Genomic DNA, 256008 nt, shown 5'->3' with positions numbered 1-256008 from the left:
CCATTCTTGAAATCAGAGAATGTAAATCCTCCAATTTTATTCTCTTTATAATAAAATTTGCTATTTGTGGTTTTGTTGTTTTTTTTTAAAGACATTTATTTATTTGACAGAGATCACAAGTAGGCAGAGAGGCAGGCAGAGAGAGAGAGAGGGAGAAGCAGGCATCCGCTGAGCAGAGAGCCTGATGAGGGGCTCAATCCCAGGACCCTGGGATCATGACCTGAGCTGAAGACAGAGGCTTAACCCACTGAGCCACCCAGGTGCCCCTTTTTGAGGTTTTTTGATTTTTGGTATAAATTTTAAAATCAGCTTATCAGTTTCTACAAAAAGTCCTGCTGGGGTTTTGTTGGGGGTTGGATTAAATCTATAAATCAATTTCTAGAGAACTTCTGTCTTAGTGATATTGAGTCTTTTGGTGCAGGAACACCACATATTTGTCCATTTATTTGGATCTTTAGTTTTGCTGATCAGTCTTTTGAAGTTTTTGGCTTATATGTCTCACATATGTTTTGTTAAATTTGTTCCTAAACATTTCATGTTATTTATGCTACTGTAAGTGACATTCCCTATAAGTTTATTTTCCTATTTTTCATTGGTTGTATATAGCAATACATTGACTTTGAGTATCTGACCCTAGTATTCTATAACCTATTTTTGTGGTGTGGAGCCCAACATGGGCCTTGAACTCACAATCTTGAAATTAAGACCTGAGCTGACATCAAAAGTCAGTTGCTTAACGGACTGAGCCTCCCAGGCACCCCTATCCTACAACCTTTCTAAGTTTACTTATTTGTTGTGATAGGTTTAATTTGTTTGAAATAGATTAGAAAATGTGTTAGTTGAATGCTCAGCCTTACATGTTTGTAATTGAGGCTTTGGGTGAGAGGCAGGCTGTGACGTTCAAGGTTCGGCACATCTGGAGGCCTGTAGAGGTCCGATAGTGGGGCTGGGTTTGTATCAACCCACAAAGCCTCCCGGGAAAGTTGTCAACCAAGGAGCCAACTGATGGGTCAAGGATTATGAGTTTTTGGAAAGGAGACACTGGTAAGAGGCAAGATTCTTTTCAGCCATAAAAACTCAAAGAGCTTTTTCACTGAAACCTTTTAAGACAGATAACCTTGTTAAACCATCTGGAATAAAAAGTAACCGCAACTAAAGAGACAAAAATGGGGATTTCATTTTGTTTCTGTGGTAATGTGTGTGTATGTGTGTGTGTATGTGAGAGAGAGAGAGAGAGAGCGCCCAAACGAGATAGGGGAAATTTAACTTAATAAGACTTTAATGAGATAGAAGGACTAAGAACAAATCGAGGTGAAGTAGCTGGCGGAAATTCCACACGTCTCTTCTCCCTTTCCCACCCCTGTCTGCAAGGATCTGCCCGCCACACACACATAGCCTACAAAGGCTTAAATGAAGACCATTATATTAAAAACTACGGGGGAGTCAGAAGAATATGCAACTCTTGATCTCAGGGATGTGAATTTGAGCCCCATTTGGGGTGTAGAGACTACCTGAAAAATAAAACTTGAAATACAGACTTCTGTTGTGGTTGTTTGGATAGTAACACATCATAGTTGACTGCAGTGGCATGAGTCAGAGCTGCAGTGGTTGTGAAAATAAAAGAAGTTTGGCAGATTTTAGATTTCTTCGGGGTATGGAAGAAAGGGTCAAGCTGACCTCACCTGTACCTCCTGGGCCTGGCATCTCCAGCTCATATTTGGCATTCACGGGTAGCAGCACGGGCTGCCTCTTCCTATCTCACCTTTTATCTTCATAGCTGTGTTGGAAAATGCACACAGTTCCAATTTTGGAGATGGTTCGTCAGTGTCAGATGTATGGCTGGTCCACAGTTACAGAGCCTTGGGTTTACTGGTCCATTTTCTACCTGCTAGGGGAACAGCTGCTCTCGGAGTGTTGTGTAGGGAAAGTCCCTGTTCTCTCTGTTCATTTTTTTTTTTTTTTAAAGATTTTTAAAATTTATTTATTTGAGAGAGAGAGAGAGAGAGAGAGAGAGCATGAGAGGGAAGAAGGTCAGAGGGAAACGTGGACTCCCTGCAGAGCTGGGAGCCCGATGTGGGACTTGATCTCAGGACTCTGGGATCATCACCTGAGCTGAAGGCAGTTGCTTAACCAACTGAGCCACCCAGGCACCCTGTTCCCTCTGAGTATTTAAATTTTTTTTTTTTAAAGATTTATTTGTTAGAGAGAGTGAGCAGGGGGAAGGGGCAAAGGGAGAGAGAAACCCAGTCCGACTTCACAGTGAGCACAGAACCCAGTCCGACTTCGCAGTGAGCACAGGGCCCAACGTGGGGCTGGATCCCACCACCCTGAGATCAGCGCCAGAACAGAAGCCGAGTCCCCTGCTTAACCCACTGATCAGCAGCGCCACCTAGGGGCCCCACCCTCTGGTCATTTTAATGTTAATGTTATCTGAGACTCTGCCCTGATTTTCTGTTCTTTGCGTCATTTATTCACTTTTTAATTTAAAAAAATTTTTAAATTTTTATTTGCAAATGACAGTACAGACAAAAGGTTGATATCCAGGATCTATAATGAACTCCTCAAACTCAACACACACGAAACAGGCAAACATATCAAAAAATGGGCGGAAGATATGAACAGACACTTCTCCAATGAAGACATACACATGGCTATCAGACACATGAAAAAATGTTCATCACTAGCCCTCAGGGAGATTCAAATTAAAACCACATTGAGATATCACCTTACACCAGTTAGAATGGCCAAAATTAACAAAACAGGAAACAACATGTGTGGGGGGGGTTGTGGAGAAAGGGGAACCCTCTTCCACTGTTGGTGGGAATGCAAGTTGGTGCAGCCTCTTTGGAGAACAGTGTGGAGATTCCTCAAGAAATTAAAAATAGAACTTCCCTATGACCCTGCAATTGTACTCCTGGGAATTTACCCCAAAGATACAGATGTCATGAAAAGAAGGTTCATCTGTACCTCAATGTTTCTAGCAGCAATGGCCACGGTTGCCAAACTATGGAAAGAACCAAGATGCCCTTCAACGGACGAATGGATAAGGAAGATGTGGTCCATATACACTATGGAGTATTATGCCTCCATCAGATGAGTTGCAACTTTTGTAGCAACATGGACGGGACTGGAAGAAATTATGCTGAGTGAAATAAGTCAAGCAGAGAGAGTCAATTATCATATGGTTTCAACTTATTTGTGGAGCATAACAAATATCATGGTATTAGAGAGGAGAAGGGTGTTGGGGTAAATTGGAAGGGGAGGTGAATCATGAGAGACTATGGACTCTGAAAAACAATCTGAGGGGTTTGAAGTGGCGGGGGGGTGAGAGGTTGGGGTACCAGGTGGTGGGTATTATAGAGGGCACGGATTGCATGGAGCGCTGGGTGTGGTGAAAAAATAATGAATACTGTTTTTCTGAGAATAAATAAATTAATTTAAAAAGATTTTTTTAAATTTTTAATTAAAAAAAAAAAAAACTGAAAGCCCACTACATTGTAGGCATTGTTTTTACGGAGCAGGGGGTTGTGCTGGGGGTTCAGGAGCAAATAAAGCAGACAAGATGATCTGTCTTCATGGGGTTTATATACACTATATATATTATACATTAAACTATTACTTCAACACCCATTGGTTGTACTAGGACTTGGGTCTGGTTTCAGTTTCACTAGGGGAAGGAGAAGATAACTATGTACCATACAGGGTGAGAAATGGCAAAACTGAGGTGAGCACAGGGTTCTGTGGACTTAATGAACCTATCCTGCGTAATCAGGGAGGGCTTCCCACAAGCGATGTCAGACCTGGGTGGGATGAGTATAGAAGGCAGGCAGAATTTTCCTCCACTCTCCTAGGCGCTCCAGCTGGGACTAATTTAAGAGGGGTTAACTGGAGAAAAGCATATGCATTTTATTTACATATTCATAGGAGTCTCACAAGAAAACTAAAGACTCAAGTAGTAGCCCAACCCAAGTCCTTCTGTACTAGGTTGAACAAAGTTTAGCAATTGTGGAAAAGTCACTAGAATACTCAAAAGGAGGGGGACCACTAATGGAAGAGAAGAGTTTTCAATTTAATTTTATTTTTTAAAGATTTTATTTATTTATTTATTTATTTATTCGACAGACAAACATCACAAGTAGGCAAAGACATAGGCAGAGAGAGGAGGAAGGAGGCTCCCTGCTGAGCAGAGAGCCCAAAGCGGGGCTTGATCTCAGGGCCCTGGGATCACGACCCAACCGGAAGGCAGAGGCTTTAACCCACGGAGCCACCCAGGCCCCCTGAGAAGAGTTATTTTAATCAGGTCTGTATGTACAGATTTCTTAGCCTGGACGCCCTTTCTCTGACAAAAAGAACGTTTCTTTCTCCTGACACCGGCAGGGCACTATTCACATGGGAATTTTATCTCCTACTTTTAAGAAGAAAAAGGAAGGTCAGAGTGCCCTTCTCGCACCTGCTGTTGTTGTTTTTTTAAGGGAACTTTAACTCAAAAATAATATACTCAAGTGGCATATTTTGGGGTGGGATGTCTTGAACTCCTCCAACTAGGAGCTATCTGGATGAGACAACGGGAGCTGGCATTCCCTGCAGAGCAGCGGATGGGGGTGTGTGCTTATGGCCTGGGGACCCACCCTGGGAAGGCTTTGGAGCATGGTTGAGGGTAGTGGGGGCTGTGAGGCTGGAATGGTAAGCAGAGTTTCAGCACTGAAGGCCTGGGGGATGACGGCATCAGAGCATCTATATGTTACTGCTGCCGTCACATACTGCCGACGCTTGCGTTTATCATCTCATGGTGCTGGTGGTCAGAAGTCTGAGTGGGTCTCACTGGGCAAAAATCAAAGTGTCTACAGAGCTGCCTGTGCTCCTTCCTGGAGGTTCTTAGATGAGAACCCCCCACCCCCACCCCCGCCATGCCTCCAGCCTTTTCCAGCTTCCAGAAGCCACGTGCATTCTTTTGTTTGTGGTTCCTTGTCTTCAGAGCAGCCAGCACAGCATTTTCCCCACGTTTCTGTGCCTTCTGCTTGTTTCTCCCACTTTTAAGGACACTTCTGACTGGATTGGTCCCATGGGAGTGATCCCAGATAATCTCATTTCAGGGTCCGCTGGTGAGCAGCTTTCACATGATCTGCAGTTTTAACTCCCCACCCCCCTTGATGTCTAAAATTCCACAGTTACAGGTTTGGGGGATTCAGGTGTGGACATTTTCCTTTTTGGGGGGCTGCTGTTCTGTCTACCACAACTGGGGAGCTCCTGAAGGACACAAGCAGAGGAGCCCTAGGGCCCGGGTGTAGAGGAAATGCATTTGGAGGAGTTGTCCTGAAGGTTGTGTGGAGCTTGAGCTGGGGTGGGCGGATTTGGGGAGGGGAGGGCACAGGGCAGCCGCTGGCAACAGAGGCTGTAAATAAAAAGCCCAGGCGAGTGACAAAGGGGGAGCATCTGTATGCGCATGCTTTAGGTAATTTATCCCTAGAATTCTTAGAAAAAATTAATCTAATTAAGCTCGAGACACACCCCCACAGTGTGGAGAAAATGAAATTGATTTTTAAACCTGGTTTAAGGCATGAATAACTTTGGAACAAAGACTGTGTCTTCATGCAGCATTTCCTTACGTTTTCCCAAAAGGAATGTTTTCTGAGTTTATAAAATGGGGCGCTTGGATTAGGGCACCTGTAAAGTCCTCTATACCACCTCTCTGACTCTGTGAAAAAATTGCGACTATTAGGTAAATTAACCACAGGACTGAAAAGACCTTTGTGAGTGTAACAGAGCTAATGCTAAGTGCCATCCTTTCAGCAAACCACTGAGGGCTAGAGCAAATGCTTCAGTGAACAACTCTGTGAATCCCAAGAACTGGGAGATTCAGATGTTCCTGGGGTGTGTTTTCAAAAGAAACACAGCAGGTTTTAGCTTCGATTCTTTTTAACCTTGCTGGGGGCAAGGGACTGAGGAGGGGATTCATACTGTGTCCATCAGGACTCCTGGTGGCAAATGAGGAGCCGATTTGGCCTTTAGAGGGAGGATCTTGAGGATGCACATTGGCTGGGGGCTAATGTCAGGGCTGGGAGGACCATCAGGGAGCAGGGGAACACTGGGGCCTCCGAGCGAGGAGCCACAGACAAGGGCATGCTACAGAAATGTTTGAAACGTTGTGCCGCACCTGCTTCTGCAGAGCACGTGACCCCAGTCTTTGTGTTACTAGCTGGAGAGCCAGAGCTCTGGGGGGATCATCTGGCTGGCCATGTACCCATTCCCTTAGCTGGAGAGGAAGTCTGGGCCCCCATGGCTGGGCCTTGTGGATAGCCCACTGTTCACACTGAGAAGTCTCCTGTGAAGTGGAACAGATTCCAGTAAGTGTGTGTCTGTGGCGGGGGTGTTATGTGTGTATGTTGTTGTTGGTGGCAGGGCAGGGAGGATGGATGGCTGCTAGATAGCAAAAAAAAAAAAAAAAAAAAAAAAGACAGATGTCTTCTAATCCAGCTGTCTTGGCTTTTCCCTCTGGCCCCTTTGCCTCTTCTGGGCTACTTTTTGGTTTGTGAACTCACTCTACGAGAAGTATGCCACATCAGTTTAGACCCATGATCAAAGTAGGATCCCGACTCACAGAGCTAGTTAGAAAATGAGATTTTTAGGAGTCACTTTGATTTTTCGTGAGTGCCGTCCAGCTGTAACATCCTCGATGCTGCAAATTTGTACCCCAACCGCGGTTGAATTTTTAGCCAGTTTCTGATTTGTCTTTGTAATGCAGACAGCTTCTGACTGCTTGCCAGAGAAGGCAAGGCTGTGTGGAAAGACGGAACAGGTGTAGAGAATAGCGTGGAAGGACCATTGCTTGGGGCGGACAGTGCCTTCGCAGGAGTGACATCTGACCGCAGACCGGCGATGCCCCTGGGTTCCGTACGATTCTTGTGTATATGCAGTGATTGTTCTCATTGGTGCTCAGTGGCAGAGATAAGCCAAATGTGCTGCTTTGTTTTCTAGATGTGTGTGTTAGCTGTTAATAGGAAAGGTATAGCCTATGTACCAAATGTCACCATCATATATCCACAGTGAGAAAAGAGATGCAGTCCAGCCACTTGGGAAGCAAAGGTCTGGCTTTTTAGGGGCCACTCCGTGTGTGTGTGTGTGTGTGTGTGTGTGTGTGTGTGTATGTGTGTCTGAGGGGCTGGAACAAGCCCAGGCCTACTGGGAGGAGGAGAGCCAGAGGGCCAGGCTGATGACTCCAGCACTGTCGTCCCCATGTGGGGATACGGAGCAGCAGACCGAACAACCACTTTCTCCTCTTCCTAGACTCGTTTGTCTGTTGGTTTCTAGCCGGGTTCAGCCAGTGAGACCCAGGTAGGAGATTGGAGGGCAGGAGGAAGGAGCTAGGAGCTAGAACGTGTCTCTCACTTTGGATGTCATACTATGTAACAGTTACCACCCTTCTGTGGCGGCTCAGTAAAGTACTTGCACCCCCAGCTCTGCCCGGGCTCTTGCTTCCAGCAGGTGCCCAGCCTCTGGGCTCTAATCACTCTGCCTCTCCATACTACCCACCCCCCACCCCGCTGCTTGGTAGTGCCTTTCCTGCCATTGAGTTTCCCACCATCCCCTGGTGCAATTCCATCAACATAATCAAGTCCTTTAAATTCCATCTTATAAAAATACTTAGATGGTTTCTGTTTTCCAGATCAGGCCCTGACTACTACAGCCAAGGTGAGGCTGTGGGGGTAGTTCCCAGGGGCAGGAACTGAGGCCCTGAGGCCGGGACAAGAGGCTGCCACTGGTGCAGTGCTCTCTGTGGAGGTCCCACTGATCGTCCCCTTCAAAGAGCTACCGTCTGGATGCCTGCCATGACAGGGCCGTGGGACAGCTGGGTTAAAGACTGTTTTCATCTTTCCTTTTTGCTCCCACCCCCTTGCTATGCTTTCCCTTTCCCCAACCCTTGGAGGAGCCTGACGTAGCAAGCCGAGGGGAGAGCAAGAGAAGCAGGTGTGGAGTAAGGAAGAGGGAAAGAACGGACTCCCCCCACCCCGTCTGTCGCTGCTGAGCCCTGCAAGAGCTACCATCAGGACAGGGGCTGCGAGGGAGTTGGAGGGAATTAGGTCCTCGTTGACCCACACATTAGGAAATAGCAGCCCACGTTAGAGTGACTAGGAATCGAACTCATGTTTTTAAACAGTCTTTATAAGGGGGGATCACACATGAGAATGGCTAAATGTGGTAGGGCCTTTTCCATTCATTCACCGATGGACTCGTTTCCCCAGTATTTGGTGGTGGCCATGTCTCCAGACCTGATCTTTCTGTCCCGAGCACTGAGAAGGTGGCGGCTCCTTCGTGGTTTCTGTAGCTATTTCTAAGCTTCCCGGAGTGGTTTTCAGAAAGCCCTGTCTTACTGAAACAGGACCGTGCTCTTACTCATCGTTACCCGTGTTGTTTAATCAGAGATGCACACACCGTAGATCGTCTGAGTGATTCTCTATTGAGGAGGGAGGATCTTATTACTGGACTCTGCCAGTTTATTTTCTTAGTATTTCTGAACATCTCAAGTCCCCAGAAGTCGTGAAACTGTAAGCCCTCCAGCTCTCGCCGATCCGGTTCCAAGGACAAGCCGCCCTGCCACTGCGCTGCCGGGGGCCCTGGGAGGGGGGCCTGGCCGCTCACCCCTCTGTTGCCCAACGAGAAGTCAGCCCCTTCCTACAGCTGAATTAGAGTCTTGTACCGCAGCCAAAACACAGCGTGGATTAGACAACTAAAGATGTCTTTTCAAGTGAAACAAAGAAATTAATTAAAGCCAGACAGGAAGCGTCTTCGGTGCGGCGTCTGGCGTTGTCCCCTCTCTGGGGCCTGCGGGCTCTAACGGTGGGGGTGGTGGGGCGCTGTGTGGCAGGTGGCTGCTGGGAACGGAAGCCAGACCTTGGGGTTAGCGGAGGACCGCGTGTGGGATCCGTCCTGGCACACTGTCGGCGCTGGTGGGCGGGCTGGGTGGCCTTAGCCAGAGAGAGGGTGTCAGGGGTGTGCGCGTGCGCGCGCGTGTGTGTGTGTCTGTGTGTGTGCACGTGCGCGCGTGCTTGCATAGGACTTGCACAAGGGAAAGAAGAGGACATTAAGAGAATCATGACAAGGATAAATGGGCACCTTTTCTTTTCCCCAGTGTAAAGGGACAGGGTCTCTGAAGGAAGGAACAAAGAAAACTAAACATGGCCAGGAGGATAGTAAGTCAGGCAGTTTCATCTATGTTCTTTCACGTGATCCTTTGAGGTGAGCACGGTCCCATTTTCCCAATGAGCAGCCTGAGGCAGCTGGAGTTAACCTCACAACAGTGAAATGGTGGGCCAGTGGAATCACTGGGATGTGAGGTCATGAGATCTGGTGTTTGACACCAAGCAAGCCTGTAGCCATCCCGCCCCCCATGCTGCCTCTCCAGCGGCCTCTTCCTGCACTTCTTTCCAAGCAGTGTGCATCCTGGAGATTTGCTGAGTGGGACTCAGAAGAGAAATCACTTTGCCTCATGTCTTCATCTGTAAAAGGAGGTAGATGAACTAGGTGAGCTCCGATTCCTTCTGACTCTGTTCGTGAAGCCTGAAGGATTTTAGGGGAGGTGGTCATGGTGGAAATCTTACCTCATCAGCAGTTCCAGACACACATCATGGTATTTAATTTCTCAAAACTGACTTGGAATCAGACATTAATCCCCACTCTCTTCAACTGCAGGCCTCCTGTTTATAGAGGGAAATACAGTGCCTTGCCCATTAAAAGATGAGTTAGTTACTGTGTGGTGGGTGCATGGAAGCGTGTGTGGAATCAGGTGCTCACGTGGCCGAGTGCTGTAGGTGTAGGGGGAAGGGAAGGAACTGTGCAGAAGAACATAGAGACACATACGTATGTAAGAGAATCTCAAATATTTACTATCGGGATTGTGTGGTGAAGTTGAGATTTTTTTTTTTTTTAAAGCAAAGAAAGATCTGGTTTCAGTGGGTTAGTTAGATGACTGACTTTGATGTGGCTGCTTTGTAGACCCAGACATACAATTCAGCAGAGGCTGTTTTGTGGAAAAGATGTGAAACTTTAAAGCTACTGCCTATATTAAAGCTACTGAGTAGATGATCTTCTGTATCTTGGAGGCAGTTAATTAGTATTAGAATATGCAGTGGAGGCTCTGGGGCTCAGCTGGGAGTGGAGAACAGAACTGTACAGCTTGTTCGAATGAGGAGATTGGGAAGTGTGTGTGTTCAGAGGAAGAACATTGGGGGTGGGTGCCTGCAGTACAATCAAGATGCTTAATATTCAGTTCTGACTCTGACCTACGGCAACATCTGTTACCTGTATAAATGCTTTGTGTGAGTGATTTCAAGGGACATTCTAAGGGTGGGGTCTGGGTCACCTTAGAATAGGAAAGAGAACAGTTGTAAGAGCTAAGAAGATAGCAAGATGAATGGTTCAAGGGCCAAGAGCTGTGCATGCCGAAGGCTCCTGGCTCTCTCCGGAGATCTTGGGACAAACTTGGACTTTCTAATATATGTGGGTGCATTTTGTTTAAATTTAAGAGAGCATGGCCTTAGTTGAAGTCTCCACAGTGTGGTTATGAGGTCTTGAGTGTGTGGGGCATCGCAAAGGCAAAGAGAGAGGGGCATTTGGTTGAGAAAGCAGAGTGAAAGCAGGGCCCACAATACACATGGCTGCTTTATTCCAGGACTCAGTGGGAAACCACTGGTGCCAAGGGATATGAATATTTAACATTTTCTCAAGGAAACAGTCAATCTGTTAGTTTTATCCTTCCCCATTTAACAAGATGTAGACGATAAGCAAGTGAAAGACACTGGGGACAATTGAAGGTCACTGGATCCAACTAGTTATGAAAAAGAATGAAGTGAGAAGCATCAGGGGATTGAATGCCATGGAGGAAAAAAATGCTAATAATAATTGTAATTGACAACAAGAATCTTAGAACCAAAAACGTGTCATTTTCAAAAGCTTCCCAGTAATTAATGAGTAATGAATAAAAGAGAGTAAGGAATGTGATTATTTTGTGGGAAAATTATTTTTACCTCAATTAAAAAATTTTTAATTGTGTGTTACTGGACTGGTCGGTAGAGATAATTTAATTCCCTGTGCATTCTTTCTTCCTTCTAACTGCTGGCCGGCTCTACTTCATTGAGTCTCTCGTCCGTTACTATGCTAGTCTCCATTCAAGTGTTTGTAGAGTTTTCATCCAGCATTGGCTATGATCATAATATAACATAACACTTATTCACTGAGACTGGGGTTAATGTAAACTAAGTTAATGAAGATAGCCATGAATTTTCAGCAAACTCTCATGTGGAAGGACCCACTTATTTGGCTCATGTCTGATTAATCATGGTTCAGTGGAAATGCCATAGTTTTCCAATTTAGTATAATTGAAGAGTTTGCAACTCCTTGTTCCCTTATCCCCCTTCCCCCCAACTTGGTACATGAGATTATATAGTGTCTCTCATCTAGAAGCTCAAAGCAATATTACTGCATAATTACGATACCAATAGGAAATAGGTGAATATTATATTATCAGTGGTGGAAATGGAGAGGTGGATATTCTAAGCTCAAACTAAAGTCCTTATTTACCTTGCTTTATACCTTCTCCTTCTATATTTGTAGTTCACCAATATTATCATCTACCTAGAAACCCAGGAGTTATCTTTTCATCTCTGGGTCTCTAAGTGCCTATGTCTTATCAGTTGCCAGATCCCTTCTGTTCTACTATCTTCTCAGGTAGAATTAGCATCTGTTTTTTCTATTCCCTCTGCTCTGGTCAAGCCCTCGTCACATACAGACTGGTCTCCAGCCTCTGGTCTTACTTAGCAGCCTCAAGTTCAAACTCCAGGTTTGACTTGGAGTCAGACTGAAGCCTCTCAGTGACTTGCCATTGGATCTGCAGATGTCACCTGCATCACCCAGAAGGTTGGGCACTCAAGGGGACAGAGGGAATCATGTGACATATATTTGTGTTGCCAGCATATAGCCTAGAGCCTGGCACATCAGCTCCACAGAAACCTCCACCCATCCATCATCTATCCCTTCCACATCTGTTTTCTGAGCTCCTACTGTGTGCAGATACACTCATGGGTGAATGAGACCATGGCAGTGAACAAAACAGATACTGTTGTCCTTACATATGTTGTTCTTACCCTGATGCATATATTTAAACTTTTATAAAGGAGTTTTATAAATGCATGGAGTCAAAGATATCCCTATTTCTTTCTGTTTTATGCTTTTTGTGCATTGCTCAAGACACTGTTTGGTTCTAAAGCATAATAAATTCTCCCACGGCACAATGATGATTAAGAACCCAGGCCTAGAGTACAGTGACCTGAATTCAAATTCCATCTTGCCCACTAGAAGCTGGGCAACTTAGTTTACTCTTCTGAGCTTTAGTTTGATCATTTGCACAGATAAGAGTATTTAAGGGTATTTAACTCATGGGGTGGTTTTGGAGATTAAATAAGCTAATACAATTAAGTGCATATAGAATTGTATCTGATAAGTTACAAGTTTGTACTATTACTCTGTTCTTTTTATCTCTAACCTGAAATTTATTTTCATTTATGGTATAAGTTGGGAATCCAGTGATCTCTTATTTTTCATAGGGAAAGCTATCGTCACTGAGTCCTCAGCTAGAGTTTTGCAGTGGTTTCTCTTTGCCCCGAGAGTCACAGTACAATTCCTTACCTTAATCTACCTTGCTGTAGAGAATCTGGTCCCCACCTGCTTTCCAGACATCCCTTTTCACTGCTCTCCACTGCTGTGCTTTTGCCGTGCTTGCCTTCTCTGTGGTCCTAGAATATACCAGCCTCTTTTCCTCCCCAGGGAAAGGCCCTTGCTCTTTTCTCCTCTTGGAATATTTTCCTCCCCCTGTTTTATATGGCTGCTCCGGGTTATTCAGGTCTTCCCTGCCCACCCAATAGAAAACACATAATCGCCTCCCACTCTCACCTTCCCCCCCAAACCTAGGCATGATTTCATCAACATTTTACTTACTTTATTACATCGTATTTATTTTCTTCATCACATTTGTGATGTGAAATTTGGATAAAGAATTTCTTCTCCCACTGAAATGTAAGCTTCATTGGAACAGAAGGCCTTGCCTATTTTATATACTGCTGTATCCTCAGAATCTAGAATAGTGCCTAGGAAATAGTGGGTACTTAATAATTACTTTATGGGGTCGTCTGTCCTTTTCTTCTGACCAAAACAGGCTTGCTTTTGAGATTATCCTGCTGAGTGTATGGAAGTTTAATTCGAGATATCACAGAGACACTTAGGGTGGGAACTGGCTGCACAAGGGCAAGAATGATGGAGAAAGAGAAATCTGGGGATTCTGGCAGGTTGTGTTGATTTATGTCTACTGGTGGGGGAAGAGCTTGGTTTGCTTAGCTTGGAGTCTTGGTGTTGGCTGTGTTTGATGACTGGCATGATTTTCCTCTGGCTTATCATTTTGATCTCTTCTGAACTATTCACTAGTAACCTATTCACAGAGGCCTTTCTGGATCCCTGTATCCAGAGTGGATCTCCGGAGACTTGGTACCATTGGCTAAGGTTTTGACTTATGAGCACCTTGAGAATTTAAATGTGCACGTCAAGCGTTTCAAGGTAAGCATTGAGGCAGGCCATTGAGGTGAGCTCCAATGAGGCAGGAGTTTTTCTTCGATCATCACTGTGTTTCTGCAGCTGGCACATAGTAAGTGCTCAGTAAATGTTTTCTGAACAAATCATAGAAAATGGTTTTGCTATGGTTTCTTTTGTTTTCCTGTTAGCTTGTTTTCTACTTTGAGGTTGCACACGTATTTATTTTTGTATCCTGGACCTGAGCATTTAAAGCTGTTTGGTCTGAATGTCTTGTCTGCTTTAGAAGACCATTCTGCCAGGTTGTAATGCTGCTTATCTGCATGTGAGGTGTTTCCCTTCCTTCCCTGGCTGCCGCTTTCTGGGCTGGTCTCACTTGGAGGCCACCTCTACTTGGTTACTCTGCCATCTCTTCAGAAATTCACAGCCTCAGAGAGGGCTGGGGAAGAGCTCAAGGGTAATCCTAAGGGTTTAGACACGCTAGCCCCAGACAGGCTCATTGGACTATCGTTGATAGAGAAGTGTGAGAGGTCGAGTCAGATCAAACATGTATTTAGTGCTTGCTGTGTGTGGGAAACTGGTATATGCCATAGGGGACACTTCAAAGCTAAAGTGTGCCCCTAAGGGCAAATGAGGCAGCTAGGAAAGATGCACTCCACTCCAGGATGATCACATTTTGAGATGACATCAGGACATACAGATGGAGAAATCTTGGAAACAGATGTGATGCCTGGTAGACAGTTGGCTTGGGAGCACCCAAAGGCCAGCCTTGAGATTTTTAAGAATCATCTAGGATGAGAGCAAATATTCATAATGCTGACCTTAAAGGTACAATTGGGTCCTGAATTATTAATAACAAAAAGATTAAAAAAAATAATCATAGTGCAGACTGTATTTATAGAAGTAGAAAGATGGACCAAGGAACAACTTTTTTTTTTTTTTTTTTTTTAAACAATGACAAGAAAGGGGGGAGTATGTCAGGCTCACCTTACCTTGGGTCTCAGAATTCTCCACTTCCTGTAATGAGTACTTGTTAAATATGTCCTATGAATATGTCCTAGAGCTGGCAGGGTGTCTCTGAAAGGATTGAAAAGACCAGTGTATTCCATGGGTGACAGAAAATCTACTAACTCGCCAAGCTCTGGAACTTCAGTTTCCTCGAGTAGCTCTGGTGGGAAACCTGGTTCTGTGAAACAGACACTCACAACAGACTTTGTTGTGAGAGAGTGAGCAAGCGAGCGAGCTCGAGATGGAGCGCGCAAATGCACGTGTGGATGAGGGAGAGACCGAATTTGCAGCAGGCATCCTGCCCAGCACATAAGCCCCATGTGGGGCTTGAGCTCAAGACCCTGAAACCTGAGCTGAAATCCAGAGTCAGACCCTTAACCAGCCGAGCCACCCAGTCACCTCTTTTAGCTCTAACCCTTTGCACACAGAATGGAGTTGGGAGAGGAAGTTCTCCCCACATGGAGAGAAATGAAGCAGGGCTTTGAAACCCAGACGGCCTTCCTGCCTTTGCCTCAAGGTTGTCATCACGGCCCTGCTTCGGGGCCGAGAAGGTGGAGAGGGAGTTGAGAGCCATGGGGCAGGGTGGGGGATGGAGGGAAGGAGGCAGGGCCTCTGTGAAGGCAGCACAAACATATGCTGGAGAGGTATGGTCTGCAGGATGCCTTTGTTCCCTCCTTTGCCCCCCCCCCCCCCCATGGTTTGCAGGGCCCACAGAGACAATTAAAGGTGGTTGTGGCTCAAGACTATGCAGGGCAGCAAGGTCTTTAAATCATAATCCTAGGAGCAGTGGGCACAGGAACCTACTACAGCGAGGAGTTAGTTCCTTAAAAAGAAATGGATCAGTTCTGTGGAAGCTGGGACCAGGGTGTGTATCCTTGTGCAGAAGGGGTGGAGCAGGAGGGAGCAGGGAAGGGACCCAGAGAGGAGGGCCCAGTTGTGTGTGTGGCGGGGAGGTCTAATAACAGGAAAGGTGTGGGTTTAGGGTATCCAGGAGTTAAAGGGCCAGAGGTAAAGGAGTCAGGAGCTTGCCAAAGAAAACATTTGCTTCCTGTTTTGGCCCCAAGGCCATTCTCCAGTTATTAGGGAAGGGCACAGCCAGGGTCATAGATTTCCAGCTCTTTGCTCTGAGATCCCTGCTGGGGTTACACCTCCCTTAGCCATCAAGCGGTTTTCCTCACAGGCTGGGACCTTATTTGCTCTCAGGTTGCATTTCTTCACAAGAGTAGCTGGCAGTGTGGGTAGACATCATCATCAATACGGTGGGGTTTGCTTGCGTTTACAGAGCATTTAGACTTTATTTGCTGGGTACCATGCTCAATGCCTCATTTAATCCCCAACACATCCCCGTTAGTAGGTACTATACTGTTAGCCCTCACTTTTACGTGGAAATGGGTATGGAAAAGTCCAACAACTTCCTCAAAGTCATCGTGGAGCTGGGTGTCAAACTCGGGGCCTTTCCTGCAGTTTGCGAGTCTAACCTGCACTTCTGGTCATCAGGCACATCGTCTTTCCTGGCCCACGGTGAGCTGGCTGCTGAAATCCCACAACCAGGGTTATGCACAAAGGCATTTACATGGGCATACTTGACATTCCCAAATACCAAATGAATTTTAACAAGCTTTTATATAAAATGACTTTTATTGCAATTTAAAAAGAACAAAGACAATTTGATAAGTGCCTTTAATTACAATGTACCTGCTATTTACATGTAATTATACTTTTATACATAGCTTGAATAAGGTTCATTACATGTAAACTATAAGATATTACAAGTTAAACTCCAGCTTTTGGGGAACATTCAGAATAGAAATACTATGGGCAGAAGCACACAGAAAACAAATACAAATTTTAGTTCCTTACGTACCATTACTAGGTGAATAATCAAGATTTGGCCACAGAAGAGAATTTTAATTGTGTGTTGAATTAAACTTATTCTTAACATGACTAACAGTATTGCTATTATTTAAACCCTAAACATAATAACTGGATCATTAAAAACAACACAACTTTAATTTATATAGCACCTTTCTTCCAGAGATCAAAGCATTTGTATTTATATTATCTTATTTGTCCCCATAACATCCATGAGGTAGGCAATGGTTGGTATCATTATCCCCATTTTGTACATGGAGAAACTGAGGCACAGAGTAGTTAAATTATTTGTTCAAGGTCACACAGTAAAATTGATGCTGGAACAGGGACCACAGAGCTGTGAGCTCATCTCTAAATCCAATGCTTCTCTTTAATATGTCCTCTCTTTAATAATTCAATACCTCAATTCACTTTTCCAAGAAAAAAAATGCATTTTTTTCTCCCATAAAAATTGTTGAAAAACTATACTATACGCAAGAAACAAGCTCTCTGGGGCAGATGATAGGCTGATGCCATACTCTTTTACTGAAGTCTTTTTGTTGGCTTTTTTTTTTTTTTTTTTAAAATGAGGAGTTTCTATTCCCAGTTACAACAATTAGGTCTTTAGATGAAACCTATCTGAAAGGATGTATCTAGTTACCTGCAAATTACAGCTCTGGTAGCCATATTATGCTATTTACAAACCAGGCTTGTTCCTGAGTTTACAAAGAAGATATCTAAAAGTAATTTAAATCACTGAAGTCATCTTTTTCATTTCTACATATACATTTAGAGTGTGCTCCTTAAGCAACTCAGAGTGGGAGACAGGGAGCTGGGAAAATACATTTCCCAGAGACACATACAAACCGAGACGTAAGGGGTGGGAAGTCCAGCCCATGTCACTTAGTTACAATTTTATGTAGTTGGTACTCAGAAAAAATTTTTTAAATGTCGAAATCTGAGACATAAAGGACTTCTCAAATGCTTGTGGACTTGTACATAAAATTCAGCTTGTCTGGCATTTCCCACAAGCTTCTCCCTAAGAGGCCGGCCCGGATAACAGTGCTGCCACATTGCCGGACGCCAGGAGGTGGTCATAGAGTCGCCCCTTGGAATTGTTTCTAGCATGGCTCCAGAGAAAACAAACAAACAAACAAAAAAACCCATATATTCAAAAAGTAAGTGCAAAAAGAAAAAAAAAAAAAAGCTTACAAGATAGGTCACGAACATCATCTCAGATTCATTATGGGCTTTCCATTAAAAACATAAAAATGTGTCCGGACGCCTGGGTGGCTCAGCTGGTTAAGCGGCTGCCTTCAGCTCAGGTCATGATCCCAGCATCCTGGGATCCAGTGCCGGATCGTGCTCCTTGCTCAGAGGGAGCCTGCTTCTCCCTCTGCCTCTGCCTGCCACTCTGTCTGCTTGTGCTCACTCTCGCTCCTCTCTCTCTCTCTGACAAATAAATAAAATCTTTAAAAAAACCAAAAACATAAAAATGTGTCAAAGGAATATTCAGAGACAGTGTGGCTTTTGGTTTTAGCCCCTTAACCTAGAGAAGGACATGGCTGTCTTTCAGGGAAGCCTTTACTACCTAAATGGGATCCAAAATTAAATTTTTTTTCTCCTTCAGCTTAAGAAAGGAAAAAGAAAGTTTGTTTTAAACTCATAGTTTCCAGCTTGTTGAGTTAAGCAAAACAAAACCAAGCCAGACTTTACAGTAAAACAGTTCTGAACTGTAGGCTCCAGGGGCCAACACTGGTCTCTCTTTTAGCCTGAATTTCTTGTAAGGGTGTCTAACTGGTAAACTAGGTGAACTTTTAAAAATTTAAAAATTAAATCTGTAAAGAGAATGAGCAAATATGAGTTCTGTTAACTGGCGGGGTGGGGGGTGGAATTACACTCTAGAATACCCATCCAAATAATTAACTATGACTAAGAGTGACGTTTAAAAGAACTAAACATATCCTGGATCCTTAGCTATATAAAAGTGACAGCCTCCCCCTCCCCCGCCCCCACCTCTGTATCACCCTTCCACCTAGGTGAGTGCTTAAAAGAGATCTGGTTTCTCACTTCAAACATCAGTTTCCCTACAAATGGCCAGATTATCTTCAATATTTGGTAACTCCACAGCTAAATGCTCGAATATGTTTTGTTTCCTTGACACCTAGGGAAGTATATCAAACTGGTTACAACTAACATAATTCAGAAGCACTCTTTCCGGAGGGGGAGAGGATATAGTGGCCAAATGGTTAAAAAATGTTACACTGTTTATAAGTGATGAATTTTTACAAGGAAGCGGTGTTTTTCCTCAAAAAACCAAAAAAAAAACAAAAAAAACAAAAACCATCCTCCTACTTTACAGTTAAGTATGGGTCTATTATTACCAGGATTTAACTTCACTTGAACTTAGGAGACACAGGGCAGTCTCAATACATCGTGGGGGACGGTGAACTTACCCCATTGGAGTGTGGTGCTGATTTCCCTGCAACCATGAGTTTGAGTCCTCATTAGAACTTTCTAAGTTCTGTTCCATGGTCCCCTAGTGCTAACCATCCTCATGAAGGAGGTGGATTAAGAATGGGGATGGTTTAGCAAAGCCCATAACAAACAATACCCAGCATCTGCTTCCCTAGGTGGACCTGTGGCCTTGTCTCAGCAGCCTGTGACTCAGGAAAACACGAGTTGGGCAGAGCGGTTTGCTCCCTGGATGGTGGGGGGGGGAATGGTTCTATGCTGGAAGGCAGGAGGATCTATGATCTGAAGATTGTGTCCCTATGGGAAAAGATGTGTTGGGAAGTCCTACCAATAGCAGAGAGCGGCTGGGGTCAGGGAGAGAACAGGGCTGGTGCTGCACCACGTGGCAGGAGGAACCAAAGTGAGATCGGAGGAAGGAGTGGCTTTGTCCCTGTGCTGCAGACCTGCTCCTTAAAAGGACCAGAGTAAGGCAGGGGAGAACATTCCAAGATGTTTAAAAATTCCCAGTATTGGAAACAATTTCCCCACTCTTTTGTGAATTGGACAGTTAGACCATGACAAAGACATGTCAAAGACATGTTTGAGATAATGTGTCAAAATGCCACAGTCTTGAATGATTTTTGAGCAAAAGGAGCACTTTGAAACTGATCAGGACCACCTAAGAGGTAATAGGTCACTTTTTTGAGAAACTATTTTTATGAGGAAAAAATGCATGAACAATGAAATGCAAATTCCTATTTGTTTATCTATATTTCAGACTTTCCCTGAAAGCATGAGGTGCATCAATAATACATGATGTTTACAAGGTAACATTAAACTGTTGCCAATCTAACACACAGAAGTTTGCAGAATGATCATTTATCAGCCTTTATAATCCATTATATAAGGTGATCTGAGACAACCAGAGTACAACACATTTTTAAAAAATACCCATAGCATAAGTGGTGAGCAAAGAAAAATCTGATTTAAATGCATTAAGATAAGTGATTACCAAACTGAATGCTTACAAGATTGCCTTTTTAATAAAAATCATGGCATTAAGAGAAATCTGAACTACTATTTCTTAGTTCAATAAAGAACCACCTAGGAAAACAGTGAATACTTTATAACTAGCAGAGACCGGCTGTAAACAGACTTAGAAATGAGAAGCAGGGGGAAAAAAACACTTACAAATATTTGTTCTCTTCTGGACCATGGCTTTTAAAAATTTACTTTCATAATTTCAGATGAAGACTAATTTAGCTTGTTTTCTGTACTGATCTCTTTAAGTCAGACACTTTCTATGTGTGTTCAGCTTGTCCAATGGCACTGTCAAGAATGATGTTAAGAAAAGATACAACACAGAGCAAGAAAATACTACCACAGGACAAGGAATATAGATTTCACTGCCAAAAAAAAAAAAAAAAAAAGCCATATTTGATATTTAGACACATGTTCCTATTTTTCACATCAGTCACTTATTAACAGCAAACATTACACTTTAACTTTCCTCAATTACACAGTACAATAAGCCTGTCAAGACGGTGCCTCCAGCAACCCAGAGGAAGCTGGCGGGGGACCAGAAGCCAACACTTGCAGAAGAATGGCATCACTCGATCACACGGGCTTATAGGAACTAGTACAAGGAGCACTGAAAAAAAATGTCATTTACTCATTTACAAAATCCTACTGGAGTCTTGAGCTGCGGCTCCGTGATGATCCCGTTCCCACCGCCGAGCTGGGCTCCGTCCGTAACACTACCTCGGCGCTTGTTGGCTCTGCGCTAACCTCTTGCTAAACTCTCCAGAGAGCGAAAGAAAATGCAGCCTTGTGAGAACAGGCTCTGCTTCTGCCACCCAGTGGGGGTCACCTTGCTGGGCTCCATCCTGGCTCACGTGGCTCTTGGTGCTTTCTGCCAGATCTCTTCTCCACATGATCTCTGAGAAGGATGCCTGTTTACATTTCCTCCTGTCATGTGGAATATGTAATGAGCCACACATATAAGAAAACTATTTTAAAATGCCACTGTTCTTCAGCTAAGAGAATTATGGATGCAATTTAGAATCTGAATTTATTAACTAGAAAAATGATATGAGGTAACTTAGGAAGGTTTTCTTGTAATTACTAAGTGAAAACTATTGGATAACTTTTTTTCTCTTCTGCTTTTATGACAATAGTCATCACATTAATAGGGTAGACATTCCAAATACATATTAGGATGTATCCTCACTAGTCAGGCACCAGAACTTTATATATGTATATGTGTGTATATGTAAATATATATGTATAGTGTACATACACACACATACACAGTTTGTTACTGGTTAAAGTAAATAAATGCTCTAATTAGAAAAATGAAAGTCTAATACAAGAACTAGATCTAGTGACATCCTGAGATTAAATGTTAGTTTTTTGTGTGGACTACCTATTGTTAGCACTCCATTAAAATTAACTCTTAGATTTTGAGGACAGATAAATCTGTAATTAGCTTTTTCACTACAAAGGACAGCAGTACTTTCAAAAGCTTTAATAGACCTAATGTTGTAATTTAGTTCAGGGCCGGAAAAAAAATTTATGTAGCCCACATATTAGCAAAAATTGCTTTCTTCTAGAATTTAAAATTTCCTCAAACATTTCCCATAAAACAGGTCATACCTTCCTGCTGACTGCATTTGAGAAACCGTAAAAGCAGCATAAAAAATTCTTCTAAAACTTCAAAATACCTGACTAAATAGCAAAGATTCTACTTTTAGGCAAGATGAGTTTATAATTCTGACTTATAAACAAACAAAAAAAATTTCCTAAAGCTTATTTTATTTGTGAGATTTCACATAACCTAAATGATAACTACAAATAATATAGATGTCAAGTTGAATAGTAAAAAAAAAAATTATAATTATCTTTCATACATTTAAACTGTAACATTTAGCCGAACATGAAACTTTTTTCAAGAAACCACAGGCTTTTGTCCAACCCAAAGACTAGCACAGATTTTCAATGAATAAAGTAAAAAGTGATGAAATTTATGAAATGCTGTACTATCAGGTCAAAACCACGATGATACATCAATGAAAATGCTTCAGTAAGGTACCTAGCAGTCTCAAGAGCAGAGCCAGCTCCTGAAGTTTACTCTGCTTCTCCCTCCCTCAACCCTCATGGATTGTGCTATTACTTTTTCTTTTAGGATTTGTACTGGAGGGCCTTCTAGTTTCTTCTAAAATATACTTATAATACTTTAAATTGCAACTTATTCTTAGCACAGATCCTAACTCAAGAGAGAGATTTCAGTGCATATTTTATGGCTATATTGCATAGCCTTTATTTCAGAACTTCTGGGGGAAATTCTGATAATGATGTTTCAAGATGATATGACTATTTATAAAGAACTTTTTTCTCTAGAAATGATTTTACACTTTAGAGATCATATCCACTTCCCTGGCAATAAGTAAAGACATTATGAAATACAGGAAAACCTTTGAGTGGTCAGGCGCTCATAAAGGACATTATTGCAGGAAGCACAATACTAGGTATGCCATGAGACACGGCCATCACCAGGAGCTAAAGAAACACCATGGTGTAGAGATTGTGGGGTCAAACTCATCAATCCTAAGTAAGCAAAGAAAATCACCAGGCAAACACAGTGCTTATGAAAGATACGAATTTAGAAAGTGAGGACCTTGGCACCTTCCTGATAACCTTTCCCCCAATCCAAGCATATTCTGCCATTTCCTTCTAGTCCGTGATGACTGTGCTTAGGCTCGTGAGGTCTTCATGGGAGAGACCAGGCTGACTGCAAAATAATGACAACCGAGCAGTTTACCCTGGCAAAGCTCACTTCTCGATTGCAGAAATGAATTGCAGGCAGTCACAGAACCAAGCCTTGAATGCAGGGGACGGGAAGGACACGCCAGTGGTCCCTACTGTCCGCAAGATGCTTCACCCTCCAGCTGCATCCTTTGTCATAGGAGTGAAAACAGTGAGGTTATTCAGTCTGAAAAGCCAGAGATGTCACAGCAGTACAGAATAACTGCCTCTTTTTTCAATCAGCGTAAGCAAGGGCTCCTTGCTGTAGCCACTTCGCATAAGAGCAGGGTCCTTTCTCAAATGAAAAGTGAACAAGTTTCCCAATGTTGGCCTTACAAAATCTACAGAGATGACTAAATTCCAACCAGGCTGAGCTCTTAATTGGAGTTATCTCAGCCACTGATTTTTGTAAAATGAAGGGGAAGAAAAAAATCCCAATAGGCAATTTGCATTTGCAAGCACTGGATTGGAAAATCCACCACTGTAAATTTTCTTAAAAATGTAACTAAATTTTACTGGAATTATAATACCTTCATGAGGTTAATGCAGCCATCCCTAGTCATATTTCATTCTTCCATTTTTTTTTTTTTACCATTTCAAATATTTCAGTATTGCCCACCACAAATCACGGAAAATGGTCATTTATGTCCATTCCACTTATTTCTGTAGTGAGCCAGATGACTTTGACCAGGGCTCCAAGTACCATTTGAAAAGTCAAGTCTTTAAAAACCTTCAATATTTTAAACACTTGATTAGAAAACAGATAACAACTACATGTAATTATCTAGCTTATGTGCTTTATGGTGTTTTTTCAGAATGAGAGTATAAATCATTGTACATAAAATCAAAATAGTTAATATACATTTTTTCTGGCACTTTCTAGAAATTAGGCATTAAACATAAAACATCTTATAAATTTATATAACAAAAATAAATGTTTACATTTTAATTTTCGATAGATTACCTTAGGGTAGCAGTTAACTTATGAAATCTCACACTGTTGGTGTGGCAGCAGGGGTCATCAGAAATACACATTCAAGTCCACAGCCCTTCAGAGACGGACGCCATGGCTGCCGTCCAGATATGTGGTCTGTGTCCCAACATAGAGATTAAGGCTCTCTGTTTCAGAGGAATGAGCTCTGGGCTGAAACAAGTATAGAAGTACCACAATATTCATTGAAAATACTGAAAAGGCTCTGAAGAGTTTCAAATACTGGGTGGGTAGGGGGTGAAGGAGGGGAACCGCTTTGACTAGAAAAATAAAATAAAGCATCTAAAAATGACTTCAAGTACTTCGAGAGAGGCTGCTGATGTAGAGTGCCCAAATCAGGAGGCAGGGAGGTGTCAGGAGCTCAGCAGGCAGCCCCAGTCCTGCCCACTGGGTGGGGGTTCTTGTTCTCCCAAGTGCGGCTCTCAGAAGAGCACCAGGCACCGGACAGTAACCAGCGACTGCAGTTTCTTACATCTTGAAACCCCAAAGTTGAAGGCAAAGGCCAAGCCTTGTGGGAGAATTTTCTTGGAATGAACCATTAGAAGTCAGACGATTTCAAGGGGGAAGAAAGCCATACATTTAAATGTGAGGAGCAGACCACAAAAAAGGGAAGAAAGGAAGAAAAACCTGGCAGTATCTTGGGCAGTTGGAATCGTGGTTCTTGATGGACGCAGTTCTTCCTTGCAGTTCGGCTTTCCTCACTCACCGGGTGAACCCACAGACAGCTGGGGTCTTTCCAGAAGGTGAGGGTACATGAGGGAGATGTGCTTGGGTGGGCCCTGGGGCCCGCTCGGGGGCAGTCCCGGTACGTACCTCACTGTTTCCAGACCCGGGAAACAGTCTCCATGTGTTCAGTTGTCATCGGCTTACTGGAGCAGCACGCAGAGAAGGGGTTGCTTTCGCTTCTTGTCCTCCGCAGAAGAAATGCCCCTAGCCGACCGGCATACGTTGTGCGGGCTTGTCTTCCTGCTTGCTAGAGCCTGGTGATATCGCGGCATTGCTGCAAGTCCCCAATGCTCTCATAGTCATTCTCTTTTGGGAAAAGGCCACGCTGGCCATTGGTCTCTGGGGTGGACTTGTCTTCCTCTCTGTTTAGAGTTTGTATTGCTTCGTAATCAGGCTCCAGATCCTCACTGGGTCTTGCTGCTGGTGGAAGCGTGCTGATGCTGTTTGGAGTTTTCTCGAAGTCTTTAACAGTAGCATAGAGATCATTACAGGAAGAGGGGGATCTCTGAGTAGCTCCTTGGACGGAGGTGTGGCTGGACTCTGGTGCTTTGAGAGTCTGTCCTGATTTATTCCCTGACTGTCCGGGTTTATTTACTGAGGAATACATGGCTGAGATCTAGAAAACAAAGGGTAAATGAAATAAGCTTCAAGTTTGACTCTCCCTGCAAGCTAGATATTTAGCACTATAGGCATGTGTGTGTCCCTTGAAGGTTGCTTTTTGTTTTTTTTTTTCTTTGGCCAGTTTTCCCCTCCAGCTTTAGTGAGATATCACTGATATATAACTTATGTATGTTTAAGGCATACAACATGATAACTTGATAGATACTGTAAAATGATTACCACAAAGGTTAGTTAACACCTTCATTGCCATAATTACCATTTTTTTGTGTGTGTGGTGATAACATGTAAGATCCACTCTTTCAGCTTTCGAGTACAACAGTATACTTTTAATTATAGGAACCATGCTCTATATTAGAGCCTCGGAACTTATTCAGGCTATAGCTGGGAGTTCGTACCCTCTAAGGTATCCCTGTTTCCCCTACTCCCCAACCCCTGGCAACCACCATTCTATTTGCTATTTCTATGGTTTGGCTTTTTCAGATTCCACATGTAGGTGAGAACATACAGTATTTGTGTTTCTCTGTCTGACTTTTTTTTACTTGGAATAATGATCTCAAGGTCTCTCCAAGTTGTCACAAAAGGCAGAATTTCCTTCTTTTCCACGACTGAATAATATTCTTGTGTGTGTGTGTGTGTGTGTGTGTGTGTACACCTCACATTTTCTTTATTCATTCACTGGCTGATGAACACTTAGGTTGTTTCCATGTCTTGGCTATTGTGAATAATGCTGCAAAAACATGAGGGTGAAAATACGTCTTCAAGACAGTTTTCATTTCATTCAGATATAAACCCCGAAGTGGATTCTTCGTTACCTGTACTGATCCTGGAGTATACTTCTAGAGAACAATTATATATAATATCTTCCACTTTGCAAGTAGACCAGCCATATTGGCATAACTCCTTGAACACCAGGTTCTCTGGGTCTTCTGAGGGGCAGGCATGAGGAGAGCAGGAGGAACAGGAAGTTCAAGAGGTCCTTGGGACCTCACTACAGTATCATGTTTTATTTGATTTCTATTATCAGAATGCTATTTCATCTGAAAAAAAATGCTCTACTGCTTTGAAAAAAGGGCAGAAAACATGTTAGATGAATGGTTCTCAAAATGTGGGCTTCAAACTGGCAGCACCAGAATCTGGGAATTTATTAGAAAGCTAAGGGCTCCATCCCAGAAAGCAATGAATCAGAAATGCTGGGGCATGGGGCCCCACAGGCCCACTAAAGTGTGAGAACCACTGAGTTAGACTATCTGACCCACTCTTTCTGCATGAAAGCAGTCTGAAAAGTAGGTCCTGGATTCTGGTTGGCAATACACATGTATCTATAAAAGCTTCATTTTCCATTAATTTTCAACTTCATTGCATATTACTGGTTAAGTAGACATTTACAGATGGGCTAAGTTTTCTTCAGTGGGAAAAATTCATTCTTATTTGCAACCAGCCAACTCAGAAATGAAATTTGGAGACAGTTAACGTAGAGGGCATTCTTTCCTGTGGGAAGATTGGGCTACTTTCCAGGCATACCTACTCAGTCTCCCTCATATACCCCATATAACCTCTACTATCAAGAGGGATTTAAGTTTTGTTGGTAATCATAGATTAAACATACTGATTAAGAGATTTTTTAAGAGTTTTTTTTTTTTTTTGAGGGTTATTATTTTACTGTTAGAAATCATGCTTGGAAATAAGTGGAAATATCCTTCATTACCTATATTTATCTTGGCCATAATGATTGATTAATTCAAACACCCAGGAAATAAATGAACATGCCTGTTGACAGATGCTTGGCTTCCCAAGTGCGGAGAGAGATTTTCTTGCTTTCACATATCTCACATACTGTGGATGAAGTTTCCAGCTGGCCTCAAAAGCTTCTCAAGACAGGCCTGCCGCATGCTAACTGGTCATTTGCATGAGAACTTTTCACTGCAGTCTGGGGGCTGTGTTTTGCCAGGCCTTGACAATCCAAATATTCGGAGCCAGAGAAATCATCTTTGGGAAGCGCTTGCCATGTTGCTCTGACCCTTCTAATGAATATTAAATTGACATTCTTACTCAAAATCTCACTGAGAAACTCAAAATCTTAGAGATTTTAGTGGGAAGAATTACTCTTGAAATAAAGATTTATAATTTCTTTGAAGTTAGGAAGAATTAAGGTACATCATCTGCTTTTCCTAGCATGGTACAAATATCTTAATATCTAAAAGGTGGTCTGAGCCGAAAATGTGGCTAGATTATCACAGATGAGGATGAAGAGGGGAGGCAGCGAGCTCACCTTGGGGGGAGCATCGAGGCTGAACACACACGCACCTGTACTGTAACACTGGGACTGGCCTCTGAGCTTCTCTCCCCAATGCTCTTCCCCATAATGCGTGCCATAAATGCCCCTACTCTTTGAAATTACTTGGGTCTTCTTGGTCTTTATATTCTTTTTAGAAAGTTAAAGGCTCTTTCATTAATTTGGAACCCGTATTATTTCTGGGCAGGAACCTACTCTGCAGAGGATGTCGTAAATTTTAACGCTTATGAAAGATTCTCAAGTCTTCTAATGTTCTGTTTGAGTATTTGCCTTCAAGGACTATTACCTTCTGTTTTGTCGGGAGTAAATTTTGTTCCTTTCAAGCCCCCTTGCTATTTGGCTTCATAACTTTTCTCTCTTAAATCTTTCATCTTTATTATTCTGGCTGTAAATTGTTATTATGTTCTCCTAAATTACTCTCTACCTTTTCCCCATTTCTCTTTCTATAAGCAGCCCTTTCCCCATCATTCTGTTAAACTGGGATAAGAGTACTGAAAACTCAGATCTCAGTTTCAGTCTGGACTAACATTCGATTACATTAATACAGAAATAAGTGACTTCCATAATTATTTTTTCTAAAACATCTTCCAAAAATGACTGTATGTGAATCATAGTTCTTGAATCTATGTTAAAAATTCATCAGTGTGTCTAGGTCCTATTTTCTAAAACCACAAACAATGTAAGATTAGAAGAAAAGTAATTTAAAGTTTTACGTAGCCTCAACGTATCTTAGAGGCCTGGTTTCCAGAGCTCTCATCTATTCTACTTCCTTGTCCGGTGGGGGAGGGCTGTGGAGCAGTGTGGTCCAGAGAAGGCTGGAAGAAGGCAAAGGAGCCGCCACAGGCTGGCAGGAGGCTGCGCTGCCTTAGTGAGGGGAGGGGCGGGCCCTGTGTGCACGGAGAGCGCGGTGTGGGAAAGAAACCAGGGACGCTGGCTACTGACTGAGTGTGAGGACAGTGAGGAAATGGGGTGGGAAGGACGATGTCCAGGGTTCTGGCTTATAAGGCCAGGTGGCTAGATGGCAGATCCATTCCCGGGGGCAGGAAACACAGAAGCATGTGGGCAGCATTGCCTGTGGACAGCTTGTCTGATCTTTGAACTTCCAATGTGGGATCGTAGTCTATTTCCTATTTTAATACTCTTTGCTAAGTGTGATGGTAAGAGGGGATGTACCTGCATACGCAGATCATTTTTCTACATGTACCAAATTTACCATACTAGGAATTCTAGGCAGAAGCTATATATAGCCAGATAAATTAAGGTGTTCAGCTCTCTGAGCCTAGCTTGACTGTGTGTGTGTGTGTGTGTGTGTGTGTGTGTGTGTGTATACTAGATTGTGTAAGTTTAATGGTTCACTGAAAAGTTTAACCAGTGAATATTTAGCCCTGGTACTTGGGAGACCAGAGTCCTCTCCTGTTGGCTGCTATGTCTGACTGTCCAGCCAGCCTGGAATTGGACTTCCTGGAATTACCTGCTCTGGGCTCCAAAATTCCTCATTAAAACCTTCCTCCTCCATCTCCTAGACTGGATTAAATTCCCTATACCCACCTGTTCAATTTCCTGTATTTTCCAGCCCATGATTAATTTCCTTCAAAGGTGGCCTTCTTGATTTGCTCACTAACACTTTCAATCATAAATTTCTCTCTTCTCATCCTACTTTCTCCCCTCCTCTATTTTTTTTTCTGATGCTTCTTTCCTACTCAGTTTCTTTTACTTAGGTGACCTGTTTATCCTTTCTTCCTTCATGTCTTACCCTCTGCCACTCACTCTCTGAACCATTATAAAGCCAACATACCCAAACCCTGATCTCCAGACATATGCCGAAGAGAGTATTTTAGCTTTTTTGGAGAAGGTAACATGATAGTCATTTATGCAAGGAGAGAAACTCTTTAGAGCTCTTGTGGTTATTTAGAAAAAGCAACAAAACTCACCTCTTCTTCTGTGAGAGTTGGGTCCTCTTCCCGGGACTTGTACGACAATGAACTAAATCTCTGTTAAAATAAACACAAACCAAGGGAAGGTATAGTTTGAGGTCAATAATCCATCCTTTCTTTCGCATATGTTGTGACACATCTATCTATAAAAATGTTTTTTAGGGAAGAAATGTTTCTACAAAGAAATATGTCGAGCAACTGAAGATAAACACTTAATAAAAAGTCTGTGTGATGTTGTTCAATACCCAGTAGTATTAAATACCCAGTGCTCTTCCTGATCACTGGTGAATTCAACCCTCCCGTGAGGCCTTAATGCTGCTCCCTGTCATACCACACCTGCTCATACACCCAGTCCCTGCTCTCCTAGCTGTCCACTTCCCACTTTTTCCTCTCTCCCCAAACTCCCAACACCTTCTCACCCATCCTTAGTCTTAGCTGGTGACCCTGAGAAAACTGAAGAAATCAGAAGACATGTCCATGAACTTGTACTCACCTGCCCCCATTGCTGCATTCATGAGTTTTCCTTCCTCCCCGTCACCAAAGAACTCTCCAAGCCCCTCTTTAAGGTGACCCCCTCCTCTCATGCAGGAGATCCTGGCCCTCCCCATCTACTCAGGAATATGTGCTCCAGCAAGTCTCCCATTTTGTTTATACCATCAGCTATTCCCTCGCTATGAAATCATTCCCACCACCTGAAACCATGTTGATCTTTCTGTTTCTAAACACAAAACAACCCTTCCTCCAGTTCCATCTATTGCCTCGTCCCTTTATAGCAAAACCTCCTAAAAGAGTTGTCTGAAGAAATTGCTCAAGTAATTTTTTTCTTCCTATTCTCTCTCTAAACCCATTTCAGTCAAGTTTCTCCCTCTGACACTCCAAGGACACCAATATCCACCGTGTAACCAATGGGACGGTTAATCCTAGCCCGTACTTTCTGATCCACTGCTGTGTTTCCCATAGTGGCCACTCCTCTGTCCCTGCACCTTCTTCACTTGGCTTCCAGGACATTGAACTTCCCTGTTTTTCTTTCCTATTTTGGTGTCCTCTGCTGGTTCCTTTTCCTTCCCAGGCCTGTGCCCTGGGAACTCTTCTAGATGCCATTGACACTCATTCGATGACCACATTCAGTGTCACAGCTTTAGGAAAAACTTTCTTGCTGAGGACTTCCAAGTGTACAAATGCAGCCCAGGCCCTTTCTCCTCAGGCTGCTCATTCGTCCAGCTGCTCTCCGCTGCTTCCACTCAGGCATCCAGCAGGTGTCCAAAACAGAACATGTCTAGCACTGAATACCCAGTCTTCTCCCAGAACTTGCCTGCCTGTAGTCTTCCTCTTCATTCCAGTTAAGGGTGATTCCATCTTTCCAAAGGCTCAGGCCGAACCTGGGACTCATCATGATTTTTTCTTTCTTTCATTACATGTCTGGTCCACCAGCAGAACTCCTGGCTCTCGTTTAGCGTCTCCCATTACTGCCCTGTTCCATATGGTTTGTGAGAATCCCCACCTGACTGGTCTCCTTTCTCCTACCCTTGACACTTGAATTTGACACTACAGTCGGGGCGATCTTTTCCAAATCTAAGAATAATCCATTCTTCTGCTCAAGATTTTCTAACGACCCCCTTTTAATTCAGATTTTGAACACAGGCCACACAGGATTGGGCCCTTGGTTACCTTTCTCTCTATCACTCTTCTCCGGCTACACCTGTGCCCTCCTCTTCCCTGGGTGGGCCGTGCAAGCTCCAGCCTCAGCGCCTCGCACTGCCCCTTCCCTGCTCCACCTGCTCTTCCCCGACTTTCCCGTCTCCTTGAACATTTCAATCAGATGCCACTTTCACAGCAGGTGTCCCCTTACCACCTACTCACAGCTGTACTCCCACTCTACTTTCCTCGTCCTCCTTATTCTAATTTTTCCCTGTAAACCTTAAAACCTTCTAAAATACCATATACTTTACTTATGTGTCTATTTATGTCTCTCTCTCCCCACTAAAGTGTAAGCTCCACTGGGGCAGGAATTTTTGTTCATTTGTATGTTTTGGTGACCAGTGTATTCTCAGCACCCGGAAGATTGTGTGGCACATAGTTGGTGCTCACTAAAATCTTCTTGTGCATGAATGAAAAAAATGAATGAATATTAAATATTTCAAGTTCCCTGAATTGCTTAAAATTAGGATTGTTTATAATGGAGATGATGAGTTATTCATTCTTGTATTACTGTAGAAAAGTAATCTGATTCCCAGATGGATAGTTTCAGATTCTAATGTGATATCTGGAGAATTGTTTACCGGTGGTGGTTAGATAATTGACCTTCTTATCTTTCAAGTGCTTTTAAGTAAAAAAGCCTTAATTGCTTCAGGCACAATTTATATGAAGGTCCAAATGTTAGGCTGCATTTTTGCATTTCATGACTAGGTTCATAAACACCTATATTGAGGCTCTCAGCAGCTGATTTCATGGGTAATAGGAAAGTCGAAATGCATTCAGAGAATACTGTGAAGAATGACTTCCGTGGTATGACCTCTATAACCAGAGTCAGGATTCACCTTTTGATCATGAACTCCAGATCCTTTTTAAGGCTACTATTGACTGACCTACTTGTCCTTCCTACCAAAACCTGAGATGAGAGAACCTTGCTTTTTCCTGTGTAGAGAAAAGAAATTATATTGTAGTTGGCTAAGAAGACTGGGCATAGTTAAATTCCAAGGAGATATTTACAACAGAAGATGTGAATTTCAGGCTGTTGTGGCCTGGTTCGCAGAAAGAGAGAAGGCTTGGCCATTGTTTTATTTATTTATTTATATTTTATTAAAAAAAATTTTTTTTTAAAGATTTTATTCATTTATTTGACAGACAGAGATCACAAGTAGGCAGAGAGGCAGGTAGAGAGAGGAGGAAGCAGGCTCCCTGCTGAGCAGAGAGAGCCCGATGTGGGACTTGATCCCAGAACCCTGAGATCATGACCTGAGCCGAAGGCAGAGGCTTTAACCCACTGAGCCACCCAGGTGCCCCGGCTCAGCCATTGTTAATACATTTCAAAGCTTTGTTGAATATCTAAACTTAAGAGTTAAGGCTACTATGGAAAGAACCTAGATGTCCATTAACAGATGAATGAATAAAGAGGTGGTGTGTGTATACACACACACACACACAAATACACACACAATGGAATACTATGCAGCCATCAAAAACCCGAAATCCATTTGCAATGATGTGGATGGAACTAGAGGGTATTATGCTAAGTGAAGGAAGTCAGTCAGAGAAAGACAATTATCATATGATCTCCCTGATATGAGGAATTTGAGAGGTGAGGCGGGAGGCTGTGGGGGGCGGGGAGGGAAAAAATGAAACAAAATGGGACTGGGGAGGGAGACAAACCATAAGAGACTCTTAATCTCAGGAAACAAACTGAGGGTTGCTAGGGGGTGAAGGGGGTAAGGAGAGGATGGCGGGGTGATGGACACTGGGGATGGTATGTGCTATGGTGAGCGCTGTGAATTGTGCAGACTGATGATTCACAGGCCTGTACCCCTGAAACAATGCATTATATGTTAATAAAAAAAATTTGAATGGATGCCTATGGGAGGAGGGCAGTGAGATTGGGAATGGTGGATGAAGGGGAAAAAACAAGAAAATAAACATATTTTTCGTCCCGGAGGGTAAAGATCACCCTGCTGCTTGAGGCAGCAACGAGCAGAAGGGGTAACTTTGTGGCCAAGAGTCTAGTCTCCATTCAATTCCTGATCTTCAAAATGAAGAAAATAATATTTGATCCCAGTTAAACATGATGTAAAAACTGGAAAATATCCAAGTTAGGTGCCAACAGAGAAATATTTTACAAGCATGAGTTTTCAGTATTTTACTATTTGGAGGGGGGAATAAGTCAAACACAGCTTACGCTAAAACAGCTTTCATCATTCAGCGAACCTGAAAGTGTTTGTATATATTTCCCAGAACGATGTGCCAGTAAAAGCCCCAGGAGGAGCTCGATGCCTAATCATGACAATAGCACCAGAAAGAAAACCACGGGAGCTCACCTTGTTGGTTTCGCTGGTCCCCTCTGCGGCTCCCTCCTCCGCTGTCTTGCTCTCTTCCTTCTCCTGAAGGTTTTCATTCTCATCCAGAAGTTTAACAGGGACAGGTGGTGGGGCCTCCTCTTCCAAGTCACATGAATTTCTGAGAACAGTCTCTGCGTTAACGCTCTGTCGACACTTTTTGTTTCTGTCCACGGAGGCATACTCAGCAAAGTCCGCCTCGGGGGCTTGGGGCCCCGGAAGCTCTTTCAAAGCGGAAGTCGACTTTGACCTGCTGCTGTGGCCTTTCCCTGGGTTCACGGCTGCTGCCACCTCTTTTATTTCTTTCACAGTTTCATACAAGCAGTCCTCCACCATATTCTCTTGGGAGGAACTATCCTTGAGCACTTCATACGGCCCTTCCGTCCCCAGGCCCGGGTCCCCGTCCACGCTCCTCGCGTTGAGCATCGTGTCCACTGCGCTGTCAGGAGGAATTCTAGGCAGTTCCCGGCTTTGGTGACACTTTGGCTTCCCCGTGCTGTCCTGGGAGTCCAGCAGATCCGAAGCTGAGGTCTGGACCTCCTCGTAATGTTGCATGCAGGTCAGAGTACTGTCTTCTGAAAGGACTGAAGCAGCAAAAGTATTAAAAACGGAAAAAGACTATGCCTTAAATAATTATTGCAGTGAACTGGGGTAATGCAAAGTCAAGTTAAATCAAGGTGCTTGTTTTTTATTTGACTCTACACTGCAAACTGTAGACGATATGATTGTTGATTTTTCAACCACAGCTGAAACTAGGGCCAGCTATTTTACATCTTTCCAATACAATGTTTAATAAACTGTCTTAGCTATAAATTGGGTTCACACTTTCATTGCTCCTTGGTGGGATTCTTGTAGGCAGTGTGTCTAATGTGACCAGAGGTCTGACTCTGTGAGAGGCTGGGCACCAAAGGTGGGGGGCACACATGGTGGCCGCCTTCCATTTGGAGGGAATAATTGGTAGCCATCCACTTTTCAGTGGCCACTTTTGTTTGGCAGACATGGTGGAAACAGTGGGGTAAAAGGTACCCTCACCCGCAAGTACAAAGGGACGGTACACCCGTGGCTCTTTAAAGGTCTTCCTTCTGTCTTGCTGCCCCTTTCCCTACCATTTCCACCCCAAATTAGAAAATCAAATGTGAAATTCTTAGATTTCCACAGATATGCACTGTGTGAAGCCATTCAGTCATCCCTCTGTCAAATGCTTTTGAGTGCCTATGACCTGCCAGAGACCGTTAAAGCACATCGTCATCACCATCATATGTCATACATCAACAAAGCCTAGCCCCACTCTTCTGACACTTAACATGGCAGCGAACAAGTTCTTAAAGGACTGTCGCTCCATTTTATAGTCTTTATATAGACGTTTAAAAAGTATAAGTACAGATGTATAAATGTGTACTTAAATATCGATATTCATGCATATATTTCTTATATACTTTTTATATAACATACGGTCCTTACATATTATGTATAGTCCTTATATGCGTGTGTATGTGTGTGTTTATGACTTATGAGTTTTAATCTTTGTTTTTACTGACTAGACCGGGGTTCTGTAAGGCCCCTGGAGCCCGGGCCCGTGTCTAGCACAGTGCTAGGCAATGCGGTGTGTGTACCCCAGCATCACAGAGGTGCAGATGAACGACCCGCTGAGCCTGAGATGGGAGAGCAGCCCGAGTTACCCAGGGGGGCCCAGTGTAATGATGAGGGTCCTTTGAAGTGACAGGAGGCGGGAGAGTTGGAGGGAGATGGGGAGATAGAGGGAAAGGCTAGGAATCAAGAAATGCTGACGGCCTCAAGAAGCTGAAATAGGTAAGGAAATGGATTCACCCCAGAGCCTTCGGGAGGAAATGGAGCTCTGCTGGTACCCTGACTTTGGGCGCTGAGTTAATTCATTTCTGTTGTTCTAAGGCTCTGAGTTTGTGGTAATTGGTTGAAGCAGCAACATGCCACTGTTTCTTCATGCATAAGCTGTAACAAGGGCTATCTTACAGGGAGTAATAATACTATTAATAACAATAATCTTACCGGGATGAGTTAGTATACAAATCTTAGAGCAATGGCACAGAGAAGCCAATGAATCAATATTAGCTTTTCATCCAAATGAGCTTATTTGTGCTGAAACCGGTAGGAATACTAAGAGTGAGCAAGAACACACTGCCTAGTTTTTGAGCTGCATATTCTGAAATGACTCATTTCTCAGGAGACGAGGCCTGCGTGGAAAGCCAGTATCTTTGCGGAACTTACTGTCACCATTGGTGAGTATCCCGTTCTGCTCGCTGCTGGCAGGCGCGTCTGTGGCCAGGCTAGTAACCGAACGGCTGAACATCTCCTTATCCGAAGCCTGCAAAGCAAACACCACATGGATCAGACCTTAGGCAGAGGACAGTCGCCATGGCTTTTCCTCCAAATTAAAACAGCAACAACAGAAACCCAGATCCACTCAAACTTAAGTGCTACCTAGCAGATCTGAGCTGCTCAGCTGAACTCGCCACACTGGGAATGCTCTGCAGCTATCAGGCGCTCACGGCTATTGCACCAGCTCAGGCACGGACCACATCCATCAGGGTGTGGAGCTTACTAGACAGAGTGGTCCTGGACTCTTCAGCACCTTGGGAATCTTCCAAGACCATCTGCAGAGCTTTCTGCCCAGTGCTCTACAAGTGGGCTACAGGTGGGACCTAAGGGATCAATCCCTTTAGCTCAAGGTGAAAAGGGGACCAAGACTCCCGTGCTGGTCAGCAGGGACTCTGCAGACAGCAGGCTCATCGCTGTGCCACAGGGGCTGCGAGATGCTGTTCTTAGCAGAAACGTGCCCTCTGAAGGAAAGATGGGAAGAGACTGCAGCCTGGCGGAAGGGGATAACGTCGCTGATGTCTGCCAAGTCTCTGCATCAGGGTTCACAAGAACACCGTATGTTAAAGAGCAGGTCTGCAAATCTTTCTTGTTGTCACAGAGTCAGGATGCCTGGAGGGAAGAACGGCACTGACCGTTTTCCTGCCGGGCTCGAATGTGGGGATATTACATGGAATGAGATGCGGCAGCCGGAATCACTGCTAATGGGACCTGTTCCCACATCCTACTCGCAGAAGACACAGCATGTGTGGCCCAGGAGGCCACAGCTGGGTCATGTTCCCGGAGTCCACATGGAAACTTCTTATATAAGCAGCCCCAGAAGCTTGGCCAGTTGGCTTCATAAATTCTCTGACTTCTTAACTGGGGACCAAATAATAATAATAATAATAATAGCAAACAGCTCACACTGTGTCATGGACCCTTCCTGCGAGTCTGCTGCTCCTGAGTGAAGAGTGCCCCGAACTTAGGTTCTCATAGCAGACTCTCATAGCACAGAAGGGTCCCGCCTGGACAGGAGTCAGAGGGGTGGTGGAGGGGGAAGGCCCCCATTCTGGCTCCTAACAGCATCCCAACCCATCTCTGCTGAAGTAGCATAATGGGTTCTAGCCACCACGTCTAATCTCAGCTTCCATGACAGACATCCTGCAGGGGAGCCCGGAGTGAGCCTCCCTCTCTCTCGGTAGCCCCAGGCACAGACTCCAGGGCACTCGGACTGTTTGAAACTAGGATTTAGCTGTGGCTGCTCTAGGGCTCAGGGGGGAGCCTGGATGTAGAAGAGCTGGGATTGGGGGCGGGGTTGTTGTTGGTGGTGAAGCTGTCCGCAGGGGCTTCTTTGGGCTAAATGGCGAGTCTGCAAGTTGAACAAGATTTAGAAGCTGAGAGAGAAGCTCTTACAGGGAGCCGGGTGGACAAGCAATATGCGTGAGCTCGCACACCACTGCCCCTGTGCACATGTGCACTCCTGAGCTCTTTCTCTCATGCACACCCGTGTGAGAAGAGGCTGTGGGGTTGTGAAGGCTGTGGTGCGTGAGCATCTCCGTCTTCCTTTCACCTGCCTGCCACCATCTTCCCTCACACCCAGGGCTGCTCTTGACCTGGGGTGGATGAGCAGGCACTGGGGGTCTATCACGGGGGCGCTCAGGCGGGAGCATCCAGCAGAACCACACGGTGGGGGGCTTGCTAACAGTTCCCTGGGCCCCGCGCCAGCAGCACAGGCCACTCCCTGAGAACTGCTGCTCGGGAAGGACACAGGATGGACAGGCCCTCCCCCCTGAGCCCCAGAAGAGCCACCACTAAATCCTAGCCTCAAATAGTCCTGAGGCATGGGGACTCCTGCCCTAACCTCACCTGGCACCTGGCACTGAGGAGCAGAGGGGGTGGCAGAGAAGCTCGGCTCCTGGGACCTGCATGTGGGAGGAGCAATAGTAGGGCCCGCCCTACCCCCAACACCGCCAGAGCAGCAGTCTGTGGGAACAGAGGCATGGGGTGCAGCTGAGAAATGGGTTGACAGATGGGAAAAGGGTAAAGGGTCCTGGGTGCTGAGAACCCAGGACAGCAGTGGGTGTGGTATGTGTGCCCAGAGAAGGAAGCTAGGAAACCCCAGGGGCTTCCAGCTGCTGGGGATACAAGAGTCCTGCCCCTCTGTAGGGCGGGGAGACCAGTAGTGAGAACCGTCCTGGGGAAGCTCTGCCCCGTCTGCCTGCTCCATGTTCACACCCTCTCCCCCAAAGCAGTTTTTCCCTGATCTTGAGAAATCCAGGGATTGGAAACACTTCTGTTTTCACACTGCCATGGGCTCAAGCAAGACGGATGCCATCAGCCCTGCCAGTATGGGGGTGGCCCGGTCCCCAGCTGCTAGAGTGGCTCAGTCAGGTGAGGGCATGACCCTGAGTGGAGAGAACATGGCAGGACCAGGAGGCTCACCCTGCTCCTCACCAGGGGGGATCTGAGGGGCTTGACCAGGCCCCATAAGAAAGGAGGATGGCGGAAACCCATCTGGGTCATATACAGGATGAGGTCATGTTGGAGTCCTTCTAATGGGGAAGCTTGCACAGAAACATGCAGAGCGGAGAGACCACATGGAGAGACACAGGGAGAGCAGCACATGACAGCGACGGCACCGAGGAGTGGCAAAGACCGCCCGCAAACTGCCAAAGCTACAGAACGGCCTGGAACACATTCACCCTCCAAGCTCTCTGAAGAACCAGCCCGTGGACACCTAGATCACCAGTTTTAGCCTCCAGGACTCCAAGACAGTCCATGTGTTACTTAAGCCCCAGAGGCTGTGGTCCTTTGTTACACAGATGCAGCAAACGGGTACGAGGCTGGAGCTGGGCAGAGGCGGCCCTGCGGTCGCAGGTAGGCTGGAGCTCTCGAAGGCTCTCTCTGGCAGCAGCACGAGTGCATCCATTTTAGAAACTCTCCCAGCCAATCTGGCTAATTGCACAGGCCTCTAGCCACGCTGAGTAAGAATCCTACAGAGAGAGGGTACCGCCTAGGCAGCCAGCAAACTCTGGCTGGGTTCTCTCCCTCAGTTTCCTTCAGCTTGGCAGCTCATGGGCACAGTGCTCAGATAAGCGGCTGAGGTATTAAAGCACACACAGACATGTGCACATGGGCTCACCACGTTCATCAGGTTCTCATGGTCCCCACTCTGCTGCCTCGGCTTCTTCTCTCTGAAATGGAAAAACCAAACATTGCTGTAATGTCAAACATGCCATCTAACATCAAACATACACTCCCCTTTCTATCCTAATATTTATCAACATTTAAATCTCTCTTTAAGATCCTGGTTTATTTTGCCAAGGAAGCAAAATCTGGACAGGGACTCCATCACTCCTTTGCAGGCATCAGGGTCTGAGGGGGGGTCAAGTCTCAGCATGAGACTGGTCATCTCTCTGGGTCTCCCTCTTCTCCCAGATTAGAAAATACAAGTTTACAACAGGAGGACTAGGCACGTTCATATCTAGAATACTATAAATGATTGTGCTTTTTTTTAAACAAAATCCAGACAGTTCTCTACTCTTCATTTGTCTTAACTCAGGATCTTTGCTAAGTTGACTGCACACTGCCATGGGACTGGAAAAATAATGAAAGAAAATACAAATTTTGGCACGTCGGGAAGGATACATGCTCTCGGGATGAGTCACATGTACTTCCAGTCTATGGAAAAGTCCATCGAATAAAAATAGAATTTATTTTTACTCAGGACAGTTTAAAGAAAGCCAGCAGTACTAGAGACTACATTCCCCCCATATGTACAGGGCAACAGTGACACCTAGTGGGACTGTAAATAATTACAGACAGGTCCTCCCACGTCCAGGGGAGCAAACTCTTCTGTAGGCTACGTTCCTGATCGGACTCAGACCAAACTGTAGAGCCCCAGGTCCAAACTGGGCAGGGATTAGGAGGCTACTTGGTTCAGAGAATCAGACTTCCCCCCTCTTGACAGAGACCTCAGGGTCTCTCCTGAAGTCACTGGGAGGAGTGTTTGGCAGAGGGCTGGCTGGTCTATACCTATCCACGCGGAGGCTGTCAACATCCTAACAGTGTCTGAGCACCTGGGAAATCACTCCCCATTAGAAAGAACTTTACTCCTAAACAAAGATCTCTTTTGGGAGAATACAGACATTTTATATGAGGGAGACATGGAGAGGTGGAGGAGAAGAAGCTTAATTCTGAAAAAAAAAAGACAAGATGATTATTTCTCATAACAGTTCATCTCTCCCATAGGAAAATTAATCTGTTTCTTAAGAAACAGTAGTTCTAGATTACCAATCTTTAATAAAATGATCCTTTCAAATCATGTAACAGCAATAATTCTCAGTAACTCTCAAGGGGCAGCAAAAAAAGTACCTTTAAGACACATCAGTCTTAAGATTTTCAAATGCGCATAGATGGCAAAAGACAGCATACAGTTTAACAAGGATGTGCTCAGAAGAGGGGCAAGAATTGCATTCTGGGAAGTTTCATACATGAGGCTTCTTCCAGTTGCTCCTCAGCAAAATCAGATACAGATTTTCATTCAACCTCAAAAAAACGTCCTGGGATGCTCTGCAGCAGAGAGGTCAATTTTAACACAGGGATTTCTGTGAATGCTTGTGGAGTGGGATTCCTACATGCTTTTCAGGTGTAGAATCTTCTGGGTACAGGGAACGGATTATTTTAGGGGTCCACTGGATACCCCTTGGCTCTCACCTGTCACAACTGGAGCACAGAAAAATCAGGAAGCCGATGAGGAAGAAAGCAGCAACAGCGGCCAAACTGCCCCACAGGACGACCTGCACTTGCCCACTGCTCAGCACGCTCCCCGGGGGGCCCATGGTGGGTGCGCGAAGTGGCACACGCTGATGGAGTCTGTCAGTCCTTCAGACGGGGAACATAGGCATGGGGTGCTTCGTCTTCCTGCAGAGAGAATGGTGTGTTCTGAAAACAACTTCTCACTGAAGTAACAGAGTCTTGTAATGCATACGTGTCGGGAGAGAGGCTTTGAGCAGAGTCAGGGAGGGGTGTGCGGGACGTGCTGGGTCTCTGGTGTCAGGGCCTTTGTTGCCCTCACCTAAAAACGTACAGTGGGGATGCACAAGCGCCCAGCACAATGGATGGCTTACTATTTTGAATATGTTGGGGGACAGATTCTTAAGGTCTTCAAATCAAATGAGATCACATGAATTCCATAGCAAACAAATGCTTATTTGGATTTTTTTTCTCCCAGAGCAGTGGAAATCATTTATTACAGCTTTCAAAAAACACAGTTCACACCCTCCCCACCTATCTCCCTAGTTCTCAAAGCTACCACTCTTGGAGAAGGTTGAAGGCTGGTGCAGTTAATGAAGGAGAATGTCTTTATATTGACCCCAGAACAGTTATCTGTTGTGACTGTGACTGTCCTCAGGGCCAGCTTTCACTGAGCTGCTGTGAGCGCTTCATAAGCACATTTTCCAACGAACAGATGAAAGCATGTGCTAAGAACACATCACCAGAAGTACATAAGACCTCTTTATTAAAAACTACAAATTAAGCACAAAAGCTGTACCTAGTACGTTTCAGTACCTGGCCTGGCCTGGAATTTGTGCTAAACACTTTCCTTGTTTACTGCTACTGGCCTGTGAAGAACGCCCAGCTCATCCCCATTTTTCAGGCAAGAAAGTTGAATGGCAGAGACATTGAGTAAGTTCTCACAGGACGGCACAGACGCGGAGTGGCAGGGTAAGGATGGGAGTCCAGCCATTGTGGACTCTAGAACTGTCGTCTTAGCCCCTAGAGGAAGCGCCCTCTCAGCGGGGGCGACTGCGTGCTCCCTGTTCCAGCTGTGAGCCTTCTCAATGAAAATGGTCACATGAGTATTGTGGAATATGTTCAGTTACAGATTTTGAAAAATAGAGCAGTATACTAAAAACTAATGATTATCCTGGGAGATACAGGCTTCCAGTTATGGAATGAATAAATCACGGGAATAAAAGTCACAGCATAGGGAATACAGTCTGGTACTGTAACAGCGTTGTGTGCTGCTAGATGGGAGCTACACTTGTGTGAGGAGAGCATGACCTATAGAGAACTGAATCACTATCTTATAAACCTGACACTCATGTAACATTGGCTGTCAACTAGACTCAAATTTTTAAAAAATTAATAGTCCTCTCTTGTCAGAAAGGCCTTGCTTAAAGAACATTTGCTTTGGCTCAATTCTAGAATATTCTAACTTAAAAGGAACCACCTTCAATTTAATCTCAAATTTCAAGAATAAACAAATTATCTTAATCAGAACTGAAAAAATGATTTTTCCTTGCAAAAGACGACCCATATTTACATTGTCATTTGCTTCAGTGAAAGAGCTGTGAGTACATTCTGGGAGCGCCATGCCGTGTGCCTCAAGCCAGCACTTGGCTGGCTTAGTGCCAAGCAGGAGTGCCCCTTGAAAGGGCTTGGAGAATAAAAGCCATTTTGGCAAAGGCAGTTCAATTGGCCCAAATTTTCTCCAAGTGAACACATACATTTATTTGAATACTCAAGATCGAAGAATAATAAAAAGCTGGAGAAAAAGAAACTTTGACCTACAATGTATGCAGAGAGCATTTTAGATGAAGTCCATGTTTTCCTTGGGGCCCTGAATCAACATGAACACTTCCTAATGCTCTGTAAATATATAAACGTACAACTTCCTGCGTAATACAGAGCGTCTTTCTTCCTGCGCTGGTTATATATTATGCCTGTAAACAATACACGCATACAGTAATGGATGGTCAAATTGCTTCTGTATGTTTGCCCCTGGACAGCTATAACTGAATGAAAATAACCACCGCTTTGCTTCTGGTTTGTTGAAGCAATGAATAATTCACTTTAAATTTAGACGACAAATTGGCACCACAACCAGTTACTAAAATATATTCAAGCAAGCACATAAATCATGGTGACCTATGAATATATATGAAATAAATTTTTACATACAGGCCCAAAGCACGACACATTTTAGGAAACACAAACAAGAGAGCTCTGTTGCGCAGCGTTTGCGCGTTCCCTCCTTCCTTCACTCATTCGCTCATACAACAGATTTAATCAGTGTCTATTTATAACGTGCCAGATTCCTAGAAAATATTTTGCTCTGTGAATTATTCAAAAGCCAGATATCTATGCAGCAAGCCAGTGTGGAATCTGTAGGACCTTTCTCCCTTTCTGCACACGTGGTCTCTCTCAACAGGAAAGGTGGGGAGAATACAACGAAGTTAGGTGGGGTGCCCAGCCTATCAGAGCGGTGTAGGGAGACGAGGAGAGCGGATTATTACGAGCTACTGAAAAAAAGATGTGACTCAGAGAAAATGTGTCAAGGCTCCTGGCTCACTCCCCTTCAACTAAAATTTGTTGAAAAGCTACTAAAAGAGTTACTTTGTTCCCGGACAAGGATCTCACAAGGAAAAGCATGACCATCAGTGCGTTTCTGAGCTGTATTCCCGAAGGACAAGGGTTCCTGTGGTTTGGGCAGCTTCTGCCTGTTAGAAGCCTCAGAGTGAAACTCCACGGGAGGATCAGGTCACAGCAGTGGTGGCAGCGCAGCAAGGGTAGCCCCCCTTTTAGGGGCCTGGTGGGAGAGCAGGGGTTTGCACACACCTGACCTCTGGACCCTTGCAGCAGACCTGGGGTGTGTGGGGGTGTTTCCTATTGTACAGCAAGGCTGTGTTGCTGATGTTATTCTCTCTTGGTCTCTTCCTTTGTCGGGACTTCGGGTTCCGAATTCTCTGGCCCATTCCCCCTCTGGTCATTGCCTTCCATATTGGGGTCTTATCTACAATTAAGCCAGGACTGTATGTCCAGATGGAACCCCACCATGTGTCCGGATGCTCATATCACTTCCATGTTCTTTTTCTTGCTGGGGATGAGAGTACAGGCCTAGTGTGGATGGTCCAGGCAGTGCAGTCGCCTCTCCTCCCAAGACTAGATTCAGGCGCTGGTTTCATGGAGGTTAAAAGCACTGCTCAGGGGCCAATTTAGTGTGCTTTAAACTGGGGGGCGGGGGGGGGCGGAATTTGTGACGCTCCCTCTGCCTGGAAGGCTTCTATCACGATTAGCTATAGCGGGATAGAATAAGAGGACAAGAGGCCCAGTGTTTGGGAAGTAAAAAGTCACCCTGAAAAGGAAGGGCTCCTGCCGCAATGATGACGTTTGCCAGCTTATACACTGTGCCTTTTTCCCAGACAAGTTCCTTGTGGAAAAGAGAATCAAAGGCTCCAAAGCCTGTGATATGTTCCTGAGGACCATCGTATTTTCCTTCTATATCAGGGATGGTATTCTGAGTATCCAGAATTAATGTGTAGCAGTAGGACAATTTGGACACCATGAACAATTTGGGGCAATCTCTCATGTTTTCACGGAGTCATTTAAGCCTCTTTCTTTCAGTCCTGTTCTTACCTGACTCAATAAGATTGCATTCAACTGTGGAATATAAGTTCTTGGAAGTTTGAAAAATATTTGTCAGACCACATGGGTAAACATTCTAAGTATTCTATGAGTTACTCAACATAGGGAAAGGGAACACCATTCATTGTACCCCAGCAAACATTTATGTCGGCACCCATACGCCCTACTGGGATGAGCTGAAGGTCATCGTATTCATGAAAGACTAACAGTTGCATATCATTTATTTTTGTTTTAGAATAGACCTCATTACTGCTGCACTGGAGTACACTCACAGCTGGGAGTGTCACTTAATACAAATGTGTGACATTGTAAAGTCGGCAATGGTCCGATCCTCCCATCCCAATTTTATATCATTCAGACTACTGTGAGGACTTGTCATTTCGCTCTGAGGAAGGTCAGTACTTGAGGTTACAGAACTTCTGCTGGGGCTTCTCTGAAAAGATCCGGAAAGCTAGTCTTAATAAGTATTTTGCACAAAATTATTTTGCTTATATCCTTTCATGTTCTTAATATGGGATTCCATCAGGAAAAAACCATGGCCTTTCACTTTAAAAGCAGGTGCCACCGTCAACCACAAGGTGGCGGTATAATCCTAGTCTCAGCCCAGTCATCAGCCCCTTCAAGGAAAGACTGCTGTTTGCGTCTTGTGCTAGGTGTTTCATCTTCATTAGCCCAGACTATCAGCCACCTAAATCGATTCCAACAGGAAAGAAAACAACAACAACAACAACAACAACAACAAATCCAGATGAAATTAGTGACAAGGGACGACCAAATGACAGCTACTTGGTTTTCTGACTCTCTTAACAGGCAGGTGCTCTGATCACAGCAGACCGTGTAAGTAACAGTTTGGTGCAGTTGGGATGGCCAGTGAGATCAGCGATAGAAGCAGACACTTTGATTCCTCTGAAGCAGGCGAGGTTGGTAATGATAGTCATTATTACCATTTTATAGCTGTCCTAGTCAACTCATAATTAAGCATGATAGAAACCACCTTCGCTCATGACCCCTCACTGATAGACAAAATGAGGGAAGTCAGGACACAACCCCATGGGAATTCCTCCTTCCCGGTCATGACCAGGTGTGGGAACCATGAGATAAAATGACACATTATGAGTCACAGATTAGCCAGACAAATTTAACAATAGCTGAGGAGCCAATTTCTCTGCTGGGCTCCTGTCCTGTGAGGTGTATGGGCAGATGCCCAGGCTAAGGCTAAATTAACCCCTCGATACGATTCTCGAGTCCCCTGAAAGAGTTTTAAGCACATGTATTTAAACTCAGGTAGATTTCTGTTCAGATTAGAGAGACTCTGATCTAGGCAAGCTGCTGTGCTCCAGATGCGCGTGAGCCAGGTCTGCGGTGAGCACGGGGAGCCAAACCAGTGTTGGTCGTCCATCTTGCTAAGGCACAAAGGTTCTCTGCCAAATAAGGTCGTCACAAAGATGTCCCTATTTCTCTTTTTTCCTGAGTTGGGGAAAATATATCCAAAGAGCAGAAGGTGGTGAAGGACTCCAAGGTAAGAGTTTTCTTGTTGATAGTTTCTCGAACTGTAAATTTTAAAGCACCACCATGGAGCAATGACTTGACATTTCTTCCTCTGCAGCTCAAGAGAAGCACAGCACCTGTGCGCGTTAACACAAAGGAAGCTGGAAATCCTGAAGGTCACAAACTGACCCTGTTATCAAGGGTTGCTGCTGAAGGCAGAACAAGCCAGGCATTCATTCTCAGAGCAAGTTATAAATCCTGAAGGCCATCTGTCAGTGTAACCTGATTACTTTTCATAGTACCAAATGTATTGATCCACATAGGAAACGTGAAAGCTGATCCTTTCCAGGGGAGGGGTCTGTGTGGCTCTCGCTTGTCTTCAAAACGTTAAACTCACGTGACAGAAGTAATATAGTTTATTGCTTATGAAAGCCCCATCACCATTTTTGGTTTTTTGTCTTTAGTAAAGCCAAGGGGTAAGAGGCTGATGGGTAAGGAGTAACTTCTAAGGTTGCTTTTGCTCGTATCCTGACCTGAAGACCAATTCTTAAGGTTCATGTAATTTTTAAAGACATATATATATATATATATTTAGAGCAGGCGAGTGGGGAAGAGGGAGAAGACTCAAGCAGACTCCACACTGAGTGCAAGGCCCAACGAGGGGCTCTATCACACAGCCCAAGACCATGACCTGAGCTGTAATCAACAGATGCTCAATGGACTGAGCCACCCAGGCCCCCTCATTTTTTATTTTTAATGGTAAATCTCAAGAGAGAGGGGGAGGGGGAAGAGGGAGATACTAATAGATTCTTGGAGACCAGGTGAGGTACATAGTAAAAGGGCTTCATTTTGTGTGAGTCTAAACGGGAAGTGTGCACCTGGGCTTTACGGTCTATCTCCTGTGCCCTTGCTCTTCTGCACTAAATTCAAAGTTCCCTGGGAGCAGGCAGGATGTGTCCACTTCATTTCTCCCCTCTCCTCAGCATCAACATAAACTGGAAAATAGAAACCAATCAAGAAATTTTTTTTACTGAATGCTTATTTCTGTAGGAAAGATGAGGAATAAAATTCCCAAGCAAACTCTAAAAATGAAGTTTAATGATTTATAAGGAAGAGAAGAAGAATAGAGATGCGCACATCAAGCAAATAATTAAAAAATAAGCCAAGTACGTCTTAAGGCTAAACCTTAACACAAACCAAACCTTAAACACCACCACCCGGCTTCTCTGCACTGTCGCCGAAGCAGCTGAACGTCTCTCGGGAAAAGGCACAGCAGGGGACACGTCGGTGCCTGTGCACATGGATCCTCGCGGCCTCTCAGCACTGGTGGCCCCACTACGCCCCTGAGCTCGGCGTTCCTCTGACCCCTTCTCAGCAAGGGCCTTTCATGCCTTCCTCTGTCTTCCCTCCCTCAAAAGGCATTGGGGCTTCCATGTCTCAAGGGAAAGAGGAGCCTTAACTATTCTTGGCTCGCCTCACGTTTTTTCATCTGATGAAAGCCTAACCATGCTTCAGATCTCAGTTGAAGTGTCACTTCCTTGGAGCCACTTTCCGGACGCTGCAATTCAGCCCCCACTCTACACACACACACGCAGGCACATGCCAGTTTAGGCCTGTTTTGTAAAAGCTTATAAAGCTTTTTGCTTCATTGGCATTACTCAAAACTGAAATGATGAAGCTCTTCGCTGTCTCCTCCATTGGGCAAAGGTCAAAAGTGGGCGCTGAGAACAGACCTATCTGGTTCACAGCTATAGCCCTAGTGAGCGGCACACAGTAGGCCCTTAATAAATAATCTGAATGAATTAACAGTCGAATGAACTAAAAGAGCAGAGGAGAAAAAGAGGAGGTGAATGTTGACCAGGCCTTCAGAGATGGGAAGGGTGAGAAGAAGCTGCTCTTTCTCAGTCTTTTCAGATGGTGTTGAAATTCCGCAGGGACTCAAGGAATTCCAAAAGTCTGTTTGTCGGCCTCCCTGATAGATTTCCATGGTACTGCCTGCCTCCCTCCTGTGATCATCTTGCTCTACCCAGGCCCTGAAGAGCCCTCAAAGGCTTGAAATCAAAAAGACTGAAAAAGCCCAAGTGAGTGTGTGCTCACTCTCCAGTGAGTACACGGGACTGGACTAACATGCGGGAGAGTGACAGGTCCAGTCACTCTCCCGCATGTTACATTTCTTCCTCCTTATGGTGTTCTGGTGGAGGCAAGGAGACTGAGACTCGGAGGTTAAGTACCGTGTCAAGGGTCACACAGCTAAAGGTTTCCTGACTCGGTGTCCCCGGCTCTTTCCACTGTAGCATGACCCCCAGCGGCGTGTCCTCAGAGGGCGGGCAGTGGCCAGCCCCACGCTGTTCACCATCCCCAGCCTTCACCATCCCCAGCCGTCTGCCTGTTTGGGATGTGGGAGCCTTGCCCTTCTTCCTGGCCCTTTTAACTTCCCTCTATCGTGACTTGCTCTTAGCACCAGAGGTTAGAATGCTCAGTCTCTTCTGGCTTGCTCCCTGCTCATTCCCAGCCATGCTTCAGCACGTGCTCTCCTTCCAGGGGACCTAGAGGACCCCATGAGGGCTTGGTGTTTACCCAAGGGTCAGCTTCCTGAGACCAGGTCTTGACAGCCCCGCTTTCTTAAGCACTGTTTGCCCTGTTTTTATTTGGCTTCTCAGGTAGAGTGATTCAGCCAGTTTCTTTTCCATAATAGTAAAAGGTGTGACCAATAACAACTTAACGTTTCTTTGCTGGCAGGTTCCGAAATTTACTGCTTGACCTAAATGCCTCTCAAATCCTCCATTCATGGCTGATGGTATCTAAATGATCAGGTATGTTTTAACAGCTGGCTGGACTGGGGGTGGACAGCTAATTACAAATGCTCCAGTATCCTTCACATGCCAATTAGCTTCTACCAAGCCCTCCCCCGAAAGGCAGGCGCTATCTCATCGAGACTGCACATCAAAGGGCGCTTCTTCTGGGAAAGGTCAACTCTCAGGATGGGAGAGGCAGACTCGAAGGCGATGGCAATCTGAGTGGCGTGCCCGAGGAATCCCACTGGAGCACTGGTTTCACCGAGAGCTGGGGCAGAGTTCGGGCAAGCAGTCTGGCATCCCTGCCACACCTCCCAATGTGGTTCTACACCCTCACGTGAGGGCGGGGGGCGTCAGAGTTCGTGTTCCCCCGGGTGCCGGCGAGAACGTGGCTCCGCTTGGCCTCCAGGACCTGGTATGCCACGGCCATCTTCGTTCTCTTCTTGACTGTTTTTAAAACACTATGAATTATTTATGTCATAGAATCAGCAGACAAAATCCTTTTTATTGACTCCAAAAAAACACAATCAAAATCTTCAAAAAATATCCCTACGAGTTACTTGCTGCTGTTACTGGGAACCCCTCGGGGCTGGGACTAGTTAGAGTAGAATAAGTCCGAACTTGTATTTGAAAGCACAGGTTCTCCGGGTTCATCCTCAGGGCCTTCTGCCAGGAACCGGGTACTCAAGGGCTCTAGAAGATTCCCAAGTGCCTTGCAGAGAAGTGGCAGGGCAAGAGTTTCTGCAGAGCGGAACTTCTCACAGTGGGGGCCTGGACCAGAAGCCTCATCGTCTTCCGGGAACTCGTTAAAAATGTAGAAATCCGGGCTTGCCTGAGGCCTGTGAATCAGTCAGGGTGGGGCCAACAATCTCTCTCTCTTCTTTAAGATTTTATTTTAGAGAGAGAGAACGCAAGTGGGGGAGGGAGAGGGAAAAGCAGCCTCTGCACGAGCACAGAGCCCATGTGGGGCTTCATCTCATGACCCTGAGATCTTGATCCAAGCCAAAATCAAGAGTCAAATGCTCAATGACTGCTCTAAAACAGACTTTAATATATCTACAGATCATCTGGGGATCTTGTTACGGTGCAGATTCTGAATTCTGTGTTTCTCACTGGTTCCCAGGTGAGGTCTAGGCTGCTGGCCTGAGGACAGCATTTGGAGTAATACTAGGATACATGATCTCCTTCCTTCCAAATGGGGCTGAAGGGTCATCCAGATCCCTGGGGCAGCTTGGTCTTCATTTCATTCAAGATTATGTGAAGATGAGGCCAGAGCCCTGTGTCACAGGACTTTCTTGATTCCCATAGAAGTACTCCAGGGAAAGGCAGCTCTGTACCAATCCAGAGACCCATGAAATGCCAGTGAGCAGATGTCACTGTGTTCGTTAACATAACATGTTCAACCAAGTCCAAACTTCCTGCGCCTCAGTTTCTCCTGAAAAATGAATTCATTTATAAGGTTTCTTTCCAGCTCCGAGACTCTGTCATTTTATGAAAGTAGCCAGAAATCCCTTGGGTCTAAAATAAAAACTCAGGGCTTTCCACCCAATGGGAAATGTAGACCCAGCAAGAACACGAAATTCTCAGTGTGATCAATAGTTTCAACTCCCCAGAAAGCACAGTCTTAGTAATTCCCAGGAAAACCTGACAAGGCCGCAGTAGTTACAGGAACATCAGGAAGAAAAATCACAGGCAGCCTTTTCAGTCAGTGCCCAAGCCAGGAACCGGTCCCAATGGCCTCTGCCGTCATCAACTCCACTGCCAGCGAGCCCACTGCTGAACACTGGCGGCGCGGCTGACTTACAAGTCTGTTTTTTTCATCAACATCTAGCTGGCATATTTACCCATTTATAATTCATATTTATAACAGCCTTTAAGTAAAACGCAAAGACAAAACAAAAAATATGCAGATGGGCACACACCTGTCACAGAGAGAGAAAATGCTGCTGCTAGAAGCTTCTGAGGCTTTTTAAAGGCATATGCTCAAACCTAGGAAGATCTTACAGAGAAAGCAAGTCTGGAAGGGATCTATCTAATTTCTAACCTCAGTATTTGATAAGCCTGAAGAGGTTCTAAATGTAATAAAACATTCTGGAGAAGTTCTCTGTTTCCATTATTAAAGACGGTCAGCTCTTTGGGCTGGTTTCATTAGTTTCTAGGCTAATATCTCTGATATTTCTTACTCTTTAACACAAAGGCACAAAGTGTATTCTACTCTTTGACACTCTGTAATTCATCAAAAAAAAAAAAATTGTTCAATACCTACTATGTCCCCAGCACGGTTTCATCTTCTTGAAAATGAAATGACACAGGTCTGAGGCAATTTAATTGCAAAATTCAATATGCGGGAGGAGAAAAATGTCTCGAATCAAGTTCCTAATACAGAGCTATATTTTGATCAAAGATTGTAAAAAGCCCATTGTTGAGTTCCAGGCACGTGAAATCAGAAAGAAACAAAAAGCCGCAAGCCTTTTCACTTCTACCATGTTGCATCAGTCACAGTAACTGCAGCTTGATTCCATTCAGCTTGGTGGAAGAGGCACCGTGGCACTGACACAGCCACCGTGCCCTTGGACTGATGTTGTTTCAGGCTGGGAACTGTCCTCAATGTGTCTGGTGGATTCCACTGAGCCTCTGCATGGGCACAGGGTAGGAAGGACCACTTCCCCTGCATGCACTCAGTCACAGTCAGGGTCAGCCAGCGTCCAGGGACAGGTCAGAGTGCAAGGACCAGGGAAGGTACCTATAGAGCTCCATCACCTCCTAACTAAGTGGGAGAAAACTGCTTTCACCTTGTGGTTAAAGGTGGTTAAAGGTTAAAGGCTTAGAAAACCAAATATTCGTGTAAGCGTTGGCATGCGTGTTCAAAGTCGTACGAAGGCATACACGAAACAGACCAAGTCACCTGGTAAGGGACAGGGAGGCAAAGGTGAAGGGTGAGAGGGTTGAGGCCGGAATGCGGGCACCGTGCGTGTGAGGTAGGCGGAGGGAAGAGATTCCTGTCATTTTTACCCTGCTTTACTACTTTACCTATAGCTGGCCTTAATCTGTGGTTACTTTGTGAATTTAAGAAAGATCTTTTCCTCTCTTCTTTTGCACAATTTAGGGAAGATAAAACCACACTGATGGGGTAGGGAAGTAGGTGTAACAGAGTGGTGACACCTTGGAGAGAGGTTCTTACACAACTCGATCCGGCACGACCAGACGGAACTCGACAACCAGAATAGTCACCTCCTTCAGGGAGGTCCGTGTTCGCTACAGAGCCATTCACATGCCAGGGAGCAGAAGACTCTGGACCCGACAGGAAAGACAGATGGTACGAACTCTAGGTTCTGAGGAAAGACATAGCAGGACACAACAGGATCATACTTCTGAGCAAGAGAATGTTTCCTCAATTTAAAGGAGAAGTAGTTTGTGGTCTGCTCAATCACCAGTCCTAATGTAGTCAAGTGCCTCAGTTCAATGGCGGCTAGTCCCCTCTGTCCATCGGCCTCATCAGCTGCCTGTGCCTTCCTTCCCAGGCACAGGAGAGCACCAGCCATTGCACCTGTGTCCCTGAGGACCCCCCCACGTCCTGCTTCACAACACCTGGAGCACTTGTTAGGTAGGCTGCTGATGCCCAGGCCTGAGCCTCAGATACTCTGATATGAGAGAACTGGAGTGGGGCCCAAGAATCCATCTCTCACATGTCCTAAGTGATTCTGAAGTGACTAGTTCACTGAAGCCCACCAGCTCCAACTCTTTTAGGAGCCCAGTGGGAATCCCAGTGAGGTGGGAGTTACTCGACAAGCTTTTAAGAGTTCTGGAATCCTCAGAATAGACACAGCATTTGGCCAGGGGAGGCACTGTGGGAAGAATTAGGGAAGGATGAGAGGAAACATCTTTGTAAACACGGTTTGCATGTGCTGTATTGTTTCTGTTGGTTCACCCTGTGAAAGGAAAAATCTAATCCCGTATTCAGTCCCCATGTGCAAGAGGTAGTGAGACTCCGGGGGAACCCATCGGGGGATCTCCACAGGGCAGCTCCTCTCCTTACAATGTCACACAGCTAATGTGATTATGAGACCTAATGAACTGAAACTAATGCAATTTTGAAAATCTTCATAGCTAATGAAAATCACATCTTCTCCCTCCAGATTTCCCATTTTCTCTGTTTGTAAGCCCTGAATAAAATGGAAGTTATGGGTTGAGGCTATATTTATGGAAAGTCTTAATATAATTTGGAGAGTTCTGTATTTTGAGTGTCACAGTGGCTCCAAGTTGAAGGGTCACATTTGGAACGTACATTCAGTGCCACAGTGCTACGGAATGGTGGAAGAGACCTAGAATATAGATTCAGGACAGTGACATTTTAGAGACAGGCCTTTTTCCCCTGCTGACTTCAAAGCACTCCGTATGTCAAACAGTTAGTGTTGTCACTCTGTCCCAATTTCCATTTTCCATGGAAAGTGGAGAACAAGAAAAGTCTTTCGATTGCACACTAAAAGCTATTAGCGGGGTATAGCTATGACACCCCCCCCCCACCCTTCACTTCTCTATGCTAGGTTTTTACCCATTTGCGGGGGAAGGAATGTTTCAAAGGCATTAAATTGAGAGGAAGGAAGGAAGGGAGAGAGGAGGTTAGGAGGGAAAGGGATGTTCCCACTAAGTCTGTCTCCTGGATCCTAAGTTCTGACCTTTACTTGAAGGAAATAATGAAAGAAGTATCCAGATGATATACAAGATACAAAGACTAAGATAACTGAAATCAAACCAACTTTATCCTAAAGGTTAAACAGAATTAGTAAGTTCCTCTGAATTAGATTAGGGTTTTCAGCCCTGGCTATAGATTAGAGTCACTTGGGAAACTTTTTATGATGTATGAACTGCCCAAGCCTAACCCTAGAAATGGGCATCAGTCGGGAATGGGTCTGGACATTGACATTTGTAAGTGTATCTCCAGAGCATCTGAATGCATAGTTAGGACCGAGAATCACTTCGCGGGATTATTCATTCCTGTTTCTAAATGTAACTTCGTCTCATTTCTGATGGTACTGAAACCTGCATAGTCAGCATGTGACCACGTGAAAAAAAAAAAAAAGCTCATCGTCCCTCTTCCCACACAAGTCCACACTGGTAACCACATCAACCAAGTGTTTTGCACACATATATCCTCAGAGCTTGGGCCCAAAGAGAGCATGTGTAGAGTCTATTCCGGAAGGTGGTATCTGAGCTTGCAACATAAAGACCCAGACCCAGAAGACATTGGTACTGAGGCACGTTCTCTCTCTGCTGTGTTGTCTACATATGTTTCTCTGCATTCCTCAAAACACTCATCTAGAAGTCGTAGGGCTAAACATGTTGATTGACTAAATAAAAAATAATTAAAATGATTAGTTTTAACTTAAATAATTAAAATCATTCTATTTTTAAAGTATATTCAAATATAAACAACAAGAAATAACAACAACAAAAAAAATCTGATTGTCTACTGGTTCTCACATAGCCCTGGTTTTCGGTAGCTTGTCAAGGCTGAGCACAAGGACGTTCATTATCTCCCACTTGCAAAGTGACCCACAATTCTTACGGGTAGAGAGTGTCCTGGAAATGAACACAATAGGACGGCGATACTCTGCATTACACTTTAGGCTACTTTAGCTTTCCTCTTGAGCATCGTTGCTTAAATGCAACGTTGCTTAAAAGCATCGTTGCACAAGGCATTTTGTTCACCTCAGACAAAACAGTTACTGCAAGGCTGCTGTGGCCTTTTCCTTCCAGCTCTGGGTCGTCACCCTAAGCCCTCTATCCTAAGTCTTTGTCTGATGGAATGTTCATCCTTCAAGTCCTAGCCACTTCCTCTTCGTTTTCTTCTATCCGGTTCAAGCACCATGTTCTCAGGAAGACTTCCAGCGCCCTCCTTGCCCGTCGCCACCTCAGCCTTTATCCCATTCTCCTTTCTTCCTTTCCAGGCGTCCCAGCTGAAAGCGTCTTCTGTGTTAGACTTTGTGTTTACGCTTGCAGGATCCTCTTCAGTGTATAAGCCCCATGAGGACCCTCTGTCCTCACAGCTCTAACTCCAGCACCTACAAGAGCAGCAGGGGCTCCGTAAACCCCGACAGGGCGTGTGGCTGCATACGTGTGCAGGCTGACCAAGACTGTGCTGAGGACAGTCGTGTCCCCTTGAAGGGTGAAACTACTGGTGTGATAGATAATAAATGAGAGTGTGTCCAGTGGCAATTCTACCCTTTAGTTCCCCAGGCGATATGCACGTGCTGGGATTTTAATGAGACCCACGGGGCCAGCTGCGTTTGCAGAGAAGGCGATTTGCACCCTGTGCCTTGCCGGCTCGACGCTTCTGCCAGAGGGCTTCTCTGTGCGCACATCTTGCAGTCTTGGCTGTTTCTTTCACTTCCCAGCAGAAAGCAGCTAGACATTAACGGTTGAAACAGCACTCCCAATCTTCTGTTCAGGTTTCTTTAGACCACTTTATGGGGGTGGGGCGGTAAACACCATGCTTCTTTGGCATTGGATCCTCTTCAAGGAGAAGTTTTTGCATCTCTTGTTATTGGCCCTTCCCATCCAGGTCTGGCTTGGGACAGGAGTTACACTGCAAAAAGCATCCACTTCATGTTGGGGGATTTATTATGGCCTGGGATCTTTTGTCAGTAATCTTACCCTTCCATTATTACCACATGATACTAATAGACGTGGCCAGGAAGTCAGCTGTAGTATCTTCAGGACAAATCCTACTGACATATGGAATCGACAGTTGGACACTACCTCTATTCTGAGGCGCTTCTGTTGGGTCTAGATTAGCACTTTAAGCCATATTGATAACACACTCTCCCAGCCTTCCAAATATGTGCTATGTTTGCATGTCAGCTTCATTGAGAATCTTCAGTATTTCAGTTTCCCATTCAGTACAGAAAAGTATATTTGATATCACTAGCAAAATAAGCTATGTTTGTAGCCTGTGAAACATGCAGTTTAGTGCCCTCGCCCAGAAAAGGCACTTGATAAATATTAGTTCCTCCTTCTGCTTTCCTTGCTATTTTAACAAAAATGTATTTTATTCAAAAATATATTTAAGGAATCTGCATCTTTTAAAAACTCCAAGTATATAAAGTATTTAAATGTACAGTTGGTCTCTGATTCTCTTTTTAGTTAAATAGAGCTATACTGAATGCACAGGGTGAACTGCAATTGTTATCAACATCAGAACCGGCTGCTTCAGATGCAGGATGGTTGATCACACTACAAAATTCGAAGAGATGGTAGAGCTTGCCTTAACCAAATCTAATATACACAAATTTGCATTTGTAAGATAGTGGTATTATGAAATGATATGTTTCACAAAAAAATACTATTTTAAACAATGACCAATTCAAATTTGTTTAAAATATAATTCAATTTCAAATAGACTTTTATGGAAACATATAGGAACCTAGTAACGGAGACAGTAGGCCATAAACAGTCACAAAGCCAACTCAGAACTAACCATCGTTCCTCAGCAATGCTCATCCAAAGACGGTTCGAACTATAGGGTTGGGGCTGATGGGAAACTCTGTAGTGAGTGAGTCAGGATGATTACACCTGAACCCAGTGATTAATCTTAATGTCACGAAAAGAGGTGTAATCAGACACTGGGTTTTGCGGTGCAAGACAAGGCACTAACTAGGAAGTCTTCTTGCCAAAATATGAATCTGAACTGATTAAGCCTCTAGATGCAACCATCAGGCCTCTATTCATCTTTTTTTTTTTTTTTTCACTTCTGTCACTGAAACGATCCAATAACAATCAAGGATTTTGTCTGCCCGGGTCAGTTAACTCACACTCATGAGACGGTGAGGTCTGTGATTAAGTTTCTATGTGTCTGTCTTTGTAAAAAAGGAAGAACCCATTTCATGTGGGCACCTCATGGAACTATTCATAATGACTGTCATCAGTGTGTCAACTGAAGTGCCACGGGCTCATGTGAATGGAAATGAAAATGACAAACCGTGGTGCCAACCGCACGCTGAGAGGACATTCCCAGAGCCTTACTCCTCTCCCCGGTTGTGTGATACTGTGATTCTTCTCTGAGGTTCAGTCTTAGGCCCTTTTCCTTACTTTGATCTTACTCTCTTCCTGGCATCTTATGCACCCAAAGTCCTATGATGTCAGTCTGCCTTAGCATTTGTTATGGCAACGGCAGGAAAAAAGGCAAGAAACACAACATTATTCATAACACATGGAATGGACACGGGGTCAGGTGTCTGACAGATACAGGCGAACTCCTACTTCTGTGGTAAGTCACCCTATGCTTCGGGTGGAGCTTCTCAACCCGAGTCCTTTCCTCATCTACAAAGACCCGGAAGCCTTCATCTTCCCTCAGCCCTCAGGTTCAGAGCAGCTATTATTATCACATTATTTCTGTGTAATACCTCAGTTTATCAAACATTTTCACAGATTTTACTTTTTGAGTAGCTTAACAATCCTATGAGCAATTTAGGGCAGGGTTTATTTTTCTTTCTTTTAAAAATATTATTATTGTTGTTTTAAGCTGAGGAAACAACAGACCAGAGAGATTAAGAGGCTGGCCAATGGCCAAGGCCCTAACTAGGACCCAACCTAACTAGGACCCACCCTAACTAGGAAAGAGTGGAGCCATCCCCTTCCACTGCCTTCCACTCTAGATCCTATAGTCTTTCCTCACTATACGTGGTATTAAAAAATTGTGGTCTCATATGAAGTGAAGTTCTCATCAACAAGCCAGGAAAGCAAAGAGCACACAGCTGCCACCAGCCACCAGCTCCAGTGCCGCAGGGGCCTGGCACGTACCGCAAACACTGAGGCAGGCCAGGTGGATATTAACCACGAGGAAGTAAGTTTCTCTTTCTCAAAGAAACATGTTTCTCGTTTTTCTTTAAAGACAGAACCTGTTCATTCTATCTTTTGCTTTCTTTTTAACTCTACCTTAAGAAAACCACAGCACAAAACTATTTATTAGTGGTGATTGACATTCAACCTGATGGGTGGGGAATAACAGAGTAGGGTGGGGACTGCAGCCAATGATGACTCCCCACCCTCCATGTTGGGTGTTGGTTGCCATCCTTCTGAAAGGTATGGCATCCTCTAAAAGGGATAATGTTCCATGGTCTTAACAGGAAGAAGAAGGGTGGTCCTTCACTGTGTCAGCCTGTGAGAACTTGCATGAATACTATAGAGGTATGAGGTCGAACTAATATTTACATTTCCTAATCATCTAAAATCTGAAGAATGAAATCAATTACACTTACTAAATCTGTTGATGGTTTTTGGGTGACTAGGGTTTCCAATAGCATTCAGGGCATGTGCTCAATGTAAAATGTGTAATATATAGTACATTCCTTTATAGTAACAAACTAAAAACCTTACGATGTCCAGGGATTTTGAGATTGAGGACAGCACATTTGCATTTAATTTTTACTTATAAAAAATCATTGCTGTATTTTAAGAGATTTGCTGGGTCTGCAAGGGTAAAATTCTCTCATCTGGGTTCAGAAACCCAAATACAACTTCTAGTTTGGCAAGCAAATGTCAAAAAATATGGAATTTCCCTTAAAGACATTATGTATAAACAGAGCCATCACATTTAGAATAGCAAGGCCCAGATGGTCTATTAGTATCAACAAAAACCACTGTCCTTGCCAGCATAAATTTCATAAAGCAGAAATCATTCCCAGGCATGCAGAGACAGACACAATCACATCCATGAATACTTATTACCATATGCTCAGGACCAGGTAAGGGACGTTATTACATGGCCCATAAAACAATACTTGAAAAACAAACACCAAGTGTTCAAATAAACTGTTTACTCTGATGGCGAGGGCACTGAAGCTTTTATGGAAAGCATGGCCTGTGCGCCCGTGTTTCAGAGTGAGACCGGATGGTGATTATGGCTGTGACCCACAGGCTTTAAAGGCAGAAGCAAGGCCACGAGCAAACCTGGTTGTGTTGGGCTGTCTTGAACATTTTAATTTACATTCTCTTTTTCTTTCTGATGACCTAAATTTCTGGGATTCGACATTTCTGTTAATAGCCGTATGATGGAACTACCATGTAAACATAAATGTCTGGGCAATCATTATTGGCAAAATAAGGAACTGAGGCTTATGGAGTTTCACCCCCGTCGCTCAGAGAGGAGGAAAGTGAGAGAGAGGAGGACAGCCATAGGTCTTAATCTCTCCACCTCAAGGACTTCCTAAAATCATGAAAGGAGCTACAATATGATGGAAGGGGAGCCCCTGGAAACCAGTGTCAGCAGGTGGACACAGCCCTTTGTGGGCTGTGGGGCTTCTGGAGGTGGAGGGCTGGGAACGCAGGCTGGATTTGGGATGCAGAGCCCAGGGGTCATCTGAGATCCCTTTGAGGAGCTTCAAATTACCGCAGGTGTAAAAAAAGCAGACACTAGCCTCAGTGAGCATGTGCCATTTTTCTATACTACACGTTCTTGAATAACCTTTGATGTTCTATTTATTTTAAAGAAGGTAGTCTTTTTTCTGGGACCCAGTTCACATCACTGATTAGAGATATTCTAGCTGTCAGACAGATAAATCTGGAACAATATGGGGGTTAGCTGGTTTTGTGAAAATACTTAAAACACAACAGTGAAAAAATCAATAAAGATTTATTAAGGCTGTTTTTTTTTTTTTCATAGGTTTAAAAATGAGTTCTAACCCATTAAAAAGGACTTTAATATTTTTTGAGTTGAAATATAATGCTTTACTGTCTCTAACTTTTTTCTTGAGTTGACCCTTATTAAGCATGTCTTTCTCCTGGGCAGCTGTGAAAATGCCTAGCTCCACTGCTGGTTTGTCACCCTCATCAGGTGACACACAACCTGAATTCTAAGCCAAGATATGCATGCACTCACGGGCAATGAGCTTTTCCCTACTTGTATCATCTTTGTGCAACACAGCAAGAAAGCATAACATTTATTTAACCTTTGTGAATACCATTTGGAGGTTCACCTAATAGTCTTTAAAATAGGCAACTAAAAGAAATTTGGCTGAAAATCTGATTTCTAATGTATGTAAGAAAAAGTTAATAGCTTCTTTTTATGGAGCATCTACCATTTGCCAGATGCTTTTTAACTTAGAGTCTCACCTAGAAAAATCAAGTTACATTTAACTTATTCTTCATAGGCTTTTTGTGAATGATAGGTAGGTTAGAAGACTGTACAAATGGTTACAATTCTTCTCTTCCCTGTATCCTCACTGCTTGCAATTTGACTTCATAGGTCCTTCCAGTAAAAAATGTTGCCTATGTCTCTACTCTTAATTCTTGCTTTCCCTTGTGACTTAACTTGTCTAATGAAATGCATCAAGAAGCAACAGCGTGTCAATTGTGAACCTAGACCATAAGGTTTACATGCTTCTGCTCTCACTCTTGAGATCCTCTGTGAGAGTAAGCCCACTAGCTGGCTAGATGAGCACCATGTGGACCAGACACCCTCACTGCACCCCAGCTAGGAGCAGACACCTAGCTGACTGACAGCTGACTGCAGACATATATACGAGCCCAACTGAAGTCAGAACTGCCATAATGGTCCAGCCCACAGAATCAGGAGCCAAGTAGACCAGAGCCAAGTAGACAGTAAACTGCGGCACGGTTTGTTACATAGCAAAAACTAACATACAAAAAGCATTACTCTCTTCACTGTACTGAAGAGAGCTATGGAAGTTGGTAACTTGTCTAAGGTCACTCAGATGGAAAGCTGTAAAGCTCTCACGTTATTACATCTGTCTTATGGGCCTACCCACACTGTACTGTTTTTTTAATGTAAATGATGTAAATATAAATGAATGAAAAAGTACATGTTGAGTGCTTTCTACATGCTCTGTGTTGGACTAGACATATTTCCTCCATCTGGGAAATTTTACAATCTCTACTTTGTTTTTCACTAAGGAAGCTGCAGTTTGACAGGTCTGCTCTGCTATTGCTTTCACCTCCAGTGCTCTGTTTGTTTTCCTGGTTTGAACCTGTTCAAACCATCTCCCAGACACCTCCCTTAACGTCCCAAGACAGAATTAGGGTTTTCACCTGTGACCTGATTGCAAAAATAACCACAATTACTCTCCTTCTTTCTTATAAAAGAAAGGACTTCGTAATAGGACTTCTTAATATCATCCACCGAGAGATCAAGTCTATTTCCCGAGCCCTGGATCTAGATTGGACTTGTGACTAGCTTTGGCCAAGAAGCATGGCAGACATGATAGTGACAGTTCTCAGATCAGGCCTAGGGTACCTTATATACCTGCATTCATTCTCTAGGTAACCCTAACTCCCTCATGTGAGGAGGAACAGGCGAGCCCTGCTGAAGGATGAAAGGTCACAGGGACCACAGTTTGACCAGCCGTTGTCCAGCCCACACCCCAGACATGTGAGAGCCAGCTGAGATGAGCAAAGCGAAACCACAGCAGTGGGAGAAACCACAGTGTGGGAGACTGGTTGAGACCAGAGGAATTGCCCAACTAAGTCCAGCTTGAACTGCAAACAGCAGAAGTCATAAATGGTCATATTTAAGCCACTAATCTTATAATGAAGCAAAAGGTAACACACACAGATCCTTTATGCTTTAAACCTTTGAAAGTATTTTAAAAACTTACTTTGGAACAGCCCATAAATTCAACAAATGTTGTCTGAACAGACGAATAAATGATCAAATATCCAATTACACTGAGATACAACTTCTCTGACAAAACAAAACTCCGACTTTTTATTTTATTTTGAAGTGAGTAGCTTCTTTTGGTCCTGGCCGTGAGACAGAATGGTGTTTAGCACAGGGCCTGAAACTCACCAGATGTACTCACTAAATGCTAGTTCTCACTGGTCTTGCATGTGAACTACAGTGCCACACAAAACAAGAGCCAAAGCAAACACTGTAGTGCTGGGGCAAGCAATTTCAAAATCAGGGCAGACTCTCCTGGTATCTGCGAGGTGAAGATTTAGGGCAAGGGACATGCTTTTGTTCTGTAATCAGGCAAGCTTCTTTCTCTTTGGATGTTTACAGTAGTTCTCCCCTTTATCCACAGTATGGCCTTTGCGGTCTCAGTTATCCGCAGCCATCCGGGGTCCAGAAACACATGGCCCCCTGATGTGTTGTCACACAGTCAGTAGTAGCCTAACGTTACATCATGATGCTTCTGTCATTGTCAGAATGCATTCTGTCATGTCAGCTCATCCCATGGGCATTCTATCCCATCATGACCAGAAGGACAAGTACAGTCCAGTAAAGTATTCTGAGAGAGACCACATTCAGATAACTTTTATTATAACATGCTGTTTTAATCATTCTACTTACTCTTAGTAATTGTTTTTTAATCTCCTACTGTGCCTAATTGCTAAATTAAGCTTTATCACAGGGGGTATGTGTAGGAAAGACATAGTACAGACAGGGTTCTGTACTATCTGTGGGTTCAGACATCCATGGGGGGTTTGGAATATGTCCCCTATGGACATGAGAGGACTACTGTTCACTCTTTAAATGACCCATAGCTACTGAAGTCACCCAATTTCCAAGGGTGGGAGAGTTCTGCTGTATAAAGATCATAGCAAGAGGCATCCCTCACTCCTCCATTTTTGTTTTGTTTTTAATGAAAAAAAAATTTTTTAAAGATTTTATTTATTTGACACACACACACACACAGAAGTCACAAGTAGGCAGAGAGGCAGGCAGAGAGAGAGGGGGAAGCAGGCTCCTCGCTGAGCAGACAGCCCGATGTGAGCCTCGATCCCAGGACCCTGAGATCATGACCTGAGGAGAAGGCAGAGGCTTAACCCACTGAGCATCCCAGGTGCCCCTCTCTCACTCTTCCTTAAGGCTAAGAGTTCTTGACTTGCGCTGTGTATTGGAAGCACTTGGGAAATTTTAAAACAATGACTCCAGAGATTGGCTTGATTAGGTTGGGGTAAAAGTTGCACAGAGGGACTTTTAAAAGCCCCTTGAGTGATTTTATTGAACAGTCAAAGCTGAGAATCACTATTCAGCCATTCCTGAGAGTGCCTCCACCAATCAAGTGGTTATTATTTGATTTAACTTTCAAGGCAGACCTAAATAAACTTTCTTTTTTTATATTCCCCTAATCAAAATAAAGCACTGAAATATTAGAGCTAGAAACTAATTTCTTCTTATGGACAATGACTGGCTCAAAAGGAATTAAGAAATAATTGTCAAATGAGTAACTTCCTAATGATTAACTCAACAAGCATAATATGGACACTTGGCAGGATCTTAAATGTCTGTAAATGGCTTGAGAATAATTAGGTATTCAAAATTTTATTATCATTAACTAGAATGCCACATAACACTATAAATTATATTAAATAATAAATTCAAAATCATTTAAGTATATGATCAAAAAGCACATTAACCTAAAATTTTTGTTTGAAAATGTACCTTATATGTACTTTTGTGTACTCCATCACAAATTAAAGTAAAATTTAATATTTTAATATTATTTTTAGTTCAGATCTAATGTGGGTATTTTAAGACATTGTGATCTTGTCTTTTTAATGCATAAGTGACCCTCATGTGGCAACAGTATTATTTTCAGGGACTATTTCCTTTTTGGCAGAATTCAAAAGTGCTGAAAAATGATGAATATTAATCTTATGCTATAAAGTATAATAACGCATGCAAATTGGCTCAGTGCCAAAATTTCATCTTTAATGAATTCCATAGCTACAATCACAGACTTCGAGTGCACATTCAGAGTAGAAAGGCTCTAAGTCACAGATTACTGAAGAGAAAAATCTGATGTGACCTCCTGATTTTCTAGAAATGGAAAATGAAGTCCAGAGAGGTTAAACAAGTCAAATAAAACCCCTAACCAAATGGCTGGGAATCCAGCCCAGGAAGCTTGAGCCTGCACCCTCTCAGCTTTCTGGAAAGGGGCACAGGCAAGATCATAGCAGAGCGTGTTCAAGGCCCACACAAATGGTGGTTGGCTGGATCTGGCCCCAGATTTTGCCAAAGTCTGCTACAGAGGGTTATATTCAAAAAGGACCTTGGCAAAAAGGGAACAGTTATCACTTTGTACCCTAATTATTCTTATCACAAAGCAGACTGCAGTCAACTCTACTGTTTAATACATTAGCCATAAATATAGTTATTGTAATTTTTCTAATCTACTATTAACTTTGTACATTAACATGGTACATTTGTATAGCTAATGAACCAATCCCGGTACATTATTATTAAGTAATGTCCATGCATTATTCAGATTTTATTAGTTTTCACTAATGTCCCTTTTTTGTTATCCCATCGAGGATAGCACATTACATTTAGTTTGCACTATTTTTTATTAGTTCAACACTTTGTGTGTGTGTGGGGGATATGTAAAAGAGAGAATGAGAGAGAGAATATGAATGTCTCTATTCGGCCATTTAAAGTGCAAAACCCTATAAATTACTGTTCTCATACTGTCTAATGTAAGAGAAAAGGCCATATGTTAATAAAGTAATATAGAATTTAAATAATGCAAAAAACACTGTGGAGAGTAGAAGGTTAGATTAAAAAGAACTTGGTATTTGGAGGGACCTAGAAACATGGTCTCTGATTTCAACATGGGTTAGCAAAAATCTAAAAAGCAAGGAATGGGACAGAGTAGTGTGGAATTTAAAGTAATAAAAGGCAATTCACATAGAACTACAGTAATGCAGAAGAAAGCAATAATATTGTGAAATTTGTCATCATTTACTTTAGGGGAGTTTGCATTTTTAAAATCCACAGAAATGCAGTTACAGTTTCCTTGCCAATATTTGTATAAAACATTTTCCAAACAAGACGGATTCATCTTACTCTGAAATGAATTGTTAGATCACAACAGAGAATGTTAAAGAGTTTGCATCCCTTATAGAAATGCCAAACATTTTACTCTGCCTGATGCTGTACTATAAATAGGGAAATTCAAATGCTAAAAATGTTCTCCAAGTTGCCAAACATAGTTCTTTAACATCTACTTCCTAGTACAAATGACTCATTCTTCCAAAGTTTGAAAATGAAAGCTAGTTACAACACACAGAGAAATGTTGTAGCTTATACCAATTAATTAAATACAAAAGATACTTCGCTTATGTATATTTCTTTTTCCTTAGGTCAAATCCACAGAAATGTTTCATTAGACTTTTATCGAGGTTTTATTAAAGAGTAGTTACTCCGATGACAGTTGGATTTTTAAATTAACAATTAGAAGAGTCAAGCAACATTAAGATTGTTGGAAAATGATGATGCTGATTGAAACGATTTTGAAACTCACTAGCTGCATTTGAATGTAACAGATGTAAAATTTACTATAATAAAAAAATAGTGAAGTCAGAACATGAAAACTAAGACGCTATCTAACAAGACAGTACAAATTATGCTCCAACATCCAAGAACACAAGGAAACGCAACTCTAAGAAATGCAACCCGATTAAGAAAAATAGGGCTTCTTAGGAACAAGTCACTCTTTGGTGTAAAATGAACAATAAATAGGGGACATGCCATTCATTTATGATTGGTATTTCAACATAGTATACATACGTAATGTATATCTTACAACAAGTAAAGAGAACATCAACAGGACAGGGGCTTGTGTAACATATCAGAGGTCAGCACCTGCTCGCAGAGGCAATGGCTGACTTTCCCAGAGAGACGGAACAGGAAATGGCAGCAGATGCACCTGTGATGTAGTGGGGGTGGTGGGGGGGAGGGAGGCAGGGCAACAGTGGTTTCATAACATTGTCTTCCAATCAACTGACTCTACTGTCGGCCTTTGATCTTCTTTCTGCACCTCACCATACCTCATATTATCTCATTACCAACCACTTACTCCAGAACAGCAGCATTCTCTTTAAACTGACTACAGGTAATTACTGCAACGTCCTGTCCAGGCTTCACTCAAGTCTTCTCCTGCTTTGACCTGCATAAGTATGTATTCGCAAGCCTCCAGTGGAAGTGTTTGGATTAAAAATTTTATAGTATATAAGGAAGAGGTGACTTAAGTACAATTCTTTGATTTTAGACAAGATACTATTATTAAAGTTTGTATTATCATGCTCACATATAAACTTCAATAATTCTATTTTGAGTGTTTCTTTTTTTTTAAGGGGAGGAGGGGCAGAGGGTGAGAGAGAATCTTTTTTTTTTTTTTTTTTTTTTTTATTTATTTTTTTTTTATTTTTTATAAACATATATTTTTTATATACATATATTTTTATCCCCAGGTCTGTGAATCACCAGGTTTACACACTTCACAGCACTCACCAAATCACATACCCTCCCCAATGTCCATAATCCCACCCCCTTCTCCCCAACCCCCTCCCCCCGGCAACCCTCAGTTTGTTTTGTGAGATTAAGAGTCACTTATGGTTTGTCTCCCTCCCAATCCCATCTTGTTTCATTTATTCTTCTACCCACTTAAGCCTCCATGTTGCATCACCACTTCCTCATATCAGGGAGATCATATGATAGTTGTCTTTCTCTGCTTGACTTATTTCGCTAAGCATGATACGCTCTAGTTCCATCCATGTTGTTGCAAATGGCAAGATTTCATTTCTTTTGATGGCTGCATAGTATTCCATTGTGTATATATACCACATCTTCTTGATCCATTCATCTGTTGATGGACATCTAGGTTCTTTCCATAGTTTGGCTATTGTGGACATTGCTGCTATAAACATTCGGGTGCATGTGTCCCTTTGGATCACTACATTTGTATCTTTAGGGTAAATACCCAATAGTGCAATTGCTGGGTCATAGGGCAGTTCTATTTTCAACATTTTGAGGAACCTCCATGCTGTTTTCCAGAGTGGCTGCACCAGCTTGCATTCCCACCAACAGTGTAGGAGGGTTCCCCTTTCTCCGCATCCTCGCCAGCATCTGTCATTTCCTGACTTGTTGATTTTAGCCATTCTGACTGGTGTGAGGTGATATCTCATTGTGGTTTTGATTTGTATTTCCCTGATGCCAAGTGATATGGAGCACTTTTTCATGTGTCTGTTGGCCATCTGGATGTCTTCTTTGCAGAAATGTCTGTTCATGTCTTCTGCCCATTTCTTGATTGGATTATTTGTTCTTTGGGTGTTGAGTTTGCTAAGTTCTTTATAGATTCTGGACACTAGTCCTTTATCTGATATGTCGTTTGCAAATATCTTCTCCCATTCTGTCAGTTGTCTTTTGATTTTGTTAACTGTTTCCTTTGCTGTGCAAAAGCTTTTGATCTTGATGAAATCCCAGTAGTTCATTTTTTCCCTTGCTTCCCTTGTCTTTTGCGTTGTTCCTAGGAAGATGTTGCTGCGGCAGAGGTCGAAGAGGTTGCTGCCCGTGTTCTCCTCAAGGATTTTGATGGATTCCTTTCGTACATTGAGGTCCTTCATCCATTTTGAGTCTATTTTTGTGTGTGGTGTAAGGAAATGGTCCAATTTCATTTTTCTGCATGTGGCTGTCCAATTTTCCCAGCACCATTTATTGAAAAGGCTGTCTTTTTTCCATTGGACATTCTTTCCTGCTTTGTCGAAGATTAGTTGACCATAGAGTTGAGGGTCTATTTCTGGGCTCTCTATTCTGTTCCATTGATCTATGTGTCTGTTTTTGTGCCAGTACCATGCTGTCTTGATGATGACAGCTTTGTAATAGAGCTTGAAGTCCGGAATTGTGATGCCACCAACGTTGGCTTTCTTTTTCAATATCCCTTTGGCTATTCGAGGTCTTTTCTGGTTCCATATAAATTTTAGCATTATTTGTTCCATTTCTTTGAAAAAGATGGATGGTACTTTGATAGGAATTGCATTAAATGTGTAGATTGCTTTAGGTAGCATAGACATTTTCACAATATTTATTCTTCCAATCCAGGAGCATGGAACATTTTTCCATTTCTTTGTGTCTTCCTCAATTTCTTTCATGAGTACTTTATAGTTTTCTGAGTATAGATTCTGTGTCTCTTTGGTTAGGTTTATTCCTAGGTATCTTATGGTTTTGGATGCAATTGTAAATGGGATTGACTCCTTAATATCTCTTTCTTCTGTCTTGCTGTTGGTGTAGAGAAATGCAACTGATTTCTGTGCATTGATTTTATATCCTGACACTTTACTGAATTCCTGTATAAGTTCTAGCAGTTTTGGAGTGGAGTCTTTTGGGTTTTCCACATATAGTATCATATCATCTGCGAAGAGTGATAATTTGACTTCTTCTTTGCCGATTTGGATGCCTTTAATTTCCTTTTGTTGTCTGATTGCTGAGGCTAGGACCTCTAGTACGATGTTGAATAGCAGTGGTGATAATGGACATCCCTGCCGTGTTCCTGACCTTAGCGGAAAAGCTTTCAGTTTTTCTCCATTGAGAATGATATTTGCGGTGGGTTTTTCATAGATGGCTTTGATGATATTGAGGTATGTGCCCTCTATCCCTACACTTTGAAGAGTTTTGATCAGGAAGGGATGTTGTACTTTGTCAAATGCTTTTTCAGCATCTATTGAGAGTATCATATGGTTCTTGTTCTTACTTTTATTGATGTGTTGTATCACATTGACTGATTTGCGGATGTTGAACCAACCTTGCAGCCCTGGAATAAATCCCACTTGGTCGTGGTGAATAATCTTTTTAATGTACTGTTGAATCCGATTGGCTAGTATTTTGTTGAGTATTTTCGCATCTGTGTTCATCAAGGATATCGGTCTATAGCTCTCTTTTTTGGTGGGATCCTTGTCTGGTTTTGGGATCAAGGTGATGCTGGCCTCATAAAATGAGTTTGGAAGTTTTCCTTCCATTTCTATTTTTTGGAACAGTTTCAGGAGAATAGGAATTAGTTCTTCTTTAAATGTTTGGTAGAATTCCCCCGGGAAGCCGTCTGGCCCTGGGCTTTTGTTTGTTTGGAGATTTTTAATGACTGTTTCAATCTCCTTACTGGTTATGGGTCTGTTCAGGCTTTCTATTTCTTCATGGTTCAGTTGTGGTAGTTTATATGTTTCTAGGAATGCATCCATTTCTTCCAGATTGTCAAATTTATTGCCGTAGAGTTGCTCATAGTATGTTCTTATAATAGTTTGTATTTCCTTGGTGTTAGTTGTGATCTCTCCTCTTTCATTCATGATTTTATTTATTTGGGTCCTTTCTCTTTTCTTTTTGATAAGTCGGGCCAGGGGTTTATCAATTTTATTAATTCTTTCAAAGAACCAGCTCCTAGTTTCGTTGATTTGTTCTATTGTTTTTTTGGTTTCTATTTCATTGATTTCTGCTCTGATCTTTATGATTTCTCTTCTCCTGCTGGGCTTAGGGTTTCTTTCTTGTTCCTTCTCCAGCTCCTTTAGGTGTAGGGTTAGGTTGTGTACCTGAGACCTTTCTTGTTTCTTGAGAAAGGCTTGTACCGCTATATATTTTCCTCTCAGGACTGCCTTTGTTGTGTCCCACAGATTTTGAACCGTTGTATTTTCATTATCATTTGTTTCCATGATTTTTTTCAATTCTTCTTTAATTTCCCGGTTGACCCATTCATTCTTTAGAAGGATACTGTTTAGTCTCCATGTATTTGGGTTCTTTCCAAACTTCCTTTTGTGGTTGAGTTCTAGCTTTAGAGCATTGTGGTCTGAAAATATGCAGGGAATGATCCCAATCTTTTGATACCGGTTGAGTCCTGATTTAGGACCGAGGATGTGATCTATTCTGGAGAATGTACCATGTGCACTAGAGAAGAATGTGTATTCTGTTGCTTTGGGATGAAATATTCTGAATATATCTGTGATGTCCATCTGGTCCAGTGTGTCATTTAAGGCCTTTATTTCCTTGCTGATCTTTTGCTTGGATGACCTGTCCATTTCAGTGAGGGGAATATTAAAGTCCCCTACTATTATTGTATTGTTGTTTATGTGTTTCTTTGATTTTGTTATTAATTGGTTTATATAGTTGGCTGCTCCCACGTTGGGGGCCTAGATATTTAAAATTGTTAAATCTTCTTGTTGGACAGACCCTTTGAGTATGATATAGTGTCCTTCCTCATCTCTTATTACAGTCTTTGGCTTAAAATCTAATTGATCTGATATAAGGATTGCCACTCCTGCTTTCTTCTGATGTCCATTAGCATGGTAAATTCTTTTCCACCCCCTCACTTTAAATCTGGAGGTGTCTTCGGGCTTAAAATGTGTTTCTTGGAGGCAACATATAGATGGGTTTTGTTTTTTTATCCATTCTGATACCCTGTGTCTTTTGACAGGGGCATTTAGCCCATTCACATTCAGGGTAACTATTGAGAGATATGAATTTAGTGCCATTGTATTGCCTGTAAGGTGACTGTTACTGTATATGGTCTCTGTTCCTTTCTGATCTACCACTTGTAGGCTCTCTCTTTGCTTAGAGGACCCCTTTCAATATTTCCTGTAGAGCTGGTTTGGTATTTGCAAATTCTTTCAGTTGTTGTTTGTCCTGGAAGCTTTTAATCTCTCCTTCTATTTTCAATGATAGCCTAGCTGGATATAGTATTCTTGGCTGCATGTTTTTCTCGTTTAGTGCTCTGAAAATATCATGCCAGCTCTTTCTGGCCTGCCAGGTCTCTGTGGATAAGTCAGCTGCCAATCTAATATTTTTACCATTGTATGTTACAGACTTCTTTTCCCGGGCTGCTTTCAGGATTTTCTCTTTGTCATTGAGACTTGTAAATTTTACTATTATGTGACGGGGTGTGGGCCTATTCTTATTTATTTTGAGGGGCATTCTCTGAACCTCCTGAATTTTGATGCTTGTTCCCTTTGCCATATTGGGGAAATTCTCCCCAATAATTCTCTCCAGTATACCTTCTGCTCCCCTCTCACTTTCTTCTTCTTCTGGAATCCCAATTATTCTAATGTTGTTTCGTCTTATGGTGTCACTTATTTCTCGAATTCTCCCCTCGTGGTCCAGTAGCTGTTTGTCCCTCTTTTGATCAGCTTCTTTATTCTCTGTCATTTGGTCTTCTATATCACTAATTCTTTCTTCTGCCTCATTTATCCTAGCAGTGAGAGCCTCCATTTTTGATTGCACCTCATTAATAGCTTTTTTGATTTCAACTTGGTTAGATTTTAGTTCTTTTATTTCTCCAGAAAGGGCTTTTATATCTCTCGAGAGGGTTTCTCTAATATCTTCCATGCCTTTTTCGAGCCCGGCTAGAACCTTGAGAATTGTCATTCTGAACTCTAGATCTGACATATTACCGATGTCTGTATTGATTAGGTCCCTAGCCTTCGGTACTGCCTCTTGTTCTTTTTTTTGTGGTGAATTTTTACGTCTTGTCATTTTGTCCAGATAAGAGTAAATGAAGGGGCAAGTAAAATACTAAAAGGGTGGCAACAACCCCAGGAAAATATGCTTTAGCCAAATTAGAAGAGATCCAAAATCGTGAGTGGGGAGAAAGGGGATAAAAAGAGGTTCAAAAAGGAAGAAAGAAAAAAGAAAAAAAAAAAAGAAAAGAAAAGAATTTTTTTTTAAAAAAGAAAACACCTAAGAAAAATGTAAAAAAAAATATATATATATTAGATAAACTAGTAAAAAATCGTTAAAAAAGAAAAAGGTAACAGTTAAAAAAAAAAAATTTTACCCGAAGGCGAGAAAAAAAAAAAAAAATGAAAAAGAAAAAATTAAATTAACTGCAAGACTAAAAAAAATCACAGGAAAAAAGCCATGAGTTCCGTGCTTGGCTTTCTCCTCCTCTGGAATTCTGCTGCTCTCCTTGGTATTGAAACCGCACTCCTTGGTAGGTGAGCTTGGTCTCGGCTGGATTTCTTGTTGATCTTCTGGGGGAGGGGCCTGTTGTAGTGATTTTCAAGTGTCTTTGCCCCAGGCGGAATTACACCGCCCTTACCCGGGGCCGGGGTGCGTAATCCGCTCGGGTTTGCTTTCAGGAGCTTTTGTTCCCTGAGCGCTTTCCGTAGAGTTCCAGAGGACGGGAATACAAATGGCGGCCTCCTGGTCTCCGGCCCGGAGGAGCCGAGAGCCCAGGGCCCCACTCCTCAGTGCGCCCTCAGAGAACAGCGCCCAGTTACTCCCGTCTGCCTGACCTCCGGCCGCGCTCCGAGCTCACCGAGCCTGCGACCGGTTCAAGGTAACACGGAGCTGCGAGCTTACTGTCGGCTCTGTCTCTGTAGCCGGCTTTCCCGTTCCAATACCCGCAAGCTCTGCGACACTCAGACACCCCCGATCCTTCTGTGACCCTGCGGGACCTGAGGCCACGCTGACCCCGCGTGGGCTTCGCTCCGGTTTAGCCTCTGGAGCGATGTCCCTCCGCGGAACAGACTTTTAAAAGTCCTGATTTTGTGCGCGGTTGCTCCGCCGCTTGCCGGGAGCCGGCCCCTCCCCCCGGGGTCTATCTTCCCGTCGCTTTGGATTCACTTCTCCGCCGGTCCTACCTTTCAGAAAGTGGTTGTTTTTCTGTTTCCAGAATTGCTGTTCTTCTTCTCTTCGATCTGCCGATGGATTTTCAGGTGTTTGCAATCTTTAGATAAGCTATCTAGCTGATCTCCGGCTAGCTGAAGCAGTCTCAGCTTGCTACTTCTCCGCCATCTTGACTCCTCCCCCGGTGAGAGAGAATCTTAAGCAGGCTCCACAACCAGCACAGAGCCCAATATGGGGCTCGATCTTACAATCCGGGGATCATGACTGGAACTGAAACCAAGACTGGGATGCTTAACTGACTGAGCTACACAGGCACCCCTTGAGTGTTTCCTATTTAACAAGTGATGTACTATTCAATTTACTCTAAATTAATTATAGAATAAAATGCATAATTTGCAGATTAGTTTTTGAAAAGACATACAGGCATATGACATATATATCAAATATATAAATATTTTTATATATGTTTCAAATACATAAGTTCCAAGTTATATTTAATATGTTACAATATCAAAACAGATAATAATTGCTTTCATTAACTAATGTTCAGGTAGCTACCATTTTGGACAAACATAATCGACCTACGATAATTTTTGTGTTTACTTATAAAACAATAAGACAAGATAGAAAGGTTTTGGCTGCTGTTTGCAAGCATTTCTCTGCAATAAATATCTCTATTTTGTCCATTCTGACTGTGTTGTCCGCTTGCCAACGGGTGTATGAGGACACATATATTAAGGGTATGGCTGATACTTATTTCTAATAAATAAAAAGCTGAATTGAATGATGGTCACTACTACTTTTTCTAACATAGAATTTTATGCAATATTCCAAAAAGCGGATATGAAACTTACCAAATATATTCAGATATTTAAGATTTACAGAAAGTATGATACAATAAACACCCATGTAACTACTACCCAGTTTAGGAAAAAAAACTATGCTAAGTATAAGAATTTTGTCCAGAGGACTGCAGCTTAGAATGACATTGATAATTCTTATGTTTCTTGTCTCACCAGTCAGCTAGCCACTATATAAAGTAATAAAATGTGATTAAATATCAAAACTAATGAAAGTTGCCATGGGCTTGCAGCATTTGAATGACATGCTTGTTTCTCTGACTGTCACTAAGGGCTTTCTATACTCTATGAGGTCTTCCAACAGTATCATATTCTTTAAAAATATTTCAGTAATCATTCTATTTACTAAGACTTTAAAAAGAAGACTTGGATTTGAACCTTTAGCACCCTAACAATGAAAGACCCGGGGACATCTCTGACCTTATTAAGAGGCTGCAGGTAGATCCTGATCCAGGCGAAGACAAAGGGTTGGAAGTCAGATGTGGGTGGGGGGCAAGGGGATGGGCATCCTGAAAACAGAATTGAAGTAACGATGCTGTACAAGGAAGGTCACACAAACGGTCTCTGCCCGAGACACCGTCCCACTCAGCCCGCTGGCCTCCCATCACACAGCCCTCCAGGTTCTGGGGAACACTCCAGAGTCCGGGGAATTGAGCGAGACTCAGATGCCTGCACATGTGCCCAGGCAGAGGGGCTCCACAGTGTGTACTGGTTTCATCAATGAGGACGATGTATGCACAGCTCCCTGTGAGGCACTTTTATGGACAGCCCATCTCTTTGGCACCAGCCTGACACAGAGCCAAAATCTCGACCTGAAAGACCAAAAGGCCATAGAATTTAAAAACCGTGAGAAAAAACTGGTCTCAAAACTGGGAACCGTTTCTGCAGCAAACATTTGTTTTTAGCGTAGGAAACGTTAATCCCGAAACTATGATTCTAGTTCCTCTCTCTTCAACCTGTTCATCAAAAAGCACTGAACAAGGAGCACCTGGGTGGCTCTGTGGGTTAAAGTCTCTGCCTTCGGCTCAGGACATGATCCTAAGGGTCCTGGGATCGAGTCCCGCATTGGGCTCTCTGCTCAGCAGGGAGCCTGCTCCTCCTCTCTCTCTCTCTCTCTGCCTGCCTCTCTGCCTACTGTGTTCTCTGTTTGTCAAATAAATAAATAAAATCTTAAAAAAAAAAAAAAAAAAGCCTGGACTCTAGCGCAGACCCCCAAGGCACTTTCATATCCACCATGAAGGATTTCACAGAATTCATTCTGCATACTAACCTCATTCCTTCCTGTCTTTCCTACCTTCTATTCCCTATGCCTCATTTTACCCCCACCTGTTTTTAATTTACTCTGTCTTAATGCATTCTATATTGTGCCTTATTCTTAAAAGTCCTTCTGGAGCCAGATAGGACACAAACAAATGATTGCCAGCTTTTCACAAAGATGAAAATAGCTTAGAGATAATCCAGTTCTATCCTCCATATTTACAGATAAGAAATCTGACGCGCTGAGGTCCCAGTGACTACTGGTTTTAAGACGGAGTGAAAGTCAGGAATCCCAAATGTAGCTGACTGATCTTTCCTCAATACCTGACTACCTTCTATGACCTGTTCTGTTGTCTCTCCTTTTCTCAAGGCAGCTCTGCTCAAAGGGGTGTTGCCAGACATTTCTCCCCATCTGGCAGAATAAAACATTTAGGAAATTCTGCACTCTATATCTTGCTGTGGAGAGTCACAAGAGAATTTGGAAAAACCTGCAATACGTACATCAATTTAATTTAATTTAATCCACATCTCTCAAACATAGCTGATCATTAATGAAACCCCCTTTCTTTTCTCTTTCCAGAGTGGTGGAAGGGAGCTGCACCCATTAACACCACTCTCTGGGAAGTACTGGGGTCAGGCAAGACCTCCTAAAGGCAGCTAAATCCTCACAGCAGGTCAGAGAGGAGAATGGTCAAACATCCATCTTATTGAAATATCAGCTTGAACAGTGGCTGCTCTTAATAATGGCAAGTCCAGCACCGCTGGCCTCGGGGCTGGAGCACATCAAAAGGTTTAGGACTCACTTGGTGAACGAGGTGTTGAGGAAGAGGGAGAGCATGGCCCTTGGCCTTTCTCCCAGCGCAGCTCGGGAGGTCGTCCGCAGGCCTGCTGTGGGGTACAGCTCCCCCTGACAGCCAGGGGCTGCAGTGCCTGGTACCCTGGCTTGACCATACAGCACAAACCTGTACCCACTCAGAAATTAAAAATTCTTCTTCCCTGTTGTAAAGGCCAAGAGGCAAGAGGTGTACAGTTCAAAACCCAGCAATGTAACACACTGTGTGCGCTTCTGCAGGGATGGCAGACCCCAAAGGGACAGGACCATGGAGCAAACTCTGCTGTTAGTATAGGAGGTACCTGTGGGGAGCGCAAAGCCCTCATGCCTGGACTCTGGCGCAGACCCCCGCCCCCGGCAGGCACATGCCATCCGCCCTCATTACCTGTGGATCCCCGGGCAAGTCACTCACCCTCTCTGAGCTGCAGTTTCTTCTTCAGTAAAATGTGAATAATAATAATGAAAGCAGAGGATTAAATGAGTTAGTATTTGCAAAGTGCTTAGACGCCTGCTTGCCCCACAGTAAGTGTAGTTTAAGTGTTTGCTGAAGAAAATAGTGTCGTTAAGCGTGTACTCCCATGTGCCCCCTCTGATATATGCTTCCTTTCCCAACAGACAAGGATGAGCTGTCACAGGTGAAACAAGCCCTTTGCAACTCCTCATTTTAAGACCAAGATACTCCTTGTCCCCTAGTGACCAGGATGTGAAGGAAGCCAGACCAGGCTATATGATCCTGCCTCTAGAGGCCACACACACGGGCTTCGAAAGCCTGCTAGCTCCCACAGCTTTGCGGCAGGCTGAGGGCCAGGCTCTGCGGGACCAGGTCACTGGTACAAGCTAATGATCGGGGCTCCAAAACGGTGGTTACCGGGGGTTCCCGCAGCAGAATAACAGGAAGACAGGACAGTAGATGTGGCCGCCGGGTCACAGATAGACCAGCAGTAATCCAGCAAACTGTCTTCTGAGGCTCCTTGGTCCCCTGCCTTCCCACCGCAGCGCCTCCAAGGGACAACTGCAGGAGCAGTCGAAACCAGCCTTATCTCCCTTACTAGCCCTTAATGTGGTTGTTAAAAATGATAAAATAAAAACTACTTTTAAAATAGACAAAAATAAATGTGCCAATATATTGAAGCAATAAAGGGAAACAGTTTTGTAACATCTTGGTTAATTGTACTTGGTTCCTTTGGTATTTCCTTGAAAATACCATCATGTATATTTACATATTTTTAAGAGTTCTACAAACACATTTTTAAAAAGATTGCCGAACACATTTCAAAAGACTAAGAAATTTAAAAACCAAGCAGATAATGTACCTGAACGATGTCATAAGTAGCAGAGGAAAAGACTGGCTTTAGGCATCTAAGACAGATCCTTCCATAGGTTACATAAAAATCCAAGCAGGGTTTGCAATCATTTAATGACTGACGGCGCACCGACATCATCACAACTGTAATTTTAGAAATGTTGTAATTTATAGGATATTGTTCTTATAAAATTATACACAGAGTTCTGATAAATACAAGCTAAGCCTGAGGAATATGAGAAATCTCTCTTGGAGCACAAGGACGAGGGGCCCTTGAACTTGGCTGGGAATGGCCCCAGCACACCTGCTCTTGGAGCTCCCCTGGTCTAGCTCATGTGCTCTGTGAACACAGCAAACCGCAGCCTGACAAGATCTCTTTTCGCTCTCAGTTTCCAAGGCAGGGTTTGCACACTGCTTTCCACCTTCACTTTGACAGTCGTTGACTTTAAGGTTGTGGACGTCTGGGGCATGGCTTGCTCTCGCACCGTCTCTGGCAGTGGACTTCTTACCTCCAAACACATCACTTAATGCGCCTTTTCTCTCTCACCTTAGGCAGCTCACACTGGCTTCCGTGCATCACCAGAGCGGGTGCCGAGGTTGTTTTTCACTTCCACTGACGTGAATGCTAAGGCACAGGGAACCATCTCCAAGCAGGTCTGGTGTGTTTATAAACTTCATGATTGTAATTCTTGTTACCACGGTATTTAAATAGGCACACTGCTGTCTTAAAGCCTTTTTTATGTAATACACGCATAATGAAAGGTGAAGAAGAAAACTGTCACTTGCAGGAAAACTATTTCCTTAAATTATGACTTGCACCTACAGTCATAAGAAGCTATTAAAATATATTTTTTAAAAAATCTCTAAGCTAATCTATTGCTTTGGATTTTGATATTCTCCAGTGCTGCTTCCCCCATTCTGTATGCACAGCACAGATTCCTGCCAAGCCTATTACAGTGAACAAACAATGTCTTCTCTGTCAGAACAGACAATGAATAGTATCACAGAATTCTCCTCTAATGTACAGCTTCCATTCCCCCCACCCAGCCCCTTCCGAAAAGAACCACCAGGACGAGGACTGACGACGAGGAACCCATTACTCGCCCCTTGCCAATCTGAAAGCACATTCTGGCAAGCTAAGGACTGAGTAATGTCGGCCATATATTAACTGCTAAACAGAGAAAGCTGACAAGTTTATTTTCTTTTAAATTGGATCGTATATTTTTGCATTTCTGTGGGTGGTGAACATGGGTATCTTTATCAGGAAGGAAGGAGAGTTTTATCAGATTGAATTTCAGGGCTTAGCAAAAACAGCTTTTGGCTACAGACTGAGCAGCAACAGGGGAACTTCACAGAAATGACACAGCAATTTGTGTTAAAATAGTGGCAGCCAATTCATGAATGCTAAAGCCTACAACGAATTCAGCTGCTTCTGTTAAGCCTTTACTCTCGCTAAGCTCATGATTCATAAAGAAAGCGCCCGGAGTTACTCCTCTGAAACATAGAGTATGTGCTGACAGACTCCTCTTTGACGTCTCTCTCTCATATTCCCATTCTCTCTTCCACATGGATGCCTTCTCCTCCCCGAAGAAGAGGCATTAAGGATGGGAAGTCCCTGTCACAGACCACCCACAGCCTTACTTAGTAGGTAATTTTCATGAAAGGAGCGCATGGATTTCTTTAAAATCTTCCACATCTGTAAGTCTTAGTTGGTGTAAAATATTATGACTCTGTTTTCTTTCCCTTTCTGACATGAATATAGTACATATTGGATTGTAACTTCTAGGAAGGACCGTACCACGCGTTTCCCATAGAAGACAAAAATGCTATTTTTATCATCAAACCACACTGGCTGCTGTTTTCATGAACGCCAGAGAGAGAGATTAACATGAAGAAAAAAGCACCGCCTTCCCCTGCCTCCCCTCCTCCCACACACGTGTAGTGTGACTCCGGGAGCCCCGGATTCTGAGGGCGCTCTGCTCTCCGTTCTCCGGGATATCCCTCGGCTCCACTCACTTCTCCCCTCCCTCCCTCGTGGCACTCGAGGCTTGTCAGATGCAACAGTCAAGCCTGTGTGCGGCACCACTGCGCCCTGAAAATTCTAATGAGGGGCCCCCTTATTGAACAATGGTAGTATTTACCTTGGAGAAATGTTTGTCCCAATAAGGAACCAAAGTTCTGGTGGTGGACTCCCTTTGAAATGTGGTGGCGAGAATCCTCTTTTCCTGCTTGGCCTGTAACCAAAAAGAAAGAAAACTAGGGTAAAAAAAAAAAAAAAAAAAAAGCAGATGGATAGAGACTGTCAAAGATACTTGTCCAGTTCGTTGTAAAAACATGAGTAAATTTGGGCCAAACATTGAGCTTTTCTTCCTTCCCAAGCAAAGCAAGCTGCAAATTCGAGGAAAACTACAAATAGTAGTAAATAAATAAAAATATGATCTCCAACGTAACAGTTCATGTCTGATCAAACACTCATCAATTTACTTGCTCTTTCCATATTTTTCGTAATATTACGATAAATAAATCTGTGTCTTATTGCAGTTAATAATAAAATTCAAGTATCTGTTACCTAAATTTGGGATAAAACGAGGGATGTATTTAAGATTGATGCTTTTAAATAAAGTAAGCTATGATTTAATTATGAGAATGTCTTACTCAAAAAGGAACACCTTCAGGGTGCCTGGGTGGCTCAGTGGATTAAGCACCTGATACATGATTTCAGCTCAGGTCATGGTCTCAGGGGGAGATCTGAGATTGAGCTAACATCAGGCTCCACACTGGGTATACAGACGGCTCGAGATTCTTCCTCTCCCTCTGCATCATACACCCCCATCCTAACCCCCATGGGCACGTGTGCTCTCAAATAAATCTTTAAAAAAAAAAAAAAGAAGCATCTTCAGTACAGCATGAACCGTGTGACCTACATGACATACAGATCTCCTGATCCCACATTGTTCCTTTACCCACTTCACTGTGGGAACGAAGACGACGTGCAGAAATGGAGGGGATGACTGGGGTGTCTCCCCTTCTGTTCCCTCCTGATTCATCTGCGTGCGCGCCGGGTCCCATTCCATCCATGGTTTTGGTCTAGTTTTGGTGCCCAGCCTTTCCTCCATCCCCCTTCCCTCTCCACGTCTCTCCCCATCTCCTCACAAATCTCTCCCGAACTGAACCTCGGTTTCATGTAAGGCACCATAGTTCGTACAGCATGGGAGGTAGGACTAGGGGAGGGCGATGGGAAGAAGGAATGAATAAGCTTACACCCTGAGGGGAACATCCTAGCTGCTAACTAAGATTCAGAACCTCTCAATTATTTTAACGGACTGAGCTACGATTCCAGATTTGAAGATGAAGAACTGAGCGCAACACGAGCCTTCTAGACCTGCATCTAGTGAGGTTCTATTAGGGTCACATAGGATCATCACAGACCGTATGTAGCTTTCTTCCACAGCACAGTCAGCAGATTATTTACACTGTCTCAAGGTACATCTATTGTTTCCCTGACAGTTACCAAGGGAGAAACGGCGGGCTTTTGTTTGCCACTGCATTCAGCTATTATTATTTTCTTTTCTTGAATAAGTCTAAAAAGACCAGAATAAGACACACAATCATGGGCTGTCTCCTTCTGACCTGACTCCAGGTCTTTCCGCTGTCAATCATGCAAACTAAAAGGGCAGGGCGCCTTCACTGGGTGAGGGCTTGACAGACAAGGGCCCTTCCCAAACCACCTTTCGCTTTTTCATTAGATTTTCAACAAACCTCCTCCTGAAACCCTGCCCTGCAGATATATTTAGATGTGGATTCCAGCTGTAAACATCTCCAATTCCCCATGCCATCATGGCTGGTCCCAGAGAATGCTCCTGAATTTGTTAGAAATAGAAGCAAGATTGGATTATCTAAATCAAACTGCTGCAGGAAAAAAACAAAAAAAAGATATGAAAAGAATAATTTTCTTAAAATGCCAAATCTTATTAATATGTATTAGAAATAATGTTTGCCTTAGCTCTATTACTTGGTGGGAGTAAAGAGTCTAATTTGAAAATTGAGCATATAACTTGACAGTTATTTTAATAACATAAAAGTCGTACATAATTTTGCATTTCTGGAATATGCATTTCATGACAAAAATATTTCAAAGAAACAAGGTAATCAGGACACTGTGGTACTAGACTAGGACAGACATATAGATAAATGGACTAGAAGCACTATCTAGAAATAAACCTGTATATCAATGGCTAATTAATTTTCAACAAGGGTGTCAAAACTGTTCAGTGGGGAAAAATAGCCTTTCCAACAACAAAATCTAGGACAACTGACAGCCACGTGCAAAAGAATGAAGTTGCATCCTCAACTCAGACCATATAAAAACTGACTCAGAATGAATCAAAACCTCCATTTAAAAGCTAAAACAACAATTCCCTTAGAAGAAACGACAGGGATAAACCTTCATGAGCTCAAATTTGGCCATGGGGTTATATATATGACACCAAAAGTATAAGCAACAAAAGAAAAAATAAATCAATTGGACTTAATCAAAATTAAACACATTCGTGCTTTAAAGGACACTATTAAAAGACAACCCAAAGAATGGGGAAAAAAATCCAAGCAAATCATAACTGATAGAGGACTTTTATGTACAATATAGGAAGTACTTTCATAACTCAATAATAAAAAGACAACCCAATCAAAAGCAGGCAAAAGATCTGAACAGGCATTTCTCAAAATAAATACACAATGGCCAATGAACACGAAAAGATGCTCATCATTATTATTAATCAAGGAAAAGCAAACCAAACCCACAATGAGATGAAATACCACTTCATCCCCCATAGAATGGCCATAATCAGAAGTGTACATGGTAACAAGTGTTGGTGAGGACATGGAAGAAAATCAGAACCCACCATATCTCCTGAGGGGAATGTAAAATGGGAGTCACTTTGAAAACAGCCCATTCTTCTTCCAAAAGTTAAATAGAGGAGTTACCATTGGTCCCAGGTAGGTACTGGGATATGTCTATATGGGTATATATTCCACTCCTCGGTATGTACCAAGGGAAATGAAAACATACGTTCACACAGAAACTTGTGTATGGATGCTCAATGTGGCATGATTCATATTGGCCCCAAAGTGGATACAGTATATATATCCATCAACTGGTGAATAAACATACAACATGGGGGTATATCCATATCAAAGAATAGTCTGTGGCCAATTAGATGGAATGAAGCACTGACTCACATTACAATGGGGATGAACCTTGAAAACATGCGGAGTGAAAAAAAGCTAGTCACACAAAAGGCCAAATACTCTCTGAGTCCATTGATGTGAAATGTCCAAAATAGGCAGGCAGATAGAAAGTGGATTAGTGGTTGCCTCGGGGCGGGGGGGGGGGCAGGAGGATGAGAGCTAAGGGTGGGGGCAGAGCTGCTATCTGAAGTATGGACTGTGGGACGGCTGCACAACTCTGTCCATTAAACTGTCCAATTTAAATTGGTGAACTGTATGGCAGCATGTGAATTCTATCTCAATAAAGCTGCTACCAAAAAGAAACTCCAAGAAATGTGCACATTGTAATGTCTGTCATTTTCCAGAGCAATCTGAAAGAAATATGGCAAACCCCAGGGTGAGTCTAGCTGGAATCACAGCAGTCATTGCCGTGAAGCATGATCACTGGGCTCCAGCCGCTGCCAGCCGTCGTGTTTGAACTGAAGACAGCCGGAGAGTCATTCTGCATGGACCACGTGTCTTTTCAGACCTCCTTTCACACCCGTGACTATGTCTGAGGGTAGACAGCAGTTAGTCACTGCAAACGATGACTGACCCAATCAAATAGAAATCCTATGCTGTCCATGTTGCTTTCTTCTTCCACTGAATGGAACTGCAGGACTTGGGAAGCATGGTGTCTACTCCAATATGCCCCCCTCCCCGCACATACTATGTTAGTGGAACGGCAAATTCAGCACCGTGTCTTCCGTACCTAGTTCACTGACAGAGTTTTCATTAGGACTGTTAGCAGGTTCTTAACATAGATGATGACATTCAGAGAAAGGCTCAAATAAGTGAACTCTGATAATTCATGATGCGTTTGGCCTGCTCACATGAAGCCTTGTTTTAGCTACAGCCACTCAGAGAAACTGACGCACAGTTCAATTTCTGGGCCACTGGGGCCCTGAGGGTTGGGTTATGCACCTGACAGATGGCCTGACCCAACCCCCAGCTGGCATTGCTGAGAAGAGGTGTAGGAAGAGGAGTTTTTTTTTTTTTTTTTCTGGGTTGGTTTTGTTTGTTTGTTTATTTTATTTTATTTTTTAAAGTTATACCTTTAGAGCCCCTCCTAGGGAAGCAGCAAGGAGGTTGACAGCAAAGCTGCCTGCTATCTGGGTAGATAAACACAGAGACTAGGTAGCCCTGACTTGAGTAACCCAACTCCAAATTCATGTTTGACTTTCAAAAACTATACTTGGAGACAGGTTATCCACTCACTGTGAGACTAGAATCACGCTCACTTAAAGATTCTCAAATTTAAAAGAAATTTAAAGATGATCTACAAATCAAACCCAGTTGATACTTGAACCCTTTCTACAGTGTCTGTGACCTCCAGGTCACAAGTATAATAATGAAAGGACTTGGTTAAATGTAACCGTTAAAAGTACTGAGCACAGAATGAATCACAGTGTCTAATATATAATAATCATTGAATGTCTACTCAGTGATTGAGTGAGTTAACTTTTAAAAAATCAGAGTAGATTTGAGCATATTGATATAATAAAGCTGCTCTCCCTGACAGTCCCTGAAGACAAGGAAAGGAGCTGGATCACAGGTCCCTCGTGATTGGCAAGTGACCGCAACAACATACCACACATGCAAATGCCACCCAAGTAAATACTATCTTTTATCCATGATGCAATGGAAACAAACCAACAAAACTTAGATCTGCTCATCAAGCCAATGCCAGAATCCCTTCCATAATGAAGGGTTCCCAAGAAGAAATTCGTTTCTGTCTTTGGCAAATGCTGTTCGATATGAGTTGGGGTAAGGAAGGCTCTTTTTTACCTAGTGATTTAGTGGCCTCAACCTTGTTAGAGTCTTGGTTCTAACTTCTAGGGCCATATGGAACAAGTCCAATAATTTTCCTACATGGCAATCTTTCAAATACTCAAAGACACCTATTTAAAGACGTTCCTCTTCTCCTGCCCTTGAGCTTTCCTTTCTTCATTTTAAAGCATATAGTTCTGGGTACCAGCTACCTTAACTTAAAAAAGCACCGGGGCTGGAAGAAGTGAGCTAGGCTCTGGCCAGGCCTGCTCACAACAGCAAAGTAGGCTGACAGCCTGGTCCAGCTATAAAGCCCAACTTAACGGAGCGGCTCAGTAACCAAGCACAATGTTCAGGGGATAGTGATCTGATTTAGGAAACAGTCCTTATGTGGGTTTTGATGGTGGTGCTAGGGGAATTGTTGCGGACCAGATATCACAGGGAGGCAAAGCTATCAACAGGGAGCCATGATAGGCTGGTTAACTCAGGAGAGGGATCCGTGATCATTCTGTGGTCCAATCACAGCTGCAGAATCTGGCTACTGGGCAATGATTCAGGGTAAGAGCCACAATTTCTTGAGATTTCCTGACAAGATCAAGACAGACCATGGTACCCAAAATACACACTCTGTCCCAGACATTTAGAAGGAAGAAAAAGAGCTGAAACTTGCAAGGTCAAGGCATGAGTATCATGGGAATCTGGAAGTCATTCCTGGGATATGAGATCCAACACCTGGTGGCAATAAAGGCCACTTGGGACTCAGCACTGGTCATCCCAGTGGTCAGCACTAGGGCAATACCATTCCCAGCATGGGAGATTACGATTCAGCCCACAACTCAGCCAGCACTGAGCAAGACTGTACTGTGTTCCACTGCCCTGGGGACTAGGTTTAAATATCTTCAGCGATGTTTCCTGCTTCAGTGAGAACAAGCTTAGCCCCGGGGAGGGCAAGATGATGCATGTGAGAGGAACAAGTGAGAAAGAAACAGGGGAGGCAGGAGGAGACATGCTGGGGGCCAAACACTTCTGCTTTTTTGGTTTTCTTCCAAAAGACCAAGCTCAAAGGCAAGTCTCCGGATGACGTAGCACTTGGTTGGTGAGGAAGAGAACAGGACGCTTACTGTGTCAGTGCAGATTCTACTATAGATATTCAGAAAACCTGTGATCACAGAAGCTTTTTTCAGAAGCTACACTAATCAGACTCTGGCCATATATGAATCTTGTACTGGACTAAAGAAAAATCTAACTTTCTTTCATATATGATGCTGCTAAGACAAATCTTTCCTCCTGTCTTTTTACAATTTAATTGGTGATGGTGACGGTGAGGTGCTTACATCATCCCCATGCCATTTCCGCCTCTTAGATCTGGGTCAGTGAGTTAAATGTCAAGTTATTCTTGAATTTTGTTTATCTCCTTTGTTATTATAGAGCCATCTCTCTCAGCTTTGGGCCATGCATTTGCACAGTTATATCCAACTGAGGCCTAATGTCGAATGGACAGGATTGGGTTCAAATACCAGAAACCTTTCTCTAGGAAACAAGCAATTTATTCATCAGTTCCCTCTGGATATACACACCAAGCCAGTTATTAATCTAGCTAATTACATCTACCCCTTATTTGTCCAAATGATAAATGTTAGCGATTTGATATACTTTGGGTATTAAAAACCACAAACATATCTATAAACTAATGCCTGTGATTTCTTATTAATCCAGCTGAATTCTAGGATAGGTTTAGTAAGGGGCGCCTGGGTGGCTCAGTGGGTTAAGCCGCTGCCTTCGGCTCAGGTCGTGATCTCAGGGTCCTGAGTTTGAGTCCCGCATCGGGCTCTCTGCTCAGCGGGGAGCCTGCTTCCTCCTCTCTCTCTCTGCCTGCCTCTCTGCCTACTTGTGATCTCTGTCTGTCAAATAAATAAATAAAATCTTTAAAAAAAAAAAAAAAAAAAGGATAGGTTTAGTAAATTGTCAATATAACAAAGATCAACCTCAAAGCACAGATACTTCCTCCCATGAAAATTTCAATATTCAGTCCTTCACCATAATCATGCAAGAAAATAATACTGAATATGCCCAATGGTATAGCAATTAAAACGGTAGCTAAAGCCAACGTATCTGGGCTGTGATATCCTAAACAATCCGGGAAAACTGTAATTTACAACAGATACTTCTCCCGCCCTCATCCCAGTATTCTCAACTTCCCGGGCTGCACTTCTCCCCTCGCTAAGCTCCCTTGTGTTTTCTGGCCATTTTTTCTTGCCAGCTTTCCCAGCTGTGCCTCCCATCTCTCCCACCCCCCCAGCTGCTTCAGCTCACACTTGCAGCCTTCCTGGGATTCTCGGTGTGAATGGCTCTAGTTCTCATGCTATCTGATGTCTCCTGCCCCATTTCTCACATGTTCTAACAGCTGAAATCCTTGAGGTATGTGAAGCAATAGTCCATTAAGAAAAGAGTATTTTCAGGGAGTTAATTTTCTTGGTGGAGTACAGAAAAATGGAAGAGGCAGGGAAAGAAAGTTCAGAGGTGCCAGAGAGAGGCCACTATGAAGATAAGATGAAAGCACAAAAAAGGGAAAAAAAATCAAAAATTTTTAGGCATCAAAAAGATGTAAGTATGACACTGGGAAAATGATTCTTTCTGAAAATCCTCATAAATGGTGTGGTTTAATAAAAATAATCCCCTTTCCAAGGAGACATATTTTTCTTGAATTTTGGGGACCTAATGATAAAAATCTTTTAAGGATGTATCCTCATACTATCTACAATATACAGGATCCAGGTAAGCATAGATACAGTTACAATACACTGAGTTATTAACAAATGACATTTTACTAGCAAAAACCTTCTTTTTGTAAGACCATTACCTGGAAAGAGGCTTAAAATGATACTATTTCTTATAAGCCTTATCTGTAAGATGCATCCCAAGCAAGGCTTGGACTTGAATTCCTTGCAGTTTCAGGATTAACAGAGAAAAAAATCAAATGACCAAAGCGCACAACAGGGAAAAAAATCTTTTCTTCTTGGTAAAAGACAGAGTAGTTTACAATTCACAAATTCAATATATTTGAGGGAAAGTTGCATGTTTCTCCAACATCTAAACATAAAGCAAGGTAGCACAAACACTAACAATAAAAAGATTAGCTTTGGAACTTACATGTTGCTTTAGTGAACAGAAAATATATAACTTGACTCCTCTACTTACTAGTTAATGAATTGGTAGTAAAATAAATATTGAAAAACATCCTCCTTTAGGCAACGTAGATAAACATGGAATAACAAACAGGACAATTTAGGGGCACTTGGGTGGCTCAGTTGGTAAGCTTCTGACTCTTGGTATCTGCTCAGGTTCACAATCTCAGGGTCATGAGACGGAGCCCGTTTCAGGCTCCCTGCTTAGTGCGGAGTCTGTTTGAGATTCTCTCTCTCCCTCTTCCCCACCTACCTACACTTGCTCTAAGTAGATAAATAAATCTTTAAACAAACAAACCAACCGGGCTATTAAAGAGGTCGTTCATTCGTTCATTCATTCCCTTATTCACCTTTCAGTGTTATTTTCTTGCTAAAAACAAAAGGTAAACACTACTCCAGTCTCTTCCATCTATTTTATCTGGGAAGCTGTCTTTCGGAATGGAACTTAAGCTGCCACTCATACGCCTATAGCTTTGGCTTGTGTCTCTTGGTGGGTACCTAACTGGGCAGCCACTAGGCACACCTCCCTGTCTCTCAGAGCCCCAGATGAGCCTTTAGACATTTCCCAGTGAGCAGCTGTTTCTGTTTTCTCTAGCCTTGGGATCACCAAGGGATAGTGGGGCTGGAGGGTCCCTGATCACTGAGCTTTCCCGGGAGCTGTCTCAGTGGGTGTGGATGTATGGGGTGGGGGTAGGGGCATCTCTCCCAGGAAGCTGAGGAAGATGTGGGGTCAAACACTAGCTTGAAGGTTCCCCAAGTATGTTTTTGAGAAACCCCCAAATTCATAGAAATCTGATCACTGTTAGAAGTCCCAGTACAGACTGCAGTGTAAGCACAGGATAAAAAGAGAACCCCCCTCCGGACCCTAACCCCTCCCACTTGAGGTTCTAAATAACTGGCTTTGTTGTTTGGGCTGCCCTGAGGCAATGGCTCTGCCTGTGGGGTCAAAAAAGGGGGATACATTCAAGCTCTGGTTTTTTTTTCCTGGTAGCTTTCCACATTATTAAAGATTATTGTCTATACAGTGAATGAGTTTTGGAAGAATGCGTAGGGGGTGTGAGTGTGTGTGCATATGTGTTTGTGTGTGTGTGTGTGTGCGCGCGCGCACGCGCGCGCTGGGGGTGGGTAGGCTGGCATTTTGTATATGGATCTTATGGCCCAAGTGGTTTCATAGTACCCTCTTCTTTGTATATATGTGAATATATGCATGTGTATTACAGACTGTGTATTGATATCCATCTCTACATGTATATAAATGGAATAAATTGTATATATGTAGTTAGAGAGAATATACATACTCATACACATTTGACCTCTTCAACCTGGACTTTCAACACCGCCTGTGGGTATCACACCAGAACCCCGCCAGCGATATCATATTCTTATGGCCATTCTTCTAGGAACTGAGACTAGTTTTAGGAAATGCTATCATATGTATGACATTTCAAGAATTTCTCTGATGGAAAACAACTACTAAATGACCAAAGGCGAGCTTCAGGGAAATTCTGAGACACTCGGTGAGATTTAATGCTCAGTATCCTCGACAAAGTCAAGGAGATTCATTTGAATGGAAATAATGCACAACCTGATAATGGATTGTCCACGCTCAGCAAATATTAGTTCTATGATGATTTGTAAGACATGGTGTGTTCAGCAGAACAGAAGGCATCATGATGGACTCTGGCCTACTGGGCTGCATCTTCTCTACAGAGTGGCTGCATCTGGGATGCTGTACTTTGCATGTGTGAGGACAGGACTATGTTTTTATGGCCTGTTACGGGTTGAATTGTGTCTTCCCCAAAATTCCTATGTCAAAGTCCTAATGAATGTAACCTTACCTGGAAATGGGATCATTACAGATATTAGATGCAATCAAGTCAGAATGGAGAACAGTTGGCCCCTGATCTAATATGATTAACGTCCTTATAAAAGTGAGAAATTTGAATACAGAGAAACGTATATAGGGAAAATGCCCATGAAGATAGAGATTTATGCAGCCACAGTCCAAGGACATACTAGCAGCTAAAAGAGAGGTCAGGAACAGACAGATCTTTCCTTGCACCTTCAGAAGGAGAACATCTTGCTAACACTTTGATCTCATACTTCCAGCCTCCAGAACTGTGAGATGATAAATTTCTGACATCTAATCCACGCATATATAAAGCACCTTTACAAATGGTGGTGCTTCGTTATGGCAGCCCTAGGATGCCAATTACAGGGCCAGGGCATGGAAACATGGTCAAGTGCTCTAACATTGGAGACCTGACTTAAAGGCACAGAGGGGACAGTGAGCAAGGCAAGAGTCATTACTCTGCATTTCTCCTATCAAGAGAGAAGGTTTACACATCAGCCAGCCACTATCCTGGAGTTGCTTCTTAATTATATGAATTCAAATAACACTGAAATAACAGGGAGGTTCACCTAATTCATGGAATTCATGATACAATCCCAAAGAAGGAATCTGTATTTTTAAACACCGTTTTCAGTAATCACTAAGCTCTTCAGGGTCTGAGCAGCAAACAGAACCCAGGCCACTTTTCATTCACTACCTTCTGCTCTGAAGTGGTGGCTTCCCCACGTGCTACCTGTGTGGGTTCTCCCTAACCCGCTGATCTGGCTTCAGAGCTAGTGCCTTTTTTTTTTCCTTTTTAAAAAATCTCATCCAAAGATTCTGCTATACTGCCTTATCCAGAATAGGCATACCAAAATGCCTGTTTAAATACATACTATTGATGATGTAGACAAGTTTCTATAAGAAGATACTATCAATTCATAGTACATGACTGTCCTTGAGGATACTGTTACTTTTTAAAGTCTCTTCATTTAATATCTAGGACATAGTTCCATGAACCTGCCCATATAACTGACTGGCATGATGTATAATCCCAGTTTTATTTTCTTCTCTGTTTTGATTTCTAGACTAATGGAATTTTACATGAGCCGCAGGATCTGGGCTCTGCTATTTAGGCCCTTTGTCTGTCTGGTCGAAGAAGGAACACAAGCCCTTCTAACTGATCAAGTGTAAAAAGAAGGGAAAGGGGAAGAAAAAAAATGAGAAAAGGAGGAAAAAAACCCATGCTTTAAAGATGTGAACTGCCTTGGACAAAGACACAATTTCTATTATAGTTGGTAAAAATCACCAGAAAACAAATACTCCTGGAGGCTGCATCTTAGCATTTAACACAAAAAGAGCTAAGAGCAATTTCCATATCAATCTGCCCAAATGGAGAAAATGGTGTCACCTAGGAGCCTAGAAAGGAATAAAAACATCCCCTAAATCTAACTGTGAGAGCCAGAAGCAAGAAATACAGAAGCAGCTTCCTCATTGCAGAATTACTTTTTTTTCTTTTTTTCTGGTCTGCCATCAACAGGTGTTGCCATGGTAACTACCCTGTAGTTAAGAAATAGTAGAGGTAAAGAAATCTATACAAACCACCACAGAGGAAAGAATAAGGTATGCTGTAGCAGAACTAACCTCAGACCCAATAGAATGAGGAACCAGAGACTTGCTCTGCTTTTTGTCAGATCTTTATGTTTGAAAGGCATTCTGCATCTGGAGGACTCAGCCCAGGAGAGTGGTCCTTGGGGGAGCCAGGCAACTCTCAGTGGGGGGCTGTTGTGGCCATCAACTTATTCTAGGTGCTAATTTACATTTCCACTCCCATGTGTACATTGTAGCTTTTTGATGACTTTAAGAGGAAGACTGCAGCTGAGTAATGTCATGTCTGGAAACTTCTAAAAAGTGAACGTCTATTAGTGAATGACTTTCTTCCTAGACTTCTCCCTCTTGAAGTAATCTGTATAGTGATAATTTCTGCTTTCTCCCTTCCGATGGAGAAGCTGGGTTTGCATGTTATAAATTAGTGAAACAGTTAAGAGCTATTTCTTCATTTGAACAAGTATCACCAATACCTATGCTTCTAGTACCAGGAAATACCTCAGAGCCTGGCTAAAACAGAACCCATTTCTATGGTCCTTCTTTCACTGCTCACAGTTTAGGATTGTACCCCCTGTGTTTAGTATCATGAATGATGTAACAATTATTTCTGGAATTAAATTCTACATTTTTATTTTGTAAGCTATTGTTGGTTAGCCCCCATAAAAGGGCACAAGCTATCCCCTTTTTCTTACCAAGCTTTTTGTTGTTGTCTAAAGGACTGCTCCACTCAATAAATGACATGAATTAATATATTTTGCTAACTTCTGTGATTCTTCAAAATTAGGAGAGCTGACAACACATGTTTTTAAAAAATAATGTCTGCAATGCGTAGCTTGAGAGACAAACCAGTGTGGTACCAGGGACGTCAGACAGGAGAGTGTTGTACAAAAGAGACAGCTGAGATGTTAGCAGATATACTCTGAGATCTACCTCTCCTACCCATTTCTGAGACTCAGTGTTCCTTCCCATAAAGAGATGGAATCATTTCCTTCTTCAAAGCGTTGTTATGAGGCTTTCATGAACTAATGTAGATGACAGTGTTTTGTTCATAAACAGTAAATAAGAGTGGATGCTGGAAATTTTATTGTCACTTGATTTTCAAGCTTTTTGCTGTGTTAATATTATCTACCACATTTTGGATGCTCAGTAGGCAACAAAATTTTCGTATCATGTTTTTGGCAGAGGATCTCCTTCCTTATCATCATCTGCAGGTGCTTATCTGATTTGGATGTCACTGTCTTCTATTAGTTTCTTTTCTTTTCACCTTGTTTTCAGCCTGGCAGATTTGTATCACAGACATGGGTGGGTGTGTGGGGTGTGTGCGTGTGCAAGACAGGAAGGGGTAAAGGAGGGAAGAGAGAAAGGAAGGAAAAGTGAGAGGAACATATGAGTTAAAGGGGAAAGTTTTCCCTCCCATTCCACAGATAGGCACCCATCCCTCAGCGTATTATTTTATCTCCAATCTGTAGATGGCTAGCACTAAGTTACTGGCAGCTTTATACACTATTTATACCCAGAAGCAATTCTGGGGAGGACACTAACTTCTGCAACCAACTCTCACCTCATGGTGCTCTGCTTCTCCACGCTCGTGGTGAAGTGCTTTGCCAACTGTAGTTGAAAATGCAGAAATCCTACCTCTCGAAGTATAGCCCCCAGATCTTTTTTACAGTAAGATACAGACCTTTTTTCTTTTTCTTTTTCATTTTTTAAGAGCGGGGGAAAGGCAGAGGGAGAGATGGAATCTTAAGCAGGCTCTATGCCCAGTGCAGAGCCTGACACGGGACTTGATCCCATGACCCTGAGATCATGACCTGAGCCAAAATCAAGAGTCAGACACTTAGCCAATTGAGCCTCATAGGGGCCCCCTACATACTTTCTTTTTTGTTTGCTTGTTTTATTAAAAAGAAAAAAAAAAAAGAGCACTCTCTTTAAAATGTTGTCCTTGGGGTGCCTGGGCGGCCCAGTTGCTTTACTGTCTGCTTTTAGCTCCGGTCATGGTCCCAGGGTCCTGGGATGGAGTCCTACATGGGGCTCCCTGCTCTGTGCAGAGCCTGCTTCTTCCACTCCCTCTGCTGCTCCCCCAACCCCACTTGTGCTCTTTATCTCTCTCTCTCAAATAAATGAAAAATCTTTAAAAAATATAAAAACAAATTGTTGCCCTTTTGTTTCTGAGGGATTTTGGATGTATCTTCCCCATGTAGTCCATTCCGTTCTAGTCTAGTCCTCACTTGCTCCTTTCCCTTCCAACCTGCTGGTCAGCACATTCACCTACAGGCCAAATCTCACAGGTTCTAAATCCCTGAATGTTTGTTACATTAAATTTTCAGTTTTGTGATAATGCATGCTTATTGAGAATGTTTGCAGAATCCAGAAAGACCTATATGCAAAATGAAAGTTCCTTTTCACCTTATTACCCCAGGTCCCATTTCCTTGCCTAAGGTAAGCACACTTAGAGTTGAGTAAAACACTTGAAAGACATGGGAAGATACAAAAATCTAAGGGGTTTTTCCTTTATTGTTATATACTTGGTAATACCAAGCATCCCTATTTTGGGAACTGTTCAACAGTTTCATTGCACTCATTCACTGGTTGTTCGAGAACGTTTCGTGTTAGTACATACAGAATTATCTCACTCCTTTTAATGACTACAGAGCATTGACAGGTATTTGGCTATCTTTGGGTCAATGGATATTTAGATGTTTTTGGTACTCCTCAATTAGAAACAATGTGATATGATAGCTCTTGCATATGTATCTTTGGTTGCGGTGAGGATATTGATTGGGATAGATTCCCAGACACAGAATGGATGGGTCAGCACATGCATTTGTCACCTCATTCTCCCTCTCCGCACCAACCTAAAGTCAATGTCACATCCATATATCATCTACAAGGCTGTAGAGGAGAATGCCCTTCTCTATTCTGTTGGGTTTCACCACCAATCTTAATACCTGCTGGGGTTCTTGAGTATCTTTGTCTGCTGATGCTACTTTGTCTGGCCAGGCTTTCCAGTGATGCTGTGAATTTGTGGCTCTCTCTCTCCTCTTTTTTTTAATTTGATGAGTGAAGAATACAGTAATACCTTATTTCCTTGGTCAGGCATACAAGGTCCATAAGACTTCTTGCCTGGACAAGGCCAACAGGTACCTCACGTTTCTTGATTCCTCTGTATTCATCCTCCATAGCCAGCCAAGTGACTTACTCAGATGCAAATATTGCTCAACTCCTTTGCTTAAATTCTTTCAGTCACACGTGAATGCTTGGCAGTTATTACAGGCTGCATTTTCTCTCCTAAAAAATGTATGTTGGTGTCCTAACCTCTAGTATCTCAGAATGTGACTTCATTTGGAAATAGGGCCTTTACAGATGTAATCAAGTTACAATGAGGTCATGAAGGGGGGCCCTATTTCAATATGACCAGTGTCCTTATGTAAAGGGGAAATCTGAACACAGAGACAGACATGCATGGTCAGGGAGGGGTAAGATGTCACAAAGAAGCACAGGAAATCCACCATGTGAAGACAGTGGCAAGGGGGAACCATCATGACCCAAACCAAAGAATGTCCAGGTCAACCAGAATGAGAACAGGTGAGGCAAGACCTTTCCCCTACAGATTTCAGAGGGAGTGTGAACCTGCCAACACCTTGATTTAGAATTCTAGCCTCCAGAAATGTGAGAAAATAGATTGTTGTGGTTCTACACCCTCCATATGGAAGCGCTTTGTTATAGCAGCTACAGGAAACTGATACCTTGGGTGAAGGCCGACCTCTTCGGTTCTCACTCAGCACCTTTCACGCAGTGGCTCACTGCCCTCAGGATCTTCCTCCCCAACGTTCCTGGGAACAATACCCTATTGCCACACATGCTCATGTCCAAAGGCTCCAGGATGCTTTCTACCTCTTTGCTTCTGAACACACTGTTCCCTCAACCTACATGCCCTTCCCCAAGCTTGCACACACTGCACACGTTCCTTCGCTGACATCCCAGAGCCACCTCCTTCAGGAGGTATTTCAGACATCCTGTTCCCCCCCAGGTTCCCCAGCAAAAATGACTGTCCTGGGAGTACTCTCTGTGCTATATTTAGAGGATTCTGACATTATTTCATACCTACTTGTTTATACACCTCCAACCCTCTCTTCTATCCTTGAGCTCCTTGGGGTAGACCCATTACCTTAGTGAAGTCCCCACACAGAATGTCCAACATAGGATTTTTCTGGGCAAACAGTGCACACTGCCATGAACTCCTAAGCAATGTGTCCTTGACTTTACTCTAATAAACATGTCTTGTGTAAAGAAGTGGAGTAGAGCCAGTCAGGGCTGACTGCGTAGGGTTGATTCACACAATGATAAGGGCTGAGGAGTCCTTTCCCACATACTGATGATGTAACTGCTTTCTAGCTTGTTATTATTTTTGATGAGATTCATTCTTCTAATCAGTCACACTTAGAAACTTCAGTTGACTGTTTCCTTCATTAGAGACAGAAAGTAGATCAGTGGTTGCTGAGGGCTGGGGGGACTGTGGAAGACGGGGAAATTGTATGACAGCTAAGGAATGAGGGGTTTCCTTTCGGAGTTGTAAGAATGCTCTACAGTTGATGACGATGACGGCTGCAAAACTCCGAATACACTGAAAGCCACTGAACCATAGAGTTCAGAGTGAACTGCAGGACATGCGAGTTTTAACTCAATAAAGCTGTTTACAAAAAAAAAAAAAAAAGCCTGATACACTTAATTCAGTCCAGTGCCATTAAAACAAGTCAACTCTTCCATTGCCAAACATCCACAGAGATAAAAGAAAATAAAGAAATAAACCCTCTGCACTAATGAAAAAGAAAACAAACAAAAACCATATCCTGTAATGCTTTTAGCATCCTAAAGAAAACACAACGGCCACCAGGACGTTTCACATCAGGCCTCTGTACTCTGTGTACTGAGACCATCCTCTGGCTGAGATGTAGCAACTTAACTAGACCTTGGAACTTTTCCTTTGTCTTCAGGTACCCAATTCTCTCTTCTTTCTCTCTGTGCCATATTAGAGATGTATTTAGTTCAATAAATACAACGGCAAGAAGGGAACTAAGGTAAAATGATAAATGATAGCCAAGAAGGGAATTACTAAAATCTACCAAGTTTCAGATAGGGAAGGGAAAATCAGTTATATGGGGAATCCAATTACCTCTGGGCTAAGTCAAGACACTAGCATTTGTCATGGTGTTAGGCAAAAGACACAGTATCTTTAACACTTACCAGACTGCTCAATAAGTTTTCTAAATAAAGAAGGCAAAGAATGACAAAGAGCAGACATCCTGGTACAAAAAATACTGTTTGTATTTGCCACTTATAATGTAATGCCTGTCACGTAAATGCCTGTTACATTTCCCCAGTGAAATTTCAAACCCCTTGAAAACTGAGAAGGTGGCTACTAGGTGCTCTCGACTCCCACCTTTCCACACCTGGAGCATTCAGCCAAGAGTTCCCAATTGCTTCCAGGGTACAGGATACAGTCATCTCTGAAACTCACCATACTGAAGAGATTTTTTTTTTTCCCTTTTTAGTAACACTGTTCTGGAGCAAACATGGTTTACCACATGGAACAACAAAGTCTGTGTAATAAATGATTCTATAATGGATTGTTACCATTCTTTGAAGCTCCATGTTTAAGGTCTTATTCTTACAGAAATGTACACTATAAAAAAGCCTTCGAAATCAACAGGCCGTTGGCTCGTGAACATATCTGGGCATGACTCGATGAGTGGGGATTTCACTGGACCCACCCAGACTGACACATACGACAAGTCCAGCTTTGAAAACTTATTCAGAACTACATCTATTTTAGAGGGAGCTTTCCATGTAACCACAAAGATGTTAATCTTGGAAAGTGAGGGAATCATTTCGCTCCGCAACACGTCCTTCTATAGGTCATACACTCCAAAAATGAGACTCCAAGCGACTGAAATCTGATGATTAGTCACTAAGTACAATCCATAGGGTTACATGTAATTAGCTAAGATAAGTTAAGAAGAGAACCAGGCAGATACATGAAAAAACATTCTCTGAGTTCAATGTGCTAGATGCAATCGAAAAAAAAAAATCTCTCACACACATTCACAGAGAAACACTCTGCGCCGCTTCTGAAGGTTCCTTAAGTAAGAAGGGAGGCTCCTCAGTGACTTCCCAGCCCTCTGTCACCTCCTTTCCAAATAAGCCCACTGGCCCCTGCCCATGCCATCCCAAAATATTCTACACCCTTCCTCCTGACTGCTTAGCTCCAAGTCCCAAGGGTCCTTCTTTGTAAAGCACACATGTTCTTTTCCTTCTGTCCTTTGATTCTGCCCAGTTCCTTTGGCTTCAAGTATTACCTGTCCTCCATTGGGAGCAAACACTTTTTTCACACAGTTCAAGTAGATAACACTGCTGGCTCTCTCCTGGAGCTTGCTACCTCTCCATTTACTTCATGAGGGGGAGTGACTTCTCTGATGGGTGACCAGAGGAAGCACCAAGGAGGTACTCCAGGTTTAGCAACTCCCTTCTTCCTCTAGGGAGTGGGGCTGTCCTCTGAGTAGATGTGGTTTCCTCTGATCTTCATGCCATAGTGTGAGCCGCTCCTTCGGGCCCACAGAGAGGCCTGTCCTGCCAATATGGCCTCTACTTACTCCTGGGCTTTGGGATTAGCAAAAACCCTGCACTCCAACCCGACCTTTCCTAGCAATAAAGGTGATCTTTAAGTCTTACCTGCCAATTATTGTAGCCTATCTCTTACTTTTTTTCCCCCCAGACCTTGGGAATGTCTGAGAGTTACCACTATTGTGGTTTTTAATCAAAGGCTCTGACATCACTGATATATGTAAGTATATATTCATATATGTAAGTATGCAAACTATTAGATAGCTTAAACAAGTGACATGAGATTGTGTCCCATATCCCTGCCTGGACATAATTTTGGGTCGTGTCTCGTAAGTCTTTACCCTCCAGGGCTTCATCACAATGCCCAATGTACAGTAAAAATATGCACAGATGGGTTCAAACATGATTGCATCATCCAATTAAGGATATAGAGAAGATTAAAAACAAAACTTAGGACTACAATACTTGTGAGTCCAGCTAATATTGATGACTTTATTAATGCACTTTTGGTATCACTTAGCAGTGTTAAGCATAAAGTTAATATAGGCAGGGTGAATATAACATTCTTATACGCTAAACACTATGATCCTACAGAGTAAATTTAATTGCACACTGAGCGAGAGAATAAAAGATAAGGTGTACACTAATTTTCTTCATCAAAACCTATAAGATCTTCTTTCAACCAAACCCTATCATTCAATTTACAGCACAGCCAAGAGTGAATTTTATGTGATATATATCCAAATCTAATTTCCAAAGCAGTAATGGCAATCCACCCATAAGCCAAACTTTCATTTACTTACAATCGACACTTTCATGTTATACATTACATTATCTCACTCTTACATAAAAGCCTTGCAAACATACAAAAATCTATCAATATGCTGTGTGGGTTTTTTTGGAAATAATGATTTGGTTGTCTAAGTGTATGTTTTTGAGTGACCCACCATGAAAAAAGCCTAAAAAATTGAACTAATTATTAAATAAATTATAAATTTAATACATTAGTAATTATAATTTTGTCAAAATAAACACAGTATTTCAATAAAACTTTAGAGGTCAATTAATGTGATAAATTACTAACTTCTCTTCAATTTTATTTTTGGCACATAATCTGTTTTTTAACTGAAATATGCCTTTATGGAATGCTAACTGGATGCCAGAACTAACAAACATATGGTACTAACAAGCAGTGTTAAAACACAATAATAATTCTGGTAATAATTACTCAGAGAAAGCCCTCTCCAGTTTTCAAAGATGTGTCACACATTTTTCCTTTGACTCGCACAGCTTCCCCTTAAAACAACAGAATAGATGTCATCATACCTACTTTACAAATGAGGAAACTGAGGCTCAGAGAGCTTCAGTGGTATTCCTAAGGACTGGCAGGCCAGTACTCCATTTCAGATTGCCAATTCCCATTCAGAGATTCAATAGTTATTGGGCACCTACCATGTACTAAACCCCACAATGATGCTGGGTTAGAGATGGTTCCTTGTCTCTCCCTGCCGCCCACCCGTCATCCTAATTGACACAGGACATGCATATGGCAGGTTCAATGCACTCTTAATTTTACCTACAAATAAAAACAAAAATAACTCTGCAAATATTTCGCCTGTATGAGCAAAGGTAGGAAAAACTGCTTTAAACTTAATACAGCTTAATCATTTACTTTAGAAATTAAAAATGTTTCATTGTTACTCCTCAATGCCCAAATTCAAATGATAGTGTTTCAATTAAAATTAAGATGCCAAATTAAAAATATCCTTTGGCATTTTTAAATAAAGCATTTAATCTTCTATCTAATGAATGAGAATCTAATCACATCAATTAGCCTACCTCATTCATGTACCAAAACGTCAAAATGTATCTAATGACACAAGCTGAGATTTATGCAGTCATACATAGGCACAGTGATGATAATGTCACTGAAGAAGACCCTTTCTGAAGCTCAGGTCTAGGGTTTTACATATCTAAGGTCCCAGACAGGCACCAGCACCACACTGTAGCTCTCCAGCCACAATTTTAATGGGAGGTTGCCTCTTCCTAAGTGCAGTTGTCATAAAATGTCAAAATATGAGAGAGAAGACCCATGGTTTGTCCTGAAAGGAAAAAGACTAGCACCTCTGTTGCTTTTTATCTATCTCTGCCTATAAATGAATCAATGAGTCATAAAAACATTTGGATTTCAGGGAGGTTTCCTTCTAGAAACTTTCCTTGCAAGAAAGGCAAGCAATCATGATGTAGAGAAAGCCAATGAAGCAAAGTAAAATGGAAAGCAGGCGACTGAGTCAATCATCCAGGGACATGACCCACAGTCGTAGCCCCACTCTTGCTGATAAGCCGGCAGAACACAGTAGACCATGTGCTCATTACAAATGAAACACAAACCCCCATCTCGCCCCTCCAGGGGTTATCAATCTTCCAGAATTGAACAAGTAGAGGGGGGTGGGTGGGCCCAAGTGTGTTTTATGGGCCCATCCCCTTCCACCACCTTCTTCCTCTGGAGGATTTTAACTCTATACTCGCCTTATACCTTTCTTGTCTTGAGACAAAGTGCATCTTACGTTTAAAAAAAAAAACCAACTCCGAATAATTGCAGCATTATATCTTAGTAGTGCATATTTCCCTGTCCACCTCTAAGTTGTCTCTGATAATGTCTGAACGCCAGGGTAGATCACAGTGATACCAATGTTATCACAAGCCCAAGTTGAAGGATCCCGCACAGTGCCCGAGGGCATGGCTCTCTTCTGGAAAATGAACGCTGCTGCGCTACAAGCCCTGTTAGATGTGATAAAGGATAGGAGAAATGAGAACACACACAAGTCCTAATTTATATACATCACTGTCAGCTGCCCTTTAAAGACTACGCAGTTTTCTAAACCATGAGGTTTAGAAATTGCACAGAATTGCTACAGAACGATGTCTCTACTTATGTATTTCTCTATTTGTGCTGGATTAATAAAAAATTTAAGTCTTTTGTTCAACCTTCTCAACTTCTTTGGCTTATCATACACATACCAGATTTTGGCAACCCAGAAAAAGAAGACTCATTTACAAAATAATTTCACTCCAAGAGTTCCTCTTCAAACCTGTCATTAGGAACACGGAATGCACATTCTTTCTTATTCGAATGAGTAAATGAGGATTATTACATGCTTAAGACAGGTCATAATTTCTTAAGTTAAGCAACTTTGTGGGAAATAAAGAAACCAGTGAACATTAAAACCCTATATGTTGTCTTCTGAAGTTTCCTTTGGTCTCCAATTTTACAGAAATATTTATGAAGTTGCCATCAATGAAGAAACACCAGAATGACCATTTTTGGTTATCTCAGATATACATTTCCATGTTTCAAAACAGCCTGCATACACCATTAAAAATTATAAAACATTATCTATTTTTATATCCTTAGTCATGTCCTCCTTGTTGAGGTAGGTGCTTCCAACCTCTTCATTTAAAAAAAAGTGCTGTTATGAATATCTGCACAGATTTTACACATTTTTCTCAATCACATGAAGTCATGATCTCATATCATAGAAAATATATCACCAGAGAAGATCTATTTATAAGACTGAGATCACTCGTCCTTCCCTCAGCTAATGAGAGCACCTGTGAGTGACAGAGCTGACATGAGAAAACCCAACAGAGATGTTATATAATTAACAAGTGTAATGCCTCAGCACAGTTGTGGTTGTTCTTGTCGTCACTATAACATCAACAACCACGGCCACCACAATTTCCGAAGCATCTATCACATGCCAGGGGCTCTGCAAACATCATTCCCATCCTTGGAAATTTTCATAAAGTAGGGAAGGAGTCATCTTCCCATTTCAAGTAGGAAAAGAGTTAAGGGGCTCATCTGAGGTGACATAATCACACTGGTGACAGAAGCCTCCATCTCTTTGTTCTGCCCCAAACTGCCTCGTTCTTAGAAAAAAGATCACTGGAAGGGACTACTGACCTGCTCAAGCCTATTCACTAAAGACCTGAAAGTGATTTTTATGTGAGACCGTATAGGGAGACTTGTGTATGGCATCCTGCGTCTTTGGGGGGAGGTCCCAAGGCCGCCACCGCCACTGACCAAGGGACCAGTGAAAGTCTTGGAGCCAGCAGCTATCTCAATGCACCCAACCGCCTGACCCATGGGACAAGGAGACAATATTATAGCTTAATATCCTCAACCACCTCCTTTTTTTCTCTAAGCATTTCAGCTATTTTGAAGTCTGCTGGCGGGAGGCATCTTTCTCTACATCAGAATGTAAAATCATTCTAAATTTGACAGTAATTGAGCTCCATTGCGTCTTTCCATGTCTGATCAAAATATAGCTTTGAGAATCTACAGATAATTAAAATTTCAGGAAGTGTTTGGAGAAGCCTATTAATGTATTACATAATCATTCACCAGAGAAAAACAGGAATCTTTAAGATCACCGTTGAGCATGGGGAACTATTATTCTTTGGATTATTTTGTGTGAACAACACCAAATCCTAATGTTACACAAAGGCTAATAATGTCTTTGCTCAGAGGATTAGAATTAATTAATGACCTCTGCTTTGGACTTAAATGCTGTAAACATTGCTGTTGTTCTTGAAAACAAAGACTGCTCCTGCATCATTTTTCAGATAGAGAAATTGAAATTAAAGTATTATGGTAATATTTGCTGGATAAAACAAATGCCGAGATCAAAACTGCTAAAACTCTGAGTGGAGATTTATTATCCCCACTAATCCTTTTGCATTTCAAAGTTTATTTATTTTTACTATGCTCTTCTATGCTTGTCACTAGTTATTATGGCATAATTTTAAATTCATAAAAGAGAATGTAGAGTTAATAATATCACAAGCCTTAAAACAATATTCAAGTAATACTGATGAGGTTAGAAATGCATTTGTTATCTGAATATGTTCTTTGGATGAACCAAAAAAAAAAAAATGGTAATCTAATGTTAGAGTTTTTAACTTGTCATGCCCCAGCCAATGAGGCCATGCACAAAGAACAAAGATTTAATTTTAAAACATCAATGAGGTACCAGGTGGTGGGTATTATAGAGGGCATGGATTGCATGGAGCACTGGGTGTGGTGAAAAAATAATGAATACTGTTATGCTGAAAATAAATAAATTAATTTAAAAAAATAAAACATCAATGAGTACTTTTAAAGGGACAACTCAGTAAATCAAACGGTCATGTTCTCTTCAGTGTATTCAAATGATAAAATACAATTTCACAATATTCTGACTTCCCAGCACTCCTAAATTCTTACTTGTGAAGCAGTAACTAAAGTTGAGAAATGGACACATCTCTCCATGGCTTATTTGGTGGAAACATGCCAATAATTATTTCTCACTAACTATAGTTAATGGCAACTTCTAAAAGGCCAAAGAAGAAATTTCTGGTGTAACTGCAGGTGGGGCCTGAGAATATAAGAACGATAAGCACTGGTTACTTAAAAGCCTAGGTTACTGTCTGTCAGGCATGCGTATTATTTTGGATAGTCTGGCCTTGGTGACAGGTCAGGCATGAACAATATAAAGGAGAGGAGCACCTTGGGCCTCTGGTGGTGCCAGTAACTGAGACGGGAAACTCAGACAGAGGAAATAAACATAAGGGTGGGAAATAAACCTAAGAACACAGTTTGGAAAATGTTGATTTTATGGTGGATGTGGGGCATGGAGGTCAAGAAATCTGGTAGGTGGCTAAATTTAGGAATTAAGATCTTAGGAAGAAGGTTGAAAGTCATAAGCAAGATAGGAGTATGCGATCATTTTCTGCAAGGGCCGAGACAGTAAATACTTCAGGCTTTACAGACCATATGATCTATCACAACTACTCAACTCTGCCTTTGCAGCATCAACACAGCAATAAACAACAGCTGTCAAATGAGGGTTTCTGTTCTAATAAAACTTTATTTACAAAAAACAGGTGTCAGAATGTATTCATTTGGATGGTAGGTCACAGTCTGCCAACCGGAGTTAGAGGACAGTGAAGCCCTGGGACTGGATGCGATCATGCAGGAAGAACATAGAGATGTAAGGCCAATTAGTATGGTATGAATTTGAAAACATGTAATTCTCAATTTGTATTCAGTTCAGTAAAGATATATTTTTGCTTTTTTCCTTGATATGTGAAACAAGGGCTAGCCTAGGGATATACCTATATAGCAGTAAGAAGTACAAGAAAAGCTACTAACCTAAAAAGAAAAGGGAATCTAAGGAATAAGTAAAAATAATGAACTCTTATATTTTATCTTGCCAGTAATACTATTTTCCAAACATTTTTTAAAAGCTCAATAATCACATGAAATATGCTGAATGATTAAATGTATTTAATTATCAATCATTGCTAAAATGGAGTTAAAGTCAGTTTTAATTTTCCAAAAGAATAGGAACACTGGGATGAATTATTCCTACGCATGAAATGATTTAGTATTTTGATATTAGAGAAAGGCCAGGAAGGTAGAGCAAGAGAAAATAAAATGATTAGTCTATATAAGGGCAAACAGCATTCATAACACTTAAATGTTTTTGCTTATTTCTATAGTTATTCCATAAAACTATAAATAGCTTTATAACTACTTCTTTAATAGTCATCAAAATCTTAAACATATACTCCATTGCTAAAGGACTAAATAAATGTCTTTCTGTTTAACTAAAACTCATCCAAACATTCAAATACACGTTGGGTGCTACATTAATGCCAGGGATTAAATGACCAGTATTTACTGCACAAAAATTTAAGTGTAGCTCCTACTTAGCATTGCAAGTTGGGGTTTGCTTATTTGGGGCCCTATAGATGGATGCCAAAGGGTCCTTGGCCAACTTTGGGGAGTCTCTAGACTGCCTGCAATTACATGCAAAGCTTTCTGTGCATGTGTCCTTCTTCAGAGACAGTCCAGAATGGTCATTAAATTCCTGGAGGAGTCTATCACCTCGCCAGAGCTACACCGGGATCTGTAAACAGGTTTCTTTAAAACACATTTATCTTACTTAAAAAGCCTAAATGTTTTTTTCCCACTTCCTATTTTTGGAAAGAATAAAAGACTTGATTATTAGTCCAAATTAAGCAAGTAAGTTTTTGTGCTTCTGCCCCAGACCACTGGCATTAGATCCAAACTCAAAATTGCGTCCATTAGTAAGAAGCCAAGTTTCATTCCCATTATTCACCCAGAGAAACTTACTCTTAACCTAGAATTTTTAAACAGCTCATTGTTTCCACGGATCTGAGGCACCTTTTTAATCAAGCTCAAAGACAGAAATCAATAAATACCCCAAGATCTGAGCACTTCTGAAATGCTGGACTATTAGTATACCTTATCTTTAAATTAATCTGCAGAGTTAATTCTATATAATAGGTATAACAGAGAAGTACCATAATGTTTTTCTTACAGGCTGATTTTTTTAAAAAGGCAAATTACAGCAAGTTGATGGCAAAATTAAGGTAAGAATTGAAAATCCTGCTATTATTCCATTTTAGCATCTCTTGGAAAAGTAATCTATTCTTTCCAGAACAGAATAAATTTCTCTCAAGAGTTAGATTTTTCAGAGACTCTATAGCATTGAGCACACCTCCTTGCTAATTTAATTTTCTGCCTTTCCTCTGTTAATAGTTAAGACCAATTTGGAATGACTTTTCCATATTATTGAAAATCAAGAGTGTGGTTAATGCTTTCAGGCCACTATGGTAAAAAAATGTGACTCCTTCAAAGTGTAAAAGATGGTCCAAATCAAGTGGACTTTTCTAAGACAGGAAGTGGCAAAGGCCCTGAATTTCAAATCTGTTTTCTGTCTACCTAACGCTATCCAACAAACATTATCTTTGATGACCACAGAACCCACACTTCCTTGGTTCGCCTGACATGAGGGACCATAAAATTATATGCAGGCTCCTCAGCAGCTTCTTTGCTACCTGAAAGAAGACATTGATTCATACATGTTCCCATTTTTATCTGTTTTGCATAAACAAAGCAGACCTGTAGAAAAGACTGGATTCATTAGCATGTAAAATACAGCCATTAGTGGAAAAGCAATATTCCCAGACATAACAAGATCAGACTCTGGCATCTGGGCTGGAACTGGGGGTTAAGAGGTAGACCATTTCCAAAAAAAAAAAAAGCTTTCCTTTGGTAAGAGTTAGTCCCAGGGGTAAATTAAATAACACTACCAAAAAAGGATGCCAAAACAAGTCATTGCTTGGGTCTACCATCACAGCAGAACAATCTATCCAACCGACCCTTCAGTGAATGGGTAACTCTTAAATGTGTTTCTCTCTCAGAATCTTTTGGAAGCTCCATCTTATGATTGGAAAACTTGACAGGACTCACCTGCCTCAACTACCTATCACATTAAGAGACAGGAGATGTGTTATCACCATGCCAGCCAGATGCTACAACCAGGAAGCAAACACTGGCTAATTACAAAAAATACAAAGTTTAAAATACCATGGATTCTACAGCAAGGGAAGGCGACAGTCAGGTCTGCTTCCAGGCGGTAATGATGAAATGGTCTCAAAGATGAAAATGAGGGGAAGATCCGGAGAAGAAAGCAGATCCAGAACATTTGGGTGCTCTCTAATGGCCAGGCACTGCTCTGGGCACTGAGTATACATGGTGAAAAAAACAAAGTCTCAGCTCACTTCCTGGTAGGTGAAGAATGACAGAAGACTAACACCAAAGTATCAGTGGGGAAGTAAATTAAGAAGGTCAAGGATTAAGAAGTGAAAATGTCTTGAGGAGTTCCTGAGCCATGGATGCTTGGGAGGTCCTCTTTGAGCAGGTAACATTTAAGTTGCAATCCACTTGTCAAGAAGAAGCCATCCTCTATGCTTTCAACTTGGAAGAACTATCTTTGCTGGGAAAAATTGGAGAGATATGATTTAGTCTCATAATCTTGCATTTTTCTCCTGTTTTTGTGTTTGAAGCATACATAATTTTTAAACAGTAGAATATTGGTCAGATTACATAAAAAGATTATAAGACAAAGCAATTTGAAATCAGTCAACAATAAAATAATTTGATCCTGCCACTCCTGACAATTTAACTGAGTGTCTCTGTGCTCTGTAACAGTACCCACGCCCATCCCCAGTGCCACCAGCTGGCTTCGAGTCCGAGTGGCTATCTGCAGCCTATACCACACTTAGACACTCAAGAGGCAAATGTCTCCAGTTAAAGTAAACAGGAGTTCTTTCTTTAGCAGAGGCTCAAGAATATGCTCAACTAAAAATTAAACTTCCCTGGTCTTCTGCAAACATAGCTTGTTTGGCTTAATAATTGCCTAACAATACCTGAAATTGTATGTACACATTTGATGGCCTAAATACATTCAAATGTGGGAAAACAATTTTCCCACATTCATGTCTGGCAGTGTGCCCTCGCGCTATGGGGCATTTACAGAGCGATGGCAAAGCTTGGTGTAAATGAAATAGCAAACCCTGGTTTATCACTCCTGAGTTTCTATATTTTCTGGCTGTCCCACTAGGAAATACTCAGCTTCATAGAATTCTCAACCTGTGGTCATTTCCCTACATGAAGTTTTGGAAAGAATTCTAATTTCTTGTCTTTTCCCCTGTTTTCTGATTCGTCATTGTTAAAAACCCCCAGCAGAGACAGGCTATCAGCATAACCTGTCTGATGTCTTTCGGGTGTCTGCATGAGCACACGAAGAAGAGTGGGCTCTGGCATGGACCGAGCAACATGTCAACATCTGGAGAAACTATGGTTGTTCCCAGAGGTCCACCACTCAGAATTGTCATGTGTTACCAATTTGGATACAGGGTCAGCTAGCTAGCGGTGACACCTATCATTCCACTGATGAGGAGTGTTGACTTGCTAAACCCAGAGGGCTAAAGAAGAACAACTTTCCTAAACAGCTTCCTGGAGGGGTGCAAAGTTAATTTTCAAAGATAGGGAAGAAGGGTAGGATTAAAGAATATGAAGCTGATTATACTGGAGGAATGTCAGAAAGACTTTGGAGGACTTTGTTAAAGATGTTTAGAAAACATAACAAATAACCTTAACCTAATGGTTAGAGTCCAAGAGCCAACCCCCTCCTCTTCCAACAGGCCCTGTAGTGTGCTTCTCATGCCAGGCAGTTTGAGTTTCTGCTGAAGATAAGATCTCAACCTCACAGCAGCAATGTCCACAAGAGTCAAACTATGGTAGGAGCCGAGATGTCCTTCAATAGATGATGGATAAAGAAGATGTGGTTCATCTATACAATGGAATATTTCTCAGCCATCAGAAAGGATGAATACCCACTGTTTGCACTGACATGGTTGGAACTGGAAGGGATTATGCTGAGTGAAATAAGTCAAGCAGAGAAAGACAATTATCATATGGTTTCTCTCACATTTGAAACATGAGGAATAGCATGGAGGACCACAAGGGAAGGGAGGGAAAACTGGATGGGAAGAAATCAGAGAGGGAGACAAAGCATGAGTGACTCTGGACTCTGGGAAACAAACTGAAGGGGGTGGGGAGATAGGGTAACCAGGTGATGGGTATTAAGGAGGGCAGGTGTTATGATGGGCACTGGGTGTTATACACAACTAATGAATAACTGAATACTACATCAAAAACTAATGATGTACTATATGTTGGTTAACTGAATTAAAAAAAAAATCTCAACCTCAACACTCCAAAAATAACTCTTGGAATCGTCTTACTTTTGCCAAGTGAGTCATCTACTCATAAAAAGAACAGCAACTTTCTTGGGGCTTAAGGGGAGAAACCCTTGAACATGGACATGGCATCCCACTGTATCAATGCCTAACACAGCGAGACAAAGAGAAACAAATGTGACCAGCAGTGAACAGTAACCACAGTGAACAGCTTTATGTCCTTTCCTTTCTAGTTCCTAGAACCCTCCTCTGAAGAGGCTCTCACACTGTTGCTACCAGGAGAGATCAAACAGGGAAGAGCCAAAGGGGCAGTGTCTAAGAGATTTGTCCCAAAGCTCTGGAGGGGGACTGGGGCCCCCTGGGAGCTACAGACCCAACAGGAGCACCCAGCTGCCCTCCGAAGCAGGTAGTGAAGTTTCCAGTTCCTAAACTTCCTTTTCTAAGGAAACTGTGGCTACTGGTAGATGAGTTAATCATTGGAAATCTTTTCACAGAAAATCATGGACCACTTAAACTGGAAAGAGCTTTCTTTGTTTTTCATGCAAAAATATTCCTCATTTCAACTACCCATTTTTTCTTTTGTTTTCTCTTTCCATCCTCTTTAAAAAATATCAACAAGTTACTTTTTTTTTTTTTTTAAAGATTTTATTTATTTATTTGACAGAGAGAAAGATCACAAGTAGGCAGAGAGGCAGGCAGAGAGAGAGAGGAGGAAGCAGGCTCCCTGATGAGCAAAGAACCCGATGTGGGGCTCAATCCCAGGACCCCGAGATCATGACCTGAGCAGAAGGCAGAGGCCTAACCCACTGAGCCACCCAGGCTCCCCAACAAGTTACTTTTAAAAGAAAAAAAAAATCTTGATATATGGAAGATGATGGAAGTCAAGTGAATAACTCTCATTTGTTAATGAACAAACACAATGACACTATAAATAAAACTTCAATCCTTGAGAAGCTCAAGAACTCAACCTTGGGTCACCCAGCTGCTAGGATAGCATCCAGGTCATCTGACTCCTCAGCCAGTTCTACCATGTAAAGATCAGAGAACTGATAGATAAAATTCCAGGAGCACCTTGGTGGCTCAGTCAATTAAGAATCTGACTTGTTTTTTGGCTCAGGTCATGATCTCATAGGTCATGAGATCGAGCCCCGTGGTAGGCTTGGCACTCAGTAGGGAGTCTGCTTGAGATTCTCTCTGTCCCTCTCCCTCTGTCCCTCCCCTCACCCACATGTGCATGCTGAGCAGGGAGCCTGATGGAGAGCTCAATCCCAGGACCCTGGGATCATGACCTGAGCCCCAGAGCCAAAGGCATATGCTTAACCATCTGAGCTACCCAGGTGTCCCACAGAGGTATCCTGTCTTCTTAAAATACCACCAAGTAGACAAAAGTATTCCAAAGTGAAGGAAGTATCCCCAAAAGGGAACACACTTGCGTTACCTGCCCTTTGGGGATACCCATGCTGTGGGATCCCTGCACTATGGGACAACTTTACAGGGTTGCAATCAACAGGCCCAGCTCGTCTTTCAGGAGCAAGCTGACAGACTTGGTGTCAACAAGGGGTTGTCGTTGAAGCTCTGATTCTATCCAGCCTGATGTTCCAATTTTAGTTACACTTCCTTTAGGTTCTTTTGCAAAGTGGCAACAAAAACAAACAAACAAACAAACAAAAAACCAAAAACCCAGAGGATGGACGTTAACCATATGCTGAAATTTTCCTTTCACACTTGGGAGCACAGCAAATGCACTTTTTCAGGCTTATGAAGTAACCCTCCAGCATCATTGATTTTCGAGTCTTACAAAAGCTCTCCGTATTGTGCCTTCACCACAGCCTTACGCTGCTATAACTCCTGTCAGACATCATCTTAGCTTTATGAATAAATAAAACTATGCTCTGGGGAAACATTGATTTAAGAGGAAAAATCAATACCCATCTAGCACGTGATCGACTTGAGCTTTAAGGCTACTTATCCCCAAAGTACAATGCAATAACTGAGTGTAAAACCATACCTTTTGCACCCTAATAAAAGGTAAGCGAGGGTAGGGGAAATTGGCAGGCAAATGCTTGCCTGCCATAGTTCCTAGCATAGCAGGATTTTTCTTTACAAAGTAGTTAGCAGATATTTCCAAAAGGGAGGAGGTAGGGAAGGAGAAAAAAGAAATGGATGAACCAATGGTACCAAAATCTTGATAGTGTGTGAATATGGATTGTGAATATATGAGAATTCACTCTATTATTAATTGTCCTATGAATGCAAGATTTCACATAAGAACATGAAAAGTATTTATGTTTGCTTGGAGAAAACTCTACAAAGCTGACAGCAGCCAAGATGCTGATAATGGTTCTCTTTGGCTAAGAGCCTCCCGTGGAAGCTTTTCTCCTTCCTAGGGAGTTCTGCATTTTCCAGTTTTCTGTAGTGAATATGTATCTTGCTTTTATAACTCAGAAGACACACACACAATAGATGTAGCTAAGGACAGCAAAAAAAAAAAAAGAAAGAAAGAAAAAGATTAGAGAGACTGCCAAGGAAGGATTTGGTTGACTACTGGCCCAGAGAAAGCCAAGACTCACGACGTAACACATACTTTTCTATTCAGCTCTTTCTTACTGCTCTTGGACATTTTTCAGGGCAGAAGCAGGTTGCTATTAAAATTGACTGGTTTTAAAAATAAAGCTAATAGCTTCTGCTGCAATTAACCTCATCTTTGTGAGCCAAAGATGAAACAAGAGATAAAAGCTGGCTAAAGTCACTATTTCCTCAGCCCTGCTCTCACCCGACAAGCTAAACCTATTTTCACAGTGGAGACAGTTGTTCAAAGTCCTGACAGGCCTGTGGTAACCTCTGGTTACAAAGCCAAGGCTTTTGTCTTCCTGCTCACAATTGGTTGGAATTAAAAATGAATTCCATTCTTTTTCTCTAACTCCTCAAAGATCCAGTCTTTTGCTAATTGTGTTAACTGCGGTCTCTCAAGAAACACTCATGTGTTGATTTGGATTAGGGCTCATGTCTCACCAAACAGTTACTGATGCTGTTCCTTCTCATTGCTTGTCTTTCTGATATGTGGGAAGAACAAGTCTGGAAATTTAAAGCACTTTTTCCAAGTCAAAGGCGATTAGAGGCCTGGAAATAGGTCGGGGTAATCTAAATTTTGAACCTCAAATTTAAGCACAGTGAAAAGTAACTACTGTCATCACCAAAGCTGGTGAGGATATTGGCTGAATCTACTTCTAAGTTGGAAATGACACACAATTAAAATTCCAAAAGTATCTATAGGAGGGTCAGACATATAAGTGGATAATTAAATACAGCACAATCAGAGACACAACTTAAGAACTGTGGAAGCCCAGTTATATCGGGGGATCAGGAGGGCTTCTCGCAGGACATGAAAACTGAGGTGGATCTGGAAGGGTGTGCTGGAATTTATCAAGGAAAAAAGGGCAAGGGCATTCTCAGAAGTAAGAACAGCACGCACAAAGGCACGTGTGCCTGAAAGCCCGCTGTGTGTTGGAATATCCTGAGAAATTCAGTCTAAATGAAGCTGAAAGTCTAAATGATGCTGAAGTGGGGAGAGGCAAGCAGTGCACGAGAGGGCTGCACAGAGCCAGTTGTGGAGTCCACACCAAAGTGTTTGGATCTATTCTCAAGGTTAAAGTGTACACAGAAGTCACTGAGTAGGAAACCACGTTCTAAATTGGGGAGCAAGGGACCTAAAATCGGTAGAGTTTTGGAAGAGACTTACGTTAGTTCTAGCAACAGACTGAAGGCCAGTCATGAGGGCCAGAACTAATGTAGTGACGGTAGCAGACAGAGGAGAGACTGGGAAGATATTTACAGCGAACATTTGTAGCAGCTGGCAGTTAATATTTGCCCTCACCCAGCCCCAGTCACTGTTCTTGGAATTTTCATATATGATCTTAAATCCAGAATCTGGTGTGCACTGGATGCAGAGGGTGAAGCAATGTCAGGCTGGAGATTTCTGGCTTAAGTCACAGGGTTGACAGTGATGCCTTTAAGTGAAATATTGATTCCAGGAGAAGGAATCCGTTATAAGCAGAAGGTGAGCAGGTGGGCAAGGGGAAAATGTTTCACTGAATCCAATATTAATTTTGAGAGCTGCCGGGGATACACAAGTGAAGATAACCAAAACATTGGGGTCACGAATTCGGCAGAGAGCACACTGGAAATTTGGTCGGGGGAAAAAAAATCCTTGGTTAAATTTAAGCAATCGGCCATGAACAAAAAAAGGAGCACACAATACAATGCTTTCCAAAAACTCAAGACTGTGATTCCACTACAGAAACATCTGAGACCTATTCTATAATATATAGATTTCTGAGTTAAACCTTAATGCCCCCCAACTGGAAAATGTTTCATTTCGGGCCCACAAATAAAATGAGTAAGGCAAGCAGCTAGTGGAAATGGAAATGCATTAGAGAAAATATTTAATCCCCAAATTGAGATTTTAGTCCAATGTTGGGTGATCAGAGTGAAGCATTTTTGGAGTGTGGATAATCAAAGCTCTTAATGCACTGATTCTTTAGACTAAGTTAACTAACAAAAGGCAGGCTGTTTTCCAGAATCTGTAGTCATATTTAAAAAGACCTCAGAGGGTAATCAAAATGACCCCGAAATCACTCCCTGTTCTTGTAAGAGGAAAGGGTTACTCTGAAAGAGAAAGAAATTCTCAGCAACTTAAAAGAAAGATTTAATTAAAAGACAGTGGCCTATTTTACTAGATTCATTCTGTAAAGAGATGGGGAACATTCAAGCCAGATGTACGCCTTTCTTTCTAGCCCCGCAGAGGAATTGCATAATGATGTATAATGGATAGAGGTCAGTCAGGTCACAGTGTTTGAGGTTTGTAAATCTTTTAAATGGGTGAACATAGCACTTTGCAGCCCAGGATTCATTATAAAAATTGAGAATCAAGTAGTAAGCTAACTGCTATAACTAAATCTAAAATATCTTTGTGTTAACTTGTCCTTCACTTAGGTTGGATAATTTTTTTTCTGGATTCGGTTCTATTCGAAAATGACCCAAAGTCATTAAGGAAATTTGATACAACTTTATCATTAGCATATATGAGATTCCTTACACCACTGAGAACAGTGAACACAGCCTCATAATTTTGATTGTGGTGGCAGTGACAGTGGGGAACACCCCAGCATCCTATTAATCTATCCAACAAACCCTTAAGACGGTAACAGTGATTATCCTTATCTAGAAGTTGAGTAGAGAGACCGAGAGGGTAGGCATTTTGCCCAGTCTCTCACTGGTATTAGAAGGCAGAGCCAGGGTTGTGCCCATCACCAATAGGAAATGCCACACTATAGAAAGCATAACCATTGATGTCTCACAATCTCTATGGCAAAAACCCCTGGTGCTGAATTAGGAACTGTACAGGCTAATACTCTTGAGATTTTTCAGCTTCAAAGCTGTGTCTAAGTTCTACAGTGCAGGGTCCCCAAATAATCTATCGATTCCCATACAAACTTAAGCTAAAAGCAAGCTTAAATAAGCGAGAACATAGAATACATCAGATATGTGAATACCTTGAAATCACTCTTTTCCGGCTCTGAGGTTACACCCAACTGCTTAAATAAGAGAACGGCCTTGTGTTTTCTGGAAAGGAAACACAAGAAGAAACAATTTCAAAACTCTGAACTGAAGGAACATTACAATAGCTAAGGGTAAAATGATCACCTTTTCATTTACCTATTAAGGTTCTGAACAATAAGAAAAGCAACCAACAACTCTTTAATTAACCTTTAGTATTTTAATACTATAAAAAAAGAATGTTGAAAAACAAAGGTTAAACCTTTCATTTAAAATATTCACAGACCTATATATTTATCTGAAATTTATATATGCGGAAAAGTGTACATGACATTACATGTGCTCCCAACGATGAATAATTATGCCCTGGAGGTTTTAGACACATTGCTGCATTCTGCCTTTCTTTCCACAGACATGGACAGTGACTATGGGTTAGTACTGCACACCTCACACAGAGACCTTCTGAGTTCTGCAAGATACCATGGGTTAAAACAAAAAGGGCTGCATGTCCCAGATGATGATGGCCTTTTCAAGACAAAGATAGCTGGAATAAAGTGGTACAGAACAGTGTGATGATAATTACAATATATTTAGGCATATTATTTTATTTTCCTCTTGAAATGTGCCATATTTTTGTTAGCATCATTCTTACCTTAAAATAAAGATCTTATTACTTATAAAGATCATTTCCTCTAAGAGGAAGGGTGATGCTATTTTGAGGAATGTAATCTCAAATCTGAAATTTTGTTTTTGTTGACTATGGATCTAGGAAGGCAACTTAAAATATGTTAAGTGGAAGTAAAAGGCAGAGGTCATGAAAGAATGGCCCAATAACTAGACTGAATATTCTCAGAAACAGTATCCACTGATGTAAACCGATGCAAATTTTTTTCCTTTTTGGTAGTGTAAAAGAGAAAAGAAAGCCATTTCTTACGAAAAAAATGAAATGCAAGTGAATGCTAGAAAGAAAAAGAAATAGTAAAATTGACAATAAGCAAGGTGGTGTTTGCTCTGTGAGCTGCCGTATCAGACTCTCCAGGGGCCACCAAGAGCCCCCCAACCCCTACTGCACCTCATGGAGCCTACACCCACATAGTCTAAGAGCCTGAATATAAGCTCCAAGAGAAAAAGGGCAGTAAATGGCAAGGAAGAGTCACACATCGGGGAGGCAGGCAAACGGTAAAGATCACATTTACTGTATCTCAACAAAGAAAGGCAACGGAAATTCTTTCCTCTTCACCTTTTGCTGGGAAATTCCCCATTCTGTACCACTAAGCGTTACAGTTCAGCCATATCATGGGTTTTGGTAGGTTTCCTGAAAACTTATCATTTATAGAGCCAGGAAGGTGCATTTCAAGCTCTAATCAACTGCGTCAGAAGCAAGTGTTGAGAGTAGCACCTGTTTAGAAGTGGAGAACTATTTTGAGACTCTGCTACCTCTGTCTAACAAGCCTTTCTGAAAAACCTCTGTGCTATCTCAAAGCAAAGAGGAGAAGGCCCAGTTCCAGAGACCAAGTTACCAATATACATGATACAGAGACACAGGTAACAACAGACCTATGTCCAGGTTGTGAAGAGACCACAGAAAAGAGAGTGAGGGCTCTGTGCATAGGACTCTCCAAAGCTCTTCGGATGAAACCCAAGCCACTTGGCACAGTGTGACAAGCTCCCCATCACACACCTGCCACCATGCCCAGCACCCTAGTGGAGCCTCCGCCTCATCTCCCTAAGCTCCCACTCACAGTTCTCCCTGCCTCTGCCACACTGTCGGTTTACTGCCTTTTTAAGAGGTCGAACAACTCGACCTCGAAATGAATATTGAGTAAAGCAGTTGTTTTTCAGCTGGAAACGATCTGTAATGTGCTTATTCAGAGTAGGTGGATGCTGGTACCTGGCAGGGGTAGTCCACCAACCTAGACCAACAGCCTGTCACAACCTTCTCAATCTTGCCTGTCTCTCTCTCTCCCCCCACCCTTTTTTTTTTTTTTTTTAAAGATTTTATTTGACAGAGACATGGCGAAAGAGGGAACACAAGCAGGGGGGCTGGGAGAGGGTGAAGCAGGTTTCCCTGAGCAGGGAGCCAGATGTGGGGCTCAATCCCACAACCTTGGGATCATGACCTGTGCTGAAGGCAGACGCTTAACGACTGAGCCACCCAGACACCCCCAATCTTGCCCGTCTCTTCTTTAGAGTCCAGTAGAGAAGTAAACTACAAAGAGCAGTGCAAAGTACAGAGCACTGGAATGTGGGGCTGGGAGATTCTTTGTTCTGAAGGGTTGGTGTTCCTTCACGCCTCAGCTGTGGTGACCAAAAAGGTCTCTCTGGAATTTGGCAACTGTCCCCTTAATGGCAAAATCACTTCCTAGCTGAGAATCACTGGTCTCAACGAATGATGACTTATTAAAGCATAGTAATATTTTTATCTTAATTTCCATACTTTGCAGAAAGACAACAAATTGGATAAGGACCAGCAGAAAGGGCACGGGTGAGGGAAAAGAGAGGGAGGAAAGCACATATATTGAGCACCCTCTGTATTCTCGGCCCTAATACAAAACACACTCTGCTTTGGATTCCTCAACCAAAGCTTGCTCAAAAGCTTGGGAGGCAAGGATCTATGCTGGCAATGTTATTAAAAGCAAAACTCTTCAGAATGAAATTAAAATAAATATTTCTAGAACTTTCCACACTGATACACCTTTCCTTCACTTGCAATGGACCAACTGCCTGCATTTCTCATCCTTGAGAATGGGCAGCACTACACAGTCCCATGGAGAGTGCCTCCATTTGTGGCTTCATAGGACATTTCCTCTACCAACTTAAAGCCATGTACGTGGTTGTTTTCATAAGCATAGGCCCAAACAGCGTCATATGCATGGCAAATATCCTCTTTCCTAAATGCACGACAAAGTAGGCATAGTTAGCCTGTGGAATTGTCAAATGCTTTCATTACAGCTCTCTGTCAGGTCCCAAGTAAAGACAGCATGCTCTGTAGCCCAGAACAGGAGGGTTGGTTAAAGGCTCATGTGACTATCGACCTCCCTGAGAGTGTTTACTGAGAAAGGACAGGAATTCTTGGACAGAATTAGATGTTGGTCATTTTCCCTCCTGATCCCGGAAAAGCCTGGCAGGCCCAGCAACCTCTAGGACATTTGGCAGTGTCAGGTCCAAAGGGGTCCCCAAACAAGGGTCTCCCATAGCCTTGTCTGTTCAGAAAGGATGACAGTGGCTTTTAAAATATCTATGTTGAATGGAATACTATGCAGCCATCAAAAAATGAAATCTTGCCATTTGTGATGACGTGGATGGAACTACAGGGTATCATCCTTAGTGAAATAAGTCAATCGGAGAAAGACAACTATCACATGATCTCCCTGATATGAGAAAGTGGAGATGCAACATGGGGGGTTTGGAGGGTAGGAGAAGAATAAATGAAACAAGATGGGATCGGGAGGGAGACAAACCATAAGTGACTCTTAATCTCACAAAACAAACCGAGGGTTGCTGGGGGGAGGGGGGTCAGGAGAGGGGGGTGGGGTTATGGACATTGGGGAGGGTATGTGCTATGAGGAATGCTGTGAAGTGTGTAAACCTGGCGATTCACAGACCTGTGCCCCTGGGCATAAAAATACATTATATGTTTATAAAAAATAATAATAAATAAATAAATTTAAAAAAATTAAAAATCTATGTTGATATATTGTTTTTGTTATAATTAGCTTTTTCAGATTCTCTTCAAATATAATCACATCTTCCACTCTAATACATCTAATATCTCTTCAAATGCATTATTTAAGGATAATTTCCATGTGCTGGACACTATTCCTCGTGGTGTTTCCATACTGACCAATGCAGACAAAATTCCCAGCCCTCATGGAGTGTCCTGGTAGGGGATGGGAGACAAACCAGCCATCTGGCAAAACAGTTATGAGAATTACTAAACAACTGAAGCTAGTCTGGGGCATGGGTACAGTCATGCATGCCCTTCAACGTGACCATCATGGTGGCACCACTGGGAGACTCATAGAATGCCCAGTGCTCCCATGGCTCCTCCAGAGGAGACCCCAGACATGGGCCCACATGCAGACATGGGGGTGAACCCAACAGATGAATGTGAGAAGCAATTTTATCAGCGGAAAGTAAAGAGGGGAAAGAAAACGGTGAAGGTTTCACAGAAGAGCAGAAAGTAGGGTTGAGTCCTCTGGAAGAGGGAAATTGTGAATGAATGGACAAGGAAACCAGCAGTCTTAGGGGTCCACTGGGTAAAAACAAGACCTATTAGTGCAGGGGTGCGTGTCCCTCTGGCCATATCAACAGCACAGATGTGGGCGGGTAGAGAGATAGTGTAAGCAGGGTGAGTAAAATGAGGAAAGAGAGAAAGAAGCAAAGAACCTGAAGGTATAGCAAAGGAATGTTTGGAGGGAATGGAGAGAGAGAATGGCATCTAAGCGGGGTAACTGCGAAAGGAGAACCCGCAGGAGTGACAGTGGAAATTAGCAGGATCAATGGATTGTAGGTCCTGGCAGAGCCCCAAAATGCCTGAAAGTAAGGTGTGGGGTATAGTTGAACACAGAGGTGGTGCCTGGAGAACAGGATGCTTGGAGGGAGAGTGGGCTAAACCGTCACTATTCAAAGTGTGGTCCCCGGACCCGTAGCAGCATCAGCATCTGGAGACCTGGGTGAAATGCAGACTTTCGGATCTACTGAATCTGAATCTACATTTACCAGGTGACTCATGTGCACACTAAATTTGAGGGAGACCTGGCTTACATCTGAGCCTGACCAGAAGCACGGGCACCAGATAAAAAGAAGCTACTGAATCAGTTTCTGAGGTTAGGGACTTCCCTGGGGTTCTGCTCCCCCTCCTCCACTTTAAACGGCTCATTTTGGCTTCCTGGGTTTCCATCCAGCTGCCTTGTGCCCTTGCTCCGTCCTGTCCTGCAGCCTTACAATATTGCTGGCAGGCTTTAGATTCCATTTACCAAAGAAGGCAGCCCCTCCAAGCGCCTCATTCACATTCCCGCCCTTGCTGTGTAAGCAAATGACATCCCCCTGCTGCCTGAGACCAAGTTCCAGCTAGCCCCCTCTGCTCTCACCAGCCTTCAAGGTAGTAAACTGATACTTAGCGCCCTCCATCCAGCCTGAATAATTCCACATGTCTACGCAGACCCATTACTAGGCACGGATGCAAAATATACGTATTGACAAAACATAATAATATGACTTTTTAAAGCTGCAGCTTCCTGCTATTGTAATTACTCAGGATTTTGTGTCTCCTTTAAATATGAGCAGGCTGCCTTCACTCTTTATAGTTACTTTCATAAAACAAAGAAAACAACAGCTGTACACGATACTACAGGATGAAAGATGAGGTTGAGCCTAATTAATGTAGGCTCTGCTTCAATAACAGCTTTATTCCTGATAAACAGAGTGTGACATTTTCATTAACCCAGATACAAACTCCCGTACAAACACTCAGAGGTGAAAGAATATAAAAATTCCAAATTTAGAATCTGTCACTCTTCTCTTTTAGTTCCAAATGATCCCAGATGCTGTCACTTGCAGCAGTTTTATTTTGGTGAGTAAAAATGACCGCTTACGAGTCCTACTACTTGCAGATGCTGTGCTACACAACCCGTACAACCTCATCTCATGTAACGTTCAGGAGAATTCCATGGGCTCTGTACTACTGTTATTCTGGTTCCACAGAGGGGAAAACTGAGCCTTGGAAAGGATAAGTAACACAGTCGGTGAGTGGCTGAGCAAAGTGTCAAACCCAAGTTTGATCGAAGGTGGAGCCTCACTGAAACATACCATTTCAGACTGGATTCACTTACAGCTGTCACCCCAGAGTGTGGCCCTTGTGTCACTGTGTCCCAAAGCATATGCACAGTCACCACTAAATATTACATGTGCCTACATGAGTCAAGAAGGTATAAACCAATGCTCTTTAATCTCATCATCCATAAATATTTTGATACAGACCCTCTTGGTTAGTTGGGACCTTTTCTAGATCTGTGATAATTCTTTCAGCTGTTTCTAAGCTAGAAGAAATGAACAAACTGAGCCAATCTAACATCATTCTGATAAATTTTGATGTGGTTATAACAAACCTGCTCATCACTATGGGTACCTGAATGCAATCTCTGGTGGGTGGGTGGCCTGGCCTCGAGGAACAGAATCTGTTCCGCTAGCAGGAGAAAAGGCTGGCAATGGCCTCTCGTCTGACCCCTTCCTCCACCAAGGCAGCAGAGACCTCAGATCTGTTTAACAAGCATACAGGAAAGAAGAGACCCGAATCCAAACCTTCCTGTGTGAATTAACTACCAAGAGACTTGGGACACACCTGCTTCCTTCCCTGAATCCCTTAACTGCCCATAATTCAGAGGTACTAATGACTGGCCCTGCCTGCCCTGCTTCCCGAGGATAGCATGAGGATGACCTGATGGCCCCAAGGCCTTGGGATGGGAAGAGCTGAGGTTAATGAAACTGTGTCCACACAATACATTAAGCAATACGAAATCAGGCCAGGACACCTACACGAGGTAATCAGAGTTGGCAAGTGAGGCCAATAAAATATATTTTTTAAAGTTTTTATTTATTTATTTGACAGAGAGGAGGAGGAGAGAGAGAGAATGAGAGAGAGAGAGAGAGCACAAGCAGGGGGAGCAGCAGAGGGAGGGAAAAGCAGGCTCACCTCTGAGCAGGGAGCACCTTGCTGGGCTTGATCCCAGACCCCGGGATCATGACCTGAGCCACCCAGGAACCTCTAAATATTTCTTCTGAGGTTAGTACAGCCAAAATAAACAACAATAACAACAAAGGAAGCCTCAGAAACTGACCTTCCCATTCCCAAATCCCCATCGGTAAAACAGAAACCTCTTCAAGTAAAAATCACAGAACCCCTTTCTAGTTTCCCAGATTTTAAAAGGAACAAAAAGCTATAAGAAAATAAATATCCCAAGGCCCATGCTGAATACATAACCTTTTTATTTTAATACATCCTATAACTGGATGAATATTTATCACTCAATATTTATAACTGTCTCTGCATAGTTCTCCATCTGTCTTAGGTTGTCAAGTCTGATAAGGCAAGGGCCAAACCTATTTAGTTATTTTTGTAAAGCATGTGAAATTGTTATGCATAATTAGGCACTTAAAGGGTTTTTGATGAAGATGATTATGAAGACTGAGAACAGTTAATACCATGGCAGGCATGCTTCCGGAAACCCTCCTGTCGTTCTGAAATGTCAGATGATCACGCCCATAGACTCATAGAGCTAATGGGCTTGGGGACAGCGCAGAGCTAGCGAAACAACACGTGGTTTGTGGCCCAGCAGCAGCAGCATCACCGCCGGAAGCTCATGAGAAAGCCAAAGCTCGGGCCACACCCCAGACCTACTAAATGAGAAGCTGCAATTTAACAGGATGCCCGGGGACCATGTAAGCACACTGAAGTCTGAGAAGCACACACCAGAGAACCATACATACAGTTCAACATACTTCATTTCACAGATGGGGAAGTAAGACACCCAGAAAGGCTGAGCGACAGATCCTGAACTGGGCTTGGTACCTTCCCAACCCAACATTCTACCACCTCTTGCTCCTTCAGGCATATTCCTCCTAAAATTACTCTTCTGTACATCTACGAATATGTGACTGTCTACAGCTTCCTGAGAACACACGTTTCTGTTTGGCATGGAGTCCCTGATTCTTTCAACATTTTTTTAAAGATCTTATTTATTTATTTGAGAGAGTGAGAGAGAGAGAGCATGAGCCTGGTGGGGATCGGGTGGCAGGCAGAGAGAGAAGCAGACTCCCCACTAAGCAGAGAGCCCGATGTGAAGGCTCTATCCCAGGACCCGGTGATCATGACCTGAGCCAAAGGCAGATGCATAATGGACTGAGCCACCCAGGCGCCCTCTTTCAACATTCTGAATACACTCATAAGATGCTGGAAACCGAGCTCTAGAAAACCATCTTCTAGTACTGTGTTGGCTTACGGCACGCTGCCTGCAGTGAGAGACCACACCATAATGGTGTGTGAAACTGGACAGCATGCTTCTTGGTCGAAATCCAGATCCCAGGTTTCTGCACATTTCAGGTCTAGGGATGCAGCCCAGGCTGCCAATCATCTTTGCCCTTTACTCCCTACTTCACTAAATGCTCCCAAGGCTTGGCTGCTCCATGGCTCTGCCTTGAAGTTCAATTAAATGAACAGAATTCAAACCCACAGGGATATGAATTAAAAAAAAAAAAAAAAAGAACAATTGGAAAATTTTCAATCAGCTCTTTGAGTTGCCGTTGATCCACGGGTTTGTCACTTTTAAGCCAGTTCCCTCTACACTTTCCCCATCAGCCATATTATGCATTTCCTACATCAGATTAGGAGCCATTCATTTCTAACTAAATTAGGGGAATTTTATTATGGGTTTCCCCTTCGACCTCAGCCATAAAAATTAGTTAGTAAAGAGTATTCGCTATTCAAATTCCATCACTGTTGTGCAACTAATACTTCCCAAAAGGTTGAAAAGGACTGAGGCACACTTTAATCAGATCTGTAAATGGCAGATATCTGTCTTGACTCACATGTGAAGACCAAATGGCATTCTCCAACCTATGATGATAATACTAATTTCTGGAAAAAATATTAATTTCTCTATCTATGAAAAGATTGGCTATATTTTTTCAACAACTCGGAGTTTTCTTTGTATGTTCAGAAATCAGAAAATGATTTACTGAACATAAAAGGAAAGCTGAAGAAGGCATGTTTTAAAAACACAAAAGATTAATTGAATCAATAACTGGAAGTTTAGACTAAAGTTTTGGGGGAAAAATGTGAAAATTTTACTGAAAGCAAAACATTTAGATCAGCTGGAGACAAGAACAGACTGACCTATGTCGTAGGTACCACTTCCTAAATAAACCCTCAGAGAGACTACCTTATGAAAGACAGCCAGGCTTACCTTTGAAGCAGTGTTCTCTGTCTCAAGGCAACATCCTTCATAAGAGAACATTCCATCATTTGAGGATACAAAGTACCCCCAGAAAAGACCAGAAAAGATGAAGAAGAAAAAATACCAAGAGAAGATACAGCTTGCTGAAATGCAAGAAGCCTATCACAAACTAGCTGAAGTATCAGGTTTTAAGAAACATTCATTGCATCTTTGAGGTTGTGTTAAATCAGTCTATTAAGCACTAAGAACAGGGCCTAGCTTACAGTTAGTGGAATGTAAAATCTACCAGCATTAAACCCACATTCCCAAATTCCTGAACAGTAGCAACTGAATGAAACTATTTAACTGTTGCCTTTTAGATAAAGAATACTCCCTGTTTGCCACAGTCTTCACCACTCCCTAACGTCTCCCAGATACTGCAACCAGGTGCTAGCAGCTTCTGATTGTTGCAGGTCACTGCTGTTGTTCTTGGAGTTAACAAAAAGGGATGTAGCTTTACCCACCTCTCTACCAAATCACTGGCAGGGTCCTGGGAGGGCTTTGAAATCTGGCTCCCTTAATTCATTTAATGTACCCACACGAGCTTGTGACTCATACCCTGAAAAACGCTTTCAAGCAGCTGCTTCTGCCAGCACCATTCTCTTCTCCCCTTTCCCATCCCCAGTTAGAATTCATTTCTTCGAGGCTTTTGCCATCTTTCTGATCTCATCAGTTAGAATCTACTGCTTCATTATTATGTGTATTAAAATTTTAGAATGAGTCCTCTGGACTATGAATCATTTTAGGCCAATGGTTGGATCTTCTTCTTCCTTCACTTGAAGTTTTCATTGCTCACAACATCCAGCTGCAGCTTCTCAACCTTTCTATTGGAGCCATCATCATCACCATCTTCACATACATACAGACCTCATCATGGACCTGAAGAGTGTGTGTGTGTGTGTGTGTGTGTGTGTGTGTGTGTTGGGGGGGCACACTGCTGGAAAGGAGGTTGGGAGGAAGGGGGAAGATAAAAAGGACAAAGTAGGCATGTATATGCTTTCCCGGTTGGGATCTCTTATCCCCACAGGACCTAAAGAAACACAGTAGAGTGATAGAGGAAATTGGAAAAGATGAAGGAAAAAAGTTGCTCCGTTTTCTTCTAGTACTTCTAGAACTCCCCTTACCAGCTTCCACTCTGCAAAGTCAGATCTATGCGACAAGGTAGGATCAAGAGTGAGGAGGAGGAGACAGAGGTGGAGGAGGCAAGAGACAAGAGAGAGAAACATCCCCACTTCTGCTCCTCGTGAGTTCCTTACCCACTCTCCATTTTCCCCTACCTCAGAGATAAAGTCTGCAGCTGCTGAGAGAACAGGAAAGAGAGAGGGGATCAGAGAATCCGGGGCAGTCAGATCTGCTCACAGCAACCTTGCCTGCCATCTCAAGAGCCTTTAAACCTCCTTCACTCCTACATCTGTCTCAGGCCCAATCTCTCCCCGGCAACATGAATGCCTCTTCTCACGGCTCAGTCTGCTCTTGTTCCTCCATCCCTAAATCCACTCCAGGGAGCCACACCTGGGGCTGGAAGAGCAGCTCCTTGAAGACAGGACTCTCTCATCTTGTTTAGCTGGTGGATAACCATGCCTAGCACTGCCTGCCTGGCCCAGGAATCCAGGCCATGTGAATGCAACTGGTTCAATGGAAACTCCTGAACTCAAAAATACTTTTCCTTACAGGATCATTATTACAAATGTACTTAGGAAGTCTCTTGACATATAGAATTAGGAAAAATATAGAAACTGTCTGCTATGGTATTTCTTTCTTTCTCCTTTAGAGAGAGAGAGAGAGAGAGAGAGAGAGAGTGTGTGTGTGTGTGTGTATGCCTGCAAGTAGGGAGAGGGGCAGAGAGAGAGGGAGAGCAGAATCTGAAGCAGGCTCCATGCCCAGCATTGAGCCAACACGAGGCTGGGTCTCATGACGCTGATATCATGACCTGAGTCGAAATCAAGAGTTGGATGCTTAAGCAACTGAGCCACCCAGGCAGCCCTGCTAGGGTATTTCATTTAATGCTAGAGTTTCTGGGTTCAAATTACTCAGTTCCATATTATTTCTCATGTACTTGTTTCTTGAGATAAAGTGACAAGTTTTTCATCTGTATAATAAGATCACATGCAAAAATATTTCAATCTATTACTAAAGATACTTTAAACACAAATATCTGTGGGCACCTGGGTGGCTCAGTCAGTTAGGTGTCTGCCTTCAGCTCAGGTCATGATCCCAGGGTCCTGGGATCAAGTCCTGCATCATCGGGCTCCTTGGTCAGCAGGAAGTCTACTTCTCTCTCTGCCCCTCCCCTCTGCTCATGCTCTCTCTCTAAAAAATAAACAGATAGATAGATATCTTGAAAAGAATTGAGGTCAATTTCACAATTAATAGGAAGGTTTTTCTCTTCTAGTCCTTAGGAAAGTGGAGATAAGAACTAAGGTGTTTTCCAACAGGGGCAAAGATCTTCCTAACATTTTATAATGTTTATAAAGCCATTCGTGAATGGCTGTATTTTGGAAATGAGTAGATATCTGGGTTTAGTGCTAAGACTGACCCTGAAAAAACAGCTAAGGTTGGAAGCCAGCCTGCAAAGAGATGTCTGAGAACACTCACACATTGATAAGGGTCCCAAAAGCATGCGTTGTTTTGACTGGCATTCTTTATCCTTCCTTATTTGTATCTAAGTTAGTTCCTAGGCTCCATTAAAAGACAAGCTGTTTCAGATGACCTTGCAGGTACAGAATAAAAAGAGCAATTGACCAAAAAAAAAAAAAGAAAAAATGTCCAGTGCAGAGATGTTGCTACTTATGAAAGGAAACATTGACTGTTTGGTGCAGGAGAGAGCAGGCCTGTCTTCTGCCTTTGCCCTGTGAGCACTCCCTCCTAGAAGAGCCAACACTGCCAGTGGACTAACAACACATAGCAGGCACTATTCTATGAACTTTTCATATGCCAACAATCCAATGAGGGAAATATGATTATTATCCCCTTTTACAGATGAGGAAACTGAAGTAGTGAGAGATTCATTATTTGCTCAAGCTCACAGAGCAAGTATGGGAAGCGGGTGGGAAATAGACATACAGCAGAAGTCTGGCTCCAGACCACAAGCTCTTACCCTCTCAACCCTTACTCTATTTGACATTCTGTTGCTCACTTCTCCATTATCTTCCTTCCCTCCTGCAAATGTTCCAGTTTCACCCGCAGAGGCATTATAAGCTAAGCAGTTGCTGATCCCCCTGGTCTGGTGAAACTCCAGCCAGGTTTCTGCCTTCTCAGACCTTCCCTTTGAATAAAGATAAGGCGGATTAGCAGCGAGCTGTGAAATGGGCAGGAGTCCACAGATTAGAGCCCAGCAGACTCTCCATTCCTGAAACCTGCCCACCCCCCTGACCCTTTTCTATCAGCACCAGTCACATGCCCAGCCTGGCAGGCTGTCTTCCTCTTGGGATCTTCAATCATCCCTCAATCCTAACACGATTTGTACAAACAAGGCCACCTCTTGTCCCCTGCTCTTTGATCAGGAAGCAAACAAAACAAACTTCTAATCATAATCTAATCTAATCATAATATCATTTGCAATACCATTATCCTGAGACAATATCGAATTATACAGGAGTTCAATATTGAGCATAATCAGTTCACTTCTCAATGTTTGCTCTGTAACAAAAATGTGCTAAGTACAACAAAGTATATCAATATGAATAATTTATGAGTCCTTTCCTCATTGGTAAATTTCCCTTCTGTGAAATTCTTTACTCCTATTTCCTACTAGGTCAACCACTCCAGATTGAATATCTGAGAATCAGGAGAGACACTCAGGGCTGGGCCCCACAGGAAGCAGTTGGGGTCTCTGAGTTATAAAACTAAAAACAGCTTTAATATTTTCTCAGAAAACTAGATGCAGAAGAAATATTAGCTCTTACTATGCATATCATATACCATCCAACCAAATTATAAGCACCTCATTGAAACTCCAGATAGAACTACCAGAAGGTCCTTAGTGAGGACAGTTAAAGGATCTACAACAATGAAGATAGTAACTGCATAACACTCATTCTTGCTGATTTAAGAAATGCCAAATGAGCCATATTCTCTTCCATGTATATCGATTTCATTTTAGTGAATAACTTTCATAGATGGCCCAATGGTATCCACTCCTCCAACTACGCTGAAGTCTTAGAACTGCCAAATCTCATATAACAGAGGTTTTCAGAGATAGGACTTGACTTTATAATTAGGGAAGATACAACTATACAAACTGCTAAAATAAAAGGTAGAACATTAAAGTCACGATGAAGAAATGTGGCTTGTATGGGAAGAAAGAAAGAAACAAACAAACAAATGGAGGGGAAAGAGAGAGAGAGAGAGAAAGACAGACAGACAGACAGCAATAGATTTCTTACCGAAGAGATCAGAAAGGCTGCCTAAACTTGGCAGAATAAGTCCCATCTGGGCAGGTGAGGTGAGGGAGGTAGAACATGGTCCTAGCAGAGGTAACAGCATTACAGCTTCAGGAAGGGCAAGAGTCATAAATTCAAGTGCTGACTCTTGTCAGGCAGGTACCACATCAGTGAAATGTACCAGAGGAACCCAAAGCCTTCTTAGGTCTATGATTTCGTAGAGAGGGGGGTTAAAATGTGACTTTCCTCTACTCTGCTTTAAGAAAAACAACAGTGCTACATGATGATAAAAAGCTGCTGACTGGCTGCATTTCCCAGGGGCAATAAGGAGTGGGGAGGCCTGTGGCAAACATCCTTCTTTTAAAGAGCCAGTCACCAAGCATAGGTATCCAAACTTCCTGGGGGAATATAGGCCTGTGAACCCAAGGTGGGCAGATTTTCTGTGTTTTTCTCAGAGAAGCTAGAAATTTGGATTTTTCTATACCTCACAATATTTTAATGAATGCTAACATAAATTTTAAAAGAATACTTTGCCACCCAACACTAAGTAGGTCAACACAACATGCTTGAGGATGAGGTTTGAGGGCTTCTGAGGAGGTGGGAGTAAGATGGGATTTGGAGAGCAAAGCCTTGGACTTTCATTCCCAGAATGACTCTCCTGTGGCTTGAGGAAAATGCTTAAATTTTCCGAGGTCAGCACCTTGCTCCAGAAACATACTTGGAGACGAAGTTAACAGCCTACACAAAGAGGCAGAAGAGTCAATCATTGAGAAAGAATGTTAATGATGTTGGATCTCTTTTCTTTTTTAAAAAGATTTTATTTATTTATTTGAGAAAGAGTGAGCCAGAGAGAGAGAGAGCACAAGTAGGGGGTAGGAGCAGAGGGAGAGGGAGAAGCGGATTACCCACTGAGCTGGGAGCCTGATGCAGGACTCAATCCCAGGACCCCGGGCTCATGACTGAAGGCAGATGACTAACCCATGCAACCACCAAGGCGCCCCCTGGACATCTTTTCATGTGTTTATTTGCAATCTGCATACCTTCTTCAGTGAAAGGTCTAGTTCTTTCATGTTCTTATCACATTGTTTGTTTTCTTTGTATTGTTGAGTTTCATTAGTCCTTTATTAAACACATGGTTTGCAAATATTCTTCCTCACTCAGTAGTTTTTTTCTTCATTTAATAGAATCCTCTGGAGAGCAAAAGTGTTTCATTTTGACTACATCCAATTTATCAAATTTTCCTTTTTTAAGATCATACTTTCTGGTATCAAGTCTGAGACCTTTACACCTAGCTCTAGATCTTAAAGTTCTATTCCAAATCTTCCAGGAGTTTTATACTTTTATTCTTTACATTTTAAATCCATTATCCCTCTTTCTTCAGATTGCATAAATTCTATTATTCTCTCTTCACAGCAGTGACTCTTTCCTCCATCATTGCCATCGTGCTGTTGAATCCATCGACGGAGATCTCTACCTTGGTTGTCATATTTTTTCCAGTTTAAGATGCCCACTAGGTTCTTCATGAAATTTCCCATTTTTTAAAAAAGATTTCCTTTATTTACTTGTCAGAGAGAGAAAGAGAGAGCACAAGCAGGGGGAGCAGCAGGCAGAGGGAGAAGCAGGCTTCCCACTGAGCAAGGAGCCCGATGTGGAACTGGATCCCAGGACCCTGGGATCATGACTTAAGCGGAAGGCAGATGCTTAACTGACTGAGTCATCCAAGTGTCCCAAATTTCCTATTTCTTTGATGAAACTTTCCATTTTTCATGTGTATCCTGAATGTTCATAATTGCTGAACAACGTCTTTTCATGATGGCTGGTTCAACACTTCTGTCACCTCAGTGTTGGCCTCTAGTGATTTTCTTTTCATTCAGTTTGGGGTCTTCTCATCTGTTAGCATGACATGTGATTTTCACTAAAACCTGGACGTTTGGGGTATGGTGACACTCTGGATCTTATGTAAACCTTCTGTTTTGTCTGCCTTCCTCTGATACCATGGAGACAACGGAGGAGAGAGACTATGTTATCACTGCTGGGTTGGGGTAGAATCACATGCCTCCTAGACCTCCACTGACACCTGAGAGAGGGGTTCCTCCTTGCTGCTGGCTAGGGAGCACTTTGGGCTCCCCCCTGGGCCCCTGCTGACACCTTCCTGGCTGGGAGGAGTAGTGTTACTGCTTCCAACACGGATGCCGCTGACACCACTCCAGGGGTGGAGACTTGGGGGCAGGTGTGTGTGTGTGGAATCTAGATTCCTCTTGTGGTTTCCACTTATTCATAGACGTGGAGGTGGCAGGTTTTGTAAAGGCCCAGCAGAAATGAAAGTCTTGGCTTCCTACTACTCAGCCTTCTGTGACACCGCCCAGTGCAGGGGCTTGCGTGCTTCCTTAGAACCTGGCAAGTGTGGAAATCTCAGCTTCCCAATCAGCCTTTGCTGGGAAGGTCGGGCCACAGTTTGGTTTTGTGTGTGTGTGGTGTGTATGAGAGAGAGACTGAGAGAGAGAGTCAGGATGTTTGGCTACAGACAGCAGTTGTTATCTACAAGTTTTCTACCTTGATGGGGTGTCCCTTTTCTGGTCCCTGGGCTAGAGAGGGCAGACTTTTGTTGTCGTTTTGTTTGTTCCCATTGGTGTCTCCTGACTGCTGGCTTCTCTAGCTCCAAATCTGGGATATATGAAGCCAAAAGAAAACCCATGTACGTGGTACCTGCCACCTCCACATCTATGAATAAGTGGAAACCACAAGAGGAATCTAGATTCCACACACACACACCCGCCCCCGAGTCCCCACCCCTGGAGTGGTGTCAGCGGCATCTGTGTTGGAAGCAGTAACACTACTCCTCCCAGCCAGGGATATATTAAGCCAAAAGAAAACCCACTGTGTCATTCCTTGGGTCTTGAGGTTCACTGATGTTCTGCTTCTTATCTCCATCTTTCACATCTTTTTATGTTTGTTTGACATGGTGTCCTGGGTTTTCAGTTGTATATTGCGGTAATAACAAGAAAAAATTAGAAAGTATGTTCACACCATCTTCCCAGAAACAGAAATCATCCTTCCTTTCATTTTGAGGTTAAAATGAGCAATCTTGTCAAGTAAGGAAATTGCATTTACTATATTGAAGAAGTCACATCAAGCAGAAGCAGAAGTTTACATGAAATTAATTTAGAATACTTATCAAAAAACCTTAAGAGAAACTTTAAAACTGTGCCATGGCATTTAACAAATAAGAAAACCAATTTATGAAGAGTATGTTTTAAGTGCTCTCCAAAAATACTCAACTTCTATGATTAGCTTTTAATCTCAAAAGTTTTCAAGAATAAGAAAGGGACTTTATCCCTATGGCTGATGTTTTGCAATTGATTAGGTAGAATACTGAGGTTTTTAGCTTTTTTTTTTTTTTTTCCTTCTTCGGTCATTATTTGAAGGTGTGTTTCTTTCCTAACCCATCTGTAGGAAGTAGCTGCACAGGTCTTATATTTATATTATCTGAAAACTCTTCTCCCAAACAGCCTCTTTAGAGAGTTTAAGAAAACCAGATGTATGCTAAAGGATGGCAGTCATCACAAGAGAGCAGACAGGGTCCTAACATTACATCTATTACCCCTTAATCAACCCTTTAGAACCCTTTATTTTAGACAAAATGGGCAGAGAGGCAAAAACACTACTAAAAGTAAATAAAAGTCTGCCTAAAATACACTGAGATGAAGTCTGTTTTTGACAGAAATTCTTTTTTATAGTTCAATATAAAAGGTTACTCTTAAGAAATTTAATTAAGAAAGTGTCAGAATCACATAAACTATAGAAAGTCCCAAGAAATGTGTAAATTAGAATAACCTTCAACTTGATAAAGCACTTTAGACAATTTAAGAGCAGCTCTGAGTTAAGACAGCTGGGCATTTACTTGGAATAGTTCCGGAAGAATCAGGGTTTGGATTTTGTGCTTCACTTGCCAATTAGAAGCAAATGGCGATTCCTTAGGGTAGTCTCGAAATTCATCGCGTTATTACTTCACATAGCCTTTCTCTTCCTTGGATGAACAGAAGGAAACTGCATGGTACAGCACTCAATGAAATGTAAAATAAGGATTAACAAGCCATTCTGGAGATTTAGCAAAATTAAGCTTCATCAACCAGCTTGACTCACAGCCAATCTGGCAAAAAGCATCCTAGAAAGAAAACTAACAGTGAAGTGACATGTAGCACAAAAAATTTAAGTAACTCACAGAAGCATTAAAATCATGAAAAGGTGCACTGTATTCTGTGAGCAACCAAGTCCATTACTAGAATAATAAGAGTCCACTCTGTACTCAATATGCAAGTCCAAAACTAGCCCACTGTAAAATCTGCTTATGAAGCAAATAGTACATTCCCCTACCTATCGCCAAAGAAGAGAACTAGTCAATGGAGAGGAACGTATAATATGGTACAGAAACCTATTTTCCCTTTAGGTGAAAAGGACACAGAAGACCTCCCTATAGAGCTGAGGTGTGACAAAGCCATTACTGGCTGCCTGGGACCTAGAAGACTGAATAAATTTGGGGTCTCTGTAGTCTGAATATGTCTTTCATACAAAAAATAGAACTGTTAATACAGTCTGGTAAACTTAAGTAAACTGGCAATAGTCAAAGTCTTTGAAAGTCTGAAAATGAAAGGATGCATTTGGTCAACTATGTTTTATGATTTTTTTTTCCGCACATACAATTCTAATTCTTCTGGTAAGCAGTCATAATTTTTAGTCTGGCCAGGATATATGGGCTATTTAAAAAAAAAGATTGTACTCTATTTAATAGCTATTACATACTATAAATTAGAATTTGTACCTGGAAGCACTGTAAAAAGTCAGTTCATTTTCTATCTTCAGGCGAGACTACATTAAAGTAGTTCAGGCTCAATATCAGTAGTTCTTATTTTCACTTATAGGGAAGGAGAATGTGTGAATGTGTTTATTTTTCATGAGTTTATTTATTTAATATGTTTGACCTAGAAATCATATGCTCTAACTTAAACCATTTCCAAGTTTCCATGTCTCCTAATCTGAGAATAAATCACCAATGTCTTCCTTTAAAATGCTTGCATATTATTATTATTAAAAATCCTAGAGCAACTAGTTAGTCACGTAATTATTAGATTCCACCACACAACCTTATACAAACATCAATCTCAGATAAATTAAACATAAAATCATAGAACATAGAGAAGACCATGGAAGCCTTCCTACAACCTCAGGATCAGAACAACTTTCTTTCTTTCTTTTTTTTTTTTTTTAAAGATTTTATTTATTTATTTGACAGAGAGAAATCACAAGTAGGCAAAGAGGCAGGCAGAGAGAGAGAGAGGAGGAAGCAGACTCCCCGCCGAGCAGAGAGCCCGATGCGGGACTCGATCCCAGGACCCCAAGATCATGACCCGAGCCGAAGGCAGTGGCTTAACCCACTGAGCCACCCGGGCGCTTTCTAAGGACACAAAAATATATAAGCTATCGTCTGTTACTTATATACATAAAATTATATAAAATGAAATCATTTTTAATGGGGGGGCTTTTTTGACCTGTTTCTTCCTCTAATGCATATAATGCTAATGTGCTTCTCCCTATTAGGCAGAAATTGCAAATTGACGACAATACCTTTGGTTGCAATCACAGAAAAATTGGTAAGGAGACCTGGAAAAATTGTTGTGAAGTGCTAAGACTTGAAAGAAATCAACTAAATCTGCCTTGTCAAGCAAACATTTAAACAAAACAAAATTACCACACACACATTCAGAGAAAAGCTAGCTTACCATGCCATTAGAAAAAACCAGAGATGCAAAGTTCTAGGAAGGGCTTGAAAAAATTATTACCAAAAACACCAAAACAAAAGACTTTGGACAAACTGAGGAAGCTCATCAGTCATCCCTGGAAGGGAGGGAGAGTTAAATCAGCAAACAACTGGAGTCTCTTTCTAGGCAATAGCTAGTCTATTCGTTCTCAGCATTTGGAGAAATCATTGTATCAAATTCTTAACTGCTCCTCTTGAAATTCATTATGCTAAATTATGTTTATAAGAGCAGATTTATCACAACTCTGTCAAGAACTGTAAAGGCTCTGAGATTTTTATCCAACTTGTAAGCTAACGAGCTGGCTTGCCAATATTCACAGATACCGTAAGAAGACACAAAACTCCTGGGTCAGAGACAAAGGATTTTATTATCTGCAGCATAACAAGCAGCATGAGTTTTATGGTTAGTCACTTCTGCTTGGTGTTCAAGTGTGATGCTGTGTTTACAGTGGGCTTGCATTACACCTAGAGAAGACTGAGTTTAGACAATAAGAATTGTTCATAACGGAGCCCTACAGTGAAGGAAGACATTATCTTTACTGTAATGAAAAATAAATAACCCTACCCTTTGGTCTGAACACAGACACTAACTTCTAAGGCTGTTCATATTACAAACATCATCCTTGAAAAAATAGTTCAGAACAAAAAGGCATTTACTTCTGCTTGCAAGATATGTAGAAATATGAGAGATGCCCCCCTCAAAGCTCAAGAAATAAAAAACAAACAATGAAACCTATGAAGACTTTGATGAAAACTGCATTACAATTGTAGATTAATTTGGAGAATGACTGCATCTTTCCTGTACTGTTCAATCCATGAACAGTGTATGTCTTTCCATTTCCTGGTCTTTTGTCTGTTTTAATAAAGTTTTATACTTCTCTTCATAAAGGTAAGATTTTTCCATTCTCAGATCTTTTGTACTCTCTGTTGCTAATTTAAATAGTATTTTTTAATATTATGTAAAATAATCCAAAGCAATTGTCTAATTCCCTTCATGTATAGGAACACAATGATGATCTATCTCACAATCTTTGTGAACTTCTTCCCATGAAACTTCTCGAATTCCCACTCTGCTTTATTAATCCATAACATTCCACAAATATTCAGTACCTTTAGCATATGTCCTTGGAGTGACTATAAAAACAGTTAAGCATTATGTAGCTTTTATTATATGCCAGGTAGTATACTGATGTTTTGTATGTAGTAGCTGTTTTATTTCTCAAAAACACTCTATGAGATAAATTCTGTTATTTGTATGAGAACAATGAAACAGATAGGGCATGCCACTTGCCCCAGATAACACACTGGCAGGCAGAAGAAGACGTAAATGCCCTCAAGGAATTTCCAATCTAGCCTTAATATTTATAGATGTGTAAAAATATATAATATATATAGTGACTTTACTCTCCAGTAGGGTGTTTCTGGGATTGACTGAAATGTCACTATGGACCTCACAACCAGAGACTTAGGTTGGAGTCCTGCCCCACAAACTCCTAAGCTTTTTGATTTATACAGGCAAGTAATGTACTAGCTTTTTCACTTTCAATGTCACAAAGAAAATGCTAATTGTTCTATGAATTTCAGACTTAGCAGGAGAAACAAGTGAAAAAATGATAACAAATTGTGTAAAATGTCATAAAATGCATGTAAACTGTCATAATTGGCAGGCACTGATCCCTACTCTATAGCAGTGTATAGCAGTGTCTATACAATAACATCCGCCCATCCTACTTTTATCTTCAGTTCATTTCAGATCAATTTAGCAATTACTTGATTGGTTACTAGAGAGTAGATTCAATGCTAGACACTGGGGAAATAAACATTAATAAGGTGTGATGTCTGCCTTCAAGGAACTCATAGTCCAATGGGAGAAAGAGAAACCACTAACGAGGCAATTACAAGAATGTGAGTCACTCATTAAAAGGGATATAATAGAGCATTATGGGAATGCCATAAGAGATATCTAAATGAGGTTAGGTTAGGGTGGTTGTACAAGCAGGGTCAGCTGCTCAGAGAAGGGGACACCTAAAGATAAAGGAGTCCGTTAAGGGATTTAGGGAGTTTATGCAAAGTCTCAGGCCACATTTGGGAGACTCTGACTTGCTGTATAACTAGAACACACAGGTGAGTGTAAGAAATGAGGCTGGATCACCTTTCAGAGACTCAGATCACTAAAGATTTTGTATACCATGCTTTCCAGGAGGCCACACTCAGAAAAATCAATGGAGGATTTTAAAGGATGACATGAACAAATATGCATAGTAAGTCATCTTCCCTGATAGTAGGGTAGAAAACATTATAGTTCTGGCTATGTTTGGCATAACAGAGACCAATTTAGAGGACTTCAAAAATAATACTGGTGCATATGTCACCCAGATGATAACATTCTAAACTAAGAGAATGGCAGAGGGATTTGAAATTGAGAGACTGATTCAATATTTAATAGATATGGTGTACAAACCTTGTTGGCCAAGGGCTATGAAGACAAAAGAGGTATCAAGACCGTAATTGAACCTGAAAGCATAAAAATCCAAGAAGAAAGCAGAGGCAGTAATGTCTGACACCAGCGGTAGCAACATTTTTCTCGATATGTTTCTGAGGCAAGGGAAATAAAAACAAAATAAACTATTGGGATTTCATCAAAATAAACAGCTTTTGCACAGAGAAGGAAACAATCAGCAAAACTAAAAGGCAACCTACTGAATGGGAGAAGATATTTGCAAATGACATATCCAATAGCAGGTCAATATCTAAAATATCCAAAGGACTGATACAACTCAACACTCAAAAAACCACCCAATTTAAAAATCGGCAGAAGACATGAGCCGCCACTCCAAAGAAGAAATACAGATGCCAACAGACACAAGAAAAGATGCTCAACATCACTCATCATCAGGGAAATGCAAATCAAAGCTATAATGAGATATCACCTCACACCTGTCAGAGTGACTAAAATCAAAAGCACAAGAAATAAGTGTTGGTGAGGATGTAGAGAAAAAGGAACCCTCATGCACTGCTGGTGGGAATGCAAACTGGTGCAGCCACTGCAGAAAATGGTAGAGGGGTGCCTCAAAAATAGAACTACCTTATGATCCAGCAATCATACTACTGGGTATTTACCTCCAAAATACAAAAACACAAATTCAAAGAGATACACACAATTCTATGTTTACTGAAGCATTATTTACAGTAACCAGATTACAGAGATCACCCAAGTGTCCATCAATGGTGAATGGAGAAAGAAGTGGTAAACACACACACAAACACACACACACACACACACTGAGCAGTATTATTCAGCCATAAAAAGAATGAAATCTTGCCATTTGCAACAACATGGATCTAGAGAGTGTGATACTAAGTAAAATAAGTCAGAGAAAGACAAATACCAAATGATTTCACCTATGTGTGCAATTTAAGAAAACAAATGAACAGAGGTGGGGGGAAGACAGACAAACCAAGAAACAGACTCTTAACTATAGAGAACAAAAGGGTGGTCACCAGAGGGGAGGTGGGTAGGGGGATGGGTGAAATAGATGATGGGGAATAAAGATTACGCTTATCATTATGAGCACTAAGTAGCGTACAGAATTGTTGAATCACTATATTGTACACATGAAACTAATATAACACCATATGTTAACTGGAATTAAAATTAAAAACTTAATTAAAAAAAAAAGAGTGACTTCCTATGTTATTTGGCCTAGTCTACTGAATGGGTGACATTAAGTAAGGCAAAGATTACAGGAAAAGATAAGACGTGGCAGAAGGGTGGGGGGGGGACTGTGGAAAAAGGCACTAAACACAATTCTTCTCCTCCATGATCTGGTTGAGAATATACACATATTGATAAACTATTCACAGCAGGACCTGACAAATGCTAGGGTCAATGAAACTACCAACAGCGAATGGGAAATTTTATCAATAAGTTGTACCACAAAAGTTGTAGCACAAAGTGAAGCAAAAACAAAACAAAATGAAACAAAAAAACCCTGTAAGTTTGGACATATATAACCATCAGATGTTGATGTCCCTCTACAGATTCAGCAATCTTAGCTTAGTCCAAATTTTTACCTGATCACAGAACTGATTAGACAACTGCAACAGTGTTACAAGTTTATAAATTAAGCCTATCCTTTAGCAGGATGCTTTCCCTAACATCATACAAAAAATAAAAACAAAACAACAACAATAAAGAAAACTATTTCTCAAGTCAAGTGTGGGGTGTATACAATTTTAATTAAGTCAGAAGGGCATGTGATCTGATTTAATAATTCATTTTTTAACCTCCGATTTCAAAACTAGTATCTATTTCTTGTGACGGTGAGATTTAAAAGGAAAATCACAGGAAAAGAGGGAGTGAGCACAGAACATGACTTCCATCAGACCTCCTGTGAAGTACCAACTCAGAGATTTTCTAGCTTACAGGCAAGTCATGTCATGGTTTTGACGAGATTTCTTCCCTTCAAAGTAAGAACTGCAGGGCTTTGATAATATACATTAGCGTGTTTGAAAAATACTTAGTTTTCAAAAAATGTTTGATTAATGAGGACTCCAAAACATATACTGAACAGAACCAAATATCAAACCAAGAAGATAATATGCTAACAATATGCAGTCTTTTGGCACCCCCAAAACTAGCTATACAGAAACGGAAGAGACCAGATCCACACCCCAAGGCTGCCCTGGGTAACTCCTCCTTCCGTCAGTGGGCAAACCAGGAATCAAGGACACCACTGGGGCTTAGGGGGACAACTAGTAAAATCAATTTTTAAAAAGCTTGAGGGTAGTCATACGTCTAGAAATCAGTGAGTACACATAACAAATAGCATGTTATTACTTTATAAGCCGTAGTATGTTCTAGGACATAAATATCTGTTTCTGAACTTTACAATCTATGTAATCAACACCTCAATGCTTTAAGGAAGATCAAAAAGCCCAAGTCTCTCCCACTTACAAATGCACTGTTCTTTAAACTGCCGTTAAACCTTATTTTTCATTCCCTTTCAAGCTTGCCACGGAAGCACCTCTTTCCCTTACACACAAATGCTGGCACAGATGGGGGCCATTCTGCCTTCACGATAGGATGGCTTGTCTTGCATGCTCTATCCCCAGAGGTGGCTCTGAGCCCACCTGACACCATTAGTGATGGGAATGAGACTGACCGCCAACTCCAAGCCAAAAAATGTGCCCCTGGGAAAACCTGTACGTAAGAAATGAGCCCCTCTGGGCAGTGTGCCCCAAGCAGAAGCAAATGAAGCTGATGGCTGCTGATAAAAATAACCTCAGGAAGGAGCGTTCATCTAATGTTCATCATCAAAGCAGTGATCTGTGCTGTGATAATCATGACCGGGTCTATAAACAAAAAGGCCTGCCTCTCCCCTGCCAAGTACACGACCTAGCAGGCAATTCCAGGAAACTCATTCCAATTGGCTCAGCCAGAGCCAGGCAGTTCACACTGGAGTCTAGTGGGGAGGACATTACCTTATGGCTGGTGGCTGGCAGTGCTTCTCCCCTGGGCCTGATGCAGGAGGAACAGGGCAGGGTAGGACATGGGGCCGGGTGGTGGGGGCAGAGGGGTTAGGGGATAGGGGCAGAATCTTGCTCTGGGAAAATGGTTTCTGGTCTGTTTTTTCATGCTCTTCTTCTCTATGTATTCCCCTGGGAGGGGGTCTTTTATGAGTTCAACTGTGTTTCCCCCAAATTCATACACAGAAGTTCTAACACCCAGTACCTTAGAGTGTGAGCTAGGACCTTTAAAGAGATAATGAAGTTAAAAATGAAATCATTAGGGTGGGCGCTAATCCAGTATGACAGGTGTCCTTATAAGAGGAGGACATTAGGACATGCAGAAAGACACCAGGGGCACACAAGCACAGAGGGACGATGATGTGAAGAGGCAGCAAAAGGACGGCCATCTGCAAGCCAAGGAGAGAGGGAGCAGAGGGGCCCTAGGGAGAAACAGAACCCGCAGACCCAGTCGTCTCGGACCTCCAGTCTTCAGAATTGGTCAAAAATAAATTTCTGTTGTTAAAACCCCCATGTCTGTGGTATTTGTTATAGGAGCTCAAACAAACCGCTACAGAATGCTGCTTAAAAATCAGAGCCACATACACGTTGTTATGAAATTAAATCTCCCCGATAAATACATTCAATTTCTTAACAGAAGAAAATAAAGCTGGAAACTTCCTCACACTTTCAGACGAGGGCAGGCAGGTAATTCATTTAAGTAAATGTGCTTCAAAGCTAGCTTTTAAACAAGAGTCCTAATCATCAGCAGACTTTCACTCAGCCATCCTCCTCTACCTCTTCAACATCATTTTTACAACTCTCCGTTCAAGAGCCACTTAAGAAATAAATGATTCATGGCAACTGAAAGCATGATAATTTTCTGTGAGGCATAATGGTTGGGTTTATAAGTCTATGGGTAATAATTTAAAAAAAAAAAAAAAAGGCTACCCCTTAACCCTCTTAACTTCTTTTCTCGAAAGAAAGGCAAAAGGACCCCCAGAAAGAGCTATTAAGATCAAATCTCTCCTTTGCAATATATATTTCTTAAGATACACATTTGAGGACTTTAAGGGCTTAAAATTCTACCTTTGAGGGGCACTTGGGTGGCTCAGTTGGTTAAGGCCTCTGCCTTCGGCTCGGGTCATGATCTCAGGTTCCTGGGATCGAACCCTGCATCAGGCTCTCTGCTCAGCAGGGACCTGCTTCCCCCTCTCTCTCTGCCTGCTTTTCTGCCTACTTGTGATCTCTCTCTGTCAAATAAATAAATAAAATCTTAAAAAAAAATTCTATCTTTGAGAGACAAAATTAAGGGGTGCCTGGGTGACTCAGTCAGTTAAGCCTCTGACTCTCGATCTCAGCTCTGGTCTTGATCTCAGGAAATGACAGATGCTGGCGAGGATGCGGAGAAAGGGGAACCCTCCTACACTGTTGGTGGGAATGCAAGCTGGTGCAGCCACTCTGGAAAACAACATGGAGGTTCCTCAAAATGTTGAAAATAGAACTTCCCTATGACCCAGCAATTGCACTATTGGGTATTTACCCTAAAGATACAAACATAGTGATCCAAAGGGGCACGTGTACCCGAATGTTTATAGCAGCAATGTCCACAATAGCCAAACTATGGAAAGAACCTAGATGTCCATCAACAGATGAATGGATCAAGAAGATGTGGTATATATACACAATGGAATACTATGCAGCCATCAAAAGAAATGAAATCTTGCCATTTGCGACGACGTGGATGGAACTAGAGCGTATCATGCTTAGCGAAATAAGTCAAGCAGAGAAAGACAACTATCATATGATCTCCCTGATATGAGGAAGTGGTGATGCAACATGGGGGCTTAAGTGGGTAGGAGAAGAATCAATGAAACAAGATGGAATTGGGAGGGAGACAAACCATAAGTGACTCTTAATCTCACAAAACAAACTGAGGGTTGCTGGGGGGAGGGGGATTGGGAGAAGGGGGTGGGATTATGGACATTGGGGAGGGTATGTGCTTTGGTGAGTGCTGTGAAGTGTGTAAACCTGGTGATTCACAGACCTGTACCCCTGGGGATAAAAATATATGTTTATAAAAAATAAAAAATTTAAAAAAAAAAAATAAAAAATAAATAAATAAATAAAAAAGAAAGAAAATTAAACTTTTCCTTTAGAAAAGAAAAGCCAGTTAAAAAAAGGAAACTTTCTGGTTCTATCCGAAGATGGGATGTATTGGGTCTTGGATTTGAGAGAAGGATCCTGTTCATTCATAAGACATATTAACCTGCAAAGGTTTTTGAATTTTGCAGGGGCCACAATTCCCATTTTCACACAGGCAGGGCTAGCGACACAAAGGGCAGATCGCTTTGTCAGTCATGACACGCACCAGTGGTGTCACCTTGGGCCTGATGCTTAATCACACTGACCCTGTTTCCTAATCTGTAATCTACAGAAAACACACTTCTCTCAGAGTTGTTGAGAGAATTAAATTGGATACTCAAGTAACAGCACAGTCTGTAAACACAATATTTCTCAAAAATTGGTCCACAGTCTCCACAACATCAGACACCTGGAAGCTTAATGAAATCCTGGGTCCCACTCCATATCTAGACTGGGATGGGTTGTGGAAATAGACATTTAAAAAAAAAAAAAGATTTTGTTGATTTATGGGAGAGAGAGAACACACACGAAAATACAAGAAGGGGGAAGGGCAGAGGGAAAAGCAGGCTTCCCACTGAGCAGGGAGCCCAACGTGGGGCTCAATCCCAGAACCGTGGGATCATGATCTTAGCCGAAGGCAGATGCTTAACCAACAGAGCCAACCAGGCGCTTCTGGAAATTGGCATTTTTAATAAGCATTTTAGCAAATGAATTAAGGTTCATGTCCTCAACAGGCTGAAAGATTCAATCTGGGTCTGGACAAGGAACAGAGGAGGATCCCCAGATCAGCCTCTTATCATCCGGCTGGCATGCTGCCTACTCTGTTCCCAGCAGGTACCCTAGTTCCAGGATCTGGGCTCCAGCCTGGGGAGCTGGATTCCAGTTCACCTTCCCTCCTGCTCCAAAAGTAACCTTCCTCAAATACAAACCTGACCAGGCTGCTCCCTGCCACCATGCACCCAGCCTCAACTCTCTGCCTTCCCCATCTCTTCCAGCTGCCTAGGTCTGTTCTGTCAAAGTTGGTCTATGAATTCCCACCAGCCCTGGTTAAATTTCACCCCCTCAAGGGGGCTCGCCCCAACTGCCCCGTCATTCCTAATAACATAAATACATTTTACTTCTCTGCTCAGAACATAATACCTGATGATACTCCCTTCCTTATGTGGTTATCTCCTCCCACCAGAAGAGGTAGCTCGTTGGCTGCTCTATCCACTACCTATAACGGTGCCCAGCACACAGTAGGAACTCAGTGTATGCTGAATAGGTGAACATGTTAATGCATAACTGGCCTGCACCAAGGCCAGCCTTGGCCAGGTTCTCCCACTGGATGCGTGAGGCTGAATGAAAAGTTCCATTTCTTACCACACAATAGGATGATTGAGGAGCAGAATTTTCTTTGTGCAATATCCGTGGCTCAGAGGAAAGTCTTAAATATAATTTATGTAAACTGACCCCATTATAGTAAAGAAAACTGGCATTTAAATCATTTTTATATCTTCCTAGTTGTTTATGAAGTGAAGTGAGGCATTTTTTTTTTTCTTTTTTCCCCACACAACTGGATTTTCTACAAATTTCACATGGGATGTCCCTGAAAGAGTTAGTCGTGTATACTTTTCATGAATACAAAAATCACCTCACTTAAATTTTCCTACTTACTGAAAAAAATAAAATTACTGTCTTTAGAACAAAATATCCCTTAACAACAAAACAGGTTCAGACAGCATTATAAATCTATTCATGTTATAACCCGTTCTCAGCCCCTTTAGAAACTGTGGAACAATGGAGCCCATCCAAAGGCTCTTGTGTGCTGCTCTCTGGAAAACGGACAGGCATTCTGACCACAGAAAGCCTAGAGAAGAGGCTTTTTAAAGAAGGCTATCCGAACGCATTTCTGTCCAACTTCTGAATTCCTTATTGTGTAAGGAAGGATTTCAGAGACCCACAGGTATATTAAAAATAAAAGGAAACTGTGAATAGATGGCAGTTCAATTTTAGTAGTGGTCTTCCCTTCTCCCACTAATTCAGAAAAAATTATATTCTCTACAATCGTTTCCCAGCAAAGACCGTGGCACCCATCTTTCTCACAAGGGAAAAAGCAAAGTGAAAACCTCCGCCTCGGAACTTTAATGGAGTCTCCTGTGTGTGTCTTTATGGCTGTGAGTTTCAAACTAACAACAAATGAGGGAGGAGGGCACGCGGCTTTGGTTTAGAGAGAGAGACAGAAAGGAAAAATGGAAATAGTGGGTCGCAAGGCAGGAGGCCATCGTTATGAAAGGAAAATAAGGCCCCTTGTGGCCAGCCTCATGAGGAGATAAGTGCACACTTCACCTCCAGTGGTTTCGGTCCTGCTGAGGGTACATGGCGGCCAGGGATTTACAGATGGGAAAGCAGTCCGAGGGGGAGAAGCTGCTACACTGGGCTGGTGTAGGTGGCACTCAGAGAAACCCATTCCCCCTGAGGTAAAACTGAAAGTACACGAAGGGACAAGGGAGTGTTACCATTGTTTAATCTCTTCTCATCTTCGCAACTTCCCTCCTCCTCCTTCCACAGTGGCCTGTGACCCCCAGCACCCGGCAGGTGTCATGTCCCCTGAATGGGTGATTGTCAGTGATGGCTGCATTACTTGAGGTGGGGCTTCGGAGAGGAGGCGCCTGTCAAAAACCACCAAGGTCTGGGGCACCCGGGTGGCTCAGGCAGTTGACTTTTATCTCAGCTCAGGTCTTGATCTCAGGATTGTGAGTTCAAGCCCGTACTGGGCTCCACCCTGGGTGTGGACCCCACTTTAAAAAACAAAACAAGGGTGGCTCAATGGTTGAGCCGCTGCCTTCGGCTCGGGTCATGATCCCAGGGTCCTGGGATCGAGCCCCGCATCGGGCTCTCTGCTCAGCGGGGAGCCTGCTTCCTCCTCTCACTGCCTGCCTCTCTGCCTACTTACGATTTCTGTCTGTCAAATAAATAAAATCTTAAAAAAAAAAAAAGATTTAAAAAACAAAACAAAACACCAAGGTCAAGGCCCCCTAGGGCCCGTTAATCAGAATTACTGGGGGAGGCCCTGGACATCACTAATAATGCTCTTATATGGTCAATATGGTGAACCACTGCTCTAAAGGCAGCTAGACTGACAGAGGGCGAAAGACAAAGGTGAGACAGATCAGATGCCCTGCCCCCAAAGAGGGGGAAAGCATCACCAGAACACAAAAGCGGGGGTGTCCCTTAGGAGGAAGGGAATGCAGAAGTGACGATGTGGGCTGTCGGCTCCTTTACAACAGGAAATGTGCTAATAAGAAGAAATGCTTGCAAACTCAGAAAGATGCTTGGCAAGAAAAGACAGGTGCAAAACCAAGGCGGGACAAATTTAGCTCTTTGAAGTTGGGAGACAGGAGAGAAAATGATACATGCGAGCACGCTGCAGCTGGAGAGGTGGGCATGAACCAAGACACCCAAGAATGAAGCTGCAGATGGGAGGGGCGAGGAGCCCACTTCCACTACCGAGGGGCAATGATGCAACGTCTTTTCCTGTTGATGGTTCACCTTCAGAGGAAATGTTGATATTACACCGAAGTGATGAAGAACTTCAAAAAAAAAGTAACAGTAGCAATGGAACCCCTACTATATGCTCCAGTTACTTTAGTCACTCAGCTGAGCTTATTACTTGATGATGTTCTTGAGTTCCCAAAAGGCAAAACTCTTGGATGTCCCTAAAAACATGCAGTTTTTCCCCAAGGCTTATATAACATTGCACTATGTTCTTTCGTCTAATTTACAGAAATTCGGTCACCCTTGGTGGTAAATGGGTCCCCCAACCTACAGTATGTCCTGCCTAAGTAACACTGCCATGCCTTCACACATACTCACGTGCAACAAGGGCAAATTTTACACACGGATCGAAATATCCATTCACATTCATAGCCACTTAGGAATACCATGGAAAATCAGTTAAACCCCAGTGTAATAGAGTTACAGTTTCCTGAGTACCACCACTGGAGTCTGGAAATTAATAAAGACATGAAATTTATGTGAATAAATATATGTGAAAAGAAACACATGTGAAAAGAAACTAGCGAGGCTTGCTAAGTACCATTAAGCAAATTATTTAAGATTATGCAGGATTTTTAAGAAACTGGAACAAGCCTGAAGTATCTCACTTTGTACTAGCATCTTACTTTTGATGTGAGAATGCACTAGATACCACATGTTGTATTCTTCATGTCTTTATCTCCTATCTCACTGCCCAGAGATTTTGGGATGGGTGCAAGGATTACTTAGCATGAGTCTGGGGCTACCTGGAGTGACAGCTGCCATTGTTCCTTTTGGACTTTTCTTGAAGGATATCATTTTGACCTCACAAAACTAACTTCATCTTCTGGGCCCCTGGGCCCCAGGGGTTCTGGAGTAAATTAACATGGCTACAATCCAAGGCTATAACAGGGAGGCAAAACCACAAACCACAAGAGGATGTAGATCTGGCCGCCGTAACACATCTGTACCTGGCCTTCTTCCACCAAAATTGAACAGCTAACTTGGCATTTTATCAAATCTGATGAGAAGCTAATGATGTGAAAGCAAGACAAGTATACTCAGGGCTAAATGGTATGAAATGTGTGTGTGGCAAGGGGGGATGGGAGGCTGGGAGTAGATAAGAGGAAGGAGCAATTATTTGAGATGTAACATCCTGGGATATACCGCAAGTTCACAAACATTTATCCACAATTTTGAAGTGCAAATTTTCTGAAAAAATTTCGGAAACTTTGTTCCATTGCTACCAAATGAATAAACTCTAAAAACTGACCTGAGCTGACATCAAGTTCTTTGGTCACCTTCTGTCTTCTTAAATGTTAATATTATACACTTTGCAACAGAAATTACTATTTCCAAAAAAGAAAAAAAAAGAAAGAAAGAAAGAAAAGAAAAGAGACTACTGTTTCCTGGGATCATGTGGGACTATTACATAACATACAGTATATAAACTGTATTACCTTTCTAAAAGCTGAATTCCAAAAGACATGTGTCCCCAAAAAGATTGCTGTCCCCCTACACAACTCTTCAAACAGGGGAATTCTCTGGATTTAATCCTTTTGTAGTTTTCCCACAACATGAAGTATTCATCTGACCTCAGTCAGCTTATCAGTGATTTCAATGACATTATTTTAGTAGACAGATTCACAGGGAACAAAACTGGTCAAAGCTGAAAAACAGGCATACCATGGACTGTTTGATGTAGCACATATGCTGCATTAAACATACATGTTTATCTTCCCCTTTGCCACATTTTCCACCTGATTATTCTGAGAATTCTGATAACAAACTACTCTCAAACCTGCACTATAGCTGGGTGTGACAACAATAAAAAGAAAAATATAAACACGATAACCTTCAAAAAGAAGACACAAAACTACATTTTTACTTGCAAAACAATTAATATCCCAAATGAAATGTCCAGAGATTTCCTAAAAGGCAAATCTATAGAGAAAGAAAGTGAGAAAAGACAAAGAGACAGAAAGATCAGCAGTGGTTGCCTGGGGTTGGCCATGGGAATACAGTGACCACAAATGGGCACAAGGGATCTTTTTGGGGCGATGGAAAAGTCCTAAACCTGGAATGTGATGGTAGTTCCATAATTCTCTACATTTGCTAAAGACCAGTTAGTTGCACACTTAAAACAGGAGATTTTCATGACATGTAAATTGTAACTGAATGAAGATGTTAAAAACTAATATCCTAAATTTCTAAAGTAACATTTTTTATGTCAATATCTCCTCTTCCTTCCTGATGTTTCAAATTAATACCAGTTGAAATGGAGAGAGAGAAAGGCAATAAAGGGAACCTATTCTTCATCAAGGGAAAAAGAGAAATTTTACTCATAAATGACTAATTTCATATCTAGCCAGAGAACATAAAATTTCTTCTGGATAATCCTTTATATTTAGCAAATAAAATCAAAATTATTTTTTAACATGTCATATATTCCTCTAATTACAGCATATGTCACATTGAATAATAGTATTTTATTTGCCAGTCATCTTTAAAGAGAGTATAAACTCCTGAGGGCTGGGACAGATGTCGAGGTTTGCCCTGTTTTCAGGACCTCTTAAGTGCTCGATAAATGATTATATTGATTGCAACGATTTCTTTCTAAGGACCATCTATCACATATTCATTTGCTTGAACAAAAGAATGCATATTAAACAGACATTCCCTACTTTCTAGATCAGGGTTTCTCCACTTCAGCACTATTGACATTTTGGGTCAGAGAATTTTTCCCTAAAGAGGGCTATTCTGTGCACTGCAGAACGGAGGAGGGCATTCCTGGTCTCAACCCACTTGTGCCAGTAACATCCCTCTCCCCGGTCATGACAACCCAAACTGTCTCCAGACATTGTCAGATGTCTCTCCACCCCCAGCTGAGAACCACAGCTCTCGCTAGAAAGAGACTGAGACAGATCAACCCACTAACGCGTTCACATTTCAACAACGCCTTTTGTGTTACCACTTTCTGCAGTGAGTGAGAACATCAAGAAAGAAAAAACCTATAACTAGGAAATAATGATTTTCTGACCACAGGTCTTGGCATATTATAGGGAGAAGAGAAGGAGAACATTCTTTTTATTCTTCCTGTAACTGTGGAGATGCGAGAGGCTTATTCTTTTTTTTTTTTTTTTTTTTTCTTTTTTTTTTTTTTTTTTTTGCGAGAGGCTTATTCTAATCCAAGGCTGACAATTTTCAGGATATGTGGAGCTGTGAAAATACATAAGAGAGGGGTCCAAATGCCAAGTGGCCCATGGCTATAAATGGTATAAAAGCATGTTCATCGCCAGCACTGGGCTGTTTATTATGAACTGCATCAAGGAGAACAATTTTGAAAACGCTATTGAATATTTATTAAAAGAAAAGATCTATAATAATTCGGGTCCCAACATGCCACTATTAGCAAATCACCCAGTGGGAAAGGTGAAGAGCCATGGTGGCAAAAACCATTAAATTAAGTATTAGGTTTAACACTTTGTTATTTTATTTTATTATTCTCAGCAACCATAGTGTTTCATAATCTTGTTCCAACTATCCCAGCACAAAGCCTGAAAAAGCTGTTATCCATACTGCATGCCGCTTTTTTTTTTTTTTTTTTTAAGATTTTATTTATTTGAGAGAGAGAGACTGAAAGAGAGAAGGAGCCCAGGGAGGGGCATAAGCAGAGAGCCTCACGTGGGGCTGGATCCCAGGACCCTGTGACCATGACCTGAGTCCAAGGCAGCCACTTAATCTACTGAGCCACCCACGTGCCCCCATACTGTATGCTTTTAATGAGACTCCAGAGTTTTTAGTTTTAATTCTATTTTGGAGATACTGAGCATTTCACATTGATGGTAAAGTTTAAGACACAGATTTTAGGAAAGTGACTATTACATAATGAAGCAAAGGAAAAAATATTCTTAATATCATCTAAATACATTTAAATATTTACAGCGATTCATATTATTTTACTTGAAAGCATCTTTATTTGTTATTTAGAAAAATAAAGGTGTACACTTCTGACCTCAACACCGAAAATTTGGCACTACATATGACACTATTCTAGTTTTCAACCACTTCTACATTTATCAATCTGTTATATATAAGAAAAAGCTACAAGAGACAGTTACATGTCAATTCCTAATATCTGAAAAGGAAGTGCATCTTTTAAATTCTATTTGTAAAAATGTTTACATTTTTCTCTCTGTGTCTATCGATATATGCAAGCAGGTTTAGGACTTTGAATATTAAACATGTAATTCCTAAATCCACTAAGAGAAAGAATATACACGATATGCAAAACCACTCTATTCAATCAAGCCCTAACTATACACATAATTATGGTATTCAAATTAGATTATTAATTTAGACATGCTCTATCATGTCAAGTATACACTTGCATAAAAATCTCTGAACAAAATTCAGTAGGAAATAAAAAGAGGTAAAGAAAATTCAGTTATTCTTTTTAGCAAATGAAAACCCCTGGTACAGAATGTTAAAATGTATACTTATGGGAAGATTAGTAGGAAATGCAGCTTAATTTTTTATCTAGGTGGTGGGTAATAAATACAGTACTGTCAAATTATCTCAACAGAATACTAACTCCAAGCCCTGGATTATCATATTTGCATTTGGATGAAATTGGGACACAAGAGGCATGAAATGGCCAAATTAATTTCATTTTACTTCATTTGTGTTTCCTCACATATTATTAGGACTCTAAAATGCAATAAAATCGTATATAAAATACCATATTACTTATATTATTATCTAAATTTTCATATGCCTCTACTGTACCAATTACACTGCACTAAGGCCACTATAATACGCCAAGTGTAATAGTAATTACTAGAATTAAGACAGGTGCCTACCATTTTCATAAGACTTTTTAAAATATAGGGCACCTGGGTGGCTCAGTGGGTTAAACCGCTGCCTTCGGCTCGGGTCATGATCTCAGGGTCCTAGGATCGAGTCCTGCATCGGGCTCTCTGCTCAGCAGGGAGCCCGCTTCCCTCTATCTCTCTCTCCCTGCCTGCCTCTCCGTCTGCTTGTGATGTCTCTCTGTCAAATAAATAAATAAAATCTTAAAAAAAAAAAGACTTTTTAAAATATATAAATGTATTGTATTCTTAAAAACCAGCACCAGTAACAAGAGATCAATGCACCAAATGTCACAAAACATAAGCCCCTTTAGATTCTACTTTTCCTACTGAAGCTAACATGTAAAATTGGCACCGTGAAGCTTGAAATTGAGATTTAAGGATAAGCACTGGTACCTGCATTTTGCTACTTGCTAGAAATTGCTTTCATCTGGAAACTGCCATTTAGCGAGGTTCATAGATTTTTTTTGTAAAGTAAGAAAAAATACAGCACTATAAACTTTACAAACTGTCATAAAATTCCATGTTCTTATGAGTCTAACATTCCTGTGTCTTAATAGCTAATAATTGATTTAAAGTAGCAAAATTAGGTAAATCATAATTTTAGAATACCAGGAGCTAAAAAAGAAGCTGTAAAACTAAAATAAACCCTGCATCATTTTACACTGCTCACATGTAAAATGCTCAAGACAAATGTTTTATTCCTTTGGCATTAAACGGATAACGTGACAGCTGCTTTGGCGAGATAAAAGCAAGCTACGTCATTTAATGTATTTGGAATATACAAGAATAATATTAGAAGGGAAAACCAATAGCTTAAACTAATTTGGTTAATTTTTATTTCACATGCACACACACATGTACACACAGAATGTTCCCCACCTACAACAGCCATTGCAACAACTGAACTGAATTTGTTGCAACAACAAATTTACATTGCCTCACAAGTACCAAGTTCAACTACCATAATTTTGCAGTTTAAAATATCCACCCTTGGGGCACCTGGGTGGCTCAGTGGGTTAAAGCCTCTGCCTTCAGCTCAGGTCATGATCCCAGGGTCCTGGGATCGAGCCGTGCATCCGGCTCGGGATCCTGCTTCCTCCTCTCTCCCTCTGCCTGCCTCTCTGCCTACTTGTGATCTCTGCCTGTCAAATAAATAAATAAAATCTTAAAAAAATAAAATAAAATAAAATATTCACCATTATATTTTATAACTCAGAGGCTTTTTTTAATATATTTTATGACTCAGAGGCTTTTTTTTTTTTAAGCTTCTAAGATAAGGAAAGAGAAAGATGCTCATTTTGTGAAGAAAGATTTTCCCCCGGTCTAACTTAATTACATACATTTGCATACATAACCTGTGGCCCATCAAATACAGACTAGCCAATACAGTTTCTACTGTTGTTGCCTTGAGCAGACTAATAAAAACAATCTCTGAAATGTTCTACCTGCTAATCTTCCTTTAGTAGCTTTTCACAAAGACAGAGGCAACATGATGAGTGGCAAGAACATGGAATCAAAGTCAGAAGGCTTCAGGTTGGGTCCTGGGAGCTGAGCCATTTATGAGCTGTTTTATCTCCGCCCAGTTATCCCAACCCTGAATCTTAGTTCTTTCATCTCTATAATTGGAGTAATTCTGTCTTTAGGTCAAAATTAAAACCAAAAAGGCTGAGGACTAACATGCATGATATAAACAAAAATACCTGGTCATGATTTCCATCATCCCCAAACACTCTAGTTTGTCTATAACAAGGCCTGTTTGGTTTTTTTTTAAGATTTTATTTATTCATTTGACAGACAGAGATCACAAGTATGCAGAGAAGCAGGCAGAGAGAGAAGAGGAGGCAGGCTCCCTGCTGAGCAGAGAGCCGGATGCGGGGATCGATCCCAGGACCCTGAGGTCATGACCTGAGGCGAAAGCAGAGACCTTAACCCACTGGGCCACCTAGGCGCCCCGACAAGTCCTGTTTTGATGGCAAGTGAAAATTACAGGAAACTATACTCAACTATGTCTCAAATATACCAATGAGCCAAAAGATTCATTTATAACTATAAAAGGATTGGTTCAAAGGTCCAAACCCTCTTAAGATGCAATGACCACGATAAAAGCTCAGTTTCCTTAAACTGCCAAATAATACACCATTTATCACTTTTCCCCCCAGCATGCCCATTCATGGATACAATGAGACATGTCTGTTAGAAGAAGCGAGCAAGCACTTTATCCACCGAGAAAGTCACTCTTTTATCCTTCCCACTTTCCCAAGTGCCCATGACCTATGGCCAATGAAGGAGATAAATGAGTGGAAAAGAAAAATAAGAAATGGCAACTCAATCCGCCATGCAGCTTCAGACCCAGGATCATGTTTTTTCACGATTTTATTTCTTTTTTCTTTACCCTTATCCACTGCACCCACCTCCCAGATGCAGGAATTCATGTTTATTGACAGAACAGAAACCTGCCTGAGGAACAGCCACCGTCATGTGTGTAGACACAAGCAAGTTAACAGGCAGACCCATCCCTCTGCTTGCTGCTTTCTTCTATTTCATTCCTTTTGTTACCATCAAGCCCCTCATTTTGCTTTGCCTCTGGTTTCTGCCACTTTGCATCCAGGCACTTGTCAAAAACTTCCCTCACTGAATCTCACTAGCCCATCTCCTTTGCTTGCACCTGCGGTCTTGACCATCATCTTCCCCCCGCCCCCACTCCATGTGTTCTCCCAGGAATATCACCACCTCCACAACAATGTGAAACACACAGAAGGCTTGTAAGCTTTTATTTTCAGCTCAGCCTCTATCCTGAATTCTAGAACCACAGCTGGTACAACAGTCCATTGACTCTCAAGCCCTGGAGGAGCCTCTGGTGCCTCACATCACAGAACTTTGCCAACAAACTTCTCAGCTTGCCCTGCAGACTGCACAACCCTCTGTCTTCATGATCAAGACCAATGCCACCTCTTTCCATTCAGGCACCCAAGCCAGAGATCTGGAAGTCATCCTTAACGTCACCATCCCCTCCCTGCTTCTCCCCTCTTCCTCCTTTCCCCACTCTTACCAGTCCAAGCTCAGACCTGAAACCTGCACTAGGATTCATTCAACAGTTTGTTGTTGTTGTTGTTCATCGAGCTTCTGTGTCTGCCCCCCACCCCACACCCCCATTCTCTACAAAACACCCAGAGTACTCATTCTAAAAGAACCCCCAAAAGTACGCAAATTCATCTGGACCAAGCATGGTCCACAAGACACTTCCTAAAGTGGCCCCCAGCCTCCACTGTCCATCTCTGACCTCGTCCACAGCCCTCGATGTGTACCAGCCAATGGGGACAACCAGCTGTCTTACAGACATGCCACCTGCCCTGTTCAGTACTTGCACTGCACTGTTCTCTCTGGGCCCTCTGCTCAGAATGATTTCTGTCAGCCGACTCCCATCCTCAGCTGCCTGGCCCCCTCTGACTCACCGGCCAGACTCAGGTTCAGCCCTACACTTCCGAAGGGAAAGTCATCCCCTTGGAGCAGGTACCCCAACAGAGCCCAGCATCTTTTATGCACTGCTTACAACTGCATCTTTTTCCCTTCGTTCTGCTGAGATTCTGGAAGGCAGTGCAAGGATTCTTCTGTTTGAGGTTTCAACATCCAACAACATGCCTGGTATCCTATCAATATATATCTGCTAAATGCGTAAATGAGTAAATATCATTCCAACTCAATCTGACTCAAACAGGCCAAGCTCTTAGTGATTGATTACGTGTGAATTACAGGTTCACAGCTCTCCTTAGAAGGTGTCAGGGAGAAAAGAGTAAGGCCACAGTGGTTGCAACGCCCCAGTGCTGAGTGCAGAGGTTGCAGTAGTCTTGTACACAACTGTGTTACAGCTTGGCTTTTTCTAATTAAAAAAAAAAAAAAAAATCAGGGGTGCCTGGGTGGCTCAGGAGGTTAAGCCTCTGCCTTCAGCTCAGTTCATGATCACAGGGTCCTAGGATCGAGCCCCACATCAGGTTCTCTGCTCAATAGGAAGTCTGCTTCCCTCTCTCTCTCTCTCTCTGTGCCTGCCTGTCTGCCTACTTGTGATCTCTGTCTGTCAAATAAATAAATAAAAATCTTAAACAAACAAACAAACAAATAAATAAAATCACTGTGTTATGTGGTTTTATTGTCTCTTAACTTATAACATGAGCTTCCTCAACATGAAAGCTTCCCAATAGCTTCAGTGTGTTCAACCATAATGGGAATGACAGAGGAATGGATACAGTCAGGGGGGTGAGGCCAGACTGAGCAGGAGCAACAGTAACAGTAATGATCCCATCACAAATGCAGTGAGACCAGATGCCCAAAGACTTGCCTGATTACGCTTCATCACTTAGAGAGTAAATCCACAGAAAAGCTTACATATGCAACACTAGGAGCCCTGTGAAGACTAGAATGTCTCACACCTTTTGGTACTTTTACAAAATTAACTGAAGCTGATTATTTGCAAATGAATACAGGATACGGTGTATGGATATTGGGTCCTATGAAATCATAGAGAAGATATAAAGCTGTTGCTGATCAATTGCAAAAAAAAAAAAAAATTTTTTTTTTTTTAACTTGCCTACTCCATAAGGTTCATAAGGTTTCTAGTGCTCTGTATTTTAAGTAAAGACTCTCCAGTCAAGCCAAATTTCCCTCTCCTTTGCAATAGTGTCTCTATTTAGAAAATTGAATTTTTCATAAGTTTTGAGTCACTCACAGGTTTGAAAATTGTACAGTTGTATAAAATCAAGGAGGGGGAGTAGATGAAACATCAACACAATATGCCAAAATGTTATAACAACATAAAATAATAACCCAAAACCCAAGGAATATGAAGAACTTATTGAAGAAATGCTGGCTCCAATGTGAAATCAAGAAAAACATGGAGGAAGGGAGGCTCTGAGGAAGGGTTTTAAAAATACTACAAGTTGGCCATAAATTCTGTCTTTGTATTGTGCATTTGGACTGGAATTAGACTACAATACAGGCATAGAAGATGTGATGCAATGTTACTATTCTGAGACAACACACTTGACCCATACTTGTTAGACTTATGTATTCACTGAATTTACAAACCATAGTCTCATTGGGAATAGCATATGACACTGTTGTAGTAATCTCCATTACTGATACTTTTTTTTTTTTAATTTATTTGATAAAGAGAGAGATCACAAGTAAGCAGAGAGGCAGGCAGAGAGAGAGGAGGAAGCTGAGCAGAGAGCCCCATGTGGGGCTGGATCCCAAGACCCTGGGATCATGACCTGAGCTGAAAGCAGAGGTTTAACCCACTGAGCCACCCAGGTGCCCCCTGATACTTTTTTATAAACATTTACTTTTTAATCTCCAGAGAAAATCTCAGGTTTCTATACTTCCCCTTTCTTTAATGAGAGGGACACAAAGTATGTGACCCAAACACAAAGTTAAGAGACCTCTCCATTGGGTCCCATTATCAGTCGAAGGCTTTCCACTTACTATTGCACAAGGCTAAAATGTGGTTTTTCTTTTCTGAGTTTGATGTAGGAACTAGGCTTTAGTTCTTTCTCCACAAAGACATGGAGATGACACTATGTAGTCAATGCCAGATGCTGGCCATGGGCGAGAAGGTGGGCAATGGGCTTCCCTCACGTCTCTTTAGCTCTCTTCCAGTGTTATTGTGGGAACCAAGACAGATAGTACAGGATTATTTTGAGAAGCACAATACAGGACAACTAGGCAGCATAGCCGAACGATCATGAAGGCTCCAAAATTAGATGCAGAATGTACTGCATGGAACCCAGGCCTTGTCAGATAGCTGTGGACTCCATTCTTGGCGCCAAAACTTAATAAAGTGACCCTAGACAGGTGTCCTGACCTTTCTAGGCCTCAGTTTCCACTTTTGAAAAACAGAATAATAAAGTAACTACCACATAAGTTTGCCATGAGGATTAAATACTGTAGGTAAACTTAGCATGGCAGCTAGCACATGGTAAGTGCTGTGTGTTAACTATTCACTCCAGTTCTTATCTAGAAGGCATGACCAATAAGGACTAGAAAGGTGGCAGATAAAAAATTCTCAGAGCTGTCTCCCCCCACCTCTGCCCCTTGTCCTCAAATTCAGCCATGCCCTAGCCTTGAGGGACTGTCTCTGCCACGATGAATACGAACTGCCTGCTCGTATAACCAGAAGCGTGTGTAACTTCCCAACACATCTCTCACGGATGTATGAAGCAAGAGCTCTAGAAACAGAATCAGCTCCCAACTCCCCAAGCCAGAAGTGAACATAATTCAAAAGAGTAGATAAGACTAGGGAGAGTAAATGATCTTCATTCACTTTATCCATATTAAAATTACCTGTTTCCTGTACATATATTTTCTGACAGCAGTAAAAAGCCGAGGTCAGAGAAGTTATTTGGGAATCTAGAGGTGACCACAGATAAGCCGTTAAATAGTTCACACAGATGAGAAATAAAACAGAGCTATGTAAATTGTAAAGAAGTAGTTAAAACTAAATTATGGACCCAGCTTAAGTCACGGAAGTGATCAAGGAAGACTTCAATTATACAATAACCCGGAACGAAGGAGCATTTGAAATGTCAATATTGATTGAGTAGAAGGGAATATCTGTACTCTGACAAAGAGGGTTAAAATTGAAGTAGAGGCTATTTCAAAGATGTGAAGGGGCTGTTGATGGCAAGGGTTCTCTTTTTGGTGCACGGTATCTGTGGAATTGTGTCCTCAGGCATACTGAGGCACTCTCCTGAAAGCTCATTCCCAGAAAGTTTTTTTTAAACTGACAAGTAACGGACATAGAAAATTCTACCAGTTTTAGGTATACAACTTAATGATCTGGTATATATGTATATATTGCAAAATAATCTCAGTAAGTCTAGATAGCACCTGCTACCACAGTTACAACTTGTAATGAGAACTTCCGAGATTTACTCTCTTAGCAACTATCAAATATGCAATATGGTATTATTAACTATAGTCACCATGCTGTACAGAGAGTTTTGATTTCAAAAAAAAAAAAAAAAAGCCAACTTAGAACATGTGTCCCCAAGTACTATCGGCGGTAGAATAGGTAGAATACGTTCACTAGGAGGATACACCAGTCTACAAGCCGTCTGTTGCTTATGTGCCTTATAGAATAATTAGATTTTAACATCTAGAAAACAGAATATTTTCCAGAGTCAGCACACTATGTAGTATCTGGATTATAACCTAAGGAAGCTACACACACACACACACACACACACACACGGCCTCTCAATCATTCTCAACCTCTGAAGTCAGGTGAGAAGTTCAACAGGCTATGGACCAGACTTTTAACAAAGTACTGCTCACAAAGGACCCCGGAAACTGCTTTGAGTGACACTGGCATTAAGACCTAGAAGAAGCATGCTTATTTAATGTAAAGCATAAATGATTTCCATTTTTGAAAATATGGTAAAATGTGCAGGAAAGTATAAGGGCTCTCTCTTGCTCTCTCTGCCCCACGGCTGTTCGCTAGCAGGGACTGAATTCATGCTGAGGTATGATGCTCTTTGTGGATGGATGACAGCTGCCCGGGCTGCTTTGCTAGGCTGTGTGGATCATTGCAGCCACATCTGCAGGCAGAAACAAACCAGAGAGCACTGTCCTCCAGTGTGAACTGTCACATACCATTTTTTCCCCAATAATTCTCTGAATATATGAATGGGGAAGTAAGAAGCAATGGAATCCACCTGAAAGCGAAGGAGAAAATACACTTCACCTGCTGGCACATCTACTCTGTGCTAGGCTAAGCAAGTTATTTAATAATAATTATGGTAATAATAACTCCCAATCTTGGAGAACTATGTTGTGAGTGCTGTTAAACACTTTGCATACTTTAATGCTTAACTCGAATTTCCTCATGCGTAAATTGAAGATAATAATGCACTTATTTTATTATTATGAGGATTAAAGGAGAATAGATGAAAAAAACAAGATCAAAAGGAAGTTAAGGCTGCAAGGTCAAAAAGAACAGGATTTGAAATAAACAGACATAGGTTAAAATCGCAACGCTGATTTGATCTCACTGAGCTTCAGTTTCCTCATCTCCCAAGTGCAGACGAAAGCACCCACCTCAGTGAGGAGGGAGACAGTAAATTAAACACCAGCTGCATCACTAGAAAGTGTTCAATAAATGTTTATATCCTCTCTCCTGTTATACCTGTGACCTGCTTCCATTAACCTCCATCAGCAGCCATTCAGTCCCTGGTATCCAAAGATGTGTTTCCTATCATAGCAATGATAATTCTTTTAAAAAGATTTTATCTATTATTTGAGAGGAAGAGCGAGTAAGAGAGAGCATGAGAGGGAAGAAGATCAGAGGGAGGAGACTCCCAGCAGAGCTGGGAGCTAGATGCAGGACTGGATGCTGGGACTCTGGGATCATGACCCAAGCTGAAGGCAGTCGCCCAACCAACTGAGCCACCCAGGTGCCCAGCAATGATAATTTTATCAGCTTAATAATGCGAGACACTGGTGGGGTGCCTGGGTGGCTCAGTGCGTTAAAGCCTCTGCCTTTGGCTCAGGTCATGATCCCAGAGTTCTGGGATCAAGCCCCGCATTGGGCTCTCTTCTCTGCTTGGTGGGGAGCCTGCTTTCCTTCCCCCACCACGCCCCCCCCCCCCGCCTCTCTGCCTGCTTGTGATCTCTCTTGAATAAATAAATGAAATCTTTTTTTTTTTTTAAATAATGCCAGACACTGGCTCAATGGCTTTACATCTATGAACTCATTTAATCCTCATCATAATCCCCTGAAGTAGGTACTACTGTTATCCCCAGTTTATAGGTGAAGGTACTGAGACACAGAGTTTAGGTAACTTGCCCAGATTCAAGTGGCAGGAGAGCCAAGAGCTCAGCTGCCTAGTCTACCCTCTTTACCACAGTGCAACAGTGCTGATAGGGGTGAGTCTGTTTGAGAGTCCATGCTGGGATATGTTCTCTTCTAGACATAAGCAATGGATGCTCTCACAAAACACAATGTGTTGCCTAACTTATCAACTTCTGAAACAACATTTTTGTATTTTCCTAGGATTCTTTAAAAACCTATGGTATGTTTTTAAATGTGGTGCCTATAACTAGCTCATCTTGTTTCATGTGTTGGAATACCATAAATAAAACCAGTTCTCTTTCTAAAGACTGCCTAGATAAATCTTACATTATAACACACCCCTGAGTTTTGGTTGAAACATTTATTACAAGTCCAAATTTAAATATATATATATATATATATATATATATATATATATGTGTGTGTGTGTTTATATATGTATATGTATTATATATATATTTATATATAAAGTCTTAATGCTGTTTTGTTAAACTAATGACTTTGATACCAAATAATCTGAAAATTCTCCTTGCTTCTAATGTTCGGTCTTAACAGTCAGTAATAGCGGTACTACATGTAATTCAAAGTATTCCTTTTACAAATTTAACTGACTCAAATATTAAACATCAGTGATGATAATCTATTGCTCTACTTAAAAGGAATCTCTAGGGGATGGATGAAAAAGAAAGGTTGTAGAATTCTATCCTTCAAAGTAGAACAGGATAGCTACCTATAAATCATGCCCTTTATTTATTAAGATAATTAAGCCCATCAGCACACTTAACTTTCAGACTCAACAAATGTCTGGGATGAACAATTTCCACTTTTTCTACAACAAAGGGGATGTGTTCAAAAAGGGTCCTCTGCAAGCTCTCTGCACAATGCATGCTATTTTAAAACATGATTTATGTGTCTAATTCCTGGAGCTGCCTTGAAAAATACACTGGGTTTTTCCTCGCATGCTACCTATTAGGAGAAGACACTCCAATTTGAAGAGTGCACTCTGTTTCACACTACAGAACGCTATATCATGTCAGCATTTTCATTAAATACTGTTCAAGCTGGACCTTAAACAAATGGAACGGAGAGCCACAGCTGCAGCCACTGCAGAGACACAGTTATCCCGCCGGGAGGCTTATATAAGAGGCGCAGGACAGGCAGGGTGAAACCCAAGTGCCATCATCAGAATCCTATTTCTTTGAGACTTGCCCACATTCTTGAAATGTATGAAATCACATACAATGAACGCATTTCTCATTTTATTTGCCTTATGGCACAAAACGCTGTATTGACTTACAAGTTGTTTTCTCCCCAAAGGACTGGACTCCAATTAAGGAAACGCTGGCAACTTCTGCCTAGGGGAAGAGTAAAGTGGGATGCGCGGGAAGCCGGAAGGGCTGGGAAGGAATGACTTAGCTCCCACCTCCAAAGACCTACTGCATCCAGGAATATTACAGGAGTCACTCCCCGCAGGACTTAGGATAGAGGTAACAAGACCCTGCACGCACCCTCCACTGCCAAACACACACCGTCAAGGGGCTCGCAACTTGCAATCAGCAGCAGGCGAAATGCCCTCGCAGCACCTGTCCTCTCACAGCACGTTTCCAACTGGCACGTTCGTCAGAGGCTGCTGCCAGCCCGCCCTGGATTGCCTCTCCCCGCGTGCCGGGTCTGCTTCTTCGCACCCTGAACTCCCTGAGACAGAGCCCCGCTCCTAACAAGAGGGGCCGCCCCAGCTTCCCCCCCGAAGGTACTAAAAACGCACCTCCCCTTCCCACGGCCCCCTCCAACTTCAGAAACTACAGTCAACTCACCGGGACGCAGGAGACAGGGAGCCTTCCGAGGGGACCTCGCTCCGCGGCGCTCAACCTCGCTGGCCCCGCACTGCCGGGGCGACGGCGGGTGCCAGGCTAGGCGCTGTCGCTCCGCACCAGCCACCTCGCTCCGCCGTGCCCGGAGCCCGGCACTCGCCAGGGCGCACTGCCCGCCGGCGGCGGCCGCAGCGGCGACCGAGGCTGTACCCGGCCGCGCGGACCGAGAGCTGCAGACGCCACCGACCCCGGAGTGCGGCGCTCCTAGCCCCCGGTGCGTGTCTGCGGCTCCGACGAATGGCGACTCAGCGAGGAACGCCGCAAGGGACAAGCCGAAGCGCTGTTACCCGCAGAGCCTCCAGCCCGCTCCCGGGCGGTCGGTCACATCGCCGGCGCGCCGGCGGGGGAGCTAGCGGGCGGGCACCGCAGTCCGCACTCGCCGCCGCGCCGCGGAGAATGACAAGCGCCGAGGCGGAGCAGCCGTGCGGGGCGCGGGGCGCGAATGCGCATGATCCCGGCCCGCTGCGGCACGTCACGGGGGAGGGAGGGGAGCTGGGCGGGGCCGGGGTGGGGGGCCCCCGGGGCGCACTCGGGCGCGGCGCCCTGCTCCCTCGCGGGAAGGTGCAGGAAGTCTCCCGCCTCGGGTTTTCTGGACCTAAAAGCTGCGTATTTGAACTTGTCTCCAGAGCCCATTGTCCCTTAAAAACCACTGTTTACTCTAAGCGGTCTTTAGGGCGCTGGGCAAGCCCAGGAAAGCCAGTATAACTCAGGTTATAGCTTAATCGTAGAGGACTGCGATTTAGGGGACAATGGTCCTCTACCTGGCTGTACATTAAAATAACTTGGGAAGCTTTTAAGAGCCCTTTGCCCTGACCGCACCTCCGGAATCCAGACTCCGTACGGGGAGAGGCGCAGGTATCGGTTGGTTGTAAAGCTTTCCAGATGATACTGACGCACCGCAGAGGTTTTCAAACCCTAATGTGTGTGTCAGAATCTTCTGAGGATTTTGTTAAAATGCAGGTTTCTGATTCAATAGGCCTAGGCGCCAAAGGAAGATTCGTCATCTCTAACGAGATCCCAGATGATGCCAGTGCTGTAAGACCAGACCATGTTATCTTTACTACTCCAAGTGTAGTGTAGAAGAATCTGGAGCAGAGCTTCTAAAATGCTGAGTGTGAGAATCTTCTGAGAAGTGTTTTGTTGTTTTTGTTTTAATTGCAGAGCACATTCCCAGGCCCTACCCATGTGGTTCAGCCTCTGAGGCGCTGCTAATTCCATTTGTAAAAAGCACTCCCTGTAAGGCTGATAATGGGTGTTGTTTGACCCAAACTAAAGGAATTAGGCCCCCAACCTGGAGTCGTGCATACACTTTCGCAGTGAGAAGGGCCAAGCTAGATCCAGAACTCAGAACATCTGAGTCGGAGTCCAAACCTAATGGTATTTTATCTAACTAGTCCAAATTTTCTGCAATTATTATTCATCGCTTTACTTGGTAGGAAATCTATATAAAACATATGAAATACACATGCACACAACGCATCCTGTATTCTTTACACATATTAAAGTGGCTTAAAGTTGGGTGAGGGGGAAGGGTCATTAGGAGGGGAGAGGTGGAATAAGGGATGTTAGATGGTCTGTCCCATAGTGCACTGCAGAGGAAAGGGTATGTAGGAGGGAACAAACCTTAGCTTCACCCTAGAGCCTGAAATGGATCTTGGAGAAGATCCAGGAATGAGCTTTTGGCCTCTGGTCTCATAGCACAGATTGAAACTCGGGTGTTCAAGAGCTTATGATTATATGGTGTGTCACAAATATTACCTCAATGAAATCTCAAAATGGTCTGGGATGTTGGATAAAAAAGATAATGGGCCCATTTTATAGATAAAAAAGGATGCTCTGGACATTAGTTGACTTGCACAAGTAGTGGCACTTGAACTAGAGTAGAGATATCAATGGTGGACATGGTTTCTATAATTCAAAGGAGAACAGTGGTTCAGATCTCACAAGGAAAATGGCTTCTGTGTTTATTGTTCACATCCTTTAAAGGTTGCGCCTAAATTTTGAGTTAGAAAGCATTTCGTTTTTGTGAGAGGAATTGCGTTCTATATCCTCACTCCATTTTTGCAGCTCTACAAATGGAATGCAAAATGTTTTGTTCAGAGAGCATCCCAGTCCTGGGACATCACAGTTACATAATGCAGGCTTCACCAACAAGTTCAAAGAGCAATGCTCATATATTCTGGTGGCAAGTGTAATTACCATCCTCATTTTATTCAGGCCCAAAGAAGTCAAGTGATTTAGACAAAATCCAGGCAATGTAGTCTCTGTCCTTTTCTGCTCTCCTTTTACCAAATGACATACTGAAGATTATTTTTCATTTCCAAATTTTTCATATCAAGATTTACCATCATTAAATTAGAACCAAATGTATTTCAAAGTCAGTCCTTGATACAGAACCAAAAATATGAGGAACAATTCTTATGTTTGTGAAAAATTCTATAGACTATATTCTCAGTCAGTGTAAAAGTTTTGGGCTGAAGTATGTGATACTTATACGCAATCTTTCAATGCACATGTTTGCCTTGGAATCCTACCTACCTTTATCTTTGCTTTTAATGTAAATTTTCCTTACAGCTATTCTTCTGTGTGATTATGAAATAAAAAAAAATAAATGGCTGATTAAAAAAGAATTCTCTGTAAATGAAGGAGCTGGTTGTAGAGTTTTTGTTAGTTCAGTTTTTAATAAGAAAATATTTTAAACAAATTTTAAAAAGCCAGAGGTAGTACACTAGTCATATTAGGACCTTTAGAAGATCCCAGAATTGTCATCCCGTTTCCTTAGGTGTAAGAAACTCCAATAAAAATATTTATCTGTATAGTATATAAATTCATTTGCATATTGACATTAAGAAATCTAGAATTTAATTACATAAAAAGTTAATTAGTATGTCCCATTGCCATTGTATTTTGAGCCACTATTATTGGCACTAAACACATGAACTGTGTAATATTGGTTTAATATTGACTGTCTTAGCATTAACCATATCTGATTAAGATTTGCTTCTCATTAGTTGGTGGTGTTATCTGGCAGGAATAGCAGCTTAATTGGTTTTGTTTTGTTTTGTTTCCTCTCTGAGGTCTGCATTCTTTATGGGTCAGCAAAGCTTGCTCTTTGGGTGAGAATTTCTTCATTCAGTGCCTCTAAAAGTCCCAACAGTGAGGACTTCAATTACATAGATGCTAGCAACTCATTAGAGAAACTGTACCTAAAATAGATTTTTATTAAACTCTTTTGGCTAAAGCTGAGCTGAGAAGTCTAGGCCCCCAAATTTGTTAATTACATTTCTTCAACCATTTTACTCAAAGAGCTTCTCTGACATGAAAAATCTTCCAACCTCTGCCGACTTCATACTTGTAGTCCATAACTTGGACCTGAAGTCCAAGGTGACTGGCAAAGCTGAGACGGAAATGGGAACACAGAATTAGATTTCACTAGGCAAAAACTAACGTTACCATTAAGATTAATACAAGTTGTGCTTGATTTTTGGACATGGCTTATTACAGTTTGCTCTGTTTGAACACTTGCAGCTGCTAGTAACTTCACTGGAAACCATAGCTGAATCTCTGGTGGAGGGTTGCGGGGGGGTGGGGGGGGCAGGGAGATTAGCATTCTTTCTTTTTCCCTTGGGAAACTTTGAAAAACAATTGGAAAGCCCAATTCCTCTTGCTCTAACCGAGGGAATTTACCAAGCGCCTGAATTTTTACTTCTAGCTTGATTGTTCTAAATAATTTATTTAGAACTTAGAACAGTCGGGATGACTGGGTGGTTCAGTGGGTTAAGCCGTTGCCTTCGTCTCAGGTCATGATCCTGGGATTGAGTCCCGCATCGGACTCCTTGCTCAACGGGGAGCCTGCCTCTCTCTCCGCCTCTGCCTGCCTCTCTGCCTGCTTGTGTGCTTTCTCGCCTTCTGACAAATAAATAAATAAATAAAATCTTAAAAAAAAAAAAAAAAAAAGAACTTAGAACAGTTCTGTTGTTGTCGTCTAGGTTGGGGTTTGTTACATTCTGCTAATGTAACAAACCCCATCCTAGAAAGGAAATTAGCACTGGGTGCGGATTCTGGCCTCATGGTAAGAGTAGGGTTTGGCACTGGGACAGAGAGAATTTGGGGACTGAAGAGGAAGACCGGCTATGGACTTTGGTGGCTGAAGAGCAGAGGCTGGGGGAGACTGGGCATCAGCAGTCTCTGAGATCAAGTTGGCAGAAGTCTGTACTTGTGACCAAAAAGAGAAAGAGCATCGAAACTGTACCTGGAGCTTTGTGCTTTTGTTTCCACTTAAAGATCTTAGGGGTCCCATGTTTGACCTACCCTATAGGAAAGAATGATAGGAGATTAATAAATAGATTACAAACCCCTTATAAATAGATAAAAATAGGTAACTGCTTTAAAGAACTACTGTATAATTTTAATGTCTAAGAATTATATCTATGCCCTCTAATTGCTCCCAAATTGCCCACGGGCAGAAGAAAGTGGCTGGTGAAGCCACATGCACTCTTGGGACCAACCACACAGAACCATCTAGCTCCAGCTGCTCTCATCTCCTTCTGTCTGCTGAAATCACATGGCTGCCATCTGCAATTACCTAACATGGAGTGCAGATAGCTTCAAGCACATAGTAGGTACTTAATAAAAGCTGGCTGTTAGTATCAGCTTTGTTTTCTCTCCTAGAGTTAAAATCTGTCACTCGCTGTCTCCTAATGTCCATTTATCATTTTAATGTAAGCAGTGATTAACTAGATTTTAATGGAGTGCTTTCCTTTTCTGACAGAAGACTTAAGAGTGACTCCAGGGCTCTTCTGAGAACAGGGGAATCCTGAAGAAAAGGCTTTCAGGGGAGATCAAGACAAAGCCTGCTAATGTTACTCTGTGGCCTCACGCTGTACTGCAGGGAAAATGCAGGGCTTAGGACTTGACGTGTGTAGATCTTTCTACTGGGAGAAACAAATGATGGCGGGAAGAGAGAGAGTACTTAACAGAGCGTGCCTTAAGGAAATGTCTCCACATTACAATTAAAGAATGGATATTCCCATCACCTTCTGGCATCCTGACCCTACACATTCCTTACATTTCTATCCCACCATCTTCACTCCCATTTATGCCTATAAAACTAAGTGGATACTTTTTAATTCTTCTGCCTTTACTATCTCCATAGAATGTAATTCTTACACACCTACATTTTAAGTAGTCATCAGAGGATACCGTGTTTCATTAGTGATAAACCATTTGTCAGTCCACAAATAACAGATCTTTCAAGACTGGGAAAGGAAGATGTATAAAATTAGTTAGAGTTTAAGTTCTAAGAGAAGCTGGTTGCACAGTCTTCAGAGTCAGAAAGTTGTAAAAGGTATTTAGTGGCCAAAGCATGTCTCTCATTTCTTGCCCTCTTGTAGATTTTCCTTCTCCGTTCCCATCCTCTCAACATTTTTTCAGCAAATAGACGTTTCTGCTCTCAGACCCTGGAGTAGAGGCCATCTCTTGCTACAGAGGATAAAAGATGACAGGGAGAGGAAATTCAGCATACTGTGGCTTTCTTCTTGAGTCAGTAGCCAATTTAGAAATGCACGAATATGCACTGTTTACATGGGTTTCTTCCTCGGTCTAGATAGGTTTCCTTATCTTGAAAATGAGGATAATAATAGTGGCTATTATTAATCTCTGTTCAGCCATTTACCTATTCCTACTTCCCCATGTAGAAAGAGTATCCAGTTTCTGCTAAACTCTCTTCCCTTCCCTACTCCCCAAGAAAGAACCCCTTCTAGAGAGAAGTGATGGTCAATACTAATGAATGCTAGGGAGAGTGAGGGCTCCCTCAAGTTTCTATACACTTGGCAGTGGTCAAACCTACTACTGTTCTGAACAGGCAACAAAAACTGCTGGAATTTGAGATGTTACTTGTGTGGTTGGTGGTCAGACCCTCCGTGGAGTCTCAAATGCATTCTTTGGGGAAATGAATAAAAACACAATTGTGTAGCCTGAAGGGAAGGCAAGGGACCTTGGAGATCTCACAGCAATTCCTATAGAGAGAAGAATTGCAGGGGAAAAAGCCATAAAGTAAACCATCACTCCAAGATGTCTTATAAAAACAACAGTTGGTTTTAGAAATATTTAATCCCAAATTCCACTGACGTGCACGTGGTATTTCCTGTTTCTGGAAATGTAGAAAAAAAATAAAGCTCTGTTTGAAAGCAAGCAAGCAGAGCCAGATGTTGGTGTTGGTAATGACCCGCAGCACCCAGCGCTCCTGTGGCGGCAGTCAGGAAAATGCATGACAGCTGTCTGAAGCCATGGGAGCTTAATTTCTCTTGGCCAAAAAAGAAACAAAGTGTAGAGTCTGTTTTGTTTATATATACAAAAGGACAGCTGAACCCAAGAGACATTATTTTGGTTTATAGAGCCAGTAAGAGCAATTTAAAATATTATTTATATTCCTTTGACATACTTGGTCCAAATCACTTATTTGAGGAGTGTTCACTACCCAACCAACTATAGCTGTTGTCTGGGTTTTGTCGTTTTTTAATTTTTTTCTGTTTGTTTGTTTTGCTTTTTGTTTTTAGAAAATATTAGACTATTGAATTTTAAAACCAAGTATAGGCAGTCTGATAGTGGTTTGCTTTGTCCATATGAATAATTAGAGTTTTTTTGTGAAAATACACGACGGAACTTCTTGATTAAAAGATCTTTGGGGGGGACACCTGGGTGACAATCAGTTAAGTGTCTGGCTTTACCTCAGGGCAAAGAACCCATGATCCTACTGTTCTAGGATTAAGTCCCACATCAGGTTCCCTGTTAAGCGGGGAGCTTGCTTCTCCCTCTGCCTCTGCTCCCCCTGCTCATGTGCTCTCTCTCACTGATAAACAAACAAACAAACAAACAAATAAATAAATAAAATATTTAAAAAATAAAAGATCCTTGGGTAAGGGCACCTGGGTAGTGTAGTTGGTTAAGCATCCAACTCTTGGTTTCAGCTCAGGTTGTGATCTCAGGGTTGTGAGATCAAGCCCCACGTCAGGCTCTATCTCAGCGTGGAGTCTGCTTGAGAGTCTCTCAAGAGAATCAACCTCCTGCTCCTGTTCTCTCGTCTCTCTCAAATTAAAAAAAAAAAAAAAAAAAGAGCATTGGGTTTACAGAAGTGATTACAACCTACTTTATCTTTTACTATACACCACCTTAAATCTTCTATTTTGGTCTAACTAGTTTGCTCTTCACTGCTTCACTATCCTGTGTCTTTCTTGCTTTTGTGTTTGTTGTTTTTAAACTGAAGTTCTAAGCTGCATCTCTGTCCAAATACTAGCCGTGCTCTAATACCTAATTCATGTTTCACCACATTCGTGAAGTTGACCTTGGTCATTTCAGCTGCTCTGCTGGAGGGGTCTCTCCTCTTGGGAGCCTCTGAAATACCTACTATATCAATCCACATTGCACTCCTCCAAAACTGTTCCTGGTTCCTGGCCCAGACCTTCCAAAACCCTTGGAATTTTCTGAGTGAGAGGATTGTGTTATGATATACATAATGAGCCCCCATGGACCATACCTGAGTTTTTGCTGATGAAATGTGGAGCAAAATCAACCAAATACTTAGAAGGTTGGAACCTTCAGCCTCACCTCCTAACCCTCGGCAGGGGGACAGGGAAGCTGGGGATTGAATTTAATTGCATGCCCAATGATTTAGAACATCACCCCTATGGAGTGAAACCCTGATGAAAAACTCAGTACACCAAGGCTTGGGGAGCTCTCAGGTTGGTGAACATCTTGATGTGCTGGGAAAGTCATGCACCCTGACTCCACAGGGACAGAAGCTCCTACACTCAGCATACTTCCAGACCTTGTGCTGTGTATTGCCTCCTCTGGCTTCTCATTTGTATCCCTTATTACAAAACAGTAACCGTTAAATACAGTGCTTTCCTGAGTTCTGGGAGTTGTTCTACTGAGTTATCAAATCTGAAGGAAAGTTGTGTGAATCTCTGAATTTGTAGCTAACTCAGACAAGTACAGGAAGCCCGGGAACCCCACTTGCAGCTAGCATGTGATGTAAGGGCAATCTTACCGGAAACCCCACCCTTTTATTTGTGGGATCTGATGCTAACTCCAGTTAAATAGTGTCAGAATTTAATTGAACTGTTGGGGCACCCATTTGGTGTCAGAACACAATATTACATAGTGCATTTAAAAACACACCATGTTTTTGCATTGCCTTATTTATAGCTTTGATTATCATATGGCAGAAATGATACCACCAGCTCAAGATGAAAAAGAGAGCAATTATATCAAGTGTTTATGTCTTTATCAGTCAAGCTGCAATGTTGATTGATGGTTAGGGAAGTAATCAACAAATTTGAGTATGTACATTCCATCCCTTCAGCTGGACTGAAGGCTTCTGGAAAATTGAGTTCACATTTTCAACATCTATATATCTCAAACCATGCCTACTGCTTTGTCATCAAATTCCTAAGTACCAATGACCTGTTTTACAGTTTATATGATGATGTACAAATAGGTCCTTACTAATTACAATACTCACCTTGCATTACATGCTTATTTAACAGTCTTCTCCCTGTGGACATTGCTTTAATACTCTTCTTTCTCTTCTTATTTCATGAACAGGAAATGCTAAGCCATAGAAAAGCATCTTTCTTAGGATCTCAGAGTAAGCCAGAACCAGAATTGAAATTCAAAGTCCATTTCCCCTAAATTTCCAAGCCTATTACTTAGCTTATCACACCCTCCTTAAGTAGTAAGAGCTACTGGTCATTTTTACTTCCAACGACTACATGGATAATGATAGTGAAGTAGCCATCAAAATTCAGAATCAGGTTTTATTATGCATGGTGTGCTTGTCATTCATTTTTAGAAGGGTTTTTTGGCCTTATATTTATGCTAGTAATTAAATCCAATGTCTTCTTCCCAAGTCAAGTCAATGAATCACTTATAATGATAGAAAAGTTTAGGAATCTAACTCAATTTAACATGTACATGATTAAAGATGATGAGAAATATACCTCAAGTATTGACAAAAACAGAAACAGTTAAATAAAGAAATCTCAAAGGTATAAAAATAATTGCATTGCTTATCTAGCAGGTTAAAATTTAATTAGCTCTATCGTGTCGTAGCTGGGCTCACTTTTTTTGAGTCTTCATGTTATAAATCAGAATGGAAACAATAACTTTAGCAGGCAGAGTTTTTAATGGCTATGGGGACTACCAGCCAACAATTTATTTCACACTGGAGAACAGAGAGAAAAATCTCATTTTATTTTATCTGATCTATTGTTACTCTTCAGAAGTAATGACTTGCTTTTAGAACACAAAAAACTTTTACTTTATTACTAACAGAATCTCTAAAAATGATGGCAACTGGAGTCAGGGAACTGTCATTACTGTCATTCGATTTGACAACATGCAATCATGTCCATTAAGAGCTTTACGTTCTCTTCGAACGTGTGGTAGGAAACTTCAAAGTTTATTTAACCTACTGCTAAGTACACAACAAGCTCAATAATAAACATGTGTTGATAGGCTATGTTTCCAACCACTTCCCTAGGAGCTTTATCTAAATGGCAAACATTGACAGAAATCATTGTTTTCTGAAGTCGTAAGACTCTACTTGTGACCCTTTCTTAGAGACAAAGTGGATCATTCTGGGGGTCATTTTGTAGTTAAAGGAAAAGTTCAGGGTCCCTCCCTTCTAGAATACTCCTGCATAAATGGTGACATGCTTCTGACCTTGGACTTCTGTTCCATACAAGCTTTTTTATGCATAGCTCTTGAATGGGAGATACCTGAGTGATAGGACTTGTCCAGAAGAGGCCTCAGAGTTGGCCTGTTTTAATTATTTCAACAGTATTTAATTTGGGGGGGGGGGTCCAGGTCAGTTTTCTTTTAAGATCCACCTCTTGGGATAATTTCAAATGTTCAGATTTTCAGAGCAATGTCTCTACTAGTCTAGACTCTTCTGAAATAGGGATGATAAGGTCTACTATAGGCCCACCCTCCTGGGACCACAAAAAAATTCGTGGGGGGAAAAAGTGGCTTTGATTAGAGGTTTGTATCTGCTACAGCAGGGAGCCCAGAGCAGTTCTTCTTTTATGTAAGAGAGAGCTGGTAACAACATTTGGCCTGCAGCACAGTGGTTAGCAGCGTGGGCTCTGGGGGCAGGTAACCCAGGTTTAGAGGCCTTCACTGACAGGTACAGAATCCTAGTCGAATCACTTATTCTCTCCACGTCTCAAGAAGCCTCCTTTATGAAATGTAGCAACAGCTTTTCTTATTTAATATTTACTAACAAGATACCAAACAAAATGAATGGTTTTTAAACATTTGGCACAGTCTCTCCAACCTAGAAAGTGTTCAGCTGATAGTGCTTACTCTGTGCCTGGGGAAGTCTGCACATTACGTACACGTAAATCCTTTAAATTTCACAGCGTGAGATACCACAGGCCATTTGACAGATGAGCAAACTGAGGCACATTCAGGCTAAATAGTTTGTCCAAGAGCATAAAGCTAGTAAGTAGCAGATTGCCTCTGCACCTTTGAACTCAGGCCATGTAACTCCGAATCCATGCATTTAGCCGTTTCTCGGATCAATACGAGTGATGTTTCATTATTGTTGTTTTCCTTCCTGTAAGGCTTTCCAACTTTGTGGCACAGACGTGACCTTTGTTCCCTCAAGTCTTGTGTCCCAAGAGACCAGCAGCTGCCTCCCCCTTTTGCTAAGCCACTCATAATTCACGACAAGCTACTTATCACTTGCACAGTTCCCATTGTGAAGGTTTTTCAGGAAAAGCTGAAAAACCGTATATGAGGAGTTACATTCTTGTTTGGATTTTGACACTCTACTGGCCAAGGGTGCTTAAAGATCTTCTCTGGGCCTTAATGTCCTAAATTATGAAATGACTGATTCAAACTGGAATATTTTTACATATCTTCCATATCTAGGATTTCACAGTAGTCTACTTACTTAAACTGAAATATTTACTAAATATTTTACTAAATGAGAACATTGTGGTCTTTGCTAGGATGAAAAAAAATTAGTAGAAATAAAAATGATAGAAAGAACAAATAAATTGAAGCTGTAATTGCAACTAAAGAAAGACTGTGTGAGTTGGGAAGACTTGGACTCAAATACAATTTTTCTCTCCTTCCCCCGCAAAAGATTTTATTTATTTATTTATTTATTTACTTGGGAGAGAGTGAGAAAGCAAAAGCAGGGGAGTAGGGCAGAGGGAGAAGCTGGCTCCCCACTGTGCAGGGACCGCTCCCCCCCAACCCAAAGCAAGATTCCATCCCAGGATACTGGGATCATGACCTGAGCTGAAGGCAGACACTTAACTGACTGAGCCACCCAGACACCCCAAAACCTTTCTTTGCTATCTGTGCTTAATTTTAACAAAGTTATCTATCTAGATCTTAATGTTCTCATTTAGAAAGTGGGTTTGATAATACTTTCCTTGAACGAATTGGATCATTGCTGATACTCATAAATGTTATTAAAAGTATTCCACAAATGCCTTGAATAAATATGTTATTAAAGAGAAAGAACATAGGGATGTCAGCAGGAAAACTATATGTCGTGGAAATTTAAAAATATGGATGGAATCATGGACTCGCTTGATTTCCATGCTCTGTTTTCAAAATAAATTAAAAGGAAGTTATATGCCAAAATTCATGATAAACTGATTAAGAATTTAAAGTCTAGATACCAACACAATTTTACAAATAGAGCCTCTTCTATCTCATGATCTCCAGAAACATGCTCACTGTATGCTTTGGCAGTTGTGTTCATGTTCACTTGTGGGGAGTGGAGATGGGGAAGTGGGTGTGGGTGTGGTAACTTTTCATGGGGGTAGCCAGAGTGAAAGGCAAAATCCTGTGAAAGGCAGCAGTGTGTGTACAATCAAAAAGATTGGGAGGAAAAACTGAATGGGAAGAAATCAGAGAGGGAGACCAACCATGAGAGACTCTGGACTCCATGAAACAAACTGAGGGTTACAGAAGGGAGGGGTTGGGGGGGATAGGGTAACCAGGTGATTGGTATTAAGGAGGGCATGTGTTGTGATGAGTCCTAGGTATTACACACAACTAATTAATCATTGAAAACTACATCAAAAACTAATGATGTCCTATATGCTGGCCAACTGAACATAATAAAGAAAAAGACATATTTTGTTAAAAAATTGGCTTTCAATAGTGAACAGTGAGGGGGAAGCTGTTCTTTCCTATCCTGTTATCTTCTTCTATGTTACAGGGATTCCATTAGCCTACGCTATCTGGACTCCTTTCTCCCTGTTACTAGTTCCCCACCCAGGGAGGGAGAGTGACTTATCTGAACTGGTGAGGTTGAGAGAAGAAACTGTGCACAGCCCTCTCCCTCCTCTTCTCCTTTAGGTATGAGTTGCTAGAAGGAAGGGAATTCTTTGCTCTGCTCCTTCTCTTCTTTTTGTGTTCCAGAGATTGATCTGTTCCCAAAGTCCAGCAGAATGGGTGGGTCTGGCACGCTGAGATCCCTGCTGTCCCATGAATGTGTAAGTCACATCTTCATTGGTAATAAATGCTCTATTGTGGCCTCCATCTATGTAACTACTCTAGGTCTTAATTTATTTGGGATTCAAGAGAGGGAAACAGTGGCGTTAATTATCAAGTACTCTTGATCTCTGACATTCAAGAAATTGTTGCCCCACCCCAGGCAACTTCAGGTTTTCCTGCTCAATTAGGTGGCTTACATCACTGAGTCCTTGGCATTCTTCTGTCACCCCTTGATGGTGCCATGCAGTTTTCAGGGTGATTGTGGACTAATGGAATAATTTCTGCATAGAATTTGACTACTTTAAACTTAAGTCAATGAGTGGGAAGAATTTTATTTAATAATCGTTTCATCTTTTGCATGTGAAATGTGCTATAAAAAGATGTCAATGAATACTCTCATAATTACAAACATATAATATTAATATATTATTTTAATGCTAAAGGAACATGTTATTAACAGACACTTGATAGGAATAAAATGCTTATGGGACGCCTAGGTGGTTCAGTGGGTTAAAGCCTCTGCCTTCAGCTCAGGTCACGATCCCAGGGTCCTGGGATCAAGCCCCGCATTGGGCTCTCTGCTTGGCAGGAAGCCTGCTTCCTCCTCTCTCTGCCTCTCTGCCTACTTGTGATCTTTGTCTGCCAAATAAATAAAATCTTTTTAAAAATGCTTATTAAAATGGGATACATCAATGAAACACTATGAGCATGCCATTTAACCAATTTATAAATGAAAAAAGGAAGTGGAAGGAGATGAGTATGGATTTGTGAATGTCCTGATTAAGTCCTGACTCAGGTGTCCTACCTAAAGATCATAGTGCAGAAATTACATATGGCCCATTTTTAAATTCAGGGCTCTCACAATAATGTTAGCTGTTCAATTCAATTCAACAGATATTAATTTGACTCAAATTTTCTATATGCTATCCATGTTCTATGTTCTGTTTGGGCAAACAAACCCGATAAATATGAACCGTGCCCTCATGGGAAATAATGGAAAGAACCTAATTGTATTTCTTAGTTAAATTGTACTAATATATGTATCATGATTTTTATTGCTTTGTTCCTTATAACAGGAAAAAATAAGGAAAATATCCTGAGTGCTTATCAATAGAAGATGGATGGCTTCATAAATAATTGTATTTCCATTCTATGGACTGTTATGTACTTATTTGATAGAATGAGATAAATCTCTATGAAGATATTAAGACACCATAATGATTCATTATTAAGATAAGAGTTATGTGTATGATTTCATTTTTGTAAAACAACAATAGCAGCAATGATATTTATATGTATATTATGCTAGTTTAGCAAAGGAACAAGTAAGGAAATTTTTAATAGTGATTACATTAATTGGGAAAATGAACTGTAACACAGGGAAGTAGTATCTTTAATTAAAGGATTAGAATAAATGCTTTATTGGTAAAATAAAATAATGCTAAGTAGAAAAAATAGAATACATTTCAACTAAGAAAAACAAATAGGAGTATGCTGGAGAACGAAAATGTCAAAATGTTGACAATATTTGCCTCAAGGTATATAATGATTACAAGTTAATTTTTTCCTCTCCCTCTGGACACTTTTATGCACTTTCTGTATTTTCTAAAGAAGCATGCATTAATGTAACAATCATAAAGAAAGAAGACTTATAAGGAAGATGTTTTTGCCCTCGACTTGCTAATGCTACTCTTAAGTTTCTCTCTGAAAATAGAACATACCAGAAGAATCCAAATAAGAACAATTCCTTTTAAAGTAATTATAAGGGAGAGTATGTCGTTATTCCAAAAATGATTTTAAATAATCACCGATTATTTAAATAAATATTTAAATTTATTTAATTAAATAAATTATTTAATAAATATTTAAATAAATATTTAAATAAATATTTAAATTCCAAAAATGATTTTAAATAATCATTGATTATTCATTGTATATTCTCAATGATTATTTAAAATCATTTTTGGAATTTGTTTTGGATTTTCCAGTGTATTCAGCAGAATCATTGATATGCAGAAGCTTATCTTTGAGCTCATCTCTATGAGCTAATGGTGTTCCAGTCATTCTGGGTAAGACGCACGCTCCTCTAATCTGAGTTATCATGATGTACACTCATAGGAAAAAAAGCATGCTTCTCAGAAATTACACAACACTTTCCCCTCTAGCTGTTAACTATTTAAAAAGAGGCACCCTCGAAAGCCATCCAAAAGGAGCAAATAAATAAGTAGGATACTTAAAAAAAAATCTATTTTAGAGAGAGAGGGAGTACACATGTGCACATGAGTGGGGTTAGGAGCAGAGGGAGAGAACCTTCAACAGACTCTCGACTGAGTGCAGAGCCCGACCCATGACCCATGAGGACCTGACCTGAGCCAAAACCAAGAGTGAGGCGCTCCTGGACTGAGCCAGCCAGGTGTGTTAGGTGTTTCTTATGTAGAAATATATATTCTCAAACCTGGGGAGCTTAATGCTTGAATAATTGCTTTTTTGCATGAATGTGTGAGGGTATAGGAGACAATCCATTTGACAAACACTATTGATAACCCACCATGGGTATCTCGTCATCTTTGGGAAATATAAAGGCAGACGTGAATAGAAATAACACCCTGTGTGGTTGGTAGTTACCAGACCACTTTGGAGGCACTGGGGCTGGGACCATGGAGTGACATTGGAGAGAAGGGAAATGCACAGGAAAGTGGAGGCTTAGTTTGTCACTGGAAAATCGAGGCTGTTAAAACCCACAGGTGGAGTAGGAAGACCTGAGGTGAAATTCTGTCATTGCCAAGTTTTTTTGAACTTGAACATGTCAGTTAATGTCTGAGCAATGACTCTCTGATTTGATCTGTGCTGAATTGAAAAAAACTGTAAAAAATATGCAAGTGCTTTGCAAAGTTATTGTGAAGATTAAAGGAGATAATATATGCAAAAATGTATTTAAAAAGTGTGAAGTTTAATACATAAATTTGATATGTTAATAATCAAAGGCTTATTCATATCCCTGGGGACACAGAATATAGTGTCTTCCACTTGGTCATTACCCATTAAATATGTATTAAGTTTATTTGGGGAGATAGGACACATACTGGTGATAAAGTGATGTTTTGGCAGCTATCTTCACAAAAAAAGCCAAAATTCCCTAGGTAATGTAAAATTAAAAGATAGTTATCACACTTCACATGGGCACAGAATTCTTAACATCATGCAATTTTAGAACTGATAGGGTACTGTGTGGTCCCTTAACTCAACTTTTCATTGGTGGCAGTGTTTTCCCATGTACTCTTTCCTGGACCACTAATTCACTGTTTCGGTATGACTCATGAATTCAGTTCCTCAGCCAGGAAAGACTACTTGAGGACTGACCATGTTTCAGACACGCTATTGAGAGCTATGGATACAATAGCAAGGAAAGGTGTTCATATTCCCTATCCTTACAGAGGGGACAACATGGAATATGAAGCCACTGTAACCATGACAATTGGTGTCAGGGAGAACTATGTGATTCCAAGTGCCTGGGTGGCTGGATTGGTTCAGCGTTTGCCATCCGCTCAGGTCATGATCCCAGGGTCCTGGGAAATCCCTGCTCAGCGGGGAGTCTGCTTCTCCCTCCATCCCTCCCCCCTGCTCATGATCTCTCTCTCTCTCTCAAGTAAATAAACAAAATCTTTTTTTAAAAAAAGAGATAAATATGTGAATCCAAAGGAACCTATCATTTCTATGTTTGCTTTAGTCAGTAAGGTCAGGAAAGATGTCTAGTGGTACTTAGAAGAGGAAGATGGGAGAGAAGAATGTTCCAGACAGAAGGAAAGGCTTGCACAAAAGGTCTGAGGCAACAGGCATGGTAGTATGAGTAAACAAAAGGAAGCCAGAGTTGCTGAATGCAGAATTAAAAGCAAGCTGAGAAGACGAGGTTGGCGAGGCTCAGAGAACCTGAAAACCATGAAAGACTTGACTGCTATGTTAAGGAGTTTGCGATGTTTCCAAAGAGTAATAGAAAACTGATTAGGGTTGTAAATAGGTGCGTCTTGACCAGATCTGTGTTGTGGTGGGTAATCTCTCACACTGTTTGTAAGAGTAGACCAGAGATGGGCCAGGGTTAAGTTATTAGTTTTCTATTGCTGCCAAAACAAATTACACAAATTAAACAATTTAGAACAATATCACAGTTTCCATGGGTCAGAGGTCTGGGCACAGCATGGCTTAGCTGGGTGTTCTGTTTACGATCTCAGCAGGTAGAAAACGACATGTGGGCTGGGGCTGAGGTTCTCATCTCAAGCTCATAGGCTATTGACAGAATTCATTTCCTTCTCTGGCTTTCGATGTAGCCCCTCCCATCTTCAAGCCAGTAAGGCTCTCATGTTTCCAATCTCTCCAGCTTCACCTTCTGCTGCCTCTCTCTTATTTCCTCTTCTACTGTCTGCCGACAGACAGCTCTGCTTCTAAGGATTCATGAGATGACATTGGGCTCACCTTGATTATCCAGGATAATCTCTCTATTTTAAAGTCTAACTTATGAATAACCTTTATTACAAGAGAAAAGGCTCTTTTACCGTGTAACATGTAACATGAGTTGTTCATAGGTGTGACATCAAGGGCAAAGTCATGGAGCCAAAACTCTGCCTACTGCGCATGATATAGGTATACTAATTAGAAAGTTATTCTAATAGTTCAGGCAGGAGAGATTTGTTCTCTGGACAAGATCAGTGCTGGTAGAGCTGGCCAAAAAAGTGTATGTGTTAGAAGAATCTTGGGGGCTGAGGGACGGAAAGGTGTAAAGGCACACTCCCAGATTTATGGCCTGCACAATTGGATGAATGGGAAACTCACTACCTCGCAATGCAACTTGCTCCATTTTGAGACTGTTTCCATATGATTCTTCTTTCCTGAACCTCCATCTTCCTGCCCAATTTCCAGCCTCTCTTTATCCTGCATTTCAAACTGTTCCTGCATTTCTTCATCTTCGCCTGGAGACAGCACTCCTGCAGATGCTCCTGGCCTCCTACCATTATTGAAAATATACACCAGAGAAGATCTGTTTCTTTAGTGATTTGTTTCTGGTTGAAAATACCATATATGTATGAACTATAAAAATCCATTAATACCCATATTCAAGTCTAAGAGAATAAAAGTCCCCAACCTCAGAACTAACCACTGTTTATAAGTTAGTTTATTCATCTTGAGTTTTTTGAATGTATATAAATATTTTTAATAGAAAAGGAATAAAAATATGTTCTACAACTGGATTATTTTTCTTAGTGATGTATCTTGGCAATCCTTATTTGTCACCATATGTGGATTTTTCTGATTCTTTTTAAGAGTGACATAGTATCTTTTTAAATAGCTGTACCATAATTTATATAATCTGTCTCCATTTAGTGGCCTGTTTTCATTTTTTGCTGTTATTAACAATGTTTGCATCACTATCTAGGTGCAGGTGTCTTTGGCCACTTGTACGATATATCCCTGGGATAACTTTTTAGAATTGGAATTGCTGAATCAAAAATTACATATAATTAAAAATTTAATTGTCATAATAAGCACCCTTCAAAAAAGTTGTTGCAATACACGTCTTTCACCTAGCCTGGGGGAAGGAGAGTATAAGTTCATGTAGAACCAAAGGAAACCCTCTCAAGGAAAATCTGGGGTAAGACAAAGCTTATCTCTTCAAGAAGTCTAGGAAATGCTGATTTAATTAAGAAAACACATCCCAGTGTTTCTGGTACTATGTTAGGTTCTGGAAATGGTGTCATGGTACTGGGGCAATTCAAAGAATGGGAATTGAGTCTTTTCCTCAGGGGTCCCTTAGTCTAGGTAGTATGCATACGGCTGGTGGAAAGCATTAAAGAAGCATGAGAGGAACTTGGGAGGTGATGAGCTGGGGACAGTTAGGGCTAAGTCATTTTGGTGAGCAGGATTTTGGAGGGGAAGTATTTTTGTGCCCATCACGAAATAGCCCTGTGGGTTTGTAGAATAAAGTAGATTTTGTACCTCGAGGAATAAGGGTTTTGAGGTAATGAGGCTAGAAAAGCAAGTGATCTCAGTCTGTTTCAGTGAAGATTTATTATAAGGGATAAGAAGGGAACAGCCATGGCTTAAACAATTATAGGTTTATTTTTTTCCCCAAAGTCTAAATGCAGGAGGCCGAGGAATGGGTTCAGTGACTAAATGGGGTTGGGGCCAGTGACTAGTTCTCTCAGCCTTTGTCCCATGGTGCCAAAATGGCTGCCTTAGTTTCTGATCTCACATCTACATTCAGGCTAGGAGGAGAAAGGAAAGGGTGGCACCAGCACAGCTGTCCCCTGCCTAAGGAAAGCAAAAGCTTCTTCAAAAACACCCCCCCCCCATCCCAGATTTCTGTTGCTGTTTTCCTGGCTACCACTCACCACAAGGGAAGCTGAAAGGGTAGAGAATAGAATGTCGTAATTTGCTTAGGCCAACTACAGCACTGCTGGGAAGTGGGCCCACAGATTCCCAAGCAAAACGTCAGGCCCAGAAGAAGAGGGAAATAGATGTCAGGAGATAATGAAGCTATCCTTGTGGGTTAGATTTTGAAAGCCCTGTGCCCTCTGCTGGAATGTGAACTTCATGGTATGCCAAAGACAACCAACCATTCCGTTTTCCATATGGATCATAAAAGTTTCTAGTAGTGACTGTTCTTTCCCAAAGAATTCAGAGCTTCTGAACTTGGTGGAAAATTATTTCAGAGTGATAGCTACTGATCAAATGAACAACTCTCTTTATTTACTTTACAATATGAAAGGACAAGATTGTGCTATCTCTTTCATCGGCAAAGCTTTCCTGACTTCAAACAGAATATCGTAAACAAAACACTTCACAGGATGTGGAGATGAAAACAAGTTATGAAACCAGTTTACATGGCACAGTTTAGGAAGAGTCATAAGACATAAACAAACACCCCTTTTGGGTTAAAAAATTCCATATTTACACACAGATGTATAATTACTATCAAGTTATTTTGAATTTCGAAACATCTTTAATTAGGTGGTCAAATAGCTCAAATGTGCCATTGTTTTTATGGTTCCACATAGTTTTCTCAAAATATAAAACAGTTTTTCTTCTCATCAAACCATAGTAGCTGAGAACCATTACTAAGCCTTAGATTATCTATAAATTAATATTCTTTCACTATGATTATTGATATGCTTATATTTAATACAGGAAAAAAATGGGAACACAGACAATGAGAATAGGAAATACACCATGAATCTTACATAAGTTAAATATTAAAAGTAATCTGTTAAAAACTTTAAAAGACTGTTTAAAAATTACTGAATTGGACTATGTATTATAATTTCTGTTCTCTTATTAAACACAAAAAGTGTTTTGGGATAAGAGAGGAGAATAATTTTCTTAAATAAGTTATTGCCTTTTTAAACAAAACATTATTATAAAACTATAATTCCTTATGTGAAGTAGAAAGATCACAGTCTAACTGTATTCTCCCTAGACTTCAGAGTTATGCCCATGACATATGAATAAATGGTTGTAGTATTCTTTAATTAGGAAATTTTGATGATATGAAGTATTATTATTTTGATCATATGAAGTATTATTTCATGTTACTGATATTCAATAAAAGACATAAATGTTTCAAACTCTCAACAACAAACACCTATTTGACCTGAGTTACTAGGTCAACTCCACTCCAAGTTACTATAAACAGAACTAAGGGACCCAAAAGGGGGGGAAAAACCCCACAAAAACAACAGGTGAAGACTCAGAAGTGACAAAAGGATCAATATTTATCCATCTCCCCCATAGGTGAAAAATGTATTGATGATTGGAAGAATTCAGAGTAATAAGCAGAAGGATATTGGAGATGGCTTTTTGTCATAGAAAGTGTTCCCTTCTTTTTACCTTCTCATATAATTCTCCCTTTTGCCCTGCTGGTGCTGACTCTCTGTGGGACTCTGGAGAATACCCCTTATGTGGGTCAGGGCTGCTCATCCTTCTCACTCCACTACTGTGTCAGTCCAAGTTTTCTAGGAGATGGATGATAAATATGCAAAACGCTTGTCTGGGGCATTGTCTGTGGGAAGCACAGAAAGATGGGGCACAGGAGGAGACAAGGGGAGGCTACAGACTGACCTATGGACCTGACACCTATGACAGGAGAGAGGAGGAAAGGTTGAGCACCCAGAGCCCAAACAGAGATGAGACAATCTCAGCCATGCTAATGGGAAATACTCAAAGTGAAGATTCCCATCGAAGAGGTTGCCTACTGGTCAGGAAGAGTGACACTGGGGAATTCACCAGTGGGGTGAGCCCAAAGGAGTGACTCCTGGAGACTATCAGTTATCTCAACCCCCAGGAGATTGTCTTGAAGGGAAATCTGAGTAGGGCATTCCTGTCGCCATCAGGCTGGCATCATCTTTTTCATTCTGGATCAGCTCATGTTGCTCCCCTATCGGAAAGTCTGCGCCAGTTTCCTGTTGGCTATAGAACAATGTCCGATATACACTGGTGGTTTCTGCAAGCTTGACATTGAATTCATTTACACCATCCATTTTACTTTAAATGTATCTCTTCCCAATTCTTGTTCTCCCGCCAGACAACTTAACACCATTCCCCAGAGTTCCAATGCGGTGTGACGCCTCTGAGCTCTTGCTGTGCCTGTACCTCCACACTCTCTTTCTCAGCCTTTCAAAATACCACCGCATTTCCATGTCCACGGAAGCTCCTTCTCCTCGGAGGCATCTTGCTCGAGCCATCTCTTCAGGATGCAGCCCCTTTCTTTTGTGCTCAAACATCATATGGTGCAGATGTGTATTTGGCATGGATTTCATTTTACTTTGTCTTATGTCTTTTCTTCAAAGAGCTAGTGGACAGGGACTATATCTTTAGGAGCATTCCTGGGTCTTATGCATAGGAGGGGCCATTTGACAAGTGTTGATTGAAAAGAAATTAATCCACATGCAGGAAAAGACATATGTTTGTGAGAAGAGAAGCTGGGGAAGAAAGGGGGCATTACCTAAGCAATTCCAAATATATTTCTGCATGCACGCTTGCTAAATTCTCTTTGCTTCTCCTGGAGAGATAAAAGATCCCCTTTCCAGGAACCTGAAACACATAGGGTCTAGAAAAGTTGAGAACTAAAGAGCAAGGAAGCAGATGGAACTCCCTTTTTATGCAGCCCTTAGAGGACTCAGCCTTAAAGAAAAGAAGCAAATCTGTGTTTTCCTGTATAACTCTTCCCTTTCTTACTTACGGTTATCCATGTGGTCTAAGATTCTCCTGCCTACTTCTTATGTGAAGACCAGACAGTGAGGTTTCTCATGCCTTCTCGTGTTTATGTTTGGGACCCTATCACCCAGCAGAGCACCTGGTAGAGATTTTGTGCAGAATAAACGACCACAGTGAGCCGCGCTAAGAGGGGTGTGTGGTAAGCGAGGAGGCAGGCAGTCCTACAGAAGGAGAGATCTAATCGGCAGAGGGTGGTTGCCAGGAAATCACACAGAGAGAACTATAGAGACTACAACAGCAGCAGGAGGGAAAGGACAGATGGCGGCATGCAGCAAAGAAACGGAGGGGAGACACTTGGCTTTGCAACGGTCAGTTGGATTAGACTATTTCTGACCCCAATACAAATAAAAATATTAACTGCATTCAAGTTAATAAGTCTGTTATGTGCTCCTTTTGCAAAAGGCCATCTTCATTTCTGTGATTCAGATCAGAAAAAAAGGAGGATATAATTAATTTCTAGATGCTAAGTCATTGTACTCTTGTTGGGAGCACAAATACAAACACACATTAAATAGCTTACTTAGGACGTGAGAGAATTCACATTTGAGTTTTTTTACTCTTCTATCTTCAATTTGCCCCTAAGTCCCGAGGGTTTAACCTATAAAATAGATCCCAAATCTGTCAACCTTTCACCATCTTCACTAGACCATCTCAGTTGAAACCTCACTGTGCCCTCTGACCAAACAACAACCTCCTGACTGGTTTCCCTTGCTCTGACCTGGGTCTCCCTCATGGTCCATTCTCTGCACAGGAGGCAAAGAGATCTTCCAAAAACTGTATGCCATATGCTATCTTCTCCTGCCTAAAACCATGCCATGGCTCCTGGATGCACTCAAAGTCAAAGCTGAGGTCCTTACCGATCTAGAACCTGCTCTCGATCAAACCAGACCCAGCTTCCCCTTGCTCACTACCTCCCGCCCATATCACCCTTCTCTCTGTTCCTGGAAACTGTCATGCTTGGTGCATCCTTAAAATGTTTGCAGCTGTTACTCATTCTGCCTGGGACATTTTGCACTCCATCTTTGTAGGACTGGCTCCTTTTCTTCGTGTAGATCTCAGCTCAGATGTCATCTCAATGAAGCCCTCTCTACCCCCCCAATCTAAGCTATCCATCTCTTCCTTCAAGCACTTTCTGATATCACCCTTTATAGGTCTTCCTAACACTTAGCAGCCTCCAAAGTAATCTTCTATTTTGTTTGTGTTTATTGTCTGTCCTTCCCCCAGGGAATGAATGCAGAAATTTGAGGGTTGTTTTTTTTTTTTCCCATTCTCATTTATCTTCATTGCCCTACTGTGATGCTTCGTGTGTAGTCAATTTTCATTAAGTGGTTGTTTCATGAATGGATTAAAAGTATGAACTATTGAAAGACAAAGAAAGGAGATTATAGCTCAGAGTAGCTGGGAGGAAGAAGTACTCAGAGTAGCTCTTGGAGGAAGAAAGATGATTTTATCTATGAAGAATGGGGTGGGGAGCAGAGACTTAAAGGATGTGTATATGTTTGTAGAAGGGAGGACTTCAGTGTGGCTGGAGCAGAAGGTACAGCACAGAGACAAAGATGGGGGCAGATATCACGTCAGGCAGTGGGGTTTAGAGGGAAACACAAGGCAAAGGAAAGTCATCCCACGGTCAAATAGTATATATGCATTTTTGCCTCAGGTGGCAAAGCATTGGAATTCCACAGGGTACACGAGAGTTAAAATGTCTATTTATCATCTTGTTTCCAATTGCAACAAATATGGAACAAATTACAGTCCCTGAATCATGACCATAATGAAAAAGATTTAGTAAGTCCCATATATTTCATATTTATACTAGTGAAGGTGATTTTATTTTATTTTCTGGCTCCTCTGTTTCTCATGAAGTTGTTTACTATTTTGATAGAGCCGCTCCCTAAATTATTCAATCTAGGAATAGTTCCCGTTTACTTGGCATTTTATTTTCTCTCAGGAATGGCCCATATAGAATATGCATTTCTTTTCCTTGAATGAAATAATATATGTGAAAGTACTTTGCAAGCCATCAGGCGTCCCCGAAATAAAAGGTGAAATGATTATTACCGCGAAAGGTCTTAAGGGACATAAACTACTGAAAGCATTAAGTCTCCCTGCCCTGGTTTCCTTGCTTTTTATTGCAGTAAGATGGACTCTTTCATTATACCTGGAGAATATTTTTGTTGTTGTTGCAGTCAGGAGGCAAATCTGTTTTTTGTCTGTTTATCTCCCAGTCATTAATGTTAAGAAAATTAACAAAACCATGTATTTTTGAGAGGAATCTTGGATGAATGATCATATAGTATATTGTTACTCAGAAGAAAAAAGAATTAAGATTCTGCTGATTTCAAAGAGCACGCGTTCCTCACATTCTCACTTGACTCCTTCTCTCATTAGCACCGGAAGTCTACACACAGAGTCAGGAAGAATGGCAGTTTCTGTGAGCACCTCGTGTGGCAAGGGCTGATTGCAGAGACTGGGAGACTAGTTTTGTGTTCTAAGTAACGGTGAAACTGTTCCCCCCCCAAAAAAAAGAAAGAAGAAAGAAAGGAAGAAAGAAAGAAAAGAATGAAACTGTTCCATTAAAGATTTTTAAGGAACATACTCGAAGTATGAAAATATTTTCCAAAATAGGACCATCGCTGTCTTCGTCCTCTATAATCAGCTCAATCATGGTTCCTGAGCATTAATATTTTTGTGGTCGCATTGATTTTTCCTGTGCCATATTTTATAAGGTGGTCCTTTTCTCATTTATAGATATCAGAGGGGAAACAAAGTTCTCAGAGATCCCGGGGCTCCTGGGTCCTTCTACAATCAACAGCAAAACTCTGCTTTCAGTTAGGAAGCAAAGGTCAGTCAGAGATAACAAGGAGCAGAGTGGTTTGACTGACTGAAGTTGATGAGCTGAAGTTGATGAACAGAGGACGGTGGGTCAGCTCTATCTGGAAAAAACAAACAAACAAACAAACAAACAACAACAACAACAACAAAAAAGTCGGAAAATAGGGACCCAGAGACAAGTTTTTCAGTGAAGAGGTAAATCCAAGGAAAACATAGTTTTTCGGGTGTAGAAGTAAATGGAATCTAATGCAAATGCAAACTTCCAAGAGAACAAAGCGGGACAAGGATCCCCCCTGATTTAAGAATGGACTGGGATTAAACTTTGTCTGATAAAGCAGATAAACTTGGACTTTGAATCCAAAATAATAATAGTAATAATAACTGAGCTTTCTTTTTATTACAGTATACATTTTCATGAATCATTCTACATTATCTTACTAATCTTTCCTATTTCATGATATAAGAACTAAGCTTATTCTTATGTTATAGCCAAAAAAATAAAGATTTAGGAAATCCAAGATGCATGAATGATGGAGCCAGGACCCAGGCTATGCCCTGCCTGACTCCAACACTCATGATCTATATAGTTCTCAAAGACGTAATGTGGTTTGGGATATATACTCAATTTGAAAAATAGAGAAGCACATACAAAGAAATTAAAATTCATGATAATTTTACCATGTAAAAATAATGGAATGTATTTCTTCAGATCATCACTATTCCCAAAAGTCAGTTCTGTTAACGTTTTAGTTTATATGGTTCCTATATACATGTGTGTATATATATATGTACGTGTACATATATGTGTATATATGTGTATAGATACGATATGTGTGTCTATGTGTATTTTTTCATTGGTACTGCCAATAAGAAGTGGCACCAATTTATATTTTTACCTGTGTACCATGTAAGATCTCCCCTCTTCTTATATCTTTGTGAAAACTAGTTGTTATTAATTTTAAAAATTTTTATGATTCCAATAGTGGAGAAATAACTTGTCTTAGCTTTTTAAAAAAAATTTGTTTTCAAGATTTTATGTATTTATTCATGAGAAACAGAGAGAGAGAGACAGAAAGGGAAGCAGGTTCCCCGCAGGGAGCCTGATGCAGACTCGATCCCAGGACCCCGGGATCATAACCTGAGCCAAAGGCAGATGCTTCACCTTCTCAGCCACCGAGGTGCCCTGCTTTTTTAAATTTTTTATTCAAGAGGAACATATTTAATGACCATAACATAAATAGGTTTCTTTAAAATATATTAATGTAGATATGTTTTCTCTTAACTACCAAACTGTTCTGTATATCTGTAATTTTACATATGGGTGTAATATATAGTCTGGGAAGTAGGGATGGACAGTATCAAGAAAGAATGAATATTGATTGGGGTTGGGACAGTGGTAAGTGGACATTGAGACAGGACTATTTTAAATAGCTATCCCAGAAATGTTTGACAGAAGGTAATGAAAGAATGTTTCAAAGTACTGTTTCTGATCTTTGATCATTTTACTCTCTTATTATGATGGCTTTTTCACACCAAGATCTAATTTCTAATTTGTAAAACGGGGATAAAATTCTCTTTCTTTTTAAAAGGATATTTTGAGTATTGGAAAAGAAGACATGAAAACACTTTGAAATTGGTACTCGATAGCATGATAACTGTCTTTATTTTCCTTTGTTTTATCAATGACATCCTCTCAAGTCTGATCTAAGCCATTTCAAATCCACCCACACACTGTTTTTTATCCGTCTTATAAAAACACTTTTACAATAGTGAAAATAACACATCTTTGCCATTTCCTTGGATTTCCATTCAATTGTCTTTCAGGCTCAAAGAAGGAGGTCTTATTCCAAAGTCAAGATGGAATTATCTGAGTTTCCTTTAGTTAAACATGAGAGCAGGAGAGTTTTATGAAGAAATATAGGACTCTGGAATTTTGCTTTCTTTTGATTTAGAAAAAACCTAAACCTATTGTCCTTTGGGGCATTATGCAAAACCCATCTGTTAAATCAGGATTTTCCTGATGAAAATGGACACGGGCTCTCTTGAAAATTTGACCTATTTGTATTCTGTTGGGCAGCTATACATATGCCCGGAAGACCCACTAAAGAGTGGGCATTACGAATTGAAACAAAAAAAATCCCACTTGGCTGTATTAGAACCATGATCCATTAGACACGATCCCCCAAATCTTCCTCTAATCAAATGTAGTTTTATTAAGAGCTATCCATTTTTAATAGACAGCTCGCTCTATTCATTGTAATTCAAGGCTGTGCCTCTGCCACCATCGTAAATCACTTGTTATGCTCTCCTGCTTTATAATACCACTGTAACCTTTTGCTATATCTTGCTGTCAAAACATTCCAATCTGATCTGATGCAATTTCATTCCACATGCATCCTTCTCTAACCTACGGGACAGCAGAAATAATTGAGTACATCTGAGAATTTTTTTTTCTCCAAATACCTATCATAATTGAATTCTAAATAAATGGGAAATTCTTGACAATAGGGTTTATCATTAAGAACTTCTTTTCATAGGCATAGCAAACAAGATGTGGACTGTGTACAGTAGCTGGTCAAAGATGGACGAATAATAGAAGCTCTATTTGCTGAGCATTCCAAAGGATCCCATTTATGAGACAGCGAAACATGATTCATTGGATCCATTAGTGGTTCCCACACTAGCGGCAGACTGGCAAGAAAGACCCCCATTTCCAGGCATGAGGATATGGTAGTCCTTATATTGCCTCAGACAAAAATGGTTTCATACTACTTTCTGTATAGCTTGCAGAATTGCATTGGATTTTTTCCTACAGCTTTTGCAAGACAGATCTTCCCCAGATGCCTGGATCACACTTGCCAAATAGGTGTTCGGTCCAGCAGATCTCTGGCATTCTGCACCAAGAGCTGTTATGGAGATACTCTGAAGGGCATAAAAACTGAATGTGTAATAGAGATTTAACTAAGGGTATAGTCTTTTTTTCTCTTACCTCACACTTGAAACACAATATGATATATTTTTGGCTGAGAAGTGTTTTCTTCTTGTTTTCTATTTTTATACACATACTATCAGAGAGGGGCACAGGAAATCTATGACAGCCCAGCCCAAGCTGTTCTGAGATGAGACTAGGAATTAAGTTTCTAGCAGGAAACCACATGTATTTTGAAATCCGGTATAATATGCAACAAAATCATCTCTTCCTCTCTCTATCCTATAACAATAGTCATTATATTCTTTTACCAGAGAAACTGGCCCTTTGTTTCAGTCCATGGGGGTACTTAAGGTATCTTTAGAAGATATGAACTGCTTGGCTGGTCCTAAAGTATGTGCTTTCTCAATGTACTTTCCCACCATTCAGGTTTTTTGAGAAAAACTTTATTTTCTTTTTAATATCCCTTTTATTAATATAGAGTCAGATTTCGTTATTTTCCTCATCTATAGTTTCCTTAGCCATATCAAAAATGGCACCCAGTAACTAATTCTTTAAAAATAAGGAAGGGCTTAAAGACTTTTATTGCTTCTCATATGGAAAGAAACAAAACAAAACAAAACCACTAGAAACACTGAAGAAGGAAGATGTGTTGCTTTTGCTGATCTAGGAAAGCAGTGTAATGTCCCTGAAGAGAGGGACCTCCAATGCATCACTGTATTTCTGCAGAAAACTTGGACTTACCCCTGATGCGTGAGGCTGGGTGCCAAGGAGGAAGATTAGAAATGCCAAGTACAAGATTTCTGGATCCATCCTACAGAGTGAGGAGGGAAGTGCTTGCTAGGGAGGCCAGAGACAGCCCTTCGGAGGTGACATCTGAGGCAATTGTGAGATCCTGAGAAGCAGGAAGCCAAGTGGAGAAGATGCAGGCACAGAGAACCGCAAAGGCCAGGGAAGGGCAGGTCTCAGGCCCTGAGAAGGGAATGAGCTGGGCGTTTCTCAAGAGCTGGACAGGCCAGTGTGCCCAGAATGGATGGAGAGCAAGAGGTGAAGGGGTGGGAGGTATCAGCTCACTCAGGACCCTGCAGGCCAAGGTAGGAAGCTGGCGTTTTGTCATGGTCTCAGATGAAAAGGCACCTGAACATTTTAAGCAGGGGAGTGACATGATGTGACTTGGGTTTTCGAAAGAACATCTGCAGAAGTTGTTTGTGGTCACTGTGCAGGAGGCTCAAGGAGGCCTGGTCCAGGAGTCTATTGCAAAGGCTAGGAAAGATGTGATGGCAGCCAGGGCGAAGTTGTAGCAGTGATGTCGGCAAGAAGTGGTTGATGCTGGGGTATACGATGGAGTCGGGGGTGGGTGGGACTGGTTGAAGGGTTTAAGGAGGAGACTGAACAATGGAGTGAGTGAGTGGACAGCAGAAGGTGACAAACAGATTGGTTTTTAGTTAAGTGGAAAGTATAACCAAAACGTTATAGGAGATAAGGATGGATGGTGAGCTTCCTGATGTCTGTTCTTTGGAAGGCTGAGTCAGTGACCTAGGAAATAGGACTGATCTGGAGGTCACACAGCTAAAGGAGATTGGAATTTGATTATGAGGCTGAGATGGGCAGAGCAGAAAGGAGGAGGAGAAACTAGAACAAGAAGGTAGTAGCCTTGCGCTTGGGGGTGATAGAAAGATTCTGGAAAGAATGAAGGTGAGCAATGTGACAGGAAGTTGGGAGCCCACCAGTTGTGTCAAGACACTTCCAAGACAGCTGCTCCATTTATCAGTGCAGAGAAAAATCCCTGGAACCTGACGGCGTATCGTAGAGACAGAAAACCAACAGACTGACTGCATTTCCACACATTAGCTTCTTGTTTTTATACTTCAGACATGAAACTTTTTTAAAGGATTGGATGGAATGGATGACGCAAGGAAAAAAAATCTGAATTTGATTTCAAACTTGGTTTCAAATTAGTGGGAACACAAATACAGGGCTGCCTGTTATGACCACGAGAAACCTGGGAGAGAAAAAAAAAAAGTGGAAGGAGGTCATTTCATCCAATAGTTAATGAAAAACTTTTACCTTTGACTTTGGAAAGGTTTTTCTGTTTGCATTTAAAGCCAAGAAGTGCAGTTATCTGGAAGTTAATTTAAATATAATAAGTAAGTGGAGTGCAAACCAGACTCAGGAGATTCTGGGAAGCTACTTCATTTCTCAGTATCAGCTCTGCCCTGAGAATAGACCGCTCTCTCTTCTGGAAAGATGATCTTTCTTGGGTCTTCCCAGGAAGATTATGGGAAGAAGTTATGTGTTGTGTTAAATATGAAAAATGAGTTGAGAGGTCAACAAAGCTATAATTAAACCCATTCATTTAGTCATTTGACGTTTATGAATTACAGTCAAATCCAAAAGCATGTGATAAATATTCAAACCCCTTTAAGGTCAGGAGCCATACCTGATGCATCTTTGTATCTCTCACAGCCCTTGGCAGCAGTTGGTGAGTTAAATGAATTAGACTGGCAAAAGGAAAGGTGACCGCGGTTGGACTATTCAGAGGAGCCTCATGGACAAAGTAGAATTTTATCTTGTCCTTTAGCAGAGGGAGAGTTTACAGAGAAATTAAAAGAGGTAAGGAGCTATAGCAATTAATAAATCTATATGGAAGATTTGTCTCCTAATCCAAATGTGAGCGACTGACTTAAAACCACTCATTCATTCCTTCAACAATTCACTTGGTACCCACTCTGTTTTAGGCATTGTGTTATGTCCTAAGCATGCACTAGAAAATAAAATAGTTACAGTCTATGCCCTAATGAGACTTAGAATAGATAAGAAACAAATTAGTAATTAAATTAAAAACAAAAACAAGCAAAAGAAATCCAATTTTTTCCTTGTGATGAAAACTTCTAAGATCTACTCTCTTTGCAACTTGTGAATATACAATGCAATTATAAATATATTATACAGTGGTATTAACTATAGTCATCATGCTATACATGACATCACAAGGACTTCTTGCTTTTATAACTGGAAGTTGGTGCCTTTTGTTATAAAAAATCTGTAACTAATATGGGGTGATGAATGTTAACTAGACTTACCATCATTTTCATTTCACAATATGTGCAAATATTGAATCATTAGGCTGTGCATCTGTAATTGTTATATGAAAAAAGAAAAGAAAATCTATATTGTTCTGGTGGAAAATAATGAGGGATTGATTGACTGGGGTTATGAGGGGAATCCTTTCCAGGGAATGATATCGCATTCGGATGAGGAGCAGCTCGCCAGCCTAATGGCAAAGAATGGGGCGGGAGAAGGAGGGAGTTGAGGTGTTTAATGTTCTAGACAGAGGAAACACCACGCAAAAGCTGTGAGATAGGCTATATCTTGATTCTTTAGGAAGCAAAAGGAGGGTTTGTAGCTCAATTTTTGACAGTCGGTTTTGAATAAAAATGGGATATCGAAGCAGAGATCTCCTAGAATAAGGAGGAAATGAAGAGCCTAAAAGGGGATAAACTGTCACTGATAATAGTCACTCATTTCACTACTATACACTGAGCCAATCTGGGCATTGGGGAGATAGCAGTAAGAAGCTTGCCCTCTAGAAGGGGATGACAAATCAGAAAACAAGTAATTCAATAAACAATTTAATTTCAGATCATGATAAGGTGTCATGAAGTTGACACCATGTCATGAAAGTGGTAACAACTGCTTTATTTTATTTTTGTTTTCAAGATTTTATTATTTATTTGACAGAGAGAGACACAGCGAGAGAGCAAACACAAGCAGGGGGTGGGAAAGGGAGAAGCAGGCTTCCCGCTTAGCAGGGAGCCCAATGCAGGGCTCGATGCAGGGCTCGATGCGGGGCTGGATGCAGGGCTTGATCCCAGGACACTGGGTCCATGGCCTGAGCTGAAGGCAGACATTTAATGACTGAGCCACCCAGGAGCCCCGGTAATGACTGCTTTAAATAGAAAAGTCAGAGAGGCTTTGGAGGAGAAGACACCAGCTGCCTAGCCTGGAGTGAGAACATTTCAAAAGCACATGTGCAAAGGTCCTGAGATGTGCAGTTCTGTGGGGCTGTTTCCAGTGCCACAAAGGTTAGGCATGTTCTCATGGCATGTGGGTGTACTCCACTCCATTGTGTTCAGAGAAAGCCCCTCACCTCAGGAAAGCCAAGGTTGTCCCGGTGCATTGTACCTCCTCTCTCTCCTTGACTGTTGTCTCTCTCTCTGTCACCCTGTACAATGTATCTTCCCATTCCAGCTACACTGCCAGCAACACCATCTCCTTCTCGAAGTGGGCACAGTGAAGTGCTATGGGCTTGACGCTGGAAGGAGCTCCACACAACCAAGAACAAGAACCCTGAGTGACCAAAGAGGCTGGAGCAGGAAATAAGTATGGGTAAATGTAATTACGGGGAGGCTCACTGACAACATGTCCCTGAGTTCCCACTGTGGGGGCTTGTGTTTCATCTTCCTAACATATGTATGCACTTCTGGCTGAGAATATGAGGTCTAAATGTGGAAGCAGATGCTTTGGTGTCTATGTGCAAGATAAGAGTGAAGTAGAAAATTATGTTCTCAAAGACATACTAAGACTTTACTAAGTCACAGTTAAAGATGAACTGAGATGTTATCAAGCTGCTGCTTAATGAGAAGCTATATAAAATAGACTCATGTATTTTCCTGACAGAATTAAGTCACACGAGAGTCAGACTCAACAAGCCTTAACTAAGCACCTATTATATATCAAGTACTCTGCTTAGAAAATGGATTTGATTCTATCCTTTGCAGTAAGTCTAATTTCCCCATTTTATCAATCAGGGACGAAGGAACAGCCTGACACTCCGGTCATGTACTAAAAAGAGGCAGAACATCCTAGGATCACAGGTCTTCCGATGCCAGATTCTGTGGTCATCTGATGGGGTATCAACTGCCTGCTCAGTGCTATGACGGCAGATTGGGAGGGAGCCTGGGGAGGAGTGGAGAGTGATGGTGAGCATGCCTGAATTAGAACATGAGATAAAGTCCGTGTTACTTCTTTCTAGACATGTAAGACGGGGCCCGGGACTTTACCTTCCTAAGCCTCAGTCTCCTGATGGCTAACATGGGAATAGTAATGAAATGATCTTGCAGGTTTGCTGAAAGATTAGTATCCAGAATCATGCCTGGGGAAGTTGGAACTCAATAAATGGCAGTTACCTATCACATCGGAGGAGAGAATTTAGCCCTTAGGGTGCTCTTTTTAAGCTGGATGATGTTCACCAGCTCACTGTGTCCTCCCAGATTGGAGAGGGGGCTCAAATGGAGCCCACTGACGGAGGGAGGGGACTCTAAGACTGTCCCAAAGACAGGTGCTCTTGCTCTCCAGGGCTCTTCATGAAGGGTGAGCAGCCCAGTTGCCCTCATGAAAGCCTACACTTCCCACCACCCAGCCTCAGGGGGACAGAAACCTCCCAGAGACATGAATGGCAGGCAGCAGTAACCTTCAGAGTCTCCGGGGCTATCTACAACCTGAACTCTTCTTCTCAGAGAACACTGAGGTTTCCAACAACTGAAAGGCTTCATGTTTGAATCAAAGCCCTGCTTTTCTAACATAATCACTGCACCCCTGTACCTTTTAGATGTCTAAGAAGGATGATTTACATAAATATCCCGTATACCACGTCAGAACATTTGAATGTGAGTTTTGAATCAGGCTATTATGAAGAAGAAATTCATTGCTAATTTAACTTAATTTTTTTTTTTTTTTGCATGTTAGGCCCGTCAAATAGGCTGCCTGTTAAATTATGTAATAAAGAAGTTAAAAATAAGCGAGTCACGTGACCTTGGCAGTGAGAAAATAAATCAGAGGAGAAAAAAAGGGAAGTGAATTGTTCTAAGTATACCAGAAAGGCCTCATGTATTCAGAAACTCATTTACTTTTCACCAAATCAATATGCAGTGCTCAGCACAGAGACTATCAGAGAACTACTGAATATAAAGCACACAAGATAACAGCCGTGATTACAACACGCAATTGTGCAGCTGTGATACTAGCCCCTCCTCCAAGTACGGTCCCCCTCCATCAGATTGGTTGCTATGTTAATATTTTAGGCTTAAAGGACCAGAATTAATGAATTCCGTTTTATCTCTGATGTGTTGGTCTTCTGTCAAAAATTCCTGACTGAATTAACAGCTAATGAATCAGGATAATTAGATGGAGAGATGTACCCCATCACGTAGTCCTTGGAATCACTGGGCACAGCATCGTCTCCTGCCTGGTCACGGAGCCTTGGCACAAGATGATAGCCTCTCCCCATTTTTCTACAGGGCAACAATTTTCAGCTATAAATAGGCTACCATTTTTTATAATGAACATGGAGGATGATCTTCCTCTGTTTTGATGAACAACAACAACTACAAAATCAGATGAAATCTGGGGAGGAAACTGGAAGAGGTGTTACGAAGTCCCTTACACTGATGAAATTTAAATTAAGGAAAGTATATTTAGTTTAAATGAAGGAGAATAGTAAAAAGCCTGATCATTTTACCATTTTTTTTTTAATGGTGATGAAGTCGTTGTCTATTAAGAGAGATCCTGTGAAGTAGGCAAAGATCGTCCACAGAATGTTCCAGTTCATTCAGCCTGACAGTAAAAATAGGGAAGTTTGTAGGGGATGACAACAGAAGCACAGGAAGCTGACGGGGGCAGACAATGTGAAACTCTAGCATTTTCACCCAAAGTGCTGGCCTCTGCCCTTCTCCACTCCGTCTCCTTTTCTCTGGTGCCTTGGCTCTTGAACAGAAGTGTGGAGGAAGAAAGAAGGAGAAAGAATTCTATAAGTAACTGGCGGCCAATAAAATGAACACCTACTTTACGGTCAGAAATGACTATACGACCTTTTTCTTCACCATTTACTCAAGAACAGTTGAGAATTCAGAGTTCGGCTGTTGTCAGTGGCTAACATCTTCCCAGTGCAGACCTGCTTTTGGTTTCTGATCTCCAGTTGGTTGCTCCAAACTAGCTTTCTTTACTTCCCTCTGCGAAATGTACTCAAATCCTGTAAAGACTTTCAGAGGGAGAACGCGGTGCCGCGGATCCTTGCGTGTCTGAGGTTTGCGAACACTGTGTAGAGGACGGTGTTTTTGAAGCTCGGTAGGGGAAGGTCAAGACCCCAGCGGCCTCGGACCGGCACCTCCAAGTGCCTTAGGCCTTGCCAGGGACAGTTGGCTGAGGTCGCCTGCGGAGGTCAGCAGGGAGGTCCCCGCAGCCAGCAGTCTTCGAATAGGAAGTGAGCAGGAAGGTAAGAATCAGCTGAAACCCAGGAACTGAGATCGCCCTCTTGATCATCTCTTCTTAAATCGGCAGAGATGATTGAGCAACAAGGGAGGGAGATGCTTTGTCCTTTAGAAACGAAATTGGTGTAATAATTAGAAAACCAGCTGTAGCGAGGGTCTGATGAAACAGACCATCCACCCTAGAAAGATGGTTTCCCTTCCCCCCTGGCATGTTGCTTACCATAAGCAGTTGGGTAACACCTATGCTCTGAAGTGACCCATTCCGGATTTCCAAATGCTGGGTCACTGTTACAAAGCACCAGGCCCTATCTACTCTGATTTATAGCCCTGGAGTGGCGACGGACATCAATAAATAAACAATTAAGGACCCACATAAATCTTTTCACCAATCCCTCATCTAAAATTTTCACTTTCCTTAAGAGTGGAGAAGATTAATTTTTAATGTTATTAAATTAGAATAAAACCTAAGAATAGGCACATTTGACTATTTGATAGAACGTACCTTCTTCCTCTCATTATGAGAGTAGCAGCTAAGGAAGGCCTCATCCTCATTTGGCTGTGGCTAAAACTTGAGAGGGAAGAGAATCCGTTGAATAAAAGGGGCTAAGTGTTGAAAAATATTAATTGAATTGTCATTAAGTATAAACTTAATCAGAAGTATGGTCAAAAATAGAATACACCACCTGCTTTGTGCTATACACAGAAAGCATATGTGAATCACATTGTAATGACTCCCTGTTACTAAAAGTTTTCATTTGATTTTTAAATATATTCATATAAATTTCCATTGCAGGAGTAGAGAGCACATTGTTGGACCATGTTTTGGGTTAAATCATATAAGACTGGAAGATCTCATTTCAATCTTCTGTACTTCCCAAGATTACTCTGAACTGTAGGACCATCAAACTACTACAGGCTCTTAGACTTTGGGGAAAAAGTCATGGGTGATGTGTGTGTGTATATAGGTGTGTGTGTGTGTGTGTGTGTGTGTGTTGTGTTTTGTGTGTGTGTGTGTGTGTGTGCCTGAGATTACTCAGAATCATTTTGAAATATAATTTTCCCCATACTATTTCTTATTGTGATAACAAGATAACATCTATTTATTTAAACATTTTTCAGTGAATTTATTTTATTAAGCATGGTTTAAAGTATTTTAAACGACAACAACAACAACAAAAAGATAGGAGGTTTCCAATTCTGGTCATTCTTAATCCCCATCTTAAAGAGTATTTTGGGAGCTAGAGCACGAGTATCAATAACCTGGTGAGTCCTTTGATCTTTTTGTTTCTTTAAAAAAATCTAAAAGAAAGTGAAACTGGTAAGAATGAAAACAGATATTCCCAAGTATACCTTACTAAAGCAATATTGTGACCCAAATTTCTGAATAAAGAAATTTAAGTGTATAAAAATAGACCTCTCATTTTATAAAAAAAAAAAAAAATCTACAAAGTTTTTATCAGGAGAATTTGATTAACCCACTAAATTTCATCCAAATTGAATTTGACTTTGATAGTAGTAGGAAAAACTGATATCTACTGAGATAGAATTGCTGCAAACTGCATCATAATGTGTTCAAAGTATCGAATCTCCCAGATGGGACTCAGAGTAGCAACATAGGCATCTAAAAGCAATTTATGAAGTGATGAAAGCCCGAGGACATAGTGAAAACAGTAACAAATAATAAAGCAATGGCTGAATGGGATGTGTTATTCTTAAGTCCATCAAAGATAATTATAAAAAATATCCTCGATAGAATTAATTATCTCTTCATAAGATCAAATACTTTCATTAGAACATCTTTAAATTATCTATTTTTTAAATAAATGTTTTAATATAGATCAACTGGGGACATGCACACTTTTTTTTTTAAACTGATGGGAGACACAAAATATTTGCAGGCAAGCTTTCCAAAAGAATTTAATATTAAAATTATTTAAACTGATGAGACATTTAAAAGCATACTTTTTCCTCTCAGAGCAGTAAACTCTGAAAGAAAAAAAATGCAGTCCCTAAAGAACAAATAAGACCATTAATGCAAAAAATATTTTGGGGAAAATTTAGTTTATAATGTCATTTACTAACAGTCTTGTGACTCCTGGAGACTATTTTTAAAATGCACAAGAATTTAGGTATTTTTAAAAAATTTATATCAGCTTTACATATCATTTTAAAACTATTAGGTCTGGGGAATAAAGAGTAAGTCTATGGGGAAAAAATGTTTTGCAGGTCACTTAGCTTACTACAACAAAATAATTTCATTTTATATCCCAAGTCTGACTCAAAGGAAATCAGTGCATTCTTTTCAAGTTCCCAGAATAGATTCCAAGGAAGCAAGGGGGACCTTAACTACAGTTTTAACTACTAGTACTCAAAAGTCCCCAGTGATACTGATTTGCTTTCCTTTCACCTTTTTTTTTCCCTGTTCTGTGTTCTCTACAGTAAATTCCTTTATTGCAGGTAGACTAATCCCATCTTCCTTTGACTCAGTTCCAGAGCTGATGCATCTCAGTAGTCTCTGGGAAATCCAATCCCAGCAGGGAGAAATCTAGTTTCAGGAAAAAAAAAAAAAAAAAAAAAATCTAGTCCCAGAAGATAGATGCACTTCCAATAATTAAAAAAGAAAATCAGGTTAAAAGATTTAATGAGGTTTTGTTCTCAAAATTAGTCATGTTGTTTTATTAAAAGAAAAAAAAAAACTCCAATGAGCCTTCTGTGCTCAGATTTGCATGTTGCTTTGCAGTTTACAAAGGTTTTTCACAGATTATTTTATTTTAGTTTATGTGGTGCTTGTTTATTTTTCTATCAGATTTTGGAACTCTGCTGTTTTCAGTCATAATCTGGAGTTCGTTAGCAGTTTAGTTCTCTTGGATAAAATACAACACAGACTGGTAACAGGAGCCCCAGAAGGCCTTGTTCCATACACTGTTCCATCTCTAACATGATTTCAGAGTCACGACTTTAGAGATAATGTCATCGTGAAACTTTACTATACTTAATTTGATTTTTTTATTATTCAAAATCATTTCTTGGGAGACCATATTCTTACTTACATTCAGTTTTAAAAAACATTTCATCTTCACCACTATTTCTTTTAAGCTTTCCAGACTGAATTCTTAGAGGAAAGCCTCTTTGTAGTCATCATCGAGAGAGATGCGTTTGAAATACGGATACATGAAGGCAAAGTCAAATGCTTCGTATTGTGAAAATAGCTATCATTCTTATTTGTAAAATTCAAATAAGCATTTCCTAATCATTTGTGTAGATCCAGTTTCGATTCATAATTTCCAGACTGCCACCTGGATGCATTCAAGCTGTTCTGTGACACAGTTGAGCTAATTTTGCAGGTTCCTCCTTTGTCTCTGGGCTCCTTCTCTTTTATCCCCCTAGGACTCTCTTCTTCAAATTATTTTATCTGAAGCTATGTCTGAACATGAATAGACAAACGGAGGACTGAGGCAATTATACTACTAATTCAAGCAGAAAAAGGAACACACTTTGCCTGAGTTATCTGGAAATTCCTGGCAAACATCTTTTTCTGTTTCATTGATCTGGAAGATTGCCTAACTTCTTTGGGTGGGGGTGATAGTGGTGGTGGTGTAGATCTGGTCTATGTCACATGGCTCGAGCATTCAGTGTCTTCACATGATTGCTTCATTTCCTGCTGCCTCAGACCGTATCTATTCTAGGAAGGCTAAGCCATGATAGAAAGGTTCAGTGGTTCCGAGGTACAGTTCTCATGAAGACATCCCTGTGAATTTTAAATTCTTAACTATCTTAGGGTTTGTTACACCAGTCATGGTGAGCTGGACCAACTGACATTTTTATTCATTCATTTACTCATTCATCATTTATGAGTGTTCTGTGCCAGGTCCTAAGGATACAAAAATGATGATGTCTTGCTACAAGCACTTGAAACCCTTCAAAGACACATTAAAAAGCAGGTATGATACAACGTAGTAAGTTTGAACAATGAGTCCACTGTGAAGGAAAGCACACACCCTCTGCAAGTTTCAAAGAGACAGAAGCAGAAGGCACAAAAGCAATTTCCCATGAAGATAATTTTCATGCTTATCTTGTTTTATTTTTCTCCTGCAATCCCTTAAGAATGAGATAAACCAGTCTCCCTGGAGATTCGTTTGCTACTTCTCAATATTCCGTCTCTGCGAGTTCTGGGGGTAGACATTCTCAACACATGAGGGTTTGGCAGAGGCTTGTTAAATATCTCTGCCAAGGGCTCTCCCTGGCAGATGGCAACAGCTGTTTGTGATCGAGTCAAAGAAAGTACAGGAGGAACCCCTGCAAAACGTCCTTTTTATTACACTAATGACTTCTTCCCTGAGAGTGGTCTTTCATTGTATCTGTGCATAATTGTTTTTGCTGATGCATTTGCTCCCATCACACAAAAATCTAATAACTCTGTGTAATGAATCATTAACAATTTCCTTAAATTCATTTCAGTGTTTGCATGCTGGTATTCAGTTTATGCTAATAAACCTAAAATATTCATGCCTTGAAGTCTGAGATTGCAGACTGTGTTGAAAAAATTTGTTTTAGTAAATGTACATTTTAAATCTGCATTTGGTAGAATAATGAAGTGTAAACTCTGCGGGATTATTCTTGAATACAATATTCTCATTTTCTATTCACTTTCTAAGCTGAGTTCTTTTATTTCCTTCACACCCCGTGATCATTTAGCTACAACAAAATGACACGTGGTCATGTTTAACTTCAGAGCATTAACTGGTGTTTGGTAATGGAAGAAGATCAAAAGTGTTTGATGCTGACCTTTTCTCTGATTTATTCACATCGAGACTCAGCCTCTGATTCATTTGCTGAAACAGATATTGGAATAAGTACCTTAATATCATTATTTTTCATCAAAGAAGGGGAAAATAAACTTTGAATTCTAGCCTTAAAAAGATACCACTCTGCAGTGCAGAGGTTTTCTACGTTATTATTATTATTCAGCATAAACGATACACCAGGTACTCTGTTCCGTGCCATGGTTCCCCATCTCATTTCCTCCTCCCCAAAGCCCGTGAGGCCAGTGTTGTATTATCCTCCACTTACAGATAAGAGACTGAGATTTAGAAAAGTGAAGCAACTTGCCCAAGTTTGCAGTGTTGCACACTGGTTCTCAACTGAAGACGGTGTTGCTTGCCTTCCTGAGGATATTTGGCAATGTCTGCAGGTGTTTTTTATTGTCACAACTGGATAGGGGCGCAACTAGCATTTCACGAGGAAAAGCCAGGGATACTAGAGAACATTCTACAGAGCACACGGCAGCCGCCATGACAAGCAATTGTCTGGTCCAAAATGTCAACAGTGCTGTGGCTGAGAACCCCTGGGCTAGCAGCTGTGTGATGACGTGCGATGCCCAGGTCACAGCCATGCGAGCGGCTGGTTTCCAAGCAGCTGTGCGGGACAGCTGGGATGGACACCGCGCTTCGACTGCCAGCAACTCTCCACTGTGTGAAGTAGTGGCTCATTGCTTTTCTGCCTCAGGGCTTTCTCTGAAACACCTGTGTACGTGCTGCTGGGGCTTATTCAGGCATTGACAGCTGGAGACAACTCTCCATCAGTGTGCAACCTCCCTGTTCACGGCCGGGACAATTCTGGGGGCCTTTTCTACAGTTCCTCTGCATGTCCCCAGATGGACTCAGTCTTAACTTGTCTGCAGTGGTAACCCCTGGTACAGCAGACCCAGTGCCATCTCCTGCTCGTGGAGGGTTGTCCCAGGGTTGTCAGCCCCGCTGACAATTCCAGGCTGTGTCTATTGCTGAACTGCAGAGAAAACTCTGGGGCATGGGGACACAGACACCGCTACGCGAGCCTGAAGTGGAACGCTGATAATGACACTGAACTGTTTGCCGTAGCTGGCTGAAATCAAGAGCATACACGTTATGGGTTTTATCACCTACGTTTCTCACTTCCCATGCTCTCCTTCCTAGATGTGCCCTCACCCTCCAAGTCCTTATTTTACTACCTATACCCCCAGTCCTTATTTTAAACTCTGCTTTCAAGGGAGCTCAGACTAAGACACAAAGCTAGCGAGTCTGCTATGTTATATTGCAGATCAATCAAAACAGAGCCCAAAGCTGGCCATCCCCAGAGAAGCAAGGGAGATTGGTCTGTTAGCAGCCTTTGGCTTACAAGTCCCTCTTCACTTTAAATTTCATAGTCAGTGACTGAATATTGCATAACTAGGACTCTAAATTCTCTCCGTACTTTATCTTTTCCCAAACCCAGTAACACGTCCTCAGTGACAGAATCAATCTTGTTGTTATTGTTGCACAGGTCATATTACCTTGAGGGAGGAAGCCAGTTGACTTGATCGTTTGCAAGTTTATGCAGAGAACTTGCAGTGGGCCTTTGCTACTGTTTGGAAATCTTTCATCAATCTTTTAATAACTTTGTTGCAAACGTCTCCTTCCTTTCTAGGCCCTAACTTTTGTTAGCTCTTTGTCTATGAGCTCTTGAACAGTTTGACACCTTCTTCCTGAATTTTTTTTTTCAACTGCTATTATTTTTTTTTTTTTTAAAGATTTTATTTATTTATTTGACAGAGAGAAATTACAAGTACACTGAGAGGCAGGCAGAGAGAGAGAGAAGGAAGCAGGCTCCCTGCTGAGCAGAGAGCCCGATGCGGGACTCGATCCCAGGACCCTGAGATCATGACCTGAGCCGAAGGCAGCGGCTTTACCCACTGAGCCACCCAGGCGCCCCTTCAACTGCTATTATTATGCTATGTTTACTAGTCCTTGGATCTCCCTGACAGCTCGCTCTCTCTTTTTTCAATCCACTAGGTTCTTTTCTCACTCATTCCTCCAAGCTGAACATAAGATTTACCGTCTGCCTTTTTCTACACTCACTCTCTGGGTGAGCTCATTCACTTCTAGACGGCTGATTTCTAAATAGTTGTTTCCAGCTCTGATATTTCCCCCTAGGTCCCAGGGTCATTTCTCACTGTCCATTGGATTAACCTATCAGCTCATCTTCACCTAGGTAGCCCATATGGCTCAGAAGAGGTTAAATCCTCTCCCAAATCCAGGAATGTTCCAGAATAGTCTAATGAGAAACTCCTTCTCTTGTCCAGTTGGTTCAGCAATTGTCATGCAAACCAGTTCAGTTCCCTGAGATTCAAGGAAAGAGTTATTAGGGGTTCTGGGAAAATTCTTCCTTTATCTTCTGAGAGAACTTTTAGAAGCAATTCTTTTTCCTGAGCTTTTAGAAGCAATTCTTTTCCCCTTGCTTTTCCTCAGGATATATTCCCATGTGGCTGGGACATCTGGGAGGAAGGTCATTATATTAATACCCCGTTGGGGATGAAGCCAACAAAGGGAGGAGTGCTAAGTCAAATAAATCTCAAGAAAATGGAGCTCGGAAAACTGGATTAAGTCTGTCTGTCCCAAGGGGTGCACTACCTTTGGATATCCAGCAATGGGAGACAATACCTTTCCTGATTGTATAAGTCAGTTTCTGTTACTTGAAGCCAGAGGCTCTTAGTGAGAAAATAGTTCTTCTGTGTTCTCTTTAGAAGTATCCTCACCTCTGTCCATTCTTCCCCATTATAATTGTCATCTGTTCCATGCATATCCAATTATTGGCATTGTCCTAGTGAATCTATATCCTTTCATTCTCTCCTCTTTCTGATTCATCTTTCATATTGCTGCCAGGCCAGGTTTCCTACAAAACAGTTTTTAACGTGTTACTTCGATTCTGTAAATTCCTGTAATGATTCCTTTTTGTTTTCAACTTTTAGTTCAAACTCCCAAGATTTGTTTTTAAGGTTTTTCATAATCAAACTTTTTAATATACTCAGCAGGGTTTCTCTGTGTTACCCAGTATTCAATGATAATCTTTTTTCCTAATATTCTCCCAACTGAGAATTATTTCCCCAGTGAAATTCAATGTGTACTTTCAGTCTCTATTCAAGTTCTAGATTCTTGATAAACTCACCTTGAATAGAGAGAACCTCTATTTATTCAAACAGTCTTTATCAGGTACATACTTAGTGTTCTAAGTACTCAATAATGCAGTTGAGCTATAAAGACAAGTATTTGAAAAATTCTGTTTAGGGGAACAACAGTGGGGAAAAAAGTTGAGAAGCACTGTTCTAGATACTGGGTAAATAGTATTGAATAACAGGAAAAAGAAACCCTTGAGTTATGGAGCTTATATGCTGGAGAAGGACACATAGGAAACAACATAAATAAGTAAAATGCATAATACAGCAAAAAAAAAAAAAAAAAAAAGAAGCAACAAGGCAAAAAGTAAAGGAAGGAGATAGGAAGTAGATGTATGGAAGGAAAGGGTATTGACACTTGAGCAAAGGTGGCCAAGAAGATTTGAGTCAAGGCCTTCTTGAGTGAGGGAGTGAGTGAGAATGTCCCTCTGTAAATGGAACAGCAAAGGCCCTGAGGCATGAACAAACCTGGCATACTGGAGGAGGGCCAAGCCAGTGTGGTAGAAGAGAAGTCGGGAAAGGGTATTAAAAAGCCTGTCCAAAGTGTTTGCAGGGCCAAGACATGAAGGGCCAAGTGAGGACCTTGTTTTTAACTTTAATGACAGAAGAAGTCCTTAGAGTGTGCTGAAGAGGAAATGATATAACGGATTTACACTTTTATTGGGCTCACTGTCATTGCTGTGCTGAGAATGGACTGAAAGGGCAAACAGGCCACCAAGGTGGTTAGTTGGGAGGTATCTCAGCCTACTACGTTGCTGTAACAAAATACCACGGGCTGGGTGGCTTCAACAACAGAAATGTATTTCTCACAGTTCTAAAGACTGGAAATCCAAAATCAGAGTGCTGGCAAGATTTTATTCTGAGGCCTCTTCTCTTGGCTTGTAGACGACCGCCATCTTGCTGAGTGCTCACATGGTCTTTCCTCGGTGCGTGCACACTGACAAAGGGAGTGCAGGCTCTTCCTTGCGACTTCCTACAAGGGCATGACTCATCCTAGGGCTCCACCGTCATGTCCTTACTCAATCCTAATCACCCCCTTCCCAAAGACGTACCATCACAACATACCATCACAATGGGGTTAAGGATTCAAAATATGAATGTTGGGGGGACACAAACACTCGGTACCTAACAGGAGGTTACTGCAGTAACTCGGTGAGTGATGGTGGGGAGCTTGTATGACATAGTGTGGTAGTGGAGGATAGAAGTGAATAGAGTTTTAAAGGGAGAGCAGGCACAGTGTGCTCATGTGGGAGGTGAGAGAAAGAGGAGTCCAAGATGCCGAAGGGTTTTGGAAATTCATGGTATTATTTCTTACTGAAGTTTTCAATATTAATAAGTTGAATAACACAAATCAAAGCAACTAAGACTCTTTGGAACACTGGAATTTGAAAACATTTGGGCTAATGAATCTCAATTTGTAAAAAAAATGTGTGGGGACATTTTAAACTAAAGTAAATTTTTTTGACACAACAGTTGGGTAAAACTGGCATTTGGAAGACAGGGGCCAGGGATTTGAACCATCTTGCAATGCATGGGGCAGTCCTATATAACTGAAGAACTATTCTGCCACGAATCCCAACTTTGCTGTTAAGAAACACTGAGGCAGGGGCGCCTGGGTGGCTCAGTGGGTTAAGCCTCTGCCTTCGGCTCAGGTCATGATCCTAGGGTCCTGGGATCGAGCCCCGCATCGGGCTCTCTGCTTATCAGGGAGCCTGCTTCCCTTCCTCTCTCTGCCTGCCTCTCTGTCTACTTGTGATCTCTCTCTGTCAAATAAATAAATAAAAATCTTAAAAAAAAAAAAAGAAAGAAACACTGAGGCAGTTTCTTTTCTGTATTTATTTATTTTTTTAAAAATCTCTTACTGCAGTTCAAGCAACAGAAAAAGAGTATTTTACTGCCAATTAGTTAGGCCCATTCCTTCCCTCCCCACTAATCGAGCTTCGCAGTGCCTTGAGGGAAAATGTGATACCCTGTATTTCTGTCACATCCTCCTAGAAAGAATGGCATACAATGCCTTTATTTATTTTGGTGTCTCTCTTTCTCTGTCTCTTCCTGTCTTCCTCTCTGTGTCTCTGTCATTCCTTCTCTCTCTCCCCATATGCAGTATATACTCTCATTTTATCCATTTCTTACTGGAGTGCAAGGAATGATCTATGCCAAACTGATCCTAACTATGGTTAAGAACTGCCTTTTGCTCTAAGGACTTAGCATATAGGAGATGATAAGGAAATATTAGCTCTTATTGGTGATAATAACAGGAGGCATCTAAGATGTCTTGACTGAAACAAACACATGCCTTAGTTAAAAAGTCTTCTAGCTGCCATCACTTCACCTATTTTCTTAAATTCATATCTTAAAAATAGGATTTAAAAATTACTGTAAAGTTTGAGAAGTTTATTTTCTTAATCTTTTCATAATCTTAACATAATCTCAACTCTTTAGTATTTATTTCTTTATATCCTCTCACAAATTTTGTCCATGTGAAGTTGATTTTTTTATGTTTCTTTCTTTCTTTCTTTCTTTCTTTCTTTCTTTCTTTCTTTTTCTTTCTTTCTTTTCTTTTTTTTTTTTAAGATTTTATTTATTTATTTGACAGACAGAGATCATAAGTAGGCAGAGAGGCAGGCAGAGAGAGAGGGGGAAGCAAGCTCCCCGCTGAGCAGAGATCCCAATGCGGGGCTCGATCCCAGGACCTCGGGATCATGACCTGAGCCAAAGGCAGAGGCTTTAACCCACTGAGCCACCCAGGTGCCTGATTTTTGCTTAGAAATAATAATATTGAAGGTGTTTTCACTGAGAATCATTTTGTAAGTATATTTTAATGTTTCTACCTGATTATCACAGTTACCATTTTAATAGCTGCATTATAGCCCATCACATTTACTGATGGTTCCTTCCTTTTATGTTGGATAATTTGTTTCTCATCTTTAATGCCTTTTATCTGATGTTTCTGCCTGGTCTTTTTGTCATTGATTTTTCTTATCCTCTATTACATTCAACCCCTCCTCCATGGATTATTGTCTATTTGCTAGGTTTCTGACTATTGTGATTTATATGCGTACTAGCATCAGTTCACCGATCAGCTTTAGCTCTGATCAATGATAGTTGCTTGATCCTTATAGCTTTTCTTCGATATTTATATCCCTGGCTCCCAATAGCTCATGCTTCAGATCTCTGTGGTTCAGGAAGGATTTGTTATAGCTTGAGGCATGTGTGGGAAATTAGTTGGATGTTTCACGGTAGGAGAGAACACATATCCCAGAGTAATTCAAACTTTTTAAAGATAAAAGCCACATCTTTTTTCTTTCAATATTATAAAATATATCTTTAGTAAATATTTATGTATTTACTAAATTATAGCAAATATGGTCCCAGGGTATCCATGGATTATTTGATGATAATAAAAAATAACAGCTAAATATTTTTTCAATATTGAAGAAAAGTAAACACATTCAAAGCAATCATAACATTACATCATATTCCTTAATTAGGATGGAGTAACACTTTTATAGAAGATGTGATCTGGGTTCAAATAACACTTAGTGAATGCAAAGGATTTACTTCTGACATCAAGGCACATTAAATCCATCGAAGTTAAGATTCATTATAGGCACGGGTCAGATGCCATGACAAAAACTCAAAGAAACCAACCAAAGTAAGACAACTTCATAAGGCTCTAAGTAAACAGTCTGCCACAGTCAATTTCATATATTTGATAAAAAGGAGGAAAACACTTTATTTAAGATGAAATATTTAGGAATAAGTGTGAGATCTATATAAGGACCTACATAAAGAACATTTTTACATGCTACTGAAACACACAAAGAAGATGAATATATAGAAAGATATTGCACTCCTTTAATAGGAAAAAATCTACATTATAAAGATGTGATTCTAGAGTAACAGCAGCAGCATTTTGGAATTATTTTGGAATCAGACAAGGTGGTAAGGTCAAACAGAAAAATGAAAAACAAGAATAGTCAAGAAAAATCTGGAGCAATCATTAGGAAGACTAGCTTTTTCTCATATTTGAACATATTTTAAATCTTTAATAATAAACACAGTGGGGTACCTGAATAGAATGACAGATCAATGGAATTGAAAAGAAAAAAAAATAAAAGGAGAATTTAGCATATTGAAAAAGGTGGAATCCCAAATCAGTAGGATGAAAGTAGATTTTTCAGTGAATGATATTGGGTCCATTGGTGAGGTCTTAAGTAACGTGTAACTTGATAGCACATCTTTATATGAACCCTCCCTTCTGCTTCCCTTCTCCACCCCTCACTCATCCTCTAGACACACTCTTCAATAACATACTTGAACGAAAGACTTTGTTACAGTTGTTTTCTAGGGAACATAGGTTAAGGCACTTACTCTTCTCTAACCTCTTCTTCCCTCTACCTACCTATACTCTTTTCTCATATCTTTTATAACTTTTAGAGGTTATAATACTTCCCATTCATCACTCTATTGCCTGTAATTATTTTAGTCTTGGTCTTAAAGTTATTTAGATGCAATGCCCACTGTCAGTAGTTGGCCGAAGTTTTTCCTCAAGTGGATTCCTTAGAAAGTATTTCCGGGAACAATATTCCCTGAATTCTTGAAGATTCTAAAGATAATTTGTCTATTGTCTTTACACCTGAAAATCAGTTAGGGCATAAAATGTTTAAGTCACAATTTTTCTTTGAGGATTTTGTAGGTGTTTTTTTTTTTTTTATTGTGTTTTGATGTTGGAAGGTTTAGAAAAGTCTGAGAGCACTCTAAGGTCTTTTTTTTTTTTTTTTTTTTTCCTGAGTACCTGAAGAGTTTTCTTTCTTTTAAAAGTTTATTAACTTTATTAGAGTATTTCTGGGTAAAGTACATTTTGGGTCATTCTGGGTCAGTTTACTCTGGGAAATGGTACATTGTCCGTACTTTTCATTTTGGAAAAGTTTTCTTGAATAAGCATTTTGTTTTCATTTTACTTATTTTAAAAATTTTTATCTCTGTGTTTGTCATGTTTAGTTCCCTCAAGTCCCCTCCAAACTTTACCTTTAGTTCTGTCGGTATGATATTTTTCTACTTCATTCCTAAACTCCATTGGCTCATATTTCATCCTTTCTATGACCTTGCTATCTCTCTTCTAAGTTATTGCATTTCCTTCTTTCTCTCTTTCTCTTTCTTTGTGCTTTCCTTTCCTCCTTCCTTCTTTTTTTTCTTCCTTCGTTCCTTTGTTCCTTCCTTCCTTTCTCTCTTTCTTTCCTCCTAAGATTTATTTTTTCATGTGAGACAGCAAGAGAGAGGAGAGGGAAAAGGAGAGGGAGACAGGAACTCAGGCAGACTCTGAGCTGTAAACAGAGTGCCGTGCAGGCTCTACCACACTTGATCCCAGGACCCTGAGGTCATGACCTGAGCTGAAGCTAAGAGTCTGATGCTCAACTGAATGAGCCACCTATGCACCCCAAGTTATTGCATTTCTGTTTTATGCCTTTGTTATGTAGAGGTGATGGCTTCATTGGACTTCTTCCCTCCTATTTATTTATTTAAAATAATAATGTATTATTTGCTGCAGGGGTACAGATCTATGAATCATCAGGCTTACACAATTCACAACACTCACCATAGCACATACTCTCCCCAATATCCATCACCCAGCCACCCTCTCCGTACCCCACCTCCACCCCCCCAGCAACCCTCAGTTTGTTTCCTGAGATTAAGAGTCTCTTATGGTTTGTCCCCTTCCCTGGTCCCATCTTGTTTCATTTTTTCCCTCCCCATCCTCCACGACCCCGTGCCTTGCCTCTCAAATTCCTCGTACCAGAGAGATAATTGTCTTCCTCAGATTGACTTATTTCGCTTAGCACAATACTCTCTAGTTCCATCCATGTCATTGCAAATGGCAAGATTTTGCAGTTTTGATGGCTACATAGTATTCCATTATCTATATCTATATCTATATCAATATCAATATCTATATCTATTTAACATCTTCTTTATCCATTCATCTATTAATGGACATCTAGGTTCTTTCCATAGTTTGGCTATTCTGGACATTGCTACTATAAACATTTGGGTGCATGTGCCCCTTGGGATCACTACATTTGTATCTTTAGGGTAAATATCTAGTAGCAGATTGCTGGGTCATAGAGAAGCTCTATTTTCAACTTTTTGAGGAGCCTCCATACTGTTTTCCAGAGTGGCTGCACCAGCTTGCATTCCCACCAACAATGGGAGGAGGTAGATGTGTAAGAGTTGTTCCCTTTCTCCATATCCTTGCCAACATCTGTCATTTCCTGACTTCCTAATTTTAGCCATTCTAATTGGAGTGAGGTGGTATCTCACTGTGGTTTTGATTTGTATTTCCCTGATACTGAGTGATGTGGAGCACTTTTTCTTGTGACTCTTAGCCATTTGGATGCCTTCTTTGCAGAAATGTCTGTTCATATCTTCTGCCCATTTCTTGATTGGATTATTTGTTCTTTGGGTGTTGAGTTTGGTAAGTGCTTTATAGATTTTGGATACTAGCCCTTTATCTGATATGTCATTTGCAAAAATCTTCTCCCATTTTGTCAACTGCCTTTGGTTTTGTTGACTATTTCCTTTGCTGTGCAAAAGCTTTTTATCTTGAAAAGTCCCAATAGTTCATTTTTGCCTTTGTTTCCTTTGCCTTTGACAATGACTCTAGGAAGAAGTTGCTTTGGTTGAGATTGAAGAGGTTACTACCTGTGTTCTCCTCAAGGACTTGGATAGATTCCTGTCTCACATTGAGGTCTTTCATCCATTTTGAGTCTATTTTTATGTGTGGTATAAGGAAATGGCCCAGTTTCATTCTTCTGCATGTGGCTGTCCAATTTTCCCAATACCATTTGTTGAAGAAAGTGTCTTTTTCCACTGGAAATTCTTTCCTGCTTTGTCAAATGTTAGTTGACCATAGAGTTGAGGGTCCATTTCTGGGCTCTATATTCTGTTCCACTGATCTATGTGTCTGATTTTGTGCCAGTACCTTATGGTCTTGATGATTACCACTTTGTAATAAAGCTTGAAGTCTGGAATTGTGATGACACCGACTTTGGTTTTGTCAACATTCCTCTGGCTATATGGGGTCTTTTCTGGTTCCATACAAATTTTAGGATTATTTGTTCCATTTTTTTGAAAAAACATTGATGGCGTTTTGATACAGATTGCATTACATGTGTAGATTGCTTTAGGTAGCAAAGACGTTTTCATCGTATTTGTTCTACCAATCCATGAGCACGGAACATTTTTCCATTTCTTTGTGTCTTCCTCAATTGCTTTCATGAGTACTTTATAGTTTTCTGAGTACCGATTCTTTGCCTTTTGGCTCAGTTTATTACTAGGTATCTTATGGTTTTGGGTGCAAATGTAAATGAAATTGACTCCTTAATTTCTCTTTCCTCTGTCTTGCTGTTGGTGTATAAAAATGCAACTGGTTTCTGTGCATTGATTTTATGTCTTGACACTTTACTGAATTCCTGTATGAGTTCTAGCAGTTTTGGAGTGGAATCTTTTGGGTTTTCCAGTTAACATATCAGATCATCTGCAAAGAATGAGAGTTTGACTTCTTTGTCGATTTGGATGCCTTTTATTTCTTCCTGTTGTCTGACTGCTGAGGCTAGGGCTTCTAGTACTATGTTGAATAGCAATGGTGATAATGGACAGGCCAGCTGTGTTCCTGATCTTAGGGGAAATCTCTCAGTTTTTCCTCATTGAGAATGATATTTGCAGTGGGTTTTTCATAGATGGCTTTGATGATACTGAGATATATACCTCTATCCCTACATCTCTACACCTACACCTTGATCAAGAAAAGATACTATACTTTGTCAAATGCTTTTTCAGCATCTGTTGGCTATCATATGGTTCTTGTTCTTTCTTTTATTAATGTGTTGTATCACATTGATTGATTTGCAGATGTTGAACTAACCTTGCAGTCCAGGAATAAATCCCATTTGGTCGTGGTGAATAACCCTTTTAATGTACCGTTGAATTCTATTGGCTAGTATTTTGGTTAAAATTTTTACACCTGTGTTCATCATGGATATTGGTCTCTGATTCTCCCTTTTGAGAGGGGTCTTTGTCTGGTTTTGGGATCAAGGTAATAATGGCCTCATAGTAATTATGGCCTCATAAAATGAGTCTGGAATTTTCCTTCCATTTCTATTTTTTTTTTTTTTTTGGAACAGTTTCAGGAGAATAGGTATTAATTCTTCTTTAAATGTTTGGTAGAATGCCCCTGGGAAGCTGACTGGCCCTGGGCTCTTGTTTGTTGTGAGATTTTTGATGACTGCTTCAATTTCCTTACTGGTTATGGGTCTTCTCAGGGTTTCTATTGCTTCCTGGTTCAGTTTCGGTAGTTTATATGTCTCTAGGAATGTATCCATTTCTTCCAGATTGTCAAATTTGCTGGCATAGAGTTGCTCATAATATGATCTTATGATTATTTGTATTTCTTTGGTGTTGGTTGTGATCTTTCCTCTTTCATTCATGATTTTATTAATTTGGGTCCTTTCTCTTTTCTTTTTGATAAGTCTGGCAAGGAGTTTATCAATTTTATTAACTCTTTCAAAGAGCCAGCTCCTAGATTTGTTGATTTGTTCTACTGTTTTTTGATTTCTATTTCATTGATTTCTGCTCTGATCTTTATTATTTCCCTTCTGCTAGGTTTAGGCTTTCTCTGCTGTCCTTTCTCCAGCTCCTTTAGATGTAGGCATAGATTGTGTACTTGACCTTTCTTGTTTCTTGAGAAAGGCTTATATTGCTATATACTTTCCTCTCAGGTCCGCCTTTGTTGTGTCCCAAAGATTTTGAACAGTTGTGTTTTCATTTTCATATGTTTGCATGGATTTTTAAAATTCTTCTTTAATTTCCTGGTGGACCCATTCATTCTTTAGTAGGATACTCTTTAGCCTCCATGTATTTGAGTTCTTTCCACCTTTCCTCTTGTGCTTGAGTTCTAGTTTCAAAGCACTGCATTCTGGAAATATTCAGGGAATGATTCCAATCTTTTGGTAGTTGATGAGACCTGATTTGTGGCCAGAATGTGATCTATTCTGGAGAATGTTCCATGTGCACTAGAGAAGAATGTGTATTCTGTTGCTTTGGGATGGACTGTTCTGAATATATCTGTGATGTCCATCTGGTCCAGTGTGTCCTTTAAAGCCTTTATTTCCTTATTGATCTTTTGCTTAGATGATCTGCCCATTTCAGTGAGGGGGGTGTTAAAGTCCCCTACTATTATTGTATTATTGTTGATGTGTTTCTTTGCTTTTGTTATTAACTGATTTATATAATTGGCTGCTCCCATGTTAGGGGCATAGGTATTTAAAATTGTTTCATCTTCTTGTTGGGCAGACACTTTAAGTATGATATAGGGTCCTTCCTCATCTCTTATTATGGTCTTTGGCTTAGAATCTAATTTATCTGGCATAAGGATTGCCACCTCAGCTTTCTTTTGATATCCATTAGCATGATAAATTGGTTTAACCCCCTCACTTTAAATCTGGAGGTGACTTTGGGTCTAAAAGGAGTTTCTTTTTTTTAAAGACTTTCTTTATTTATTTGACAGAGAGAGTTCACAAGTAAGCAGAGAGGCAGGTAGAGAGAGAGAGAGGAGGAAGCAGGCTCCCCACTGAGCAGAGAACCTGATGTGGGGCTCGATCCCAGGACCCTGAGATCATGACCTGAGCCAAAGGCAGAGTCTTTAACCTACTGAGCCACCCAGGCGCCCCTAAAAGGAGTTTCTTGCAGACAGCATATTGATGGGTCTTGTTTTTTTTAATCCATTCTGATACCTTGTGTCTTTTGATTGGAGCATTTAGCTCATTTAAATCTAGGATAATTATTGAAAGATATGAATTTGTTGCCATTGTATTGCCTATATGGTGACTGTTACTGTATATTGTCTCTGTTTCTTTCCAGTCTGTTATTTTAGGCTCTCTCTTTGCTTAGAGAGAGGACCCCTTTTAGTATTTCCTGTAGTGCTGGTTTGGTGTTTGCAAATTGTTTTAGTTTTTGTTTATCCTGGAAGCTTTTTATATCTCCTTCTATTTTCAGTGACATCTTAGCTGTATATAGTATTCTTGGCTGCATATTTTTCTCATTTAGTGCTCTGAATATATCATGCCAGTCCTTTCTGGCTGCCAGGTCTCTGTGGATAGGTCTGCTGCCAATCTAATATTTCTACCATAGTAGGTTACAGATCTCTTGTCCCAAGCTGCTTTCAGGATATTCTCTTTGTCACTGAAACTTGTAAGTTTTACTATTAGGGGTGTGGACCTTTTATTGATTTATTGATTTAGGGGGTTCTCTGGGCCTCCTGGATTGTGATGCTTGTTCCCTGCACCCAATTAGGGACATGTTCCCTTCACCCAATTAGGGACATTCTCTGCTGTAATATGCTGCAATATACCTTCTGCCCCCCACCCCTTTCTTCTTCTGGAATCCCAATTATTCTAATACTGTTTCATCTTATGGTATCACTTATTTTTTTAATTCTCCTCTTGTGGTCCAGTAGTTGTTTGTCTCCTTTTTTCTCAGCTTCTTTATTCTCCATTCTCCATCATTTGGTCTTCTATATCACTAATTCTATCTTCTGCCTCATTTATCCTAAGAGTAAGAGCCTCCATTTTTTATTGCACCTCATTAATTGCTTTTTTAAAATTTCAACTTGGGTAGATTTTAGTTCTTTTATTTCTCAGAAAGGGATTCTCTAGTTTCTTCCATGCTTTTTTCAAGTCCAGCTAGCACCTTGATAATCATCATTCCAAACTCTAATTCTGACATATTACTAATGTCTATATTGATTAGGTCCCTAGCCATTGGTACTGCCTCTTGTTCCTTTTTGTGGTGAGTTTTTCCACCTTGTCATTTTATGCAGATAAGAATAGATAAATTATAGAACAAAATACTAAAAGGATAGCAACGGCCCCAGAAAAATATACAGTAACCAAATCAGAAGAGACCTGAAACTGGGGAGAGAAAAAGGGAGAAAAAAAAAATATGTTATTTGCTGAATAGAGCAGAGCCACACACTTGACTTTGGGTGTATTTTGGTGTGCTAGGAGAAACTACCTCCCAAAATTTCAAAGAAAGAAAAACATATATATACAAAATAAGGGTAAACATGATGAAGGGGGGGTAATATAAATGTAAAGATGAAAATTTAAAAAGATTCTAGAAAAGGAATTGATAAGAAGTTGGTTGAAAAATGAAAAAAAAAAGGAGGAAAGAATGTGATCAGGCTGGAAATTAGAACAAAGCCATGTGGTAAATTTAGGGTATATTTTGATCTAGTAGAAGAAACTGTGTCCAAAAATTTAAAGAAAAAAAAAACCGTATATGTATACAAAAAATAAGCTTAAATACAATGAAAGGAAAAAATATGTTATTTCATAACAATGAAAATTAAAAATGATTTTTTAAAAAAGGTATTGATAAGATAAAGTGGTTTAAAAAGTTAAAGTAGGAAAAAGTAAAAAGTAAAAATAAAGAATAAGAAAAGGTAAAATTTTAAAAATTTAACTTTGAAAGACTAAAGAATCATGGGGGGAAAGCCATGAATTCTATGTGCTTTATTCCCGTAGCTCTGAAGTTTTGCAGTTCTCATTGGTCGGTGAACTTCTTGGTCTTGACTGGATGTTTTTGCTGATATTCTGGAGGAGGGGCCTATTGCAGTGATTCTCAAATTTCCGCTCAAGGTGTAATTGTGCCGCTCATGCTGGGGGCCAGCCTAAGTAATCTGCTTGGGTTTGCTCTAGGGACCTTTTGTTCCTTGAATGCTTTCCGTAGAGCTCTGGAGGACAGGAATGAAAATGGCAGTCTCCTAATCTCCATACTGGTAAGAGCCCGGAGCTTATGGCCCCACTCCTCAGTGTGCCCTCAGAGAAAAATGGTCAATCACTCCCATCTCTCTGGTCTCCAGCTCCTCCAAGCTCACTTGGCCTGTGACTGAGTGTTTCTATCTTTGGTGCACAGCCCCATTTGGAGTCTCCATTCCAGCAGATTCCTGCTGGAGGAAGAAGGAGGGGGGTCTCCCTGGTTTTGCCACCTGCAGGGTCCCTGCTGGAAGAGCAGTGGCCCGACTGTGCCTCAGATCACAGTTTAAGGAAACCCTGAGCTGAGAGCTCACTCCTCGGTTCCATCTCTGTAGTTTGCTTCCCCACTTCGATACCTGGCAGATCTGCCACACTCAGACACCTTCTGTTTTTCTGTGACACCGCAGGTTCTGAGACCACATGGTCTCCCTGAGGGCTCCACCCCCACATTAGCCTCTGGAGAAATGTCCCTCAGTGGAGCAGACTTCTAAAAGTTCTGATTTTGTGCTCTGCTGCTCTACGCCTTGCCAGGAGCCGGCCCTTCCCCCTGCAGTTTATCTTCCTGTCACTTCAGATTCATTTCTCTGTGCATCCAACCTTCTATAAAGTGGTCACTTTTCTGTTCCTAGAATTGCTGCTCTTCTTCTTTTTTATCACCTGTTGAGTTTGTAGGTGTTCAGAATGTTTTGATAACTATCTAGTTGAATTCCTGGGACCTGATGATATTTAAGTCTCCCACTCCTCCATCTTGCACCCCCTTTCTTTCCTCCTTTTTAATTCATTGCAAAATATGTGGTCTTTTTTTTTTTTTTTTTCCTGTTCTACAGCAACTTCTTTCTGGTGAGATTTTCATCTTTCATCTGTTTTCCTGCTTCTTTTATTTTTTTCTCCTCAGAAGAATTTTGGTGGGTGCTTGGGTGGCTTAGCCTGTGAAGCATCTGCCTTCACCTCTGGTCATGATCCTGGGGTCCTGCAATCAAGCCTGCTTCTCCCTCTGCCCCTCCACCTATTCATGCATTCTCTCTTTCTCTCTCTCACAAAAATAAATTTATATAAATAAGTAAATAAATAAATATAATATAATGTAAATATAATAAAAATAAAAATTAAAAAAAATATATATAATAATCTTAACAATGTAGGAGGGTTCCCCTTTCTTCACATCCAAGTCATTTCCTGGCTTGTTAATTTTAGCCAGTTTGACTGGTGTGAGGTAGTATCTCACTGTGGTTTTGATTTGTATTTCCCTGATACTGAGAGATGTGGAGCACTTTTTCATGTGTCTATTGGCCATTTGGATGTCTTCTTTGCAGAAATGTCTGTTCATGTCTTCTGCCCATTTCTTGATTGGATTATTTATTCTTTGGTTGTTGAGTTTGATAAGTTCTTTATAGATTTTGGATACTAGCCCTTTGTCTGATATGTTATTTGCAAATATCTTGTCCCATTCTGTTGCTTGTCTTTTGGTTTTGTTGACTATTTCCTTTGCTGTGCAAAAACTTTTGATCTTGATGAAGTCCCAATAGTTCATTTTTGCCCTTGCTTCCCTTGCCTTTGGTGATGTTGGTGGGAATGCAAGCTGGTGCAGCTCACTCTGGAAAACAGTATAGAGGTTCCTCGAAAAGTTGAAAATAGAGCTACCTTATGACCCAGCAATCTTACTACTGGGTATTTACCCTATAGATACAAACATAATGATCTGAAGAGGCACATGCACCTGAATGTTTATAGTAGCAATGTCCATAATAGCCAAACTATGGAAAGAACCTAGATGTCCATCAACAGATGATTGGATAAAGAAGATGTGAGATTATATATATATATGCAATGGAATACTATGAGGCATAAAAAAAAAAAAAAAACACAAAACCCTGAAATCTTGCCATTTGCAATGACGTGGATGGAACTAGAGGATATTATGCTAAGCAAAATAACTCAATCAGAGAAAGATAATAATCATATGATCTCTCTGATATGAGGAATTTGAGAGGCAGGGCAGGGGTTCATGGGGAAAGGGAGGGAAAAATGAAACAAGATGGGACCTGGGAGGGAGACCAACCATAAGAGACTCTTAATCTTAGGAAACAGAGAGCTGCTGGGGAGGGGGTAGGGGATAGGGATGAGGTGGATGGGTGAGTACATTGGGGAGGGTATGTGCTGTGGTGAGTGCTGTGAATTGTGTGAGACTGATAATTCATAGATCTGTGTACCTGAGATAGATAATAAATTATGTGTTAATAAAAAAAATTAGAAAATAATTAAAAAGAAACACTCCTAAAAAAAGAGACTTTGTTATTGTTCCTGTTTTAGTGCCATTTTAATTCCTGTTCAATAAAGTATGCAAATTTTTTCAGGTAAGTTATTTGTGGGAGTCTCATAATATGGATGAGTCAAGTTTGTGTATCCAGCTACCTTGAATTTTTCTTGTGATCTAATACAACGAGGCCTTATTTCTCCCCAGCTTGTGGAGATAAGCAACTATGGTATTTTTCTTTTTCTTTTTCTCTTTCTCTTTCCCATCCTCCCTTCCCCATTCATTCATTCATTTCTTCTTTTCCATGAAAGATCTTTCTTTCCTTCTGCTGCCAAAGATATGGAATACTTCTTGCAAATGTGGCTAGCGTGTATGATTCCCCATTTAATCTCATGTTCTCTGCCTCTTGGCTCTAAGGGAGGTCCAGGAAGCTCATGCTGCCATTTGGTTGTACCTATTCTCATTACAGCAAAAGATTTACATTCAGTATTTCATCTAGTAACTCCCCACCTCAGAACACTTATTTTTCTAGCTCTTTGAGAGATCTGCTGCTACCGTGCTTCTTCTGCCTCGTATTCTAAATCTGCTGCTTCCTCCAGAGTCTCCTGCTTTGGGCAGTCTTCCCACTTCTATGGAGCCTGAAGTTTTAGCTCCTCTCCTAATTTTACTAAAAATGTCTGCTTTGCTTTCCTTCTCCTGTATTTCTTATTGCCTTTTGGATAATTTTCAAAAAGAGAAGAGGTAAATGCTGACTTAATGTCACTATGTTTCACAAGGAAACCCTACATTTCTCTAGAAGTGATGGTGAATTTCCTCATTAATGCCATCAACAAATGTTTGATTCTACCTGAATGAAAGTAGTCTCTGTTCAAGCATCAAAGGAGTTTCCTTTGCAAGATTCCATGATGACACTCCTTTATGCCCACATGAGTACTATGTGCAGAGACCATATGATCCACTCAGGGCACGTTAACTCGGGTGATCCACTCACATATCCCAACCTTTGGTCTGTCCTGTTATTTCACTGCATATTCCAACTACAAGTGTTCTTGCACCTAGCTGATAACTCTTAATTTTCTCCCAATTTATCACCATGCTCTTGGCTCACTTTCCTTCTGTATCCAGCCTACCACATATGAAGTTCATATTAACAATTTCTTGGTAGTATGTGATTTCTGTCACCATCTACTATACCTACTATATCTACTATACCTGCCCAAGAAAAGCCCAATCTCAAATCAGTCTAAATGTCCATCTTCTCTTCTCCAATATTGAGTACTGATAGAAAACAAATATCACACAACCAGTGAGATATGTTACCCGCACAGATAAATGGTTCCTAGTCTCAGTCAAGTAGTAGTTATGGTGATAACAATCACTAACATTAATTCATTAGTTATTTCAAACTTCTGTTTAGGAAGTTTGGTGTCATTTTGCTTGTATTTGATATCTGGCTCCCTAACTTACCATCTCTATGACTTTAGATACTTTTTTCAACCTCTTGATCTCAGTTTTCTCATCTATAAAACAGGGGGAAATAAGAGTACCTACCCCTTAGTGCTATTGGGAGGGTAAAATGAGATAATATGATTAAGGAATAAGAATGGTTTCAGACACATAGTTTACACTCACCAAGGGGTAGCTAGTGTCGGTATAATTGCCACACAGTTTTAAGACACATTTTCAGACAGACACTAAGTCATAGAATATATTCCAAGGACTATAAATTCCATAAAGGTGGTGTCTCTGTCTGCTTGGGCTGCTATAACAAAATACCGCAGACTGGGTAACTCATACACAGTAGAAATTTATCTCATAGTTCCGGAGGTTGCAGGTCCAAAAAAGTGTGCCAACAGGGACAAATTCTGATGAAGGATCTCTTCTGGCTTATAGACATGTCGCCTCACATGGCAGAAGGGTTTGGGGAGCTTTGTGGAATTTCTTTCATAACAGTACTAATTCCACTCATGAGGGTTCTATCTTCATGACCTAAACATTCCCCACAGAGCCCTACCCCTAATACTATCACATTGGGCATTAGGATTTCAACATATAAATTGGGGGGGTGGGGCATAAACATTCAAACCATAGTGGGCAGTGGCTATATTGCTACTTTTTGTCTTTCACAGCTGGATATATTTTACATCATACCTGCCCCATGTGAGAGTCTGTTATTCAACAAATAGTTGCTCAATGAAAGAATGAATGAATGAGCAAATACACTTCCCATGGGTCACACAGCTAAGAAGTGGCAGAGCCAGTATTTGAACTCAGATCTCTTAGACTTGCCAGTCACTTTTACTTCAGCTGCATCTTATTGCTCCAAGCAAGTCATAAAACCAACTGGATTTCAAGGGTTGGGGAAACAGACTCCAGGTCTTGTTAGGAACTACAAAGGTTGTGTGGCCATAAATAAACAACCACAGATGTTCTCTCCCATCTTTACCACTCTCCTTGAGTCTCTTAGCTCTTCATATATGCCCACTTTTGGAAGGTACATGATCTCTAACTTTATAAAGAAAATGGAGAACCTTAGGCAGAAATTACTTAGGTTTCCTGCTTCTACCTGGCAATGAATTCAGTATAGATTGTGCCTCCCCTGCACCTTATCTCCCTATCTCTCCTATCCTTGGTCCCATTCCCAGGAATTAGTCATTCTGATAGTTATCTTTTTATTCTTAATTCCAGGATCAGAGATGTAAAAGTCTTCTTCCTGAAAAAGCCTGCTCTCTTTACCATTAGGTCTGTTCCCTATTCTATGTTTTCCTCAAGAAACTTCCATCATCACTAAAATCTTTGAATAGTTTATATGTTTTAAGTTTCATGCCATTTTATAAACATGCAGATATCTTTTCCATCTTTTGGGGGGAAAAAAACCCACTCCAACTTTACCTTATCTTTTGCTTTTAGTCACATGAATATATTTGCACAGAGATATCTCCACTTACCATCTCTTTTTCTTTACTTTTTCTTATCAAAGAGGTATCTTCACTTATTATCTCTTTTTCTGTACTTTCCATCACCAATAGGCTTTTACACCAACATGACATAAAACACAAATTATTTCCACCAAAGTTACCCATGACTTACTTCCTAGTTGCTTAATCTAATGGATCTGCTTGAATCATTACTGGATGCTTCTTTACTATTTTTTTCACTGATTTCTTTTCTCTAATCATGTATTAAACATTGGTTTAAATTAAAACTTTTAACACCTTTGTCCATGACTGAAACAATATGACCTCACGTGGGATGATCTTGTGCAGTCCTTGGTATTGATCATCATAATGGTTATATTCCTTCTCCCATGGGCTTGTAGACTCATATCCAACTCCCAAATGGATGTTTCCCCTCAGACTAGCAATAGATCAGTCCTCCAAGGCCATATAGTAAATTATCCTAAAACATAGTATCTTTAAAAAAACAGTAATTTCTTCACTCATGATTCCGGTAATTTGGTTAGACAGGTAGTTCTTCTGTTGGTCTGGCCTGGGGTCTTGTAGGTGGCTGCAGTCAACTGATGAGTTGGTTGGGGACTGGTTGGTCCTGAAGGGTCCCATCATCATGTATTTGGGAAATCAGCTCAAAATGCTGGAATGACTGGAACTCTCTTGCTCCACATTCTCTCTAGTCCTCAGAAGCTAGTTTCTTCTTCACAAGGTGATTACAACACTCCAAAAAGAAGAGAATAGAAACTACAAGATGACTGTGGCTAAGAGTTGCCAGTCATGTGTTACTTCTGGCACATTCTCTAGGTCACAGCAAATCATATGACCAGCTATATTTCAAAAGTGGGAAAATGGACTCCATGTCTTGTTAAAAAGACCTGCAAAGAATTTATAACCATATTTAAACTATTACATACACCTGGTACCTAACATTCCCCTAACTGATATTTGTCATCTTCCTAAATTTTCTGTTTGAATTCACATGGTCCCCCAGGCCAGAAATCTAGGAGCAGTTATTGACAACCCTTCTTTGTTTATCAAGTCCAATCACTCTCTAGGTTCAAGTTTATCACATCACTTTCTCTCAAATCCGTTGTTTCTTTTTCTTTCCTTATCACTTTAGCTTCAAGTTGTATATGTGCCTTCAAAGTCAAAGTCCAATTTTGCCTCTGTAATCTACTTTCAATATCCCTGCTAGGGTGATTTATCTAAAGTGCAAAATGGTCATAATGCATCAAAGTAGATGTATATCCAAAAATAAAGTTATTTTTGTTGTCTGGCTTTTGAATCTCTTTCCTATGCTTGGTTTGTTTTACCTCCTCCTATGGAAACTAGAAAAAATGATCACTATTTTCCCAGCTGCTGGCTGCGTGGGTGCATGACCATCACCCCAGCCAGCCCAATCAGACCTGCTTAGTGCAGACTTTGAATCCAAAACAAAAAGTGGCAGCAACATCCAGTCTCCAGGGCAACAGTGCCAGGAGTAGCCTCCAGATTCTGGGCTGAGGGAGCAATGGTGGTCATTCCAGTATCCAGTCATCAGATGTAGGGAATCAGTGTTTTTGTCCAAACAGTTTTATGTTTCTTCTGTTGCTGCCTAGTTTCTGAGCCTGGTTCTCCAGTCTTCTATGTAAGGCTTTTCAATATATATATTTTTTGTCTCTTAAAATTGGCCCAGGTTGATTTTGGTTGCTTACAAATCAGAACTTTGTATGCTTTCTGATTTTTGCTTCATGTCTTTCAGTGACGCATTCATGAACTAATTTTGAGTAAACTTTTATTGAATGAATTGTCGAACCTGGTTTTTGACATCCAGAGGCAAGCCATCTATGAAGGGAGAAGAGACTCAAAAGCATGAAAAAGTTCCATGATATTATTGTCAGTATTTTGGAGTTGGAGAAATCATCAATTACTTTATGAAGTGCCCTCTGGGCTTTGGTAGATGTTCTTTTTGGTGCTATTAGAGAAAGACCATTATATGGGCTTGGCCCTTAGGGCTAGCATTTAAGAGATTTTAAGGACATAAAAAATTATTTTAATTTTAAGAGAACAAGAACAGTGCTCTCTTTTATTAATAAAGTATTGTGTAGAAAGTATAATTTAATCAATTAAGCATTACACTATTGCACAATGGCCAGAAAAACAACCAACCACACACAATGCCAATTTCTTTCTGTTTTAAATTGTAACAAATTTACTCTGAGCCAATAATCTTGGCAAAATCTGGTTAATTAGTGACCAACATTCATTAATAATTCTAGATGGCATTATGAAAGGTCCAGAGATTTGAAGTAATCTCCTTTTATTTCAGCTGATTCCTGCTGAGCTAAATCTTCATTGGTAGAAAATACAAAGTTACATGTTATTTGTCACTAAATAAATGCAACAAGTAGCAAGTATAATACTAGTTCAAAGAACTTTTATAAATAGTGTCATTCCCTTTTTGTTCCAGGGTAATATTGCTGTTCTATTCATTGTGATTTTGAATAGATATGCTGGTAACGTCTTATGAACCAGAGAGATCAGAGAAAATCTATTAGAAATTCAAGACTTGAGCTGGGTTGTGACACATTACAAAGATTTAGGTATGGATAGGAGAGAGACAAAGAATTCGTTAGTGAGTGGGGAATGGAATGGGCAAGATATATGGAGGAGAAATTGTATTTGGCATTTGAGAGTGGAAATAAAATTCCAGCTCACTTGAGGAGTATTAAAATAATGCAGAAATTAGAGAAGGCTGTGGGTAATGTAAAATTAAGGATAAGGAAGTGCCCTCAACAATATGTAAGTGGAAAAGGAATGGATGTAGTGTCTAGAAAGATTAATTCGGCAGTCTTGTGTATGATGGATGGAAGTGAAGAGATACTGGAGTCAAGAGTAGGTGAGGTGGTTAGTGAAATTATTACCTCATAGGGTTATTGTAATTATCAGCTCACAAAGATCTGGCAATGAGTCAGGTAATAGGAATGAAAAAAGCAGAGACTTTTAAAGATGTTATGAAGTATAAATTTATAGAATTTAAAGATAGAACATCATGTCAAAGGACAAATGAATGAAGAGTTAGGGAATTAGTAGTTTGAGTGTTTCTCAATGTAGAGAAGTATGGCCCCACTAATGCAGGTGAACTCAGAAGAGGATAATTCTAAAAAAAAAAAAGACAAATCTGGTTGTAGATATATTGACTTTGAATATCTAAGTGGAAGTTTTCAAGTTCCATTTGCATACTGTAGCCTAAAAGAGGCACTGAAGGCTGTAAACTATCCTCATCGTAAAGATGGTTTGGTATGGGATGAATGAACTCATGAGAAAAGTAGATCTCTGAGAAGTGGCTATGCAGTGGAGATGGGAGGAGAAAGACGAAAGCAAAGAGGACTGGAAGGAGCTATCTGAAAATCAACAAACAAATAAACAAACAAAAAATAATGTAAAAGTAAAAATGGGAGCTGGATTTGGAGGATTAAGCAAGAATGCAGACATTAATAGTGTCAAATGCTATTCCAGCATTTTCTAAACATCCTTGAGGTTATCACATTTATACCTATATTAATTATTTATTGCTATATAACAACATTTCCTAAAACGAGAACAAACATTTGCTACATCAAATAATTTCTGTGGGTTAGGAATTCAGGTGTAGCTTGGAGGCAATGTTTTGGTTTGCTTTCTCATGAGGTTGTAGACAAGATGGCAGCTGAAGCTGTAGTTATCTGGAAGCACGACCAGGGTTGGGAGGCTTTGCTTCCAAGATGGCTCACTCAAATGAGTAGAAAGTTGGCATCGGCTGTTGACAAGAAACCTCAGTTCTTCACATGAGTCTTTCCATAGGGTACTTGACTGTCCTTGAACCATGGCAGTGGCCTCCTCCTGAGTAAGTGATCCAAAAAAGAAAACAGGAGGAAAACCACAATGTTATTTATGACATAAGTTTAGAAATCCCACTCCATCATTTTTTGCAATACCTTATGATTAGACATGTCAGCCTTATCCAACACCAGCAAGAACTAGACAAAAGTATGAACAGCAGGAGGTGAGGATCACGGAGGGTGTCTTAGAAGTTGGCAACCACAACGTGCTGCGTCTTGTCACCAATTAGAAACTTAGAAGTGTTTGGTCTTTCCTATAAAACTACTGACTTCTAAAAAGTCAAGTTGATGGAAAAGTTCCTAAAATAATGAGAATATCATATCTTTTTACAATTAATTCTTTTCTTCTTTCTGATCCATTAAGTTTCATTTTCAATATATGCTCTGAACTTGTAACTTGGAATGCAGCATTATGAAATAGTTGGTGAAATCCATGGGGTCAGTAACCATAAGTGAACATTATCCTCCTTAATGAGACATTTAATATAAAGCAGATGGATTAGTGGTGTTTCCTGGCTCATTCGTTGATTATTAATGCTTGTGTTTCTCCTTGTCTTCCCAAAGCATGTAATCCATTTAAAGGCATGTTGATTTTTAAAATTTTATTGTAATTTTATGTTTATCCTTTTATCATTTTTAACTGCTCTTCCAGTATGATAACTAAGCAAGGTCTCCATTAATTAATTAATCAATTAAATTAATATTTCGTGAAAACACAGATAGCATTTTCAAAATAGGCCATCCTTTTCAAATTTGAAGGTGTAGAAGAATCACCCAAGAACCTTGTTTATAGATGCAGGTTTCAGGTCCTTAGCAACAAAAATTAACTCATAAGGTCTGGAATAAGGCCCTGGAAAGAGAATTTTAAATGAGTATCCAAGATGGTTCTGAAATAGGTGGATCTATGAATGATAAAGAACTGTGTTCTTTTTTTTGAAGATTTTATTTATTTATTTGACAGACAGAGGCACAGTAGGCAGAGAGGCAGGCAGAGAGCGAGGGGGAAGCAGGCTCCCTGCTGAGCAGAGAGCCCTATGTGGGACTCGATCTCAGGACCCTGGAATCATGACCTGAGCTGAAGGGAGAGGCTTTAACTCACTGAGCCACCCATGTGCCCCAAGACCTGTATTCTTATGAAAAACTTTCATTAGCTCGTAACGTTTATATCCAGCATTTTGTACGATAAGTTGCAGAGAATAAGAGGCTTCTGAGAAAAGTTGCTACCAAACATTAGTTCTTAAAAGAATGTACTTTCTGCCCAATACCTAAGGGAAGAACATTCTAGAGTTACCAGCCAAGGCCTGAAGAAAGAGGTACTGTGCAAAGCAGCAAGGTATGAAGCAAATACCAGTGTTTCTCACCTAGAGTTATTGTGAGGATTAAATGATGTAACACGAGGTGCTTAGAACAGTAACTCACACAGTAAAACTTCCATAAAATGTTCTTGATGATGGTGGTACTATATATTTTATACATCTAGAAACAGTGGTTAAAGATGACTACCCATGTATCAGTGAGTAGGAGCTAAATATGGTATCAGACCCTTGTGTGAACATACTCTTAACATTGTGCAATATATCGATACCAGAAGTGAAGCATATACGGTTCTTATCTCCATGAATTCAGACATCTTCAAAAAATACCTAGCTGCTTCAGGTTAAAAAAAAAAAAAAAAGAAGAAGAAGAAAAACAAACAAAAGAACCTCTGCATTAGTTTTCTAGGGCTATTATAACAAAACACCACAGACTGGATGGTCTGGAGAACAGAAATGGATTGCCTCAAATTTCTGGAGACTATGAGTCTCAGATCAGGGTGTCCACAGTGTGTGTTCTTCCTGAGGGAGATGAGGAAAGGGTCTGTTCCAGGTCTCTCTCCTTGGCTTATAGAAGGCCGTCTTCTCCCTGTGTGTGTCTGTGTTCAAATATCCTGCTCTTAGAGAGCACCAATCATATTGGATGGGGGTCCCGCCTAGAGACCTCATTTTAAACTTGATTACCTCTATAAAAGTACTGGGGGTTAGGACTTTAACAAATGAATTTTGGGAGGGACACTATTCAACCCCTAACAATCCCTCTCAACTCTCCTTGCAAAGCCTTATTTTATTTACAAGGTTTCAGATTGGGATTGAGGGTCCCTAATGAGTGGGCTTGGAATAGAACATACACACACACACATAACGACAAAGATGGTCAAAGCCTGCTTTTCTCACATATTGCCTTAGTAATAAAGCTTTCTCTTCTTTTCTTTTTCTTTTCTTTCTTTCTTTCTTTTTTTTTCTTTTCTTTTTTTTTTTTTTTTTTTTTTTTTTTTTGAGTGCATGGAAGTGGTGACATTAGCAATATGGGCAATATAAAGGAGTAACTTATCTTGCCCTTACCCTAGAAGGACTTATAATCACAGGGCACGCAAGGAATAAGTTGGGAGAGGGGAGAAAATAGTGTACAGAAATGTCCACTAGCTGAATTTAATTCAGCTTAGAGTGTGACTAAATTTAATGAGTACTGTTTTGGGTGTAGCATAGGCAAGGTGCTCAGTAAATCATGCTCATTCCTACCTCACTGCTGCTAACCTGACATCCTTCCAGAAAGGCTTCATATGAAATAAGTAAGAATGGGCCACAAGCAGAGAGAACATCCAATACAATAAAACTGGGGCATATTTGTTGGGAGTCCGTTCTTTTGTTTATAATCTTAAATAATAGGTACAAAGTGATCGATCATCTCCACTTTTATTAAGTCTTCCCTTTTGTTATTCTTATTTGCCTTGGTTCTTTTTGTCTTTTTTAATATTGTCATATAACTATACATCATTTTGTAAGTCCTTTCAAATAGGGTTTGGAACAAGATGAGATATAAATACAATAAAATGTTCTGAAGGAATTGTCTTGCTTTATTTTGTTCACTGAAAGGAAAGTACTTTTATAAGTCAAGCCAGCTTTCAAAACCTTGAAACTATAAACAAGAAATATGAGCTAAGGAAAGGTCAAATAATGGATAAAACCAAATCGTGTAATTTGGATAAGATGTGTGTGCATGTGTGTTTTTGTGGGACAGTAGAATTGTGTCAATTGAGTCAACCATACGTTTAACAGGGGAAAAGGTCGCAGACCCAGAGCAGCATGCACTTCATGTAATAAACTGAGATACAGAAGAGAATAATAGTGATTTATGGGATTCTTCTTGGTTCTGACATTTCATTATTTTTATACAGAAATAGTACTTCTAGTGCATGCTTTTGGCATTATGTTTCCTCATCTTGCTCTGAAATAATATATACACTATAATGAGCCATCTCAGTTTACTGACTTCTATCAGGAAAATAGTGTACTATTTTCAGCTGTGTTCCTGAAAGTATGGAAAGGAATGACATAAATATGAAATTTAAGACTCAAAACTGACTTCTTACAAATTACATATACACATGCACACACACAAATACAAACAAACCATTTTACTAATTGGTATGTGCAGTTTTAAAAGAAATAACAAAATTTAAATGGTAAGGTTTTACTTTTCATTTTTAGCTGATTTTTTAACATCAAACATTTAATTATGCTTTTGAACAGTATGATTACTTAAGAACTAGAGAACAGGGTTTCATTTGTAGCAAGATACTAATATGGGTCTCCTCATTACCTATCAATTTCTTATTTAATATAGAACCTTGTCATAAGTGATACATGTCACAGAATTTAAGTAGGATGGAGAAAGTTTGTTGTATGTGGCAAAAGTCTGTGGCCAAAAATTATGATTTGGCTACAAACTCATCATATGGTTTTGACTATGACCTACCTGTAGCCTACCACTTCAGGATAGCAGTAGTGTAGTCATATGGATCTGGGATTAAATCTTTATTTTGACACTCAATTGGAAGAGGTACTTTACCTTTCTAAGCCTCAGTCTCTCCATCTGTAAAATATAGAAGATGATACCCATTTTATAAGACCTTGAGGAGAAGAAAATGAGTAATATATGTGACAAATGTTAGGCATTACCTCTCATAGTACTTTCCAAGAATAGCTCAAATGTTAATTGAATGAAATAATGGTGTTTAAAAATAAGAATTATTGAAAATTAAACTTGGAGGGAAAAGTGGTGATTATAATGGCCAATGTCTTCTCCAAGCAAATATCTTTGACTTTAGGGCTTTTGCTTGAAGATTGTCAGTAAAGAAGTTTCACCATCTGCCAGGGTAGTTGGCTCTACGCTGAACTGTTTTAATTACTACCACATTTGCTATGTCATTTTATGAATAAAATATTGACATGTTGCTTCTAAACTCATATTGGAAAAGGAGATCACGTTTTTGCAATATAAGGCTGTGGACTTTACACTTGCAATGACTATGGTTCACATGGCAAGGAAAATATGGCAACACCATGATATATAAATGAAATATTGAATGCCTGGGAATACATCCTTTATAAAACAGATGGTTCTTTGTTGAAAACAAAATATGATTATGGTGTTTGCATGCAAGAAATTTTATGCTGTCCAATTATAGGAATCAAACTAGTTATAACTGTTTTGGAGTGCAAAGCTTCTTCGAATCAGAGGGAAATTTCCTACGCTTGAGTCTATACAATGGAGAAAAATGAGATAGAGGTAAAATAGCATTTTAATGAATACCATTAGGATGCCCAGGTATATGAAACAAGACTGTGTGCAAGTTCAGACACATGATCCATTGTTAGTGTTGCCTGTTGATCTGGCTTCAATAAATGCTGTTGAGCCAAAAAGTTAGCTCGACGGATGCTATGTTTACTACGCCCTTCCTCTTTAAGAGCTCATCTGTACTAGTATTGCCTTGGCACTTATCATTGCATTGTAACTGGATGTCAGTGCAGTGGAAAGCTTCTTTAAACGTTGATAGATATGAGGAAAGAATGACTATCTTGGTTTTAGAGAGGGTATGGAGATCAAGTAGATGAGTAAAATATAGAGGAGAAAAGGGAAAACAGGGAACTATCTGAGTGAGGTGTCTTTACTTGATAAATGAATATAAATATCCTCTCTCTCAGTGACTTTCCACTGGGGTAATTTTGCAGAGAGGCATTTAGAAAGGTCTAGAGATACTTTGGGTTGAAACAGCCCAGAGAGAGGAGAGATTGGCATGTAGTGAGTAGAAGCTAAGGTTGCTTCTAAACATCCCACAATGCACAGGTCAGCCTCTCACAGCAAAGAATTATCCAGCTCAGAATGTCAATATTGTGGAAACTGGGCACCCCGTGACTTGAAAGTCTCATTTACATCCCCTTATGTACATTTTATGAGTAGATATATCTATAAAAGTTGGACTTGTAATAAACAATGTTTATATTGTATCAGCATCATTCCTATGGGATTCTACTCAGATTGTATAATTTTAAAAAAATAGTTACTTTCTGAATGTTACATGAAAATAAGATTTTCATGGTGGTAAAACCAACCCTCAACAAGTAGTAACCTCAGAACTGTCTCTCTCTAAATTCGGCAGAAGAGCAAAATATGCAGACACCAAATTTGGAAATACTTAAAGCCTATTTACATCCCCGTGGACTCTATTACCATTCTGGGCAATAGCAGAAAAACCCAGTCAACATGGGACACAGAGGTAATGGTAATTTAAGTTGTAAATATTGGGACAATAGTAAAGACAGTTAAACTGAGTGCAAAATTTGAGAAATTGCTGGGAGCCGGAACAAATCAGCTTAGCTTGGGGGGATTAAAGCTCACAAGTTAAAAATAGAAAAAATAACTCTGGAAACAGAGCTGAAAAGAAATCAACCATCTTCAGTCCTTAGATTGTTGACCCCATAATTCTCATGTTTGCTGAGTTATTACTATGCATATGCAACCCATAAAATCCCAGTGCCATCCAACAATAAGGGCTTATTTTCTGTGGGTCAGCTTGTTGATGGCAGTTGGCTGATCTAGACCCTGCTGGATGGCTCTGTTTTAAACTTCAGGCTTGGCTGTGGTTGGCTCCACTTGTCTTTATGCTGAGCAAAAGATATGCAGAAGAATCTCTTTTCATGGCAATGGTGGAGACACAGGAAGGTAACTGCACAGGTGCATTTCAAGCTCTTGTCAATGGTCAAAGCAAGTCCTATGGGCCCGCCCAAATTCTAGAGACAGGGATGAACACTCCTATGGAGGTAGAAAGGGGAATTAATATTTTCAACAATAATGTAGTTTTCTATGTCATCTATAATTGAGCCCGTTGCTTTTTGGGAGCAATATAACTTTTATTTATTCAACTGCACTATCCTATTTTTAATTCTTAAAAGGAAAGGATGGTCCAGGTCATGAGTAATGTAGTTGGATTCCCAGGTCTGATTATTATTTCCCCTTTCTACCGCTGACTGAGAAGCTGAGCATATTGGTTTTTCTGCAGTCTCATCTCTCCCATCTGCTACATGTAGATGACATTTGCTGTTGATTTACTATTGTATGTCTTCCAGGAAACAAGGTAACTCAAATTCACTAGAACACCCTCAGTGGACAGGAGTAATGAAGGACTCATCATTACTTAATTGTTTAGCCTTGATAGTTTTTCTGCATTTCCTTTGACATTATTTAGAATATTTTCAGGATGGAGAAAAAGAAATTTGTCCAGACAAGCATTTGATGATTTCCTCATCTCTTCTCCAAAGGATACTATTTTGAATTTGTTTAGTATTTTAGTAAATCCATTAACCATTCACCCTAGACTTAGCAAACAGGTCCAACAGTTTAACTTTCTTCCCTGCAAAATCTTAAAACTGCATCATAAACTGCTGCATGTTAGACATTAATTATAATGTATTTTCACACCAATTCAGAGTTAGGATGATGAAAGTACAGAAAATAGGTGCTGGAGAAAGCCAAAGAAATTTGTCAGTCTTGGCACTTGCTAATTTTGGTGTAACTGGGTTAACTCCTGTCAATGGAAATGGTATAGATCAACAAAGGGGCTAAAACAATAACTGGATTTTAAAAAAAATCCACTTAAAATAAGCTTGTTCTCTTTCCTGTGTGAGATTGCCGCCTATATCCTTTTTAATCTGTGACAAGTCTTAGGGATTATTGGTTTCTCCATATGCTATAATGTTCACAGCTTGAAATTAAAAGGAGTACCTCAGAAAGATGGATCTCAGTTTCTGGTGAAAAAACAAAAAACAAAAACAAGCCAAAAACCCCCCAACTTTTTGTAAAAATCAGTCTGCTTTTCTGTTGCCTCCTTTCATTTCTTGAATCAATCGTGAAAAGCAGGAAACACATAAATGGCCTCAACAGGTTACTCTGAGGGGAGAAAAAAAAAAGAATTAGGCTTTGTTTCCTTTACTCCCCAAATAGGTGTGGTTATTGCTAGGAACAGGCATTGCAAGAGAACAAGAGCTGCCTTGTGCCTGACTCTCTGTCTACCACCTGGATAGCCTGCCTCACTTCCACACCTCCCACCACACACATCAAAGTGAAGATAGTGCCTACTTGTGACTCACCTCATGTTCTGCCTGCTATCTACCTCCTGATCATCAAGGTCTTCTCAAGGGCTTTCATCATCGTGAATATCCGTATCTCACTGGAGATCCCAGTCATTTTGTTCTGTTACCTCGCTGACCTTACAAAGGTTTGCCTTACAACCAGGTCAATTTCCTCCATTTTCTTGCGCTTGAACAAGGATTTCTTTCCAATTCAATATTTCTATCCAATTTCCAATATTGTTGAGGTAGCAGAGGTTAAGGCATTAAAGTTTCTGATGAGCAATAATTTCAAGGAAAGGAAAAATGGAGATGCAAATTCCAACATTTCTCACAGTAGTTATTTGATGAAAACATCACCTCATTAGAAGTCTCAGATAAATCATGGATGAAGTGAGCCTTTATTATTTTGCGTGCTGGAAGTGAGTGAGAAGGGAAAAGATAATGGGTAGTGATAATATGACATCCACTCTGTTGAATTATAGTGGCCTGTCATTGAAAGATATTACTTGGTATTTCTGTCTACTAAATAGGAGACCAGAAAAAGTTTGGGCAGAGAGCTATTAATTATATTTTTAAAAAATTCTGAATTTTTGGTTTTCTACTTGAATTGGAGTAATGGTTATTTTACTAAACAATATTCACCAATAATATATTGTCCGTAGCACTCTCCTACTTTTCTAATTCCTTCAAGTATTTGTGGTTTTATTTTATTTTCATTTATAATGATATTTACTTCTGTTGACTGTCCACTTTTTCTTGATTTGACATACTGAGGGTTTCTCTTTTCATTCACTTCATTCTGTAAATATTTTGAGGACCTACATTAAGTGATTGATTCAAGAGTTTGTTGGTTTTCTAACTCATTACTTTTTGCCTTTACCTTTATTCATCTTGCTTGCTGCTTTCCTTGAACTGCATCTCTTACTATTGTGTTTCGCTTTATATGACTTTGATTATGAATCCTTTTAGGCGTCTTTAATGAAAATGTTAATCTTTGTATTTCATTTTTTAAAAACAATAGTATGAGTTACCATTATAAATTTTTGTCTGAATATGTTTAGAGACGTAATCATCATATTGGTCATTTGGCCTTTATTACATATTCCCCTTTTCTAATAGTGAGCCTCTACAACCTTTAATGAGTAGGAACTTGGAGCCCTACAGTCCCAACTGATGAGACAAGAGTGGGCATCTTATTCAACTGGACCAATCATTATTTTTTCTCACCTTGAAGGTCAGATTTGGTAAAGCGATTCCAGTGAGTGTCTGCTAGACTCGAGCTGGAATTTCAGAAAAACTCAGAATTGGAATGACCATGTTTAACCCATGAGCAACTGGAACAATAAAATCTAGGCTGCTGGTGAGTCTATGCATGAAAACAGGAAGAACCAAGAGACTATGCAAGGTGAGACAGAAAGACAGAGAAAGAGGTCACTTTGATTCTTGTAAGATTTTCTATTTCTTCTATAGTTTAGCTTCTCTTTTAGACTTTCATTTTGATTTTACTTAAGCTAGCCAATTAGTTTATTATCTTACAACGAAATGACTCTTAACACAGTAGGTCTTTTATTATATGTTAAAACAATGTAGTCTTTTTTTTTCATTATTTTTAACTTAAAACTTTTTTAAAAATAGTGAGTTTGGCTCATGTATGGGGAAATTAACCAATTAGTTCATCTATCTGTGCCACAGTTCATCTGGTAACAGTAACTTGAGTTTTCAGTAAAGTTTCTGGATTTCTCTGCTCCTTTCAATAACATGATTATTTTAATGAAAAGAAGTAAGGTGTTTAGTTGGAAAGAGTGTGTATTACTTTCCTATTGCCACTATAACAAGTTAATGTGAGCCTCGTGGCTGAAAACAACACAAATTTATTGTCTTACATTTCTAGAGTTCAGTAATCTGAAATGGGTTTTATGAGCTAAAATCAAGATGATGGCAAAGTCTCATTTCTTCTGGAGGCTCCAGGGATAGTTACTTCCTTGCTTTTTCTAGCTTCTCAAGTCTACTTACATTTTTTGGTTGTGGTCCTTTCTTGCATTTCAAAGCACATCTCTCTGAGCTTTGCTTTCATCATCTTGTCTCTTTTCTGCTTCTGAGCTTCCCTCTTTCTCTTACAAGGACCCTTGTGATTGCATTATACCCCCACAAATAACCAGAATAATCTCCTCATTTTATAATCCTTAACTTAATCACATCTGCAAAGTCTCTTTTAGTATTTAAGGCAACATATTCATAAGTTCTGGAGATTATAATATGGATCGCTTAGGCCGTTACTCAGCCTATCTAAGAGCATTAGATTAAGGGCAATTTATTCAATGTCAATGCTGTAACTTCACTTATTAATCTTAAGCAAGTTAGTTAAATTCAGTGTGTTTCAGTTTCTATATCTGAAAAGTAAGGGACTTATATTAATCAATTTTTACAAACTCTCTTCTTTTTTTTTTAGATTTTATTTATTTACTTGACAGACAGAGATCACAAGTAGGCAGAGAGGCAGGCAGAGAGAGAGAGGGAGAAGCAGGCTCCCTGCTGAGCAGAGAGCCCAACTCGGGGCTCGATCCCAGGATCCTGGGATCATGACCCGAGCTGAAGGCAGAGGCCCAACCCACTGAGCCACCCAGGCGCCCCTACAAACTCTCTTCTTAAGCTAGAATTCTTTTTCTAGGCTACCATGAATAACGTGTAGAATAACATCAAATTGCCAGGATAATTTTGAAGGTGTTTATTTTTTCTCAAGAATATTTTACTATCTTTAGCTACTAGGTTTCTTAATTTCAGGAAACATTTAAATGTTCCTTTTCATTTAACAAGAACAGCATTCTCCTTCACTCTATATAATCATTTTATGCTTTCTTAATGACAGTACTCCTCATTCTTATTCAATACTTCCTTTCCTTTCTAATGCTTTTCCTGTTCCTTCCCACTCATATTACCCCACCTCCTAATTCTTTTAGGGAAAGGGGGTGAAAAAAAAGCCCAAAGCTTGTAAGACCAACTAATAGATGGTGTCTTTTAAGGAAGTTTATTTTAAATAAACATCCCATTGTTTTTACCATTATCACCAGCTGTTCTCTAGTCTTACCCATCCATGGCACCAAGGGGACATGAGTAAGATAACAACTTTTTATTTTTATTTGTTAAGTAATTAAAAAACCACTGGGTGAAAGCATAGATAGCAATGATTAAAATGTAACATTAAGGAGTTTGTGTGCTAAGTTTTTATTAACAATTACAAGATTTTCTCATAGTGAGTTTACTAGTTTAGCCAGTCTACTTTCCAGTATGAAGGGATAAAGGAAATAAAAGCAGACACATTTCAATGGAGGCAAGTTGTAAAATATTCAGACAAGCATCATTGAGAAAAGACATTTCAGTGGAAAAATTAAAGAGGGAGCTTTAGAGTCAGAAGAGGGTCTGACTACCAAGAGGCTGACTGCAGTCTCTGGATAAATCTCCTTCATTGTCCCATCTTGTTTAGAGTTGCTGGGAACATTACATTGTCCATGGTTTTCCAGGGAATGTCTGTGAGAATGGGCCATCATTTAAACCTTTGGTTTTCCTATTTACATTTTAAATATGAACTAGATAATCGCAACTAACAAATTAGATGGCCTAGAAAAAAAAAATGCATACATTTCTAGAAACACAAAACCTGCCAGGACTGAGTCATGAAGAAATAGAAAATCTGAAAAGACCAATCATTAGTAAAGAGATTGAATCAGTAATCAAAAACATCCCAACAAACAAGGATCCAAAACTAAATAGTTTGTTAATTCTACCAAACACTTAAAAAATTCATACCAGTTCTTCTCAAACTCTTCAAAAAAAATTGAAAAGAACACTTCCAAACTCATTTTCCAAGACCAGTGTTATCTTGGCACTAAAATGAGACAAGAACATTATAAGAAAATAAAATTACAGGATGAACACAGATATAAAATTTTTCAATAAAATATTACCAAATTAAATTCAATGATATATTAAAGCAATAGCATGCCATGATCAAGGAATGCAAAGATGGTTTAACATCCACAAATTAATGTGATCCATTGTATTAACAAAATGAAAGATAAAAATCTGAACATTTAAATAGTTTCAGAAAAAGTATTTGACAAAATTCAACATCCTTTCAGGATAAAAACGCTCAACAAACTGCATATAAAGGTTCAACATAATAAAATCTATATATGACAAACCCGCAGTTAACACCATATTCAATACCAAAAAACTGAAAGCCTTTCCTCTAAGATCAACAATAAGACAAGGATGCCTACTCTCATAACTTTTATTTAATATACTATAGGAAGTCCTAACCAGAACTCTTAGGTAAGATAAAGAAATAAAAGTCATCCAACCTATTTCTATTTGCAGATGATATGATATTGTATATAAGAAACTCTAAAAACTATACCAAAGAACTTTTAGAACTAATAAACCAATTCTAGTAAGTTCAGTAAGTTGCAGGATACAAAATCAATATATATAAAAAAAACCCAGTTGTACTTTTACATTCTAAAAACAAGCCATCAGAATGAGATATTAAAAAAAACAATCCTATTTATAATTGTATCACAAAAAATAAATACCTAGGAGTAAATTTCCCCAAGGAAGTGAAAGATCTGTATACTAAAAACTATAAGACATTGATGAGAGAAATTAAAGGAGACACAAATCAATGGAAAGATACCCTATACTCCTGAACCAGAAGAACTGATGTGAAAATGTACTTACTACCCGAGGCAATGTACAGATTCAATGCAATTCCTGTCAAAATTCCAATGGCATTTTTCACCACAATAGAACAAACAATCCTAAAATTCGTGTGGAACCACAAAAGACCATGAATAGCCAAAGCAGTCTTGGAAAGAAGAACAAAAGCAGAGGTATCACACTTCCTGATTTCGAACTATATTTAGAAAGATATAGGGGCGCCTGGGTGGCTCAGTTGGTTAAGCATCTGCCTTCAGCTTAGTTCATGATCTCAGGGTCCTGGGATGGAGTCCCACACTGGGCTTCTTGCTCAGCAGGGAGCTCCTTCTCCCTCTGTCTACTACTCCCCCTGCTTTTGCTCTCTCTCTTTCTGACAAATAAATAAATAAATAAAAGCTAAAAAAAATTAAAAATGGCCAGAGAAACTGAATAGACATTTTTTCAAAGAAGACATACAAATGCTGAAAAGATGTTCCACATCATTAATTATCGGGGAAATGCAAATCAAAACAACAGTATTTACCTCACTCCTGTTAGAATGGCTATTATCAAAAGTCAAGGGATTACAAGGGTTAGAAAGATCTGCAGATAAGGGAATCCTTGTGAATTGTTGGTGGGAATGTAAGTTGGCACTGCCACTATGGAAAACACTATGAAGGTTCCTGAAAAACTTAACAAAATGCAGTTACCATATGATAAAACAATCCCACCTCATATATCTAAAGGAAATGAAAATAGGATGTTGAAGAAATGGTTATACCCCCATATTCATTGCAGCAGTATTTACAATATCCAAGATATAGAAATAAGTGCCCATCAATGGATGAATGAACAAAGAAGATAGTATATATACACATACACATATAAGATGGCATATGTACATATTTATAGACCTAAAAAAGAAGGAAAGCCTGCTGTTTTCAACAACTTGGATGAACTTTTAGGGCATACTGTGAAGTGGAATAAGCCAGACAAAGACTTATATGGTATCACTTACATGTGGAATCCAAAAAAAATAAATAAAAGCAAAAAAAAAAAAAAAAAAAAAAAAAGAAATCAAACTCATAAACACAGATTATAGAAAACTGTTTTCCAGGGTGGAGTGGAAATAGGGAGCGATTGGTGAAAGTGTATAAATATTCAGCCATAAAAGAATAAAGTATGAAAATTTAATGTAAAACATGTTGACAATAGCTGGTAACACTATATTGTATAATTGAAATTTGCCAACAGAGTAGAACCTAAATGTTCCTACTGGGGGAAAAAAAAAGGGTAATATGTGAGGGGATGGGTTTATGAATTAAATTGATTGAGGAATCCTTCCATAATTTATATGTATATCAAATCACTACAATGGATACTGCAAATATCTTATAATTTTGTATGTCAGTTATTTTTCAATAAAGCTAAAATTAAAAAAAAAAAGAAGCTTAAAAGAGTAGTTTGAACTTTTATATATTTACTATTTTTGCTTCTAAGTGGTCTCTTAATTTAGCAGTTTCCCAGCTCTGCCAAATCACAGTGACCTTTCATCAAAAGATATTACTTGGTAGAGCCAACATGTCTGGATACATTATACGCTCTCAATCCTTCCTTTAGATTAGTCTTTTTTCCTTGCAAATCTTTGTTGAAAGTAACTGTCTTCAGCTGCTTGAAAATATTACCATCATGAACATGTTAATATAGAATATATCATCTGGACTATGAACCAGGAAGAAATCAGGCTATATTTACTGATGTTACTCAATATGGCTGCCCTGGTCACTGCTCTTTTAAAAAAAAGAGCACTGAGGGGTGCTTGGGTGGCTCAGGTTAAAGCCTCTGCCTTCAGCTCAGGTCATGATCCCAGGGTCCTGAGATCGAACCCCGCATCAGGCTCTCTGCTTAGCCGGAAGCCTGCTTCCCTTCCTCTCTCTGCCTGCCTCTCTACTTATTTGTGATCTCTGTCTGTCAAATAAATAAAATCTTAAAAAAAAAAAAAAAAAAAAGAGCACTGAGAATATTCATCTAAAACCTCAAGAACTTATGATTCAGTAAAAGGAAAGTATAATTAAGAAACTTAAGCATCAACATTCTGAAAATAAGCTTAACAGTTTAAGTTAAATAGGCAGAGATATTTCAGCTGCTATTTCTCCAGAAGTGTGTCTTTTCCTGAAAAGTGTCTGTAGCCCCCAAGAGACTGAGATGTGTCATCCTCATTGCCCAACTGCCGACAACTCACATGTGGCTTTTTTGGGAAGAAACTCAAGCAATAGTCCAGCTTAAGAAAACTATTCCCACTACTATCAAGATGCTACTTCACAGCCGTAATGGCCATAACTCATTCTTCCAAGGAAATTGTGTTTTTGTGGAGAAATTAAGGCAAAAAAATTAAAAAAAAAAATCGTGAAGAACTTGACAGGATTTTTGTAGCCAGTTAATTCTGAAATGTAGTTACAACCAGGTTCATTGTTCTCTCTCGGCTACTTTTATGACCAGAAGTTTCTACTGAGTCTAATTTTTAAGGCATGCAAATTACAGGAGCCTTTGGAATGCCAATAATAGCATGCTGGGGTTAATTATTGACTCAGAAGGGATAATGTCAACTACTGAATCATCAACATATCTCTTGCCACACCTGGGGTTTTCTCTGGATGACTTCCATCCCAGTGTTGACAAAACTTGACCTTGGATAGTTACTAAGATTTGTTGGGACTATGGCCAAAGGTATTTATGTGCCAGTAAGACAGACTCCATATTCATTAGCCAGGTTATTCTGCTCCACATATGGGAAGAAAAGTACTTTCTGAGTTTTCCACATTAATGCTGGTTGAAAGCTTCCAGACAAAAAGGCTCTTATTACCGTAATCCCATGCAGTGACCTGGATTCCATCCTGATGTAAACCTGAGTATGTAGCGAAGTCAAAAGACTGAAGCTCAATGATGGGTCACCTAGGAAGGATAAGCATGCTCATTTATTAAAGTTAAGATACAGGCCCACAACCGGGATACTACATTTATACCTTCTGAATGGTCTTGGCAGCAATTCTAGTGGGGTGGGGGAGTGCGTTCTTTTCCAATTGAATTAAATGGAGCCAAGACCCCAGCTGTGCTCCTGATTTGTCTGGGGAAAGGCACTTAACCTAGAGTCTCCCAATTCTCCTTGGAACATAAAATCATTAAGTAACTGACCTTGAAGGTTATTGTAAGGAATGATGACATTTTAGGAAGCCTTGTCGTTGGGAGAAAGGTACTTCATAGCCCTCTCAAAGGCCTTGCTGCTTCCACAAGGGGTGGTAAATAGAATGAAGAGAGTGGAATAACAGTCATAAAAAGGGCATTATAGAAAAAGACTAAATAATGTTGTCTAGCCTGTTAAAACCTTTTCTGCTGCTATTATCTATAATTTCCAGGTCAATTATGTTAATGTCAACTCAAGGCCTAACTGAGTTAAGGAAGGAATACAGGAAGATTTGTATTGACATGATGTCAAGAGAAGGGTGGGCATGGGATGTGGAAATGGCTCATCATGCCTCCATTTGGATATAATAGTCTGTTTTGGTTCGAGCTAATAGGGCCCGATGGTTAATCATATCCCTGTGGGGTGAAACTTGCATCTCACTAGATCACAAATCCCAGAGACAACCAGTTTCACAAAATGTAAGGTTGATAGCAAACTTTGAACAATTTGCTAGAAAGTATCCTTTGGAAGAGTTTAGAAAATTGGTCAACAATAAAACAAAATTTATGCTTCCTGCATGCCAAGTCAGGAGTAAGCTCTTTAGACTTAATCATAAATTATTGTCATGTCATAAAGCAAATTCACCAAGATGAATAGAAAATTTCTAATATAAAATATGAAATGTATTAATTTAAAAAATCAACATATGAATAAGTCATCCTGCCCTGTTTTTCCTCCAGGAAGTCTTCAGTACCCCGGAAAAAAGATTTACTCCTTAATTCTGCCCCTCCCTGACCCATGATAACACATTCTCTTAAACTCAGGTATAGTGGGTCTTGGTCCTGAGGTAAGCTCCCCAGCACAAATAAATTTCCCTCCATGTAGAAAACTATCTGGAGAGAGTGAAGAGTTTTTCCCCAATAACTGGAAGTATGAAACTGGGATTGGGCAATTAGGCCCTTCCTTTTGGAAGAGCTCTGTCTTCCTTTCTGTGGGGCCCAACATTGGTAGAACTTTGTCTGAGTAGACATAAGTTTTTGTTGAAACCTGTGTAAGGGAAATGGATGAGCAGCTTTCCTTGGTATGTCAGCACCATGTTGATTCAATTTTTTTAAAAAAGATTTTATTTATTTATTTGACAGAGAGAGAGATCACAAGAGGCAGAGAAGCAGGCAGAGAGAGAGGGGGAAGCAGTCTCAAAATGTTAGTGGTATACTATAGAAAGTACACTGTACTGCAGAGTATACTATTCTATACAAAGTATATAATTATACTTCACTATTCCATAGCATATGGAAGTATATTATACCTTTAGAAAGTGTTCCAGGGTAAAAACAATTTAGAAAATGCTATGTTACAGAAGCTACACATTTTTTAATTCAAGATGTCCTCAGTATCTTCAATGTGATAATGAGTCAATGAGCGTTGTAAAACACTAAGAGGAAATACAATATTCACTATTCACTATTTCCCAAACTATCTGATCAGAGAAAAATTTTTTTTCATAGTATACATATTAACATCTCAGAGCAAAGCTCTTCTTATTAGGAGTTAGTTGAGCAGTCAGGCAGTAGGATCATGGTCCCCAACAAGAAAATACAGAGTCAGGACAGCGAAAATAAAACAGCACTACATCCTGTTTTGCAGCTTGGACAGGAGTGTGCTAACATTCTGCTTTGCAGCCTTTGCAGAAATGACTTCTGCAAAATGTCCTAAAGCAAGGCAATTAACCACAAAGCATTTGTCCCTATCATGGGGAAGGGGGCAGTTTAAGACATAAGCCTCCAGATGTCAGCAAAAAAGACCCTTAGCATGTTGATAGTAACCAGAGAGGTAGACAGATAATGACCAAAGTCCTGATTGGCATGACTCAACATACCCTGATTTTTAAATATAGTTCTGCCAAAGAGCTCATAAAAACCCCTAATCTTAGGAACTCCAGGGGCAACCCACCACTCTGGCCCCACTCCCTCTCCTGGAGCTTTACACTATCACTCAATAAACTTTACTTTGTTGCTCACCACTCTTGGTCTGGTATAGCTCTTCGTTTTTGGAAGCAGTGTGGCCAAGAACTATGGACACTAAAGGCAGAAAATTCCTTCAACATTCTGAGTAGTTTGGGAAACATAGAGCTGAGCATTCAATGTAAGAAGCATTAAGAAAAAAGGAATAATAAGAGTGAAATAAATCAAAACCACAAACTGTTCAAATTAATAAATAAATTTGTAATCTGGTTCTCTAAAAACAAAATAAAATGAAATAAATTAAATTCAAAATAAAATAAAATAAAATGGGCTACACTTGATAAGCCTAAATGTAGACAAATAACAAAACCATTTGATAATAATAAAATTAAAATACCAATGAAGCATTTTTGAGTAACTTATACATTACTTAAATTAGCTTAAAAGGAACACAGAAAGTCAAGAAAATAAATATTGTGATAGAATTGAGGGGAAAATCACTTAAGTGCCTTTAATAAAACCTTGCAAATTACATGATTAGTTATTTTGGAACTTCAATGGATGTAAATGTTTCCAGAGAATAGAAGCTCATGGAAAGCCCATCAGTTCATTTCAAATATCTAGAGTAATATTTGTTCTGAAGCAAAAACAGGATTGTACAAAATAGTAAAAAAGTAAATTTGGGGGCAAACAGATCAAAAATTTCTAAATGGGGGCACCTGGGTGGCTCAGTAGGCTAAGTGTCCTTTTCTTAATTTCCGCTAAGGTCATGATCTCAGGGTTGTGAGATCAGACTGGGCTCTAGGTGTGGAGACTGCTTGAGAGTCTCTCTGTCTCTCCCTCTACCCAACCCACACCCCCACCGCCACCTCTCTAAAAAACAAAACAAAAAAAAGTTTCTAAATAAATTACCAATAACTAAATCTCTCATTTGAAATAGATACATATTCTATTTATATACTTATTTAAATATTTATTTTATCAAAATATTTATTAAGGAATGCAAGCATTACTGACAACTAGGAGGTTATTAACATAATCCATCAATATCAAAGACAAAAAGGTGATAAATTTGATAGATGTTTAAAAGGTATTTAAAAGGGTTCAAAATCAGTTTCTGACTAAAAGCATTTAGTTATTTTAAAACAGAAGAATTCTGAACAGGACAAGGAATATTATCTCAAGTTCAGTGTAGAATTTTCTGATAGGCCAACTAGACATGCATGTAGAGAACTAAAGCATTCGATACTTAGTATTTGCAAAACACCCAGTGAAGCAGTCACCTTTAGAAGACAGAATTTCTTGACCATAATTTACAAGTTAATGCTGGTCTGTTTATTTGTTTATTTATTTGGGGGGGGTAGATAGTGAGAGGGAGCATGAACAGAGGGGAGAGGCAAAAGGAGAGGGAGAAGCAGAAACTCTGAGCAGGGAACCTAAGGCGGAGCTCAATCATGGCCTGAGCCAAAGGCAGACGCAGATGCTTAACCGATTGAGACACCTAGGCACCTCAATGCTGGTTCTGTTTTGAACTGCATATTGAATCCTAATCTTTTCATACTTAAAGTGTCTATATGTCTTTAAAGGTTGTTTAATGCTTAAACAATTAGCATTCCTATTTAAGTAAATAACAAAACAATGATAGCCATCAGCATTTGTATTGAATAGGTCTGCAAGTATAGTAGGACAGGAATGATAAGATACAATTACAAGATTTAAGGAGGCAAGATTATCATTTTATCCTAACGATATGGCTGTTTACTTTACAAAGCAAGAAAGCAATGATAAAAAATTGTTTTTTTTTATTGTGAATGAAAAACTTCATTAAGTAGATTGATTATAAAATAAATATACAAACAAAGTCATTCAGTTTTCTATTTACCCATAAAAACAAGTTTGAAAATATAATGGGAATAAATCTCAATTACAATAAAAAACAATATTATAAAATCATCTTGGCATAAGTCTAATCAAAAGAAGGGCTTATCTAATTAAGATTATATATTTCTTTCCTTACAGATGTAAAAGAAGATTGAATACATGAGGGCATATATATACCTTAATGCTGGAGGGAATCTTCAAAATTTTATGCATTGCCAATTATAACAAATTACTGGTACAAATTTCATGCTAATCAAATTAAAATATGGCTAATTCTTAGATGCATCTGGAAGAATAAAGTCTGTTTGGATTAAATATTTAATTGGTAAAAATTAAAATTGGGAGAAAACAAGAGGAGGTCTTTTTAAATAAGGTAAGAAATTGAGAAAAGCTATAAAGTAAGTATTAAACAGTTTGACTAAACAAAAAAAATTTTTAAATGTCTTGTGGCAATTTATATATTAAAAACAAAATGAAAGTTATAGAGAAAGGATATTTATAATGCATATTATTGATAATATACAAAGGGCTTCTTTGCATTTCTAAGGAAAAAAACCCAAATAATATCAATAGGTAAAACAAACCAGTTTTAGGTGGACAATTCATAGAATTGTATTGTGTTAGTATTTAGCCACAAAATACTAATTCTTATGCATTATATTAGTAAAATTAAAGAAATGATAATGCCTAATGCCTGCAAAGATGTGGACAAAACAATATCCCCAGACTTCTGGAAGAAAGGTGAATTGTATCACCCTTTTTGGGAGGAAGCAATCTGGTAATATTTATTTCCAGATGTTACCCTTCAACCTAGAAATTCTATCCCTATGAACTTATCAATGTAGAAACAAAGGTTTGATACCTTAGAATACATACTCAAAAAAATCCTTTTCTTATAGGATTGTTTGTAGAAGAAAAATGTCACCAAGGTCAGTGATTGTCCATTCATGGGAAAATAGTTGAATATATTGTGGCACATCCATGCATGGATTTTATGCAACCACAAGAAAAAATAACCTAAATCTATACTTACTGAACTAAATTTCTATTATTTACTGAGAAAATCAAGATGCAGAAAAATACTTAGAAGACTCTACTTGTATGGGACAGAATTTTTAAAAAGCCCTGTATGAGAGTTTGGGTCCATACATATTTGCAACTTAAAGGAACCTAGATAAAGAGGAGGAAGGACATCCACAGGCTGCTGGTGATCATGTTCAAGGTATAAGGAGAGGAAGAGAAGGAGAATGGTTTTAAAGAGGCTACAGTATACTGGAAAACACTTCTGTTTTAGAGAACATAAAATTCAATCTACATTATTGGTTCACATTGTAAAAATTAAATCTATGCATAAACTAGAAGATAGCATGAGTGGATTAAAACATTGATTTGCCCAGGACAGTTATTTCAAAATAACTGAATTTTTGAATAAAGCAAGGAAAAAAAAAATTCAGTGAAAACAGCCAGGAAAACTGAAATAGCAATAAAGAAGGAAAAATTGTCACAGCCTGTGAATTAAAATAGGCTTAGGCTGGTTGGGCTTTTTCAGATGTTAGCTCCACTGATAGGGCAAGAAAGCAGAGGCCCAGGAAAGGAGAAAAGGAAATGCTCCCTGAGGCCCTCATGAAGATCTTAAGTGTCGCTTATTGCCATTCAGGATAGAAAAGTGGCTTTGGCCCACTGAGAGCACAGAATTCTGGTGTCCTCCATGGAGAGCTACATCTCTACTCCTTTGTCCATTTCAGGAGCTCATTTTCAGAGGTGATAGGATCCATTATGCTTAGCGTATGGGTGGCAGCAAGCCAGAGTAAGAAGGAAAATCTTGTAGAAGTAGAGCCACACCCCCTGGAGATGCCAGGGACCAGCTGCTGTGCCTCCGACATTTCTATAGCCGTCTATTCTTGATTCCAATTCATACGGTAACATAGAGGTTCTTGTACCCAGGCGAAGACCACCATGTGACTGCCTCTCCTGGAAGCACCCCTTGTCTCTTTCCATGTCCATATTCTTCTACCTTCATCCGCCTCAAAGTGCCCATTCATTATACTGTCGAAATAGGGCTGTGCCTTGCAGTTGGTTTTAAGGCCTATTCTCTCACATTGTTTATAGGTTGTTTTCATCTGTTGCCCAGACAATGCCGTGACAGACATGGTTCTCCCAAATCAGCTAGATCTTGAACTTTAGAGGGACTCTGTAGACCATTAGGGATTGCTGGTCACTGATGACCATGTAGTTCTAGTATTTAGAGGTTCAGGATTTGGGGAGAAAAAAGAGTTAGGTGATGAGTGTGTCTCTTTAGCTTACACTTGAACCTGACCCACATAAATGGATGACTTGATAGGCTGATAACATGTCTTCAAAAAACTCTGGTTCCTCTAATTTATTATAGGAAAGTCTTCTCACAAGTAAAGCAATATGTCTCAAATTTATCTTCTTTCTGGAATTTTCTAAATGCTTTTGCATATTTCATGCTTTGTGATATGCAGCTATGTCTTACAGGCAAATTTTATGCATTCCAAACTTTATACTCTTCATAAATATTTTAATTCAAATAAAGTAAATTTCAGAGTGTTATTTTTTCCAAGACCAAAAAATATAACTATTAATAATTTCTGACTTTATTAGTGTTCTCTAAATATCATAAACAAAATTAGTATTATAAATCTTGGGTTAGGTTGTTAATTCTTCAAATGGTTCTAGTTTATATGTGAGGAACTTTTGAAACTTTAAAAAAATATTTGGAAAAATAGTTCACTTTCTTTGAAAATTGCTTCTCCAATTATGTATCTCTAACTGTTTTGTTTTATCTACCTGATATTTATTTGTTTATATTCTAACTGCTTAATTTATGATCTATGTCTTGTCACACAGATTACTTCAAATATCACTCTTTTGTTCCACCAATTAGAAATGCTTGTCTTGATTCTGAAGCCAACTATCCCCTGTAGAGAAAGGTACAAACAACAGAACTACAACAGTTTAAAAGAAAAAAAAAAAAGTTTTTTTTTCCCCTCTTTTTCCACTTTGGCTGGGAGATATGTACACTCAATAAGGTTCATAAATTTTGGTTTTCCTCAGTAGGACTGAATCTAGAAGGGAACTTGAACATGAATAAAATCACTTCACATGAAAGCCTCCAAATTTTGCAAGTCATCCTAAATTTATTCTCATTAGCAAGCAAATGAATAAGAAAACCTACCTATGGACAATTCTAAGTTCCTTGAAGAGGGTGTTTTTATGTTTGTTTGTTTGTTTCGTGATGAAGCAACCAAAAAACTCTAGTAAAACAGCAGTACTGCAGATAGAAGCCTGCTCTGGTTCATTCTCTCAGAGATTTTAGAAACTGAATACAGGGGCCTGGATGGCTCTGTTGGTTAAGGGTCTGCCTTTGGCTCAGGTCATGATCCTGGAGTCCCTTTCGGCACTGGGTTTCCTGCTCAGCAGAGAGTCTGCTTCTCTCTTTCTCTTCTCCCCTCCCCCTGCTCCATCTCTCTTTCTCTCTCTCTCTCTGAAATAAATAAGTAAAACCTTAAAAAAAATAACAACAACAACTGAATACAGAAGTTTTCTCTTTCTTCTGCATTCTCCCACCTCCTCATTTGGAACTTGGTTGTGTTTTTTGTTTTTGGTTTTTTGTTTGTTTGTGTTTAAACTTAGTTTTGAAAAGAAATATTAAGAGACTGTGCTGAATACTAAAGTTATAATTATTTTCTGAGTTCCACCCTATAATTTTTTTTAACGAAAAAAAAATACAACTAACTTGAACCCACTTGGATTAATTCTCACATGTTAGTTCATTAGAAAATGTATTTGCTGATCAAACATCTTCAAACCTCTAAATATTGTTGGATACCAAGCTATGAAATACTTCAGTTGTGGGGTTCCATAATGTGATGCTTAGCACTTGGCTCTGAAATACTTCGGTATGGGTCACATTGTTACATGGACTGGTTCCTTAAGGGCACTAATTGGCCTCTTTAATTGGATGCCCACAGAGACAGTTTAATTTGGAAGCAATCTGACTGGCTACCTCTCAATATCACTGGCTTTTGGTTCCATAAGCTTATTTTGTCTGCACATGATAATAATTCCCTTTTCTCTTTCTTCAGCTTTTCCTCAAAATGAGTTCTTAGAGTTCAGGAGACCTCAGTGACTCAACACACCCACCTTTTTTTCTTGTTTGAATCACTCATTTTTTTCTTAAAAGTATTAATTGGACACCCACTGTTGGGTACCACTGTGTAGGGATTTAAGATAGTTTTAAGGATGTAAAGGTAATTTCTTCATGATTTTTCCCAGCTCTCCTTGGGAAGAGTTATTATACTATTATACAAGCAAGAAAATGACAAGGACATGAGAAAGGGAGGAGAGAAATCTTAGGAGTCAGAGGAGGGAGCACCTGGTGTCAGCAGTAGGATTAGGGGTGGCTTCCTACAGAAGGTGAAGGTCAGATCTCTCCTCTACTGAAACAGAATACACATGCACATAGATTCACACACAAATCACAATGCTGCATTGCTTTTTAGTTACTACCCTCCATACCCTCTTTCCCATAACCAAGCTGCCTCATTTAAATCATGAACCTACTGCATCCTCTGTAGGTGGGTTTGCCCTTCCCACTCTATGAATGGCTCCATCAAGTGCTAACTGGTCCCCTAACAGTTACTACCACTAGATTCTTTTCAAGTTTTATTTCATTTGATCTTTCTCTCCCATGCTTCTAATACTCTTGACCTCTTCTTTCTTCTTTTGACTTCGTAAATAGCACCCTCTCTTGATTCTATCCCTGCTCCAAGCATTGTTCCTCAGAATTCTCTCTAGCTTTTCTTCTCCTAACAACTTATTTAAGTATGGATAGACCTCAAATTTCTCTGACTCTCCTAACCACTCACCCTGTACATCCTCCCTGAAGGAGCTCATTCAGTCCAGTGGTCTCAGTTAATATCTTCACCTAAACTCGGTGTTATGTTCTGGGCTCAAAACTGCTATAGGATATTTCCACTTCAGTCAACCCAAAGCCCTGTTGTGGGTTAGAGTCCCTGAAAAAAGCACGCTGAGATTTTGTGTGAGGGATGTTTGTTAAGGAGTATTCTTGGGAACATCTTAAGAAGGGGAAAGAAAAGTAGAATCTTGGACAGGAGGAGTTAAGTTGTAATGCATTCACAAAGCCTTAGGTAATGTCATGAGAAGTCCTGAAGCTGGGATGTTGCTGCAATCTTGACCCTAGTTGGAATGAAGGGGCTGGGCCTTTGTACCCTGCGCTGATCAGCAATGGCTGCAGGCTGCCCCTAGAGTGGGCACTCGATGTGGGCGAGAAGCCCCGCATTCCGGGCAGCACAGAGGGTAAGTCCTTCCACCATGAAGGTGTATCTGACAGCCCAACACAACGTTTACTACAGGCACCTAGAGTATCTATAAAACTGTGTCCATTATCTTTTCCATGAATGTGTTACTTTTCTTGCATTTCTCTGTTTGTTGAATTGCTCTCCTAAATAGCAATCCGTAGCAGACCCTGGCGGGTCACTGAGTTTCCTCACTTTGTTGTCACTTGTAGCTACTCCAAAATCCAAATCTTGGGGAGGCTTTCCAACCTCCATCCTTAAGTTTTCACTTATATTCTCCCTCATCTCCCAGGTTTTTGCTAGGGGGCCTAATGCAGACCTACCTTCTCTATCACCCCAGCATCCATGGTAATCCTACCACAGGTTCACCTCTTGTATCCTTCCAAGATTGGCGCGAACTTCCTTCTATTATCCTCTTCACCTCCAAAGTGTTATTTCTCCACTGTAAAACTGACCACATCAGTCTCCCATTTAGTCGGTGGATCTCCACTTTCTTCCGTATGATCAAATTTTGATCATGGCCTGAAATTTCTCCAGCCTCGTCTGAAGTCCATAATTCAGCCATTCAGAAATGCTTGTGGTCCTGCAAGTACAGCAGGCTGGCTAATATCTCCCCGCCTTTGATCATGACGTGCCTTCTGCCTGGACGATTCTTTCATCCCCTTCCCTTGCCACTTGAGAATGTCTATTCATCTTTCAAGTCTTACTTCAAGCAGTAACCCTCCATGAGACCTTTCCTGGCTTGTTTTATCCCCCTTGAATCATCCCATTCTTTATTTATGACCCTGCTATGTCCCCACATACTGCTATCTTTAAATCTATAATTAGTAATTGCCCTCTTTGTACCCACGACTGTCTGTCCTACTCTTTGTATCCTCCTAGAAGGCAGAAATTATGTCTGATTTATTCCTGAGGAGCATGGAAGAAAGCACATTAATTAATGATGAGTGAAAAGATTGTTAAGTAGAGGGGAGGGGCCCATTGCTAACAGACAGGATGAATCTGAAAAAAAAAAAATGAAAAACCCAACAAACAAGCTTGGTTCTGTGACTTTCTTCAATTATGCCCCAAAGCCTCATGAAGGGAAGGGAAGGGAAGAGATAATGTGAAGCGCTCACGGTAACGACCTGAAAAGTTGGGTCCACTGGAAGGACGCAGTACAGAAGAGATCAAGGTCTCTAGTGAGAGCTATACAGAAATGGCGACCCATAGAGAGTGGTCTGTATCAGAGACAAAAGAACCTGCAGTCTTTTCTGGATGGGCTGTGTGTGTTGTGTCCCCAAAGCTTAAGGTTGCTTAAGGGGAGTGTAATGAAAATAAAGGTTGTTATCATTAAGGAAACTGAAAATCTTTGAAATCAGCAACCTATATGGGTTTTTATTTGAGTGACCATATATCCTGGGCTCTGGCCCCTTTCTGAGTTATGCCTGCTGTTTTTGCATAATTATTAATAGTATTTCTCTCACTCCCAAGTGTTCTTGTTTGGATGATAAATTATAGTCGCTCTAGTTATTATTAATATCTCCCAACCACCATAATAATATGTTGTATAGCTAAGATAGCTTTCTGGATTTTTGGAGAAAAGTTAGGCTTTCGAAATTTCAAAATTAGAATTTTCTTTTTTATTTTTTTAATATTTTATTTATTTATTTATTTGACAGAGATCACAAGTAGGCAAAGAGACAGGCAGAGAGAGAGGAGAAAGCAGGCTCCCTGCAGAGCAGAGAGCTTGATGTGGGGCTCGATCCCAGGATCCTGGGATCATGACCTGAGGCGAAGGCAGAGGCTTTAACCCACTGAGCCACCCAGGTGCCCCCAAAATTAGGATTTTCACAATTAGAATGAAAATATAGTAGGGGATTTGAGAATATTTATTGCAATTTGCCATGGGAAGATAATAATAAATGTATTTTTAATTAAAACATATATCACAATTAGAACTTTTTAATTTTGTATTTACACACAAAATCTTAAGTTTTCTATATTATGGGTCCTACATTTTGTGTTTTTTAGGATAGAGTGCATTAAAACAAATAAGCAAAGTTTAACATGTGGCTTTAGAAGTTACACTTAAAGAGGAGCCCACCAACTTATTGATGTGTCAAATATAATTGCTCCATTGTATAGAGGAAAGAACACAGGATGAACATCAGAGGAAGTAGTTCAGCTCCTTACCAGCTAATGTGAAAATATCTAAGCCCATTTCCTCACTGGTAAAAGAGGATAATAATAGTCATCTGACCTCTCAAAGGAGTTGTGGTGAGGACCAACTGAAATAATGGAAAATTCTGTTAAACACTATACAAATGTAAGTATACCAAATGTCCTTTCTAAAAACAAAACAGAATAAAAATAAAGCAAGAAGAGGAAAAAGAGAGATTCCAGGTGAGTTATTAGTATTTTTGTTTTTAATGAACTTGAATATTTTTACATAAATAGAGAGTTAACAAGTTTGCCACTGTTAATATAAAAGAAGATGAGTTGTTCAGGATTTAAAAATTCATTTCATAAAATAGAATGTAGGAAGAACACTGGGAATAACTGGAAACCATAGTTATCTTGTTAGAAATGTGTCTTCTCATTTTATGTGAAAGACAGAATCATTAGGGAACGGAAGGCTTGATGAGAAAATGAGATAATTTTTGGAGACAGAAATATCTAATTCATTCCTTTATAAATGTTTTGCCTATTAAAAGCCCTCAACCGAACCACCAGAAGGTCAACCATTTTATAGATTAATTCACTCAACCTCTGTCAGAGGTTAGGAACTCTCTGGTGAGAACAGCTGTTTGTCATTTGTCTTTCCACATCAAAGACCCAGGGAGATTCTTTAGGAAATTAGGGAGGTATTGAGGAGATGAGATTAGTTCCTGGTTTTAAGAAAGTGCATACTACAATACTAGTTTCCCTATCATGAAAGTAGGAAATAATAAACATTAACTGGATCAGTGAAGCTTCTTGGTCCAGGACATTTTATTCTAGGACAAACTTATTCTAAGTTTGCAAATATGAAAAACATTTTAGGTAAAACACGACATGTAAGTTCATAAGAGAAAATTATTTTTCATGCAGAATATAGGTTTTTCTGAGAGTAAACTTAAATTTAATTATTAAAAAGAGGCAAGTTTATTCTTGTACCCTGCTTGCAGTCAATTCATAGAATAATAGGAAAAGAATATAAATATTTGTGAAAATAGATATACTTTGGTAAGAAAATGAATATATTTAAAATTCCAACTATGGTCTGGGAGCTGTGCTAGGCATTTAACATGAATAATGGCATTTAATTCCCATAGCAATAAATGAGGTAGGGTTAATTCCCACCCTCACTTTTCATAAAGGAAAAATAAGAGTAGCTAGGTTAAGTTAGAAGCCTTTAGTCAGAAATCTAAAGGTTCGCCCCACCCCACCCCAGGATTCCCTGGTTATTTAATCAGACATTAATCTAGGTAGTGCTGTGAAAAGATTTTGCAGTTGTAATTAACGTCCCAAGTCAGCTGACCTTAGGACATGGAGATTATCCAAATGGGCCTGATCTAATCCCATGAGCCTTTAAAAGGCAGATTCAGAAATCTAGAGAGAATTAAAATGTGAGAAGGACTCAGACTCGCTCTTGTAGCTTTGAAGATCCAGGGGCCATGCAACTGTGGGCAGCCCTGACAAGCAGAGACTGGACCCTGGATGATGGCCAGCAAGTGAACAGGGACTTCTGTCCAATAACCACAAGGAAATGAATTCTCTCTAGCCTCATTAGCTAAGAGTCCCTGCTAGCCAACACCTGGATTTGGCCTGGTGAGACTGGAAGCAGAGAACCCAACTGAGCCATGCCAGACTTCCAAACTGCAGACTGTGAGGTAATAGGTAGGTGTCCATTTAAGTTGCTAAGTTTGTGGTAACTTGTTACAGCTGCAATAGAAATTGAATACAGAAATTCAGAATAAATAACCAGGAGATCTAAGATTTAACCCACGCAGCATAAAAGTATAGTGATGAAAATAGAAGACCAGTGCATTGATTTGAAGAAATTTCATTCATTCATTCGCTTATTCATTCATTCATTCATTCAGCAACTACCAAATATGTTTGGACTATCTTTCATATAATGGGCTTAGCTCTATAGAGGCTATAGAGATTTAAAAAAAATCTAGTCCCTTTCCTCAAAGAGTTTACAATTTAAGGGTTGGGAGCAGACAAGCAAATGAGTTGGCACAGTACAATATGACTCTTAAGTACTATAAAAAGATAGGCTAGAGGTTATGGTAGCCCAGATTCATTTAGTCTGATTTCTTACCATGTTGACAATGGCAAGGAGGATAATGGGCCCCCAAATATGTCTCTGTTCTAATCCCCAGAACCCATAATTCTATAGGGTATAGAATATACTGTGTTACAAGGCAAGAGGAAACTGAAGATGTAAGTGGAATTAAGGTTTTTAAATCAGCTGACCTTAAGACAGGGAAATCTGAAAGGTTTGAAGTAGCGTGGGGGTGGGAAGTTGGGGTACCAGGTGGTGGGTATTATAGAGGGCATGGATTGCATGGAGCACAGGGTGTGGTGAAAAAAATAATGAATACTGTTTTTCTGAAAATAAATAAATCAATTTAATAAAAATTAATAATAATAAAAAAAGACAGGGAAATAATTCAGGATTTTCCAGGTGGGACAATTAATCACAAGGGTCCCTAACAGTGGAAAAGACAGCAGTATCTGGGTGGCTCTAGTTTGAGCATCTGATTTTTGGTTTCGGCTCAGGTCATGATCTCACGGTCTGTGGGATCGAGCACCTTCACCCCACCCCAGCCCACACCATGGGCTCAGGGTGGAGTCTGCTTGAATATTCTCTTCCTCTACTCCTCCTCCCACTCTCTTTCTCAAATCAATCAATCAAGCAATCTTTTTTTGAAAAGTGGAAGAGAAAGGCAGAAGAGTAGGTCAAAATGAGTTGATATGAAAAGGACTAGACAGGTCAGTGCTGGCTTTGAAGATGAAGGAAGAGACCACAACCCAAGGCATGTGGGGAGCCTCCAGAAGCTGGAAAAGACAATGGAATGTATTTTTCCTTAGAGTTGCAAAAGAGAAACACCCCTTCAAATGTTAACCCAGTAAGACTCATTTTTGGACTAAAAATCTCCAGAATTATCAAATAATAAATTTGTGTCATTATAAGCCAATCATTTTATGGAACTATGTTACAGCAACAATAGGAAGCTAATACATTGCCTGAATTTCCTTAACATGAGATGAATTAAAATAGGAATAGAAGAGAGAGAGAATGCATTAGGTTTGTTTTATTTTAGCTAATAGTCAAGAGATAGTCTCTAAATACTGAGAGCATTTGAAAAAAAGAAAATGAGTGCAAAAAGCTAAATTATTAGAGAAAAAGTTATTTCATCAAATTAAAAAATTCTGTTCTTAAAAGAGCAGAATTATAATTATTATAATTATAATTATTATAAGTATATTATAAGATAAGAAACTATTAACATTCTTCTTTAAAAAAAAGCTCAGACTGGGAGCAAATATTTACAAACATAAGTCAGATAAAGGTCTTGTATCTAGAATATGTAGAACCCTTACAGATCAACAATAAAAAGACAGACAATACACTTTAAAAATAGGAAAAATATTTTGAGGCACATTCCAGCAGAGAAGATATACAAATAACTAATAAATACATGAAAATATGCTTAGTATCATTAGTCATCAGGGAAATGCAATTTAATATCATAAGGAGATACTACTATCTGCCTAGAATGACTAAAGTGGAAAAAATCAGCAATGTTAAGTGTGAGCAAGGATGTGGAGCAACCTCGAATTTCCTACATTGGTGATGCAAATACAAAATGGTATAATTACTTTGGATGATGGTTTGTCAGTTTCATATACATGAAACATGCACTTAGCACCAGATCCAGCAATTCCACTTCTAAATATTTATCTAAGAGAAATTAATGTATAGATGTCTGAACTAAGATCTAGATATAAATATTTATGGCAATTTTATTCTTAACCCCCAAACAGCCCATTGGTTAGTGCATGGATAAATAAAGTATGGTACATCTATACAATAGAACACCATTTGCTAATGAAAAGGAATAAACTGATCTGTGCAACAATATGGGTGAATCTCAAAGACTTTATGCTATGTGAAGAAGGTAGATTCGAATGACCATGTATTGTATGATTCTATATGACATTTTAGAAAAGGCAAAATATAATAATGGAAAGCAGATCAGTGCTTTCCAGGATTGGGGATTGGGGAGGTAATTGCCAAGGGACATGAAGGAAATTTTAGGATGACAAAAACATTACATAACTTGCTGTGTTGGTAAAATAAACATATACGTTTATTAAAATTCATTGATCTGGGGGCATCTGGGTGGCTCAGTTGGTTAAGCATCTGCCTTTTTTTAAAAAACATATAATGTACTATTTGCTTCAGGGGTACAGGTCTGTGAATCATCAGTCTTACACAATTCACAGCACTCACCATAGCACATACCCTCCCCAATGTCCATCACCCAGCCACCCTATTCCTCCCCTCCACCCCCCAGCAACCGTTAGTTTGTTTTGTGAGATTAAGAGTCTCTTATGGTTGGTCTCCCTCCCTGGTCCCATCTTGTTTCATTTTTTCCCTCCCTACCCCCCATGACCCCCATACTGCCTCTTGAATTCCTTATATCAGAGAGATCATATTTTGCTTAGCATAGTACCCTCTAGTTCCATCCACATCATTGCAAATGGCAGGATTTCATTTTTGATGGCCGCCATATATATACATACATATATATATATATATATATATATATATATATATATATATTTATATCACATCTTCTTTATATATATATGGAGATATATATATATATATATATATATATATATATATATATATATCACACACCTTCTTTATCCATTGATCTATTGATGGACATCTAGGTTCTTTCCATAGCTTGGCTATTGTGGACATTGCTCTATAAACATTCGCATGCATGTGTCCCTTCGGATCCCTACATTTCTATCTTTAGGGTAAATACCCAGTACTGTGATTGCTAGGTCATAGGGAAGCTCTATTTTCAACTATTTGAGGAACCTCCATACTGTTTTCCAGAGTGGCTGCACCAGCTTGCATTCCCACCAACAATGTAGGATGGTTCCCATTTCTCTGCATCTTTGCCAACATCTGTCATTTCCTCACTTGTTAATTTTAGCTATTCTGACTGGTGTGAAGTGGTATTTCACTGTGGTTTTGATGTGTATTTCCCTGATACCGAGTGTTGTAGAGCTCTTTCTCATGTGTCTTTTGGCCTTTTGGATGCCTTCTTTGCAGAAATGTCTCTTCATGTCTTCTGCCCATTTCTTGATTGGGTTATTTTTTTCTTTGGGTGTTGAGCTTGATAAGTTCTTTGTAGATTTTAGATGCTAGCCCTTTATCTGATATGTCATTTGCAAATATCTTTTCCCATCCTGTCAGTTGTCTTTGGTTTTGTTGACTGTTTCGTTTGCTGTGCAAAATCTTTTGATCTTGATGAAATCCTAATAGTTTATTTTTGCCCTTGCTTCCTTTGCCTTTGGCGATGTTTTAGGAAGAAATTGCTGCAGCTGAGCTTGAGGAGGTTACTGCCTGTGTTCTCCTCAAGGATTTTGATGGAATCCTATCCCACATTGAGGCCTTTCATCCGTTTTGAGTCTATTTTGTGTATGGTGTAAGGAAATGGTCCAGTTCCATTCTTCTGCACGTGACTGTCCAATTTTCCCAATGCCATTTGTTGAAGACTGTCTTCTTTTTATTGGACAATCTTTCCTGCTTTGTCAAATGGTAGTTGACCATAGAGTTGAAGGTGTATTTCTGGGCTCTCTATTCTGTTCCACTGATCTATGTGTCTGTTTTTGTGCCAGTACCATATGGTCTTGATAATTACCACTGTGTAATAAAGCTTGAAGTCTGGAATTGTGATGCCACCAACTTTGGATTTCTTTTTCAACATTCCTCTAGTTATTTGGGGTCTTTTCTGGTTCCGTATAAATTTTAGGATTAATTGTTTCATTTTTTTGAAAAATATTAATGGCATTTTGATACTGATTGCTTTACATTTGTAGATTGCTTTAGATAGCATAAACATTTTTACCATATTTATTCTTCCAATCCATGAGCACAGAATGTTTTTCCATTTCTTTTTTTTTTTTTAAATTTTATTTATTTATCAGAGAGAGAGAGGGGGAGAGAGCGAGCACAGGCAGACAGAATGGCAGGCAGAGGCAGAGGGAGAAGCAGGCTCCCCGCCGAACAAGGAGTCTGATGTGGGACTTGATCCCAGGACGCTGGGATCATGACCCGAGCAGAAGGCAGCTGCTTAACCAACTGAGCCACCCAAGCCTCCCTGTTTTTCCATTTCTTTGTGTCTTCCTCAATTGCTTTCATGAGTACTTTATAGTTTTCTGATTACAGATCCTTTGCCTCTTTGGTTAGGTTTATTCCTAGGTATCTTATGGTTTTGGGTGCAGTTGTAAATGGAATCGAATCCTTAATTTCTCTTTCTTCTGTTTTGCTGTTGGTGTATAGAAATGCAACTGATTTCTATGCATTGATTTTATGTCTTGACACTTTACTGAATCCCTGCATGAGTTCTAGCAGTTTTAGAATGGAGTCTTTTGGATCTTCCACACAAAGTATCATATCATCTGCAAAGAGAGAGAGAGTTTAACTTCTTTGATTTGGATGCCTTTTATTTCTTTTTGTCACCTGACTGCTGAGGCTAGGGCTTCTAGTACTATGGTGAATAGCAGTGGTGATATTGGACAGCCCTGCCATGTTCCTGAACTTAGGACAAAAGCTCTCAGTTTTTCCCCATTGAGAATGATATTCGCTATGGGTTTTTCATAGATGGATTTGATGATATTGAGGTATGTACCCTAAATCCCTACACTGTGAAGAGTTTTGATCAAGAAAGGATGCTATACTTTGTCAAATGCTTTTTCAGCATCTGTTGGGAGTATCATATGGTTCTTATTCTTTCTTTTATTAATGTGTTGTATCACATTGATTGATTTGCAGATGTTGAACTAACCTTGCAGACCCGGAATAAATCCCATTTGGTCATGGTGAATAATCCTTTTAATGTACTGTTGGATTCTATTGGCTAGTATTTTGGTTAAAATTTTTACACCTGTGTTCATCATGGATATTGGTCTCTGATTCTCCTTTTTGATGGGGTTTTTGTCTGGTTTGGGGATCAGGGTAATTATGGCCTCATAAAATGAGTGTGGAATTTTCCTTCCATTTCTATTTTTTTGGAACAGTTTCAGGAGAATAGGTATTAATTCTTCTTTAAATGTTTGGTAGAATGCCCCTGGGAAGCCAACTGGCCCTGGGCTCTTGTTTGTTGTGATATTTTTGATGACTGCTTCAATCTCCTTACTGGCTATGGGTCTGCTCAGGGTTTCTATTTCTTCCTGGTTCAGTGTTTGTAGTTCATATGTCTCTAGGAATGCATCCATTTTTCCAGAT

The 256008-nt window shown here is 40.8% G+C and overlaps 1 protein-coding gene across 3 annotated transcripts; it reads right to left on the bottom strand.

Moving 5' to 3' along the window:
* Positions 1–16196: 16196 nt before the first annotated feature.
* PAG1 (phosphoprotein membrane anchor with glycosphingolipid microdomains 1) lies at positions 16197–158764 on the bottom strand. Of its 3 annotated transcripts, XR_009351696.1 has the most exons (10): positions 158283–158764; positions 112390–112459; positions 78082–78174; positions 40351–40557; positions 38777–38828; positions 35545–35641; positions 33283–33884; positions 29252–29311; positions 23654–25022; positions 16197–22839 (listed from the first exon to the last, which is right to left on the bottom strand). XR_009351696.1 is itself a non-coding variant. In XM_059166144.1 (9 exons), exons 4-9 carry the CDS (start codon positions 40473–40475, stop codon positions 24654–24656), a joined length of 1305 nt encoding a protein of 434 aa, XP_059022127.1. In that variant the 5' UTR covers positions 40476–40557; positions 78082–78174; positions 112390–112459; positions 158283–158764; the 3' UTR covers positions 16197–24653. The 3 variants fall into 3 exon arrangements, 2 of the variants coding, with proteins under 2 accessions (XP_059022127.1, XP_059022129.1); XM_059166144.1 differs by having other exon boundaries at positions 16197–25022; XM_059166146.1 differs by lacking the exon at positions 112390–112459 and having other exon boundaries at positions 16197–25022.
* Positions 158765–256008: the final 97244 nt, after the last annotated feature.

Source organism: Mustela lutreola, chromosome 3, assembly GCF_030435805.1.
Source record: "Mustela lutreola isolate mMusLut2 chromosome 3, mMusLut2.pri, whole genome shotgun sequence".
Classification (NCBI taxonomy): domain Eukaryota; kingdom Metazoa; phylum Chordata; class Mammalia; order Carnivora; family Mustelidae; genus Mustela; species Mustela lutreola.
Note: the sequence above shows the minus strand (reverse complement) of the source record. Positions and strands in the feature narration are given on the sequence as shown.

Bases quoted from the DNA above. Each gene is read 5' to 3' on its own strand.
- PAG1 (XM_059166144.1), bottom strand. From the start codon at position 40,475: ATGGGCCCCCCGGGGAGCGTGCTGAGCAGTGGGCAAGTGCAGGTCGTC. The intron at 38,829-40,350 runs GTGAGAGCCAAG...TTTCCATTTCAG, and splicing joins CTGTGCTCCAGTTGTGACAG to AGAGAAGAAGCCGAGGCAGC. The intron at 35,642-38,776 runs GTGAGCCCATGT...TTTGCTTTGCAG, and splicing joins ATGAGAACCTGATGAACGTG to GCTTCGGATAAGGAGATGTT.